The sequence below is a fragment of the Cnephaeus nilssonii genome, assembly GCF_951640355.1.
Source record: "Cnephaeus nilssonii genome assembly, chromosome: 23".
In the NCBI taxonomy this organism is placed as follows: Eukaryota; Metazoa; Chordata; class Mammalia; order Chiroptera; family Vespertilionidae; genus Cnephaeus; species Cnephaeus nilssonii.
Genome location: NC_137094.1, coordinates 16,664,479 through 16,886,749, shown reverse-complemented (window position 1 = coordinate 16,886,749; position 222,271 = coordinate 16,664,479). Strand labels below are relative to the sequence as shown.

The window sequence follows — 222,271 nt, the reverse complement described above, 5'->3', positions numbered from 1 at the left end:
GAAACATCGATGATGAGAGAGAATCATGGATCGGCTGCCTCCTGCACGCCCCACACTGGGGATGGAGCCCACAACCCTGGCATGTGCCCTGACCGGGAATCGAACCGTGACCTCCTGGTTGATGCTCAACCACGGAGCCACGCCGGCCGGGCAGTCTTACCATTTCCCCCCAACCAGGAAATGTTGTCAGCATTTCAGCCCACAAGCATATTCAGATTTTTAATCAGGTCGGATGTTTTCCTTAAGTACTTTTTTGTTGTTGTTAATCCTCACCTGAGGATATTTCCCCACTGATTTTTAGAGAGAGTGGAAGGGAGGAGGCGAGACAGAGAGAGAAAGATCGATGTGAGAGAGACACATCAGGTGGGCCCTAACCAGGCCTGGAGCTCAAACCTGAAACCCAGGTACGTGCCCTTTGACCAGAATCGAACCCGGGACTCTTCAGTCCGAGGGCCAATGCTCTATCCATTGAGACTGCCTGGCCGGCGTGGCTCAGTGGTTGAGCATCAACCAGGAGGTCACGGTTCGATTCCTGGTCAGAGCCGCAGTTTGCCGACCACGGCTCTGGGGCAACAGCCCACCACTGCTCCTCTCCCTTCTTCTTCCTTCCTCTCATCATTGATGTTTCTACCTCCCCCTCTCCCTTCCTCTCTGAAATCAATAAAACTATATTTTTAAATAAATAACATATATTTCAATAAACAAACCAACTGGTTAAAAAAAATTTGCAACAAATATGACATAATCAATTGAATATTTAAACAGGCAATTAAGTTCTGTGACGTCTCCCAGCCTCACAAAATCAATTGTTTCTCAACTTCCCAATTTCGGGGCTCTGGGAAGTCAGACCTTTGATCTCAGATGAAATGGTTCGATTCGTGGATGCGTTCTACTGTTTACTCTGCTGTTGTAACACTCCGTGCGATGCTCTAGAAAGTTCCCTGAGCAAAAGCAAAAACATCGTTGTCACCTTTCGAGTCGGGACAAGCGCATTCAGATTTAAAAAGACTTGGATAAACACAAGGGCTCCGATCATCTAAATATGTGGTCACGAAATAAGAAAAACAACTCTCTCTCCTCCAGAATCCTTGTCCTAAGGCGGCGGCGGGACGATGAAGATGCGGTTGGGAGTGAGTGGGAGATGAGGGCTGCGAAGAGGGCAGAGAGGAGCTGGCTGAGAAACACGGAGCAAGTTCAAGTGCCGAGGGGTTCTTGTTTAGCTGCTGTGAGGAGCCGTCCGGGCGGCCAGCACCCTCGGATCAGCCCATAAATATTTACTATCTCCTTGGCTCAGCCACGGGACGAACGACTGAACATTCCTCACTCCTTGGACTGGAGCTGGGGCCACATTGCGGACATTTGGGGGGGCATTCTCCACCACGGATCACATCACCGAGACCTATTTTCAAAAATCAACTGGGTTGTGGGGTTTGCAAGTCGAACCCTTGCTCCCTGCGCAGTGGGTGGACTCAGAATGGACTCCATTTGCTAAGAGAACAGAGATGTGGAGGACTCTTTAATTATTTGCTTTTTAAAAATATACATTTTTATTGATTTTTCAGAGAGGAAGGGAAAGGGAGAGGGAGAGAGAGAGAGAAACATCAATGATGAGAGAGAATCATTGACCGGCTGCCCATACTTCAAGTCTTTTGTTTGTTTGTTTAAGCCCCACCTGAGGATATTTTTTCTATTGAATTTTAGGTCGACTATCAATCACTGAGCCACACCAGTCAACGATCAATCACTGAGCCACACCAGCACATGCCTGGGTTGCGGGCTCAATCCCCAGTAGGGGGGCAGTTAGGAGCCAGCCAATCGATGATGTTCCTCTCTCATCAATGTTTCTATCTCTCTATCCCTCTCCCTTCCTCTCTCTCTCAAATCAATAAAAAACATATTTTAAAAATAAAAATAAGCCTGGCTGGCATGGCTCAGTGGTTAAGCATGGACCTATGAAGCAGGAGGTCACGGTTCGATTCCTGGTCAGGGCACATGCCCGGGTTGCGGGCTCGATCCCCAATAGGGGGCGTGTGCAGGGGGCAGCCGATCCATGATTCTCTCTCATCATGGATGTTTCTCTCTCTCCCTCTCCCCTTCTCTCTGAGATCAATAAAATATATTTTGAGAATAAAATGAAATAAGATGAAATGTGAAGAAATGATACATTTCCTGCAGGTTTGATGGTCTATGGAAGAGGCCATGAATAAGAGTGTAATGCAAGAAAAAAAAAGCTTTTAAAAAAATATATATATTTTATTGATTTTTTTACAGAGAGGAAGGGAGAGGGATAGAGAGTTAGAAACATTGATGAAAGAGAAACACCGATCAGCTGCCTCCTGCACACCCCCTACTGGGGATGTGCCCGCAACCAAGGTACGTGCCCTTGACCATGTGCCCTTGAGTCCGAAGGCCGACGCTCTACCCACTGAGCCAAACTGGCCAGGGCAAGAAAAGCTTTTAACAGTGGCCCACAGGCCCGGAGGACTCAGGTGCTTGTGCAGAGAGGCGATAGACAGCGTTGCCATGGTGAGCGCCTGAGAACCATGCATACGGAGCGGAGATTTATGAGTCCCAGTCTTCCAGCAGCAGGGGCACCACCTCAGCTTCATAAACAGGGAGTGGTGTGGTCAGAGGCCCACGTCCCAAGTTTAGTCTGGGGGAAGATGTGAGACGGGTCGTTGGCAGAGATGCCCGCGAGCAAGCCAACGCAGTCAGACAGGTGTGAGGTGGTGGGGCCACCCCGGACTGGGGGCGGGGGGTTCTCCCGGTGAGCAGGACGCAGAACCCACCGTATTGTCCCTCGTCCCTAGTCACTCATCTCAGCGTGGCTCCCCGACACCTAGGAGCCACTGTAGAGAGAAATCATTTGCAGAATGGACAGATGGTTTTAAGACTAAGACGCTCAGCCCAGCCGGCGTGGCTCCGTGGTTGAGCGTGGACCTATGGAACCAGGAGGTCACGGTTTGATTCCTGGTCAGGGCAGAGGCCTGGGTTGTGGGCGGGGCTGGCAGCCAAAGCCAGGTGGGGGCGTGCCTCTGCGAGCCGGGCTGCTGGAGAGAGAGGCCTGGCACTCCAGGAGAGAGGGGGTGTCTCCGGGGAGCCAGAGCATCTGCAGGAAATGACACATTTGGGACCCTGTGTATCGAAAAGTGAGAAACTCGCCAAAACCGGTGTGGCTCAGTGGATAGAGCGTCGGCCTGCGGACTCAGGGGTCCCTGGTTCGATTCCCGTCAAGGGCATGTACCTTGGTTGCGGGCACATCCCCAGTGGGGGGTGTTCAGGAGGCAGCTGGTCGATGTTTCTCTCTCATCGATGTTTCTAACTCTCTATCCCTCTCCCTTCCTCTCTGTAAAAAATCAATAAAATATATTAAAAAAAATAAAAATAAATAAAAGTGAGAAACTCAGCATGTAAGAGTCTTTGACAGAATGACTGTCAGGGGTGGGGAGGGGGATGTGCCCAGGACAGCGAGCAGGTGAGACAGTGAATGAGGCAAGGATGGATGCGTGTCGCAGAGTGGCATCATGTGTGTGGCCAATGGTCTGTGTGAAAGGACAGGGCAGGACAATAAATGAAAGAAATGAGCAAAGATGCCCGGCCCTCGTGGCTCAGAGGTTGAGCGGAGACCTATGAACCAAGAGGTCAGGGTTCGATTCCCAGTCGGGGCACATCCCAGGTTGCAGGCTCAATCCCCACCAGTAGGGGGCGTGCAGGGGGCAGCCACTCAATGATTTCTCTCATCCATGTTTCTCTCTCTCTTTCTCCCTCTTCTATTAAAAAAAATAAATGAGAAAAGAGGGAAAAAAATGTGAATGAGATTGAGATTCTTTCTAGCAAGAGGGAATTAGTATATATGATGTCATTTTAGTGTGACTACGTTGAATGCCGATTCAATGCCACTAACGAGAAATTCATTCTCACTTCAACATGGCTCCTCTGGGCTGTAAGGATCATAGAACTGAGCGCTAAGCAGATCCCTGTGTTTTCATGAATTGAGGTAATTTAAATAATGCGGACAGCAAAAGCATATCAAGGACAAATCAAAACCACTGCACCAAGTATGTGGTCTTTTTTTTTTTTTTAATTGACTTCAGAGAGGAAGGGAGAGAGAGAAACATCCATGATGAGAGAGAATCATCGATCAGCTGCCTCCTGCACGTTCTCCACTGGGGATCGAGCCCGCAACCTGAGCATGTGCCCTTGGCCAGAATCGAATCCGGAACCCTTCAGTCCGCAGGCCGACGCTCTATCCACTGAGCCACACCAGCTGGGGCGCAGCTGTCTTTTTAACACCTGACTGCTGTAACCTCAGTAATTGGGTTGCTGAGCCAAGACCCAAACAGTTACTTGGTAAATCGCAGAGGTAGAAAAAGGAACTCTTTAAAGACATGGGCTTAGGAAACCAGTCACAGAGGTAACAGAAGGACCCTTGGAGCTTGGGAGTGAGGTCAAGTGCCGGAGGCCAAGAGAGGGAGGGGGGTGGGGGAAGGAAAAGGCAAAGCTTGGGCATGCTCCCAGGAGGGAGAGCTACCTGGACCCTGCATCCTAAGGGTTTTCAGGGTGAAGGTTTAGGACAGGGGTCGGCACACTCATTAGTCCACAGAGCCAAACATCAACAGCACAACGATGGACATTTCTTTGGAGAGCCACATTTTTTAAACGTAAACGTCTTCTAACGCCACTTCTTCAACATGGACTCGCCCAGGCCGTGGTATTTTGTGGAAGAGCCACACTCCGGGGGCCAAAGAGCCGCGTGTGGCTCGCGAGCCGCGGTTTGCCGACCACTGACCTAGGAGAACATCTCAGGAGGATAGTCAGCAGCTTCCCAGGGGTATCCATTCAGGGCTGTGGTCTCCACGGTTGGACTGGCGTCACCAGGGCAGGGGCCCTCATTCCATGCAGCTGGGCCTGACGTCAGCCGTGGCTGGTTTTGCTGCTTCTCTGGGCCTGAAGCACAACCGAGGCCTAGATGTTATCTCTCGGGAGGAAAGGTCAGGGGCTCCAAACCCCATGACCAGCGACATGCTAATGGAGGCAGAGTCACCCTGGGGGCGAGGTCCCACCCTACCACTGATTGTCCATTGCTAGGCACCTGGGGGTGTCCGCCCTGTGACCTGCACCCGGCCCGTCGTCCTGGCCCTGCTCCTGTCTATCTCACTGCCTCCCACATAGTAACCATGTACGGGGACACTGGGGCGCTGGAAATATGGGGGGGGGGGAACACTTTGTAAAGTCCATGATCGTCTAACCATGATGCTGCCGACATAAAATCATATGGACTATAAACTAATTGAAAAAAAATTAATACAAAAAATTAAAAAATAAATGAAAATTTAAGAAAAGAAAACACACAGCTATCCCCAAACCCAGGGAATCATGGGCGTTTCTCCCCAGACCAGAGGGAGACGTCCTATCCCCTGGGCGTGGGTCCACAGCCCGTGTGGTTGCCCACCGGGTACAGTGGCATCCTCGGGCCGGGGGGGGGGGGGGGTCATAGACCATCGCTAGGAAGGTCAGGGTGGGCACAGAGAGCTTGTCATGGCGGGTGGAGAACTAGGCACACCTCAGCAAATGCACCTTCAGGACCCGAGAGAGAATATTCGCACGGCTCACAAGGCCAAGCCCTCAGGACACAGAAGATGCAAGGGAAGAACCCAGATAGAGACAGAAAAACAAAAAACAAACAAAAAAAAATCTGTGAGTTCCCCCCATATTTCAAGTCACTGAGAGTCGCCAGCCCAAGAAACTCATTCACACATGCTTTCTCCTGCCCATTGAATGTAGAAGAGAGAAAAAGATTCTCTCCACGTTTGCTCCCGCTGGACTTTTCAAACAGAGATCTGGAGGGTGTGCTAACTTGGCAAAAACCTTTACATTCTGTGCCCCTCCCTCCCACCCATGGCTCCATGGTTGAGCGTCGACCTAGGAACCAGGAGGTCACGGTTCGATTCCCGGTCAGGGCACAGGCCCGGGTTGTGGGCTCCATCCCCAGTGTGGGGCGTGCAGGAGGCAGCTTATCCATGATTCTCTCTCATCATGGATGTTTCTATCTCTCTCTCCCTCTCCCTTCCTCTCTGAAACCAATAAAAAGATATTTTAAAAAATGAAGATAAATATTTCCATTCTGCTGGCCTGGGTCAGAGCCCCGGATCTTCTCATTGGCAGCAGCCTGGTGAGGGAGAGTGGGGTTCCAGCCTCTGTGTGGTCTGCTCACAGCATCAACTGTGGGGGAAGAACACACTTCATCCATCCTCGCCCTAACCAGTTTGGCTCAGTGGCTAGAGCGTCGGCCTGCGGACTGAAGGGTCCCAGGTTCGATTCTGGTCAAGGGCATGCACCTTGGTTGCAGGCACATCCCCCATGGGGATTGTGCAGGAGGCAGCTGATTGATGTTTCTCTCTCATCGATGTTTCTAACTCTCTATCCCTCTCCCTTCCTCTCTGTAAAGAATCAATAAAATATATTTTTTAAAACACACAAAAACAAAACGTCCTCCATCCTCAAGGCTCCCCTGGCTGGTCTAACAATAAAATAGAACAAGAGACCAACTCGCAGGAAAACATAACAACCAAACATAATACATACATATGTATGGAACCCCACATCCATGAGAGCGTCAGAGACCCCACATGCATGAGAGGTTCAGAGACAAAAAGGAGGCCAGGGAATTTTAGTCCCGTCCCATAATGTCAACCTGCATCTTTTTAAAAAAAATTTTATTGATTTTTTACAGAGAGGAAGGGAGAGGGATAAAGAGAAACATCGATGAGAGAGAAACATCGATCAGCCGCCTCCTGCACACCCCCTACTGGGGATGTGCCCGCAACCAAGGTACACGCCCTTGCCCGGAATCGAACCTGGGACCCTTGACTCCGTAGGCCGATGCTCTATCCACTGAGCCACACCGGTTAGGGCATGCATCTTTATTCAGATGATCACAGTGTGGATACTAAGCTCACCCCCCCCCTCCCCTGAGCACTTCATTGAACAAAAAAATACCCCTGCAGGCATCAGGGGTTGGTTTTTCTCGAGCCAGATGAATCTTGTCAGCATGAACCTATGTATGAAAGATGACCCAATTCTTAGAAATAAACAAGAAAGTCAGGAAAATTTTTTGAAAATTCAACCATGGCACTACCTTCCCACCTTACATACAAGCACATGTGCCTACACACACACACACAGAGACCCAAATATACTTCCTTTCTGAGGATAATGAGTTTAGGGAAAATGCAGTATTTCGAAGGGGAAGTTTGGGATATTTCTAGTAGAAAACACTTAAATATAGAGATGTATGTGCTAGCGCAGTGGTCGGCAAACCGCGGCTCGCGAGCCACACGCGGCTCTTTGGCCCCTTGAGTGTGGCTCTTCCACAAAACACCACGGCCTGGGCGAGTCTATTTGGAAGAAGTGGCGTTAGAAGAAGTTTAAGTTTAAAAAATGTGGCTCTCCAAAGAAATGTCAATCGTTGTGCTGTTGATATTTGGCTCTGTGGACTCGTGAGTTTGCCGACCCCTGGGCTGGCGTACAGACGGTGTGAGGAACTCACCAGCCACTTGGACACAACAGCCCCACAAGCTGGCGGTGGAGGTGGAGACCGTGACTTTGAAGGCGGACATACGTGCTTGCAGGCTTATTTAACGCCAGGCACATCCATGAGGGGATTTTAAAAATGTGCTTTCAAAAGTAATTTCTGGAACCCTGTGGGGATCGCCTGGCTCTCCCGATATTCCAGTGCATCCATGTGGTTCTCACACCTCATGCAAAACAGGAGCGAACCCCACGGTGGCGTGTCCACAGGGCCCTGAGCTGGGGAGTTGTCTTGCTTTGATGGCGGGGACCGAATGAAGGAAACAGGCCGTGGGCAGAGAGGAGGCGAGCACTGGGGAGGGCAGCTGCCCCAGCTGGTCCATTAAAACAAATAAAAAGCCCCCGGGGTCAAGGCTGCTGCGTCGCTGGCCTTCTGTCACCCAACGTGATATATCTGGACGACAGGCCATCCAATTCCCTCTCCAAGTTCACGGAGATGCTGACGGGGTGTTGTGTCAGACCTGGGAAGGAAAAACCTCTGGCCTGACCCCAAACCCGTTGCATACTTTCCTTTTTTTTTTTTTTTTTAAAGCAGCCAACACATTTTCCAACAGGAACCCTTCAAAGCAATTGCTGACTCATCAACCTGTTCGTTCAGCGCACCGTCATCGAGCTCCTGTGGACAGATGCTCAGGGACATGGATAGGAATGAGACAGGACTGCTGCCCGAAAGGACAGGGACTTGCATGAACAGTTCATGACACACCAACCAAGTCATAAACCTATCAGCGAAGACAGGGGGTAGCGATTCCTAAACACGTAACGCGTGCGAGGCATCGCGTTAGCCTCTCTGTGCATTATTTCATTCTTACAGCATCACAGGGCGTTGTCATGGTGACCAGAGGAGAAGGCGCAGCTCTAGGATTTCTGTTTCATTCACCAAACAGATTTTGATGGGGCGCCCGCCACACGCAAGGCACGAGAAGTGGAAAGGGACTCCACTAGGTCATGGCTAAAACACGCCTATTGCCGTGGGGAAGACAGACACACGCCTTGATGTGGAACACCTGCTCCTATGTATGTTGAGCTGCAGCATGAAGTCAGTAGATGTGACAGTGATGTGAGTCAGCCACAGGGAGACGGACCACAGAGCTGTAACCGACTCAAACTTTGACGACAGAAAGGGATTCACGGAGGAAATGATGCTTGCTCGGGCCTCGTTGAGGGAGGAGGATTTAGACAGGGGGGCGTTGGGAGGAAGGCATAGCTAGGCGAAGGGAAGAGATGGAAGAGAAGGCAGACGCCAGGTGCATGCCTGTTGAGAGGACGTCAGATTGTTTGGAGGAGCGGGGGACAGAATACACATGTGTGGTCAGGATGTGTCAGGAGAGGAAGCTGGGAAAGTCAACGAGGGTCAGACTGGAAAGACCTTGACGTATAACATGACAGAAATTCATAGCGCGGGTTGCAGGCAAGAAGGGACTCATGCAATAGGTCAAGCCACAGCCATGACATTTTTAGACTTGTTCTTTTGGGAAATTCCATCAGAGAAGTGTTCCAAAGAGGAGACTGGATCTGTGTTTCTCTACCTGGACTCCACCAATTCTAACCAGGGGCGTGGATGCCAACAGTTAAATAGAAATTTAAATGGTATCTGTGACGAAATGCCTTTTCCTAAAGAAAGTGTCTATACTGATTGCCCAAGAAAATGTAATGTGAGCTACACATGTCATTTTAATTTTCTAGTAGCCATATAAAAAAGAAAAGAAAACAGGTGAAATACATTTTAATAAAAATTTAAGAATCTGTTTAACCCAATATGTCCAAGGCATTATCATTTCAACACATAACGTAAAAAATAATGGTATTATTTACATCTTTTTTTCAGCTGAAGTCTTTGAAATCAGGTCCGTATCTTACTTACACTTACAGCACATCTCAATTCGGAGTAGGCACCATTCAAGTGCTCTATAAACACATATGGCTGGTGGCTGCCATATTGGAGGTCACAGGTCTATACATTTCAATCAATTTCTCAAAGTGGTCCCTGGCCGACCAGAAGATTAAGAACTATTTGTGGCCGAGCCAGTGTGGCTCAGTGGTTGAGCATTGATCTAAGAACCAGGAGTTCCAGTCCCCGTCAGGGCACATGCCAGATTGCGGGCTGGATCCCCAGTAGGGGGCGTGCTGGAGGAAGCCAATCAATGACTCTCATCATCGATGTTTCTATTTCTCCCTCTCCCTTCCTCTCTGAAATCAATAAAAAAAAAAAAAAATATATATATATATATATATATATATATATATATTTATTTATTTTTTAAAATATATTTTATTGATTTTTTACAGAGAGGAAGAGAGAGGGATAGAGAGTTAGAAACATCGATCAGCTGCCTCTTGCACACCCCCTACTGGGGATGTGCCCGCAACCAAGGTACATGCCCTTGACCGGAATCGAACCTGGGACCCTTGAGTCCGCAGGCCGACGCTCTATCCACTGAGCCAAACCGGTTTCGGCTATTTTTTTTTTTTTTTTAAAGAACTACTTGTGCACGTAAAAGGGGCCACATACTAAACTTGACAAGTTCAGGGTAGGCCTGCAGGTCAGGCCTTACACACCAGAAGCCCACATGACCACACAGGGTGGTCTTAACGAAAAAAAAAAAAATTCCTAATGAAAAGTGGGTCGTGGTGGGTAGTCCTCTCATAGGCCTGTAGCTTCCTGGCCATAGGTCAGTCTTTAACTGAGACATTATCTGTCGGCTTTGTGCTTCTAAGATAACCGACTTTTGAAACGTGAGAGTAATTTTTTCCAGACCCCTCATCGGCACAACCACCAGCACGAGAGCACGAGACCACGTTGTTATCTCGTTGCCCACATACCATCTCCATGTGCTGTAAATGTTAACTATCCTGTGCCCCCCGTTGTAAAGACATGTGTCTCTCCATTTTTCTTCTTGTTCAATCTTAGCGATTTACCCGCTTGGCTGTCTCCGGCCTCCTTAATCTACCAGCAATGAATTGCATGTAAGATGCCCCCTTTAAGTCGCCTCCTTTGACTCTTTTATTTTTTTATTTATTGGGATGATATTTTTCCATGGGGTCATATAGGTTCCAGGTGTACATGCCCATGCTCCCTGAGCTGTCCATTGCATCGTGTGCCCACCACCCAAAGTCCAATCATCTTCCATCTTTTGATTCTGATGTAGAAAATAAGTTGCAGCCCGGCCGGTGTGACTCAGAGGTTGCGTGTCCACCTATGAACCAGGAGGTCATGGGTCAATTCCCGGTCAGGGCACAGGCCCGGGTTGCGGGCCCGATCCCCAGTGTGGGGCGTGTGGTAGGCAGCTGACCAATGGTTCTCTCTCATCACCGATGTTTCTCTCTCTCCCTCTCCCTTCCACTCTGATCAATTAAAATATATTTTTTATTTTTTTAAATATATTTTATTGATTTTTTACAGAGAGAAAGAGAGAGGGATAGAGAGTTAGAAACATCGATGAGAGAGAAACATTGATCAGCTGCCTCCTGCACACCCTCTACTGGGGATGTGCCCGCAACCAAGGTACATGCCCTTGACCAGAATCAAACCTGGGACCCCTCAGTCCACAGGCCGACGTTCTATCCACTGAGCCAAACCGGTTAGGGCTAAAATATATTTTTTAATAGTGAAAGGAATAGAACATAGACAAATAGTTCACAAAATAGCGACTACAGATGGCTTTTCGAAACTTTGGAGAAAAGACTCTAATAATGCAAACCCCACTTGGGGTGGTTTCCCCAGGGTCTTCCATCGGTGAGTGTCAGGGTGCCTCTGAACCCAGGGGCCTCCCCTGTCACCCACACTCTCCCATGGCCACCACATTCTACTGCCTTTCAGATGGCACGAGTGAATGGCATGAGGCAACGGTAGCCACATACATCGCCAGCACACAAGGACAATTCAAAACACACGCACACACCTAATTGTCCTGCCATTCCCATTGAAAACAACAACAAACAAACAGCTAACACATTGCAGTTCAGACAAATGAGAAAAGCAGCCACTTCAATGAAGGCCACTGCTAAAAATACTGTCCTTCTCATAGATCCGAGGTCGGCAAACTGCGGCTCGCGAGCCACATGCGGCTCTTTGGCCCCTTGAGTGTGGCTCTTCCACAAAATACCACGGCCTGGGCGAGTCTATTTGGAAGAAGTGGCGTTAGAAGAAGTTTGTGTTTAAAATATGTGGCTCTCCAAAGAAATTTCAATCGTTGTACTGTTGATATTTGGCTCTGTTGACTAATGAGTTTGCTGACCACTGTCCTAGATGAAGGAATATCCGTACGTGGAGAGTTTTCAAGAAATTTGGGGTATATGAATAGTCTTTAACAGTAGTTATTAGCCCAGCTGGGGTGGCTCAGTGGTCGAGCACCGACCCATGAACCAAGTGGTCACCGGTTTGATTCTTGGTCAGGGCACATGCCCGGGTTGCAGGCTCAATCCCCAATAGGGGGCCTGCGGGAGGCAGGCGATCGATGTTTCTCTCTCATCAATGTTTCTCTCTCTCCCTCCCTCTCCCTTCTCCTCTCTCTAAAATCAATAAAGACATTTAAAAAAATAACCATGGTGTTATGTACTGTAGACATTCCTTGACTTTATCGCGTTGCTGAAAACCCACTCGAATGCCAAACATGTGGAAGCTGACCGGCCGAAAAAGAAGTCTTCAGGGCAGCTGTTCTAGGATTCTCAAGTGGCTGAGCTTCTCCTGAGGAATTTATGTAAATGCCATTTCCGATCCAACCTGACTCTGGGTCCAGGCAGAGGAATTCACATGCTGGAAAGCACCTCGGGTTATTCTGATGCAAGCCGTTCACCGGCCACGTAGGAAGAGCTAGTTCTCCGGGGAAGTTGCTATTCGCAGATTGCTAACACCCCCATCCTATCCCTCATTTCACCTCACTGTTTCAGGCACTATCTTTCACAACCTCTTAATTTTGCACGCACTTCTTAACTGTTTGTTTTCATGATTGAACACAATGAGAACACTCAAATAGCCCAGCCGGTGTGGCTCAGCAGATGAATGTAGACACCTCTGAACCAGGTGGTCACGATTCAATTCCAGGTCAGGGCAAATGCCCGGGTTGCGGGCTCGATCCCCAGTAGGGAGCATGCAGGAGACAGCCGATCCATGATTCTCTCTCCTCATGGATGTTTCGCTCTCTCTCTCTCTCCCTCTCCCTTTCTCTCTGACATCAATTAAAAAAAATGTGTTATTTTTAGAAAGAAGAAGAAATCTAATTGACAACCAACCATCATTATCTCTGCATCGGTGGGAGATGGGGTGCCTCTGAGCCCAGTGTAAACTGGTATCAGCTGCCACAGGGGTAGATGAGTCTGATGCATCGATCCCCACCTATGGAAGGATCTAGATTGCGTCTTTAGCAGGCTGGGGAGAGAGCTGAGGGGGTGGCAGACACCACAGTGGACTTCCCTGGCCATCACCTCAGCTGTATCTGGCGTTATTAAATCTTAGTTTAGCCACCTCCCGTATTCGCTGATCATAAACGCGTTTTGTTAGGTCAAAGGTGAGTCTGTCTTCCCTTGCCTCTCATGCTGCCCTCCCCCCCTCTTCCCATCCACATCTCAGAACTCAGTGCAGTGCAGGGCCTCGCTCTAGCTAACAAGCATGAACTAATGAATCAGAACCCCCACGCCACCTGATCCTCGGCTCCTCAGGGAGAACATGGGGCTGGAGCTGAATCTGTGGGAATTCCCTCCCCGATTAATTTCCCCAGCTCCTCTGGGGGCTGCGCTCTCTGCTCCCCGGGGATGGCACAGACCTGACAGATGGCGCTCTCCTGCCCCAAGAATTTATTCTGCAGCACAGGGAGGGCTCCAGTCTTCTGCTCCAAGACGTTTCTAAATCACTGCGATGCGTTTTTAGGCAGGAACCTTGTGAAACAAGAGAGAAACATGCCCTTTCATACGTGGAAGCACTAGGCATTTGTGGGTGGTAAGGCCATAGATTCCTATGTATCCGGGAATCATGGAAACATCGTTTGGAGATTTTGATGTACAGGTTGTAGGCGGCAGGAACGGCACCGGGTGTCGGACCCGCGGGGCCAGACCAAACCTGGGTTCAGCAACCTCGGTCCTTGGGTTCCGGCTAGGAAAGAATTCAGAGCCGAGACCCCAACGGTCAGAGACATTTACTGGGTCACTCGCAGAGGGAGAAAGAGTAATTCCTAGTACAGTGGTGGGCAAACTCATTAGTCCACAGAGCCAAATACCAACAGGACAACGATTGACATTTCTTTGGAGAGCCACATTTTTTAAACTTAAACTCCTTCTAACGCCACTTCTTTCAACATAGACTCGCCCAGGCCATGGTATTGTGTGGAAGAGCCACACTCAAGGGGCCAAAGAGCCGCAGTTTGCTGAGCATGGACCTAGAAGAAAGGGGCTTAGGAAACCAGTTAAGGAGGTAAATGAAGGACCCTTGGAGCTTGGGAGTGAGGAAGCTCATGGCAATGTGCCTGGGGCTGAGTGGGGGGGAGAGAAGGCAAGAACTTGCTTCCCCGGAGAGAGAGGGCATTGGGCCCTCCCTCCTAAGGGTTCTAAGGGCAGAGATTTTAGGGGGGGTCCCAGGGGGAGATCTCAGTGGAACACTCAGCAGCTTTCCAGGAGTGTCCATTCAGGGCTGTGGTCTCCACGGTTGGACTGGCGTCACCAGGTCAGGGGTCATCATCCCGTGCAGCTGGGCCTGACGTCAGCCGTGGCTGGTGTCCTGGCTTCTCTGGGCCTGGAGCTGAACCACAACTGAGGCCTAGATGTTATCGCTCGGGAGGGAAGGTCAGGGGGTCCAAACCGCATGACCAGCGACATGCCAGGGGAGGAAGACACCCTGGGGGCGAGGTCCCACCACAGATGATTGCCCCCCGCTAGGCACCTGGGCTTTCCACCCTGACGACCTTCTGTACCTGGCCTGTCGCCTGCAATGGGAGGGTGGGACCTCCCTCCCTCCCCACCCCCCCCCCCCAGGGTGACCTTTCATCCACTAGCATATTCCCTAATCACCTGACCGGCTGGGTATCAGGGTTAACTCCTTACTCATCCAGTTTTGCTTTTCATTAATTGAAGGAAAGAGGGCTTGAATCATTGCCTTATAGGCAGTGGTCGGCAAACAGCGGCTCGCGAGCCACATGCGGCTCTTGGGCCCCTTGAGTTTTTAGCAAAGGCCAGCTTAGGAGGACCCTCATTAAGCTCATAACAATGTATCTACCCATATAGTTTAAGTTTAAAAAATGTGGCTCTCCAAAGAAATGTCGATCTTTGTACTGTTGATATTTGGCTCTGTGGACTGATGAGTTTGCCGACCACTGCCGTATAGGCCGTTTAAAATTTATCGGTGGCTTGAAGTTACTCAGGGTTTTATTTACACGGTCTCTCCAGTGAAATCAAGAGCTAGAATGAGCTCCCCAAAATAACAAGCAGAAAATATAACCCCCTTGCTTGTTTTCATCAGTTCCTTTTTTTTTTTCTAGAAAGACAATTCTAAGAAAGCACCCATTATTGGCACCTGAGCAGAACCTACCGGAATCTGTCCTGGCATCCTGTGTAACATGAATGTTTACCAAAGCTGTTCAGATGATTTGGATGAGCTGTCAGCTCTCTGCGCAAAGACAGGCAGAAGTCAGAACCTGCTCTATTAGCACCACATTTTTGGTAGCTGAATAGCTGGTGTGGAAAGATAATCTCCAAAAGATAAGAAGGAAAAGGCTGCGTTTGCGATCTACCTTCATAACCTAAGGCAAGTCCCGTTATCAGTCTCCAACTCTGTTCCTCCACCTGGGAAATCTCTGTCTCCTTTCTTTCTAAGGCGGTTGGGGACCTTCAGGGGACACGCACTCCACACACCCAAGGATGTATGGCCGGGTTATGTTTTTACCGTAACTGCCGACCTAAAGAGAGGGAATAGGTTGGAGTTTGTTAAAATCCCACGGACATGCCATTTGAGGTGGGATTGTGATCGGCAGACACCGCCGGCCAGACGTGGCTTTGTTTTGTATTTCTTTTTGTCAATTTCAGGTGGGCCCATTTTGAAAGTAGGCTTCATGGCAGAATTCCTGGAATGCGCCCAAGGAGGAGAAGCAGGCAGGTCGTCTGTCTGGTGATAATAAGACATTTCCAAAAAAATGAATTTTTTTTTATCCTGTGATTTTTGCAACAAAATGGGCGATGACTTAGGATGGACCCAGAATATCAAATACCAAATAACATACAAAAGGGATAATACTGGGGGGAAAAAAAAACTTAGTTTTCAAGTCAAATCAAAATAGAATGATTTCAGAGACAACGGCTTCTTGTCAAGAATAATTGTCATTCGAATTCCCAGAGGCACCGGCGAGAAGGACTAAAGAAGGATCTGTTCAGTCACACACGGTGAAATGTTATTTTATTCCTAATTTTCCCAGCCCAGTTTGCATGATCGAAAGTTTTTTTCTTGGACTTTCTCCTCTGCTGAGGGACCATAGCTTTATCTCTATTCATATGTACTGATTACATTTTTTAATGGATTGACCATATATACATTATTTGACTTTGCATATACCAGTGGTCGGCAAACTGTGGCTCGCGAGCCACAATGCGGCTCTTTGGCCCCTTGAGTTTTTAGCAAAGGCCAGCTTAGGAGTACCCTCATTAAGTTAATAACAATGTACCTACCTATATAGTTTAAGTTTAAAAAATGTGGCTCTCCAAAGAAATGTCAGTCGTTGTCCTGTTGATATTTGGCTCTGCTGACTCATGAGTTTGCCGACCACTGGTCTGGCATCCTTGCTCCACGTTCGCCCGATGCCGACGAGTCTGATTTGCCTTAGGGACCTCTGTATGCCATACACAAATACAGGGATGATGATGACGATGATGATGATGATGATGATGACCAAAGCGCTCTTGGGAGCAGACAACAGACTCGGACAATGAGTGTGTGTGTGTTTTTCCCCCCACAGAATTCATTCAAGATTTCATGCCTTGAGCTCTCAGGTAGGTTATAAGGCTCAGGTGCTTCTAATTGCACTGGCCTTAGTTATTCAAAACAATGAGAGAGAGAGAGAGAGAGAGAGAGAGAGAGAGAGAGAGAGAGAGAGAGAGGAGGGGTATCACACAGGCCTCGGACATTCTTCACATTGCACACCCATCCACAACAGAAGGAAGAAGATCTGAGGCGAACGAGTGGTTTTTGCGGATTGAGGGGGGGATGGAGAATGTCTCCACATAAACAAGAAGCTTTGGAAGGCAAGTCTGCTTTAAAAAAAAAAAAGAAAGAAAGAAAAGAAAAGGTTACCGCTTGCCCAGGAGGCTGTAAATCCACAGGCTGCAGGGAGGCCAGGAGGAACACTGAGTGTGTGTGGCTGCAGTGTTTGCGGGTTCCTTGAGAAACCAGCGCTGAGTGAGGCGGGGAAGGGGGGGCCAGGGGGGCGGGAGGCGGGGGAGGGGGTGTGATTTGTTTGGTGTGGGGAGCCAATAGGAACCCCGGGCTGTGATAATATCCCGGGCAGCGCCGCCGAGCCCGGAGTCAGAGCTGAGTCTGCAGCTCGGAGCCTCAGGATCCCCGGATCCCCGTGTGGGCGCCGCGGACCGACCGCCTGCGCGGGGCTGCACCCTCCGGCGCGCGGCGCTCCTGCGCTCCTGCCGGGGTCCCCCCCCCGCGGCGGACCGGAGCTCCCCGAGACCGCGGGGCGCAGGGAGAGCCAGCGACGGGCCCCGAGGAGGAGGCTCGCATCCCGTGGCTGCAGGTAGGAGCCCGCTGCGGGCTGATCCGACCCGGGCGCAGCGCTCTCTGCGGTTCCTCCTGCGCCCCGGAGGCACTGACAGGTCACGGGCGCGTGTCTCCGGGGCCACCTCCGCGCGTCCCAGCGGCTGGCGCGCGTTTTGGGGGGGCCCCACGGGGCTTAGTCACCTATTGCATTAGCCGTGGGTGGAAAGCAAGGACCTGCAAACTGGACCGTGCGCTCCTTTGCGCTCTCTCTCTCTCTCTCTCTCTCTCTCTCTCTCTCTCTCTCTCCCAGCACGTTGTCAGGCTAGCCATGCATACCTCTTGGAGACCGACCTCCTTGGTAGGTGTGACCTAGAGCAGGTCAAACCCCGTGTGGCTGCGAGGAAGCGGCTTTGCACACCCCCACCTACCTGCCAGGTGAATGGATGCCCCCCCCCCCCCCCCAGGCCTGGGAGCCTGGGAACCCCGGGGGACCTGGGCAGGGTTGGCATCGCTCAGGCGTCTGGCCGAGCTGGTCTGCGCTCCGGAGTGAAATGCCACAGCATCGCCATGCCAGGGTTGAAGTGGGCAGGGAGAGGTGGCAGGGAGATTCTTTTTTTTTCTTTTTCTTTTTTTTTTTGGTATGTACTAATTCTAATTCTTTTTGTTGTTGTTGTTGTTGTTATACAACTTTTATTTATTTATTTTTAATTTCTTTATTGATTATGGTATCACATAATTGTCTTCATCCCCCCATTCCCACCCCACACCCCTCCCCACGCATGCCCCACCCCCCTGTGGTCCGTGACCACTGGTTAGGCTCGTATGCATGCACACAAGTCCTTTGGTTGATCTCTCCCCCTTCCCCCCACCCTCCCCTGCCTTCCCTCTGAGATTCTTTAAGATGTTCAGTGTCGGGGACTCGGGCTGTGTCCCTGGCTTCTGTGTGCAGTTTTGCCTTCTGCGCTGAACATGCGGAGGTCATTCTGGGTACCAGGACCTCACCTGTTCCTCCATCGGAAAGTCACGGATGGGAGCACGGTCCTCAATATACCGGCGAGGAAAGGTCCATTTGGGGGTTGATTTTATATGTATATATATATATCTCCTTAAATTGGTAGATGTCTGGCCATTTCCTTCTTTCCCTTTCTCTCTTTATTTTGAGAGGCTGAGTTTTATTTGGAAAAAAAAAAAATAATCCATTTTTCCTGAGGTTTTGCCACGCTGGGTTTTGAATGTTGACGATGGTTATGTAACGTTGCTTCCTGTTGGTGACTTGTGGTTCAGTGAGCGTTGCTTCAGACGTTCAGGGTTTCCCTGGGGGAAGTCAGAGGGGACTGGATGCGAGGCTCAGCCTCAGGATGCGTCTTGCGGGGGGGCATCCTCAGAGAATGGGGTGGCGGTAACTGCTCTGAATGTCTCCTTCCTGCAGCGAGGCACACACTGGGGTTGGGACTGGAGTTCAGTAAGAGCAGGACCCTGAAGCCGGTGCAGGAGCAGTGGGCTGGGTCAGTGGTCAGCAAACTCATTCGTCCACAGAGCCAAATATCAACAGCACAACGATTGACATTTCTTTGGAGAGCCACATTTTTTAAACTTAAACTTCTTCTAACGCCACTTCTTCAACATAGACTCGCCCAGGCCGTGGTATTTTGTGGAAGAGCCACCCTCCAGGGGCCAAAGAGCCGCATGTGGCTCGCAAGCCGCGGTTTGCCGACCACCGGGCTGTGTGATGTTAAGTCTAAGTAGCCCCTCCTGTCCGTGGATTCTTCACAGATCACCTCCCAGCCGCCCCCTGACCGCTCACAGGCAGTCCCACGCCCAGTCCCGCCTGGCGTACAGGGCACCCTCACCCCGAGACACGTGCCTCCCCACGAAAGAGAAGGAAGCTGTAAGACAGGCACTGGTTCTGCCTGTCCCCGTGGAGAGTTCACACTGCCCCGGGCTTCATCCGATGGACACGTTCTTTCGTCCTGAAGGGAAATTCGCGCGTAGCTATGCCGCGGAGTCATGAAAACTGCCTGTAGGTTTGCCCACCCCCAGATTTGAGTGAGTTAACAAGGTGCGTTGGAAAGCAGGTCCGAGGATGGATGTGGCGAGTAAATATCATACGTAGGAGCGAGCATGTTGATTTTACAGATGAATATTTTTCTCCTTGTACATCGCAAGGAACTTGATTGTCAAAGTGTGGGGCGCGGCTACAGTGTTCAGACAGGTTCAAGCTTCAGACTGATATGAGGGCACAGGCCCCTCATGGCCACGTGCAAGTCCCCGCGTGGAGGGCAGAGCCCTCCCAGCACCATGAGAGCCCACAGCTGTGGTTGTGAGCTTGAACCTATGGTCCGAACACGTGGCCCCATGTGCCTGAGTGACGTGGGCGTGATAGAGTTCAGGTGCATGTAGCTGAGTAGGATTGAAACCCACGAGAAGGTTGTCAACATCTTGACCATGCCCTCACTTTGCCTCGTGGCATCGGCTATAAAATAAAGACACGGCTGGTAGTCCGTGGCTCTGTTGCTAGCTCTCCATCAGAGAGGACAGTGTCCCACCCAGACCCAGCTTCATTCTCTTGCCTGTCTTTTCTCAATCCTTCACCGCCCCCACTCAGGCTCCCCCTTGGCCGTGCCGGCGTGGCACATAAAAGAATTTACCTCTTCAAATAAATGCAAATTAATGGACCCAACTAAACTGAATTTGGAGTTAAAAGGGGTAGCTCTGTGGTGCTGTATTTGTCAATTTACTATCAATATCATATCTGAAATAAATGGAGACTCATTTCCCTCTTACTATTCAAACTCCTTTTTTCCAAAAAAAAAAAAAAGTATTTTTATTGATTTCAGAGAGGAAGGGAGAGAGAGATAGAAACATCCACGATGAGAGAGAATCATGGATCGGCTGCCTCCTGCACGCCCCCTACTGGGGATCGAGCCCACAACCAGGGCCTGTGCCCTGATGGGGAATCGAACCTGGGACCCTTCAGTCCGCAGGCCGACGCTCTATCCACTGCGCCACACCAGCCAGGGCTTACCATGCAAACTCCTTAAAAATATTGGGCATGTTGGTGGCCACTGAGTGAATGAGAGCCTGAACCTATAGGCTGTGTATGGACGGAGAGACACTGGTGGAATTTTCAAGGTAAATACAAACAGTGTTCTGGTTACCCCCGGTTTAGCGCGATCATTTTTCACGGGGAGAGGAAATCAAACGGCCCTTCTCCGTCCAGCCAGCCGGAGCGAGAGACCCCCTCCAGTGGACAGGTTTGGTGCGGTCTGAACGAGGTGCATGCCTTTCCACCTCTTTCAAGGAACCGCCTCTCCCCCAGGCCTCTCCTCAGAGAGCACAGGAATGGAATCAGACTCTGCGCCTGGGCGCCAGGTTCTCAGTGATAGGGGGAGGGCTGGCCAGCCTGGGTCAAGGACAAACACGGAGAGCCCGCAGGGGCCCCGTGCACACGGATCGGACCAGTACACGGGTTTGTTCTCAGGGGTGGCTGCAGCCAGCAGGCCGGGTGGCGGGCATTTTCTCAGCGTCAGGGACCTTTAAGGATTTAGGAGAAAAGTGGGAGGAGGAGGGGGGAAGGTTCCGAATGGGTAAATGTGTGGAGTATTGGGCTTGAAACAAGTCACAATAAGAAGCAAGAAATGAGACATCCTGTTTTGAAGAGGAGAGTGTGCAATTATGATTTAGGCCTCTGGTGCCTTCTACTTCTGTTTGCTTCGCTATTTCTCTTACTACCACAGTGTTCTTTTTTTTTAAAAAAGATATTTTTTTCTTTTATTTATTTTCAGAGAGAGAGGAAGGAGAGAGAGAGAGAGAGAAACATCCATCGGCCGCCTCCTGCCTGCCCCCTACTGGGGATCCAGCTGCAAGCTGGGCGTGTGCCCCGACTGGGAATCGAACCGGCAACCTCACAAGTGCCCGGAACGACGCTCAACCAACTGAGCCACACTGGCCGGAGCATGTCCTGCTTTATGTGTGTGTGTTTTCCCCTGTAAATGGACATGCTGACCTATAAAGTGTAGAATTAATGTCGATCGCAGTCAGGCTAACGTATGGTCCTCAAACCATGAACCTGGACGCAGACATCTCCTTTTGCCACCACTTGTAGCTGGGACGATGCCCCTGATGGGCCCGCTCTGCAGAGCGGAGTCCAGAACCACGTGAGAGGAAGAGGATAAATAGGGACAGGGCGAAATGACAAGGGTGTGAAGAGAGGCGGCCTAGAGATTGGCATCCTTAAACAGAAACCCAGCAGCCGAGGGAATACGAGTTCATTTCCCCAAATAAGCTCCAAGTATAAACTTTTGGTGAGATGTTCTGAATATTTTTTAAAGAAGTATTCTATTTTATTTTTTTAAAATATCCTCTTATTTATCTCAGAGAGGGAAGGAGAGGGGGAGAGAGAGAGATAGAGATAGAGATAGAGAGAGAGAGAGAGAGAGAGAGAGAGAGAGAGAAACAGCAATGATGAGAAAGAATCATTGATGTGGGCCCTGACCGCGAATCCAACCATGACCTCTTGGTTCCTAGGTCGACACTCAACCACTGAGCCATGCCGGCGGGGCAAGGTTTTCTGAATATTGTAAACAAATTCTCATGCACACACATGTGTCTCCTGCAGAGGTGGGGTGGAAATACGTGCATCTGATGAGCTCCTCCAGTCCAGGAGAGGGCAGTATGCAAACTGGGAAAAGCAATGTTTCCCCGTGACCAGGGGGAGCCTGCAATCTCCAAACCCCTAAGACAATGCGCCCCTGCCTGTCTGTCCGCACCCCACTCCCTTCAGAGCAAGAGGCCGGGGTCTTGGTCGCACCGCTCAGAAAGGTCTGCTTTTATTTTTGCGCCGGACGTGGTGTGCCTGGCAAAGAAGGACTGCACCCTGTTGAACCGTTAACTTGTTTCCCTTTCTTTTCATCAGCTTCACTCTTTTATTATTCTTAAATATATTTTTAATTGATTTCAGAGAGGAAAGGAGAGAGAGAGAGAGAGAGAGAGACAGAAACATCCATGCTGAGAGAGAATCATGGACCGGCTGCCTCCTGCACGTCCCACACTGGGGATCGAGCCCGCAACCCGGGCATGTGCCCTTGACCGGGAATCGAACTGAAACGTGACCTCCTGGTTCATAGGTCGACGCTCAACCACTGAGCCATGCCGGCCGGGCTAGCTTTATTCACTCTTTGAAGGTACTCAAGCAGTCTTTATTTTGAAAATTACTTATTTATCAGAGAGAGAGAGAGAGAGAGAGAGAGAGAGAGAGAGAGAGAGAGATCAATTAGTTGCTCCACTTATGTATGCATTTATTGGTTGATTCTTGTATGTGCCCTGACCGGGGATCGATCCCTCAACCTTGCTGTATCAGGATGACACTCTCACCAACTGTGCTGCTGGCCGGGGCTGCTCAAGCAGGCCTTGTCTTTACTCCGTCAGGAACTGGGTGGGAGAAAGGGAGGCAGAATTGAGAGGAAAGAGGGACAGGAAGAATGGGGTTTCTTGAGTCGGTTCTGCAGGGAAAACGTTATACTAAGCTGCTTTATCAGTGGACCTCGTCTTCATTTCAGCATGTCTCAAGTGTAAGGTCAGGGCCCGGAGGACACCTCTGTACACCGACAACGGACAGGACCTCCCGAATCCTAGCAGGAGAGCTGGCCTAGCTTCCCTCAGTGGGATCCGGAATCTAACCCGGGTGCTAAAAAAGAAGAATCGTACGTCTACCATCTAGCTCAGGGGTCCTCAAACTTTTTAAACAGGGGGCCAGTTCACTGTCCCTCAGACCGTTGGGGGGCCGGACTCTAGTTTAAAAAAAAAACTATGAAATTCCTATGCACACTGCACGTATCTTATTTTGAAGTAAGAAAACACAACGGCAAAAAACACCCACATGTGGCCCGCGGGCCATAGTTTGAGGACGCCTGTCCTAGAGGCTCAGAGGGGTCAGATCTAGTCCAGAATAAACCTGGTCCAGCCTCCTTGAAGCCCAAGGCTAAAAGGGTGTTCCCTTGCCCCGCTGGCTGCCTTCTCAGATCAGCCGTGTTCTAACGTCAGACACGTGTGCGTAGGAGCAAGCAACTCCCTCTGGAAGGGGGCTCCCTGGACGGGCAGGGACCATGTCTGTGTGCTCAATCCTGAGTTAGCCAGGCTGGCGATCTTACCCTCAGGACACCCCGTCTCTTTGCCACCTTTGATTCAGATGTCACCCAACTCACTACTAAACAGGAGGGGAGCTCAGAGCGGGGCTTTGAGAATAACATCTAAGAGGCCCTACAAGCATTTTGGGGGGAAAAGCCGAGCGAGGAAGAGACAGAAGGGACATTGGTCCGGGCGTAGGCACATGGGGGTTGGGTTGGAGGGTTGGGCACAAGGGCTCAGGAGCTGGGGGGGGGGGGGGCATGAATGAGGCCTAGGAGACCCATCGCCGCTTCTCTCCGGAGCCACCGTGCTCTGCTAGGAAACGGGGCGTCCTTGAACCGAGACAACGGTTTTTTCAAGGACAAAGCGAAGATGTCTTGGTGTCTGGGAGAAAGGGGGGTTGTGGGGTGTCCTCCCCGCTCGGCAGATTGGGCTCGGCGTCCCCGGTCCCCTGGGTGGCCCTGCCGAGAGCCCCGGTGCGGGGAAAGCTGGGTGCCAGGGGAGGAGCCGCCCGGGTCCCTGTGGAGCCAGACGCGGTGCTGGCGTGGGAGGGTCTCTGCTCCTCAGAGAGGGAGAGAGAAATCCTAGAGGCTGAGGTGGGGGACGGTAAGATTTATCACCCCAAGTCCAAGTCCAGGAATCTCCACTGCTGTGTTCAGTGCGTTTTTTAAATTATTATCGATGTCAGAGAGGAAGGGAAAGGGAGAGAGAGAGAGAGAATCATGGATCCGCCGCCTCCTGCACGCCCCCTACTGGGGATCGAGCCTGCAACCTGGGCATGTGCCCTGACCGGGATCGAACTCGGGACCCATCAGTCCTCAGGCTGACGCTCTATCCACTGAGCCAAACTGGGCAGGGGGCTGTTTTTCACTTACAGCTCCTTCCAATCAGATGAACTCTAAGGGCCATCTATCTCCCTTTTCTGGATGACTTTCCAGTAGAGAAATCTCATGGCTGATGGGGAGCTCTCTGCGAAGGCCTTAACCTGTTGGGAGGCAAAGCAGGGTAAGTCAGATCACAGAATTCTGGCAGAGACAATGACCCTCGTAAGAAGACATACTTGCCCTGACTGGCTTGGCTCAGTGGATAGGGCGTCGGCCTGCGGACTGAAGGGTCCCGGGTTCGATTCCGGTCAAGGGCATGTACCTTGGTTGCGGGCACATCCCCAGTGGGGGGTGTGCAGGAGGCAGCTGATCGATGTTTCTCTCTCATCGATGTTTCTAACTCTCTATCCCTCTCCCTTCCTCTCTGTAAAAAATCAACAAAATATATTAAAAAAATAAAAAAAGAAGACATACTGGAGGGCATTGTGCACTAAGAAAACATTTCTGAATTATGAGTGCAAGGGATTTAGACACAAAGGAAATACACGACTTCTGGAAAAATTCTCTTGAAGGGGAGTGTTTGAAGGACGTGACGCCAAGAACATAGGTAATCCCACGCACGACTTTCATGGTGAGCGTCAGTAGCAGTTCTGAGCTAAAGTCAGTCTCTCCTGTAATTTATTTAAACAGGAGGAGAGGGAGGGAGAGGGAGCGCATGGGGCAGGGAAACACTTGGCCGGCTCATGTGAAATGCTAAGTTGACTTTGTCTCGTGCAAACACCGTCTGTATTAAAAATACGATCCAACCTGGCCGAGGGCCGTGAAGGCTGGAGGGAACTAGCCTTATCACCCATGGAAACAGGCCGCCTCGCTCGGCTTTGATGCAGTGATATCACACAATCTGGAGAACGCATTACATTTTCTAATTATAGCAGCAGCGTTTGGGGAAGGTTGATAGATGCGTGTTGTTATCCTTATAGTTAATAACAGTCAAGCAGCTAAGCTCTCTAATGAGATTCCCTGGCCTGGGCTTTAACCGGGGATCTACATTCCATCACAGTTTCCAGCAATCTTTCCTTTTCCCTTGTTAATGATTTTAAATAGGAAGACTCATTTATCACTGGTTGAATCCTTAACATGTGCCAGATTATACGGGACACATGCATGCATGTTATCCAATTTAATCTTCACCGCCACCCTGGGAGTTAGATTCTGTAAGTTTCACTGTTTAAGAGAATCTTACCTAATCATAGACAAACATGTAAATTGACCATACCTCCGCTACACCAGCAGCCAATCAGGAGTGATATGCAAATTAACCCAACAAAGATGGCGGCTAATTTGCATACACAGGCTCCGAGTGGCTGGGGCGGGACATCAGAAGTGCTTTGTTCAAAGTACTGTCCATCGCTAGCTACACATTTCCCCATCTTTCAGGTAATTTGTGGATACCGTCCCAATAGAACTTTTCTTGTTATGAGGCAGACCATTCAGAGACCCAATTTTCTACTTCTTCGTATGTTTTGAAGTGCTGCTCAGAAAGTGTGTGTGCCATCGATCAGAACAAGTGGTCATCTGAAGGAGCAAGGGCTGGTGAATACGGCGGGTGGGTTCATACTTCCCAGGCAAGATCTTTTAACGTGTCTTTAGCTGGTTTGGAAGTGTGTGATGGTGTGTCATCATGAAGCAAAATTACTTTGCCGTGTCTTCTTTTATGATCAAAGCGTGGTTCAAATTGGTTACTTGTTGTCGGTAGTGATCAGTATTAACGGTGTCACCTGGTTTTAGAAGCTCCTAATACACCACACCTTCCTGATCCCACCAAACGCAGAGCATTGCCTTCTTTCCGAAGCGATTTGGCCTTACAGTCAATTTTGATGGTTGACCTGGACCAACTCATAATTTTGTGCATTTGGGATTCTCACAATAAATCCACTTTTCATCGCCAGTCACAATTTGATGCAAAAAAGACTTACTTTCATGCCATTGACGCAACATTCTACTGATGACTTTTTGGTTTTCCATTTGTCTTTCGTTCAGTTGATGTGGCACCCATTTTTCTTCCTTTAAAATCTTTCCCGTTGCTTGTAAATGATCGGAAATTGTTTGCTGAGCAACGTTTAATCTTTCTGCAAGTTGTTTTTGAGTTTGACATGCATCTTCATCCAATAATGCTTATCATTGTTGGTCTTCAAACTTTTTCAGTTCACCTGGACGTTCTTTGTCTTTCTCATTGAAATCATCACTTTTAAAGCATTTAAACTAGCGTTCACAAGTATCTTGAGATGGAGCATGTTCATCATAAGCTTCCTGAAGTATATGATAACTTTTTCTTCAAAATAAAGTAATGAATTAAAATGTCCCCCAAATGCTCTTTTTTTTGCATAAAATTCAACATTTTTAAGCATAAAAATATCTATGATGTTAACACCTTCAACAAATTTGACATATGAAGTTTTGAAGCTTGCTGTCAATACAACAAAATAGCACACATATCAAATCGCATATAGATCAACATATGTGTAACTCCATCTATTGAAAAAAATCCGCATTATTAACCGGTACACCTGGTAGCCAGAGGCACTGGCCTCTCTTCCCTTAGATTACCAAATTAAAAAATGACAGTAGCCAACACAGCCAACACATCTGGTAGGAAAGAATCAAAATCATGCCTATTTTTCTTGTGAGATTGGCGAAAATAACTATTTTTTGGTATGCTGCAGAATTTTAGTAGTCAGTTTACGCGTGACATGAGATGAAAAAGGTTGAGAATGGCTACTCTGTGTGGTTGCCAAAGGGCAGATGTTTAAAAAGTCTCTAGAACAGGAGTTTGTTTGTTTGCTTTTTACCTTGGGGGAGTCTCTGAGAATTCGGGGGGATCTGTCCATGTAGATAGAAAAAATGGCATCTCTGGTTCGCCGACTTTGTAACTGAAACTCCACATTCCCTTTAGTTCCGAAGGTGAGCAACAAACCACCAGTGGCGTTAGCAGAACTGTGGCTTTGTCACCAATAGAAATCAACTATTTCTGCCCTGACGGTTTGGCTCAGTGGCTAGAGCGTCGGCCTGCGGACTAAAAGGTCCCAGGTTCGATTCCGGTCAAGGGCATGTACCTTGGTTGCAGGCACATCCCCAGTAGGGAGTGTGCAGGAGGCAGCTGATTGATGTTTCTCTCTCATCGATGTTTCTGACTCTCTATCCCTCTCCCTTCCTCTCTGTAAAAAGTCAATAAAATATATTTAAAAAAAAAGAAATCAGCTATTTCCCTCTCACATTACCTTCGATACAGATGTCTCAGCCTATCGTGTACACGGATCCTACTTCAGCATTATGGAGGTGATCCTCCCTGCTTCTCGGTCTCATTTTTAGTATGTGATCCAGAGAATCATGGATCGGCTGCCTCCTGCCCATCCCACACTGGGGATCAAGCCCGAAATCCAGGCATGTGCCCTGACCGGGAGTCAAACCAGCAACTTCTTGGTTCATAGGTCCACACCCAACCACTGAGCCACACCAGCCGGGCCCTCCTGCTATTCTTGAGGCAGGTCATGTTGCCCAGGGCTCCTCTGCCTACACTCCCCTTTTATTTCTGGAACCAGGCATGCAAACAACCAGACATCCACCTGAGACAGATTCCCCAGTCAATAGCAGGCACCTCCTTCATGTACTCTCTATTGAACGAATGAATGAATGGAGGAATGAATGGAGGAATGAATGGAGGAATGAATGAATGGAGGAATGAATGAATGAGGTACAGCAGTTCCTACCCACAGTGCTCCCACACCACAATAAGGGTCAGCCACAGATAGACTGTTGTCATGGGGGAGGTACTGTCCCTTGCAGTATCGAGCAGACGGCTGACTCCAGGAGCAAGAGCAGCCGGGGGCATGTACAATAGGTCATATCCCAGACCCCAGGCCTCTTTCATTGGTGTCCGCCATCCTGCTCCCGTGGCGTGTACGTGCCATCGACCTTGAGTAACTGAGCTGTGGAAGATAAAACAACGAACTCCTAACAAAAAGTTCTCTCCACCCAAACTCGGAGCACACATTGTGACCTCTGTCCTTGGGGTCCAATGAGGCAGCATTGCCGACGCCTGGTGTCCGAAGAGGCCTCAGGCGGGTCTGGACAAAGGGAAGCAGAGGATCCTCCGCTGTAAACCTACCCTTGGTCTTCGGAAGGGTGTTGACCTTCTGTCAGGGGCTTTTGCCACAAACCGCTATTCCTGGACTAGCAGGAAATTTTCCTTGTAGCACGATTGTACACTCTCCCAGATGACCAGGGTAGCATGCAACGCCCCACAGCCTCAGAGACTCGCCAAGATCCAAGGCAGAGCGGCCCGCGGCGTCTGTCCACTCCCCACGCACCAGAGCCACAGTGGGGCGACCAGAAACCCCCCTCATGACAACGAGAAAGCGTACCTTCCTGCTGGCCAGACGGCGCCGTGAAGATGGATACACGTTTTCCCCTTCGTGCGTAGATATTCCTGCTGTTTTCCCGACGGCAGTAAAATTCAGATTGTCTCCATATGATTCACTCGTTGGCCAACTGAGGTTTGGAGCTGGTTAGTCAATATTAGCTGCGATGGTGTTTAACTGATTTTCTGTTCCCAATGACAGCCAGAACGGTCAAATAAACCCAGAAATATTTATTAGGGCGGCTTCTGGATATATAGACTGTGGTTCATGACAGAGACTCAATAACCTCACTGGAGGAGGAGATTTTTTTTTTCCATCTGCGTAAACCCTCAGTAGCTGGCCTAGGGCAGGTGCATTTAAACTGTTTTGGTGGGGTGTACTTAAAAACAGAATAACTTAGTGCAGTGGTCGGCAAACCGCGGCTCGCGAGCCACAGGCGGCTCTTTGGCCCCTTGAGTGTGGCTCTTCCACAAAATACCATGGCCTGGGCGAGTCTATGTTGAAGAAGTGGCGTTAGAAGAAGTTTAAGTTTAAAAAAATGTGACTCTCCAAAGAAATTTCCATCGTTGTGCTGTTGACATTTGGCTCTGTTGACTAATGAGTTTGCCGACCACTGTACTAAGTGGATTTGAAAGTAAGGATCTGTAATAGTTTTTTTTTTTTAAAGTATATTTTTATTTATTTCAGAGAGGAAGAGAGAGAGAGAGAGAAACATCAATGATGAGAGAGAATCATTGCATGCTCACACTAGGGATCAAGCCCAAAACCGGGGCATGTACCTTGACCAGGGATCGAACTATGACCTCCTGGTCCATAGGGTGATACTCATAGGTCGAGGAGCCACGCCGGCCTGGCTGTAATTGTTTAAATATAACAGCGTCACAGATAATGCTGACAAATTGGCCATCAGAACGTTCGCTTTATTTTGTCAGAAATGTGACTTCTATATAATCAACAGACACTTAGGAAGTGTTTCCAATGTGCCAGCCATTGGAGATATAAAAAAAATGTCTAGCCCTGACCGGTGTGGCTCAGTGGATGGAGCTTCAGCCTGCGGACTGAAGGGTCCCAGGTTCGATTCCGGTCAAGGGCATGTACCTTGGTTGCGGGCACATCCCCAGTAGGGGGTGTGCAGGAGGCAGCTGATGGATGTTTCTCTCCCATCGATGTTTCTAACTCTCTCTCCCTCTCCCTTCCTCTCTGTAAAAAATCAATAAAATATATTAAAAAATTATTTAAAAAAAAAAAAAGTCTAAGCTTTGGCCCTGTCTTCCCGCAGCGAGCTCCCAGCCCATGAGGAGAAGCAGGCGCTAAACAGGGGCAAGCCTTCCCCAGCAAGGGGCACCCCTGCCCCCTGCCCAGGACCTGGTGGGAACAGGGCGGCCCTGGCCACGCGGACCGCTGGGTCTGCTTAGGAGGGGGTGTAGGCACACGTTGCCCTGGGAGAGAGGCCGTGCTCGCTCTGCTCGGCAGTTTACAGCTTTCACACATCATCTGCTTCGCAGTTTCCTTTTCTTTGTTTTTCTGGTTGTCCTTGTGACAGTACAATAGGTCAGCTGTGCAGCTTTTTCCTAGTTCCCGGCCGTCTGAATAAATGCATACGGTTTGTGGCATCTAAAGTATCCAGCCTGCCCTAGCCGGTGTGGCTCAGTGGATAGAGCCTCGGCCTACGGACTGAAGGGTCCCAGGTTCGATTCCCGGTCAGGGCACATGCCCGGGTTGCGGGCTCGACCCCCAGTAGGGGGCATGCAGGAGGCAGCTGATCCATGATTCTCTCTCATCATTGATGTCTGTCTGTCTGTCTCTCTCTCTCTTTCTCTCTCTCTCCCTCCCCCTCCCTTTCCCTTCCTCTCTGAAATCAATAAAAATACATTTCAGAAAAATAACGAAAGAATCCAGCCTGAGGCTCAGGCGTCTCTGTTGGCTCGCTGCCCTCCGCGGCTCTGGCTTCTGGTTTTGCTGCTCACCAGAGACAGTGGTCTCATTCCTGGCTAGTTCCGAAAGGGCCGTAACCGTCACCATAAAAAGGGATTCCCGGAACCCCCGCCAGGCACAGCCAGGTGCAGCTCTTTGGAAGCGCAGGACCTGCAGGAGGCGAAGGCCCTCGGCGGAGCAGTAACGCTCCTTGCTTCTCGTTTCATATCTGCCGCCGGCCCACTGTTCGTAGTTCAGGTCTTGATTTCCTTGTGCGCTGGCCGGCGTGCAGGATGCAGGAGGGAGTAGCCAAGGACAGGTGTGTTTCCTTTCTTTTTCTGCTCCCCGAGGTACGCACAAGGAGATAACCAAATATTTGTTCTTCTATCCGAGCATAAGTGTGGGCACATCTATGCGACCACAGGCAGCTAGACTGGAATACCTACACGGAGTGGCCAGATGATGATGATTTCTGAACGCATAATAATCTGGCCACTCAGTGCATATCCTATATCATAGAAGGCTAATATGCAAATTGTCCCCTCGACCAGGAGTTCGACCAGCGGGCAGGCCGGCCAACCACCCATGTCCCCTCCCCCTGGCCAGGCTGGCTGGACCCCACCCATGCACGAATTCATGCACCGGGCCTCAGGCTGGATACTTTTGTTATTTTTCTAAAATGTATTTTTATTGATTTTAGAGAAGAAGGGAGATATATATATGTACACACACACACACACACACACACACACAAAATGAGTGGCTAGATTATTATGCGTTCAGAGATCAAAATAATTTGGCCACTCAGTATATTTTCTAACAGGGGCTTACCTGGAGTGTAAACTGCTCTCTGCAGCTGAGAGGACATTAAAACTAGATTTGGGCCCAGCCGGCATGACTCAGTGGTTGAGCGTTGACCTATGAACCAGGAGGTCCCGGTTCGATTCCCAGTCAGGGCACATGCCCGGGTTGCAGGCTCCATCCCCAGTGTAGGGTGTGCAGGAGGCAGCCGATCCATGATTCTTTCTCCTCATTGATGTCTCTATCTCTCTCTCCCCCTTCCTCTCTGAAATCAATAAAAATATATTTTTTTAAAAAATGAACTGTGTGTTATAGTCCTAATTGTGTTTTACTCTCAAAATAATGAGATGTGTTAATAAGTATACTTTTATTCACTTTCCAGGTGAAACGTAATTTTAGAAGTAGTCTCAATCAAACCTACCTATCTTATACCCGGAGTCTTTGGTTCGATGTATGTTTGGTTCCAAAGCCAGAAAGGAGTATCTCTCAGCTGTAGCCTCGGCCTTTATAATAATTCCCCTTTTAGCCTCAAGCAGGGACTCCAATCACAGACATTTATACCCTTAGAACAAGACTGTAAAACTTTATAGCCAATTGTAGAACCACAGTCTGAGAAAGCTTTGCAAGCATTTTAAATATGAACTTGAGCATACGGTAGACTTAAGAGCCATTTATTTTCTATCAAAAGCGTCATAAACAGCTCGGGACCTCGTAGTAAATCAGGGAGCCAGACGGCCAGGGACGGTCCTGGCCTACGAGCCTGGCTGCGGGGCCGTTCCCAAAGCTTCTGCCTGACATGCTCACAGGTCCTCTGTCCACCCAGGGCCCCTTCCGCTTCAAAACCCTCCCTCTCTTCTCAGCAGGTCACGCCTTAGGCCCAGGTCTCGGGCAGCTCAATGCGCGGCCATCTGGGAGAGAGCGGTGCATTTCCAGATCATTAGGAAAATCACCACGCCGCGCCCTTAGCTGAAGTAATGGCCAGACAGTGCTGGAGGTGGGAGAGGTGGGGACGCAGGAGCGAATGTCCCGAGAGGAAATCCCACCGGGAAGCAATGCACCTCCTAACGCGGGTCCGTCAGGAAGGCCAAAGCTGTCAGACGGTCTGCAACCTTGAACCCGTGGTCCCCAAGTCCTCGGTACAAACCTCCACAATCAGATGTTGAATGACTTTAAAAAAAATAGATTTTTATTGATCTCAGAGAGGAAGAGAGAGGGAGAGAGAGATAGAAACATCCATGATGAGAGAGAATCATGGATCAGCTGCCTCCTGCATGCCCCACACTGGGGATCGAGCCCAAAACCACATGCCCCGACTGACCTGGAATCGGACCTTGACCTCCTGGCTCAACCACTGAGCCGTGCCGGTCGGGCTGTGAATTCTATACCACAATGAAGAGTATCTAATAACAAAGGAAGGTAGCTTCAGATAAGTATTCTTAAAACTCTGATGTAATTATGACACATTCCTGCTCACAGGTCCTCTGTCCACCCAATAAAATGGGCACTGCCGGGGGTTGAGGGAGAGTGCTCGCTCGTGTAACTTTAAACACATCTGTTCTGTCTCCCATCACGTGTTCTGGGAGCCAGTTACCCCTCACCATGCGACTTTCCCTGAACACGGATTGCATTTTCCTTTGCTCTGCTGCTCCTTCCTCCTCCCCAGACTCCCACCCCCGACATCCGCCTGTTGAAATCCTACCCATCCTTCCAGACCCAGCTCACAGGCCACCTGTTCCATCCGACCTTCCCTCCGCCCTCTGCCAGAACTCATCTTGTCTTCCTTCTCTCCTCCCAAAGGACTTTCCACCTCCCTGAGAGCCCTTACCACACCCGGCCTTGGCTATAGCCCTTTGTGCACATCGCCCTTCCCCATAGTCCAACCGACTACATACAGTTCAGCTAAAGGGCTTTTTGAGCCTTTATAGTGTCGAGTAGAGACAGTTTACCCTTACAAAGAAAGTGGAAGAGCCTGGCTGGCGTGGCTCAATGGTTGAGTGTCATCCCAGGCACCAAGAGGTCGCTGGTTCGATTCCCGGTCAGGGCACATGCCCGGGTTGCGGGCTCCATCCCCAGTGTGGGGCGTGCAGGAGGCAGCCGATCCACGATTCTCTCTCATCATGGATATTCCTCTCTCTCTCTCTCTCTCTCTCTCTCTCTCTCTCAGGAACCAAGAGGTCGCTAGTTCAGTTCCGTCAGGGCACATGCCCTGGGGGTGGGCCCCATCCCCAGCAGGGGCCATGCAGGAGGCAGCGTGTCGATGACATTCCATGTGCCCTGACTGGGAATGGAACCAGCGACCTCTTGGTGCCTGGGACAACACTCAACCCACTGAGCCACACCGCCCGGGCGGTTCATGTGTTTGTCCTTCCCAGGCCACCTTCTTCCTTACACACCGGCCGTCAGGCACGGGACCGTCTCTGCTAATAAGCAGAGTCCTGGAATAAAGGAAGGGCTTGATTCAGAGGGAGACCTAGGCTTTAGGTCAGCCACAGGGAAGACCAAAGAAGTTTCTGTTCTTCACAGAGAAGTCTGAATCCATTTCTGTCTTTGTTTTTATTTTTTTAAAATATATTTTTATTGATTTCAGAGAGGAAGGGAGAGGGAGAGAGAGATAGAACCATCAATGATGAGAGAGAACCATGGATCGGCTGCCTCCTGCACGCCCCCTATTGGGGATCGAGCCCACAACCCGGGCATGTGCCCTTGACCGGAATTGAACCCGGGACCCTTCAGTCCGCAGGCCGACACTCTATCCACTGAGCCAAACCAGCCAGGGCCATTCCTGTTCAGCAGTGCTCAGGAGAAAGTCAAATTAGATTAACTGCCTAAAACAAAAATGGACTTGGACTCTTGCTGGCGATGGATTTCTAGTCCAGAGAGCTCCGCGAGTATTAATAGCACCCTCGTTCTTGGCAGATGGTCATCAGTCGTGAGCAAGGCGCCCTGGTCCTGAGAGGGTTGAGCTCTGTCACGGGGTGGTAACCTCTGTCTGGATGCTCTGCTGCGGCGGGCAGAAACCCCCCTTCCATCTGCTCATGGCGTGGAACCGTGTCCGGGGTAAGTCAGAGCGTAGGCATTCCTCTGCTAACTGTGTGCGGTTTCTGTTTTGTTTGTCTGTTTCTTTGTTTTTAATGTGCCTTCCGAATTAAACATAGTACGACTCTTTACAAACTTATTTTTAGGGCCCACATGGGAAAATGGTTCTGAGAAAGAGCTCATTCGCTGCAAATGCTTTTCAAATTCAATTTGCGGAGGGGGCATTGGTGAATAATGTCCCTAAGCCTGGCCCTAAGCACATTTTAAAGCCCAAATGATATGCCCTCATGCCCTGTGACAAGCCTTGCCTGCTGACCCACGCGAAATGGTTTGAAACTCCCTTAGCATTTCCTTCACGCACATGATCTTCATATTATAGTTACTCATGTGGATGCCAACCCCATTTCCTGACACTTTGATTTCTTTGCGGGAAGAAGCTATGTCTTAGCTATGTTTGCATTCTCGTAAGTCTTGTCCCAAGGTCTTGTACATGAAAAGGAGAAAAGCTGTTCAACCGTCTCATTGTACAACATCCTTCCCCTGCACCTCGCATTGCATTCTCACGGATGCCCTGCGAAGTGGGTGTAATTCTGACTCCCTTGTCCTACACGAAGAACTTGAGCGTGAGACTGAGGAAGTGTTTTTGCTTAAGGTCACTCAGGGTCTTCTGACTCCAAATCTGTACTCCTTCCGATGGACAGCTGTCTTTGAAATTTTTTGTTCGAATTAATAAACAAATTGAAAAACGAATTAATCCATTCCAAGGGTCATCAGAGACCCTACTGCCAAGTTGACATTTCTAGCCTACCATTGCTTCTCCACTACTTTCTAGACTTCTCTACAGATCTCTGAGCTTCCCCCACAGACAGCGGTGGTGACAGGGAGAATGAGTATGGGATTGCCACTGTCATGTGGAATGTCACGGCTGTGGCCGGGGCGACTCATCTCCCCGTCCCTGAAAGTTTAAGAGGAACATCCCGACAGTAAGTGTCTGATGGGAAAGGAGAAGAATCTTCTGGTCTCGAAAATGCCAAATAGCAGACAAATTCCTACCTGACTGGAAAAAATGTCCTCTCCCAATCCCAACCCTTCTCGTGGGACTAAATACGTTATTTTTTTTTATGGTCTGGGCAACATCGCCCTAATCATCAATTGCCTATCGTCCCATTCAAATCATTTCAGTTGGGTATTTCAACTGAGGACTGTAATCTAGAGGTGAGTCTAGGACCCTCAAATGAGATACACCAACCCCCACCACCTTGAGCTTTACAAATGCAGGTGCCTTGCCCTGGGGCTGCTGGTTCTAGGCTCTATAGAAGAGTCTTGAAATCAGCATTTTAAATAAGTTCACAGCCCTCACTGGTTCGGCTCAGTGGATAGAGCCTCGGCCTGTGGACTGAAGGGTCCCAGGTTCGATTCCGGTCAAGGGCATGTACCTTGGTTGTGGGCACATCCCCAGTAGGGGGTGTGCAGGAGGCAGCGGATCGATGTTTCTCTCTCATCCATGTTTCTAACTCTCTATCCCTCTCCCTTCCTCTCTATAAATAAAATACATTTTTAAATAAATAAGTTCACAGGTGATGCTAATGAAAATGATTACTAGATCACAATTTGAACAAAAGAAGAGACAGAATGTGCCCCTGTGAGTCTGGCCTGCGGACTATGTGTGTGCTGCTTTAATAAGTGATCATCTCGTTAACGCTCATAAACAGCCTTCTTTGCCATGCGTTTGGCTGGAGCCCATAAGATTTTATGGTGTCGCATCTGTTAAGAATTCCAGTTTCATTTATTTTATCATCAGGGAAATTGAGGTTTGGATGGAGGCAGGTTGGGAACAAATCAAGACAAAATAATTGAGTGGGAAATGATGTATTAATCAGACGCCTTGTTCAGAAGGCCTCTATGAGGCGGGACCGTGGAGTAGCAAGGCCTTTATACCCATGTTCTAGGTGAGCAAACTAAGGAAAGAGGATTTCCTTGCCGAAGGCATGGAGTGAAGAGGCCTTAAAGAAAAGAGTAAGCCCATTTCTTCCACCCTCCCACCCCCCAAGTCCTCAGACAACACCCTTAGCTTTCTGCTCTGCATGAAGGCTACACAACTAAGAAGATTCATGAATTACTCTCAAGAAATATTGACCTTGAGTTCTTGAATACCTTTTCTTTAGAAAGTAATTTGTTTACTTGGTTGGATTATTCTAAAAATGTAAATTTGTTCACATGCATTTAATCGGTGCCTGACTCCTTTTCATTGTGAATTTTCATAAATCTGCCAGTTAAAGTTACAAAATCTTATACCGAAAATGCACATAGGTAACCATAAGTTTATGATGTTCAAGTGCTAATATTGTTAAGTAGGCAATTTAATAGTTTGTGAATTGATCAGACTTGACATTAAGACTAATACTAATTCCACCATGGCTGGTTTGGCTCAGTGGATAGAGCGTCGGCCTGCGGACTGAGGGGCCTGGGGTTTGATTCTGGTCAAGGGCACATGCCCAGGTTGCAGCCTCGATCCCCAGTAGGGGGTGTGCAGGAGGCAGCCGATCCATGAGTCTCTCTCATCATTGGTGTTTCTATCTCTCTCTCCCTCTCCCTTCCTCTCTGAAATCAATTTAAAAAATGTATTTAAAAAGGAAGACTAATATTCCAAACTGTAATTTCTCAACGTAATACATTTCATGATGCTTTGGTTTTTCAAATTAGGACCAAAAGCCTCTTCAAGAAACACTTGTGAAATAGTAGGCCCACGCCCATCATCTCTTGTATAGATGCAGAGAAACTTCACTTTTTAATGCACTGTCCAAATGGCGAGATCTGACATTGAAAAGAAAAAGGTTTCAGTGCTCAAGGAAAGCACGACATCCTTGAGTGTGTCATTGCTGGAGAAAGTGATGTTTACAGTCAAGAAGAGGAATCTAAATTAGGAACACACTGAGATTCCCTTTTTTTCCATTTTTCCCCCCTATATGACACAGGAAACGTGGTTTTAATTTTAGAGTGTCTCTTGGTTGAAGTGCGTGGCGACAGCATCCCTTTTGGAGCCGACTCGGTTCCATGTTCGCTTTCAGGAATGGAACTTGTCTTTGTTTTGATGTGGACACTGCCAGGCATGTTTTCCAAGTGCCATTAGGGAAGAGATCCCAGCTTCGCAGACTCTGGGAAGGAAAACAAGAAAGATCCTTCTCTAAAGCAAAGACTGAGTGTAGGGCCTGCTTCAAATACAGAAAAAAAAGAATAATTTATTTGGAAAACGTGTGTAAATGTTTCAAATAGGAATCTTGTTGGTCTACTTGTTAGTTAAGTACTCGCCTGAAACTGAGCAAAGAGAATCACGCAGCACTTCACTAAGAAACATACATCAGCCCGGCCGGCCGGCGTGGCTCAGGGGTTGAGCATTAACCTGTGAACCAGGAGGTCACGGTTCGATTCCTGGTCAGGGCACATCATACCTACCGGCCAGTCAACTGGTTGCTTAGCCTTTTCTATATATAGACGAGGAATCCAGCGCACGATTTGAAATCACGCGGTGCCGCCCATTTTTGAGTCACCGGTCCGGCCCTGCCTCCCTCTCCGGCCCTTGAAGCAGCCGCGGCCGCTGCTGATCAGGCCCTCCCCTAGCGCAGGCAAGCAGAGGCCCCTGCCGCCCCACCCCCGACGCTGCGTGCGCAATACGGTGTCCCGGTTAATTAGCATATCTCTCTAATATATATATATACACACACACACACACACACACACACACACACACACACACACACTAGAGGCCCGGTGCACGAAATTCGTGCATGGGGGCAGTCCCCTCAGCCCAGCCTGCACCCTCTCCAATCTGGGACCTCCCAGGGGGCATTCCTCTCATAATCCTGGACCTCTGGGTCCTAATTGCTCACCTGCATGCCTGCCTTCCTGGTCGTCCCTAACTGCCCCCCGCTGCTGTCCTGGTCGCCCCTTACTGCCCCCCCTGCTGGCCTGGTCACCACCAACTGCATCCCCCCTGCTGGCCTGGTTGCCCCTAACTGCCCACCCCACTGCTGGCCTGGTCACCCCGAACTGCTCTCTCCTGCTGGCCTGGTCGCCTCACACAGCCTGCTGCTCAGTTATTTGGTCATCCCTCACGAACCCCCCTGCTGGCCTGGTCGTAGGCAGCCATCTTGTGAGGACGGGATGGCCAATTTGCATATTACCTCTTTATTATATAGGATATAGATGTGTTTTAAAAATAAAATATATATATATATATATATATATTTTTAAACTAATGTAAAAGTAACTGGCAGAGCTTAATAGCCTCAATTCATAAAGTTTAAATTTCGAATGTAAACTTTCGGAGTCTAACTTAGTTCCGATAGAGGTGACTGAAACTTAAAGAAGAACTTGTTATAATGTTTTTATATAGTCTCTCTTGGGTTCAGGTATTTAGCTGTTTTTACTCTAAACAAAGAGTTACGTTTAAAAAACTTTACAGTCTCCTGAATATTGTCGTTAGCGTTGTATTCTTTGACTTCTCCGCTCTCCTGTTTCTACTACAACACTAACCAGGTCCACCAGGGATGCTTGTCAGCGTTTGGGACAATGGACTCACTCTGTGGTTTCATGGTTTCTTTAAAAAAAAAAAAAAGTTTTGTGACCAAACCAAACCAAAACTATGATCCTCCAGGGTCTGTGGCTTGCCTGAAACCTGAACAGGAAATGTGGCCTGGACTGGTGAGGCCAGTAACGTGACCAGCTGTCGCAAAGGCAGCACTGAGTCCGCCCAATGAAACCAGGAAGCACAACCAAGAAAGGGTAGGCAGCCCTGACCAGTTTGGCTCAGTGGATAGAGCGTCAGCCTGCGGACTGAAAGGTCCCAGGTTCGATTCCGGTCAAGGGCATGTACCTTGGTTGCGGGCACATCCCCAGTAGGGGGCGTGCAGGAGGCAGCTGATCTATGTTTCTCTCTCATCGATGTTTCTAACTCTCTATCCCTCTCCCTTCCTCTCTGTAAAAAAATCAATAAAATATATTTAAAAAAAAAAAAGGAAAGGGCGGGCAGATCCATTTACAAGACTAGGAAGGGACTCCACGTGGGAGGAAGGAAATAGGGGGGCAAACTAAGAGGCCACGAGAACCTAGCCAATTCTGTCATTGTCCCCAGGAAATCCAGCTCCTTCACCTGGGGATTCGAATTTCTAGTGAAGCGTTCGTGAATTTGCTGCTGTACATCATTGAGCTCATAGGTGTTCTTGATTCCCTGCGTTTTCCAGATAATTCCTTTCTAGAAGGTGTGTGGTGCTTTGCCATAGGAAAAGGTTGAAAGAAATGTTCAAAGATGACTTCCATTGCAAATTACTTAGTGATTTGATTCATCTTTCTTACCTTGAGCAAATACCTTTTTTTCTCTTGGGTTTGGCCACGGATAATGTGCTATGATTTTACAGAAAGGGTTTTGCTCTTGCGTCTTTTCCCACCAATATAGCATCGATCACCCAAGCTTTGATGCTGTTATTGAGTCTCCTTCGGTGTAAGCTTTTCTTAAAAAAAAAAAAAATTCTCACTATGATAGTATATTTGCAATGAACCACGTAACACTGGGCATGAAACAACATACTACATTTAAGAAAAGACTTAGCCTTTAGAAAACTCCCCCAAAAAGTCATTGAAAACTAAGTTGCTCTTAAGTAAACCTTAGGATCACATTCACTTCCACTAGGCCCGTGGTCGGCAAACGGCGGCTCGCGAGCCATATGCGGCTCTTGGGCCCCTTGAGTGTGGCTCTTCCACAAAATACCACGGCCTGGGGCGAGTCTATTTTGAAGAAGTGGTGTTAGAAGACGTTTAAGTTTAAAAAAATGTGGCTCTCCAAAGAAATTTCCATCGTTGTGCTGTTGATATTTGGCTACGATGACTAATGAGTTTGCCCACCACGGCACTAGGCAATCTCCGATTTGTTCCCATTCGAGTAAGACCTTATGGATTTTGTTTTTCTGGGAAAGAGAGGCGGCAGGTGGGGTGGGTTGGAGGGGAGAGAATGAGAATAAACATGGGAGGTTCTAGGTATTATACTTTGGCCAAGGGCTAATTCAAATAGAAGAATAAAGAGTCGATGACTCATGCAAGAGAAACACTACTTGATTTTACCAGTAAAACAAGCTGGGAATCAGCCCCAGTTACGTTATCGCGACAAGGGCCCTTTTCCCCGCATGTGCCCGGCGGTGTGGTGCCAGTCCGGGCGCCAGTCTAGACGCGCGAGTAAAACAAATGCTGAGCTCAATGCCTCTGTCCAGCTCCCCACTTGAGCCCGCTGCTCGCCTGGAATACTCAGGCTGCTCGGTCAACATTCTTGACCTGATGGCTCCCCATCCAGTCAATCCGCCGAGAGAGCCAGGGCCTTCTCTGTGAGCAGCAAGGATTTTGAGGGATGGCGGACTCCCTCGCCCCTGGAGGGAAATCGTTTTATTGTTGAACTCCGTCTGATCATTCGTTCAGCCATCAAGGCCAGCGCGACAGCAAAGGGACCAGATACTTGGCCGTGTGTCTCCTTGGTTGACACGGAGACACGTTGCCAACTTCTGGGCAAGACTCTGCACTCTGCAAGGTAATTGGAGTGGCCAGTGGTGTGTCTTATTCCGTAGAATGCAAATAAGGGTTAGGGAACTCTCTCCACCTCTTCTCTGTCAAGTAGAATGAACCATAATGAGAGCCGTGAGCGTTCATGAGCATTCCAGGGCTGTATCCCTTTACAGACAGCTAACAGGAGGGGCCCACACCCCGCAGATAAACCCGATTCCCTCATTAGCTCCTGCTCGACATTCTGCTACAAAGTACGTGTCGTGCAAAGGATTTGCCTGCACACACCAGCTCACAGACACGTCTTGTGTGTGTGTGTGTGTGTGTGTGTGTGTGTGTGTGTGTGTGTTTTGTTTCATGTTAAAAAATCCTGCTGGGTTTTCTTTCCTCCTAATAAACCTATTGAAATGTTCCAGCTATAATTAAATCTAGGGAAGACAACAAGAGGAAGGGAGGAATAAGCTCATTTCTCATTAGTTCAGGGTCCATTACAACTTGGATCTGGAGGTGCCAAAATCCTCCGGGGGCCCTGCGGGCGTAACCAGACTCCCCACTGGAGTAAGCCAATTCCGAGTGGCGATGCTGACGTAGGTGGCTGGTCCTGGCAGTCAGATGGTCTGGGGAGCCAGAGGACGGAGGGCGAACTCAACACTGGCACTTGGCTCCAGGGTTTCCTCGGTGCTCCAACAACACCGATCATTTAAAGTCTTCCATTGGAATTCTGAGACGTGATTGGTGGTGCCGTTTGAGGGCCCACCCCCGAGAAGATGATCTCAGGGCAGGAAGGACATGCCAGATAAGAAACTGACCTGATTCTGTCTCTGTAGATTAGTGTGAAGCTGACATTTTAGCTCTGGGAGGACTCTTAGAAATCCAACAGCTCCCCTTGCACAGATGATGAAACTTGCTTGAGTTCCTCCAACCAACCAACCTGTTAAAGTAGAACCCAGATACTCACACCACCTTTTCTAGGGTTCTTTCTCCTACTTCATTCTGCCCACATCTTGGGAATGCTCTGTACTAAGTTGAATAGAGTAAGAATATCACGGAACGTTTTTCACACAACGTAGAAGAAATACACGGAGTGGCCAGATGATGATGATCTCTGAACGCATAATAATCTGGCCACTCAGTGTGTGTGTGTGTGTGTGTGTGTGTGTATATATATATATATATATATATATATATATATATATATATATATATATTAGAGGCCCGGTGCATGAATTCGTGCATGGGTGGGGTCCGGCCAGCCTGGCCAGGGGGAGGGGACATGGGCAGTTGGCCGGCCTGCCTGCTGGTCGAACTCCTGGTTGAGGGGACAATGTGCATATTAGCCTTTTGTTCTGTAGGATATATACTGAGTGGCCATATTATTATGCGTTCAGAGATCATCATCATCTGGCCACTCAGTGTATTTGCATAAATTTTAGATAAAAAGAATATGAATATTTCTGTTATAGACATACTGGTTCTATATTAAAAATCACCCTTATTCATTCTAAAAGGTTCCAAAAGTTGACATGTGATGTGGTTCAAATTGGTAATATGTCGGTGTTTGACCTCGATATGACAATTCTCTCCTGCCTAAATCACAGGCACTGCTTCCTTTCAATCTGGATGTCTCTCTAGCTCTCTTTTAATTAGTGTCAACATGGCATATCGTTTTTCATCTATTTACTTTTAACCTATTTATGTCTTTAGTAGAGGCCAAGTGCACAAAATTCATGCACTGGGGGAGGGGAGGGTCCCTCAGCCCGGCCTGCACCTTCTCACAGTCCAGGACCCCTCGCTCCTTACCACCCACCTGCTTGCTGCCCCTTAGCGCTGCCACAGAGTTAGGAGAGGCTTCTACCACCACAGCTGCACTCCCATCGCTGCTGCGCTCACCAGCCATGAGCCCGGCTTCTGGCTGAGCGGTGCTCCCCCGGTGGGAGCGCACTGACCACCAGGGGGCAGCTCCTGCATTGAGCGTCTGCCCCCTGGTGGTCAGTGCACGTCATAGCGACCGGGCGACCGGTTGTTCGATAGTTCTGCCTTTCGGTCGATTTGCATATTAGGCTTTTATTATATAGGATATTTAAAGTTCCCTTATTGTGGACAGCACATAGCTGGGTTTTCATCCAGTCTGGCAATATATTTCTTTGAATGCATTGTTTAAATCATTTACATAAAATTCAATTATTGATATGTTGATGGTTAGGTTAAGCCCATCATCTCACAATGTGTTTTGTATTTACCGGCTCTTCTGTATTCCCCTTTACTCCATTTCTTGCCTTCTTTGGGATTGACAATTTTTTATGAATTCATTTGATCTCATTTGTTGGCTTATAGCTATAATTCTTTGTTGTTGTATACATTTTTAACTTATCACAGTCCTCCCTCAAGTGATAGTATGCAACTATACTTTCATTCCCCCCCCCCCACTTCTGGTCTGTGTGCTATTACTGTTATATATTGTACTTACACATATGCTATCATATGTAATACATTACACACACACATTATTTTTTGTTTAAACAGTCACTTATCCCTCAATGTGATTCAAACAATAAGAAGAAAGTCACACATTTACTCATTTCATTCCCACTTATGGTGCTTTGCATTTTTTTTTATAGATGCCTAGTTCCATCTCAGTGTCATTTCCCTTCTTGAAAATTCTTAATTTTCCTTAACATTTCCTCTAGTGTGGGGCTGTGGTGATGAATTCTTTCAGCTATGCCTTTGTGTATCTATAAACGTATTTTGTTTTAATCATGAAAGACCATTCTTCTGGGTATAGACTTCTAAGTTGATGACTTTTTCTTCTCTCAGTTCTTTAAAGATGTCTTGTCATTTGCATTCTTTCCAAAGAGAAATATGCCCTCATCCTGTATTTCTCTGTTACTTTTATCATTGGTGTCAGTTCTTAGTTGGCTTCCATTGATTGCTTTTTCTCTTTGCTGTGGTTTACATGTTCCTACTCCTTTGCATGCCTAGTAATCTTTGATTGGCTGCCAGACTGTGCATATGACTTTCTTGGGCACTGGGTAATCCTGTAAGCCTCTGAAAATTCTTGAGATTTGTTCTGGGAAGCAGTTAAGTTACAGGGAAGCAGTTGGATCCTTTCGGATCTCTAATCTCTTTGGATCATTCTTTTCCTGGCCCTGAGTAGTTCCTGCAAATGGATTATCTGATCGGTGCTCATCTGAACTCTAGAAGTAGACCCTGTGAAGCTATCTGTAGCTCGCTCTCTCTCTCTCTCTCTCTCTCTCTCTCTCTCTTTCCCTCTCTCTTTTCTTCTTAATATATTTTCATTTATTTCAGAGAGGAAGGGAGAGGGAGATAGAGATAGAAACATCAATGACGAGAGAGAATCATGGATTGGCTGCCTCCTGCACGCCCCCTTACTGTAAATCGGGCCCACAACCTGGGCTTGTGCCCACAACCGGAGCCACACCCGGGACCCTTCTGTCCATAGGCTGGTGCTCTATCCACTGAACCACACCAGCCAGGGCTGGAGCTCTCTTTCTGTGCTGCTCTCTCCGCTTGTAGACTCTGTTTTGGAAACTCCAGGTGCCTTGATCTCCCCAGACTCTCCGCTTTCTTTCCTCAACTCAGAGAGCCCATTGGCCTCTACCCGTGTTCCCTCTCGCTGTAGTGCAGCCCCGAAACTCTCTCAAAGCAGCAAACCCGAGCAACCCTGCGTTCCCACTGTTTGTTTTCCACATCTCAGTGAGCACTCTCTTTTGTTTCCTGGTGTTCCGTGTCTTGAAAACCATGTCAAATATTTTTGGTTTGGTTTTGGCTTTAGTTTTGGTGTTGGTGTAGGTTCAGGGTTTGGTTTGGGCTTCAGGCAGGAGTATTCATTTGGTCTCCTTCCCCCGTCTTGGCCAGAGCAGACGTCCTCAATTTAATTTGTAATTTAATATTTAATTTAATATTTTCTTTTGAAAGATGTTATGTGTTTATATGTCTCCGTTTCTTGAACATGGGTTAAAGCTCAATGCTAAAATAGCAAGGGGAAAAAAATGGCCCCTGGGTTTCAAAGAAGAACTGAAAAACTCCAAGAGATTATGCAAACTACTGCAAAAAAAAAAAAAAATTCACGTGAGCCCACAGAAGTCTCTTCTGTTAGTTAAGGATAGTCATAACAGCCCTAACCGTTTTTGGCTCAGTGGATAGAGCGTCGGCCTGCAGACTGAAGGGTCCCAGGTTTGATTCCGGTCAAGGGCATGTACCTTGGTTGCAGGCACATCCCCAGTAGGGTGCGTGCAGGAGGCAGCCAATCCACGATTCTCTCATCATGGATGTTTCTATCTCTCTCTCTCCCTCTCCCTTCCTCTCTGAAATCAATAAAAATACATTAAAAATAAATAAATAAAAGGAATGAATAAATGAAATTGTCACACCTCCACCTCTAAAGTTTAAAGGACGCAGGGAACAGTCTGCCTGTGTCTTTTATTTAACCAGGAACATAAAGAGGAAAGAAGGTGAAAGGAAACACATGGGTGAGAGTTGGGGAGGTAGGCTACACGAGAAACATCTAGACAAATGGTTTACACAACGAGCTGTGATTTCAGGGCTACCTGGTCACGCCAGCTCCACCCACTAACTCACAGTCACCAAGCCCCTGGGCCGTTGCTATGGCGACTGCCCAAGCTTCACATGGGTCCCCTTGACTAACATCTGTCCTGGGAATCTCAGACAAAAGGCAGCAATCCTATCCGGTCCTTGGATTGATAGCGGGGCACCGGGCATTTCCCATCCTCAGCTATTCTGCTCTTGTCTACGTCACTTGGTGATGCCATTATGTTACAGAATATGTGCATCCAGCAATTTTTGCTAACCGACTTCTTACTCGTTAATAGATGGCATCCTTATGTCAAGTCCTTCCACCATGAATTTAGCTCACGGAGCGCTGGGCTCTTCAGCCACAAGTCTTTGCATTTTTTAGCACACTGCAATGGGTTTTAAAAGGTCGCTGTGTCTCTCTCACATCAATGTTTCTCTCTCTCTCCTTCCCTCCCTCCTCCCTCTAGTCTCTCTAAAAATCAATAGAAAAAATATCCTCACTCCTTGGGTGAGGATGGAAAAAAAAAAAAAAGTAACACAAACAAACACCAAGAGGCAGATAAAAGGAACTCGGGGGCATATCCAGTTTGGTGGGTCCTAAAACCTTAACTTGGGGAACTAATCAAGATGTTTAATTTTTTAGCACACCGCAATGGGTTTCTAAAGAGATGTAAATGTGTCTGCACATGCTCACACACGCACACACACACACACAAACACACACATACACACACACACACACACACACACACTCTACGACCCTAGAGTTCCCCGAATGTCTACATAGTAAATGCTAACGGGAAAGCCCTCCATCCGATATAAATAACTTCCTCTGGAGATGTTGGAAGTCCCAGGAGCTTCTCCGGTATCTGGTCTCTTGGCGTCTTTCCCGCAGGGAAATCGGAAGCTAATGGCATGGATTACACCTCCAGTGAAAGGCGAAACCCCACAGCCAGGCGGCCCCTGGGGATCAGGGCTTGCTTTCTGACACCACCTGTCGGAGTGGGAACCCTGATCCCTGGCCCCGTCCTTTTTCAACTCCAGTCATTTCATGAGGTTGACAAGGTACAAGGGCAGCGGTGAAAGGGCATCCGATGCCACAGCGGTGGGTGTGTGGAGCTGGGGTCATGCAGTTCACACACACAAATGGGGCTTTTTGGGACCATCCGTTTATGCTTACTTACCAATGTCCTGCATTTTTAAAAAATATATTTTTATTGGTTTCAGAGAGGAAGGGAGAGGGAGGGAGAGATAGAAACACCCATGATGAGAGAGAATCATGGATTGGCTGCCTCCTGCATGCCCCCTACTGGGGATCAAGCCCACAATCAGGGCCTGTGTCCTGACCGGGAATCGAACCATGACCTCCTGGTTCATAGGTCAACGCTCAACCACTGAGTCACACCAGCTGGGTCTGTAGCCGTTCTCTTTAAGTGCGGAATTATTTTGTGTGATATGGATGAGAAAATCCTCTCTGTATTCAGCAAGCGTCTCAAAGAAATCTTTTATTGAAAACTTTTTTTATCAGGGCTTCAAAACGAGTGAGTTGGAGACATTTTTATTCTACTATTATTATTAAAAGAGCTACTTAATGTGAAATAGTTATTTATGGAACCAAAGGCCTTATTCTTTTTGTAACTGCATTCCCCATTCCCATTCCTTACCCGGGCCAATGATGGTGACAAATGTAATGGAAATCAATTGGAAAATTGGAATTGGGCAAATTTTATTTGGCTTTGCTTGTTCCGTCTCACCACATACAATCTTTCAAGTCTTTTAACTCCCTTGTGGGTAAGCTTTCTCCCAAATAACAGCCCTTGCTTTCTGCATTCGATTAATCCACAGTGTTTACTGAAGACCCACAGTGAGCTTGCACCGTATTAAACAGTGTGGTCTGTGAGGAAAATCAACAATGACAGGTTCTATAGTAATCATTGGCTCACAAGCCACACATAGAGCGTGTCTCCTTCTTCTTTGGTCTTACCTTGAAAGAGATGATTTCCATACTCCAAGAACTTTCAGATTTAGGGAAATCAAATTAATACACATGAATCAATTAGCAAGCAATTGATGATCACCGACCTATAAAATGTTAAGTCCATGTGACCAAACCCTTCCTAAGTAGTTGGCCAGGGATGGTATATATCACTAGGGTCAGGTCACCAGAAAATATGTGGTGGAAATGTTTGGATTTTAGCTGGATATTTAATTTTCAAGCATCAGACATAACTTCAAGGAATGTATTATATAAAGCCACATATGGAAATTGGAATCTAATGACAGAGGAAACTGGAGTTCATTAATAAATCATGGCTAAAGTCAGTCTCTCATTATTTGTGATAAGATTTTATTGACTGTACACTATCCTATATAATAAAAGGCTAATATGCAAATAGACCGAACAGGGGAACAACTGGTTGCTATGATGCACACTGACCACCAGGGGGCAGACGCTCAAAGCCGGAGCTGGCCCCCTGGTGGTCAGTGCACTCCCACAGGGGGAGCGCTGCTCAGTCAGAAGCCGGGCTCACGGCTGGCGAGCGCAGCAGTGGTGGCCAGAGCCTCTCCCACCTCCAAGCACTGGGGAGTGGGCCTAAGCCAGCAGTCTGACATCCCCTGAGGGGTCCCAGACTGTGAGAGGGCACAGGCCAGGCTGAGGCCCCCCCCCCCCCCCCCCCCCGTCCTCTAGTTAGGATATGTTCTAATAGAAAGTCAGAAATTGTAAGGAGGTATCACATATTTTTATCATACCTTTGAAAAACAAATCTGATAGGAAAGAACCAAGAGGTATTACATTGAAAGTGTCTAAACTATCCTGGCAATTAAAATCTATCTACTCTGTGGGAATTATGAGTTAACTGCAGTTTTTTTGCATCTGTTTTAGATCACGTTCGTCTCCAGAGATAGCAGGAGTGAGTAGCTAAGGAATGAAATACTTTCACTATCTTCCCAGTACAAGTTTTTAAAACTCTCAAATCATCGAAGGGCCATTTTACACTTATTTCTTGACCCATTGACAGATTGCCTCTAAATATATATCATCGGCGTCCAAAATATGAGTGACGTCAACATTCAAAAGGTCTGGGAAATGTTCACTGTCTAAATAAACAGTGGCAAGCCCGAGACCTCACACTGCATTAAACATGAAGTATTAACGGGCTACAGTGTGTGAGCACGCGTCGGGTTGCTAAATGGGAAGTTGTGCCTAATTAAATGCGGAGGCCTGTCCCATTGTGTCAACACCTCTATGTCATGTTGACTTGGGGAGATTTTTATACATTTGACGGGTTGGCAGATATGTAGTGGGCCCTAGTGCGGACATCAAAGAAAAATCATATTACTTAACTCCTGAGGAGTCGGGGGCAATACCAATTGCATGTGTTATCTGCCTGAGATCTTTTTTTAAAAAATATATATATATATATATGTGTATATACACACACACACACACACACACACATATATATATATATACACACACACATATATATATGTATATACATATATATATGTATATGTGTGTGTGTGTGTGTGTGTATATATATATATATATATATATATATATATATATATATATATATATCTTTTTTGATCTCAGAGAGGAAGGGAGAGGGAGATAGAGAAACATCAATGATGAGAGAGATCATGGATCGTCTGCCTCCTGCATACCCCCTACTGGGGATCGAGCCGGCAACCCGGGCATGTGCCCTTGACTGGAATCAAACCCAAGACCCTTCAGTCTGCAGGCTGATGCTATATCCACCCAGCCAAACCAGCTAGGGCAGTGGTTGGCAAACTGAGGCTCTCGAGCCACATGCGGCTCTTTGGCCCCTTGAGTTTTTAGCAAAGGCCAGCTTAGGAGTTATCTAATTAAGTTAATAACAATGTACTTACCTATATAGTTTAAGTTTAAAAAATGTGACTCTCAAAAGCAATTTCAATCGTTGTCCTGTTGATATTTGGCTCTGTTGACTCATGAGTTTGCCGACCACTGAGCTAGGGCTATGTCAAATATTTTTTATGAAAGATGCACTTTGTCCCTAAAACCAGCGAGGACGTTAATTTGACCGGACTCCAAATTAGATCCACCAAGGGGAACATGGTGGAGACAAAAGGCAGCAGTCAAGTAAAAGCCATCCTCATATCCGAGGAAACCAGTCCGTCTTTGAACTTGGCAAGTGGGAGAGAAAATGCCAGGGGACTAACCAGGGGAGTGGGGAGTGAGCTACCCGCAGGGACTTAGAACTTGGCTGGAGAGAACGTCCCACAGGAGAAGGGTTCCTAGGACTCCCGGCCAGGACCCAGGTTCCCAAGGCCTTGGCTCGTTGGCCACCGCAGGCGCCGTTCCCGCCCAGGAGGCGCCAGCCTTGCCCTGTGGCCTTTCAACGCGCCCCCCACCTCCCCGGCCAACCCCTTTGGGGTTCCTGTCCTTAGCCTTCAGGCCATACCCTCCGGAAATATCAGCATTCACTCCCATCTCAGCCGTTTAAGATGGAGAAAAGGCAGCCTGCTGTTTTTCGAGCCGATCCCACCCTCTTATCCAAGGAAGGCTTTCAGAATGGGGTCTGGCCTGGATATGCTACACGGAGTGGCCAGATGATGATGACCTCTGAACGCATAATAATCTGGCCACTCAGTGTATATCCTATAAAATAAAAGGCTAATATGCAAATTGTCCCCTTGACCAGGAGTTCGACCAGCAGGCAGGCCGGCCCACCGCCCCTGTCCCCTCCCCCTGGCCAGGCTGGCCAAACCCCACCCATGCACGAATTCATGCACCGGGCCTCTAATATATGTATACACACACACACACACACACACTGAGTGGCCAGATTATTATGCGTTCAGAGGTCATCATCATCTGGCCACTCGTCGTATTTCTCTCGGTGCTCATCAATCACAAGCATGAGCCACGGGGACACCAGGGCACCCCACACGGGATCCTCCACTTTCTCTCCATCTGCAAAGACAAACTGGGAAGATGCCCTGAACGCAGAGGCACCGAACGGGAGAATTCTCCTTCTTGCTGTTCGCGTGGGAGATAAACTGGCCATTGTCCTCCTTAGCGACTGTCTTCTCCTAAGAGGCCCCTCCCTTCCTCAGGTTCCCACGCTGCTCAATGTGTCCTCGGCCGTCCACGGCGGCGATTCCAGGCCCCCTAACACACAGGCTCCCCGATCAGCTTCCAGCAGCTCGTGTTCTGGGAAGCAGCCCGGGGCAGGGCGGATCCCCTGGTTGTGTTTTATGTGTCTTCTTGATTCTCCTCTTGTTTTTCTCTCCTCTGCACTTGGCACCCACGGAAGGCCTCGCAATGCCATGCCCTCCCATCCCCCCGCCCCCCCCTGTCCGTAAAGGGGGCTCTTCGATGCAGTAAGTCAGTCTAGACAAAGAGAATGAATGTCATCAGTCGAAAGCTTGCACATGGGCTGTGTAGGAGGCTCTGTCATCACAGCCCCTCACCCGGGCTCCTGTGGTTTGGGGTGTGCACAGAGGGTGATTCTGGGCTTCCTCTCTGCAGAGAGGAATCAAGTCATACGGGGTTTCAGTGGGAGACATCACTGCAATGTAGGCAGGGGCAGAGAGCAGGCGGGCGAGACGTGAGATCCCAGCACAGAGCGAGGGATCCCAAGGAGCCGCCCCACCAAAGCCTTCCTTCTCCAGGAGACACCCAAGACCAGCCGTTAGGATGCAGACAGAGCCAATATTTACATTCGGGGAAAACAAAAGAGGAGGAACCAGCAACAGCAGGAGTCCAAAGCCACAAGGCCTCAGATGTGGGCCCGCGGAGTGTCTCTGTCCGTGTGAAGCAGGAAGACTCGATGCGCTTCCAGTATTTGCAGTTCAGAGATCCAGATGACCGGGGAAATTGACAGTCACACCGCCCGCCGGGGGAAGTCTCCCCTTCACCCACGTGACACGGCGTTCAAGGGGACCAGGCAGTGGTCCTTGTCCTCCAGCCGCCCTCAAAGCCTCCTCTGAGCTCCAAGCCACTTCTTCGCCGCGAGCAAAGGAGTTTTTGTGCTCCCGAGAGTCTGCATATATTACGTGGGGAACTCTTCCAAAGTCCTAGAAGTGCTCACGCATATTTTAAGACCAAGTATCCACTCGTAGATCCACTTGGTTAAAGAGCCTGTGTTCTGGATGATCAGAGAAGGAGGTAAAAATCTAAAAACAGAAAACAAGGAGGGCCTTGGGGGGGCGGAGGGGGGGAATCCAGAAAAGGAAATGGATATTTGGCAAGTCTCTCCTCCAGAAGCAGTAGTAGATCTATTTCTCTTCCCACCCCCCACCCCCGAAGTCATTTATTTATTTATTTATTTATTTATTTATTTATTTATGTTAATCCTCACCCAAGGATATTTTCCCATTGGTTTTTGGAGGGAGGGAGAGAGGGAGAGAAACATCAATGCGAGAGAGAGACACATCGATTGTTTGCCTCCCGCACACGCCCCAACCAGAGCTGAGGATCGAGCCTGCCACGGAGGCCCGTGCCCTTGACCGGAATCGAACCCAGGACCCTTCCGTGCACGGGCCAACGCTCCAACCACTGAGCCAAACCGGCCAGGGCCTAAGCACTTTTGGAGGGTTCGCCCAGGCGAGCTCAGAGGATGGATCCGGAGAAGAGGTCAAGACTCTGGTTGGCCGGGCACGGTCACCGACCGGAAGGCCCCACGCCAGCCTGGGTCACTGGGCTGGGGCGTTTCGTTTTGACCAGTTTGGCAGGAAGCAGGGCATTATAAGAAATCCAGAGGGAGTGGGCCTGGCCGGCGGGGCTCAGTGGTTGAGCGTTGACCTAGGAACCAGGAGGTCAAGGTTTGATTCCTGGTCAGGGCACATGCCCTGATTGCAGGCTCGATCCCCAGTGTGGGGCGTGCAGGGGGCGGCCGACCCATGATTCTCTCTCATCGCTGATGTTTCTCTCTCTCTCTCTCTCTTCCTTTACCTTCCTCTCTGACATCAATAAAAATATATATAGCCGAAACCGGTTTGGCTCAGTGGATGGAGCGTCGGTCGGCCTGTGGACTGAAGGGTCCCGAGTTCGATTCCGGTCAAGGGCACATACCTTGGTTGCGGGCACATCCCCATCCCCGGTGGGAGGAGTGCAGGAGGCAGCTGATCGATGTTTCTCTCTCATCGATGTTTCTAACTCTCTATCCCTCTCAATTCCTCTCTGTAAAAAATCAATAAAATATATATATTTTAAAAATATATATATACATATTTTAAAGAAATCCAGAGGGAGTGGTGAGTGAGGAGGGCCTGGCTAGCGCAGGGAGGCAGCTCCGTGCACGTGGCTCGGCTTTCACATGACCGGTGATGCTGACTTCCCCGTCCAAGAGCCTCCAATTCTGAAATTCTGTAAGCATGAGGTGGTGTCTCAGTCCCTTTTGATCTCCATCAGCCCCTAATGGACGTCTGCCATGCGCTTGGCATGGGGACTTGGGAAAACGGCTTTGCTGCCAATGATCGGATACTGCTATTTCATTTCTCAAACGCAATATCTAAAAACCGTTCGTTCGAGAGATGTTTCAAAGCATTTTTAGTCCGCGTGCCAAGTCTCAGATTCATTTTTGGAGAGGCGCATACCCATAGTATTTTACTCGATGTAATGTTGTTTAAAAGGTACTGTTGAGTGCATGCTGTCCACCAGACTTCATCCTACAAGGCCTTTACATGCCCTTAATACAAATGTGGGGTGGGGGGGTGGGGAAGGGTGATTCCATGCTATCTTAAGCCTTTCCCAGGTTACTACGCCTAAAGAAGGCACCGATTGTGGGTTCTACTCAGGCAGGTGGACACTGTTGGGGGAATAATCCATCAAGGAAAGACGAAGAAGAAGCATTATCGGGAGGATCGAACCTCTGAGAGTCACACAGTCCTTAGCCATTGGGGGCAGGCTCCATCTGAACTCCTGAACTTTGTAGGTTAGTAATAAGAGTAACTACATTCCAGGTCGGTGTGTCCAGGAAATTTTATGTTCTAGACAATTCTGCGGCAACTTGTTCCTCCCTCTACTTATTGGATTTTGAATTCCATTGTCTCAAACCCATGCAACCTGTTGAGGTCTCCTGTTCCGTTAGTTTAATAGAGTAGAGATCACCCTGCCCGGCGTGGCTCCGTGGTTGAGCATCGACCTAGGAACCAGGAGGTCATGGTTCGATTCCTGGTCAGGGCACATGCCCGGGGTGTGGGCTCCATCCCCAGTGGGTGGCATGGAAGAGGCAGCCGATCCATGGTTCTCTCTCATCATGGATGCTTCTGTCTCTCTCTCTCCCGGTCCCTTCCTCTCTGAAATCGATAAAAAAAAAATATTTAAAAAATAAATAGAGCAGAGCTCAGTCTTTTCATTGGGGTGGTGCATCTGTCCGTCATCTCCGGACTCAATGGCTGAAGCAGAGTTCTGTAGAGAAACATTCTGGAAGTGACTGCGTAAATCGTGGGATTCTACAGAACATGCAGAATTGATGTCTTTCCATTTTGATAACTGAGTGTACACTCTTTTTGAAGAGGTTCCTAAACTCTGTTGTTCCCCGTCCCTACCATACTGTCTCCTCATCACCATTCTCCTTAAACTCTCATCCATCTCTGTGTCCTCTCAGACAGCTTCAGAGAACAGAGAAGTGACAAAGCATGAATCCCCTCATCCTTAAAATGCATCTCCCTTCACAACTAACGCTTCTTTCCTCCTTACTTCCCATCTCAGAAATAAGACCTCTTGTTCAGAATTTTGTCCAGCATCTTCTTTCTTTCCTCTATTTTCTCACCCTCTTTTGCTCTCAATTTTAAATAGATTCAAACAGCTTCCATCTTTAAAAGCATTTTAAATTTATTTTGAGAGAGAGGTGAAGGAAGAGCGGGGGGGGGGGGGGAGAGAAGCATTGATGTGAAAGTGAAACATGGATCGGCTGCCTCCTACACACCCCTAACTGGGGATCGAGTCCACAGCCCTTGCATGTGCCCTGGCCAGGAATGGAACCAGCAACGTTTTGGTGCACAGGACGACACCCAACCAATTGAGCCACACGTGCCAGGGCCAAATAGCTTCCATTTTAATTTTACCACTTACAAGAGGTAAATAAAGAAAGGAAGAAGGCAGGAGAGCGATAAGGAGGCTGGCTGTCATTTCTAAGACCTGTGCTGACTTCCTGGGGTTGGGGAGAGGGCGGGGGGTGGGGGGGCTCTGCATTTGTTTTTTCTCCCACAGCATAACCAAAGCTGCTTCAACTAAGGCATCTAATTTGTTAGGAACTGGTTGGTCATTTCAACCCCATCTTCTCTAAGGAGTGGCTGTGTACTCTTGTCACTCAGATCCTTGGTCCCTTCTGCTTTTCTTGGATTCCGGGTGACCCTCCTTCCCAACGTCTCTGTATCCTTTGAGAAAATTGTATTTGCTGCTCACCCAAATGTCAGTTTTCTCGAAGGTTCAAGGCTTGCCTCTTCTGAACCCCGCATGACCCCCGGAGGGATCTTATCCTCACGCACACAACTACAGATGGCGTCCAGATCTAGCCCCCGCTGGAACTCCCTCTTCAACTCCAAGCCCACGCTTTCAACGTGTCATCTCCCTGATCCTGGGAAACATTACCATTGTCCCCAGTAGATTGAGAATATTGAATTGCTCAGGCACGAACATCACTTTCTGCCCCCTCTTCATACCAAGGTACCAATTTGTCTTCCCACCCTCACACACGTTCTCTAGGGTCAAAGTCAACTTCACCATGGACCAGTCCAAGGTCAGCACATCCACCTGCCTGCACTTGGCTCTATGCCCCTTCCTTCCCACTTTCATACAAACCTTGCCCCAGCGCTCATTCTATTCTCTTACTTATATGATTTCAGCCTCATGCTTTCTACTAGTTTCTCCCCTCAGCTTAAAAAATATGTATGCCCATGTATCCCCTTCAGATAAAGTAATGTTATCTCCATTAGGGCTACCTTCCTTTTCACTACCCTACTTAAGGTCTGATTTTTTTTTCTTTACCTTCTTTAAAAATATATATATTTTTATTGATTTCAGAAAAGAAGGGAGAGAGAGAGAGAGAGAGAGAGAGAAACACCAATGATGAGAGAGAATCATGGATCGGCTGCCTCCTGCACGCACCACACTGGGGATGGAGCCCGCAACCCGGGCATGTGCCCTGACCGGGATCGAACCGTGACCTCCTGGTTCCTAGGTCGACGCTCAACCACTGAGCCTTGCCAGCCAGGCATCAAATTTTTGATTCCCAATTAGTTTGAGGCACTCCAATAGGGTAAGGCAAAGAGAGAAACTCTCTATAGGTAGAGATGGACATAGCTGAGAGAACATGAAAGACAAATACCAGTTTGTACCAGAAAGGGGGAAAAATGCTGTAGGGCCGAGATTTCTTCTTCTTACGGGAATCCAAAAGGGAGCTTCTAAATGAGTCTTCCTTGGTTAAGGGAGTTTCCTTATTTCATGAATTTCTTGGTAATAAGTTCAATTATCCCAATTATTTGTCGCCAAATCCAAATGAAGACTTAATAGGATGAAATAAAGGCCTTAACCACACAGGCTCCTAGATGTCTGTCATCATTTCAAAGGACTGTCTGGGTTTGCTCTGAAATTTCTTTAAAAGAGCAAAAGCTAGCTCTAGAAAGCACTGCGTCGATTCTTTTAGTTCATTTGTTCATTGCTGTTCACAGTGTCTGATTGCTAGACAAAGTGAATGATTCTCCCAAACTGTGAGGCCCAATTTTTGTTGGTTATGTTCAAGGAAAAATAGGACAGAAAGAACAGCATTCGACTTGGAGTCTTTCGTTTTTAAAATATATTTTTATGGATTTCAGAGAGGAAGGGAGAGGGAGAGAGAGAGAAACATTGATGAGAGAGAGAATCGTGGATCAGCTGCCTCCTGCACGCCCCCTCCTGGGGATCCCACCTGCAACCCAGGCATGTGCCCTGACCAGGAATTGAACCATGACCTCCTGGTTCATAGGTGGAAGCTCAACCACTGAGCCACGCTGGCTGGGCTTGGAGTCCTTTCTGCATGACCACTGGAGAAAGAATCTCTAGGCTTTTTGGTGGTAGTGTCTTCCCATGGAGCTCCCATTACAATGTCTCCTACGATTTCATTTGGTGGTGTTCCCCATCAGGGTCATTAGCGATGATAACCATTATTTAAAACTGTGTGGAACACTCCCTAGAATTGTATATTCTTTTTTATGCGCTACAGTATGAAGATTCCTTCCTCCCCCGGCCCCCGGAAGCCACATGCGACCCTTTTGATCCTTACACTCATCAAGGGGCCGTATATTTTAGAAAGGAATGTCGAGAGCGAGGTGTATAGGAAGTATCTGGAGAATAGCTTGGCTTTCTGTTTGAACCAAATATTATCAGAGAATTTAGGGCAAGAAAGAGGCTTAGAAATCATCTTGTCTGCAAGGTCCCAAAGCGGGTCTCTTGGTTGTATCCCAGTCCAGCCAGATACTTCTCCAAAGTTTCCATTACCCAGGAGTCAGGACGTCCTGCCCGCTGCAACTCTCTTTTAGAGCCTCACATATCACATCAGTCAGTATACACTGAGTGGCCAGATTATGATGATCTCTGAACGCATAATAATCTGGCCACTCAGTGTGTGTATATATATATTAGAGGCCCGGTGCATGAATTCGTGCATGGATGGGGTCCGTCCAGCCTGGCCAGGGGGAGGGGACATGGGCGGTTGGCCGGCCTGCCTGCTGGTCAAACTCCTGGTCGAGGGGACAATTTGCATATTAGCCTTTTATTATATAGGATATATACTGAGTGGCCATATTATTATGCATTCAGAGATCATCATCATCTGGCCACTCAGTGTAAGTCTTTCAGTAAAGAAGGCTGGATAGCATGTTAACCCTGCTCACTGTAATTCATGTGGTCCTAGAACTCGATTATTCCATGGAATTGTGTTCAGATATATATGTTTTATTTTATTTTTTAAATTGATTTCAGAGTGAAAGGGAGAGGAGAGAGAGATAGGAACATCAATGAGAATGAATCATGGATCAGCTGCCTCCTGCACGACCCCTACTGGGGATCGAGCCCACAACCCAGGCATGTACCCTGACCGGGAATCGAACCATAACCTCCTGGTTCATAGGTCGATGCTCAACCACTGAGCCACGCCGGCCGGGCCAGCTATTTATGTTTTAGAAAACCTTGAGCTGCTCCCTTTTTTGAGAAACGTGGGGCCCAATGAGGACACCAAATGGTCCATTAGCATCTAAACCTAGGACCTTGGCATTGAAACATGAACCAGCCTTTAGGGTTCCCTGGGCCCTAAGAGTACCGCGTCCACGTCCTTGAGTAGGGAAGGTAAGGGATGACTCTGTGTTTGCTTTTAAATTGTTTTTATCAGCCTGGTAGTGTCAGTGTCTTGGCGTGGATGCAAATACCCCTGGAAAAGCTAAGCCTACGCGGGATTGGTAGCGCAGGGACATCTCTGCGAAAGTATGACCCCAAAGCACCTACTCGGACAGCCCAGGGAAGTTCACAGACACAACAGGGAAGTCACTCCAGGGCCATTTTTCTGAATGACTCAGTGTAGGCGCAGGACGCTCTGCTGACCCTGGGAGTTCGTGATGAGCAGCGTTCCGAGCAGGTTTGAGTTGTTCCTCTTTTCCGTTCATCGAATATGTTCATGTCCTAGCCAGGGGGCGTGATGGATGTGTCAGGCAGGTGCTGGTACCATCTTGCTGTAGCGTAGGAGCCCGCACAGGCCAGTCTGCCGGAGAGCCAGGCCCGAGGAAAGGATTCCTCAGCTGCGGCCGGGGGGACAGCAGGAGGGCAGGACCCGCTGTTTTGTGAAATGAGCTGTCCTCGTCCGTGTTCTTTCTGGTTCTGCATTTCCACGCCTTGTCGTCATTCCCTAAATCCGTGGCCGGCAAACTGCGGCTCGCGAGCCACATGCGGCCCTTGGGCCCCTTGAGTGTGGCTCTTCCACAAAATACCACGGCCTGGGCGAGTCTATTTTGAAGAAGTGGCGTTAGAAGTGGCGTTAACTTTAAAAAACGTGGCTCTCCAAAGAAATTTCAATCGTTGTACTGTTGATATTTGGCTCTGTTGACTAATGAGTTTGCTGACCACTGACCTAAATTTTTTGATGTAAATATGCAATTACCAGCTTAGCAAACTTTACTTCTATTTTTTTAAAATATATTTTTGATTGACTTCAGAGAGAAAGGGAGAGGGGGAGAGAGAGATAGAAACATGTCTGATGAGCCCTAGCCGGTTCGGCTCAGTGGATAGAACGTCAGCCTGCGGACTGAAGGGTCCCAGGTTCGATTCTGGTCAAGGACACATAACTTAGTTGCAGGCTCCTCCCCAGCCTGGGCCCTGGTTGGGGCGCATGTAGGAGGCAACCAATCGATGTGTTTCTCTCACATCGATGTTTCTCTCTGTCTTTCCGTCTCTCTTCCACCCTCCCTAAAAATCAATGGGAAAATATCCTCAGATGAAGATTAAAAAAAAAAAAAGATGTTAGCACTGTCCCAGGCACATAACATTGAAAATTTGCTATTATACGTGCTATATTCATATCTGAATTTTCTGTATGTCTGCAAACTATTTTGGGGACCTTCCTACATTAATTTTTTTCTGCCTATAGTTTCATATTCTTCTGGTGCTAAGAAACCGGAAACCATCTGTGGGTGATTTCGGTAATCTTACACATGGCCTGGTGGAATAAGGGAAGAACTGAGAATTCAGGCACCTTTGGACTTGACTTTTGTCTCCTCCTCTTAGTGGCTGTGTAACCCTTGGACAAGTGATTAAAGCTGAGTTTGCCCACCTGCGAGGCAGGGATGACAGTATGACATGAGTGCGGTCAGGATGAGAGACTCAAGCTATGCAACGGGCATTAAATAAACGACCATTTGTCCATCTGCATTTCTCCCTCTCGTCCTCACTGTCTCCCTCCCTCCCTTTCCTCTCTCCTTCTAACCAGATCTCATAAACCCGCCAACACACGCATGCAAAACACTGTGGACTCTGAACAGGAGAAATGGCAGTACGAAGCATTTTTTCTCCCCCCCCCCCCTCCCCTTGTTCTCTGTGGTTGCCCTAAACAAGGGTATTTTCTGTAAAATCTGAGTAGACCCTAAGAAGTTGGTCCAAAAGCAGAGACACTAAATCAGGACTAATCTCCTTTAATGATATAAAATTGCCCTAATTGTCTGTAGGCAGTATTATGTTAAAGGCTCTCAGTGAGCCCTGTACGTGGCTTCGAGTTACAAACAGAGAGTGCTATATGAAGATAAGCAACTGCATCTTGGTGCACCCACAGAGATTAAATTTCCCCTTCTTTAATGAAAATGAATGGCACTTCCTATCTGGGCTACCGAGATGAGCAGAAGACAATGCCAACAGCCCTACCCGGTGTGGCTCAGTGGATAGAGCGTCAGCCTGCGGACTGAAGGGTCCCGGGTTCCATTCCGGTCAAGGGCACACGCCCAGGTTGCGGGCTCCATCCCCAGTGTGGGGCGTGCAGGAGGCAGCCGGTCCATGATCCTCTCTCATCGTGGCTGTTTCTCTCTCTCACTCCCTCTCTCCTGTCCTCTCTGAAATCAATAAATATAATATTCTTTTTAAAGAAAATGCTGACAGACTTAGAACAAGATGAACCCACAGGACTTGGATACAGATGAGTAACGTGGGAGATGTCCCCTCTCCCAAAGTGGACTTCATTCCCGTTTCCTGTCCCCGACTCCTCTTCTGTGTGCCTGCCTTGACTTCCCCGCCGCGTCTCCATCTCGCTAGCCTGGGCCTTGAGGATGGCTATTAGTGAGTACTGCTTAGCTAGCGGAACAGCCGCGAATAGGGTTGAAAGGTAACAAGGTAACTGACCCCATCCTGGGGGCTCAGGTTCCTCTCCAGCCCGTGTACTGAGGCCACCTCTTCGTATGCCCGGAGGAGCAGTTTCGAGGTGCAATTTTTAACCTGGCACCGTCCCGCATCCCCTTTTTTCGCCGCGTGTCCACATGGAGAGGTTTCCGCTGGTGCTCAGATCGTTTTGGGAAGCGTCGGAGGAGCAGCGTGCGTCTGTCTGTCCATTAGATGCTCTTACAGGGGCTTCCGTGTAGGCACAGAGATTTGGCGTGGCCTCAAAGACAGATGGGGTCAGAGAGGGCCTGGTGGATCAGTAATAGAATATGTAAATCAAAGCCGAGTTGGAGGAGAAGGCCCGGGTAACCTGAGCCAGGCCGTGGCAGGGATGCGCGCTGGAGCAGCTGCGCCGGGGCCCCGCTGATGGCCTGCCCGGCGGGCCAGGGAGGACACGGGCTTAAATGCCGCCTGGATTAGTGCTGAGGGCAGAGAGCAGGTTGGGTGGCTCTGATTTCTGCAGAAACCAGCATGTTACACTCATGCGCTGGTGGTAAGGAGGGCCTCAAAGAGAGTCACCCCAATCCACCTATCCCAGTGGTCGGCAAACTCATGAGTCCACAGAGCCAAATATCAACAGCACAACGATTGAAATTTCTTTTGAGAGCCACATTTTGTAAACTTAAACTTCTTCTAACGCCACTTCTTCCAAATAGACTCTCCCAGGCCGTGGTATTTTGTGGAAGAGCCACACACAAGGGGCCAAAGAGCCACATGTGGCTCGCGAGCCGCGGTTTGCCGACCACTGATATCCTACGTGTTCCCTGTGATGACGCTATTGAAAAGCAGGACTCGGGCTGCCTCTGGGTGGTCTGCCCAGCACCTGAGCCCTGGAGTCGTTGGAGAGGAGTGGGGGGGGACACAATCCGGTCCTCCCCGGATGCCTCACCCTCATCCCTGGAGCTCACGTGTATGTTCACCTAATGCTGATTAAGGATCTTGAGATGGGGAGATTACCCTGGATAATCCAGTGGGCCCAATATAAATACAGGAGTCCTTTTTTTAAAAAAAAATATATAGTTTTAGTGATCTCAGAGAGGAAGGGAGAAGGAAAGAGAGATAGAAACTTCCATGATGAGAGAGAATCATTGATCAGCTGCCTCTTGCACGCCCCCTACGAGCCCGCAACCCAGGCATGCGCCCTGACCAAGAATCGAACCGTGACCTCCTGGTTCATAGGTTGACACTCAACCACTGAGCCATGCTGGCCAGGCAGATACAGGAGTTCTTAAAGGAGAACCTTTCCTGGCTGGGGTCAGAGGGAGAGGTGAGGACAAGAATGTCAGAGGGACGCAACCTTGCCCGCTTTCAGGAAGGATGGCGAGGTGGAGAAAAGGGGCCCCTCGCCCGTGGCCATGAGTAGGCTGAGGAAGCCAGAAAGAGCAAGGATACGGACGCTCCTGAGAGCACTTTCCGGAGGACGCCTGGGTGCCAGCCCGCGGAGGCCCGGGTGAGACTTGGAGGGAACTGTCAGGTAGCGCGTCTGTGAGGTAACACATCTGTGTTGATGGAAGCCACGACATTGGTGGTAATTGGCTATGACAGCAATCGAAAACGGGTACAGGAGGATTCCAGGTTTCCGCCAGAGCCCTCAGCCTAGCCCTTCGTTCTAGAAAAGTCCCTCCTGGTCCCAGGACGAGAGCCTTAAGAACCACACTGGGGCTCTGGCTGGTTTTGCTCAGTGGATAGAGCGTCGGCCTGTGGACTGAAGGGTCCCAGGTTTGATTCTGGTCAAGGGCACATGCCTGGGTTGCGGGCTCGATCCCCCATAGGGGGCGTGCAGGAAGCAGCCAATCAATGATTCTCTCACATCATTGATGTTTCTCTCTCTCTCTCTCCCTCTCCCTTCCTCTCTGGAATCAGTAAATATATATATATATATTTTTAGAAAAACCACACTGGGGACTTGCTGCTCCTCTCTCCAAGCAGGGATCCAGAGGGAAGACAAGGAGCCATAAGTTCTACCCGCAGCACCACCCCCACCTCAGCAGGAGGGTCCGCTGAGCAGTCTGAAGGCAGGAAGCCATGACATTTCTTGCCCGATAAGCACAGAATTGATGCTGATGTGGGAAATAGGAGGTGGTTTGTACAGAATCCAACGTGACAGGGAGAAGGGTGAGTAGGAAAGTGAGGACCAGTTAGAGCCCCCGCCCACTAGCTTCTTCACATCTAACTTAACCGAGATTCCTGAGAAATGGAGAAAGCGAAGACTCGCAGCAGCCGTGGGAATTCCCAAGGTCACAGTCTCTCTGTAACACCAGGGGAGACCCAGGCCTGCCTGACCCCCCAACCCATGGGCTCCCCACGCCTCTGAGCTGCTCCTGGTGTAGCTCTTCACCCCCTTGCTTCAACACCGTTGTCGTAAGGTCACTTTGGGCGTGTGCTCAAGGGGCTGAGGCCCTGTTGAAATGTCTATTTTGATCTTGGAACTAGTTTAGAAAAATCATGGTAGGAAAAAAGAGTGCAAAGAAAGGTCATCAAAAAGTAAACGTATCTCAACCTAGCGTGGCTTTTTTGTTTTGTGCCATACTTGGCAAGGCCTTCTCCAAACCTAGATTAGTAAAATGGACTCCCTCTGTGACTTTTTCTGACACTTTCCCCGTTTAGTTAAATCTTGGACCCATGGGGAATTTATACTGGTGTAAGCTGTGCCATGGGCTCAACTCCATATTTTACATATTCAGTTGTCCCAACACCATTTATTGCTAGCCTATTACTCCTCACTTATTCAAAATGCCACCATAATTCTCCCTAACTTCCATATGCACCTGAGTATTTTTTCCCAAACTTCCTATTCTGTCCCATAAACAAATCAAAAGACAATGAACTGGATAAAAAAAAAAAAAAAGTGATTGCACCTGGCTGGCAGGGCTCAGCGGCTGAGCGTCGACCTATGAACAAGGAGGTCACGGTTCGATTCCCTGTGAGGGCTCCATCCCCAGTAGGGGGCGAGCAGGAGGCAGCTGATCAATGATTCTCTCTCATCACTAGTGTTTCTCTCTCTCTCTCCCTCTCCCTTCTTCTCTGAAATCAATACAAATATATTTTTTAAATTGTATAAAAAAAGGCCCTGGCTGGTTTGGCTCAGTGCCGTGGTCAGCAAACTGTGGCTCTCGAGCCACATGCAGCTCTTTGGCCCCTTGAGTGTGGCTCTTCCACAAAATACCACGTCCTGGGCGAGTCTATTTTGAAGAAGTGGCGTTAGAGGAAGTTTAAGTTTAAAAAATTTGGCTCTCCAAAGAAATTTCAATCGTTGTACTGTTGACATTTGGCTCTGTTGACTAATGAGTTTGCCGACTACTGGGTTAAGGGACAGGGATCCTTCTCAGGGATGGGTATTCTGTTTTGTAATTGTTGATTTGTGTATCTATTTAAAAAATAAATACCCCAGCCGGCATGGCTCAGTGGTTGAGCAGCGACCTATGAACCGGGAGGTCACAGTTCGATTCCCCGTCAGGGCACAGGCCCGGGTTTCAGGCTCTATCTCCAGTGCGGGGGGTAGAGGGAGCAGATTGTGCAGGAGGCAGCTGACCAATGATTCTCATCATTGATGTTTCTATCTCTCTCTCCCTCTCCCTTCCTCTCTGAAATCAATAAACATATATTTTGAACAATAAATAAATAAATAAATAAATAAATAAATAAATAAATAGCACTTTCTTTAAAGAAGAGTCATTGCTTCATCTTCAAAAAAAAATGTCTTTAGGACGTGCGAGGAAACATCTCTGATGTCTACCTGTTCCTTTTGTCTCTTTCTTGGTGGCCCCTGGACCATGTGAAAAGCTCAAGGACATAGATATTGGCTGTTTCCGTGTACACGGAGTGTTCCCTCCGGGAAGGGAACTCCACACAATGGAGTCAAAGAGAAGCATGAAGTCGCAGTGTGTACCGTGTGTGACCAAGCAGCCTTTGGCCTTGGCAAACACTCGAGGGAATTGTCCCCTAACTTGCTAGGAGTTCCAAAGAATGGAAGGCAGTGTTTTCTCAGGCGCAAGGACAAACACGGCTGGGAAGGGTGACTGATAGAGCAGAGGTGCCTTTGGGCGAGGACTCCTGACAGCGGTGACTTTAGAAGCCGAAGGACCTCGAGAGATTTCTCTGGAACCATTCCCTAAGTCTCCCGTAACTTTTCCCTATTAGCGACTCCTGCTCCGTGTCCCCACTAGATGTTGACAGAAAGGCAGTACAACGGTATTGACCCTTAAACCTCTCCCCACCTTCTTGATTACCACGGTCCCAAGGAGACCTCACCAAGGGAAAGCGCTCAACAGAGCGTGGAATGAAGCCAAGTTCATTGAGATCAAGGCAAGACTCCAGCCAGTCTTATTCATGGCGTTCCCTGCAGGGGCGTTCAAGAGTCTATGCATGCTGTATTTTCTCTTTTATTTTTATATTTTTTTACCTTTATTGGTTTTTAGAGAGAGAGGACAGGTGTGGGACAGAGAGAGAGAAACATCGATGAGCGAGAAACATCCATCATTCAGCTGCCTCCTGCACGCCCCCTGCTGGGGATCGAGCCCCTGCAACCTGGGCATGTGCCCTGACTGGGAATCCAACCAGGGACCTCTTGGTTCCTGGGTCAGTGCTCAACCACTGAGCCACACCGGCCGGGCTTTCCTCTTTTATTTTAGTCTCAACCCTTTCTCTCAATCTCTCTCTCTCCATTGTAAGATTTTCTGTGACATTTCAATTATTGTTTGAGGTTTAACATTGCATTTAGAAACACACATTCCTAAAAAAACACACCGCCAAAGTGAACATCGGAGTATATTAAGTATTGGGGGCTTTCCAGGTAGAGTCGTCATTGGAAGCATTATAGGAAAGACGTGACGGGAGCTCTCCAATGTGAGTAGATAATATTCCAATAGCTGTCATCAACACATGAGGTCCCACCATTTGTGTGTCCTTTGGGGCACTGACTGCCTTTTCCTGTTTCAAATATGTTTAAAAAGAAAAGGAAAAAGAAAAAGAAACCACAGGCCAAAGCCTACACAGGTCTTCGTGTGAGGACATCTATAAGCATTTTCCATCCCTCACCACACAGAACAGGAAAATATGAAGCCTTTGCAACGCAGAGCAACGGTACTAGCCGAGAGTAGGGGATGCAGAGATGGAATGCAAGGAGACCCAACGCGAGCTTTACACAAAATACAGTCATAGTAAAGGTTTATTTTGGTGTCTGGTTCTACCATTTTTGCTTTTCAAAATAAAAATATGAGGATACTAAACCAGCTTGTTGGTTCTAATCTAAACTTGGCCAAAAAAAACAAACAAAAAAACAACAAAACACCCCAACCCTTTTTTGTCCAGAAGTAAAAAATATTAGACAAAACAATTTTTTAAAGATAAATATATATGAGAAAATGTAATTCCTGCCCTCAATGAATGTGTCATCGAGATGGGAAAAAAAGAACTCTCAGGAAACACCTGCTCAGAGCAGACTATCTGTGAGCGGTGCACACGCCTCGCTCTCCCAGAGCCTCCGCCAGCTGTCCCTGTGTTGTGAAAACAGAGCCAAGGTCAAGGTGGGTATCTGACCTGCTGTTTTCTGCACCTTGGGTTCCCGTGTTGAAGGAGAATGGACAAGAGAACCACTAGCTCTAAGACACCGTCCCTATTCCCAAAGATTTGAAGAGCAAATTAGGGAAACTGAGTCTAAAGGAAATTCAAGAGTAATGATGAGTTGTTCCCCCCCCCCCCCCTACACACAACCCACCCAAGAAAAAAGGGAGAAGTAGAATCATGAGCTTGGGACGTACACAGATAATGTTTTCTGAGGTGGGTGATTTAGAGCTGGCGTTTAACCGGGTTAAGGTTAAGGTAAGGGGTTAGGGGTTAGGGTTAGGGTTAGGGTTAGGGTTAGGTAAATGGAGAGCGACTACTGGCAAGTTCTGAAAAGGTTCTGACCTCTTCATACCCCATTTTTAAGTCTTGTTCGTGATGCTTTGAATTTATTTTGTGGAACATGGAAATAAATGGACTATATCATTGAGGCCAAGAATTGTATCTTTCTGTTTCCAGAACATTCTAGGCAAACACCCAGGGTTGATTTCAAGAAACTCTGAGACAAAGATAGAGGAAAATCTTAATCTCTTATCGCTCCAAATACGGCTTCAGACTTTTAAAAATATGTGTTCAATGAATACCATATATGCTAATATCTAGTTTACCTTGACTTAGAATTCAAAAATAGATCCAGCCCTAGTCGGTTTGACTCAGTGGTTAGAGCTTTGGACTACGGACCAAAGGGTCCCGGGTTCGATTCCGGTCCAGGGCATGTACCTCGGTTGCAGGTTCCTCTCTGGCCTGGGCCCTGGTCAGGGCTAGTGCAGGAGGCAACCAATCAATGTGTTTCTCTCACTTCGATGTTTCTCTCTGTCTTTCCTCTCTCTCCCCCTAAAAACCAATGGGAAAATATCCTTGAGTGAGGATTGACAAAAAAAAAAAAAATCTAGAAATTTAGTAGGATTAGTGGGTTTACCGATGAGAATAAAGCAATTTTATTTTTCGAAAATGATGGTCATAAAAGCTAGGTCCTGTTACCAGAAGAAATAAGCATGAGAAAACAAAGCTGGTCACTAGGAGAGAAAAGGAAGGAAAAGAAAAAATGAAGAAGCAAGAAGAAAGTTGTGACAGAAGAATCAGTCTAGTTCCACTAGCAAAGAGCCATTATTTTGAGAAAAAAAAATACCAATTACAATTATATCCCCCAATCGAAGAGCATTCAGTGTGTTAGCACACAGCTCTACACACATCACTAGCCTTCGGTTTTTCTTAAACTAATATGAGAAACATACACTGGGAAAATGTAAGGGATGCTTTTGAAACTTCCAAAAAGATCTGCTTTTTAAAAGAATCCATTGGAGGTTTTCTTCACACAGGAACTTTCAGCCTAATGCATTAAAATTACTCAATTCCTAAAATTTGGCCTCCATCAAGTCTATTATCTCTGGATGTTGACAATCAGCTTGCTCCTCTCCCAAACTCGGGAAACCTTGAAAAAAAAAAAAAAAAAACACACCATCAACAACCACAATTTTTTTTTACTGCACTCTGAAGACCCACAAGATCACTGGTCTTTAAAAAAACAATTTCTTTAATGTTTTTACTGATTTCAAAGAGAGGAAGGGAGAACGAGATAGAAACATCAATGATGAGGAACATCAATGATGAGAGAGAATCATGGATCGGCTGCCTCCTGCATGCCTCCCACTGGGGATCAAGCCCGAAACCCAGGCATGTGCCCTGACTGGGAATCAAACCATGACCTTCCGGTTTATAGGTCGACACTCAACCACTGAGCCATGCAAGCCGGGCCTAAAATGTTTTTTGTGGTTTTTTTTTTTTTAAGGTTTCCTCATAGATGCTGTTCTTATATTACCCATTCAAAAAAAAAAAAAAAAGTCTAATGAAATTCCCCAAAGAAGGTAAGTAAGCTTAGGGAATATCAAAAGAATAATAAAACCACCACTATCTATTTAATGCCTCATTTTGATCAAGAGCAAACAGACTGGATTTTCATCGTCACACATATCCATTGATGATGGAGTTGCTGATAATCGCAGATTTGACCTGGGAATACTTTTTCTTTCGCTTCTAAAGGATTGCTGTTAAGATTCAGGGTTGGAGAGAACTCAGTGACCTTGACTCCACAGTGAACTTCTCAGAAGTCCGTGGAGCATGCTGGGGGCAGGAGAGGGGCAGACTGCATGGGAGGTCTAGATAAAGGCTCAGATCTTTCCTCTAAGAAAGGTCCATGATTCTAGTGACTGAGCTCTAGAAACCTTTGGGAGCCAGAGGAGTCATCACCTAGTAATTTAGCATCAGCTCTGTGGTTGGGTGGTGGTTCTTTTCATGTTGAAGGGAAGGAGTTGTTCAAACAACATCGCTGGTTTGAAACCCATCCAGAACCAATGCGAACACCGAGTGGGCTGCCTCGAAACCACACATTGTTTCCTTCAGACAAAAGATAATGATGCCCTAATGAGCGTTACCCTTTACTGCCCTCCCTGGAACACAGCCGCGGGAAGAAAACCCGCAGAACGGAATGGTTCGCCCCAACATTTACAATGTTGTGCAATGACCCCTATCCTTTTTTCTTTAAGCGCTTGTACTAGTGTTGTTAAGTATTTGCGTTGTTTAACTCCTAAATTCCGACCTCCTCGAATCTCAGAAGTGCCCTCCCAGAGAGAGAAAGGAAATGAGCAAAGGAGGAAAAATAATAGAACCCTCGCTGATAGAGAATACCTCCGAGAAACGTAAAGCGCTTCTGCGGTATCATCAAATTCTGATGTGTCTTGACCTCATCAAAGAGGGGGAAGTAACAGAGATTAGTATTTGGAGTTACGGAGAGGGAAAGGGAGGCAAAAAGAAGTTGGACTGAAGGTCCCTTTCATTAAAAAAAAGCATTTAATAAATCATCAGATCTGCGTGGAGGAAAAGTTAAAATTCAACTGGTTGGACTCATGAGAGTAGATGTGTCGAGGATTTATAGGATTCGCTGGAATCATTTGCTGTTTCTTTCTTTTTTAAAAAAAAATATATTTTATTGATTTTTTACAGAGAGGAAGGGAGAGGGATAGAGAGTTTAACACCGATGAGAGAGAAACATCGATCAGCTGCCTCCTGCACACCCACTACTGGGGATGTGCCCGCAACCAAGGTACATGCCCTTGACCGGAATCGAACCTGGGACCCTTCAGTCCGCAGGCCGACGCTCTATCCACTGAGCCACACCGGTCAGGGCCATTTGCTGTTTCATTGAAGAACAAGCGGAAGGGCACCATTGCACATCGCTTCCATGAAAATTACCCACAACCCCGTAAACCCACAATCTGCCCCCCATCCCATTCCGGCTCCATCTGCTTCCTATGCGCTCATGCACGGCAGCCTCCAAGAATGTTTCCACCTCCTCGCCTCTCATTCTCCCTCCATCGCGGTTGAACGTGGCTTCCTTGTCACACGTCTCCAAGGAAGTGGCTCTGGTTAGGTTGACAGTGGCTTCCCCATTACCAAATCCATGGGCCCTTTCCTTTTTCTGCTCATCACCTGCTTGATCTCAATCGCATTCCAAAGAGTTGTTCACTCCTTCCTGGAAACTCCTGCCTCTCTTGACCTTGCGTGACACCAGTCCGTCCCCAGTTACCTCACTCACCTCTGGCCATGCCTCCTCAACCTTCTCGGCATCACTCTTTAACAGTGCAGGGCCCCAGAGCTGTTTTCTAGTTCTGTTTGAACTTTTTTTTATTGATTAAGGTATTACCTATGTGTCCTTATCCCCCCCCCCATTGCCCCCCTACCGTCCCCCCACCTGCTCATGCCCTCACCCCCCTGGTGTCTGTGTCCATAGGTTAGGCTTATGTGCATGCATACGAGTCCTTTGGTTGATCTCTCCCCCTTCCCCCCACCCTCCCCTCTGAGCTTTGACTCTTCTCTGATGTCTGTCTACATCTGTGTCCCTGGCTTTAATCATCATCTCTCCCATGCCTACATTTCACTCTCACCTTTCGACTCATACTAACAACTTCTCTTTTCCACTTGGCCATCGAATAGACCTCTCACCTGTCATGGCCCAAATCAAATCCTTGATTTCTGCCCCAAACTTGCTCTAGTCGTTCTGATTTCAAAAACGTTGCTTCGCTCCCTCCTCTAATGGGATACAGGTCATTGTGTTCCTCCCCAAAACGTGTCTTAAAGCCATCTCCTTCCCTTCTTCTCCACCACTACCACGCTAGCCTAAGCAGCCATCATGTCTCATCTAGAGTATACCCAGAGCCTCCTGTATTATCTTCCAGTTGCTTTCTCACCAACACCCCGCCTCCCACCCCCACCCCCCGCCTTGTTCACAGAGGAGTACGGATTCTAAGTTTTTCAGACATAAAATGAGATCCTATCATTTTGCTACTTTAAACCATGTGCTGACTTCTCACTGAGCATACTGTCAAGTCCAAACCCTTTGTCATAGTTCATGAGGCCACCCATGAGCTGGTTCCTATCGACTTCATCCCCTCCCCATGATACCGTCCCTCCTCCTCACCGAGCGCTAGCCACACAGGACGGTCTCTTTCAAGAACGTGACAGCTTGTCCTCATCCCAGTCCATTCCCACGCTGGCTGTTCCCTCTCCCCAGAAATGAGAGTATCACTCCTTCTTGTAGTGCAGGTCTCAGGCTGTATCCTCTTTACAGGGAGGCCCTCCTTAGCCACTCAATCTAAAGATACCCGAGCCCAAATCGCTCTCTCCCCCATCACCCCATCTGATGTTCTTCATAGAACTTCTTACCTCCTGAAAATATCATCGTTTCACATCACTTACTAGTTTAGTATCTGTGTGCCCTCACTAGAATGTTCCTTCCTGGAAAAGCGGGACCACGTCGGCTGTATCCCTAGTTCCTGGCGCCTGCAACAGTGCCTGGCACAGGAGGTGCACCTAAGTATTGGCTGAGAATGAATGAATTTACGTCTGGGTGAGGATGCTGAAGTGCAGCGCTTTCATAGAGAGCTCAGGGACAGTAATGGGATTATAAAAATATTAAATTTTTTCTAATATCTTCTCAGGGTTTGTGGCTGAGTGGAGCTCCCCCTGTGGGAGCGCACTGACCACCAGGGGGAAGCTCCTGTGTTGAGTGTCTGCCCCCTGGTGGTCAGTCCACGTCATAGCGATCGGTCGTTCCTGATGGTTCCCAGTTGTTCTGCCGTTAGGGTCAATTTGCATATGACCCTTTTATTATATAGGATGCCATTTCTGCCTGGCCGCCATGGCTCAGTGGTTGAGCATCAACCAATGAACCAGGAGGTCACAGTTCGATTCCCAGTCAGGGCACATGCCTGGGTTGCAGGCTTGATCCCCAGTGTGGGGCATGCAGGACGCGGCTGATCAATGATTCTCTCTCATCATTGATGTTTCTTTCTCTCTATCCCTCTCCCTTCCTCTCTGAAATCAATAAAAATATTTTTTTTAAATGCCATTTCTCAGGTTCCCACCCAAATAGGGAAAATCAGTATGTAGTCCTGGGATCTGCAGGTTCAACAAATTTCCCACCGTGTCTGGTTCACACGGAAGTTGGAGGACCCCTTATTAAAGGGCCAGAGTCCTGCATTGAGTTTGTTTTGAATACAAACAATAGACATTGTTAATAGACGTCGCTCTATGCAAGAATGTGCCCTGCTTGTGTTTGGAAGCAATATATTAGAAAATATTCGATCAGCTCGACTTAAGGTAGAACTGGTCCTGTTTGATGTTAATGAGAAACATTCCCTGCAGATACTTCAAAAGTTCGGGAGAAGGCCTTTTTATTTACGTTATTTATAATTAGGCCGATCCCAGGGAAGATCTAAACAGAGTTATAAAAGGCAGAACGGGCACCAAACATACCACGAGCACATGTGCCCTCGGTAAATACTTGCTGCATGAATGGCACCCTTCAGTTCGCTTCCTTTGCCAAATCAAAGGCAAAGGAGTGACCCCTAACCTTCCAGTCTTTTCCCGTCTCCAATAACGCTTGAATTCTGGAGATCGGAATACCAGCAACACATCTGTATTGTCTCTACATTGTTAGATAGTCATCCACTTATTCAGTACATGTTTAGTTGTCATCGACTATGTGCCGGGACCTGAGCGAAGTTGCAGGGATGTGGTGATGATCAAAACAGACTCGGTCTCTACTGGGAGGGAGTTTTCCATCGTAGAGGCCCGTGGTCGGCAAACTGCGGCTCGCGAGCCACATGCGGCTCTTTGGCCCCTTGAGTGTGGCTCTTACACAAAATACCACAGCCTGGGCAAGTCTATTTTGAAGAAGTGGCAATAGAGGAAGTTTAAGTATGAAAAATTTGGCTCTCCAAAGAAATTTCAATTGTTGTACTGTTGATATTTGGCTGTGCTGACTAATGAGTTTGCCGACCACTGATTTAGGCCTAGCGAGCTAGGTCCTTTGGCAGGTGGACTATTTGAAAACGAAGGGAAATCTCGGAAAAGTATAGGGAACTTCAAAGCCAGGCACTAGCTGGCCACCTGCCTCATGTTTAGCTTTCAGGGTGATGTTGCTTGGGTTACTGATGTTGTGGCTCAGAAAGTAATTTTTATCCTCTCCAGCGACTCCATTTAACTCACTCAGAGTGAATTCTTACATATTCAGAAAGCTTAACGAATTATGGTTTATCAGCAACCATTTTTTATAGATATATTTTTATTGACTTCAGAGAGGAAAGGAGAGGGAAAGAGAGAGAGACACATCAATGATGAGAGAGAATCATTCATTGGCTGCCTCCTGCATGCCCCCTGTTGGGGATCGAGCCCACAACCTGGGCATGTGCCCTGACCGGGAATCGAACCGTGACCTCCTGGTTCATACGTTCACGCTCAACCACTGAGCCACGAAAGCTGGGCTTCCAGCAAAATTTAAAAGCATAATAAACAGGAGGTATTACACATTATCTTCCCTTCTTCCCCACTGCGATCTTGTTCGCATCCGCAGCATATCTCTGCAAGTCCTCCCGCCAAGATGATCTCCATCCATCAGGGACACTTTTGACCCTTCACCTCACCTGACTTCTTGGCTACTCGCAGCTTTGTAGATTTCCTTTCCTCGCTGCCTTGTAAAGCTTGTGTTCCCAGAGTTCCACCCTCTCTTCCCACTTCTCCCTTAACTGTACCCCCAGGTGATCTTATTACCCCCATGTACCCCAGTTATATTAGAAATCACTTCAGATCCACCCTCTAAGACCTACCTTCTACCAGACAGTGTATCTGTTCTTATGCCACGGACACTCCCCTGTCCCGGTCAGCTCTTCCTCAAATATTGTCTATCAGAGTCAATGCCAGCCTGGGCCCCATCCCCAGAAGATACAAGATTTCCCCCTCTTCCTCATCCTCACATCCATTCAGTCACCCAAATACCCAAAATGTTTCCTTCTGTCCTATGGCCCCTTCGTTCAGGCCCACGTCCTTTCTTTCAGGGATCGCTCAAATAACCGAGCTACTAGTCTACTTCCAGGACGAGCGTCCCTTTTGGTTGATTTATCTCGCTCCTGGCACCACGCCAATGTGTGATGCACCTTCGCATCCCGAGCCCCCGGAAAGCGCCTGGAACATGCGGAATGAATGAATCCATCAGTTAATGCTCACGTTCATTATTAGTGAATGCGCTGCCTGCTCTGGGCTCGGAAATGGAGGCTGTTGTGTGTATTGGTGTTCACTCTTAATAATGGTTTTCGACACTTTGTAAAAAGCTTTTCCCATGTCCATTGGCATTTTCTAAGTCCCTTGGTTGTCTCTGGTTATGTTTGTTTGGTTTGGGCAAGAGCCTGGGGTCTGCCCTCTAATTTGTCTGAATTCAGCCTCCGTTGTTGATAGGCGCGAACTTGACATAGGACTTCACACCCATTGAACCAGACTTCTTGTCTCAATTACATCACTTAACACGGGGCTTCCTGGGTCTCCGCGGGCCCCCTTAATGAGCAGAGTGCTCTCAAAAGCTGTCAGGAAAGGAAGGGTGTGGAATTCTAGAGGCACGAGGGTGTGGACAGGAGCGGAAGAACGCCTGGGCTGTTTCTTCCTAAGGTTACCTCATGGTCATAAAATTTCAGGCATAAACGAATTCAAGGTTGCCCTAGCCAGGTTCAGAGGAATCAATCATCAATAATCAAATCCTCAGCTTCCACTTGTCCCTTTTCTTCTTTCTTTAATTCCCCCCCCCCCCAAAAAAAAATTTACTGATTTTAGACAGGAAGGGAGAGGGAGAGATAGAAACATCCATGATGAGAGAGAATCATGGATTGGCTGCCTCCTGCACGCCCTGACTAGGAATTGAACTGTGACCTCCTGGTTCATAGGTTGACGCTCAACCACTGAGCCACACCAGCCGGGCTGTTCCTTTTCTTCTAAGAGATCTGCCTGAGAAAGTGTCTACAAGGCGGCAGGCAGGTCTCAGTTCCTGACCCTTTGGGTATTCTCTTCTTCCTCTTGACAGGAGAAGGGATGCTCCCATCCATCCGGCTCTTACTGTGTGTATCGCCTGAGTTATAGTCAAGACTCTAGGACAAGGGTCCTCAAACTTTTTAAACAGGGGGCCAGTTCACTGTCCCTCAGACCGTGGGAGGGCCGGACTATAGTTTTAAAAAAAACTATGAACAAATTCCTATGCACACTGCACATATCTTATTTTGAAGTAAAAAAACAAAATGGCAAAAACACCCGCATGTGGCCCTCAGGCCGTAGTTTGAGGACGCCTGCTCTAGGGCAGCACACAAAAGGACAATTCTAAATATTGGTGTTCTCACTGGAAAGTAAATGACTCACGAATAAATCCCTTTCCAAGTTAGATTGTTTCCAATGATTTGCTTTCAATCAAAATGGAAGGAGGCTCTCATTAAACTGTCAACTGACATATCACCCAAAATAACTTTTTGTGATGATTGCTATGTGATTCTTCACACTAGTAAGTCTGAATTTTTTTTTTCATGGAAACATTTGTTGCTATTCAAACCACATTTTTATTACGTTCTGATTCTGTGCGGGCATTTCTTTAGTATATGGTTAACTCGTTGTCTTAACAACACGATCAAGCTTTCCATTGTGTGCCCTCTGCTGCAAAGATTGGACTTTCCTCTCCTTAGTCAACAGATCCTTTCAAAACCTCAACCAAAAACCAGGACAATCATCTCTCCTGGCGCGTCTCTTTCCCAGGAGGCTGTTCCTCACATTTTATGGTCCCCGTGCATCCTTGCCCGTGTCTCAATCAGCCATTTGCAAGGAGAGTAGACTAGCCATTGTCTTGGACCAATCGGCTTTCTACTTCATGGTTTGTAGAAGAGACTATGAAGAAATTGCCTGCCCAGTTCGGCTCAATGGTTGAACCTCGACCTATGAACCAGGAGGTCATGGTTCGATTCCCAGTCAGGGCACATGCCCAGGTTGTGGGCTCGATCCCCAGTGTGGGGCATGCAGGAGGCAGCCGATCCATGATTTTCTCCCATCATGGATGTTTCTATCTCACTCTCCCTCGCCCTTCCTCTCTGACATCCATCAAAATACATTCTTAAAAAATAGAAGGAGATTGCAAAATGAAGACAGGAAATACTAATATTATTTTCATCTTGGTGGTGGGTCCCTAGGGTCTGTTACATCTCTCTCTTCCTCTTCCTTCCTGGCTGAAATCAGTGAAAATATTTTTTTAATAAAGATGTGGGGTAGGAAAGCGAGAAGAGCCTACCTTGACCCCACTCATCTAGCTCCCATCAGCCTCCTGCCAGGTCCTGAAAATGGGCTGTGTGCTTTCCCTCTTGGACTCCTGGGGGGCATAACGTCTAAGGGTGATCGCCAGATGTTTGGAAATGGTGGTAAAGCGTTCAGGGAGTGCTTGTTGTTCATCCCACGTCGAATCCTCTTGACTCGTAGAGTTTTTGATCTGAACACGCTCTAGCCCTGTTCTCCCTGGCAACACCCCGGACCTGCCGAGCGAACGCAGGCATTTCGGAACCCATCGCAGCCTCCCGGGACGCGGGTGCTGGAACCAGGAGCTCAGGAGCAGGCCCACTCTGTCAGTCTTTCCTGGCGGCCACTTGCACATGTGGGGTTGTGTTTACGCAGAACGTGAATAATTTCGGAAACTGCTAAAACGGAACCAACATACTTTCTTTTTAAGAGACGGTGGAGATCACAAATCATTCTGCAAATATAATAAGCTGCGTGGGCTGGGCAGGCCCCATTCCCGACGACGCCTGCCATGAGCCTGCTGGTGAGGCCCCGTGAGACAGGGATGGGGACGGCAGCTCCTGTAAGGGCTCAGCCCCTGGAAACACTTGGTCTCCGAGGGCGTTGCTGGAATTTACAAGGCTTATCACAGTGCTTGCTCTAGATTAAACACTCAACAAATTCTTGGTGAAGGCATCCCCGGCTGGTGACAGCCTCTTGTGTCTTAGACTAATCACAGTGACTCAGAGAAATATGTCAGCTTAGATGTCTTTATACTGCACATTGCATCCCCGGGACTCAGTTATCTTATCACCGGAAGGTCCCAGCGTTTGACCGTCTATCAAGCCATCTATCTAGCTTAGATATTTTAAGATAATTATTTTTTTTAATCTTTATTGTTGAAAGTATTACATATGTCCCCCCTTTTCACCCATTGAATTCCAGCCCACTGCCACCTCTGACCCCAGCCCCCCCCCCCCCGCCCCCTCTATTGTCTGTGTCCAGGGGCGATGCATATATGCATACAAGGTCTCTGGCGGATCTCTTCCCGCCCGCCCACCCTCCCCCACCCTCCCCCACCCTCCCTCCATGATTTGATCGTCTGTTCCATGCTTCTATGTCGTTGGATCTATTTTGTTCATCAGGTTATGTTGTTCATTAGATTCCACACGAGGACAATTATTTTTAACAGAGAGGCAGCTATTTGCACTTGGAGCAAGAGGCATGGACTGAAATATATGGGCGGCGTGATCTTAGAAGGTGATGTGGCCTCTCAATGCCTCGGGTTCCTCGGCTGTAAATAAAGGAGACAATAATACCTATGCCCTAGAACGCTGATAATTATGTTTATACATGAAGGGAATCTGGCGTATTTCGAGCACCGATCCATATTAGCGGTTATCACTAACATGAATCTATTTAAGACATCTGCAATAGTGCAAGAAGTTTAATATAATTAATAATAAGTTTTAGCCATTCTATATGTTTATGCCTGCTATATGTATACACTGTGTGGTCAGATTATTATGATCTCTGAACGCATAATAATCTGGCCACTCAGTGTGTGTGTGTGTGTGTGTGTGTGTGTGTGTGTGTGTGTGTATTGGAGGCCCAGTGCATGAATTCGTACATGGGTGGGATCCAGCCAGCCGGGCCACGGGGAGGGGACATGGGCGGTTGGCCGGCCTGCCTGCTGGTCGAACTCCTGGTCTAGGGGACAATTTGCATATTAGCCTTTTATTCTATAGGATGGACACGGAGTGGCCAGATGATTATGCGTTCAGAGATCATCATCATCTGGCCACTCAGTGTATATTATAATTAATACACAGTCTATAACTACAGTATATAATGCTTCCTATATGTAATAGTCACATGCCATCCTGGGGGTGTCCATGTTAAAGAACCCCTTGCAGTTCTATGAGCGGTACCATACACAGAGGGAATGACCTCATGTACATATGAGGGTGATGACGATGACAAGGGCGAAGATGTAAAAGGAGATAAGAATCGTCTCTATTGAGGGGTATTGCTGACCCTTGAGGTATCAATGAAAACATAATCACAAGCCTGGCCAGCGTGGCTCAGTGGTTTCCCACCCACCTAGGAACCAGGAGGTCAGGGTTCGATGCCCGGTCAGGGCACAGGCCCGGGTCGCGGGCCCCATCCCCAGGGCGGGGCGTGCAGGAGGCAGCCGGTCCATGATTCCCTCTCATCATTGATGTTTCTCTCTCTCTCTCCCTCTCCCTTTCTCTCTGATGCTTCTCTCCTTGCAGGGATGTTCTGGAAGCTCTGGCTGCCCTTGATCCTGGCGGCCACGCTGGTGCGGGCGGCCGACGGCAGGAAGAACCGGCCGGCGGGCGCCATCCCCTCGCCCTACAAGGATGGAGGCGGCGGCGGCGGCGGCGGGGGCAACAACTCGGAGCGCTGGCAGCAGCAGGTCAAGGAGGTGCTGGCGTCCAGCCAGGAGGCGCTGGTGGTCACGGAGCGCAAGTACCTGAAGAGCGACTGGTGCAAGACGCAGCCGCTGCGGCAGACGGTGGGCGAGGAGGGCTGCCGCAGCCGCACGGTGCTCAACCGCTTCTGCTACGGCCAGTGCAACTCCTTCTACATCCCGCGCCACGTGCGCCGCGAGGAGGCGTCCTTCCAGTCCTGCGCCTTCTGCCGGCCGCAGCGCGTCGCCTCGGTGCTCGTGGAGCTCGACTGCCCCGGGCTGGACCCGCCCTTCCGACTCAAAAAGATCCAGAAGGTGAAGCAGTGCCGGTGCATGTCCGTGAACCTGAGCGACTCGGACAAGCAGTGAGCGCGCGCGCGCCCTGGGCGCACCGGCCCCCGGGCGCGCCGCCGCCTCCGTCCCTGTCCTCGAACCCGCTCACGCTGCCCCGCGGCCCCCTCGTGTCCTGGCCGCAGCGCGGGCCTCGAGGGGAGCTTGGCTGATGGGTGGCGGGCCGATCCCGGGCCTCCCGGCTGCCCGCCTCCCCAGACCCGGAGGAAGAGGCTGGACCGGCACCCAGCGGTCCGGAGAGGCGTGGATGTTTCCACCGTGTGGAATGGGGAGGTCCCCCTGGCCTGGCCTGCACTCCAGCTCGCCCTCTGCCTCCGGAAGGGAAGGATGCGCCCCCACAACCCTCTGCTGCTGGTCCTGGTCCCCCTGGTGCCCCTGGTCCCCCCGCGGGGAGGGGGGGGCCTGGTCCCCATGGCTGGGGGCTGCCCTCTGGCTGCTGAGCTGTGGGTTTGGAGGAGCGGCCTGTGGGCGGGGAGTTCCTCGTCCCCTGAGGCTTCCCTGGGGACCTTGCTCATAGCAGGCCATGCCCTCCCCGCCCCCAGCCTCCCCCACCTGCCTCACTCCCCCCCCCCCCTCGCCCCCCAACAACGGACTCCAGATGAACGCTGGTGTGCATGCTGTAATCGCTGCCGTGCGCATGTTATCACACACACAGCCTGCAGAGCGGCGCCATATGGTATCATGCCTGACCTGTACCCTACAGAGCTGTTCCCAGGTGTTCTGGTCCCAGCCTCCTATTGGTTCACGGGTTTGGACACTGGCTTTGCAGCAGGTCCTGAGTCAGGACCAGAGCAGGAGGATGTCTGACTCAGAAACAAGGCCTGGCAGCAGGTGCCTGTTCCGGATCAGGAGGGAGATGAGGGAGGAGTGGTGGTTTCGCATTGAATAGAAGGAAGTCATTGCACCACAATGTAGTCACCGGGTTGGGGTGCAGGGGTGTGGGGAGGCGGGTACATTGGGAAATTGTTCATCTTCACCGTGCCTCTGTGGAGTGAGAAGGTATACTGTTTCACTGCCATGGCACGAAGCAAACGCTATTTTAAAAGAGAGAAATGTTTAAGAAGGTAGGGAGTTGGGTCACATTGTGGTCTAGCCCAGTGGTCGGCAAACTCATTAGTCCACAGAGCCAAATATCAACAGCACGATGATTGAAATCTCTTTGGAGAGCCAAATTTTTTAAACTTAAACTTCTTCTAACGCCACTTCTTCAAAATAGACTCGCCCAGGCCGTGGTATTTTGTGGAAGAGCCACACTCCAGGGGCCAAAGAGCCGCAGGTGGCTCGCGAGCCGCGGTTTGCCGACCACTGGGCTAGGAGGAAGTCAAGGCTATGGTGTGTCCAATGGGAATCTATGAACTCCCAGAAAGCCACGAGCTTCCTTGTCAAAGAACGGACTCCCGAATAAAAGATGGGCAATCTTAGGCCAGCTTGCATTTTTTCTCATCAATTCTTGAGGTTCTCATGTTGTGGTCTCTTGACGGAAGGAAGTGGACATAATCTAATTTCCTGGAAAAAAAAATTATTTTTACTCCGCTAAGTGGCCCCACCGGAAGGTTCCCTGAGAGTGGTGTTTATAGAATCTGATCAATGCGAATGAGATTCCAATCTGATGGGTGGGAATGAGCATGCTCAGAACGGTTTTCCCTGGCAATTCCCAAGCACCGGGCCCTATGCGCTCTGCCGGGGACCTCGGGAAGGCCTGTTAGTTACCTGGGTGTGTGAGACATGGAAGCCGAGGCTTCCTGACATCAGACAGCGATGGAGGATCTAGACTAGACACATCCCCCTGGAGAGCACGGATTCGGTGGGCGTGACAGGTCCGGGCATCCGTGGCCACACCCCCTGCCCTGTCAGTTTCATTTCCGTTACTTCTGAAACTCCCTGAGACCTGAGCAGAAGGTGCGGTTTGTACAGGAGCTCTGGGGTTCAGAAATGGGCCCGAAGTCAGGACATTCGCATGTAGTGGGAAACTGCTCAAAGTCAGACTCAGGCAGAACACGCAGCAGAAAAGCTGTGAGGGAAGGAGGTCCATGTGATTGGGATGGAGGCCGATGGAGAGGAAGAGGAGGAGGGGAGGGGAGGGCAGGGCAGCCTGATTGTATAAGCACAGAACCCAGGCCGATAGGGGAAGGAGGAAGCCATGTATGTGCTCACAGTGCAAACACTCGCTCACTCGTTGAGCCTGATGGAAACAATATGATATGCTGCAATGGGGGTTCTCTTATGTACAAAGTTTACCTTCTAATGGCTCAAATCGTATTTAATTGTGTGTGTGTGTTTTTGTTTATAAATGAAGAAAAGCTATAAGTGTAATGTAATTATTTTATAGGTGTACTATTAAATTATAGAACAAATAAAGAGACTCTAGGATTCTATGGGATCTCGGTGTGACGTGCCATGAGAGAGAAAGTGTGAGCTTGGCTCCGTGGGCGGCCTAGGAGCGCTTGTGCGTTAGGAGGGCTTCTGTCCGGCCACGGTGAGTCGGACCCCTGGCCCACATCACGTGATCGCCCGCCTTCGGGGCCTGGCGGCTTCAAAGAGATTCAGAACCAGGCATCCAACAGCAGAAGTGCTGGGCATGGCTCTCAACCCTGGTCTTAGGGGTTTTCCAAGAGGCTTACAGATCCCAGCAGCTGGAGAGAGAATTTCTTTTCTTTCTTTTTTCTTCTCTTCTCTTCTCTTCTCTTCTCTTCTCTTCTCTTCTCTTCTCTTTCCTTTCCTTCTTTCTTTCTCTTTCTTTTTCTTCCTTCCTTCCATCCTTCCTTTCTTCTTTCTTTCTTTCAAAATATATCTTTATTGATTTCAGAAAGGAAGGTAGAGAGAGAGAGAGAGAGAGAGAGAGAGAAACATCAATGATGAGAGAATGATTGATCAGCTGCCTCCTGCATGCCGCCTACCGGGGATCGAGCCCACAACCTGGGCATGTGCCCTTGACCAGAATCAAACCTGGGACCCTTCAGTCCGCAGGCCAACGCTCTATGCACTGAGCCACACCGGGTATGAAGAGAGAATTCTCCAGCTGTTCCCACTGTGTTCTCTGCATAAGGAAGACTGAGCCGGGAAACCTGGAGAAACCGCCGCAAATAGAAGTCTGCCGTCCACCTCGCCATCCCCTTCGCAGCCCGGGCACCGCACCGTGTCTTCCACGAGCCAGACCTCGTCCTGAGTTTTGTACATTTTCACGTTCACTTGTCACGAGGCTCGGCCTTTCTTAATTTAAATCCTTTCGTTTCACAGCGTCTCACTTTCTCTATGAATTGACTTACCTGCCATTCAAGAGACTGAACTACCAATAAAAAGAATGAAACTGCATATGGTTGGTTTGCTGTTTGGATTTAAAAGGAATTTCATGGAACTTCATAATAAATAATTCAATTTAGTTCATTAAATGGGACCCCACACTCCACTTAAATGAGACTAAGGCATTCCAATTCACTTGTTTCTGAAGTTGGATGATTGATTTAAAAAAAACACCACTATTATTAATGATTTCAGAAAGGAAGGGAGAGGGAGAGAGAGATAGAAACATCAATGATGAGAGAGAATCATTGCTCGGCTGCCTCCTGCACACCCCCCACTGGGGATCGAGCCCACAACCCAGGCATGTGCCCTTGACTGAAATTGAACCTGGGACCCTTCAGTCCACAGGCCGACGCTCTATCCACTGAACCAAACTGGTAGGGCAATTGATTTTTTTAAATCCTCACTGAGGACATCCTTAGAGAAAGGTGGGGGGAGACAGACACAGAGATATCGATGTGAGAGAGAAACATCGTGGCCCAACTGGGAACTGAACCCGAAACCTAGGTACATGCCCTGACCAGGAGTTGAACTGGCGACCCTTCGGGACACAGTATGATGCTCAACCCACTGAGCCACACAGGCCGGGTAGATGATTGACTTTACGTTACAAAGTCAATGAAAAGGAATTGGCTGCTATCGGGTGAACCGCATAGAGAGGAGGCATTCCTAGCGAGCGTATTTGATGATTGGCCTGTCACCCCTGGTTATGAATGTCTGCCTGGGAGGTGACCAATCAGACCGGGTCATAAGGAATAGCATTAACGGTTAGTTGACCACCAGGTTATCTTCTGAACCCTCTTCAGCTCCACGCTCGCCACTCCTCCTCCCAACCCCACGGCCCCGGCTCCCCAAGGAAGGCAGGCATCGGAGGTCCTTTAGCAAAGGGGACAGGTGGCCTCCAGGCCGTGTTTGCTCTGGTTGTGTGTACCCATGGGCAAGTTGGCATTGCTGGCTTCTCCGGGACTCAGCCTGGGAAACGTGGGGGCCGAGAACAAAGCCACTGTCAAGTCAGTTCTAGAATCCTGAGATTCCTACCAGGTTTGCCTTCTTTTCTCCACCTTTTAGAGGAGGGGTGGGGGGCTCATCGCAGGCCTGTCCGGTTCAGGGGAGTCGGGGAGTCTGAGATTCTCAACTGCATTGACCCACTCCTTCCTGATAGGACGTTGACCTTGGCCCAGACTCGCTGGAGCTCCCCTGACACGGCTCTGCTTCTGAGTCCGAGTCGGCCTGACTGCGGGAGACGAGGGTTCCCTTAAATGCTGCCGGAAACCCTATGCTTTCACGCTCTGATGGAATCGGTCTTCCATCGCCTTGAGTCTTTTTTTTTTTTTTAATATATATTTTATTGATTTTTTTTCAGAGAGGAAGGGAGAGGGATAGAGAGTTAGAAACATCGATGAGAGAGAAACATCGATCAGCTGCCTCCTGCACACCTCCTACTGGGGATGTGCCCGCAACCAAGGTACATGCCCTTGACCGGAATCGAACCTGGGACCCGTCAGTCTGCAGGCCGACGATCTAGCCACTGAGCCAAACCGGTTAGGGGTTGTTGTTTTTTTAATCTCTTGAACAAATCCATGCCACTTGGAAGTCAGTACTCAATGCCACACTCCTTACAGTCACAACTCTGAAACGCCATCCGGGGTTCCCGGCTCCCCACCTCTGCCGCTAACACACCCATCTTCACTCGCCAAATTCTGCCTCTGCGGTGCAGAGGGAGACACAATTTGACACTGACGCGGAGAAACTGAGGGAGCAGCAAAGGGATCCGGACTCCACCCAGGAACTCAGTGAGATAGAAGTCCGGGCCCCATAACTGAGTTCACGGGCCCAGGATGTAGGGCAATGCTGCTGACGGGGGTTAGAGTGCCGCCATAGAAATTGGGGTTCTGACTTGAAGGTCTGGGCCCCAAATTAAGGTCTAATCTAGGGATGGGCGTCTGGGACCCAGCATGGAGATCTGGGACCCGGGATGGGGGTCTAGGACCCGGGATGGGGGTCTGGGATATGGCATGGCGGTCTGGGACCCAGACAGAGGTGTGTGCCCGGGATTGAAGTGAGTGCCTCTTAGGGAGGTCAGGGCCCTGGAGGGAGGTCCGAGTCCCGCCATGGAAATGGGGGTCCTGCCGTGAGGGTCTGGGCCCCGAATTAAGGTCTGATCCTTGGATGAAGGTATAGACCCCAGGATGGCATTCTGGGCCCCAGGATGGCGATCTGGGCCCCAGGATGGAGGTCTGGGCCCCGTGGTAGTGATCCCGGCCCCAGGAGTGACGTCAGGTACCCGGATGTAGGTGAAGGCCCCGGATGCAGGTCCTGGTAACGCCAAAGGAATAGGGGTCTGGCCTTAAGGTAAGGTCCCCGAATTAACATTTGATCCTGGGATGGATGTCAGGGCCCCGGAATGGGGTCTGGGCCCCAGCAGGGAGGTCTGAGTGTCGGGATAGAAGTCCGGGCCCCATAATTGAGTTCACCGGCCCAGGATGTAGGACAATGCTGCTGACGGAGGTTTCGAGTGCCGCCATAGAAATAGGGGTCCTGATATGAAGGTCTGGACCCCAAATTAAGGTCTAACCTTGGGATGGGGGTCTGGGAACCGGGATGGGGGTCTGGGACCTGGGATGGAGGTCTGGGCCCCAGATAGAGGTTTAGGTCCGGGATTGAAGTCAGTGCCTCTTAGGGAGGTCAGCGCCCTGGAAGGAGGCCCGAGTCCGGCCATGGAAATGGGGGTCCTGACGTGAGGGTCTGAGCCCCGAATTAAGGTCTGATCCTTGGTTGAAGGTCTAGACCTCAGGATGGGAGTCTGGGCCCCAGGATGGCGGTCTGGGCCCCAGGATGGAGGTCTGGGCCCCGTGGTAGTGATCCCGGCCCCAGGAGTGACGTCAGGTACCCGGATGTAGGTGAAGGCCCCGGATGGAGGTCCTGGTAACACCATAGCAATAGGGGTCCTGGCCTTAAGGTAAGGTCCCCGAATTAAGGTCTGATGCTGGGATGGAGGTTTGGGCCCCGAGATGGAAGTCTGGGCCTCAGGAGGGATGTCTGGGGGTCCGGGGTGAGGTCCGCTCCCCAGAATTGAGTTCAGGGCCCTGGATGTAGTTCAAGGCCCAGTATGGTGGACCGAGTGCCACTATAGGAATACGGGTCCTGCCATTAAGGTCTGGGCCCCGAATTAACGTCTGATCCTGGGATGGATGTCAGGGCCCCGGAATGGGGTCTGGGCCCCAGCAGGGAGGTCTGAGTGTCGGGATAGAAGTCCGGGCCCCATAACTGAGTTCACGGGCCCAGGATGTAGGGCAATGCTGCTGACGGAGGTTTCGAGTGCCGCCATAGAAATAGGGGTCCGGATTTGAAGGTCTGGGCCCCAAATTAAGGTCTAACCTTGGGATGGGGGTCTGAGAACCAGGATGGGGGTCTGGGAATCGGGATGGGGGTCTGGGATACGGCATGGAGGTCTGGGCCCCAGATAGAGGTTTAAGTCCGGGATTGAAGTCAGTGCCTCTTAGGGAGGTCAGGGCCCTGGAGGGAGGTCCGAGTCCCGCCATGGAAATGGGGGTCCTGCCGTGAAGGTCTGGGCCCCGAATTAAGGTCTGATCCTTGCATGAAGGTCTAGACCCCAGGATAGGAGTCTGGGCCCCAGGATGGCGATCTGGGCCCCAGGATGGAGGTCTGGGCTCCGTGGTAGTGATCCCGGCCCCAGGAGTGACGTCAGGTACCCGGATGTAGGTGAAGGCCCCGGATGGAGGTCCTGGTAACGCCATAGGAATAGGGGTCCTGGCCTTAAGGTAAGGTCCCCGAATTAATGTCTGATCCTGGGATGGATGTCAGGGTCCCGGAATGGGGGTCTGGGCCCCAGCAAGGAGGTCTGAGTGTCGGGATAGAAGTCAGGGCCCCATAATTGAATTCACCGGCCCAGGATGTAGGGCAATGCTGCTGACGGAGGTTCGAGTGCCGCCATAGAAATAGGGGTCCGGATTTGAAGGTCTGGACCCCAAATTAAGGTCTAACCTTGGGATGGGGGTCTGGGAACCAAGATAGGAGTCTGGGATACGGCATGGAGGTCTGGGCCCCAGATAGAGGTTTCGGTCCGGGATTGAAGTCAGTGCCTCTTAGGGAGGTCAGGGCCCTGGAGGGAGGTCCGAGTCCCGCCATGGAAATGGGGGTCCTGCCCTGAGTGTCTGGGCCCCGAATTATGGTTTGATCCTTGGATGAAAGTCTACACCCCAGGATGGGAGTCTGGGCCCCAGGATGGAGGTCTGGGCCCCGTTAGTGATCCCGGCCCCAGGAGTGATATCAGGTACCCGGATATAGGTGAAGGCCCGGGATAGAGGTCCTGGTACCGCCATTGGAATAGGGGTTCTGGCCTTAAGGTGCTGTCCCCGAATTATGGTCTGATCCTGGGATGGATGTCAGGGCCCCGGAATGGGGGTCTGGTCTCCTTCATGGGGGTCTGCGCCCCAGCAGGGAGGTCCTATTGTCTGGATAGAAGTTCGGGCCTCATAATTGAGTTCACCGGCCCAGGATATAGGGCAATGCTGCTGACGGAGATTCGAGTGCCGCCATAGGAATTAGTGTCCTGATTTGAAGGTCTGGGCCCCAAATTAAGGTCTAATCTTCGGTTGGGGATTTTGGTACTGGTATGGAGGTCTGGGACCCGGGATGGGGGTCTGGGATACGGCATGGAGGTCTGGGCCCCGATAGAGGTCTCGGCCCGGGATTGAAGTCAGTGCCTCTTAGGGAGGTCAGGGCCCTGGAGGGAGGCCCGAGTCCTGCCATGGAAATGGGGGTCCTGCCATGAGGGTCTGGGCCCTGAATTAAGGTCTGATCCTTGCATGAAGGTCTAGACCCCAGGATGGGAGTCTGGGCCCCAGGATGGCGATCTGGGCCCCAGGATGGAGGTCTGGGCCCCGTGGTAGTGATCCTGGCCCCAGGAGTGACGTCAGGTACCCGGATGTAGGTGAAGGCCCCGGATGGAGGTCCTGGTACCGCCATAGGAATAGGGGTCCTGGCCTTAAGGTGCTGTCCCTGAATTAAGGTCTGATGCTGGGATGGAGGTCAGGGCCCCGGAATGGGGGTCTGGGCCCCAGCAGGGAGGCCTGAGTGTCAGGATAGAAGTCCGGGCCCCATAATTGAGTTCAGGACCCAGGATGTAGGTCAATGCTGCTGACAGAGGTTCGAGTGCCGCCATAGAAATTGGGGTTCTGACTTGAAGGTCGATGCTCAACCACTGAGCCACACTGGCCAGGCTCTAAGGCCCCATTTTCTACAGAGGGCTGTTGGCAAACACTGCTTTAGAAATGTCACTTGTTTCCTCTTCCTTTTGACAAGTCTTTTTACTCATAATAGAAGAAAGTACTTCCTTTTTTTAAGGAGCAGTGTCTAAGGTTCGTTTGTCATCTGTGCCTTCATTATCTGTATCTTTTGGGATTTGAGCCCCAGGATGGAGGTCTGGGCCCCAGGATGGCGATCTGGGCCCCAGGATGGAGGTCTGGGCCCCGTGGTAGTGATCCCGGCCCCAGGAGTGACGTCAGGTACCCGGATATAGATGAAGGCCCTGGATGGAGGTGCTGGTACCGCCATAGGAATAGGGGTCCTGGCCGTAAGTTGTTGTCCCTGAATTAAGGTCTGATCCTGGGATGGAGGTTTGGGCCCCGAGATGGGGGTCTGGGCCTCAGGAGGGATGTCTGGGGGTCCGGGTAGAGGTCCTATGAACCAGGAGGTCACAGTTTGATTCCTGGTCAGGGCTCAATTCCCAGTGTGGGGTGTGCAGGAGGCAGCCAATCATTGATTCTCATCCTGGATGTTCCTCTCTCTCTCTTTCCCTCTCCCTTCCTCTCTGAGATCCATAAGCATATGTTTTGGAAAAGAAAATGGGGCCTTACGATTCTTCATTTGATTGTCCTCCTCCTCTTGTCCTCCTGGGGACTTCTAACCCATCCCATCGTCCCTGCATCTCTCTGCGCTCTGAGCTGTGCCAGTTCATCCTGATGAAGTACCAAGGGCCCGAGCCCCATCCCGACTCCAAGTCCTTGAAGGGAAGGAGTGTGTTTAATAAACTAGGCACATGTGACATCTTCCTAACCACCACCCCCACCCTTCCGATCCTGCTGCAGGGACATCCTGCACGCAGCAAGACCGGGGCCGTGAACAAGGACGCGCTGGCTCCCGTGTGGGGCGCGGGGGTGCTGGGTCCCAAATTACAAATTGGGTGTCTGATCAAGGCTGGAAACTTGACACCTGATGTTTGGAAGTTCAGCAAAAAGGTTGGGGAGTTGTCCAAATATTTACTTCTGTCGTTCTGTGTTGTTTTGCTTTCCGCTTTTGTGTTTGTGGTGTGGTATGTGTATATTTTTAAGTTTCTGTTTGAGTTGAGTAGCCGAACAGTATACAACTCGTGTTACCATAGGCACCACATGTCTGTTTTCCCATGCGCTAGAAGGTGCCCTGTTGGTGGGATCTGTTTCTGGATGACTTCTGGAGTTTGGGATGCTAAATTAAAAAATATATATATATATTATTTCAGAGCGGAAGGGAGAGAGGGAGACAGAGATAGAAACATTCATGATGAGAGAGAAGCATGGATCAGCTGCCTCCTGCACGTCCCACACTGGGGATCCAGCCTGCAACCTGGGCATGTGCCCTGATCGGGAATCGAACCGTGACCTCTCGGTTCATAGGTCGACTTTCAACCTGTTTTTTTTGTGTGTGTGTGTGTGTTTTTTCTTAATATTTTTTATTCATTTCAGAGAGGAAGGGAGAGGGAGAGAGAGATAGAAACATCAATGTTGAGAGAGAATCATTGATTGGCTGCCTCCTGCACGCCCCTCACTGGGGATGGAGCCCGCAACCCGGGCCTGTGCCCTTGACCGGAATCGAACCTGGGATCTTTCAGTCCACAGGCCAACGCTCTATCCACTGGGCCACACCAGCTAGGGCTCACCCTTGTTTTATTGGTAGACGTCTTGCTGCAAACCTGATTTTTGCCAGCAGCCAGGGGAAGGACTGGCTCTTGATTTACCACTTGGGTCTCCTCCCTGTTTAAAAAATAATAATAATAATAATAAACCACATCCAGGGAAGCTTCTAATAGCAATTGGGTGTGTACAGGCCCATCGTTGCAAACACAGGATTTTTTGATCGGACCTAAGGGGGAGACCTCAGCTTGGAAAGCAGACCCCACTGGCTTTGTCTGAGGCCTGCCGCCGTGAGCATCCTCTCTCCGCCTCCTCCGCCCAGACCCACACACGAAAGGGGAGGACCTTGCATACACTTGGTGGCTGGAGTGGCTGATGCCTCCTCTCATTTTCATCCACGACGGAGATGGCATTTCGATTCTTGGCTGCTCGGGGATGATTTCAGAGGGGAGACGGGCTAAGTGCTCCTTCCATCACGCCATCGGAAAGCACGCAACCTCTTCCCGTTGCTTCTGATTATGTAACTGAAGGTGTGTTCCCTGGGGAACAAAACCCCCCAAATACAGCCTTCGAAGGCCGGAGCTCTCTAATTGCCTGGGAGGTGGACATGTCAATGGCAAGCTGGGGTGATGCAAAGGATGGTGGCCCAGGCGTCCCAGTGCTTGTCAGCAACAACTCCTCCTCCCCCTCGGGTCCTCCTACCTCCCGCCCACCGTCACTTTATTTTGCTAGACGTTGTTTTGCTTTGTTTTTCCTTACTTGTCTGGCCTGTAGCTGAATTGATGTTTTTCTTTTTAAATTCCCTCTTTACTGCCCTGGCTGGTGTGGCTCAGTGGATAGAGCGTCGGCCTGCGGACTGAAGGGTCCCGGGTTTGATTCTGGTCAAGGGCACATGCCCGGGTTGTGGACTCGATTCCCCAGTAGGCAGCATGCAGGAGGCAGCTGATCAGTGATTCTCTCTCATCATTGATGTTTCTATCTCTTCCTCTCCCTTCCTCTTTCCGAAATCAATAATAAACATATATATTTTTAATTTTTTAAAAATTCCCTCTTTGCTTCTAATTAGTTCCATTCTTTTAAAGAATGCCCTTAAATTTTTAACTTACATTTAATTTTAGATTTCTGTAACAATGCCTACACATATTCAATAACACCGTCGTTTTTCATCATCGCTGTGAAAACTTACCTAGCACATATACATAGGAGACCAGAGCTTGTACGTGGACTGTACTGGTTTATGGAGGTTTTCTTGGCATACAGTACACCTTGTGCTCTCAAAGGTATCCCATTAAAAGAATAAATTATTGGTCACCCTACTTAAAATAGCACAGCATCTGACATTATTTTACATAATTTCTTATTTGTCTTCCCCACTAGAATGTGTTATAAGGATAAGACATTTTTCTGTTTGTTCATTACTTCTTATATTTTAAATATATTATATTTATTTTACTATATTATGTGCGCCCTGCACGCCCCACACTGGGGATGGAGCTTGCAACCCGGGCATGTGTCCTGACTGGGAATTGAACCATGACCTCCTGGTTTATAGGTCGATGCTCAACCACTGAGCCACGCCAGCTGGGGTTAGCTACAACTCTTCAAAGAAATTATGCTTTCTTTGGGCATCTGAGGACTGTCTTGCCATTTATTTCTCGTCTCCCCCTTCACTTGCTAACTCCTACTCAATCCCTCGAGATTCAGCTTTTTATACTTTCTGAATTGGACATTACAATGAATTGCAATTATTGCTTTACACTCTTTTTATCCCCAACCTGACCTTAGGTTCTTTGATAACATTCCGTTCTTTCCCTGTTTAAATGTTCAGCTGTTAGCACTGTGCCTGGGCATAAAGGAGATGGTAAGCCCATGTGCAGGTGATGAAAAAAGTGATTGTTACTTATATTATGTTGAAAAAATTAGAATAGACCCAAATGCAAAGCTTATTTATGAAAAAAGAAACTTTTCATGCTTCTGTGTTAGCATCACACTTCGTTTTCAGCACGCATTGTGGATATCGAGCCATCTCTCTGCACCATCATTTTTCCTCTGTCTTATCTTTCAACTAGAGGCTCGGTGCACGAAGTCCGTGCATGGGTAGGGTCCCTAGGCCTGGCCGGCGATCAGGGCCGATCAGGGCCTTCCGGCTGTCAGCCAGGGCCTTCCTTCATTCCATGCTGCCCCCTGGTGGTCAGCACATGTTATAGCGAGCGATCAAACTCCCGGTCTCCCGGTCGAACTCCCAAGGGGAAACTTTGCATATTAGCCTTTTATATATATAGACTAGAGGCCCGATGCACGAAGATTCGTGCAAGAATGGGCCTTCCTTCCCCGGCTGCCGGCACCGCCTTCGCTCCTGCTGAAGCCGCCTTTCCGCCTTCCCACGCTGCCCAGAGGCCCAGAGCGGCTGGGGCAGGGCAGCCGCTTGGCGCCTGTGTATGCAAATTAATCCACCATCTTTGTTGGGTTAATTTGTATACTCACTCCTGATTGGCTGGTGGGCGTCGCGAAGGTACGGTCAATTTGCATCTTACTCTTTTATTAGTGTACATAGCCCTTTACCACATATTCTGTACCGAATGAATTTCTGCATCTGATTTCTAAAAGATTTCTCAGACATTAATATGTTGTTGTTCATAAGTGGAAAATACTTTCTTCTTCCAATTACATTAGGAAAACTTCAACCTTTTTCAAAATATGTTTTGATGTAGCACAATAATTATTTTATCTTGGAAAACAAGCATTCATCAAATACTTAACTATTAACCATTGCAAATAAGAACTTTTAGGAATCTTCACACAGAGATAGCCTAACTTGTCTTCCTCCCAGTTTTAAATGTGATGGCTTCATTTTGCAATATCCCTAGGCAACGTGCACACAATGGACACCGGACCTTTGATTACTCGTTTTATTTTCATATAAATTAACATCCTAAAAAATTGAAATAGAAACACTAAATACAGTATTGCACATAGCGATCTTTGTTAAAAGTCCTATATTTTCATTGAAGAATATTAATATACACATTGGAAGGAGGGAAGGAGACAGGAAGACTACAAAACGACAACCAAAAACCCACTATGCTTTCTTTGCGCTTAAACAACAAACTAAGGTGGGAGACCATACTTTACATAAATACAAACTTAGTTGCGAGTCAGAACGCTCTCTTTTTACGTTGCTTCCCACCATGGGCTTGCAACAGCCATAAATTCTCCTCTTTCTCTACAACCATAACCCCCAACCAATATCATTAAAAATCACTTTTACAAACCACACCGACTCATGTGAGACAAAACCATCACCACGCATCATAAGCTGACTCGAAGTACTCTCCGAAGAGTCCTAGATTTATTCTTTTCCCTCCAACATGGAATCCTTTCCTGGGCTCCTTCAAATAATGAATAATTGCATATCCACTTTACAGCTTTGAATCACCTGCCATAACCTACCGAGATGGTCCCAAGGATGTCAAAATACTCCAACAGGTGTGTTTCATTAACAAGTTCTAGGCAGATGCCAGTCCAACGATCAGCCACGTCTGATCATTTTATGAGCATCCCTTATTTAAATTCCTCCAAAACACTGCGTCATATTTTCTTTGTGAGAGGCCATGGCTAAGTGATGGAGTGGCACACCTTTAATTTTCCTTCTTTCTGCTACAGATTCGCTTTATGTTGGGTTTCCAAAGACAGTGTGATAAAAAGCCCTCGATAAACAAAACACTGACTTCTGCCTCTATGAAATGATTGATACGAAAGGGGTTTCCTTCTGCTCTATATTTTCATTTTCTTCCCAGCAAAAATAGGATCATCTTTTTTCACAAATATATATTTATGGGAGAGCCACTCAAAGAGTTGGGAAAGCCTTCCTGATGATAGATCAATGGTACTGAAGTCTTAGGATAGAAAATACAGACGTAGATGGGACACTGATACGACGCACTAGAAATGACATTTCAACCATACATCCGCCACGCGGAGCACTGGTTTCCACTAGCAAGGAGCCTTGCTGTAGAAGGAATGTTCTCAGAAAAGTAAATTTTAGGTTCATGTGTAGCACGTTCAGAATTAATGCAGATACTGCCTCCTCGAACATGCTGTCTCGGTCTATCGGTGTAACACCATCCGCTTTTACAAAAAGAAAAAGATGTCAGACTCTACACGGGTCTCCTGCTTTTGCCCTTTCATAGGAATGTCCAGTGAAGTTCAACCATCAGTCAGCTGTCTAGAAAACACAGAGATGATGCAAGGGGTCAAGAAGAAAATGATCGGGATGATGCTGTTCCCTTCCGGCCTTCAGGTCTGCTGAGCGTTGAGTAAGTGGCTACAGGGTGACTCATGTTCATCCTGCTCTCCTTTGTTCAGGTTTTCATGCTGATCTTTGCTTTCTGAAAAGAAATGCGCCAGAGAAGAGTGACAGTTAGAAACAAGAAGTTTAAAAATGTCTGGAGTTTTTCGAGGAGCCCAAACAAGGCCTTTTCGTTTGGACCAAATTCTCTGGGAAAGGTTAAAGGTCAACCAGCCCATAAAGGGAAAATATATATATATAAGTAGAATACGTTTCATCTTTTAGAATTTTCACCAAGACAAAAATATTGAGTGGAAACCAAGGTTTTAAAATTTCGTTTCTAATTGATGGTAAAGACCGCCAACCCAACTTTCTCATCCTCAGTTTTATGTACACATACACTAATAGGAAAATTGAACGGGCTGTATCCCAGCATGATTGGGGTTAACTACTAAATAACTATTCCTCCTCGTTCAATACACTTTAAATTTGTACTTTAATCAAAATGACAGAAAAGAAAGTAAGCCATAATATACTACTTGTCATTAGTGAAGACATTAGTGGTCATTCTGACACAGAGAAACTGAATGGAAAACAGCTTTTATTTCTCTAATTTTTTGCATTTGGTTATTTATTTAGGTTGCGAGCTAATTAATTATTGTGCTTAGCTAACAGTTCAAGACTCATTGTCCTGCTGTCCGGTCATTTTTAAATTTTATTTTTCAATTATAGCTGACAGTCAGTATTATTTTAGATTAGTTGTAGGTGTACAGTCGAGTGTTCAGACAATCATATAATTTACAAAGTGATACCCCTGATATTTCGAGTACCACACACACTTATTAAGTATTATTGACTATATATTCCCTGTGCTGTGCTTTACGTCCCCGAGACAATTTTGTAACTAACCATTTGTGATTCTTAATCCCTTCACCCTTTCCATCCTGCCCCCCGAACCCTCGTCCCGTCTGGCAGTCTTCAATTTGTTCTCTGTAACTATGAGTCTGTTCCTGTTTTGTTTATTCATTTATTTTGTTCTTTAGATTCTACATATAAGCGAAATCATATGGTATTTGTCTTTCTCTGTCTGACTTATTTCACTTAGCATAATATCCTCAAGGCCCATCCATGTTGTCCCAAATAGTAAGATTTCATTCTTTTTTATGGTCAAGGAATACTGCATTGTATATGTGTACCACAGATTTTTTTTTTTATCCACTCGTCTATTGATGTGCAATTGGGACGTTTCTATATCTTGGCTACGGTAAGTAATGCTGTAATGAACCTAGGGGTGTATATATCTTTTAGTGTTTTGGATTTCGTTGGATCGATACCCAGAACTGGAATTGCTGAGTCATGAGGCAGTTCTATTTTTCATTTTTGAGGCATCTCCATACTGTTTTCCAAAGTGGCTGCACCCATTTGTAATCCCGGTCAACAATGCAAGAGGGTTGCCTTTTCCCCCAATACTTGTGTTTATTGATTTATTGATGATAGCCATCCTGACAGGTGTAAGGTGATAGCTCATTGTGGTTTTAATTTGCATTTCTCTGATGATTCTTGATGTTGAGCGTCTTTTCGTATGTCTGTTGGCCATCTGCATGTCCTTTTTGGAATGATGTCTATTCAGGTCCTTTGCCCATTTTTAAAATTGGATTGTTTGTTTTGTTGGTGTTGAGTTGCATGAGTTGTTTATAAATTTTGTATATTAACCCCTTGTCGGATGTATCAATGGTGAATATTCTCTTCCATTCGGGAGGTTGCCTTTTCATTTTGTTGATGGTTTCTTTGCTGTGCAAAACTTCATAGTTTGATGTAGTCTCATTTGTTTATTTTTTTTCTTTTGTTTCCCTTTTCCAAGGAGATATATCAGAAAAAAAAACTATTGCTAAGAGAAGCATCAGATATTTTATTGCCTATGTTTTTTTCTAGGGTTTTTAGGGTTTCAAGTCTTACATTTAAGTCTTTAATCTATTTTTAATGTATCCTTGTATATGTTTCCATTTATTTGTATCTTCTTCAATTTATTTCTTTGGTGATTTATAATTTTATGAGTATAAAATTATACTTTTGTCTCCTTGGTTGAATTTATTCCTAGGTATTTTTCTTTTTGATGCAATTGTAAATGGGACTGTTTTCCTAATTTCGCTTTTTGATAGTTCATTATTGGTATATAAAAATGCAACTGACTTATGAATATTAGTATTATATCCTGCTACATTACTGAATTCATTTTTCAGTTCTAGTAGGTTTTTGGTGGAATCTTTAGGACTATTTATATGTAGTATCAGGTCATCTGCAAATAGTGACAATTTTACTTCTTTCCAAATTGGGTGCCTTTTATTTCTTTTTCTTCTCTGATTGCTGTGGCCAGGACCGCCATATTGAATACCATATTGAATAAAAGCGGTGAAAGTGGACAACCCTGTCTTGTTCTTGATCTTAAGGAAAACATCTTTAGCTTTTCCCCCACTGAGTGTGTTAGCTGTGGGTTTGTCACCTATGGCCTTTATTATGTTGGGATATGTTCCCTTTATTCCCACTTTGCAGAGCGCTTTTATCATAAATGAATGCTGGATTTTATCAAATGCTTTTTCTGCATCTTTTGATATGGTTTCCCCCCCCCCCTTCGTTTTGTTTATGGGGTGTATCACATTGACTGATTTGTAGATATTTTACCAACCTTTCATCCCAGAGATAAATCCCACTCGATCACGGCGTATGATCTTTTGAATGTATCTGCTAATATTTTGTTGAAGGGTTTTGCACCTATGTTCATCGGGGACATTGGCCTATAACGTTCTTTCACTGCAGTGTCTATATCTGGTTTTGGAATTAGGATAATGCTGGCCTTGTAAAATGAGCTTGGAAGCCTTTCCTTCTCTTGAATTTTTTTTTTTGGAATAGTCTGAGAAGGATAGGTGTTAATTCTTCTTTGAAAATTCACCTGTGAAGCCATCTGGTCCAGGACTTGGGAAGGGAACACAGCCTGGAACTGAAGTCACAACTCGTAACTTTTTCTAAAGAGGGCTATTTAGCCATATAAAAACTTGGGTTGTTTTAATATCTTTTCCACTTAGACTACGCGAGGCTAATCCAGTTGAACATGTTTCCATTTTAAAACCTACCCCAACTTTTCATCTAAAAGAGCATCATTTACTTAGCCTGTGGCACCAAGCGATAATCCCTCGCAACTTTCGGCAAAACATTGGCCGTGTCACGAGGCCATGAGGGAGAACTCATCGTTTGCACTGAGCCCTCTCCCTCCCAGGGTGCAAAACTTGGCATTTTCCTTTTAAGGAAGACGTGGGCAAGGAGGAAACTCAGAACAGCTTGTTCAACTCAGTTTACTGACTGACAGCTGTTAAGCAGCCAACTGTGTAGAGACATTTATGGGGACAAAGCAGCTGGGAGCCCTCTGGTCTTAGCAAAGAACAACTCGGCACTTGGCTTTCCCCCGCTATGGTTCAGATCCCAGTGGCACTAATGCAATTCTCACAGCCACTCTGGGTTCAAATGCAGCCCTGAGCTGTGATCATGTGTAATGAAGGGCGTGAAAGTTCACCCTCCACCCCCATTCCCGCTGGTATACCCATATCCACATAGAAGCACTCAGTAGGTTGTTTATCTTACTTCTTAAGCTTGGATGCTGAATACTGAGATTCATCTTAGCCTCTTGGGCCTAAGGAAAGCCCTCAAGAAGGAGGAATTCTTTAAGTTAGAAGCTCATGATGTATTCAAACTTAAGAGAAAAAAAATCATTAAAATACTCCATGTTTGTCTATATTGATATTTGTATGTCAACACAGTGTTTAAAAGCCAAAGAGAAATCACAGGTTAAAGAACAGAAAAGTGAGGTACTTACAATCCCGGAGTCGTGTCTCGGCTTTATTTTATAAAGCGACTTTCCCTTTTTCTGCCTACACACCTCTTCAGCTTCTTTTACCCTGGGTGGGGAGAAGACACGGGCATTTGTGAATCTGAACAAAGACCTACACAGATCACAGCAATTCACCTTATAGTTGGTGAGCAAGCATCAACTCATTAAGGATTTGAATTATTGGAGGAAAAAATACACAGAGATGTCACCTGACATTTGATTTAAAAACGTTAGAACGGCATGAACAGACTGTTGAACCTCAGAGGGAAGGCAGGGGAGGGTGGGTGGGAAGAGATCAACCAATGAACTTGTGTGCATATTTGCCTAACCTGTGGACACAGACAATGGTGTGGTGAGGGCCTGGGGGGTGGGGAGGATGGGAGCGAGCTGGAAGAGGTTTATGTGGGGGAGGGGAGGGAGGACCTATGTAATACTTTCAACAATAAAGATGTTAAAAATTAAAAAAAATAAAAACATAGAATGTCAGAGCCAGAGGCAAATTCATCCAGGGGTTCTTAACTTGGAATCAAAGGATGCAGAATGGAATAATATACAAAAAGATAAAGGTTTTTATGTACACATTTCATCCTATATTTAAAAAGTCTTTTATACAAGAAACTATATGAAAATGATCTATACACAAGACAGCAAAGAAAAATGCCTCATTTTTCAGGTGCGCATACTCAGATTGGCTCTATTACGTGAATAGGACAGGCACCATAACATAAACCCAGAAGCACTAGAATAATTAAATGAGCAGCATCACGTAAAAACTCAGCAGCTTACTTAAAATGAGTTCAGATTCGTTTTCCACATCACATATAGACCCATGCGTGAAAGTCTAATTCACTCATTGCACTGAATACTTGGGTAGTTTTAAAAAAAATTGAATTTCATCAAGCATGGGAACCAATCACTTCATTGAAAACAGAAAATAGAGAGGGAGCAATAATGACATTTTCATACCACGAGAATGTCTTTGTAAGCACACACGCCAAGGAAAACAGTAATGCGTTTGCCAGAGGTAGCGTTAAAAGAGGATGTTATTTGGAGAGTAAGTGCTGGCTTTGCTAGGGACATTGGGCAACGTCTTAATATCCTGATGCCACTGACCTTGTATTCCCTCAAACAGCACAAGGGATCCATGATGCATCACAGTATTACTATTATTACTACACAGAGCGGTTGCAAAGATTTAAAAAAAATGTATTTAAAATTTCTTTCCAAAAACTTAAAATTCTAGAAACAGCTATGCAGGTTTACTTCCAAGGTACCGTAGGACATCTACAAACTGGAATCCTATTAATATAACAGGGTAGGAAGTAAATAACCTATCAGATTAATGATATTGTGTTTACTATGGTTTACTGTGGGGATGAAAAAAAATGAAGTATTTCTGAAGAAAGTAAAAAGGCCATGACATTTTCATAAAAGACTGTGTGTACGTCTGGAAGACTATTTCGTCAAAAAAAATGGATTGTAAATATCTTTCTTGAGTCCTGTGACAAAGGAGCTAATGAGAGAATTCATTTCCAAGAGAGCTCAGTGAATCTCTGCTCTTAAACAACTGAATGCCACAAATAATCCAGTACAGGAGCCACAGGGCTGATGGGAGAGTTTACCTCAAAGTGCGACCAATGAAAGTAACTCCTTTAGGACATAAGCTGCCTGTGGGGTTGCTATTGTTAGCAATTCCAGAAAAAGATGACACTCCACTGCTAACACTTCTCTGACTTTCCACCCAGGCCATAAATTGCCTTTAATCCTTCCTCCAAACATTTGCAGACAAAAATATGTTCTTTATAGCAAACCATAGTCCCCATCTTCCTCTAAAGCCACGATCAGTAAATTCACAATGAAGTCTTTTTGGACAGGGAATTAAGGAAACTTTTTTCGTAGCCAAAATCCAGCATATTCCCTCTTAAATGGGCCTGGAGCACTTGAAAGCCTTTGGGGACATTTGTAAAAATGGACGTCACACGCATTTAGATCACCAGAGCGTCTTCATTTTCTCGCTATCTTATTCATCTTGTTCTCAAAACACGTTTTTGGAAGGATCCCAGGAAGCCGCGTCTGATGCGCACATATTTAATTTTACACACAAACCCATGCGGCCATTCCTTATGGCAGAGAGGACGAGAACTACAAAGAATGTGCGTCCACGAACCCTCGCAAGATCTTTGAGCTCAGCCATTTATTTGACAATCTTTTATGGAGGAGCAACTCCAGGTCAGGCCCGGGGAGGGGCTCAGTTTGATAAGGACAATGAAACCCAACGTCTGACGGGAGAGAGACGCACACAGCAAAACTGGCCACATGATTTATGGCACAAAGCGCCACCACTGGGTGTGCAGAGCTCAGCTGTGTCCCCGAGGAGGGGTTGGCAGGCAGGGGGTATGGGAATCTTCCTGGAGGAGGGTGACAGCCAAGACGTGTTGCATTTTAGAGAGAATGGAAGGGAAGGAGGGTGACAGGAGAGAGAGAAAGAGAGGCATCAATGTGAGGGAAACACATGGTTGCCTCCCACAGGGAATTGAGCCTGCAACCCAGGCATGTGCCCTTGACCGGAATCGAACTCCTCAGTCTGAAGGCCAACACTCTATCCTCTGAACCAAACCGCCTAGGGCTGCATTTGACCTTGACAAAGGAAAAGTTCTGTAACAGAGCAGTGATGTGCACCAAGAGGTGTTCTCTGGAGAAAGGCAGCTTAGGGCGGAGCATGATGGTGAGAGCCAGGACAGCTATCAGCAGACTTAGTCTTGTGTGTGTGTGTGTGTCTGCTGTCCACAGTCTGTCTGATGCAAGACCCAGCCTTCCCGAACCTCAAGCCCACTGGCTGAGCTAACCAGCCTTTTCATTCTTTTATTTTCAGAGAACTGAGTTTCCCAACTATCTTTCTGGAGATGCTTTCTTAATCTCCTTTCTTAATTATTAAACTTCCCCTCTGATGTTATTTTTCCTCCCAGCGCTCTGATCTTGACTCTGATCTTGACTGTGATTTCATCGGAAATCTCCACTTCACAATTCCAACTACCCTTTCTGTGCCGAAGACTTCAGACCTGCACGTCCAGCTCTGGCCTTCCCAGCCCCACGCTCCAAATCCTGGTGGACAGTACTCTCCTCTCTCTCACCTGGGCCTTGGCTAAGCACATAACCCGTCACCCTCTGAGCAATTCCTCTCCCTCTTCACCACCCCCTCCATGCATATGCAAATAGTCAACAAATTCTGTTAGTCATTATTCTTTAATGATTTTAAAATCTGCCCCAACATCTCTAATTCCATTGATTTTTTTTGTTGTTGTTGTTGTTTTTGTTCATCTTCACCTGCGGCTATTTTTTTCCCATTGATTTTTAAAGAGAGTGGGAAGGAAGGGGAGAGACACAGAGAGAGAAACATCGATGTGAGAGAGACACATGGATCGGCTGCCTCCTGCATGCCCCCTACAGGGGATCGAGCCTGCAATCCGGGCATGTGCCCCGACCAGGAATCGAACCGTGACCTCCTGGTTCATAGGTTGACACACAACTACTGAGTCACTCTGGCTGGGTTAAGACTAAATCTTTTGAAATTCTGAACATGTAAATTATGGCAGTTTAAAATAATTTCTGAAAGGAAACTATTTAGAAAAACTGGCCACATGATTTATCAAATGCTGGGGAACAGTACTATAACTGGACACATTTTGAACTCTATTCAAGGAAAAGTAGTAATGGAAACACAATGGGCTTTAGTGTTCATCTTTGAAAGAGGAAAGCACGTAAGACTGTCCAGAGAAAACACATTCTCTTGATCCTAACTTCTAGGAGGAATTTTTGATGTAGCTCTCAAAATAAGAAATGTGAACTATAGTTAGTACAAATCTAAAAATCCAGAAGACCGAGAAATTTCTCCAGTGGCCTTTAAAAAAATAAAATCCTCCATATAAACTGCGATTAATTTTCAAACCTGAACTTAGTGAAGACATTTCTGAGGACATTTCTAAAAACTCTAGGACAGTTGGCATATCTCCTCGATTATCTCAAACTAGAGGCCCGGTGCACAAAATTCGTGCAAGGGGCTCGGCCCTCGCAGCCCCAGCTTCATCCGGAAGGACGTCTGGAAGGTCATTTGCTGTCCGGTCTAATTACCATATTATGCTTTAATTATTATAGATTGCAATGGTCTCAACTGAACAGCAGTCAGCAAGGAGCTCATCTAGGACAAGTACTGGGAATACCAACAATTCTGTGCTGGTGAAGGAGGAAAATAAATTCCCTTCTGGGATCAGATGAGTAAACAGCAGAGTTCACATTCCACTGTGTAAATAAGGAGACTGAATTATATTCTGTCATACCAGGAGTAGCCTTCGTCCATCATCTCCCACAGGAACTTAACATGGTATCCGAAAATGTCGACAAATCTAGAACATTCCAGTTAGGACTTTTTAAAATGCTTAGATGATGATCATTTAATAGTCATTTTAATATGATATGTATGTTCCTACACACATTAGAAACTTTAAGCTTCAGACCACATTTTTCATCGCTAATTTGAAATCTCTGATTTAGAAAAAATAAATAAAGGTTTGCTTTTCTACCGGATCACGTAGTAGGGACAATTTTCATTCTATATTAGATGTGGATTTACATGGAATTCACAAGAGTAGCTCAACTGAATTGTCTTTTTTTTTTTTTTTAAGTCCTGTAACAATGACCATGTTCTTCCTGTATATACTGAGGATTTTTAGATTTCCTCAATAAAACAGTGAAATGACACTCCCCCGTCACACAAAATGTCATACATGATGGCCAAAGCTATGACAAAATCACATTTGACAGCAAACCTCATCTTTTATTACAAGAAAAATGGTGTTGGTTACTCCAACTGACGTTTTTCATGCAAACATCCTTTTCTATTTACCTTTCCGAAACTGTACCTTTACTCTCTCCACCTGTGTCAAGATATTTCCTGCATCTCAGTGATTTTTATTTTGCAAATGGCTCAGAAAGTTTTTGATTATACTCAGGGAGAGATCAAATTAAGTTTTCCTGGTACTCACACACGTGGTGTATGTTTGGATACTTCTCCAGCAAGGACAATATGTACGAATAGCTTAGATCCTGTTTTTATAAAAGACTTTCTTCGGTGGGGACTTCTAGTTTAGAGAGAGTTTATCGCATTTCCTCCTGGTAAGACTCATAAAAGAGTAAAACAAAGCTACTTGAATCATAATGGCGCAGAATTATGCAAGAGGAAGAACGGCTTAATTAAGGAGTTAGATGTGGGAGATACACGAGGCAGAAATGGGATCAAGGAAACAAACACGCATTAAGGGAGAACAAGGGTCACAATTTTTCCTCTACTGGATTATTCCTCACGGGCCCAAGACACGCTGTTTATCCCACCATCAAAAAAAATTCCTCAATCCACTTTCCCCTCCGGCCAGACCTTTTCTCTGTGACCCTGTCCTAAGGATGAACTCCTCAAAAAAGTTGCCTATAACCCTGGCTGGTTTGGCTCAGTGGATAGAGCGTCGGCCTGCGGACTGAAGGGTCCCAGGTTCATTTCTGGTCAAGGGCACATGCAAAGGCTACCAGCTCGATCCCCAGTAGGGGGTGTGCAAGAGGCAGCCGACCCATGATTCTCTCTCATCATTGATGTTTCTATCCCTCTCTCCCTCTCCCTTCCTCTCTGAAGTCAATAAAAATATTTCCCCAAAAAAAGTCGCCTATCATCACCATCCCCACCTCCTCTTCTCCCATCCAATTCAATCCAGCGTTTGTCTCTCACCACTTGAGAGAGACTACTCTTGCGGATGTCACCAATTCCTCCACGTTCCCAAACGCAAAGGTCAACGCTCAGTCCTCATCTTTCCCCAAGGGGCACGAGCAGCATTTCACCCGGTTCTCTCTCTTGTCCCTCCTGCTTGAAGCTCTTTCTTCACCTGGCCCACCAGGCTACCCAGTCTGGCCCCAACATCCCCAAGTGTTTGGGACACAGCAGTAGATCACAGTCAGTGGTAAGGTGGCTCTGAGTCCCTTTCTTTTCCTTTATTAATAATAAGCTTTCTTCATAATTCCATCACTTGCACTTACTTGTATATGTATGTTTTCCCGAATGATTATATGAGATTGGGAATATCTCTCCATTCACCCATCATCAATCCATCCATCCGTCCATCCATCCATCCATCCATCCATCCATCCACCATCCATCCATCCATGATATTAAAAAAATGCTTTTCCACCTTTTCTCTAATTTGTCATCAATACTCTCTAGCCTCCAGTTCTTGCTATTGTTCTCTGTGCTCTAGTTCGTTTATTTTGCCTTTATAAAATAAAAACATTAGGAAAATCAGAGGCTGTAGGAAGTAAAGCCATGCACAAGCTCTGCAGAATTAAGAGCGCTTCTGTTCTAAAAACAACACACGACTTTCAGACCACATTAACATCCACGTCTAGGCGGACTTTTACAATGAAAGCTTCTGAGTTATCTGAGAGCATCTTAACTGATGCATACTTTTCCCAACTATTTCTCATCTCATTTACCTCCCCCACAAACTTGGAACACTTTAAAGTGGCCAAATGGAATTTCATCAAACTTTCCAAAAATGTTCACCCCCAGGCCATAGGAATTTGAACCAAAAGAGGTTAATTTTTAAAAATAATTCCATCTCATAAAATTAAGATCTACTGTAAATATGCTTTTATTTCTGATGGGCTTTATGTTTTTTAAAATGTAGCTTATGTACATTTATAATGGTCATTAGAATATTTTAAAGATGAGAGTTCGGATTTTTACCTCCTTTCCTTTTCCTCACCCAACAAATTTGTGAGACGGATCTCCATACACTTTGATGCCAAATGAAAACTTCTAGGACTAGAGATTCTCACATGCAAACGTCTACTTCTGGCTTATTTTAAATGCGAAATGAAAGTCTTCGATTCTGACACCAATTCCCAAGTGTGTTTATCCCCCACACCACCAAGCAATTAACCCAGTTCTGACCCCATCTCCTGGAAGCCAGCGTCAGACCCCACAGGTTAAGGGCTCTGTCCCGCAAGACTGCCCCGCCCCCCGCCCGCACTTCCGATGCCAACTGCAGTCCAGGTGGCCACCTGTGCTTCTGGTCAACCAGCTAGAGATAGGAGGTTCTAATAACACCCTCCTCAGGTCCGACTGCTTTGCCAGAATGGCTCACAGAACTCTCCCACTTTACTTACTAGATCACAGGTTTATTATAAAAGGATATCGCTCAGGAACGCCTGACGGAAAACATACACAGGGCAAGGTGGGTGGAAAGAGGTGTGGAGATTCCATGTTCCCTGCGTGCACTACTCTCCCCGAATCTCCATGTGCCCTGCAATCTGGAAGCTCCTTGAATCCCATTCTTGGGGTCTTTATGGAGGCTTCTTTACATGGGCATGAGTGACTAAATCATAGGTCATTGGTAATTAGTTCAGTACCCACCCCCGCTTTCCTGCCCACCAGGTCAACGCAATGAGACTGAAAGTTCCAATCCTCTAATCACAGGGATGGTTCTACTGGCCATCCTTCGGTTCCCCAGAGGCATTCCCAAGTCATCTCATTAAGATAAGCAAAGACACCTTTACTGCTCTTTCCACTTAGGGAATTCCAAGGGTTTTAGGAGCTCTGTGCAGGAATGAGATTGAAGACCAAATGTGTATTTCCTCATTGTAAACCTCAATATCACAAGGCCTATATGGTATGAGAATTCAATATGTTATTTTAAGAAAGAGCAAAATGTCTATAAAACTTAACCTAATTTTAAGTTTTATCATTTTTCAAAGTGATGGTAAATCCACTGTAGATGTCCATATTATAAAAAAGAAAGAGAGAGAGAGAGAGAGAGAGAGAGAGAGAGAGAGAGAGAAAGAGAGAGAAAGAAAGAAAGAAAGAAAGAAAGAAAGAAAGAAAGAAAGAAAGAAAGAAAGAAAGAAAGAAAGGAAGGAAGGAAGGAAGGAAGGAAGGAAGGAAGGAAGGAAGGAAGAAAGAAAGAAAGAAAGAAAGAAAGAAAGAAAGAAAGAAAGAAAGAAAGAAAGAAAGAAAGAAAGAAAGAAAGAAAGAAAAGATTAGTAGGGCTTAAATATAAAATACTAATTCATTAATATGACTACAGTAGTCATATTATAGATCTTTTTGTTTACTAAGAACAACATCGCCCTTATATCCTGTCTCATGATTGGGTTCTGCTACAAGTTACTGCTACACAAGCTTAGGATGAACTCTAGAATCAAGCATACTTCCTTCTACTGCCCTGGAACTCCTAATGTGGTGGAGACCAAGGTCATCTCTGGGTTGACCAACTCAGGGGACCAGGGTCCCCTCAGGGAGGAAGCAGGCAGACCTCTCTAATGCTGAAGGCTGCCCTTCTCTCCAAGGCCCACTGGCCATCCTCTCATCTCCCAGCTCATCTCCAGAACCACTCCAAGGGACAGAATACCATGAAGCCCAAAATGAGATGGTAGTGAGTTCATGACCCGGGGTTCATTCTGCTCAGAGCAAAAACAGTTACGGCTTCCACCAGCACAGCCAAAACTCTGTCCTCATCGAGACAACCACTTTCTCAAAATTAGTAGGTATTTCCTTCTTAAACGCCAGGAGGCTTGGATCTGCCCAATTCTCCAAGGCACAGAGCAAGCCTACTTCCTGAGTGTGCATCAGGAACAGGCACCTTCATGCCCCTCTGAGCCTGAAGGTCTCAATGCCTGGGGTTGGTTAGTTCCATACAAGGCGATGGTGGGCGTGGCTCCTGCTAGGACAGGAGGATCGCACACCCCTTTGCAAACTCAGAACTGGCGCCTTTCAGCTTGACCCTCCCTCTGTGAGACACCGCCATCCGCACAGGACTTTCTACAGCTCAGCATCAAGTTTTCAATCATTCAAAGAAGGACTCTGTAAGGAGACATCCCAGCCTTTCTCTAGAGAGCTCGATCAATGAGCTGTGGAGACGTGTTGGCCAGGCACTCTTTCTCTGATCTGGATAGAGAGCATGACAAGCAGGTGCCCGCCCAACTTCGATTCCTAAAGGAAGGGGCACACTGGGTAATCAATGGGAGGTGGAAGTCGGCCAGGCCCATGCGGGACAAGACAGAGACAAGGCTGATGGATTATTTAGAGACTGTTTAACATTACTCGACAAGATGAAACGACAGATGAAGTTGATGAAATAAAGTTTTCAAACTCAGAAAGGCACTCAGGGTATCAGGGACCCTGAGGGTTTTGCGGCAGTCTCTGACTCAGGAAACCAAAGCAAAATAAATCAAAATGGAATGAAATTAAATAACATAAAAATGCTCAGAGGCTTCATAGAAGATACCATTCAAAAAGAGCAAGCAGACAGACCGCTGGTGTATCTACATATTAATAATATTAGAGCTATAACTAGAAATCCCTAATTGCACAACAATGTCTTACATCATTTTAGGGAATTATATTAGGCATAATGGGATTTTCTTGTTTGGCTCTGCAATGACTTTTTACTTTTAAAAAAATGCAAAATCATAGCTCATAAAACTCTAAGAGCATTAGAATTGGAAGTGATTTTATACTGGACATATGATAAATATGCACATAATATTTAAATGATGATGATGATGACAACAATGACAATGATTTAAAGGTCACTTTATTTTATTTATTTTAAAATAGATTTTTATTGATTTCAGAGAGGAAGGGAGAGGGGGAGATAGAAACGTCAATAATGAGAATCGTTGATTGGCTGCCTCCTGCACACCCCACACTGGGGATCAAGCCCACAACCCGGGCATGTGCCCTGACCTGGAATTGAACCGTGACCTCCTGGTTCATAGGTCAGTGTTCAACCACATAGCCACGCCGGCCGGGCTAAAGATCGTATTAAGGAGAAACAAATTGTAAGCAATAGTTTTCCACATAAACCGAAGAACCCAAGCTGTGGGAGACTAATCTGCCCTGATGGTTGTGCATTCTTGGCTCCCTCTACACACCCCCACCCTCCACTACACATACATACTCAGCACACGCTCTCACCAGTTGATTCCTTTTAAAATTGAGTTTGATGCCTTATCACAGTCGCTTCTAAATCTTAACCAGACTTCAGGGGGCAAAACCAAGTGAGCTAATTGTTCTTTGTCAAATACAATAACTACCAACATGCCTCAGTCAAATGTTCGCCATTACCTGGAACCCCAATTTTTGTTTCAAAGAAGAAATATATATTTTTAAATATATATATGTATACATATACATATATATTTAATATATTTTTATTTATTTCAGAGAGGAAGGAAGAGGGAGAGAGAGAGGGAGAGAATCATTGATCGGCTGTCTCCTGCACGCCCCCGACGGGCGATCGAGCCCGCAACCTGGGCATGTTCCCTTGACCAGAATCAAACCTGGAACCCTTCAGTCCACAAGCGGACACTCTATCCACTGAGCTACACTGGCCAGGGCCCAAATGTTTAAGCGTAGAAAAAACATTTTCCGTTTCTCTAAAGCATCACTCTCACTAGTGGGAGCAGGGATATGCCGTCTGGGTGTGGAGTCTCTGAGCAGAGCAGGGCCTCAGGCAACCCTTCACTTGGGTGACCAACAAATACATCATCCCACGATCCTAACCCTTCTTCCTTTATGCCCGTTCTTCAGATTGACCTTTGATTGCTTTGAAAGTGGTCACTTTCTTCAACACTGATAACAACAGACTCAATCTAAACAGACAGCTCCCTTGACGACCAATTTTGGAAACAGAAATGTTAACATGACAAGAGATGCTCTCCAATTTAATGCCTAACCTTCCAAGGCCCAGCCTTCCAACTCTTTCCCCCTCATTACCGATTCCAGTCGGGCTGAAACCAGGCTTGATTGCCATGTGTTTGTGCAATTAAATTGATGAGCAGCTCTGCTTTCTCCTGGCTCATCAAAGACTACCTGCCTCAGCGTCGAATAAACCAGTAAATTAAACTAGACATCCCTTTAAACACAACCCGTGGCAATGTCACAACTGATCTATTGAATTGAAATGTCTCCAGCCAACGACAGATGAAATCGCGGTAGGCCACGCTACACACTCCGGGGCTGGAGTGCCTGCTGACAGAGCCAGATTCCCTTGTCCAGAACACCTGTGTCTCTCTCGACAGCCCGGGAAATCCTCTTCCAACTCCAAGCTCCCTGTCTGGAGTCCTCTGGGCAGAATTCATCCCCGGCCCCTGTCCTCCCACTGTGCATCACACCACACCAGCGCTAGACTGTTAGCTCTGCAGACCTTCCCCAAATAGACTGAGTGTCTCCTGTGCCTGGAAAAACTCACTATGGGATGAGAATGTCATTGCAAACAACTTTAGGCTGTGATAGGGCGGAAAACGGAGTTCAGCTTACAACAGAGCAACAGGGAGAAGTCAAGCTGTACTGGGCTCCCCACCGTCTTCTCCAGGGACTATAATCGCTTCATCAGGATCCAAAAGCACTTGAGTTCTCAAGCAGTCTGTGCTTCTTTTTTTAAAAATATATTTTATTGATTTTTTACAGAGAGGAAGGGAGAGGGATAGAGAGCTAGAAACATCGATGAGAGAGAAACATCCATCAGCTGCCTCCTGCACACTCCCCACTGGGGATGTGCCCGCAACCAACGTACATGCCCTTGACTGGAATCGAACCTGGGACCCTTCAGTCCGCAGGCCGACGCTCTATCCACTGAGCCAAGCCGGCGAGGGCAATTTTTAAGGGTTAGTGGATGATTGTTCACATTCTATGGGAAAGTGCTCTTCCCTAACTCCAATGATGCTGCCATGAAGGGAACTGCCAATCACGGTCACTCTCCTCTCTGGCTGCAGAATTGAGTTTACGAACTGCTCTGCTAATCACGGTGCCCCATGCCTTAGGCCAGTGGTCGGCAAACTCATGAGTCCACAGAGCCAAATATCCGTACAACGATTGAAATTTCTTTGGAGAGCCACATTTTTTCAACTTAAACTTCTTCTAACGCCTCTTCTTCAACATAGACTCGCCCAGGCCGTGGTATTTTGTGGAAGAGCCACACTCAAGGGGCCAAAGAGCCGCATGTGGCTCGCGAGCCGCAGTTTGCTGACCACGGCCTTAGACCACTGTGGATTCAAAGCTGGGCAGAATGAAAAGAGAAGAGAACGGAGAAGGAGAAGGAAGAGGAGGAGGAGGAGACACTGGATGAAAAGGAGGAAGATGATCAAGGACATTGAAAAAGACAGATAGTGAGAGAGAGAGAGAGAGAGAGAAAGAGAGAGAAAGAGAGAGAAACACACACCTGACCAAGCCCTACAGACAACAGTGAGAATTCTGCATTCAGACAACCCACAGGCAAAGTCCGTTCTGCCCTTATGCGGTTTGGCTGTCTACACAAATAATATCTATTTTGCTTAAGGCATTTGGAGTAGGGTTGCTATTGCCATCGTACTCCATGATAATGAATAGAAACCTTGATAATTGAATGATAAACTTGAGTTATGCAAGAAAACACGTTCGCTCATTTAGTAGTCCGAGTCCTTACTTCCACGTCTGTATCAACTACAACGATGTAACAGGTCAAATCAGCAAATATGGATAGAGTCACTAAGAAGGCAGGAAGGCACTGTGGTCAGTACAGGGAGGACTCTACCAGAAGTGACGACATCAGGAAATACAGATCCATGCAAACATCAAAAAAAAAAAAAAAAGGGGTGGTATAAAACAGAAACAGACATGCCATGAGGCAATACGGGCTTCGCTATGAAGCACGGTATGTAGACAGCAAATATAGGAACAGAGAGGAAGGAACAAGCACATTGGGCAACAACATCCCACTTAGCACAAGTCAGCCATCCTGTCCATGTCCATAAATCCTAGCCGTTGATGTCGCCTGATTTAAGGATGGATCAGAATCTACTTACAAATGCAAACGAAGTGGATGATCCTGACTTTGTATGGAAGCACAACCGAAACGGAGATTATAAGGAGACATTTGAGGACTGCGGTAGTGGTGTGATGAGCGAAGTCCCTTGGGATGTAAGTTTTCTAAAGATCCAAAGCAATGTCACTATCCACGCCAGGATGTTGGGAAGTATACTACGTGGCTTGGATATTAGTGTTTGGTTTACGGTGTAGCTTACATTCCCTCTTCATTCTCCTACGAGGTCCAGCTATTTTGGGATGTTGTCCTGGGAGAAATAGATTTCTTCCTTGAATTAATGTTTAATATGCCTCCATGGAATTGCATAATTTAGTGACAGAGACTTTAGTTGAATGCTTAAGAGGAGAAATCTCCCTTCATTCCTGAAAAGCTCTGCTTTAGGGAATGTGATATAATGCTATAAGAATCTTGAAAGCTCTTTTAAAAAAATATTGATCATGGCCCGGCCGGTGTGGCTCAGTGTTTGGGTGTCAACCTATGAACCAGGAAGTCATGGTTCGATCCCCAGTCGGGGGCATGCAGGAGGCAACCGATTCATGATTCTCTTTCATCATTGATGTTTCTATCTCTCTCTCTCTCTCTTTCCCTTCCTCTCTGAAATCAATAAAAATCCATTTTAGGAAATATTGATCATATGTTCCTTGGTGACATCTGGAAGAAATTTTTATACAAAGAGTGTAATTTTGATGTTATCCTGTGACTTGAGCACAAATAAAACAAAACCAATTCTTCTTACCTTTAGTCTCTTGAGGTCAGTGAGTTGTTCATCTTAGCAGGGTTCCTCCACTCCTACACAGTCTGCTTTTGGGTTATTTCCTCATCATAAAAGTTGTTTTACCAGACAGGTGTCCTGGCAAACCACCACCCCAACCATTCTCTGTAGCACCCCAGCCCCGATGCTGACTCTTTGACTCAAACTCCACACTTTGCCAAATCCCCGTCCGCACCCTCTTAGACTTGCTGCCCCAGATTGAGGGCCATCAATTTTTCATTCAGGCTATGACATTGGCAATCCTAGCGGTGTCACACCTAATAAAACACCAGCTTGAAAATGCCAGCGTGCCCATGAAAACACACACACACACACACACACACACACACACACACACACACCACGTACCTCTCTTGTAGGATAAGTTTGTTCTCCTTCTTCCAAAAGTCTTTAAAGTCAGAGCTGAATTCATGCCAGATGCTGAAAAAAACATTCGGGGACACCTCCTTCTCTCCAAGTTTTGGTTTCATGAAGAAATAGGCCGTGGTCTCTAAAAACCTGTCAGGGCAGACACACACGGAGCATAAGAGCTGTGATGACTTTCCCAATACGGGCTGTTCTTTCCCCGTCCGAAGGCTGATTTCATTCATGCGCAGTCATTGTTACCAAGAGGACACCAACTCTTCAGACCCCAATGGACCCAGATAGGAGCAACTGACAAGACTGAGATCTCTCCCTGGTCCAATTCTATTTTCCAAATGAATCACTATGTGTCCAACCTATTTCAGAAGTGAGCCTGAGGTCTAGTTGGGACGCCCTGGGGGTGGCGGGGTATACTTTCTTTCTGCCCTCTACCAGGGGTAGGGAACCTCTTTTCTGTCAAGGGCCATTGGAGGTTTGTAACATCATTCGAGGGCCATACAAAATTATCAACCTGCTATATTTGGTCAGACATTTAATTAGTAAATCAAATGTTTGGCAGGGCCACACCGGACATTCCCCACCCCTGCCTCTAAACAAATGAAGGATCAGTCATTTTGTCCCCAAACGGATATATGTATTATATACTATTTGGCTTCCATGCTATTTGGCTTCCTACATTGCTGGGGGAGAGGGAGAAAGCATCCAGGAGATGCTGAAAGCTCTCCCATCAGTGAGTGGAACCCATCGGTGAGGGACAACAGACTAATTGTCTTCAGCAGGGGCCACTCAGAGGCTCTTTATATAACAACTACATGAAGCTTCGAGGAGTTTCAAAGGGTAATTTGACACATGGAAAGGAGCAATGGGTAGAAGTATCAATGAAACCGATGGATAATTGTTGAAGTTGGATGATGTGTACACGGTGGATCTTTGCACATTCTGTTTACCTTTGCACACGTTTTAAATTTCTCATAATAAAGAATTGGTTAAATTACAAATGCACACACACACACACAAGTTTAGTACAAAAAAGTAATGGCTATAAGCATCTTTTAAAACGGCATTCTAAAAATATTTTTAAAAGGCTAGACTATTGCTCGAAAGAACTCTATTGGATATTGTTTTTGACTACAAGTTATGTTCCGCAGATAATTAAAATAGTTTTGACTTTCTACTTCCTTATTTGAAAAGCGGACATACCACGAAATGAGAATCCTATTCTCTTAAGCGTCTCATCTGTTTTGAAGGCAGCCTTTGTCTGGGAACTGAACACATAAAGAATGACTCAAAACTTGGTTTTTATTACAGCCAAGAGAGGTCCCGGGAATTACCCTAAAATAGCATTTTCTTGCCACAAGTGATGATCTGCATGGAGAAGCATGTTCTCTGCGAATGGAATATTTTTAAAATATTGTATTGCCTGTTATTGCTATCAGTTATTTCCCTCCCCTCTCCCTCCTGTCATTGGCCTCTATTCTTTTCATGCCCTGAAGTCTACCTTTCATAAAAATCTCACTTTACTCATTTACACCATTCTTCACCACTCTAAAATGTATTCACTCCATCCTGGCACCTTGACCTCCAAAGGGGTAAAATAACATCCATCACCTCTAAATCAACCCTCAGTTATTCACCTGCAGGGTCTTTATCCCACCCACAGCTACTTTCTTTAGGAAAGTACAAGTCCATTGCCTCTCATTTCCAACATTGAAACTCTCTTACTGTTGGCTTAGTCTCCTGATCCTAAAAGCATATTCAGATTTCTTTATTCAAAAATATTTCTCTCAGCCACGCAGACTCACTGAAAGACACCATTATTTCAGTATAGATGGTCTACGATTCAATGCTTCTGTGTCCTCACTCATTTTGAAACTGGCTTCCAGGACCACCCTCCCACTATTGTCCTCTTGGGGATCCCTGTCCAAAACCTCTAACTTTTACCAGTTTTCATCCTTATGCCCTTAAATAATGGAACCCACTGCTGTGCTGCTTATTTTAACTTGGAAATAAGAAATCATTAACAGAGCTTTTTATTTTATTTTATTTTCTACTCCTTTAGGTTAAACCTACACAAATGGAACTCAATATATTATTTCAATTATCCTTCATAAAACTCTCAATTATGGGATCTCGGGTTGACCTACTTCATAACTTCACTTAGTATTAATTTTTGATTTACAGCCTTCACTCAGCTTCTCCTCCTATTAACATCTCACACAGTCACAGCGCATTTGTCAAAGCTAAGAAATTAACACCGATTCCATGACAGTAAAGGAATTCTCTTGGCAGGAGCTACTGCAAACCTTCTTCAGGGAAGTGAGACAAAGTGCGTAGATGAGTAGGGAGGAGAGGGTGAGGGTGGTGGACCCACTCGGGCTGGTCTGCGGTCCCCTAAGAAGCTGACAGACTGACATCAGTTTTAATTTATATGAAAGTCCTGTGTTACCTCATAATTATGTCGGGGGAAGGGAAAAGAGAGAAAGGAAAGGAAATCAGACCAAGTATGCTCTCTGACCGCAAAGGGGTTAAATTGGAAATCAATAACAGAAAGATTAACAGGAACACCTCCGAATCATTTCTGAAGAATTCATAGGCCCAAGAGAATCCCTCGAGGGAAATTAGAAAATTTCTGAACTGAAAAGACGAGCTGTCAGCATTACAGGGTACAGATAAAGCAGAGCTTACATGAAAACTTATAGCATAAAGTGTTTATATTAGAAAAAAAAAAAAAGATGAAGAGCCATAGCATAAGATTCCACCTTAGAGAAAATGAAGTAGAACATGCAGTTTAAGCCTAAAGCAAGCCGAGGAGAAGAATAATAAAAATTAAAGCACATATAAATGAAGTTGAAAACTGAAAATAGCCCTAACCAGTTTGGCTCAGTGGATAGAGCGTCGGCCTGCGGACTGAAGGGTCCCAGGTTTGATTCTGGTCAAGGGCATGTACCTTGGTTGCGGGCACATCCCCAGTAGGAGGTGTGCAAGAGGCAGCTGATCGATGTTTCTCTCCCATCGATGTTTCTAACTCTCTATCCCTCTCCCTTCCTCTCTGTAAAAAAAAAAAAATCAATAAAATATATTTTTAAAAAAATATATGTATTTTTTAAAGGAAACTGCTGGGAAAAAATTTTGATACTAAAGGTTCCATCTGACCTGGGAAATATATCTTATGTGTACAATTGTATTTATATTTTCGCATATGATTTACGAAGTGTTTTCACATATATTGCTAGTTTCCTCCTGACAGGGTAATTGAGTGGTAGGAACATGATAAGAAATGAGTTATAAATTATTACTCCACAGAATTAAACAGCAGCAAGCCATTCCTACAAAGACCAGTATTTCATTCATTCTGGCTTTCAAGTGTCCTAACTGAATCCTACAGTTGCACAATAGACACGCCGTGTTCCATTTGTAAGGTGGCTCGAACGCCATGCTTGGCTCCGTGCTACCTCCCTCCCTGATACTGGGGAAGTGATTTAACAGAAGGAAACTTCTCTCCCTTTCTTCATCTGCATAACGGACGCTACGACTTCACTACCCCGCCCAGTCCTCACAAGAATACTGAGAGAACCGGTGGGCGAAGGCCCCCAAACCTTCCTACTCCCCATCTTAGATAAAGCTACAAGAAGCGCAGAAGAGCAACTCCTCATTTTTGGGTGACCATCGTCATTAGAAACATCACAGAGCTCTCTCCAGCAGGAGTGCAGGGTGACTCGTTCGAGCCACATCCACGGCCATGGAAACCTGCCTTGCGCCCTGAGGTCAACGCCGAGATCAGGGGCTGGAAAGAGACAGGATCTGGCATTTGAAAAATGTACTCTCAGTGCTTGGATGGATGTCAGCTTCCCTAGCCCAGCACTATTTGCAAGATATTCCTGGCATGTGGCAGACCGCATAGCATTGCCATCCCGAGTGGAATACCTTTCTTAGAAGAGGGACACGGAGCTCGCGGGGAAGCCAGAGTCTCTGTAGAAGTATTTGCAAGCTGATTAGACTCTCTGGCACCCTGACATTTTTGAGGACACGGATGCAGTTTGAAACATAAAGAAATAAGTCCAGCCCTGGCTGGTGTGGCTCAGTGGATAGAGCGGTGGCCTGCGGACTGAAGGGTCCCCGGTTCAAGGGCACATGCCTGAGTTGCGGGCTCCATCCCCAGTGTGGGGGGGCATGCAGGAGGCAGCCGATCAATGATTCCCTCTCATCATTGATGTCTCTATCTCTCTCCCTCTCCCTTCCTCTCTGAAATCAATAAATATATCTATATAAAAGAAATAGTCCATTTTTGGTCCATTTCTATGCAGACCATCTCCTGTGATTTCTGAACATACAAAAATGCCTTCAAGGAGATATAGATCACTGCGAGGTGATCTAAGCCATCGGGTAACTTTGACAGCCTTCTTCTATTTTTTTTTAAAAAAACGTATTTTTATTGATCTCAGAGAGGAAGGAAGAGAGAGAGGGAGAGGGAGAGAGAGAGAGAGAGAGAGAGAGAGAGAAACATCAACGATGAGAGAGAATCCTGGATCGGCTGCCTCCTGCATGCCCCCTATTGGGGATGGAGCTCACAACCCAGGCCTGTGCCCTGACCGGGAATCGAACCCTGACCTCCTACTTCATGGGTCCACCCTTAACCACTGAGCCACACCGGCCGGATGGAAGTCAATGGGTTTTGTCAAACTCTAAACAATGCAGCTACAGAGGAAGACGCCTTTGTTCGAAGAAGTGCTGCCCCGAACACGGACCACGTGGCCTGGCAGTGAAAGGGGTGACCTCCAGCTTCCACCTCTGACCCGGGGAAGCCCCCCCTCCTCGAGGCCCCCACATGCTGACCCTCCTGGGGAAGGACTCGAACTGGAAGGACAAGAAGCTTCAGCTCTGTCTGCCGTTATCAGCGCCGGGAAGGGAGTGATGTCATTGTTTGGGGGATCTGCGACGCCATGGCACGTCCCCTCGGTGTGAACGCCAGGCTGGAGCCTGCCTGGCCCGCCAGCACCGGCCCGATAAACACAGACCTGGAGCCTCGCTGTTCATCTCCGGACAGTTCCTCGGAACGACCCTGGAAAATATGCCTGTCCTGAACTAAACATTTCACTTTCCATCTCACCCGGGTTCCAGAAGGCCATTCCTTGGGTAAACACGTTACAGGCGGACGCCCTAAAAGTCACTGCACATGATAAACTACCGGGTGCATCCCCTTCAGGACGGATTAAAGATGTCCCCTCCCGGGACAAATGGACAGTGACATGCCCGGTGGAGCCACTGGAATGGCATTCCGTTGTTTCCTCTCCTTCACCGTGTCTTTATTTTTTGCATGAGAGAGAAAGTTTCCATTTCAGCTCACTGGTTACGCAACCCTGGCTTGGGCTAAATACCACTCCCGCAATATTACACACAGAAATAGCATTTATTTTTTTAAAATCTGCGATTCAAAATTCTTTTACCAGTGGGCTTTCTTCCACCACTATTTCTCGCCCTTTACTACGGGTTGTTTGAAATTGCCTCTGCTGGTAATTAAAATGAAATAGAGAAGGAACGTATGCGCTTCAAAAATTAAAGTAAGATTGATACTAGGATGTAGATTAAGTAGATTTTAAAACTATACTGGCAAACATTCATCACAGCAGAAGCCAAAATAAATGACATTAACTTATCAATTCTGTGGTAATTGCTTCGCTAACAAATTTACTTTTGTCTTATTAATAAACAATTAATTAGATTCTAATCATTTAGTTGTTGTTAGACCCTGGGGGGAAAATTTTTTTAAATTTCCATTCTGAAACATCCTATTTAATAAAAGGCAAATCAACCGAACAGCAGAACAACCAGTTGTTATGATGTGCACTGACCACCAGGAGGCAGATGCTCAACACAGGAGCTGCCCCCTGGTGGTCAATGCACTCCCATAGCAGGAGCACCGCTCAGCCGGAAGCCGGGCTCATGGCTGGTGAGCGCAGTGGCGGTGGCTGGAGCCTTTCCCGCCTCCGTGGCAGCGCTAAGGATGTCTGACTGCCAGCTTAGACCCTTTCCCATGGGAAGCAGCCCTAAGCCGTCAGTCTGACATCCCCCGAGGGCTCCCGGACTGCGAGAGGGCACAGACCGGGCTGAGGGACACCTGCTCCCCCACCGAGGGCACGAATTTCGTGCACCAGGCCTCTAGTGTTATAAAAACAGAGTTTTATTTTAAAATTTTTCAGTAGCAGATGTCCTGTGGAAATATACAAACAACTTTGAAGCCATGTTTTAATCTGAAGGAAAAGTCCCAAACTTCGTAGAAAAATGAAAGTTTGTTTAAAGTAAGAGAAGTGGTCCAAACTAGCCCTTTGGTTTTGCACTAATTACTCACAGTTAATCACACCTTTCTCGGCCTGATTTCCTTTATCCAGAACATCACCTAAATTAACTCACAACCATCCTCCTATTGAAACTAGTACATTAGATCATTCAAATTTTACTTCCATCGTTTTATCAGCTGTATTGGTGTCACAATTAAATCTGTCCTTTGTCTATCTCAAAAGTAAGCTTCCCTATAAAATATGGTTTTTTACCGGTAGAATTTAAAGAAACAGAAGAAGAAATTCTAAAAAAAAAAAAATGTAAAGTTAGCTACAATTTATAAGTGTTTCTATTTTCATTATTCTTTTTATAAATATATTTTTAATTATGTCAGAGAGGAAGGGGTGGGAGAGAGAGAGAGAGAGAGAGAAACATCAATGATGAGAGAGAATCCTTGATCGGCTGCCTCCTGCATGCCCCCTACTGGGGATCGAGCCCGCAACCCGGGCCTGTGCCCTGACGGGGAATCAAACCCAGGACCCTTCAGTCCATAGGCCAAAGCTCTATCCACTGAGCCAAACCAGCCAGGGCTATTCTTTAACTTTAGATACACAGAAACGGCCATGTATTAGACAAATCAGAGATTTTTACATTCTCTGCCTGTGAGCAGACACAGACCCCGAGCAATTCTGTGGGAAAATGAAAACCATCGTATTTGGTCGGGTGCTATTTTTCCGCAATTGAAGACAGCCATGTAAGCTAATTACAAATAAAGTAAGAGCAGGAGCTGAAATAAGCACCCAGTGTGGGAGTGCTGTGGTCCCACAGTACGAAGGGATTGCCTCCAGAATGCTTTCAGACTCAAGATTATAACATCAACTCCAGCCATAATCTCCACCTGCCCTGAGCCAATTCCTCAGCATCTCTCCCCCTACCACCACCCCGTGTGCATACAAACATACACACACACGCACACACACACACACACACACACACAAACATACACACATATGCACATACACATGTACATTTGATTGGTTCTGGTTTTTGGTGAACCCCAACTAATACAGGGAGAAAAAAGCAGTGGAGAAAGTTGAGGCAGCGCAGGAAGATTTCTGAGATACTTTTCTAAGCTCACCCATGATTGCCAACCTCCATTCTGGAAGTTGGGGGGTACACGCGTGAAACCCCAGGCTTTCTAACTGGGCTCCACGTTTGAATGTGGAAACGCAATAGTTTCCTATCACCAAACTCTTGGCCCTTTTTTCTTGAGACAGATTCCTGCTACCTTCCTTTCTCTTGTATTCCCAAACCCTCTTCAAAGGTGGAGGTGCTATGCCAGTGGTCGGCAAACCACGGCTCGTGAGCCGCATGCGGCTCTTTGGCCCCTGGAGTGTGGCTCTTCCACAAAATACCACGGCCTGGGTGAGTCTATTTTGAAGAAGTGGTATTAGAAGAAGTTTAAGTTTTAAAAATTGGGCTCTCAAAAGAAATTTCAATCGTTGTACTGTTGATATTTGGCTCTGTTGACTAATGAGTTTGCCGACCCCTGGGCTTCGCTATTCACAATAAACTGCTACTTAACAGGATTACACACCATCCAGACTCACAAATATAAAATTCCAAAATTCTATGTGGAATCAAAGGACACTGTTACATTACCTTCTTTTCATCCTGTGCTTGGAAATAAAAATGGAGCTACTGACTGGTTCCTTGAGATAAAACATACTAAGAATTTTATGAGCATATTCTGAAAGGAAATAGTACAGAAAAGTACTTAATTTCTCACCATTTATGAGTCTCTGTTAGTGAATTCTCCTCTGCCTCTTGGTCAATTTTAGCTGAAAATACAAAAAAAAAGAAAAAGATAAATGACAAATAGTTATACTCACTCAAGCAAGTAGGATTCAAAGAATATAAAATATATTATAGATCATTATGATGAATGCTAATATGCTCCAGTCAGAAGTTTACTTTATGAGTAAACTTTAAATCTATAAACAGATATAACTGAATAAAAGTTATATTTCATTTTCCTTAAATTAAAACTATCATATTGATATAAAATACATTATATAACCAATTAAAATGTTTAGATGCTAAGTAATTTCTTTAAATCTCTCACATGAATCTGAGAAAGCAAAACACCAGCTAGCTTCGTATGCATGTCTATTGTGTTTGTCGAATATTAAATACCAACAATTAGCTGAAAATAATTATTTCAAGCAAAAGGGCAAAAAAACAAGTCAAAAAACTAAAGAGAAAGGGTATGTGACCTTCTCCCTAAGTGTTCTCCTCACAGATGGACAGACACCGAGATTATTTCTACAACGGAGCAAGATAATACACGAACATTCCCCGTTCATTGAAAGTGGGACGTGATCATGGACCCATTTATTTCCGACTATTTTTATCTAAAAAGAAAGAATGATAGCCAGACATAAGCCCAAGGGTCAAATTTGGGAAAGAGATTACACCACTATTTTCAAATTATTTCAAATAACATCTAACTCCGCGCATTAAGTTAAGTATGGCAGTGACTTTCGCCTTCTGATCTAGTAGCATTCTAGGAATTTACCTAGTGCTTCTACACACACACACACACACACACACACACAAAGATTTTTGACATGCAAGTATTAAAAATACTATTTCCTGTAATACTTTTAGTCTGTTCTGTTCGATTTTAAAAGGTTCATGGTGAGCCCCTAAATTGATTTCATGCTTCACTAATGGTTTGTGACACATTCTGAAAAATCAGTTGAGCTATAGAACAAAAAGTTTAAAGTATGTATTTTATTGATTTTTTACAGAGAGGAAGGGAGAGGGATAGAGAGTTAGAAACATCGATGAGAGAGAAACATCCATCAGCTGCCTCCTGCACACCCCCTACTGGGGATGTGCCCGCAACCAAGGTACATGCCCTTGACTGGAATCAAACCTGGGACCCTTCAGTCCGCAGGCCGACGCTCTATCCACTGAGCCACACTGGTTAGGGCTAGAACAAAAAGTTTAAAGATAATAATAAAAGCCTAGATTAGTGAAAGCAGACGTGGTCTTTTTTTTTTTAATCTTTATTGTTGAAAGTATGACATACGGCCCCCTTTCTTCCCCCCATTGACCTCCTCTAGCCCACCCCCGCCCCCCACCCCAGGCCTGTGTCCCCACCCCACTGTCCGTGTCCCTGGGTTATGCCCATAGGCATACAAGTTCCCTGGTTTGCAAGTCCGCCCTTCGGGTCACGCTCCTGGCCACTCGGCGAAACTAGAAGCCAACGTGGCACAGAGCAAGTTCATTACCAAGAATTGGAACTGTGCGCAAGATCCAACCCGTGTCCCCCGGGGATTGTCAATGTGTCTCCATCGCTGCTTTAAACACAGCCGCCCAGCTTGGGCTGGTTAATGTTTTACAACCTCAAGACAGTGTTTGCTCGAAGTCTGTTGAGTATCTGCAGAGCCGCTATCCAGGACACTGGATTCTAAGAATTTAAAAGGGACCGGTTGAGCTGGCAGCTGAGGGGTTCTCCGCCCTCCTCCCCTTTCCCCTTTCTGTACTTTAGACTGTTTACATACACTTATGGGGCAGTCATCAGCCATTCTGAACAACAGAATAAATGTTTCATCATTTGACTTTGAAAAGACTCTCCGACGTGAACACATTGTCTTCTAGACTCCGCTGTGGGCTGCCTTGCATTCAAATGCTTTGCTTCCAGGAGCAATTCTCGAGGCTCATACAGTTGGTTCAAGGAAAAACCACCAAGCCCAGCGTGGCTCAGTGGTTGAGCATCGACCTATGAACCAGGAGGTCATGGTTCAATTCCCAGTCAGGGCACATGCCCGGGTTGTGGGCTTGATCCTTAGTAGGGGGCATGCAGGAGGCAGCCGATCCATGATTCTCTCTCATCATGGATGTTTCTCTATCTCTCCTTCTCCCTTCCTCTCTGAAATCAATAAAAATAGATTTAGGAAAGGAAAGAAAGGAAGGAAGGAAAGAAGGAAGGAAGAAAGATAGCAAAAGAAATTCGGATGTTCATTCCCTGTCTGGATATTAGTATAAAGGACTTAAAAATTCACTTGATTTCAAGTTCATTGTCCAAAGAAGCCATGCGGCAAAACCCTCAAAAACCCGAAGCAATATATCTGCAATCAAATGACAACTTCCAATGACTCAGAAGAAAGGCGTTGCCTTGGTCTAAAAAATAACCCATCCTGGCTGCACTTAAAAGCAACCGAAATGCACATTCATAGATAATTATAAACAAAAACTAGCTAACACTTTAAATAAGAAGAACAACAGCACAAAGATTGAGGGCTCAGACAAGCAGATGAAAGGGTTCTGAGTTGCCTTCCATCTGATATTAGTCAAAATCAACTCTGTCTCCAATTACCTGGGAATATGTGGTACTTCCTCATGCAAGGGCGTCCGTCAGGGCCTCCGCTTACTCACAGTCCTTTGGACCAAGTTCAGCAGAAATATTTAACCTTGCCAAAGAGGCCAGAGCCAGACCAGCGACTGCAGACGCTAATCGCTGCTTCAAAATAGTCACTTAGTAGGACAGCAACCAACAGAAAATATTTGTGGGGGCAGAGGTTTGGGGGAGGGAACGTATTTACTGCTGTTAGGGAAGACATACTAAAATGCCAACGTGCTGAAACGGAATAATGAAAACACTGGTTTTAACCAGTTGCATATTCAGGGGCATTGGATTGTCCATGACCTTTGGTCTCCTGTAGAATTGGGCCTGAAAGGTAATCTTATGCCCTAGACTTAAAAATCAATAAAGAGATGGAAACAAAAAGCAATCAAATAAATAAAGGTTGATTCCTGAAAGGTTCAATGATGAGAGGGAATCATGGATCAGCTGCTTCCTGCACGCTCCATAGGGGATCGAGCCCACAACCCTGGCATGTGCCCTGACCGGGAATTGAACCATGTGACCTCTTGGTTCATAGGTTGATGCTCAACCAACTGAGCCACGCCGGTCGGGCTAAATCTTCATTTTATACTCAAAGTGAGAAACATGGGAAAACATATGTACGCATGGGTTTTACATTCTGTAGACAATCCCTTGTAAAAAGGCTATTGATTTCCAAGTGGGAAAGTGTTTACTCTACCTAATTTTTTACATCAAATCATACCAAAATCCTATATATTACCCCACCTGTAGACGAAGCAAATGTCATGGACTGTTGCTAATGCAGCATAAAAATAAAGACACATTCAGGGCAACTCATTCCCCTTTTCTTTACCAAGCAACAGCTAGCTTACTGAAGCACACTTTCTTATTAATTCCAAGATGAGCTTAAATAAGGATTTTCAAAAATCTCTCCGGGCCTTTAACTAAGAATATGAAAACGCATGTGTTAAGACCAAGCTTTCAATATTAAGTGTAATACCAATTAATTCTACATTGTAGATTCAAATGATCAAAACACAAAACCGCCCCGGATGGTGTGGCTCAGTTGGCTGGGCATCATCCCATGCACTGAAGGGTTGATGGTTCGATTTCCGGTGGGGGAAGGGGGGAGGGACATGTAGGAGGAAGCCTATTGATATTTCACTCTCACATCAATGTTTCTCTCCCACTCTGTTCCAAGTCAAAAATAGTATATATAATATAGTATTATAAAATTAAAATACAAAATATGTTACTACCGCTATTTGCCCTTTCTCTATAATAGAAGTCTCAGTCATAAGTGCGCATCACATGTACTGGCTGGTCGGTCGGTCGGTTAGACAGTCAGATGGACATACGGTCAGTTACTTAGCCTTTTATATATATATAGAGATTTCTTATAGAAAATGTAAGAATTATTTCTCATGGAAGGAAATAACTCAAACTTCCCTATTCCATGACATACATCAATAATGCCTCTTTAAATGTCAAGAATCCAATTCAGATCTGAAAATTATGCTGAAAACAGGGCTCTACCTATCCGATTTGGCACAAGACGGGACAATTTGCCACCTCGGCTAGATGAGCTCTCTCGTAGGTCAACACGCTTTTTGAGTATCAGACTAAGATATTACTCACTTACAATAGAGAGAGGGGTGGTTATACTTACACACGCCTGTGGGCCACGGGTCCACGCCTGACCAGTGTTGCTTATGTTCACAGTAGAAACGGGTCATCACAGGTATCCTACGTGGACCTACTCCCTCAATTCTAATGTTCCCAACCTCACTAACAGCCCAGGGATACCCAGTGAGAATCTCTGCCTACCAGAAGATCAGTATGCTGACAGATTTGAGACATTGACCAGGAAACGCTGTCATTCTAAATGGTGAAATGTGTTCAGTTCTAAACATTTCCTTCTAGATCAACATGCTGCTCTTTTCCCTAAGGATGTAGGGACCCAGAGAGCATCATGCTGAGCGAAATAAGCCAGTCAGAGAAAGACAGGTACCACATGATCTCACTCATATGCGGAACCTAATGAACAAAATAAACTGATGAACAAGAGAGATCCAGAGGCATTGACACGTAAAACAGACTTTTGAACCTCAGAAGGAGGGCGTGGGTGGGAAGAGATCAACCGAAGAACTTACATGCATAACCCATGGACGCAGACAATAGAGTGGTGTAGGCCTGGGGCAGGGGTGAGTGCAGGCTAGAAGGGGCCAATGAGGGGAAAAGAGGGACATCTGTAACAATAAAGATCCATTTTTTAAAAAGAGCCATCAAACTCTAACGGGTTTGGCTCAGTGGATAGAGCGTCGGCCTGCGGACTGAAGGGTCCCGGGTTCGATTCCGGTCAAGGGCATGTACCTTGGTTGCAGGCACATCCCCAGTAGGGGCTGTGCAGGAGGCAGCTGATGGATGTTTCTCTCTCATCGATGTTTCTAACTCTCTCTCCCTCTCCCTTCCTCTCTGTAAAAAATCAATAAAATATATATTTTTTAAAAAGAAGAAGGCCAATATTGCTTTCGACCCTGCAGTTCAACATTAAGGAATGTATGTATTGTACAAGTATGTACTATGAGAAATGTACACATTTATTCTCTTAATCTTTTTCTTTTCAAAGCAATGTTGAGGGAAAGAAGGTTCACAAGAAAAGCAATAAACAAGTTAATTTTGCTGCCTTTTTCCAGTGGAATACTACGAAATTGTTAAGAAGAATGTACTGATACAAAATTATCTTGAAGCTATTTTAATTGGGAAAAAAGAATAATATCCAGGAGAGGCCTCTATTTTCAACCAAGACCGCGACATCAAAAAGTTTTACAACCTAGTGCTTCAAGGTATTGGATTAAAATAAAACGTGATGCATGGCTGAGTTGGCTGGAAAGTAGAGAAAATTCCCTGGAGCAGACAAAACCATCAGGAGCAAGACTTCAAAAGGTGTTAGCACTGCCCTGGGGGCATCCCTTCACCCGGCAACCCAAGACTGTCCTGGGAACGGCCGTGCAGGAACATGTGGACGGGCCTGGCGTCCGCCGCGGCGCCCCAAGAGACACGCCGTCGGGGCGGAGAAACCCAAAAGGCGCCCCCACGCCCCCACGAGAAGAGACGCCGAGGACGGTGTCCCTCTCCGCCGTGGCCCTGGGTGGGAGGGGAGACCCCCCTCCACTTAAGGATCCAGCACCCCAAGTGGGCGATCACACTGCCCTGAGCCCCCATCCACGGTGAGGGAGACCCTAACGAATTTTAACACAGTTCTCGGTTGGCAGGGCCCTCTGATGTTGAGCCCAAACAAATAATAGAAATAGAAATAGAAAAAAAAACACAAAACAAAACAGAGTCTGCGAATAGATTTAGTTTAGAAACTAAAATGGAACGGGAGTAGATCTGCCCAGGCAGTGAAGGGAGGTAAGAGACCACGGCATCCAGAACGCAGAAAGGAATTGACTTGCAACCCAGAGTTTTATTATCAGCAAACCTATCTCCCCAAAACAGGTGCGATGGAGATTTCCACACAGACAAAAAAATAAAAAAAAGAGGGTTTTCAATCCAGAGTTTCAGACCAGGGAACTTTTAAAGAGTGTTCTTCCGAAAGAAGCAAAACCAGCTCAGAAGGAAGGCATAACATAAAGGGATGGTGAGCAAAGAAGATGGTACTGGTTATAAAAAACATAAGTTAAGCTCAGTGGATACAGCGTCGGCCTGCGGACTCAAGGGTCCCAAGTTCGATTCCGGTCAGGGGCATGTACCTTGGTTGCGGGCACATCCCCAGTAGGGGGTGTGCAGGAGGCAGCTGATGGATGTTTCTCTCTCATCGATGTTTCTAGCTCTCTATCCCTCTCCCTTCCTCTCTGTAAAAAAATCAATAAAATAAGAAAAAGTCTAATAAAATTTGCTATTTGGAAATACAGAACTTCTGCTCATCAACTGTCAGTATAAGAAGGATGAAAAGACAGAGAGAGAGAAGTGTTGGTAACAATTTAACCAAAGAACTCCTAATTATTCAGTAAGCAAAAGACAAAGCGACAGGAAACAGTCAAAAGACTCCACCGATAGTTCATAGAACAGGAAACGCCTTTAAACATATGAAAACCCACCAGTTCCAATAAACAATCAGAAAAAGGCACGTGAAGCCCACGATGGAATACCATTTGAAATAACAGATATAGCCAATCGAAGAACCAAATGCTTACAAGGATCTGACACCCTGAAATTCTATTGGTACAGCTGTAGACTGGAATTAATCACGATTAAGTCATCTGGCGTCACCTTAGAGGCAAAAGATTCATAAGCCTTATGACCCAGCAAATCTTTGTTCTCCTAGGTTAGTACTAAAAAAGAGAATATGCGTGTACCCCAGGACTCAAGCATTTTTCCTTTTAGCTAAAAAAAGAAGGAAAAACGGGAGAAATAAATTGTGGTGTAGCATATACCTCCAATGAAATCTGTATTAACAAAATACAGGCATGTGCACTAACATGAAAGAATCTCAAGAAAAATATTCAATGGAGATAAAAGCTAGTCACAGAAGAGTGCAGTTACAACTCCACTTACCCAAAGGCCACAAACTTGCAAAACTAATAAAATGTTTACAATTTATATTTCTGGCAAACCTATAAAGAGAAAGTAGAAAGATCAGAGAGACAGGAAATAAAATAGAGATGTTAAAAAGATCAATGAAAATAAGAGCTGGTCCTTTGAAAAGATAAACAAAATTGACAAACCTTTAGCCAAGCTCATCAAGAAGAAACGAGAGCCCAAATAAATACAATCATAAGTGAAAGAAGAGACGTGACAACGGACACCACAGAAATACAGAGAATCGTTAAAGAATACTATGAACAATGATATGCCAACAAACTCAACAGCATTCCAACACTGAACCAGAAAGAAAGAGAAATTACTAACAAAGAAATTGAAACCGTCATCAAAAAACTCCCAACCAATAAAACCAGACAGCCTGACAAGTGAATTCTACCAAACATTTGATTTAAAGAATCAATATCTATAGTTCTTAAAGCATTTCAAAAAAAATCCAAGAGGAAGAATTGCTTCTGAACTAATTCTATGAAGCCAATATCACCCTGATACCAAAATCAGACAAAGATAAGAAAAGAAACCATCAACAAAACAACAAAACAAACCACTGAATGAAAAAGATATTCACAAATAATATATCTGACAAGGGGTTAGTATCCAAAATATCTAAGGTACTCATACAATTTAACACCAAATGGACAGAGTCCTAGCCAGTGATTGGGAGCATTATCCCGTACAGCAAAAGGTTTTGGGTTTGATTCCCAGTCAGGGTATATATAATTGATCGATGTTTCTCTCTCACAAATCTCTTCTCTCCGTGCGCGCGCATGCGTGCGTGCTCTCTCTCTCTTTCTCTCTCTCTCTCTCTCTCTCTATATATATATATATATATTTTTTTAATGTGTCCACTCACTAAGATTCATTGTAATTCCAAAATCCATCCTTCTAGAACTTTTGAGGTCACCACGGGCACGTGCAGTGGAAAATCTGAGTCGCCGGACCAACACTTCGCCAGCTGCCGCTCATCAAGGCGAGGCTCTCGCTTCTCATTCCAGCGCCCAAACTGTAAATCATCTTCTCAGTCTATTGTGACACACTTTTCAGCATCTTCATGCTTTCTTTGTCCTTCCCATTGCTCAAGTGGCCGCAGTGCTGTCCAGGGTACACGAGAGCAAGAAGGCCGGGCGGGCTTCACGAAGAAAAATCCACGTGTCAGATGAGCTCCAGGCGGGTGTGAGTGACAGCACTACTGGCGGTGAGTTCAATGTCAATGAATCCACGATAGACACGACACAAGGTATCTTCCAACATGAACACACATCAGGCAGCGTGTTGATCCAATGATGAAAACGAGACCAAAACATGGCCAGAGGCTTGAAGAAACCTAACCCTGTATTTGCAACTGGGAGCAATGGTTCGGTATTCACTAATTCAGTGTTTGTGGCAACGTGATCGAATATAGTTACAGCAAACAATGAGAGTACAAGAATAATAAAATATATTTATTTTTGTGTTATACATAAGATGAATATCTAACATGCAAAACTGTATGTTGTATACATCTACACTAATAAAAGAGAAAGATGCAAATTGACCGTACCTTCGTGACACCCACCAGCCAATCAGGAGTGGGTATGCAAATTAACCCAACAAAGATGGTGCGTTAATTTGCATACACAGGCGCCGAGCGGCTGGGAGCACGGCAGGACGCTGCTCCAGGCCTCTGGGCAGCGTGGGAAGGCAGAAAGGCGGCTCCGGGCCGGAGCGAAGGCGGTGCTGGCTGCCAGGGGAAGGAAGGCCCATTCTTGCACGAATCCTCATGCATCGGGCCTCTAGTATACAATAATTTCATATATATCCTTTTACATTTTATAAAAATGATATATATAAAAAATATAAAATGTACATAAATATAAACTATTTCCTAATAAAAATGAAAAAGGGGGGAAATCAACATATAGAGACTGTATTCACTAGCAAAATATATATTAACTAGAGGCCCGATGCATGAAGATTTGTGCAAGAATGGGTCTTCCTTCCCCGGGCTGCTGGCACCGCCTTCGCTCTGGCCGGAGCCACCTTTCCACCTTCCCAAGCTGCCCCGAGGCCCGGAGCGGCTGGGGTGGTGCGGAACACCTGCGTCCCGCCCCGCCTCCGGCCACTCGGCACCTGTGCAAGCAAAGTAACCCACCATCATTGTTGGATTAATTTGCATACTCACTCCTGATTGGCTGGTGGGCATTGCGAAGGTACGGTCAATTCGCATGTTACTCTTTTATTAGTGTAGATACAACTGTACATGTACATATTATAGGCTTATATCCATAGAGTATCTCTAGAGGGATAGAAATGAAATATAAACATGGTTCAAACAGAGGAAAGTAATACTAAGAAAGACTTACATCCCATTATATACCTGAATTTTATAACAGATGTATTTTTTAAGACATTTAATTGATTTTTAAAGAGAGAGGAAGGGGGAGGGAGAGAGAGACAAACATCGATGTAAGAGTGACACATGTGCAAACATAAAATCACGTATGTTGGCATAAACTGGAGATAGCTACGTTATGGTGGCTTTGACTAAACACTCAAATGGAGAACTTAAGCATCAGTTGTAGTTGTCGCACAAGAACTTCCAAAAAGGCTGCAGCGTGGTACCCTTGAACTTCCTCACTTTTCTTAAATGGTGAAAGCTCAGGAAATTGTTTTTTGCCCATGCCAATCCCCTCCCCCCAAAAATGGTCCCACCGAACAGGTCCCACTCTAACGACTCCCTCCTCTCTGAAACTCTTCCGAACTCTGGCTTCCGTTACAACAGCCTCTCTTGGTTTTCCGCTGACCTCTCTTCTCGAAACACTAACACCTGTGGGGGCGTCTCTGTCCATCCTGAATATATCACCCTCCCCCAGAATTCCTAGGTGACCACACCCACTCAATAACCACATTGCTTGTATGAGGTCCAACCCTCCATCGAGAAATTCCATCTGGGTCTCAAAATGTAACTTTGCTATTCATGCAAAAGATGACTAAGATAGAGTTATAAAGAAGATTTCAGTGCCCGGTCTCCAAAACACGGATGGCGAATATCTATATATATAAAAGCCTAAGTGACCATTACGACTGAACAACTGGAATGACCGGTTGACCGGTCGCTATGATGCACACTGACCACCAGGGGGCAGACGCTCAATGCAGGAGCTGCCTTCTGGTGGTCAGTGCACTCCCACAGCCAACCTCCTGTGGTTCCCCCCTACCCCGTCCCCGCTGGCCAACCTCCCATGGCCCCGCCCCCTCCCCCCCACCTGGCTGGCCCCTGATCGGCCCGAATGGAGGGGCCAGCTGGCCAACCTCCTGGGGTTCCTCCCTCCGGCTGGCCGGCCCTCTGATAGGCATCGATCACTGGTCAGGCCAAGAGACCCCACCCGTGTATGAATTCATGCTCTGGGCCTCTAGTTAGATAATAAACCAAAAATAATGTGAACAACTATATGGGTGACACTTGCCAACATTTTAGATGTGAAATCCAGCAAATTGTTCGACTTCCTTTTTTTTTTTTTTTAATGAATCATAGCATCAGGGCTCCTTTCTTCCCACAAACAACAACAACAAAATTCCATACTTTTCCCTACATAGTTTTCTAAAATTACACGTTCTTGATCCTAAAAACCGCATTGAATGGAAAAAGCAAGACTCATTTTTATTCACCGTTAAGAGGGGAGCGAGCATACAGGGTCCTCCAATATGTAACTACAGGCCTATGATTTCAGCCAAAGGACTATTTGGGAGTCAATGAGTAGATTTTCCACCCCAAGTCATGAGGACCCGAAAATCTGGAAATGACAAACCACTCTGATTTATGAATCTCTTTCATATCCCGTTTCATGTTTCATGTTTTCTTTCGGTCATCATGATTTTATTAAATGACTAAATAGTCTTTTCCTATCTAAAAAAAAAGAAAAAAAAAAAAAGCTGTTCTTAATGTGTAATCAAATTCCAGCATGCCTCATTCATTGTAAATCAGCATTAATGACACCTAAGCAACATATAAACACCATAGCCTAACAGAGGATGCAGCGGTGTGAGGCCCCAGCCTCAGTCAGCCTCTACGAGAATTCCTGAAACAGCGAGAACTGTCCCCAAGCAGGACATGTCACAAATCTGATCTCCAGAAGAGATGGAATGTGCCAAGGATGAAAGGCTTCGAGTAGCGAACGCATGGAAATAATTGTAATTTTCAGTGACTTCAAACAGTGAGACTTTTAACACATTTTTTCCCCTCTTTAAACAAATTGTTTTTTTAACATCTTCTGAAATGTCTCATCCCTGCTTAACTCAAAGGAATATAGGAAAAACCAGTGTGATAATATTGGGTTTTTTAAGCTCCTTGAGAAAAAAAAAAAAAAAGGTGTTAAGTAGCCAGAGAAATTTGTACATCCTTTATTTAAAAAACTGCATGTAATGTTTTGAAGATCTGAAAAACATCAATATACTTGCAATATTTTGACAAACCAAATAAATGCCAGGATAACCCTAGCGAAAACGTAGAAGGATATCTAATTTTCTATCAAAAAAGTATAAGCCCGGCCAGCGTGGCTCAGTGGCTGAGCATTGACCAGGAGGTCATGGTTCAATTCCCAGTCATGTCCAGGTTGCAGGCTCCATTCCCAATGTGGGGCGTGCAGGAGGCAACCGATCCATGATTCTCTCTCAATATTGATGTTTCTACCTCATTCTCTCCCTCCCTTTCTCTCTGAAACCAATTCAAAAAACATATAACAATTTTAAAGTCTTTAAAGATATGAGCTATTTCACCAATATATGTTGTATTCATCTTCAAGAAAGAACAATGATAATAATGAACATCATTCACAAAGCAACATAGAGTCTCTCCCCACTCTATGACAAATGGTCAAACACAGTGTGTTTCTCTGGGATTCAATCCCTTTGAAACCAGCGCGTGTGTTTTTTCACGCCTCCTTGCCCTCTGCTGACAAGGGAGGACACGCAAGCCACCCTCCCCCACCCCCACCCCCGGCGTGTACCTTGGATGATGAACCGCTCCATGTTCTCCTTGAAGGGCTGGATGTGCTCCTCGGAGGACACCTGGTACACCTTCCCCGCCTCCACCTCGCAGGCTGCAATCAGAGACACGCTGTTTAGGGCGCCGTCAATGGAGCGTCAAAACCACCTCAGAACCTCAGGAGCCAAAGCTAGACCGGCCTGTCAACCACCATAACGGACATATGTCCTACACATGTGTTGGAAACACCAGATGCTGACATGACAAGTCTATAAGCAAGGCTTCACGAGGGGACTGTGAAAAGACATTCGTAAGAGTTGGTGACTCCAGCCCAGCCGGCGTGGCTCCGTGGTTGAGCATCAACCTATGAACCAGGAGGTCAGGGTTCGATTCCCACTCAGGGCACATGCCCGGGTTGCAGGCTCGATCCCCAGTGGGGGGGCATGCAGGAGGCAGCCGATCAATGATTCTCTCCCATCATTGATGTTTCTTTCTCTCCCTCTCCCTCCCTCTCTGAAATCAATAAAAATATATATATATTTTAAAAAGAGTCTGTGACTCCAGTTCGGTCACTTCCACAGAGTGTCACCTGGTCAAGGTACACAGCCTCTGAGCCTCTGTCTCATTAGGAGAAGGGCGGGCCGGGGCCTGCCTCTCAGTGTTGTTATGAGAATCGAATCAGTGGAGAGATGGAACATGTCCCAATACTGTGCCTGGCATGTGCTGTTTCCTATCATCATCATGGTCATTATTACCCACTAACGTCTAATACAGGCTTATTCCAAAGTGCACATTTCTGGAAACAGGGGGCTACTCGTCAGAACCACAGCAGCGAGATGGTGAGAAGGCGCTAGCCGTCAGCTTCCTTTACGATGGATCACTTAGGACAGCCCCGTGTAGTTGGAAATTCTGTGCCCGTTCATGTCTACAGATGGATAATCAGGATATACTTAACCATATCCTCAATTGATGAGTTTTCTAAACGTATATATGTTCCTATAGAAGAGGGGAAATGGTGCATCGATGAAAGGAAATAAGGCAGATTGATCAGCCCTTCGAATCGCTTCAGTGAATTTATTTCTGGCAAAATCACTTGAAGAAACATTCCCAAAGGTCTTTGAGTCGTTCGTTTCTAATTGCTACCCAACCTGTTCCTCTAAGACAGCGGTCGCCAACCTTTCGGACCTCACGGACCACCAGCGGTCCGCGGACCACCGGTTGGCGACCGCTGCTCTAAGACACAGATATGGACTCACTACCTACTGTGTTCAAGGTACCTCTCTAGGCACCATGATTACTGCCACGAACCCAAGAGAATTGGCGTGAAAAAAAATCCCTGCCACGGGGAGCCTGCCTTATCCTCTACTAGAGGCCCGATGCACAAAATTCGTGCAAGGGGCTCGGCCCTCGCAGCCCCGGCTTCGTCCAGAAGGTCGTCTGGAAGGTTGTTCGGCTGTCCGGTGTAACGAGCATATTACGCTTTTATTATTATAGATGGTTTTTAATTAATTATATTTTCCATCACAATGAGAAGAGTACAATACTAGTAGCCTAGTATCTAGTAGATTAGGCCAGCATGGGGGCGGGGTGGGGGGAGATGGGGGGAGAGGAAGAATCCAATCTCTCACCTGGTCTGATTTTCAGACCTTAGACACCTGAGTCAAGAAAAATTAATATTTTGAACATTAGTGACAATTGTTTCATTTGTCACTTTTTATTAGAAAATGGAAGTAATGCCTGCCCCCTTCTTCTCGATGCTATAGTATGTCTGGAGGTCTATGCAGCCGTAAGAACACCCTGCCCCCAGCAGCCTGCAGAAGGTCATCTAATGGGCCTGGTGCCTTAAAGGGGGAGGTCACTGGTTAGGAAAGCAGAGATGGGTCACAGACTGACCATGACCAAGTCTTCTCAAATGGGCCATGTCTGCAGGTCTGCATTTTTACTCAGCAACGTTTACACAACAGAAGACACAGCAGATAAGAGAAGGTACCATATTTTTAAGTGAGGGGAAATTATATTTTAAATTGCATTCTGGCTCATTTTAGGAATGTCCTTGGCCCACTCCTATAAACTGTATTCTTAATATAAACACAAGCAAAAGCCATCTTTTCTATGGCTTCGATCTTTCCCCCTCTACTTATAGTAGATTTCCCGGTATACAAGGGGAACCAAGAGGAATTTGAGATCCAGAAGAACTCTCAGGTCATTTATGGGCAACCTCATCTCACTTCCTGTCCTCCTTCCGGAAGCCACAGAAGATGCTTGTCACGGATCTCGGTGTTTTGAGTGATGGCCATTCCGATCTCTGCCAGGCATCTTCCTCCTCACTGAGCTGCTGTACTGATTAGCATCCTCAACTCTACACTGAGCAGAACTCTCTCTGTCTCTCTACACCGTCTCCCTGTGGAATGACAGGTCTGGAGTCTGCTTTTAAAACAGTTCTGATAGAATCACCATAGATCGCTCAGGTCTGCAGTGAGTCACAGAATTCCAGTCTCTTAAGAGGACAGATGAGGTCCCTCCTCTCCTCTCACTCTTTATTTACTCACTGCTCCACTTTTTTGGCTAGGGCTTAAAACATCCGCTGGCAGGCAACAGGCATTCAACAATTATCTGTGGAATGGATGGAAAAGGGGATTGGATTCTCCTGTCAATATGAATTTCTCAGTAATTTGGAAACGGCATCTCTATTGGAATGTCCCCATGCCTTGTACATGCTAGTCACCCCCCTCACATACTCTTATCCCTTATGATCGATTGTTGAACTTTGATTTGTCCATCCATTCACAACTGTCTCAGCAAGGTTCACCTATCAGCAATCCCCCACCCCACCCCCAAACTTTGTATGTCCCTCTTCTATAGAGCATGTGTGAAAGATATAAAATAAAAGGAGAGATACGAATAAAATAGATCAGCATTCAGGTCTGGTTCTACTAGTAGCTATGTGATCGTGAGCTAGTCCTTAGATTATCTGAGCCCCAACTTCCTCAACTAGAAATGGGGCTGATGAAGGCAGGGCACTTGAGCATTAAGCACTGAGCTGACGGTTAAGAAGGTCTCAAAAAGTGACAGCCATTAATGATGTTATCTTATCGCATTTATTGTTGACATGTACCGATCTCTGATTACAATTTGCATTCCCTAAGGTCGACTGTCCTATTCACCTCCGTGTGCCCAGTGTTTGAAATTCAGAGGAAACACTAAAACCTTGTGTGAAAATAAGTACTTTCAACGATGCCAATGACCACGACTTTCCTTAATCTGGACATTAAGCCTCCAGTGGTGGGTCACATATATAACAGCATGTAAATCTTAAACCACGTGCCCCAAATCCCAACCCAAATGACTAAAGCTCTTCACTGTGATATATAATGTGCACAATTATTTTGTGGGTGGCTGCTGCTTTATTCGTTATATTCAGAAGGAAAAGCCTGTTGGATAACTAGAAAAACAAAATGTGAAGTTCTAGAGTCTGTGTAGACTTGTATATGCATACTTCTTATAGACATGCTTCTATATTCAGTGATATATATCAATATGTTGCATAAGGAAATTTATAATATTGGACCCCATTCTTCACCTAACTATAGTGCATTTTGGTGCATAACATTATCCTGGCTATTATCCTCTTCAAAACAGGTGACTATGTGAATTTTTTAAAAAAATACCAACCACTTAAAGGGTCTCAGGAACTTAAAGGGTCATTTAGTCACATTATTAAAAACATAACATGAGATAGAGTTCCTGGAAAATTGCATTACAGTCAAATCCAAATATTTTTGTTAAAATCTGTTAAAGGCAGTTGGCACAACTGAGTAATTCCAACCATGTAGGCTTTTGTTTAATTTAAAGGCCTTCTTAATCCAAAAAGGTTTTATATTGTGTAAAAGGGCTAACAGTGGAAAGCATGAGTTTAGGCTCTCAACTACAAAGACAAATCTAGCCAGAGGAGAGGAATAACAAAAGTCTCTGATGTTTCCATTGGAAGAGGGGTTCCAATCCACAGATTGGCATGTTGGGGGCACAGCAAACATCATCTTATCACCATCAGATTGAAATAAGAGCGCCACACACCACTCTCAGAAATGAACCACGATCATGAGGTTCTGGTGTGTGTGTGTGCGCGTGTGTTTAGGAAACTGGAATATTCCCACTGTCACTTCTCCATCTCCACGCTCCATCAATCAGCGTGGCCCGGTTTCGAGTTGCTGCGTTTCTGTGAGCTTCCAGAAGGTTTTACGGGCACCCATAAACCTGCCTCGTCAAGTTTGAAGGAAGCCACGTCGGAGACACGAAGAACAAAGAAGGCTGATTAGATCAGGAGTTCTTCCTTCCAAAATGCAGCCGTTTCCCATGTCAGTGTGCTTTGGACATGACTATAGACTGGATTTCAAGAAACAGAAACCATGTGGCAACTGAGAGAAGAGGAAGGCAGCTCATGAGACGCCTACAGAGCAGTTGGAAGAAGAGGGACTAGACTCCCTCCACGCTTGGTCTGCAGAGAGACTCCCAGAACCAACCTGCAGCCCTGGCCCTAGGGGGCGTGTTCTCTACGCTGTATGGTGGGCACCATAGACTCACCACTGGTTTTATTTTCTCTTTTTGTTTTTTTCTAAACAAACCTTGCATACCTCGTGCAATAGAACATTACACTCCAATGTATAACACTACGCTTTTTTTTTTCCTATGGATTTTTGATTTATTGGAAAAATCTTTGGGTTACTCTTCTAGTTTATTCCAGGGATGCGAGACTGGCACAATATCCACAAATCAATACACGTGATGCATCACATACACAAATTGAAAGATTAAAAAAACCACGTGATCATATCAATAGATGCAGGAAAAGCATTCGACAAAACCCAGCACCCTTTTTTGATAAAGACTCTCAGTAAAGTGGGAATAGAGGGATCATACCTTATCAATAATAAAGGCCATATACGACAAACCTACAGCCAACAGCATACTCACTGGGCAAAAACTAAAAGCGGTCCCCTTAAGAACAGGAACAAGACAAGGATGTCTGCTTTCACCACTCTTATGCAACACAGTACTGGAAGTCCTAGCCACAGCGATCAGACAAGAAGAAGAAATAAAAGGCATCTTAACTCAAATGTCAGAGAACTAATCACCTTTAATTCATTGTTTCTTGGGGGTTTTTCAAGGCAGTAGGGCACGAAAAGTAAGTGATTTGTGAAAATGAGGAAATACAACTTCACTATTTTATCCTAAAATGAATAAACGGCATCAACTCTTAAAATTAAGTGATTGACAACTTCATTTTCTTCTCATTAACTCTCCCTTCCTCGGGGCAAAATTACTACTGAGTTTCATGAAGATTCAAGAGATTTACAGCATGGAAAGTCTAAGAATCCTGAGAAATGTTCATGAGAACCCAGTACATGTGTGTATATTATTATGGAGGGAGGGAAGGAAAGATGAGAAGAAAGAAAGATACGTGAAACTTATCAGCTTTGGGGGAAATATCACAAATGAAAACACTTTTTTCAAAGCTGATGTAAAGAAATAGAAACATCTCAGACAGAAAAACATTGCAGTAACCTACACAGAGCTGACTCTATGGGAACTATGGAGTGAGACAGTTCTTTAAGAAGTACTTCTATATTACCTAGTACACAGAAAAATTTAAATAATTACTTTATACCACCCTCGCTGCCCCTAAAAATCAGAAACATATGTTTCGTTCTTTCCACCTCCTTTGTCCCGCTCCCTCCTGGGTCAAAATCACTATTATCTTTTATGGAAGTTCCTTCCTAAGTCTCCCAAATTCGATGCTTGCCAGAGCAATATTCGCAAGACATAAATCATTATCACTCCAGGTCCCTAAGTGTAATCCTTCAGTGGCTGGAGAGTGCATTTAGAATAAAATGTAATGTCCTGCTCTAACTGGTGTGGCTCAGTGGATAGAGCGTCAGCCTGCGGAGTGAAGGGTCCCAGGTTCGATTCCGCTCAAGGGCATGTACCTTGGTTGCGGGCACATCCCTAGTGGGGGTGTGCAGGAGGCAGCTGATCGATGTTTCTAACTCCCTATCCCTTCCTCTCTGTGAAAAATCAATAAAACATATATATTTTTTTAAATGTAATGTCCTTATAAACGTGTGCAGTGGATGTGCGCCCTCTCATACGAGGGATATGTCAAGAATGCAGGCGTAATAGACTTTTCTTCTTCCTGAAATGCTTGTGCCCCCCCCCTTCATTCTCCTCCCTTCTCCCCCTAAGCGTCCACCCCCCAGTTCCAAATACACACACCCCTCTCATCCATTTAGAGTCTTCCCGCCCAGAGTGGCTATGTTGGCTTTTGTGACCTGGTTGATACCCATTCCTGTGGATTTATTGCTTTCTACTCCCCTGCACACAGCCTCTATTTGAGTCACGTTGGATCGCCCGCAGTTCCAAGGATGTACTCATCTCATGCCATGGGAGTGGAGGATCCACCTGCTAACATTTCCTTCCATACATGTTTTCACCTGTAAAGTATTCACACGTCATGACTCCATCCTAATGGCGATTTCTAACCAATCAGGTAGCATCGGGCTTACTAGGTTATAGGGTAATTATCTGTTTGTATGTTTGGCTTCCAAACTACATGATACAATAAGTTGTTTAAGTACAAGAGCCCATTTATCATTCAATAAAAGGTGCTCAATAAATGCCAATTCTGCCCAGCCGGCGTGGCTCAGTGGTTGAGCACCCACCTAGGAACCAGGAGGTCATGGTTCGATTCCCAGTCAGGGCACATGCCCAAGTTGCGGGCTCGATCCCCAGTGGGGGGCGTGCAGGAGGCAGTCGATCCATGATTCTCTCTCATCATTGATGTTCCTATCTCTCCCTCTCCCTTCCTCTCTGAAATCAATAAAAATATATATTTAAAAACATGATAAAAGAAAGAATAGAGCTCAACATGAATGATTCTATTAGCACCCCTCACACGCTTTCATAAGCCATGCTTAAGTACACTATCATTTAAAAGATCTTGGTTCTTAATTATTTTCTAATTAAGATATATCTTAGAATCAGAATTTTTAAGTTGTAGCGCTTCTATGTCAAGGATCCCCTGAGATTTTTAGTAGGGAATTTAACCTTTTGCACTCGGATGTCGAGTGTGACTCGACACGGTTAGCATTAAATCCCAAGTAGAATAAAGGAATCGAGAAAAAAGCAAGCGAGTGCAAAGGGTTAATAGAAAACAGACTGTGGGACTCACTGTGAGTGGGTGAGGCATATCACAAGACAGACATATCGAAACTACCAGCAAAGGGGGTTTTTCAGACCACACGCATGCTCAGTGCTGACCTTCGTTACGAATTCTGCTTCCATGAGCCAAATTTCTCATCTGAATATTGTGTATCCCTCAGGTTTCATCCTGAGAAACCCCTGACCTCCTGGGTCAATAGACAATCAGAGCCCAAACAGTTGCTACACTGGTGACTTCGCTCATGTCCTTTCCCGTGCTTAAAATTCTATTCTTCTTTCTCCTGGACCAAACGTTACTGATCCTTCAAAGTCCAAGTTAGGTATCATTTTCCAAGTACATGTAATCCTTACCTCCTCTGTGTTTCTGTAGTATCTTACTTACAGAACTAAAAACTACTTGTTATACCATACAGTGGTATACATATGCACATAACCATTGGTGCTCTTATTAGTCTATGAGCTATGAGGGAAGAGTCTGTGGTTTGTTGTTGTTGTTTTTTTAGTGATTCAATAAACATTTGTGGAATGATAAGTTTTAGACTCTAATATCTCTGATTCCTTATTGATCTAAACTTCATAAATCTTATTATTACGAGATAACCTACCCATTAAATTCTTAAGCTGCCTATCTAGAAAGCATTTTGATAATGAGTATCAGGAATCTGAAAAAAAAATGTTCATTGCCTCTCATCTAGTAATTATAATTCTAATAATCTATATTAAGGAAAAAAACAGAAAATAGAGTAAAAAGGTTATGAATGAGGATGTTCAACATAATATTTCTGAAGAGTAGGCAGAATTGGAAAGAGATGATTTCTTACAAGAATCAAATCCCTCATTAAATTATGGCACCATCAGAAGATAGATTTTTATGAAACCATCTTAAATGGTTTTTTAATTATAGTAAGAGGCCTGGGAAATGCTATTAAAATTTTCACTGAGAAAAATGTATAACATATAAGAGTGATGTCCAGTCAACTGGAATGATGAATTCATTAATAGGCTGAAACTTCCTTCTTTTTCTTTTTTTTTTTAATTTATTTTATTGATTTTTTACAGAGAGGAGGGGAGAGGGACAGAGAGTTAGGAACATCGATCAGCTGCCTCCTGCACACCTCCCACTGCGGGTGTGCCCGCAACCAAGGCACACGCCCTTAATTGGAATTGAACCTGGGACCCTTCAGTCCGCGGGCCGACGCTCTATCCACTGAGCCAAACCGGTTAGGGCGAAACTTCCTTCTTTTGAAAACACATAGCAATGCAGGAGGGCATTAAAAAAGAAAACCGAACAGACACACTATGCTTTAAAAAATAATGAATAACTCCTTGAACCAGAAATAGTAGAGAAGCCCAAGTTAAGAAACAGAGCCCAAGCAAGGAGTGACTGAAGTGCGCGTGGGGGAGGGTAAAGAGACCAGGGGTGGGAGAGAACGGAGCCAGGGTCACTACTAGGAACCCAGAGCTAGGACGAGGCTCTCTGAGCCATGCAAAGAGGAGGGACACAGCACCAGCCCCTACGCAGCTGTGTGCCTGGGGCAGCAAGCGTAGACAGCCAGCAATCCAGGCCAGATCGGAGCCAAGTCATTCACTCCTTTGGAGACCGAGACGGACTCTGCAGCAAAGCCCATGTTTCCACAGGGCAGGGTCCCCAAGCGGCCCACGAGAAGGCCTGGTTCTGGCCAAAGGCAGGCCAGGTCAAAGCAATGGAAAAATCAAGGAAGTGCAGGATTTGGGGGGTCGGGAGCAAAACAGATGGATAGATAAGTTCCTGTCACACCTCAACTCTTCCTCGGTGGCACAAAAGCAATCACAGACACAACATAAATGATGGGGTGTGGATGGCTCTGGGCCAACTGAACTTTATTTATAAGAACAGGCCTCCTTCAGCCCACAGGCTGTCATTTTCTAACAACTGTTTTAAATCAACATTCTAATGCCACAAAGAAAATTAATGAGTAGAAAGACAGCTTATACGTCTTAACAAATAAAGGACGAATTCATCTCAGATGAAACAAAAACTATGGAAATCCAAAAAGGACATTAAAATATCTTTATAAAAATAAAAAAGGTCAAGGGCAAATGCTACGCAGTACAAGAACAAAAATTAATTTAATGGTTAAAAATAGATATGGTAAAAACAAACAAACAAACAAACAAACAAAAAACACCATACTAGAAATCTTGGAAACAAAAAATAATTATCGTGATTTTGAAATAGTTGCATTGGCCATATAAATACCAGATTGGATAGAGTCAAAGAGAGAATTGATGAACTGAAAGGCCATGTTGAGGAATGCATGATGATCATAGCAAAAAGGGTAGGGAGGGGGGTAAATCTGAAAGAGAAGTCAAGAGACATGGAGGGTTAGACCCGAGATAAAAACATACCAAAATACTAAGGTTATTTATCATGAACTGTAGGATTACAGGTAAATGTATTTTCTGTTCTGTGTTTTCCAATGTTGTCTGATGTTCCCGTGTCGAACAGATATTCATTTTAAAATCATAACAGGAAGTGACTTTAAAAGAAGCGATAGATGGCCTTTGAACTGAATTTATAACATCATGTTTTCTTTCCTCAAACAAAAAAAAATATATCAGAAATTTGCCATTGTACATATAATTGGCATAAACACCTATAAATCAAGACAAACAAGTTTAAAGACTTGTTTCTCCTATATAGCTCGGACCTCTGGACACCAACATTACTTCAACGTGAAGATAGAGTTCATTCATCTTAAACATCTTCAAGTCAGGGATTGGAGGGGAGGGGAGGGAAGGGGGGGTACAGGAAGGAATTTGCAGGAAGCATTCTCCCCCACTTCCGGTAACTGAATTACTCAAGGCTCTGCAGCGCTGAGGTGACTGGAGTCATGTGGCAAGTGCTACGCTTTCTACCCAAGACAGGCCCTGGGACAGACATGGCCATTTGGCATGATCACAAGAGATCAAACCGGATCAGGTTGCTGAACCAACCACATGGCCCCGAGCTCAGAAGGCCCGGGGAGCAGCCCAGGGCTGTGAGAATCTCGGGGACAAGTACAGAAAGCAAACAGAGTGGATGCTCTGCTGTTATAAACGCTAACAGGAGAGTCAGTTGTCTTGTCAAAACGTCTGAGCCGTCAGCATTCTCTCTCAGTCTTTCCTTGAAAATAAAAGTCAACTCTCTCAGCAGAAACCTAAGAGGAAGTGATTTAGCCAGAAAATGAGTGTCTTAATGACTTTTCTTACCTCTTCATCCTCACACTATTTATTCTATCTTATTTCTTACCTCTTTACCTCACACTATTTATTCTGTTTTTTCCTTATTATGAATAGACAATATTTATTGGGTATTTATTCGATGGAAAGGATCAGGATCCATTCTTTACATGTATCATTGCATTTTTTAAACATCTTCTTAAAACAACTCGCTTCTGGCAAAAGGTGGGCAGGATATTTGAATCTTCTTTAAATGAATCACCTAATGTAACCACGTAGAAGGAATAAGTTTTCATAGGCTCCACTTATCAAAAAAGACATTACTTTAAACTAATTATATCCAAATAACATAACCCAATAATCTCCCATCTGACTCCCATTTAGTCCGATGAGTGCACAAATCATATCTATTTATACCCATCTCATTCCAAAGAGGGACACGAGGCAGTTTTGATTTTATGCCTTGTTGATATGAAATGGTACACTCATGCTGAATCCTTCCCGGAAATTACATTTCATTAAGGTTGAGCTCAGAAGATCCCCTTCCTTATTGTAAAACGTCTTTCTTTCTATATAAAAACCTCAAATTTTGGAAAAGCAAAATATATATATATATATATGATTTAATTATGAATGTTGTCAGTGTTCAAAGGAGACCACAGTGTTTGACAGCCTTGTAAATAGTTCAAGCCATTCTCATTTTACAAGCACAGGAGACATTGCATTATTTCATGGACTGCAGCTTCATTTCCCCACCTTCCCTGCACGCTGCTCAGCGGAAATGCCGTGCTTCTGTCAGTAACACAGAACCAGGCCTGCGCTGCTCCTCCCTCCCTCCCTCCTTCTCTTCCTCCTTTCTTTCTTCAAAGAAGAGGGAGAGAGAGAGAGAGAAACATCAATGATGAGAATCATTGACCAGCTGCCTCCTGCACTCCCCGCACTGGGGACCGAGCCCACAACCCGGGCATGTGCCATTGACCAGAATCGAACCATTACCTCCTGGCTCATAGGTAGACACTCAACCGCTGAGCCACTCTGGTCAGGTGATGCCTGTGTTTCTTAAAATGTATTCATTCCACCGACCAGAGAACCTACCAGCTATTCTGTGTGTGGCGGGCGGGAGGAGTGCTCTATGGGCAAATAAACCCGAGAACTGCTGCTAACCCTTCTTTCAGAGACCACGGTGAACTCCTCAGACTTATTTGGTTAGGAAAGCCCTCCATTTCTAGGGCCCCCCATATTCACAAACTAGGCACGAACTTGAGAAAATTCTCTAGTGGTCAAATGCTCTAGGTTCTCATTGAGGAAATACACCTTTCCGAGAAGTTGGCCTTATCCTATATAATAATCCTATATAATAAAGAGCTAATATGCTAATTAGACCAGATGTGGGACGACCTTCCAGATGACCAGTGGGGGGCAGGGGCCGGGGCTTGAGGGCCCAGGTGGCAGTCGGGCTGTGAGGCCGAGCCCCTTGCACGAATTTCGCGCATGGGGCCTCTAGTTATATATAAAGAGTAACCCTCTGGGGTGCTCACAACTTGCTAAGATGCTCCCTCAGTGTTTAATCTGGAGCCACCCCATCGCTGGAGAAGACAGATGTCCAAGAGGAAGTAGGACAATGGCAGCGGCTACTGGTCCTCTTCAAACTCACCGTCTGGTGTCTGTCAGTTCTCCCTGTCTAGCTCTAAGTCTTGTGAGAGCGTGCCATTGTCATGGCTACCTGTATAGTTAATAACCATAGAGAGGAAGCATGTCGACATGAAAAATAAAGGAGGAATCATTCCCATCATAAGCAAACGTAAGTTCCCTGGGAGTAAGATCGCCATTCCTCTCCTTGATCCAATCCCCTGTAAACTATGAAGTCCTACTTTGCAAGACTGAACTGTTAATGAAAGCATAAAGTATTTTTTTCTGATCCCCCAGAAATGCCCCTAAGCACTGAGAGAGGGGGATATTAATAAGCAAACCAGTAAACCAATATATACCTGGTATAATGTTGAAGGAAGATCAATACTCTATCTGGTTTGCCTTTTGTTGTTTTTAAAAGTCATACTTTAAATACATAAGAACATAGTGTCATACAAACATAACATAATTTTATTTATTTCTTAAACAAACTTGTCATTCTTGGGTTCAATAAATGAACACCCATATTTGAGGGTACCCAATGCACCCACAATTGCCCAATCTGCGTCACGCTCATAATAATGGGTGCTGAGTTGTTTAGAAACTGCAGGCCAGCTATGTAATGTTATTGTGATGATTTTTATCCATACAAAAGCATCTGTGACCAGAATATATTTAGCCCCATACATTTCATTATAGATCAGTATGGATACGCATTTCCAAACTGGGTAGAATCTCTTAAAAAGTTACATCATCCAGTTGGTTTTTGGACAGGGGTAACCACGCCTCTTCTTTTCCTTTAGCTACACATCCAATGAAAATCCACGTCCATTTACCCACTCCCTGTCTGTGTTTGATAGGGTTAGATAGAGGCTCAGCTAGCGGCGGTGTTCCCAGCTCCATAACAATAAGAAACCTCAGGACCAGGGACTAAAAGGGATTTTCACCACAAAATAATTCTTAAAAGGGTACACTGTTCACTTTTGTGTAAATATTACTCTTAAGGCAGAACTCTGGCGAATTTCAGACTCTTCAAAATGATATTAACGAACAACATAAACTGAGGAACAAAAACAGATCCAGAGACAGAGAAGCATCGATCAGAACGTGAAACCTCAGAGGGAAGGCAGGGGAGGGAGGGGGTAAGGAGGAGAGATCAGCAAAAGGACATGTATGCATGCATATACGCCTAACCAATGGACACAGACACCAGGGGGGTGAGGACATGAGCGGGTGTGGGGCGGGGGGATATGGGGGGATAAGGACACATATGTAATACCTTAATCCATAAAGAATAAAAATGGTATAAGGCTTCGCAACTAACAACAAGGCATACACACGTGTGCTTTTGGACCACATATGTGAAAGAAGATGTTTTGTCCCCAGAAAAAGTTCACAAGCCGCAAAGTCTTGGGCAAGTGCATGAAGGGAGGGCTGGGAGGGCCTGGTCATCGCTCAACAGTGACAAGATAAAACACACGAATGTTCCTGGCCGTCAAAACCAGACAAATTTGCTCCTCATGAAAGAGATTACTATTCAAATACCCAAGATACTATTCGATAATGAAGTTTTTCAAACACAGCTTTTTAAACAACAAAACAATAAGATTAAAGGTAAAATAATAATAACAATTTTTTTTCTTTAGCCATACTAAAAAGTTTTCAGTTCTACAAGGCTCTCAAAGATTTTTTGTTCAAGAACATCAAAACGTGTAGCTTGTCTTATTTAAAAAAAAAAAAAAAGCATGACTAACAAACATGAGTTTCTTTCAGATGCTCCATTACCTTTCAGGTCTTTCTTTAGTTTTCTGAGATCTTTCTGGAAATCCTCAAACTTCATCTGCGAGGCCTGAAACAGGTCCTGGGGTTCGGGTAGCGGAAAAACACACTGCTCTTTCCCGGCGTCCTAATTCATTAGCAAGAAACACATCATTTTAAACCAATCAGCACTGAGATCGATAAGAATCATACGACGGCAGGGATGGCAAAACCACAAAAACCAACAGTGCCAAATCATTTACAACAAAGACTAACCGCCCCCCCCAAAAAAAAAAAAACTATCTATATGCAAAAAACTGTCTTACCTCATCAAAATTTCGAAGATAATAGGACACGATATATGACAAAAGACTTCTGCTATTGTCCTAGGCAGAAAGACCAAAGTAAGTAAAAATATATATATATATATATTTAAACGATTAAATATAGTGTCAAATAAAAGAAACCCCAGGAAATCAGCATATACAGGGGAGAACGTTTAGAATGAAATGTGAAATTCCATATTTCAAGTTATTTTAGTGACTATAACCAAGGAGTTGCATGGCATAGAAGACCTGATTTTCTCCAGTGCTCACATCTAAGCTCCAAATGTTAAGCACAGCTGTTTAAGGGTGGAGTCTCCACTATAAATACTTTCCTATTTTTGCTTTCCTCCGTCAGAAAATTAGTTCATTAATTTTTATGGATTTTATTAAGGGGTATAACTACTATCTTCGCTGAGATGATGAATATTGCTCGCATTTCTACATACCTGGACCAGCAGTAAGTTTGATGGTCTAGCTAATACTATATAGATTAGGAACATAAAAAAATTAAACATTTGCCCTAGCCGGTTTGGCTCAGTGGATAGAGCATCGGCCTGAGAACTGAAAGGTCCCAGGTTCGATTCCGGTCAAGGGCACATGCCGGGTTGTGGGCTCGATCCCCAGTGGGGGACTTGCAAGAGGCAGCCGATCCATGATTCTCTCTCATCATGGATGTTTCTATCTCTCTCCCTCTCCCTTCCTCTCTGAAATCAATAAAAATATATTGTAAAACACACACATACACACACACACACACACACACAGAGTCCAATACTCAATTGGCCTGCATTCATTCACACAAAATACTTACACTGCTTTTGACGTCTTTCAGCTTCGGAAGAATGTCCAACCCAAACCCATCAGCCTGTCCCCGAGTCTTGTTCCCGCCGTTCATGTAGTTGCCAAAGGCCAGGACCAGACCCAGCACCCGCATAACGCCGGGCCCATTTTTCAACGTCTGTAAGCAGAATGAAGAGCCATTGCTCTCTGATACAAAGTTCTGTTTGAATTATCGTAAGTCAGTGGCAGATATTCATATGACACGAATCATTTGGGGTGATACCCAAACTTTATTATTGGCCGTTACTATATTTGAAGAGGAGTGTCTCCAAGAGGAAGAAATCTAGGCCATTTCTGTGAAACAAATAAGGCTACACGATGACAGCCACTACAAAATAACGTCCTTGCTATCAGCCCAATGGTGCCTACCTCCGCAGCATCACAAATGTATGGCATAGTGGCGGGAAACCGAGACATACTTCCAAAGATAAATCTCCAAGTTTAGACGTATCCCTGAAAAATCCATGCTCATGTCTTCCAAATCACATCACTTAACCCCATTTTGCAAGTCACGTCCCCTGGAAATGTGCCTTTAACACCTTACTACTACTTTTCAACCACAACCATTGGTGCTATTGGTTTGGGACCCACTGTTTTAAATGTTAGTATTGCTCTTTTCTGCCAAAAAATGTATTCTGTGTTTCCAGAAGGCTGTTGATCTTCGGTTGAAGCGTACAGCTGGTCCTAAATCCTTTGGTGGGAATCATTCACGTGTTATTGAGGGACCCTTCCAAATATGACAGAAAGTACATGAAATGCCTTCAAATAGCATTTAATTAGGGAGTTTGATGTATTTGAGGGCCATGAAAAGTAAGGACTCTGGCCCTAGCCGGTTTGGCTCAGTGGTTAGAGCGTCGGCCTGCAGACTGAAGGGTCCCAGGTTTGATTCCAGTCAAAGGGCACATGCCAGGGTTGCGGGCTCGATCCCCGGTGTGCGGCGGTGCAGGAGGCAGCCGATCCATGAGTCTCTCTCATCACGGATGTTTCTATCTCTCTCTCCCTTTCTCTCTGAAGTCAATAAAAGATCATCAATGACCATATTCAAGCATGCGGTCCCACTTGCACTTCTACTTTTGTTCTCGAAGCTCAATCATAGCACGTTCTCTTCCGTGAGCCTGCTAGCCTCCAAATGTTTTTGAGTCCTTAGAATAAATCAAACTTTTCTGAGACGTGAACGTGCCTGAACACAACTACCCATCAGCATCCAAGCGTCAGCTCCCCACACACCACAACCCACCTCACACAACTTCTGCAGCAACTCAAGCTTGCGACGGATCGAGCCGATGCTTTCCGTAAACGTGGCCTGGAACAGGATGCAAAAGACGCGCTCGGAAAAGTTGGGGATGAGGGACAGCTCATACAGGAACCTGAGGACATAAAGCCAAGTCAAGAGGGGAAGATGTGACTCACAGAAACGGGTGTGCAAGCCCGTATCACGCATCACAGCGAGGAACAGAAGGGACTGCATCTTCCGAAGGGAGGGAGCCCGCCCAGGCCGGGATGCCCACGCCCCGGCCCTAAGAGGTGCTTACTGTTCAGGCTTGTCCAGGGACTTGGCACTTTCCTTGTCTTTGGAGGACCGGCCATGCTTTTCAATCTTTTCCAGCTCATCTGACTGTGCTCTCTGGAAATCAAAAGCCAAAATCTGGTCAACTGAATCCCTTAGATGATGATGATCTTAGCACAGCAAGACTCTATATTGTCATATTTCTTAGCATCCCTTTGTAGTAAAGCTTGACATCATTCCTGAGGCATGTGAAAGTGTAAATATGTTTAATGGAAACCAGATCATCTCCAAATCTCCCAAGTGATGTTATTGACGATCAGTGATCTGCAAAAACACTTATTTATTCAAGCATGCTTTAAAACAACACGGTCTTCTCTTGCTCTTGAGCTGTTTATAATACCCTCCAGAAGGCAAGACTTTCATGTTAAAGTGGTATTTCTTCTTAAGGAATCAATGAAATTCAATTTGATCCTACGGTTGTTCTAAGATTGTTAGAGGGGAAAAAGGTACTTATTTAGCTATTTCAATCGTTGTTTATGGATATTTTTTTCTTAGGGGAAAGAAAAACGCTATTGAATTATTAAGTCCTGGAACGAAAATAAAAGGTTTTGATACTTCTGAATTTTCTTCTGGATACAATAAAAGGCCTCATGCTTCTTTTCTTTCCCAACCTTGTATAATATCGAGCTAAAAATTTATCAGCGTAACTTGTTTCTTTATAAGTGAGGGTCTGCATTTGTAACATATGGTACAAGACTTTATAGAATCACAACTCTATTCTCCTTTATGGAGATTTTGGAGGTTTTTTTTATTTGTAGTCTTGTCTTTTTTTTTGTAATTCACAAAGATGTTTCAAAACAGTCAAATACTACACTTTCTAAATACATTCATTAACAAGTGTCCATAAACTTCCATAATTGAGCTCAGATAACACCATAATGACACTTAAAGCCACATAACAAGATGGCATTTAATAATGACCAAACCCATTGACAGGAGTAATATACACTGAGTGGCCAGATTATTATGATCTCTGAACGCATAATAATCTGGCCACTCAGTGTGTGTGTGTGTGTGTGTGTGTGTGTGTGTGTGTGTGTGTGTGTGTGTTTGTGTATAAGACTGCCATAAATTATATATTAGAGGCCCGGTGCATGAATTTTTGCATGGGTGGGGTCCGGCCAGCCTGGCCAGGGGGAGGGGACATGGGCGGTTGGCCGGCCTGCCTGCTGGTCGAACTCCTGGGCGAGGGGACAATTTGCATATTAGCCTTTTATTATATAGGATAGACACTGAGTGGCCAGATTATTATGCATTCAGAGATCATCATAATCTGGCCACTCGGTGTGATAGAATATAAAATTAAGGACGTTGAGAAGGCAAGGGTTGTTTTAAGACACACAGGTCCACCACATAACTCTTAGACGAAACAATGATAGAGTACTATTTGACATCAGTCTTAGTAATATCTTTTTGGATATTTCTCCTTGAAGCAAGGAAAACAAAAGCAAAAATAAACAAATGGAACATCATCAAACTAAAACGCTTCTGCACAGCAAAGGAAAATACGACCAGCAAAACAAAAATATAACCAAGTGAATGGGAGGATGGTGGGTGGGCAAAAGCAGGTTTATAGTTAGGAGTACACAAAACAGAGTTTATTTCTTGTATTATTATTTATTAATTATTGTATTATTTTCCATATGAACAACTGTAAACCTACTTTTTCCCACCCCTGTATATTCACAAAGATTATATCCAATAGAGGTTGATATTCAAAATACATAAGGAACTCATACAACTCCATAACAAAAAAATAATCCCATCTACCCCTGTCCAACTCCAACTCCAATTCCCCTATGTATTCCTTTCCAGAAACAGACTTTCCCACCCAAAATACATTCTAGTTTTTCACATCTATGCCTTTGATCAAACTGCTCCATCTTCTGGGAACGTGTTTTCAACTCTTCTCTCAAACATGTTACCTACCGTTTACCATGTAAGAATAGCCCCACATACTGCCCAACTATGAAGATTATCCTAGCTCCCGCAACATCAAATAATGTTGGCTCCTCAGCACAGAATTCTACCTCAGCACTACTGACATTAGCCTGCAATTATTCAGTTCATCCTTGACATCCACCATTTGATTTGGGGGAGGGGGGTAATCTGTATGTCAGGAATGTTATGAATGAAATAGCTTTTATTGTGTTGGCCTGGGAATCTCTTAGCAATTTTAAGGGGAAATGCTCCTGCGTTATTTAAAGGACAATTTAAATTATCCTTTTGAACATTACACATTAAAGAGTTTATGGCTGGTCTATATACTATTTGTTGACTCATACTTCCTCTAATATTGAAAACTACCTTTTCAAGAGATACACTTTCTATGGTCCATAGATTCACATTCTACAAATGCACAGATCTTTCTTCTCCAGGTACAACGAATAACTGGAATATCTTTAAACGCCAAGGACGGAGGGGGATTCGCAAAATGGCAGCCGCAGACTCACAGCAATCTATAGTCGTATGTCTAAGGGCTGAACAGCTCTTCAGGGAACTAAAATCTTGAATACTTAACCATATATTGGCAAGCATGCAAGTAAACAAAAAGAAATCCAGAACCAAACACGCATGAGATGCCATCTGGAATCATTCAACCTCCTAAATAAGGTTGATAGGAGTTTTATATCCTTAAAAAAAAAAGACTTGGCTATTTATTTCTTTAATAACTTTATTGCACATTAAATTTTAGTTGTCGCAATCATGGGCCTCAAGGAGGAAAGGTAATTATCCTCTCAAGCTAATATGTCAAAAGCATCCAATGTTATTACTGTTCGTGCATAATTTCAAGTCATGACCCAAGCTTTCGTAAAAAACCAAGGCTCTTCTTGGCTTGTACTTATAAAACAATCAACATTTACTACCGTTGAAAATCTCTACCTAATAGGACCATACCCAAGCCAAACCTGCAAATATTCTCCATGAACTATAATATTCCTAGCCGTAAGTACATTCCTGTAGCATCCGCAGAATCAAGGGATTTAAAGGAGGTATCGTGAACATTTATGGCGTCGGGATGGGATGATTTATCGTGGTGACTAGCCAACTGCACTATTTCTCTACTGCTTGCCTGCCATCATGGAAAATTACTGGGAAATGTTTAGTACACACGTGTCAGGAGAGACTGTCCTCCCACGAGAGCTGAATGGTTATTAAAAAAAGCAAATTTCCAAGAAATACCCTCTGTACTCTACCGAGCTAAAAAGTGTGTTAATGTGCTCAGAGAAGCCAGAGGCCGATCAGAGAAGAATACAGTTAATAGAAAAACAATGGCTGGTAAAGACACAGGCAGGGTGATCATCATTCAACACCACACGCAAGGATGTGCAATTCATGTTCTTCTGAGGAGAGACCGCCTTCGGGACCAGAAGCAGCTTCATTAAAAGGAGTAGCAAACAAGTGTTTTCATTACCCAACAAGGTTTACATTTAGAGCTAAAACACAAGAACAAAAAGAGCAGCAGGGATCAAAGCTGGAGCTACACATAAAAGCCATTCCCCAAATCATTGGTATCTGTGGAGAATTTAGTCTCCATCTACTTTATAAAGAATTTGAACACAGTAACAGATCTTTTGGCTGCTCCCCTCCGCTCTTTCCAAGAAGTAGAAATCTTGGATCCCTCTTCGTTTCAGGTCAATCCATAGTAAAGACAGGCCCCTGGTCTCCCCTAGGTCAGTAGTCGGACCCGAATTTCTCGGGGAAGTGTGAAATTTGGCACAGGCATCTTTCCATGTGTGGACCCTGAGAATGAATGTGCCTGTTAAGGAGGACTCCGGGTGGCTATGTGGGTTCAAATTTATAAACAGAGTCTCAGAGGCAAAGCCAAACAGGGGCCTCTCACGCGCTCTGTGCTTCAGGGGAAAGCTGTACTGTGCTCCTTCCATCTGAGTCAACCAACCCTTCTAAGAGAGTTCCTGGCATCTCGTGTCAACTGTCTTCCCCTGTCCAATCAGAGTCGCGCAACTGTATCCTCATGGGCATCTTCACTGACCAATCAGAGTGACTCCATTCTGACCACTAAGGACCGTGCTTCTGGACCAATCAAACTGGGAGACTATGGAGCCCTCATTTGCATGAAAACAGACCCATCAGGGACTGGGGCCGGACTTCTTCTCTAATTAAGCTAGCTTCACCTCCGTTCCCATGGAGGGCACATGCAGTTTCCTGGTAAGACTGCATTTTCCCAGCCTGAGCTATGACCCCCAAGCAGCACAGAGCTGCCCAAGCTGACTCACCAACGCTGAGCTGGGAGACCAGATCTGCCTGCCTGAGCCACCTATCTATAATAATATAAGCGTAACATGCTAATTAGACCGGACAGCCGAAAGACCCTCCAGATGTCCTTCCGGACGACCTTCCGAACGAAGCCAGGGCTGCGAGGACCGAGCCTCTTGCACGAATTTCGTGCATCGGGCCTCTAGTACAGAATATAGGTGTATTAAAAATCGGAAGCAAAAGATCTGTTGAATCAACTTACATGTTATAAGCTGCTTATAAAGAGTCTTTACTATGTGAACTCAATAATCTATAATAATAAAAGCGTAATATGCTAATTAGATCGGACAGCCGGACGACCTTCCGAATGTCCTTCCGGATGACCTTCCAGACGAAGCCGCAGCTTCGAGGGCAGAGCCCTTGCACGAATTTCGTACATCGGCCTCTAGTAGTCAATAACCTTGAGGGAACCAGAAAGATTCTTGGTCCTGAAAGCTCAGAAGGATGTAGTGTATTTAGTGACTGCGTAGTTTCACTGGGTTTTAACTCCCCAGTAAACAGGAATTGGGGGCTCGGGATTGCGCCTTTTGAAATTAGGGTGTGTTTAGATTTGGAGGCCGCCCCAAATTCATTCACATCTAGAAGAGAAAGCCCACTGCCAAACATATGCAATTAGGGGAGGGGAAAAAAAGTTGATATTCTAAATAAGGTTTGGATAGCAAATACTTCCATCTGTTTCAGAGATCAAATACGACCGCTTTCAAACAGTCCAAACGGCATGCATGCAAGCATCTGGCAAAAAGGAAAGCATGTATTTATGGGAGAGGTTTCAGGTTAGATATGTTATTTTGCCCTCGAGGATAAGTAGTGGAATGCTAAATAAGATTATTCCTCACATACTTAATAACAACAAACCGAGTTTAAACATTACACTCCGGTTTATTTTTTTTCTAGATAAAATTTTTCTAGACAAAATTTAAATGTTCCCTCCAATGCCATTAGTAAACAATAAAGGCCAAATTAAGATCCCACTCAGATACCTTTCAAACACTGTTTTCAGACCTGAACATAATGATTACAGTTATGACAACACAGTAAACTTTGAAACATTTCCAAGGAGAACCCGAGCCAAGTCCAAGGGCGCACACGCCCCTTTTCCCTTCTGCAGATACCGTCACGTGAGCAAGACTCACATCGAAAAGAGTGACAAGCCCGAGCCGGTTTGGCTCAGTGGATAGAGCATCGGCCTGCAGACTGAAGGGTCCCGGGTTCCATTCAGGTCAAGGACACACGCCCGGGTTGTGGGCTCAATCCCCAGTAGAGGGCAAATAGATAGGTAGATAGATAGATAGATAGATAGATTGCTTTCAGAGAGGAAGGGAGAGGGAGAGAGAGATAGAAACATCAATGATGAGAGAGAATCATGGATCAGCTGCCTCCTGCACACCCCCTACTGGGGATCGAGCCCAAAACCTGGGCATGTGCCCTGACCGGGAATCAAACCCGGGACCCTTCAGTCTGCAGGCCGACGCTCTATCCACTGAGCCAACCCGGCTAGGGCAGATTTCCTTCTTAAAGCAACAAGCCTAGCTGCGTACAGTGTCAAGTAGTGTGTACGTATTATATACTCACACTTCCAGTTCCTTCTATTACTCACATTCTCATAAAGAGCTTGAAGGGTCTCCAGGTCAACCACAGAATTGTCCAAGTTCACAACAGCTGTTAAAAAAAAAAAGGACAAAAGAAAGAATATAAATGACTTGGCCATAAGCCAGCTGTGAAAGGATGCCTGGCCACTTTTTCTTCTTCTTTTATTGTTTATTTATTTGTGTTTTTGTGTTGCTGTTGTTGTTAATCCTCACCCGAGGATACTTTTCCATTGATTTTTAGAGAGAGTGGCAGGGAGGAGGAGAGACACCGAGAGAGAGAAACATCGATGTGAGAGAGAGACATGGATTGGCTGCCTCTGGCACGTGCCCCGACTGGGGCTGGGGATCGAGCCTACAACCGAAGTATGTGCCCTTGACCAGAGTCGAACCCACAACCCTTCAGTCCACGGGCCGATGCTCTATCCACTGAGCCAAATCGGCTAGGGCTGTGAGGTCTGGCCATCTGGAGCAGCGGTGACCAGCTCTGGAGTAGAGTTCATGAGCCAGCAGTCAGTGAGTGTAGGGCGCTCACCTCAATACATTCACTTGCCCCACTGCCAAGACCGAGCTCAAGGGATTTCAGCGGGGGCGGAGGTACGAGTGCAAGCTTTCACCGGCTCCAAAAATACAAGACCTCACGAAAAGGGCCCAGTCCAAAGTCAAAGATAAACTGTGAGTGTCTTTCCAGGACTAACTGCCTGAATTTGGAAAACTTGCTTCAGAGCAGAAAATCAGGCCAATCACTCCTCTTACTGTCACATCCCCGTTTTACATCGATTAACTGCTCTATCTGCCTACATAGGAAATGGTTGATTCTAATCACTCAACTGATGGGCTTCACGTAGAAATGACAGATGCATTTCCTGTGATACTTGTTTTAATTGTTCTAATAAAAGAACAATTCTTTGATTATGGTATTGAGATTAGCACAGGTGCATCCTTAAAAATCCACTCTGAATATACCAACTACCCGTGTTTACCCAAGGGAGAAGTGGAATGGATCATCAAAAATTGGGAGTACGTCCTTAAGTGCATTTTGTGGCCTGAGAGTTGTATTGGGTTTTGGAATCCGTGTGTTTTACAACTCAGTTTGGACACAGGTTCGTTAAAAGCGTTCTGTATTACCTACATACAGAGTCGTTAGAAATGAGGTGAATTTGCCCTGATCCGATGTGTGCCAAGTAGCCAGCGTAGCTCTTGTGGAATTAAGTATTTCTGGAAGGAAAATCACAAAGTGGATAATCACAAACTGGTTGTGTTTGTTTTGATAACAGAGGCATTTTACAATGTCTTTTCTCTCCAAGCTTCAAGTACACGAGACAATTCTTGTTGACTCTGGCAACATCCCAAGAAGGAAGTAAGAAAGGCTAGTGGGAAACTGACGTGTATGATGGATGGGAATTCTAACCAAGATAATTTTCGCTTTTCTGCTCGAAGCTGAGAACAGGGCCCCATGATTCACCAACAAATATCATAGCAAATAGAATATGTTACTTCCATCCTAATAATATTCCACTATCTCCATTTCCAAAAATATCAGGTCTCAAATATCAACCTAAGAATTTGGTTACGACTCTCAGACAAATCTTTTCCGTCCTTCGACTGCATAGGGCAACTTTCTAGGACGAACTGTGTTTCAAAGCAGTAAAAACACTGCCCCACTACCTTTGACTACATTCCAAACATTAAATAAAAGGGATGAACAAATGGGTTTTCACTGGGAGGAACCTGGCTGTAAATAATATAACAAAATGCAGCAAACCCAAATAAAGATAGCAAGTTCATGTACGAAATGACTCCCTTTGGATGTGTACAGAGTCTATCCCTGGAGAAAACCTTATGGTGAATCCAAAGCGTCGGACTTCAAAATTCATTAGCTAATAATCAAGTATCTCTACATTCCTCTGGTGACTTAGCAAAAGATTGATGGAGGAAACTCTGAAAGAAATGCTAGTTAGTCAACTTCGTGTACCATTTCATCTTCGGAACAAGGAAAAGAAACACAATGAAATTACTCATACTCAAGTCAAAACTCACCAAAGATACCATTGTCTTCCGGCTTCATCCATCATTCTAAAACATAATATTATTCCTACAGGTTTTCCCCACACAAAGCCTTACTTGTGATTGTACTGGGGTTTCTCATCTTTGAAACTCATGCAATATCAGGTATTGAAGAATATCTTAATAAAGGCCATATGGTCCTAACCATTGATTTATAGTCCTAACCATAGGTATACAGCCCTAAGCAAGTCCACAAGTTTCTAACCCATGAAACCTCGTTTTTAAAAATATGTTTTTATTGAATTCAGAGAGGAAGGGAGAAGGAGTGAGAGAGAGAAACATCAATGATGAGAGAGAATCACGGATTGGCTGCCTCCTGCACGCCCCACACTGGGGATCGAGCCTGCAACCCGGGCCTGTGCCCTAACTGGGAATCGAACCGTAACTTCCTGGTTCATAGGTCGACACTGAACTATTGAGCCATGCCAGCCAGGAAAACCTCATTTTTTAATCATTCACAGAAAATCTCAATAGAAAGCAGCTCCATAAAATATTCCCACTACTGGCTTTACACTTTGGAGATGCTAACACAATTCAATGGGAATCAGCTGCTTTGACAAAACCATAGACTCATGCTTAAGTAGCTGAAATGCAGGAAGATTAAATGTTGGCAGAGGAAGGGATACAATGAGAGAGTTCCAGATAGGAAGTAAGGGTAAAATATGCAATTTGAGAAGGGTTGAGGGTATTGACGGGCTCTATTTCCTCAATATCAAAAGCACATTTCACCGCTTTGGAAATCAGGATTCGGACTGAAACTCATGTTCCTAAATTTTTAGTGGCGTCTTCCTGTGATTCGATAGGTGGTACAGTTTCAACTGATAACATTCTAAAATCAAGGCACTAAGAGAACGCATTCATGCATGTCCTCAACAAATGTCGCAGTGGTTCTTAAAACTCAGTGGCCATCCCAGCTCGCTAGGCTGCTTAACAGTTCCTGGAGTAACAACAATTTGGAACGGCAAGGCTGCAAACTGGTTATGAGTGGAGACCGCCTTCATCAAGGATCTGGCATGTGGTTGGTTAATATCACTTCCCTCTTCAAGGTTTTGTAAAAGTTCAACCAACTTGTCTGTCTCTAATAAGCCTTATTATCTAACCCGAAGTTAAAACAAGTTTCTTCTGTTTCTATTCATCAGACTTCTAGCTATGGCCATGGGAAGGGATTTATATAAATACTAGAGACCCGGTGCACAAAATTTGTGCACTGGTGGGGGGGGTGTCTCCTCAGCCTGGCCTGCACCCTCTTACAGTCCCAGGAGCCCTTAGGGGATGTCCGACTGATGGCTTAGGCCCGCTCCCTGGGGGAAGTGGGCCTAAGCCATCAGTCAGACATCCTTAGCACTCACTAGCTGTGAGCCTGGCTTCTGGCTGAGTGGAGCTCCCCTTGTGGAGCGTCCTGCATTGAGCGTCTGCCCCCTGGTGGTCAGTGCATGTCATAGTGACTGGTCGACTGTATGCACCCTGGTGGTCAGTGCACATCATAGAGAGTGGTTGAGCGGCCTTAGCATATCATTAGCATATTACGCTTTGATTAGTTGAATGGACGACTGGACACTTAGCATATTAGGCTTTTATTATATAGGATATACATGTGTGTAAAATTTTTTAGTTCGTAAAGGATTCAAGAAAACAAATGCTCAGCAGTGTCAGCTTTCCTAGATTTCAACTTCCTCTGGGAGGAGAATCTGAGATTGTATTAAGGTGATCTTCCCTCTATTCCCTCAAAAGGGAGCATGACTTTCGTGGAATAGTTTATTGATATGGGAGCAACATAGACCATGGAATTAAACTTAACTGTGCTTACGTTCCAATTTTTATTTGCTGCTACGTTACTTCAAGTTACTTTCCTTGACAAGCTTTAGTTTCTTCATGGGGGCAAGGGGAGAAGGAAGTAACAGAAAATATTGGCAATGTTTGGGTTAGTGTGAGGACCAAGGCAGGAACGAGTAAAAGGATCTGGCATGTGGTTGGTTAATATCACTTCCCTCTTCAAGTTTTCGTACAAGTTCCGTCAACCCTTCCGTCTCTAATAAGCCTTATTATCTAACCCAAAGTTAAACAAGTTTCTTTCTTTTTTTTTTTCTATTCCTATTTTAGTGCCCTCACATACCAAAGGGGAAAATTCCAACTGCCTCTATTAAGGGTTGGCACTCTTGGCCTGAACGAAGAACTACTGAAACTAAATGTACAGTCTGGCCTACAGCGATTGGCTGTCTAATTATACTCTGTCCTTTTTTATTTCGTATTTAAACTAGTAAGCATTAGCCTAACATAAATAACACACATAAATTCAAAATTCAGTCATGAATCTTTAAGTCAAGTCGTTTTATTCTCTAATATTCAAGCACATGCTAATGTGATTATACCTCTGATTAGAGGCCAAATATTTCACACGTATTTCCCAGTCTCGGCTCTAAGACATTCAGGAACACCCATCTTTGTCTGGGATTCATCACATGCCCACCCCTCCATTCCCCGGCAGGTCTATAAAGCGGCCTTAATTACTTTCCCATAGTTATAGATCAATAAATGTTATTTCATTTGGGCCAAGAGGCATCTGTTCTGTTTTACGTGGAAGGGTGCAAGGACGGAGGAGGTGTGGAGAGAAAACTTTGGCCTTCTCTTACACATGAAAAGATTCTTCAGTTATTTGTAAAGCATGCTAACTTTCCAGGATTGAAACATGGGGAGGTTTCTACACTCTTTAAAAGACTCCGTGAATGACCGTGTGTTAATGATCACTCCGAGATTAAAGGGACAGCGGTTTTATGTTTGGGCCTAAAACTTTTTTAAAATGCCGAGGATGTGGTAAGGAAGGACTACTCTTCCTGGCTTTTCTATCAACGTGCTGTGTGTCTTCAATCAAGATGCTGAGCTTCTCTGAGGGTAACTTCTGTCTCCAGCATCTGCTTGTCATGTGGGGAAAATTAGCCATTTTATAGTAAAAAGGATCAGCCAAAAAGCCTTGGAATAATTTATATAATTAGTTTTAAAATGTATATTATCTGTGAACATACTGGTGAGGGAATAGAGACAGAGCTGAGAAGGTGCGAGATGAAAATTAGGCTCAGAATGAAACATTTGCTTTCCATAATCAAAACTTGCGACCATAAATAGCTCTTTTTAAATATATATATATATATTTTTTAATTGATTTTTACAGAGAGAGAGAGAAACTTCGACAGGCTGCCTCCTGCACACCTCCTACTGGGGATGTGCCCGCAACCAAGGTACATGCCCTTGACTGGAATCGAACCTGTGACCCTTGAGTCTACAGGCCGACGCTCTATCCACTGAGCCAAACTGGTTAGGGCTTCTTTTTCCTTTTAAATCCTGTCCCATGATGGGATGGGACTAGCGCAGCCTCGGGGCTACTCTTGATGACCCCTCCCCTCCATCAGCCCTGAGCACTTACTTACCCTACCACTGTGGTCTCTGGCCTGCATCCCTCTCCCCTCCAGTGTGATCTGTTAACCTAGAGGTAGAGACCCCCAAAGGTACAAAACCCACTGGCATTTATTCCCAAGGGCACGAGTTGTCCGTTTCTGCAGAGCAGATGACACGGGAGCGTCGGAGCTTAAAACAGCAAACACATATCCTCGTCTCACAACATCTGTGGGTCAGGAGTCCAGGAGCAGCTAAGCTGGGTGCCTGTGCCTCGAGGTCCCTCATCAGACGGCAACCAGGGTGCTGCCGAGGGCTGAGGCTCCCGAGGGCGGTCACGCCGGGGGAGCCGTTCCCCAGCTCACGTGGCTGATGGCAGGGCCCGGTGCCCCGGAATGAGGGCCTCGGCTCTCCACTGGCTGTTGGCCGAGAGCCTGGCTCAGCTTCTTGCCAGACGGGTCTCTCCAGAGAGGGAACCAGCTTCCCTCCGAGTGAGTGGAGAGGGCGTGCGAGACAGGGCCACCTTCTCTCTGCGCCTCATCTCGGACGTGACCCCTGTTTCAGTCTATTCATTGCAAGTCACCAGGAGGTGGGATCTGTGGAGGCCAGCTGAGAGGACGCCCCGCCACCAGGTTGCTAAGTCACGGCTGTTTGTTCCATGGACAAATCTCAGCCTCTGGTTTGCTACAGCTCTCTACCTTGTATTACTTTTGTGGATGTGTCAAAATCCAGTGGGAGGATGAACTGCCCTGGGAAAGCTGGCTGCTTGTACGGGTGGAGCCTATACATCAGCTAAACTAACCTCCGAGATGGAGATGATAGGAGATATGGTCACAGAGGCATGGAATCATATGGACAGACCTTCCCTCTGCATTTCCATGAGCGTGCCTAACTCACGGCATCTCGAAGAACCTAAGTACGTAAGAGACTCTGGGAAAATCTCCCCCCTTGTCCTTGCATAAACTGCTACCTTCACTCTAGCGAACTTCATGGTTCAAACCATAAAACACCGAGATAATAACATGTAATGTCACATCACCACCTGGCAACCAGCACTGGAGGGCCACCATCACCTGGCAACCAGCACAGGAGGGACACCATCACCTGGCAACCAGCACTGGAGGGCCACCATCACCTGGCAACCAGCACTGGAGGGACACCATCACCTGGCAACCAGCACTGTTGGGCCACCATCACCTGGCAACCAGCACTGGAGGGACACCATCACCTGGCAACCAGCACTGGAGGGACACCATCACCTGGCAACCAGCACTGGAGGGCCACCATCACCTGGCAACCAGCACCGGAGGGACACCATCACCTGGCAACCAGCACTGGAGGGACACCATCACCTGGCAACCAGCACTGGAGGGCCACCATCACCTAGCAACCAGCACTGGAGGGCCGTGGTACACAGAGGACCCCGACATCACGCCGTCTCCACCACCTGTCACCTGTGTAACCTCCAGTGTCTCAATGTCCCATCAGCAAACTGGCCCTAAGTGTCCGCACCCTGTAGGGGGTTTGCCGGAGATTAAATTATACAAGTAAAACCCCTGGGAGGGGCGGCATGCACACAGCAAACACGCACAAAATATGGGTTGTTATTGTCATTATGATTATGGCCCCTTCAACTTTCATATAGGAAAACTATCTTACTGCCCAGCCTATGAACCAGGAGGTCACGGTTCGATCCCCGGTCAGGGCACAGGCCCGGGTTGCAGGCTCCATCCCCAGTGTGGGGCGTGCAGGGAGGCAGCCGGTCCATGATTCTCTCTCATCGTGGATGTTTCTAGCTCTCGCTCCCTCTCCCTTCCTCTCTGCAATCAATAAAATATATTTTGCAAATCTTTACTAACATCTCTCCAAATCAGTACCTTGGTTGAGAGATGTTAGACACACTACGTTGAAAACATCCTTGGCAAAAGGAGCAAGGCGAGTTTCCGTGGTACCGATCGCCGCGAGGGAAACTACACAAGCACCCGCAGTGAACTCATCCACACTCATTTTGGTTGGGGTACATGGGCAGGGAGCCGCGTCAGCAGAAGCTCAAACACCACATGAGTGGAGACGGGCCCGCAGTTCCAGTTCATGCCCTCTCCTCGTTGGCAGGGTGGGGGGAGAGTGCCAAGGCTGGGAGAAACCATCAGCTTCTGCCCCTCCCACGTCTAGGCCAGGACAGCCACGGATCAAGCCTTCCGCCCAAAGCCTCTGTCTGACCCAGAGACCAAACATCAGGACAGCAACCACGAGAAGCAGTAAAACCCCTCTACCTCCTCCACAGGATTTCCATCGCCCGCGGCCCTCCAATGCCAGGATTCTACAGAATTCGTACGTGGGCTATAGAAAGGAAGGCTTTCGCGTGGGAAACAAAATACATCTCATCCCGGGTCCGCCCCTGGTGCGTCTCAAGCGTGCCTGCTTGGACAAGGGTAACGACATCGTGACTGATTAAGTCGCAGGCCTCATACACCTATGGGCCTTGTTTATAAAGAGCTGGACCAGTGAAATCGTGAGAGAACAAATGCATGTTGGTTGAGTCAGGACGTCGCCTCCTTGTCTAGGCAGCGGGAGGCGGGGGGGGAGAAATGGAGACGAAGACTGTGATCCTTTCGGAATAAAATCTTTAAACGCAAACACGATGGCCATGCTAGACTGTTTAATCTAGCGATATTGTATTTCGTTTCTGGTTTCGGAGAGCTTTGTTGATTTGACCAAACTGGTACAACTCAGAGGGCTTATCTCAACTGTTTAGATAAGGGTGACTCGACTTTGGCAGGTGACAAAATCTAGGGTGTGGAACAAAGCGGGCAGAGAGAGGGGCTGGCATGGGCCCAGGGAGTGTTTACGTTAAGCGGAGTGTATAGATGGGCGAAGCGTTTCAAACAACGCACTGTACTTTGTATAAAATGTCCACTGTCCGCTGCGTGTGTTCCATAAACCAGCCCTGCAGAATGTCCTTTCTTGGGCATCGGGGACCTCACCTTCTTGCTTCGGTAAACATTTACGCTCTTGTAAAACAGAGCTCCGTGCGTCTCCCTGGGACGAGGGCCCTCGCGCGGGGGGTCCCCCATCTGCCACTGTTTTCTAGCGCATATTCTAGAAGGGCAACCGTGTTCAGTGTGGCCGCTCACGGGAGCATGTCTGTGGCTGCATCGGTACAGAATCTGCAAACGTCTGATGCCCAAAATGACTTGCAGCCAGATAAAAATCCGACTTTTTGGGGAGTAATTCTATACAGACGTGTCTGACTTGGAAAGAAACCCAGAACAGAAAGCCTGACTTTACAAACACGATGATTATAATTATGGTTGTGTGTTTTTTTAAATTCCCTTTTGAAAGTGCTTCATCTCAACGAGCACTTAAATAGCTTCCTTAGCATGTTAGACCTGAGCATTTACATATCGGCGATCATGCTAAAGCAGGGGAAGGAGCTGAGCAGGTCAGTCCCTGGAAGTTAAAAATGCATCAAAAGAATAAAGAAAACAGCCCGGCCAGCGTAGCTCAGTAGTTGAGCATCAATCTATGAACCAGGAGGTTGTGGTTCGATTCCCGGTCAGGGCACATGCCCGGGTTGAAAGTTTGACCCCCAGAGTGGGGCGTGCAGGAGGCAGCAGATCCATGATTCTCTCTCATCATGGATGTTTCTGTCTCTCTCTCCCTCTCCCTTCCTCTCTGAAATCAATAAAAATATATTTTTAAAAAATAAAAAGAAAGAAAACATCGTGGTGAACTGATAACCTATGGCTAAGACGATCAGCGCTCACACGCCGAAGCTGGACCCGTTGTGGTTAATCGTTTCGTCGTATTACAGAGATGACTGACTAACGGCCCACGCCCCAGGACTACTTTTCCAAAATACTTCAAAATCTGACAAAGCTAACGAGCAGCCGTGATAATCATCATGATCCCCTTGGAATAATTCTGTGGTTTACTTGACTCCACATGTGGCTAATCTGTGCAGAAGATGCAATGCGCTGTTTTATGCGTGTAAGTCAGACTTGGTCATTTGTTCAGCTAGTGGAGGTTTTTCTTTCTTCCCTTGTGATGTAGATGTGCATGCAAAGGTGCGTTCAATGCTTCACTGTCCAGAGGAATGAAGGGGCAATTCAATACAGGGGAGGAGTTGCAAACATTAGGGTTTCTCTGATGTCACTTTAAAAAATATATTTGTATTGATTTCAGAGAGGAAGGGAGAGGGAGAGGGAGATAGAAACATCAATGATGAGAGAGAATCACTGATCGGCTGCCTCCTGCACGCCCCACACTGGGGATAGAGCCCACAATCTGAGCATGTGCCCTTGACCGGGAGTTGAACCGTGACCTCCTGGTTCATTGGTCGAGGCTCAGCCACTGAGCCACGCTGGCCGGGCATAAATGTTTCTTAAATACACCATCCAAAGAACTGAACTGAAACTCAGGAACTTTCTCCATAGCCCCATATCTATTGCCTCAACTGTACAAAACCCTCCTTCCAACATCACCAAGTTTTGCAGCTGTGTTAGCCTTAGCTGCTCCTGTACATAAGAAATCCCATGAAAAATTCGACCATTAAAAAATAACACAGCCCTAGTCGGTTTGGTCTGGTGGATGGAGCATTGGCCTGTGGACTGAAAGGTCAAGGGTTTGCTTCTGGTCAAGGGCACGGACCTCGGTTGCAGGTCGGGCATGTACGGGAGGCAACCCATCGATGTGTCTCTCTCACATCCATGTTTCTCTCCCTCTCTATTTCTCCCCCTCCCTTCCACTCTCTCTAAAAATCAATGAAAAAATAAAAGTTATTTTTTTTAATAAATAAATAAAAAGAAATACATTATTCAGTGGCAGCCCAACATGAAAAGAGCTGATCCATGTGCAGGCCATCAAAATACCTGGGGAAAGAGTTACCATAGCTACCCTCCATGGTCCGATAGTTCAGAAAGGGTATTTATCGATTTTTAAAGAAGTATTCTTCTACTTCACACTCACAGCTAGAAACTGGTTTAAATGTCAGGAAAATAACGTCAGCGCAATACCTACAAGCACCTGTCCATGTCTGTCCTTAGATTCTACTCGTGTCTGTCCCCAAGATTCATTTCACCAGCAAAGCCAACCTCCTCCTCACCGCGCCCGTCCCGTGCCACTCAGCGCCCACAGGGATGACCGTGGAGTGAGGCTGACCCCCACAGCGCAGGGACCATGAGGAAGAGACCACGCAGTGATGGGAGACTCGGGCCTTGCAAGTTCCCAACACAAATTGCTCTCCTTGCAGATCAAGCATAGTCCCAAGAGGTAGCCAGGCTCAACTCCTAAGATCTGCTCACATAGCCAAGCCTTCCACGCTAATGACTCTAACAGGACACTTTAACATACAAGCATCATAACAAGTCAATTCAACTCTAAGCTTTTCTAGAGTTCTAACGAGGAAGAAGAGGAAGAGAGAAACTAGCTCCCTTGAACAATACTCCATGTGCCTTGTTCTAGAGACACCAGTGCTGCAGTGAAAGCACCACCTTGGAGAAGGGGCTCGTCTGAATGCAAAGAGCAGGACGGGCTGCTTCAGGGGCCAGGTGCACGTCCGGTCTGTTCCACTAAAGAGCTACGTGACCTTGACAAAGACAACCGGCCACCAAAAAGAGGTCTTAGTGTGCTCTTCTGTAAGATGCCATTGGAGGCCTGGCTAGATTCTGTGGCTACGTCTACATCCAGAATCCATGCCCTTTATGCGTCTGTGGGTTTCTCTCTGGGCGCATATCCTGATAGAAGTCAAGTTTAGTCTATGCTGGAGGCCGCAGGTGATCCACGCATGTCAGCCACAGTCCCAGACAACACGCTGAGGCAGAACAAGGCCTTATCCCTTGAATGCACACACTGTTTGCTTCTTCAAGCTTTTAAGGCAACCATTTTTATTTTTTTATTTTTTTTTTAGAAAACCGTGTGCAGGATTTCAAAGCGACTCAAGCCATCACTTTATATCCTAATGGGATAAAGTTTATGCATAATTCAGTGTGACCCTTAAACTACTGACATCCATGCTATGTTATTGTTAGCGTTGCATGTTAAGCTAGCAAATTTTTCAATGAACTCTCGCTGGCTTTAGCCCAGACACAGATGTTCGGCGGGCTCCTTTGTTCATAAGGTTCTCATTATTAACTCAACCCGGTTGAATATTTGACTGAAGGAAAGCACCGTGTCATTATTTTCAGATTTCCTCCTATGACTTAACGGGCCTGCCTCTGCCAGCATTCGAAACGCCAAGCGCTTCTTGGCGCCAGACTTGGCGTCCTGCGCTATGACTACCACCCCCAATGCCGCGGCTTGAGGAAGTCTCCTCGCCATCAAAACAGTTTAATAAAACTGAAATCGTGATTAAGGGTTACTCATCAATCGACGAGGCATGCCAAGCTTGTGCTATTTATGAATTATTCCGCACAATAGTTTAAGCCAAACAAATAGAATCCACATTCATAAAAGGGTAGGCTAGGAAGCCAGTTCAACATTTCCGTGATTTATAAGGCCTGTGTTGTGCGCTGGAAACCACATTTCTTTAATAGGTAAACTGGCATTCCATTGAACAGTTCAATCTGCTTTAAATCTGGCCTAAGGCTCTGGGCAGCTTAAGGGGCATCCTGAATATAAATTTAATTCCTCTATTCACCTTCGGGCAGTATCTCTCGAGCACCAATGTGATCGGAGGATAAGACACAGGAATACCTGTGCATTGGAGGGTAGAATTCAATTATGAAAATATTGGCACTAACGTCGCTTCGAGAATGTGAAAAAATCACCCTCATTCCAAATGTAAATAATGTTGTAGAAGCCTGGATGAAGACATAAATGAAAACAACAACATAAAAGAAATAACAAGCGGTCCTGGTATTACTGTTTCCATGTGTCTTGACCACGAACAATAATATAAGTAGGCAAGAATCCTTTGAAACTACCTTTGATGGTTATTAGGAAAGATAATTCACTCTGTCTATGTGCCGGAGAGCCCAGTGGTGGGACCCATAAGTCGTCCCAAATAACTGGAAGGAGAGAGACCAGTTCTCCACCCTAAATGTTACACATCATCATCTGCCTCAGTGGTTCTTTGAGCATCTCATGGTCTTGGAACAGGAGGACCAGAAGCACACGCCCCATCCCCCGTCCAGTGTTTTTAAGACATTGGAGACAAATGATCAGTTTTGAGTTTTCATTTCATCACTGAATATGGCAATCCAGTCTTCTGGGCAACATCTCTAATCATCAGAACAGTCCTAAAACAACAACTATCAAAACAAGCTTCCTTGTAGGCAGCCAATCAATGATTCTCTCTCATCATGGATGTTTCCATCTCTCCCTCTCCCTTCCTCTCTGAAATCAATAACAAATATATATATATATATATTTTTTAAAAAGCTTCCTTGTAATTCTTACAGTGGTTGAAATGGATCTATCAGAAAATTCTAGATTTACTTCCTCTTCTGTAGGTTACTTCATCCAATACCTGAGACTGGAGTCTCAACCTATTTTTCTCTCCTGTGGACCATCTTCTCCAGGTATTTTCAATGGCTGAGACACACCTCACTGTCCCCACCTCTCACCACTGCTTATCAGTCACTCTTTGACGATGGCATCTAGAAGTTAACACCTCAGATATAATCTAATTAGTTAAAGAGCACAGTGGGGCTAGTACTTCTAATGAATTATTTAAATATTTATTGCCCGGCCGGCGTGGCTCAGTGGCTGAGCATTGACCTATGAACCAGGAGGTCGAGGTTCCATTCCCAGTCAGGGCACAGGCCTGGATTGCAAGCTCGATCCCCACCGGGGGGCATGCAGGAGGCAGCCGATCCATGATTCTCTCTCATCACTGATGTTTCTCTCTATCTCTCTCCCTCTCCCTTCCTCTCTAAAATCAATAAAAATATATTTAAAATAAATAAATGCATATTTATTAATGCAGACTAAACATGTCTCATGAGAATCATGAGACAGAAACAACAGAAAAGTCACATGAATAGGTAATGTGCCAGCAACAAGCCTGAGGGAAACATACGAACCTCAATATACACGGCAACTCTACGTCTGAAATGATTTTACCACCAAACATCATGCTCTTCAGCCCACATAGTAGTATTCAAAAGCTGAATTTTAACTTGTACACTTACCATGTTGTATGTCTTTCATATCCAAGTGAAGGCTAGACATTAATATTCCAACCGCTTGCGACCTTTTGTTGCTTAATAACTTGACAACCTGCTCAAGAAAAAAAAGGGGGGGGAAATGTCCATGTGAACGCCAACGACATGCTTAATCACATGTTACTTAATCCTAAATGAAGAACAAATCAAGTCATTATATGAAGTATTCAAAAATGGCTTGAAAGGAGCTTTGGGGTTTTCTATTATAAACCTTCAAAATCCACCATTTCCACACACACATACACACACCCCCCGAGTGTTCCCATTGCCCTCAACGGCAGGCTCTTTTTTTTTTTCTTTTTCTTTTTTTAATATATTTTTATTGATTTTTCACAGAGAGGAAGGGAGAGGGACAGAGAGCCAGAAACATCGATGAGAGAGAGACATCGACCAGCTGCCTCCTGCACACCCCCTACCGGGGGATGTGCCCGCAACCAATGTACATGCCCTTGACCGGAATCGAACCCGGGACCTTCCAGTCCGCAGACCGGCGCTCTATCCACTGAGCCAAACCGGTTTCGGCAACGGCAGGCTCTTGATCAGTCTTTTAAGAGCCGGGTATGTCTACAAGTAAGATTGGTAATAGTTTAGGAAATCCGTTGGGTCTCTGTAAAATAACAACTTCACGTTTGATCATTTGCAGCCTGAGATTTAAAACGTGGTCCTTAATAGACCCAGAGTCATAGAAGCATGAACAGACTGTTGAACCTCAGACGAAGGCAGGGGAGGATGGGTGGGAAGAGATCAGCCAATGAACTTGTGTGCACAGATGCATCAGCCATGGGCACAGACAATGGGGTGGTGAGGGCCTGGGCCGGGGAAGGACAGGAGCGGGCTGGAAGAGGTTAATGGGGGGAAAGGAGGACCGAAGTAATACTTTCAATAATAAAGATTAAATAAAAAAACCAAGATGATCTCAGAACCCTCAGCTGAAAAAAAAACGGAAAATGCAGAATTAACAAGTTTGAAATCTACAAAATTAGAACATATAACCAAGAGAGAAAAAAAAGTCTATTTTCAATGACCTAAATTCACATCAGAGTCAGCTAATCCTCTTAAAGCATTTATCATAGACTCCCCTGAGAGGCAGGTCTGTGTAGGGATTATGAACAAGGACTCTGTAAAATAAAGCAGGATCTCTCAGACTTTAATAGGCACCTAAGTCTTCTGCGATCTTTTGTTAATGCCGGTTCTGATTCCTAGGCCTGGATGGGGGGCTTCTGGAAAAGCCACTTCAACGTCCTAAAGCCTCAATTTTCTCACCTAAAAAAAATGACAGCATCGCCCTAACCAGCTTGGCTCAGTGGATAGAGCAACCAATGGATGTGTTTCTCTCACATCAATGTTTCTCTCTGTCTTTCCCTCTCTCTAAAAATCAATGGAGCCCTGGCTGGTTTGGCTCAGTGGATAGAGCGTCGGCCTTCGGACCCAAGGGTCCCAGGTTCCATTCCAGTCAAGGGCACATGCCCAGCTTGCAGGCTCGATCCCCACTGAGGGGAGTGCAGGAGGCAGCCAATAAATGATCCTCTCTCATCATTGATGTTTCTCTCTCTCTCTCTCCCTTTCCCTTCCTCTCTGAAATCAATAAAAATGTATTTTTTTAAAAAGACAAAACATCTTGCAAATGAAAGGTGTTGGTGTTAGTGATCCAATGACTAGCAGTTATATTTTACTAGAGGCCTGATGCACGAAACTCGTGCAAGGGGCTCGGCCCTCACAGCCCTGGCTTCGTCCAGAAGGTCGTTCCGCTGTCTGGTCTAATTAGCATATTATACTTTTATTATTATAGGTAAGGCTATAAAAGCACCTGAGCTTATTCCAACAAGAGGAAGACAAGCAATGATAGAAAGCGGTAAGGAATAAACCAAATAAAGTTTGGCAAAACCTAGGATGAAGAGAGAACCGCCCACACAATGATTAATCCCCATCGTGGAGCCAATGTACAAAGCGCTGGTTCTCTAAGATCTCTCCAGACACACATCCTGTGGGTCAACCCACAACTCTGATGTGGACTCAAATCGTTTTTCTTTGGAAAGACACGGTCATCTCTAGATTTTTATTTTATTTTTTTTTTGATCCAATGGGAATCGGGAACCAAGAGCTTTCTTGGTACTGCCTGACACCAGGTCAGGCAAACAGCAAACATCTTAAACCCGAACGAGCCTACACTCCAAAGTAAAGAATGCTTGTATGAGATTTTGCAGAGCAAGAGGTTATCAGGGTGTGGGTGGGTGTTTAAGTCAACCCACACAAGAACAGTGGACTGCAGCCTTATTTACACTACCATCCTCTCCTCTTCCAATTAGCAGCAAAGCCTCAGGGCAGGGTGGCCGGCCTCACAGGCACCCAACCGCATTCCACGGCCCTGCAGACCCGAGAAGACATTGACACTGACCATACCCAGGAGGGCTATCTTCAGACTATCTGGTTGGCACCAGACAAGCCCGTCTACTTGGGCAGCCTCCGCACAATCTGGGACACAAAACAGGTAGTTGGCTGATTGGGGAGATAGTTGACATCCCCCCCCCCACCCCGATTAAGAAGCTACAAGTCAATAATGATTGGTCCTGTGTGGAGGTAACAACTCTGTATTTCAGCCCATGTCTTTGCCTACATTAGCAGCTATGTACCGTTAGACAAAGTTCTTGAATGGCTCTCGATTCCCCTATCTGTAGAATATTCCTCAGTGGGGGGTGTGCAGGAGGCAGCCAATCATTGGTCCTCTCTCATCATGGATGGTCTAGCTCCCTCTCCTTTCCTCTCTGAAATCAATGAAAATATATTTAAAAATAAGAGCAAAGCCACCAGCTTGTTCTAAATAAATTCAAGTCGAGCCGAAACCAGTTTGGCTCAGTGGATAGAGCGTCGGCCTGCGGACTCAAAGGTCCCGGGTTCGATTCCGGTCAAGGGCATGTACTTTGGTTGTGGGCACATCCCCAGTAGAGGGTGTGCAAGAGGCAGCTGATCGATGTTTCTCTCTCATCGATGTTTCTAACTCTCTATCCCTCTCTCTTCCTCTCTGTAAAAAATCAATAAAATATTTAAAAAAAAAAAGTCAAGTCGAAGAGAGTAATGAAACGGCCTCTTAGCTTGGTGAATGTAGTGTCCTCTAATCACATCTGCCAAAATATTAACTAGTTCGTATTCACGGGCAGAGAAGAAAGCCAGGCTAAGAATGGGGAATGGCTGGAAGCCAGGACAACATGGGGTGGGCTGGGATTTCCACTCACCTCTGCCCGACCCCAAAGCTCACCTGTTCCCCTGCTCTAGGCCCCGTTGGCCACACTCCCCCTACACACACATACACACGGTGCAGCATCCTTGACATAACAGAGCACCCAATACGCCAGAAGAATCCACTGACAGAGAAACACGAAGTAATACTGGGCCTACGCGACCGTCCAACCATTCGACCAGTAGCTATGACACGCACTGACCACCAGGGAGCAGATGCTCAACGCCCAGGCGTGCAAACATGGAACAGACTGATGAATCTCAGAGGGAGGGAAGGGGAGAGGGGGGAGAGCAGGAGGAGATTAACCAAAGATCTTATATGCATACTAGAAGCCCAGTGCACGGATTTGTGCACCAGTGGGGTCCCTCGGCCTGGCCTTCAGGGATGGGGCCGAAACTGGCAGTCCAACATCCCCCAAGGGGTCCCGGATTGCGAGAGGGCGCAGGCCAGGCCGAGGGACCCCACCGGTGCACGAATCCATGCACCGGGCCTCTGGTTTTCATTTACAGGGATAAGTGTGAAAGAATTAGAAATGCAATTCCTTACTGATACCAACTTCTTTCTTAGCTTACAAGGAAGCAGTCAGGAAGATCCTGACTAACAAAACAAAACAAACCCGATAAAAAGTATAGCGTGATCATAAATAAACTGAGAAGGAAGAAGAAAATGGCATTAGGTTATATTTTCATAAAAAAATTATTCTAACAGGTTGCACTTCCAAATTTCATATTTTACTTTCTTAAATATCACAGTCACATGGAATAAAAAAGTTGAACATAAATACCACTACGCTCTTAAAAATAAAATGTTTTTCTAATTAAAACGAACTATCATAACTACCCATCTCTTTCCACTCCGTGAGCACAGAGAAAACACACAGAGATGTTGAAACTCCTGGAATTTAAAACAATACACAGCCTTCTCTTTGATACTCGTTGGACACAGCACTTTGCCAGTTTTGTCATGCAGAAGACATACATGCAAGATATAATTTGGCCCTTCACCATTTCAGACATCTTGCCAATCAAAAAAAAACATGTGTCACCTGCCCAATAGTATGCACGTTCACTGGGCTGCATTTTTCTCTTCGGAATTCCTGCTAAAAATCTGGTTTTAGATTATCTGCACTATCTCCACCGTTAGCGGTACGTTCTTAGCTGGGAACTCACCGGCTAAGATTAGAAGTAAAGTATTGGAAACCCACTAACTTGTGAGTACAACATCTACGTTTCATGATATTGCAAAAAAAATTATTTAGATATCAAAGGTGTCTACAGAATATGGACATCAGCATAGTTTGATGAGTGATGCCAACTGTCACAAATAAAAGATACGATGCAGATAAAATGATAGGGCTACTGACACCCCCAAATGAATAAGACTCTTACTGAGACCATTTTTACATGCATTCTTGGTATTTCATGACAAGTATGTTTTGCTAATCACTCCCCCAAACAAACAAACAAAGACGAATGCTGGAGTGCCTTTTACTATCCACATTTTTTTAGCTGAAGTGCCTGGTTCAAGGTCACACACTCATCGAGTTCACAGTCTGAGCCACCACCCTGCCCCACCCCTAACCTTCAGTATGAAGAGCGTACTTCTGCCAAGGACTTGCACACACACTGGGCCTCATTGCCCCAACTACTCCTCAATATTCCGTGCGATCGGACACAGCTCACGGCAGATAAAACACAAAGAGAACACTTTCATTTTTCAAAGTGAAGTCCCTGCCCTACGAATGACGCGTTTCGGGGAAAATAAGAAAAATAAAACAAAACCCCAAATAGTTCCTTTCCTCTGTCATTACAGTACAACAAGATACCAGGGATGCATTTCGATTTTTAAAACGGCCAGTGTTATAAGGAAGAAATGGAATATTCAGGAAATGAAGGACCACCTAGCATCGGTTGATTGAATGGAAATTGCATCATAAACGTTGAGTTATTCCGTGAATGGTTATCCCGTTTGTGACCTATTCACGCATCTGCTTTCCCTCCTGCCCTTTAGCCAATGGCACGATGTGACTTTTTTGGCTCTTCTATAGACACAGGCTTGACCCCTGGCTCTAGCCACTGAGCAGCACGGTGCTTTTAGCACGGCGAAGAGAGACAAGGGTGAAAACTGCGTTTGGTCCTACCCATCGGAGGAACACAGTCCCAGCTTCCTTGCCAGCCTCCGATCTATTTCTGGAAATGACATACTGACTAAGCCACTGGTGCGTTTCCCAAAGACCTCCTAGAGTTTGGAAGTAAAAGAGAAATAAACATTGACTTGTCAGGGATCTAATTTATGGTGCTCATTTTTTTAGAGAATAAAAGCTTCAATATGGGATTTTTTTAAGTCTTTAAAGACAAACGGCATTCTTTGTGGTGGCACCGTTTTTCCTTTCTTCAACAATTCCATTTAAAGGGACAGACCCTGTGCCAAATGGGTACGTTCTGGCACATTCCCATCCAACAACAGTCAAATCATTCATGACTCATATCCCCGACGATATCTTCCACTCGATGGACCCAAAGTATCAAGTGAGCGCTTGGCTTTTCAATAATAGTTTTCCTAAAGTGGCTATTGTTTAAAACAAATATTTAATTACAACTATAATGAAACAAAGAAAACTCAAGCAAATAGTTTAATTTTGCGTATGTATATGTTTGTAATCATCACTCGGATCCTTCAACAAAACATGACTCACATCCCTGAAGGCTCCTCCATTCATGCCTCTCTCCTATCAATACTTCCCCCCAAAGTCCCACTCTGACTTCTATTGGCACGGTCTCCTGCTGTCTGATCTTGAATATCAGATAAGTGGACACGTACTGTTTGTATTGGGCTTTGTCTATGAAATCCACCAATATGGAGGAGTAAAATGGCAGATGATTGTTTTTCATTGCTGTATACTATTCCCCTGTGTCGTGATACCACAATTTATTCTTCCATTTTAATCATGATGAATGTTTGGAATGTCTTCAGTTCAGAAGTATTACAACTAGTGCTACTCTAAGCATTCTCACACGTGTAATTTGATGGACATAGATACTCATTTCTCTTGGATATACACTGAGTTGGCCAGATTATTAGGATCTCTGAATGCATAATAATCTGGCCACTCAGTGTGTGTGTGTGTGTGTGTGTGTGTGTGTGTGTGTGTGTGTATTAGAGGCCCAGTGCATGAGTTTATGCATGGGTGGGGTCCAGCCAGCCTGGCCAGGGGGAGAGGACATGGGCGGTTGGCCGGCCTGCCTGCTGGTTGAACTCCTGGCCGAGGGGGCAATTTGCATATTAGCCTTTTATTATATAAGATATACACTGAGTGGCCAGATTATTATGAGCTCTGAATGCATAATAATCTGGTCACTCAGTGTATACACATCAGAGTAAAACGAATAGAACTTTGAAACTTTGGTAATAACTCATGAAATGAACAGATAAGACTTTATGCTTTTCCGTACGTTTCTTAGAGACGTACCAGCATCGTCGTGGTAAAATTGCTAAATATCTCAGAACAAAATCACAAGATTAAATGTGTCACCCAGGAGCCTATGCACCGGTCACGTGTTTTAGAAAGTGTTAACATGCCAGTGGTGTCCCACACCACGTCCACGGAAACACACACGTGAGAGTCCGATAAAACTAACTACCTTAGATATCCATCAAGTGAGGTTTAATCCCTTTATTCGGACCACTGGCTGAGAATTTAGAAGCCGTGAGCACAGGGACCCAGCGCTAGACATGTCAGGTATCCATAAAAGTAACTACTGAACACATTTCTAACAGGTAGCTGAACCGTGTCGAGGCCGGAAACCCGGGCATGTGCCCTTGACTGGACTAGACCCCAGGACCCTCAGTCCACAGGCTGACGCTCTATCCACTGAGCCAAACCAGCCAGGGCGAAAAGATGCTTTTAAAAGGAAAGCTCATGAGTATGATGGCAATTTTTAAAATACTCTGTAACTTCCTCTCAGACAGATACGGCCTGGACATCCCTCTACTTAATCATGTAACAATGACATCCAGGCTTTGTTGATGGGGGAGGGGGGTTACCCCTGGGACAGTAAGGAACCATTCTTGATTTATTGCAGCACTTCAGGCTTCCTCTTTTCCTCCCTTTCCAATATTTGAACTGGGAGCCAAAAAACCTAGCCACGGAGGTCGAGGCAGAACGGAGGATGACTGGAGTCTGTGTGATTGGTTTGATAAACACAACTAGGGAATAAGGCCAGGACGCTAGCCAATGGAGAAGAAAGTAACCCCGTCTCCTCAGGAGGACCACGGGGAATACAGGAATCACGCTCATCTGATTCCTCGCCAGCTCCAGTTAGACCTCATCTGTGGGGAGAGGGACCCGCACATGTCCTTTTGGGAACAACAGAAGGTTTTTCTACTTCCAACGCAGAAGGCATGCGGTTACTCTCCTGCAGCACCATTATGACACGCGTAACACACGTCTCCAGGGGAGAAGAGAAACACACGTGCAAACTCAGACCGGACAGGGGCTGAAAGAGACACAACGGGCGTCCGTACATGCAAGGCACTCACCCTTCCAAGGCCTCACCCGCCCCCCCTTTCCTCTACACGGGGTCCCCTTTCCTGGACGTTCGCTGCACACTGGCTATCTTCCCCCATGGAAGTGCTGCCCAGTGGGGACAATTTGGCCCTCCTCGCTTTTTTATCCCCTTTTTCCTCCCCTTTTCAGGGGTCATCGGGAAGAAGGGAGGAAGCATGGTGAGGGTAGGGGGGGTGACTGTCATCTGCCTTTTTTTCCTGCCCCCCACCCCACGCGCGCACACACACACACACACACACACACACACACACACACACACATACCTAGAAAAACCAGCTGACACTATGGGTGAAAGGCTAGTCTGGCTGGAATCAATAAATCAATGAAAAGTAATGAACCGATGATCACAGCTATCAATGCGTTCAATATCCTTATTCATTAAAGGACCCAGGGCAGGGAGGATGAATTCAGGCGCTGTAGCAATTCTATCCCTACCCACATCTCTTCAGTCATCCCAGAGGTGACTCACCCAGACTTTAAAGAGACCATGAAATACACAGGTTGCCGCAGGCAGGTACCCCGATCGTTGTCAGATGGCGGGGATGGCCCACCTGGGCTGTCAGGACTGGGAAGAGACCGATGTACAATGCTTCAGACCTGCCCCCTGCACTTCCGTGCGTGAAAAGTACAGGAAGAGCAGGGATGGCATAGGATGGTGTTACCCCTAAGTGATAAGGGGCCCTGGATCCCAGTCCAAGATGACGACATGGAGCTTTCTAGAATAAGGAACATCTTTTCCAAGTGTCAGCTTTCCTGTGAACCTTAGCAAGAGTCTTCATATACAGAGCCTACGTTAATCCCTTCAAATGACTTCTGCGTCATTTAAAAAAAATCAATAAAAGACTCGTAGCAAGAAAGATGGTTCTGCGTGCTTTGAGAAGAAAACTTAAAAAGATGGTGGGCCCCACCCTAACCGGTTGGGCTCGGTGGATAGAGCGTCGGCCTGCGGACTGAAGGGTCCCAGGTTCGATTCCGGTCAAGGGCATGTACCTTGGTTGTGGGCACATCCCCAGTGGGGAGTGTGCAGGAGGCAGCTGATCGATGTTTCTCTCTCATCGATGTTTCTAACTCTCTATCCCTTTCCCTTCCTCTCTGTAAAAAAAATCAATAAAATATATATTTTTTTAAATGATGAGCCCCTATGCAATCGTTTTCTAATAACTTGAGTTTCTTAAGTGTCCGTGAGAGTCGGGTGAAGGAGAGGCATGGGCAATACCTAAACCACTAGAAATTGACAACGATCACAGTTTAGAAACGCAATGTTGGCGGAAGTAAACACGGGAAAGATCAAATAAATAGAGGCGCAGAGCAGCGAGACCACACAGTCCTGACAGCAACATGCCCCGTGAAGTCCTGGGTGGCCCCTGGAAAGAGAAAAACCTATAGGAGACCGTTACGCGCGAGGCGTAGCATGGTGATTAAAACAGGCAGTGGAATCTGCGAACGCGTATTAGCTCGCCGGAGAGCGGCACACATGACTTCGTGAGTTGGACGAAGAAAAAAGGGAGCCAACCAGAAATTAATTGCTATTTGGCGGGAGGCATGTGTTGAACACCCATGCTAGGATGCTGCACGCCGCGCTGGCTGCGATACTGAAATGCTCGTAGTACGTCAGCGTGGAATCCAGAGAGCAGTGCAGATGACTGAACAAAGCCAAATGCTCAGCACGGGTAAGAGCGCCGTACTCGCTCTTCTAGAAACGTGAGGAGCTTAGTGGCCTGGCTAAAATAAAAAAAAAAAAAAAAGTTTGAAGGTATGAAAAAGATGTTGAAAGCAAGCTTTTAATCCCACAGTGTTGCGTGATTTTACATCAGGTAAGACAGTGGTCGGCAAACTCATTAGTCCACAGAGCCAAATATCAACAGGACAATGGTTGAAATTTCTTTTGAGAGCCAAATTTTTTAAACTTAAGCTTCTCCGAACGCCACTTCTTCAACATAGACTCGCCCAGGCCGTGGTGTTTTGCGGAAGAGCCACACTCAAGGGGCCCAAGAGCCGCATGTGGCTCGCGAGCCGCAGTTTGCTGACCACGGACGAGCAAAGGACAGAGACTCAGGAGCATAAGGGTTAGGGTACTCATGGTAAATACAGAACATAGGGAGCACTATTTCCTGAAAAGGGGGGAAAAAACATATGGAACATGTTAGCAGGAAGAAAACCGAGCAATGAGAACAAATGGTTCAAGTAGCACCTAGAAATGCTTTGGAGAATGGGGGGCAGGGGGGCGCGTTTTATTTTTAAACATATATATTTTTTTCACTTAGCATGATACTCTCCAGGTCCCTCCATGTTGTCTTAAAGGGTAAGAGATTCTTCTTCTTCTTTTTTTTTTTTTTTTGACTTCTGCATAGTATTCCATGGCATACATGTACCATAGCTGTTTTATCCACTCACCTATGGATGGGCACTTGGGCTTTTTCCAGATCATGCTAAGTGACATAAGCGAGTCAGAGAAAGACAAGCACCATGTGATCTCACTCGCATGTGGAATCGAATGAACAAAATAAACTGATGGACGGAGTGGATCAGAGACATGGAGGCATGGAACAGAGTGGGGAATCTCGGAGGGAAGGCGAGTTGAGAACACACTACCCACTCCTCTGCTCCAAATAAAATTAGCTTCCATCAATGAGCAATAATCCTTCCTTACTTTTTTTGCACGAATGAGTTTTTGATGTTCACAGATGATGAGAAGAAGGTAATGAATCTTAAATGAACTTTCCAAACAACTCTCTTCATGGAACGTCACCAGTGGGCCCGAAACGCCGGCCACGTTTAGAAAACACGCCCACGTACTCACTTGCTTAGCCTTGGTCTTCGTGATGGTGTCAGAAATCGGCTTCTTCCTTTCCTTGACGGCGGTTTTGGAAAACAGCTCCTCAAATTCGTGGCAATCTATGGACGGCTCTTCAATTTTTTCCCAGATCAGCGCAGCACCAGAGTCTCTAAAGTTAAGCAAAACACCAACTGAAGGAGCCACGAGCTGGCGTTTAATACAGACGCACTGTCCCCAGGCAACCTGAGCTGTGATACACGCTGGTGAGAGGCCCCACTGAGGGAGAAGGGAGGAAAAGAAGGGCCGAGGAATGAAAGGAAAAGGATGAGAGGAAGCCGGGAAGGAAGGCAGCATCGGGGGAAGGAACAGAAGAGGCAAATGGGGAAGGAAGGGGAAAGGGGAGAGAGTAGTCTTTTTCTTTAAGACCGCTGATAAGAAAGTTGAAATACCATCGACACAGAATGAAACCTTTGCTTAGAAATCATAACATCCAGGAAGTCTCAGTGATCAAGTAGGTGTATACAAACATCTACACTAATAAAAGAGTAAGATGCAAATTGACCGTACCTTCGCGACACCCACCAGCCAATCAGGAGTGAGTATGCAAATTAACCCAACAAAGGTGGTGGGTTAATTTGCATACACAGCCACTCCGGGCCTCTGGGCAGCATGGGAAGGTGGAAAGGCAGCTCCAGCCATAGCAAAGGCGGTGCCACCAGCCAGGGGAAAGAAGGCCCATTCTTGCACAAATCTTCGTGCATTGGGCCTCTAGTCTATACAATAAAAGCCTAAGCAACCGTTATGGCAGAACAACCAGTTGTTATGATGCACACTGACCACCAGGGGGCATACGCTCAACACAGGAGCTGTCCCCGGTGGTCAGTGAGTTTCCACAGGGGGAGTGCCACTCAGCCAGAAGCTGAGCTCATGGCTGGGGAACACAGCAGCGGTGGTGGAAGAGTCTCCTGCCTCTGCGGCAGTGCTAAGGAGCAGCAAGCAGGCGGGTGTTAAGGAGCAAGGGGTCCCGGACATCCCTCCAAGGGCTCCCCCGAGCAGGTGCAGGCCAGGCTGAGAGACTCCCTCCTCCTCCAGTGCATGAATTTCGTGCACCGGGCCTCTAGTACAAGAAATAAAAGCCCTCTCAGTGTGGGCGATAAAGGCAGGGAATGTCTGGTATCTCACAACCCCAACTTGACTCGTCAGCTTTGTACAATATTCCCGGGTGAGAAAAGAAATCAGGTTACGATCCAGGCAGCATCCTCCATCTCCCAACCACTTCCCATCATGCTGTTGTTAGATGATGGGATTCATGTAATACCATCTGAAAAGGGTAGACTCGTTTTTAAAAAGAAAAAAAAAAAAAAAACCACATCCTATATCTGGATAAAATTAGTTTGGGGCATAGTTTAAAATAGATGCATCCACATATATCGGTAAATGGCAACTACATAGAGAATTAGTGACAAAGTTAGAAGTAGTCAAAATATATACAGTCTTCCCCCTCAATATGATTCAGCGAAGAGAAAAAAATATTAATATAAGAAATGAAAACAGCCCTGGCCCATGTGGCTCAGTTGGTTGAGCATCACCCCATGCACCCAACAGTCGCTGGTTTGATTCCTGGTCAGGGCACATGCCTGGGTTACGGGCTCGATTCCCAGGAGGGGGCGTGCAGGAGGCAGCCGATCAATGCTTCTCACATCAGTGTTTCTCTCTTTCTCCCTCTCTCTTCCTCTCCCTCTGAAATCAATAAAAAAAAAAACATTTTTTAGAAAAAGAAATGAGAATGAGCCTGATGAAGATCCTCCTTCTGAATCTATGTCACATCACACAAGCCAAATTCAAGGAATCCTGAAAAGTGCATATATTTCCTCCCATCGGCACATGCCACAGCCGTGTGTCCCCGGGATCAGGGGACACAGTCCATGGACTATGCATGGATGGGTAATACGCCACCCGCATACCTGGGGGCAGGTGTTCTTTTATAAATATCATCCCCAACTATGACTTCAAGACTTCACACTGAGCCGCCCATCTTCTATGAAAGGGCCATAAAACCCTCAAAGCTACACGACTGCACACCCAGGGGGTGGGTGTGTGTATTTTTGTGTCGCACATTTGTGTAGAAAAAGACAACTGTAGGCAAAATGCAACCCTACCACAAGACCGTCCCTCGAGAGGCATGCAAACAACACCCGCGTGAGTCCGTGTGTGTAAGGGTTTCATTCACATGGATAAGGCATTTGTCAGAGGGAGACTCTGCCACCAGGGAACAGAGCAGGCATGCTAAGTAAACATATACGTGTACCCCTCCATCTTTAAAAGATCAATCAATACCTATATAGACAGATACCTGTACACCGTATGCGTTGATACATATATGCCATTTGTTCTATCCTTTCAATACTTTTGGAGAAAGTAAAATTTTAAATAACCGGTTGTTTCACTGAATATTGACTTAAAAAACTACAGACAAACTTTAGAGCAGTACTTAAAAGGGCACTAAATTGTCATTTTCCTGAGTTATTCAGCAAAGTGCTTCCCCTGGAACTTCCTGAGGGCCACAGAGACAGAGTTAAATAGAAAGTAAGGAATACTCTGAATAAAAAGGAGGGAATTAAGAAGAGGTGGGGGAGGGGTGTTCCTGCTCCGGGCTGAGACCCCATGCACGGTACCTTTTACTGTGCAGCTGAATTCTCGTCCAGTACAGAGGCTTCATGGGCCGGCAAGGCTCTATGGGCTGCTTCCTACTCCCTTTGTCCTGGCTCATCCCCAATCCAAACCAGCCGGTTGGCAGCGGCGGGGGAAGAAATCCACACGCGTGTGGTGTGGGTAAAGTGCTACCCCCGGCTTGTGGGGGGAGTGGAGGGCCATGGCCAGGAAGCAGAGCAGGTGGCGGTGGGGCTGCGGGGATGCCAGTTCCAGGACCGGGCGGGGGAGCTGGAGCAGGTGGAATACCCACACCTGGCAAAGGAGGAGGTGGGGGAACCCCAAGTCCAGGCAGAGGTGGGGGAGGGGGTATTCCCACTCCAGGAAGAGGTGGGGGCGGAGGTATTCCCACCCCAGGAAGAGGTGGGGGAGGGGGTATTCCCACCCCAGGAAGAGGTGGGGGAGGGGGTATTCCCACCCCAGGAAGAGGAGGGGGAGGGGGTATTCCCACTCCAGGAAGAGGAGGGGGAGGGGGTATTCCCACCCCAGGAAGAGGTGGGGGCGGAGGTATTCCCACCCCAGGAAGAGGTGGGGGAGGGTGTATTCCCACCCCAGGAAGAGGTGGGGGCGGAGGTATTCCCACCCCAGGAAGAGGTGGGGGAGGGGGTATTCCCACCCCAGGAAGAGGTGGGGGAGGGGGTATTCCCACCCCAGGAAGAGGTGGGGGCGGAGGTATTCCCACCCCAGGAAGAGGAGGGGGAGGGGGTATTCCCACCCCAGGAAGAGGAGGGGGAGGGGGTATTCCCACTCCAGGAAGAGGAGGGGGAGGAGGTATTTCTTGACCAGGCAAAGGTGGGGGAGGGGGCGGCAGCATTTGTGTACTAGGCATAGAAGGCGGTGTACTGGGCGGTGGAGGGGAGGGAGCCACCGTGCCCACCCCAAACGTGGAGCCGGAAGACGCTGTGCAAGGCAGAGGTGGTGGGGGCGGGATGCTGGGGCTGTGTCCAGCGGGCGGTAAAACAGACTGTTCATGGCTGGTGTCCAACTCAGGCTGAAGAGAAGGCTGGGAAGACTGTGGCCCGGCCTGGCCTTGACCCTCAGCCCAGGGCAGGGGTGGAGGCGGTGGGGGCTGCACGGGCTGAAGGGCGTCCAGCTGCACTATTTGCCTTGGAGACACCATCAGAGAAATCTCTGAGCAGAATTTTGTCTGAGGTCCAGAAGGTGAGGACGGCCCCGCGGAGCCTCCACCTGCGGGCCCTGGCGGCCAGGAGGGGCCCTCTGGCAGTGTCGTGGCAGGAGGCAGGGGGGGTGGCCCGCCCTCCTCGACCGGGGACGTCTGGATGGACTTGGCCTGTAAGATCCTCTGGTGCCGGCCATGCTCTCCTCCTAACCCGAGAGCTGCAAGACAGACATCGTCCGAGGGCGCCTCTCCGTTCTGAACCCCAAGGCGGCCGCCGGCCACCTCCACGTCCATGGCAGGGTACTGCTTCTCTAGTTCAGCGATTTTGGTCCTCAGATCCTCAATGGTCTGCTCCAGCTGCTGAATTACAGTGGCCTGTCCCTCAGACCCAATGTCTGTAACTTCCTGAGGGCAACAAGGACATAGTTAAATAGAAAGTAAGGAATACCCCCCCAAAAAAAGGACGGAATTAAGCAAAAAATACATTTAAATATGGTAGATATCCCTATGGGCACGAGCATACGCCTTATGCACATGTTTCAGGCCATGTATATCATGTTGACTCTGATTTTAACGTCTTGCCTAAGGCAATGTATGGGTCACCTTCATGTCTAAATGGTTCCCTAGACAGGCTACTTTATTTCCCTATCATTAAAAAAAAATGCAAGTAACCCTTGTTGTTGAAAGAAATTAAAAAGAAACCTAATTGACTTCTTAAATAATTGTTTATTTAACCAGGGACAATTTCTTTTACCAGGGACAATTTAGAGACTATATGGCATGCTTTCCCAAGCTATGGATTGAAATACTTTATATATTTGTATAGACATTTGGTGAAAAATAGGGACTTACGTTATTTATATTCAGATGTGTGTCTACACATATATGAATATCTATGTAAATAAAAAGTACCTCTCAAAATGTTGCCTATCTATTCGAAGTGTGTTTCATCCCTTTATTATTCATTAGAGAGTCTTTCATTACAATGGTAAGGAAGAACCAATTTTTAGAATTAAAATGACTCGCCCTGGACATCATGGCTCAGTCGGTTGGGTGTCGGCCAGTGCACCAAAGTGCTGTAAGTTCGATCCCCCATCGGGGCACCTGCCTGGGTTGCAGGTTTGATCCCCCGGGAAGGGGTGTGCAGAAGGCAACTGATTGATGTTTCCCACTCTCTCTCCGTCTCCTTTACTGTCTCTCTAAAAATCAATACACTATTTTTTTAATTTTTAAAATATATTTCTTTTTTTTTTTAATTGATTTTTTTACAGAGAGGAAGAGAGAGGGATAGAGAGTTAGAAACATCGATCAGCTGCCTCTTGCACACCCCCTCCTGGGGATGTGCCCGCAACCAAGGTACATGCCCTTGACCGGAATCGAACCTGGGACCCTTGATCCGCAGGCCGACGCTCTATCCACTGAGCCAAACCGGTTTCGGCTAAAATATATTTCTTAAAAGACTCATGTTAGCCCTGGCCCCGTGGCTCAGTGGGTTGGAGCGTCATCAGGAGTACACCAAAAGGTTGTGGGTTCAATTCCCAGTCGGGGAACATAGGGGAGGCAACTAATCGATGACCCATGTTTCTCTTTCACATCAATGTCTCTCTCTCTCTCTCTCTCTCTCTCTCTCTCTCTCTCTCTCTCTCTCTCTCTCTCTCTCCTTCCCTCTTTCTAAAATCAATAAACATATCATCCTCGGGTGAGGATTAAAAAATAAAAGACTCCTGTTCATTTCCACTGGTGCAGATTTAAAAAAAAAAAGTATATAATGCCATGATATATGACATCTTTTATGAAAAGATGGTAAACTTTGGTAGTATTTGAGGACGTCGTCAATTTCCCCAGTGGCCTCTTGACCATTCTGAAAGTTTCAGAGAGAGAATTGCTTTTCTAGAGATAATTATTATAGATAGAAAACATGGCGGGGGGGGGGGGGAGTTGGGGGTGAGACTATATGATTGTGACATAGTTCTGACTGTAGAGAGAACAGAACTCAATTTGCTAAAATCTTTAGTATTCCTCTCCACGACTCTGTCTTTACCTGCAAAACCCCAGCCCTCAATCCGGACTGGCCTAGCCTGTCAGCTCAGGCTGGCCGTCCACTCTTACAGAACAGCCAGAGGGATGCAGGGTTTCTGAAGGCAGCTAAGCGTCTTCAAAGAACCTTATCTGGCCTTCCTTATCCAGGGCTATCAGCACCCAGTCACCGCCGCCAAGACGCTGTCTGTAGAACTCTCTAGAGAGGCTGCCTTGCCTGTCAGCGGGAAGAGCTGATTTCTACACGGGCTCGATAGAATTTTTCCCAGAGGTTTATATATAAAAAAAAAAAAACTTACATGGTCAATATGATCGAAGAAAAATGCTGTCAGTTCTCTGGCCATTTCATCAAACATCCTCCCTCCACCCACGGCCCACCCACAGACAAGCCCAGATTTCATCTCCAAGCGTCTGCCAGGCGCTCTGCTGTCCATGGAAAGACCTCCGCTTGGGAGCCTGCTCCCTGGTGTCCTGGGCCTGGGCCTTAATCTCCCATCCCTTCAGGGTACAACTCAACAAGAGGCCCCATCAGAGCCTCAAAGCACTCCACAGGAGAGAAATGGACGACTTCTCTTTCTTCTACACTTTTCGAAAAGACTCTCACCGCATTTCCAGGAACCCTAGGCTAATGTCTCTCACTATTAAAAATTAAAACGAATGCATTTCTAAAAGGAAAAAAAAAGTGCCTTCGTCATTTTGGACAGGATTGATATAATGGGTACACCCTTACAAATGCAGGAGACAGCCATCTATGATGGAGAGTCAACACAGAATGTAATATACTTTACAGGTTGCCAATTTCAATATGATTTGTGCTTAAACGTATTATTTCAAACGTCTACATCATTACAAGCGGTAGAGGCTGCCATCCGCGCTTGGCTGGACAGTATGTACAATCCGCCGGCCAACATTCCTCCATTCCTGTATAATCTTATCCGTGGGTGGTGATGGTTCGTGCTCATAAATTGTTTACACGTTCGCATTTCACAAAATACAAGTTGCCATGAAAAAAAAAAATGTTCACCCCAAATATGTTTCTAAATACAAGATTATCTGATTCCTAGAAATGAAAGAAAGCATTAGCATAACATTAAGGCTAACACTGTCAAAACAGGGAGCCAAAATACACTCAGAGAAAGCTTTTGCCGAAAACTTCACTTGTTCGTCTTTGAAGCTTTATTATATTATGTCAGCAAGACACGCTCAGAGACGAGAATCTCAAATCCACTTACTGGTACGTGAACACTGTGACCATTTGCTTTGTAAATGCTCGTGAGATACGGAATTAATTTTTCCCACTCATTATATGGAAATTATATTCAGATTTTCAAGTTCTGGTAAACTCTTAAGGCTACATTACTGGCATTCTAGGATCCATTACTGGCAAATCATAGAACATCTTTTTTAAAATATTTTTTTGTTTATTTCAGAGAGGAAAGGAGAGGGGGAGAGAGACAGAAACGTCCATGATGAGGGAGAATCATGAATCGGCTGCCTCCTGCAGGCCCCACACTGGGGATGGAGCCCGTACCCTGGGCCAAAGAATAAAAAACCGACTTGAAAGGCAGTCCTATTTCAGTTTTATAAGATCATTCTTTAGACGGCAGATTCTCAGAGCGTATTACTTGATATTAAAACAGTCAGTATACTGCCCTAGCTGGTTTGGCTCAGTGGTTAGAGTGTCGGCCTATGGACTGAAAAATCCCAAGTTCGTTTAGGGTCAAGGGCACATGCCCGGGTTGTGGGCTCGATCCCCCAGTAGGGGGCATGCGGGAGGCAAGCCCATCCATGATTCTCTGTCATCACGGATGTTTCCTCTCCCTCTCCCTTCCCCTCTGAAATCAATAAAAAAACAAAGTAAACCAATGGGTAGACTGAGGTCCTGAGAATGCAGCTTCGCTTCCCAGCGTCCTCGCTCCAGGGGCCACAGAGAAGGCCGGGGGCAGGTCTAGCAGCTGCAATTGCTTTAAGCATGAGAACCGGCCCCCCCCCCCCCAGCTTCCCCCTACAGCCACACCCACCCCCTTAGCTAAGAAAAGGCTTCGTGAGTCATGGTTTTTTCTCTAGGGACATGGAGCTCTCTGTATTATTAGCTCCAGGGAGAGAGCACAAGTCAAAATTCATTCCACAAACCCCAGGGAGCTCCCCTGGAGAGAGCAGGTGCCTGCGCGCACAGCTGGACCACAAGGCAGGGATGCTCCGGGCTCTGCGCATGCGCACGCCCCGACCCAGCAGGTCCTGGAGCCCCAGCATCACCGCGCAGAGCAGCGCAGGCTCCTGGGAGGGACCACAAAACTCCATCCTTCCCACCGCCCAGCGCTGAACACCGCTCCTTCCCCTCCCCTTCCCTCCCCTCCCCTTCCCTCCCCTCCCCTCCCCTCCCTTCCTCTCCCCTCCCCTCCCCTCCCCTCCCCTCCCCTCCCCTCCCCTCCCCTCTCCTCCCCGCCCACCGGGGTCAGTTACAGAGGTACAGACCTGCCATCTAGTGACCGAGCAGGGAAGGGCAAGGGGAGTTACAGGAAAAAGAAAAGGGTCATTTTTTTTTTAAGTTTTTTTTTTTAATATATTTTATTGATTTTTTTTACAGAGAGGAAGGGAGAGGGATAGAGCGTTAGAAACATCGATGAGAGAGAAATAATCGATCAGCTGCCTCCTGCACACTCCCCAGTAGGAGGTGTGCAGGAGGCAGCTGATCGATGTTTCTCTATCATCGAAGTTTGTAACGCTCTATCCCTTTCCCTTCCTCTCTGTAAAAAAAAATCAATAGAATATTTTTTTAAAAAAAAGAATTTGGAAAAACCTAATATAGAATCTCCAATCACAATTTAGCGGTGCCTCACAAGAAAATGGTTAAGCTGGAAAAAATAACGAGAGAATATTTTCCTCACTTATTTCTAACTGTATTTCTCTACCTCTCCTTATCTTGCTTCATCTTCATCACTATTGGCTAATCATCACTGGAAGGTCAATGAAATGACCATCGGCTGAGTCACCACACGTCTCCAAGGGCCCAGCCTCATGTAGGCCTCTGCTCTGACGAAAACACGCCGGGAAACCCCGTTTTCCGACACTCTTGGAAGAACATCTTTACTCTTAGGATCGGGACCCAACCTAATCACATTTTTGGAAAGCACCGTGAATTATCCATTGAAAGTTCCTGACCCGGGTTGTATCCTGACTTCTCCTCCAGGGGGCGCACAACTGTCACAGATGAGGCAGGGCTGCTGCTTTTTAAAAGGGAGATCGTTTTACACTTGGAAAATTCTCAAAAATCGCCCAAGTCTGTAACTTCACAGAGAAGAACACCGTATCCCAAGCAGCCCAGGTATGATGCACACGCTAACGAGGGCTAGAACTACGCCTAGAACCCAGTACGTCTTCTCGTTTTCTACTAGAGCACACTCGAGAGAAGACACTCGTCTTACTTCTGAATTACTCAGTAATTGCGAGCACTGAGTTATTTTCAAAAGCATAGTTGGGAGAATGTGTAAATTTTTAGCGCAGCTGGTGTGGCTCAGTGGTGGAGCATCGACCTATGAACCAGAAGGTCAGGGTTTGATTCCCGGTCAGGGCACATACCTGGGTTGAGGGCTTGATCTCCAGTAAGGGGTGTGCAAGAGGCAGTCAACCAATGATGCTCTCTCATCATTGATGTTTCTCTCTCTCCCTCTCCCTTCCTCTCTGAAATCAATAATATATATATATTTTTTTTTTAAATCTTCTTACCTGCTGAACAGCATCTGAGCAATTTTTCAGAGTTTCCAAAACAGCAGGCTGAGATTCTGGGTTGGAAAGGAAGAAGACAATCAATATATTGAAGATCAAATTTTCCCCTTTCTTTGATCAGAAAACAAAACTAAATACAATCTATCTTTAACCCTCAGTATCCAAAACACCCAGTTTATCTTCTGATTATACTTCTGTATTCTGAGTACACGACTGCTTTTCAGTATACACTGAGTGGCCAGATGATGATGATCTCTGAACGCATAATAATCTGGCCACTCCGTGTCTATCCTATAGAATAAAAGGCTAATATGCAAATTGCCCCCTCCACCAGGAGTTCGACCAGCAGGCAGGCCGGCCAATCACCCATGTCCCCTCCCCCTGGCAAGGCTGGCCGGACCCCACCCATGCACGAATTCATGCACGGGGCCTCTAATATATTGTTAGTGTTGGCCAGATTATTATGCGTTCAGAGATCATCATAATCTGGCCACTCAGTGTATGAGACACATTTATAATGACCGACACTCACACCAACGGTTCCTTTAAAAACTGAGATAGGCCTATGCCCTCTTGACCTGTCAATCATAGTGACTTTTCTCAAGTGCTGGTCTCTATTTTGGGCCAGAAAATAGCCGCGAAGCCATTCACTTTTTAGATGACTCACTTACTAGTAGCTTAAGTCTGCACAACACGCCTTCGGAGCATCCCGGGCCTACCTGGCTCGGCGTCCTGGGCCCTGGGCTCCTCATCGGGGGCGTCGGGGGGTGACCACACAGACGGGGCTCGCCGGGGAAACCGCCCTTCCATGTAGTCCAGGGAGTGCGTGGGCTGACTAACGGCAGCCCAGGTGTAGAGCTGATCTTGCTAGATTTAACAATGAAAATAAACATGTTAAAGCTAGTAGTGCAATCACCGAAAAAAATGACATCCATGAGACGGATCCGTTACATCACCATTCCTAACCTAAATATGCATGTGGGAGGCATGTGGACAGGGGTGGGCATTAGTAGGTTTACAGTTGTGAATAGGCAAGACGCAGAGTTTATTCTTGGATTATCATTTATTCACTAGAGGCCCGACGCATGAAATTCGTGCAAGGGGCTCAGACCCCACAGCTGCGGCGGCTGCCTCGGCCCTCGCAGTCCCGGCTTCATCCGGAAGGTCATCCGGACGGTCATTCCGCTGTTCGGCTGTCTGGTCATATTAGCATATTACACTTTTATTATTATAGACTAGAGGCCCAGTGCATGATTGAATCATGCACGGGTAGGGTCCCCTACACGCTTTCGCTTTCGATCGCGGGGAGCTGGGTGCCTGTCCGCTGGTGCACCAGGCCTTTTACAAGCCTCCGGCGTGGCGGAGGCTTCTGAAAGGCCTGGTGCCTGAGCGGACAGGCACCCAGCTCCCCCGCTTTTGATGGTCCGCGGTGGGACGTGAGCTCGCTGCCCCAGAGGCCCCTTCTGTGCCACAGCACAGCCATGGCGCAGATGCTGAGCTCGAGCCGCCACTGGCGACGGGAGCTCAGCATCCCGCCAGCCCAATCGGCCACCCTGGCCACCCTGAGTCCCCCCCCCCCCCGCGCCTCCTGGCCAATCGCAGGCTTAGCGAAGGTAGGGTCAATTTGCATATTTGTCTATTATTAGGTAGGATTGTTGTATCATTTACGTGTGTTACAACTGTAAACCTACTTTTGCCCGCCCTGTAAACATTGGCATCCGTAATAAAACAGGAAAAGAGCATTTTATCCAATTCAATGGAGGTTCATCACACACCTCCCTTCACACAGTCATTTCATTCTCTTACCCACGCTTGCCTCCATTTCTTTTTTTATGGTAAAGTCTACGTGTCTTTGAACGTAGAGGACTCCCTGGACTCGCATCCGTAACCCATGTGACCACGCTGTCCCTTTAAAAGCTGTTTCGTACTTGAGGCACCGACGTAGCACAGGCTGACCGTGGGCATCACCGGCCAGAACAGTCTCCTTCCATGGACCCAAAAGGCCAGGAAACCCCCTGATCTGGGGTCCCGGTTGGGAAGTGCGTGGGAGGAAAACCATAAAAAACAAATGAGCCCACCCGGCCGGCGTGGCTCCGTGGTTTGAGCGTCGACCTATGAACCAGGAGGTCACGGCTCCATTCCCATCAGGGCACATGCCCGGGTTGCGGGCTCCATCCCCAGTGGGGGGCGTGCAGGAGGCAGCCGATCCATGATTCTCTCATTTTGTGAATTCCCTTGCCATACTTTGAAGTCACCAGCAGAGGGCAGAGCGAGACATTTCATCCTCCGATCCCTGGGCATGAATGAGGAGAAATTACAAAAAAAAAAAAGAGGCTGGGTTCTATTTTTGACTGACATTCAGCACCTCGGTTGCTATATTTGCGTATATGCTGAGCTGAGAGGCGTGCGGAGAGGAAATGTCAACCCAGTATGCTCTTGGGCAAAAATGTGGGAATAAAACTCAACCTGCGACGGAAGAAATTACTGTAGAAGAAATGCTTAGAACCAACAGAATGAAGAAATGGAATAATGTAACATGATGAGTTTATGCATAACACCTGACGTACAATTAAATAATTAAACGGCGTACAAACAAATTCAGAAACACCTGGCATATATGGCAAGAGTAGATGTTAAAGTATCTGTAAAAATGAATCTACAGAAATAACTTTATCTATATCCATATGTGCATTCATAATAACTCCTTAATCCATAATGCAGACCCTACAGGCAAGGTTATTGAAAACACTTTTTAATTTTTCTATAGGGGTATTGAAAGCTTTGACTTTGTTCTGTCTTAATATTCCGTAACATCAATGCTCCACAACCCCCTGTACTTCAAACGTACATTTCAAAAGAACATGCTTAGAAGTATCTAAAGGAAACAGCAAAAGGAAGAAAAATCCCTGGCGATTTCTGCCTGGTGTTACAGCCAGTATCATATAGGATTACATTTAATATGTTTTAGGATAACGTTTTATTCGGTTACATTTCCAGGTCTGAATATCTGCATTTTATATTTCTCCAGTTTTTTTTTTCCAAACAAGAACAATGAAAGAGAAATTAAAGGAAGGTAGCATTAGCCCCACTGAAGATTCTGTTAACTAACCTGGACCAAATATCTCTCTCTCTCTCTCTCTCTCTCTCTCTCTCTCTCTCTCCCTCCCTCCCTCTCTCCCTCTCCCCCTCTCTCTCTCCCTTCCTCTCTCTTCCTCTCTCCCTCTCTCCCTCTCTCCCTCTTTCCCCCCCTCCCCTAGCAGTTTCCCAATCACACAAAAAAGTGACCCAAAGGCTTAATGATTAGCCTATGGAAAACGTCCCATCGTGAAGCTTGGTTCCAGCCCAGCAGCTGAGCTGAAAACTCTTGAGAATTCAAAGGCAGGACTTCCTCGGAGTTCCAGAAAAGGGCCAAGGGCCGCTTCCACATCGGAGCCCCAGCTAACACTCACAGGACACACTCCCTACAGCCGGGCTGCCCCAACCCGGCTGATGAAACATCCCTGTATCCAGAGCCCAACCTCACACCCAGTCCATCCGACGCTGACACGGGAGCCCACGAGTTAGCTCCCTGGCAGCAAACTCATGGGGGAGAGAGACGTGAGGTGAAGCCTCAGACGTGGCCAGGAGGGAGCCAGCCGAGGGCCTCCTGGGCCGGGCGGGAAGCTGGGGTGCTGCCCTGAGAGTAAAGCATCTGCAACGGGTGACCCGTGACCCCCCTTTGCGTGGGGAAGGGCATGGAACCCCCAGGCTGTAAGGAGGCCACCGCATTAGCCCCGACTCGGGATGAAGGCGGCTTACGGCCTAGGAACCAGGAGGTCCCGGTTCGGCTCCCGGTCTCAGGGCACATGCCCGGGTTGCAGGCTCCATCCCCAGTGTCGGGTGTGCAGGAGCCAACGGATCAATGGTTCTCCACGGTGAGGGCAGAGAGCAAGAGAGCAAGGCCTGAGTGTCTGGCCACGCCTCGGCACCAGCAGGAGTCAGTGAGAGACTGAAGAAAAGGCGCGAGCTCTGGAGTCCGCCTTCCTGGGCGTGAATCCCATGCCTGCTGCTTGCACAACTATATTTTTTTAAATTTCTACTTATTGCCCTGGCCGGTTTTGCTCAGTGGATAGAGCGCCAGCCTGTGGACTGAAGGGTCCCAGGTTCGATTCCGGTCAAGGGCACACGCCCGGGTTGTGCCTCTCGATCTCCAGTAGGGGGTGTGCAGGAGCCAGCCGATCCATGATTCTCTCTCATCACTGAGGGTTCTATCTCTCTCTCCCTCTCCCTTCCTCTCTGAAATCAATAAAAATACAGTTAAATATTTTTATTTATTTTTATTTTGAGAGAGAATGGAAGGAAGAGGGAGAGAGAGAAACCTCGATCGGCTGCCTCCCGCATGCCCCCTTCTGGGGATCAAGCCTGCAACCCAGGCATTTGCTCTGACCAGGAATCGAACCAGCAACCTCTCCGTTCATAGGAAGACGCTTCACCAACGGAGCCACCTGGGCCAGAGCTCACAGAACCTCTGACAGGCCGGTTACCCTCTCCTGGGCTCCGCTTTCACATCAGAAAGCGATCTGACCTTCCCCTTCCCTCAGGCAGCAGCCCACTCACCTGGCTACACTCTCAACCCTTCATCACCAAATCCCACTTTCCCTGTCAAAAAACACAGGTCGGCGTCCTCTCTCAACCTCCTCCTCCTCCAGACTGCAAGCCCTCCCTCCCTCCTCTAGTCGTGTCTTCTAACCCGTACCCCACTCTTTCCTCCCCTCCCACACCGACATCCTCAACTCTAACCCCCACTAACCATCACGATGCACCCACCTGGCCAGCTGGCCTGGCTCCGTGGTTGAGCATCAGCCTAGGAACCAGGAGGTCACGGTTCGATTCCCGGTCAGGGCACATGCCCGGGTTGCGGGCTCCATCCCCAGTGTGGGGCGTGCAGGAGGCAGCCGATCCATGATTCTCAACATTGATGTTTCTATCTCTCTCTCCCTGTCCCTTCCTTTCTAAAATCAATTTTTAAAAAAAAAAAATTTTAAAGATGTATCCACATGGGCAAAAATGCCCATCTAAGATCAGTGCAAAGTTTTACCTTCGCCATCCCTAGTGCTGGGACAGAGCCATGACCTTCCACATCGCTGCCCTCCTCAGCATCCCTCCGCCATTCCATCCAGCTCTCAGTCCCGTTCTGGTGGTCGCCTACTTTTTAAACACCGGGCCTCGCGTACCCCTAACTCACCCAGTGCAGGCGACACCTCCTGATTCACGGAGGAGGATGCCCCAGCAGCACTGCCTCGCCTTCCCAGCATGCACCTGAAAGAGCCCGCCCCCATCTCTCTGGAACCCTCCCTCCCACGGTAGGGCTCACCCAGGTGTCCCCACTCCTGTCCCAGGCCAATCCCCCCACCTGGGCCAGCACCCCATCCCTTCCCGCCTCCTCAGGGCAGGACAGTCTGGATTCTCCTTTCTCGCCCCAACTTTCAACATCTCCTTCCCCACTGAGTCCCTCCCATTCGCACCTCCACGTGCTTTAACGAAAGGGAGACAAAGACGAGGAAAACAGCAGCAGAAATGAGCTTTCACTCCACACAAGTACCCACCCTCTGTTTCTTGTTTCTGACGCAAAACCTCTGGGGCGAATCACACCTGCACTGACGTCATGACGAGGAGATGAATGAATATTTGGAAAGCACTTAGGACAGAACCCTCCATCTCCTCACCAACACTCTCGCCCTTCCATTCAGACAGTGCCCAGGGCACCCACTCAACCCCCTCTCCACAGGGTTACCCACAATGACTCTGGGTAAATTCAATGACCACTTGTTCGGTCTTCATCTTACTTGACCTCTTGACAAGCCTTGACATGTCACTCTTTTCATATTTTCTTCTGTCCTACCTCTTTAATCACTCTTGATCTGTCTCCTTGAAGCCACACACACACACACACACATACACACACACACACACACACACACACTGTTCACTTTGCCCTAAATGTCCCTCTGCATGGCGGGCAATTCTTGCTCCTCACCCTACAGGCACCCAATGGCCTCAGGTGTCATCCACACACTGAGTCCCTCAACCCCCCCCTCCTCCCCAACCCCTGGATGCAAATGACCGGTCCCTTCCGCACGTCTTTTAGAGATGCTCAGATCCAGTAAGACCTAAATCAAACCGTCCTCTCCACCTGCCCCTCCTGTTTTATGCACAGTGAGTAGCATCCCCTCGACCCCATCACGCAAGCAGGAAACCTGGGCCTGTCCTGGCGTCTGCCCTCTCCCTCACCTGCACACGATCCATCAACTCCCCGAGTCCATTCACTCCCATCTCCCAAAGCAGTGCTCCTCTGAGTGTGGTCCTGGCCCAGCAGCATCCACTTCACCTGAGACCCCCCCAGAACCGGAAACTCGGGGTCGGAGCCCAGTGATGTGGGCGTTACCAAGTCCTCCAGGTGGGCCCAATGTCGGCTGGAGTTTGCCAAACACTAACCCAGGAATCAGTAGAATCCCACTGTTTCACCCCCCAGGTCCACTTCCCTTCCTGCATTATTGCACTCTTCCTCAGAATCTGCCAGCTTCCACGCCATCCCCACACAACACCCCCAGTCTATGCTCCACGCACCCCCAAATGCTCTCTCTGAATCATGGATTTGATCACACTGTACTCCCCCACTTAAATCCTCCATTGGCAGCCCAGATGCTGTGGCTCAGGGGTTGAGCAGCGACCTAGGAACCAGGAGGTCACAGTTCAGTTCCCGGTCAGGGCACATGCCCGGGTTGTGGGCTCGATCCCCAGTGTGGGGCATGCAGGAGGCAGCCGATCCATGATTCTCTCTCATCACTGATGTTTCTATCTCTCTCTCCCTCTCTGAAATCAATAAAAATATTGATTTAAAAAAATAAAAAAGAGATAAATCATTCAGGTTTTCAAAGTGCTGTAAAAATTGGGAGAAAGATATAACCCCCTAAGCTCCTGGTTGAGTGATGTTTTCTTGGTCCAAGGTACCTTTGCTTTGCCAGGGAGTCACAATTCTACACTTCTGCTGGCTCTTGGGAAGAGACAAGGAAGGCCACAGGACATTCGAGTCACATCAACGGAACTAATTAATATGCAGCGCATACTCAGGAGACGGGTAAGAAAAATCATGGCGAGGAAAGTTGGGCCGAGGCACCCATTTTAATGAAAGCCCATCGCAGGGGTTGAAAGTGAGTTCTGAGTCACCCCAACACTGTGTGCCAAGCGGGTGATGCCAAATACCCGTTCTGAAAGCCAAAACATATCCCGAAGAAGGATGTTACGTCGTGGCCTTAAAAAGTGTGACTGCCTTTTAAAAAAATGTGTCTTTTAAAAACCTATTTTTCTAAACGTCGATTCACTTCATGGTTGGGAACGATTCTAAAATCCACAAAAGCGCCAGTCGCATTTCTTCTAAGCTCAGAACACTTGGTGGTGGGAGACCAACCATCAGAACCCCTCGACTTTCGCAACAAGCCTCCTGAATTCAGAACAATGGGTAGGAAATCACCTGCTTTGTCTTCTAGAATAAAATATGCAAAAAAGCAGCACATTTGACAGATAGACTAGATCACATGTTCGATTGGAAAATAAAATAATCTCAAAACACACATGCTTACACTCCTATGTATGAAAACTTGGCTACCGATTACTTCGGGACCCAATCACACAGCCATTCCCTGAGTGGAAACCTGGGACAAATTACTATATATTGTAGAAATAAAGATGGGATGGAGCCCAAAGAAATAAGAGTTTTTAAAATATCCTATATAATAAAGAGCTAATATGCTAATTAGCAGTGATTTCAAAGAGGAAGGGAGAGGGAGACAGAAACATCAATGATGAGAGAGAACCATGGATCAGCTGCCTCCTGCACGCGCCCCACTGGGGATCGAGCCCACAACCCCAGTATGTGCCCCGATCCAGAATCAAACCATGACCTCCTGGTTCATTGGTTGATGCTCAACCACTGAGCCACGCCAGCTGGGCAAGTTGCAACATCTTGATACGTATCCACTTATTATATTCTTTATGAAATAAATCTATTTTATAACTAAAACTAAAATTGGATTAAAAATGCCCCCTTTTAACTAAGAAGAGTATCAAGATAAATAAACCTGACTGGTGTGGCCATCACACCATATCTATTTAAATATATATGCACTAGAGGCCTGGTGCATGAAATTCGTGCACTCGGGGGGGGGTTTCCTTAGCCCGGCCTGCGCCCTCTCACAGTCCGGGAGCCCTTGGGAGATGTCTTAGGGGGAGTGGGCCTAAGCTGTCAGTCGGACATCCTTAGCGCTGCCGTGGAGGCGAGAGAGGGTCCCACCACCGCCACTGTGCTCGCCAGCCGTGAGCCCTGCTCAGGGCTTCAGGCTGAGCAGCCCTCCCGCTGTGGGAGCGCACTGACCACCAGGGGGCAGCTCCTGCATTGAGTGTCTGTCCCCTGGTGGTCAGTACATGTGATGCGACCGGTCATTCTGCCATTCGGTCAATTTGCACATTAGCCTTTTATTAGATAGGGTAGATATATTTAAAGCACATACAGTGAAGACGTCAGGAAGAGTAGGGGGTAGGCATGGAAGCAATGGGACTAAGCCACCTGGATCAGCACTCTGCCTCGCGACTAACTCTGCACAGAGCTCACCAGACCCTGACTGTTCTAATGATAAACCCATGTACCATGTACTCATCCCAACCAATGCAGTACATGTACCACACACCGGAGACAGATTAGCAACACGCTGGCTGGAAAAGGCTAATCCAACCCAACTACGCTGATAGCCGTCATGAATGAGGAATAGGCCTTGTGAATTACTGTTCCACGGTATTAACTCTGGGCGACTGGCCGCTGGGGTAGGAAGCAGGCAACGCTGCGTCACGTCAATAGTTTGTACACAGATGAGTAATGAACACAGTGAAATGGCATCCGAGGGCCCACGGAGACCTGTGTGTGGCCACTGGGAACTAGACTCTGGCTGCAGGCATGTCCACGACCAGCAATGTCAGACATATTGATGAAAGCAGGCTAGCTACTGGTCAAGAGTGGCCATCTGGCCCTAACCAGTTTGGCTCAGTGGATAGAGCGTCGGCCTGCGGACTGAAGGGTCCTGAGTTCAATTCCGGTCAAGGGCATGTACCGTGGTTGCAGGCACATCCCCCAGTAGGAGGTGTGCAGGAGGCAGCTGATCGATGTTTCTCTCTCATCGATGTTTCTAACTCTCTATCCCTCTCCCTTCCTCTCTGTAAAAAATCAGTAAAATATATATTTTAAAAAAAAGAGAGTGGCCATCTGCTAAGGAAAGGAGGCTTGGCAAATAGACTTAAGGAGACTCTAAAAACCTGACCTTTGGGACAGCAGGGGTGGACCTAGCAGCTACTACGCTAAGTGAAATAAGTCGGAGAGAGAAAAGCAAATGGCGTGTGATTTCACTTCTATGTGGAATCTAAAGATCAAAATAAATGCGCAAACAAAATAGAAACAGGCTGATAGTTGCCAGAGCTGAGGGGGCTTGGAGGGATGGGTGAATAAGGGGAAGGGTTTGAGAAGTACAAAGCGGGCCCTGGCCGGTGTGGCTGCGTAGTAGAGTGTTAGCCTATGCACCCAAGAGTCAAGGGCTCAGTTCTCCGACCCAGTCCAGGCACATGCGAACCAAATGATGCGTGTGTGTGTGTGTGTGTATGTGTGTGTGTGTGTGTGTCTCTTCCACTTTCTCTAAAAATATCCTTGGTGAGGATGAACCAAAAAAAGAAGTACGAATTGGGTCCCGGACAGTGTGGCTCAGTGGGTTGGAGCATCATCCCAGGCACCAAAGGGTCGTGGATGAATCCGATTCCTAGTCAGGGCATATCCTCAGGGTCTGGGTTTGATCTCCGGGTGGGGCACATGCAGGAAGCAACCGACTGATGTTTCTCTCTCTCCCTCTCTCTCTCTAAAGCCAATAAAAACATATCTTCAGGTGAGGATTACAAATAATAATTAATAATTCCTAAGGACAAATTGGGGGGGGGGGGAAGTACCAGTTGGTAGTTACAGAACAGTCTCGGGATGTAAATCAAGAACAGCAGAGGGTGTACTAGTACAGGCAACAACACTGTCATAACTGTGCGTGGGGCCAGGTGGGTACGGGAAGTAAAAGTGCCTGACTGTCTAACCACTATGTGGTACCCTTGAAACGAATACAAAATCATCCTGAATGCAAACTGTAATTGAAAAACGAAATTTTTTTAAAAAGGATACCCTGCCCTAGCTGGTTTGGCTCCATGGATACAGCATCACCCTGCGGACTGAAGGGTCCGTGTTCGATTCTGATCAGGGGCACATGCCCCGGTTGCGGGCTCCATCCCCAGTAGGGGGCGTGCAAGAGGCAGCCCGTCAAGGATTCTCATCATTGATGCTTCTCTCTCTCTCTCTCCTTTCCTCTTTGAAATCAATAGAAACATATTTTTTAAATTAAATTAAATGTAAAAAGGATAGTGCAGTGGTCGGCAAACCGCGGCTCGCGAGCCACATGCGGCTCTTTGGCCCCTCGAGTGTGGCTCTTCCACAAAACACCACGGCCTGGGCGAGCCTATGTTGAAGAAGTGGCGTTAGAAGAAGTTTAAGTTTTAAAAATCTGGCTCTCAAAAGACATGTCAATCGTTGTGCTGTTGGTATTTGGCTCTGCTGACTCATGAGTTTGCCGACCCCTGCCCTAGTGAGAAAGGAACGGATGGACAGAGACGCACTGAGCTGGTGAGAGGCTGGGGGAGGTAGGCGGGTACCACATGGAGGCTATCATTACAGGGTGATGGGCAGACCCACATCACAGCTGCTTCCTGGACAGCAATCTGCCTCCTGGACAGGAGGGAGGGAGGGAGGGACGGACGTCTACTCACATCGAACGGAGCTGAGCTCGACGGGGCGTTCTGGTGACACGGCTCCCGGAAGCAGTCGCTGAAAGGGAGGAGGAGGCCCATGGCGATGATCCGGGAGCAGAACTTCTCTGCCTCTTCGGGGGGCCCGTTCTCCTGCTGGCTGAACAGCTTCTCCAGCAGCGTCCGCCCTGCGAGGACACGGGGCGGTGAGAGGGAGCCCTGGCGGGGCACCTGCCGCGGCGCCCTCCCCGGGGACAGGGGACGGTAAACACAGCCAGGGAGCTGCACGGTTGCCAGGGCTACGGACGTGGCAGAGAGCAGCCTCCCCAACTCGCAGAACACAGTCGGAGGCCTGGGTTACCACGTGGGGAAGAGCAGCTCTGGTCTTCCCTCCCCTCCCCCCAAGTGCCTCCTGCCCCCCCAAAGAGGATGGGCCACGGGGTGGGCCCGCATCGTCTCCCATCTCAAGAAGGCCAGCCTTTTTTTTTTTCTTTCTTTTTAAGGGTAAACTATTATTATGAACTAGTGGCCCAGTGCACGAAATTCGTGCAGGGGGGGGAAGGGGGGGTGTCCCTCAGCCCAGCCTGCACCCTCCCTCTCCAATCTTGGACCCTTCAGGGGATGTCTGACTGCCCTCTCACAATCTGGGACCGCTGGCTCCTAACCGCTCGTCTGCCTGCCTGCCTGATTGCCCCTGTTTCTGCCTGCCAGCCTGATCAGCCCCTAAATGCTCCCCTGCCGGCCTGATCACCCCCAACTGCCCTCCCCTGCTGGCCTGATCACCCCCAAGGCTTTTATTAGTATAGATTATAGCTCAAGCTATTTTTTTTTAATTGAAAGGGAGAAGGAGAGAGAGATAGAAACATCAATGATGAGAAAGAATCATGGATCAGCTGCCTCCTGCACACCCCACACTGGGGATCGAGCCCACAACCTGGGCATGTGCCCTGACAGGGAATCGAACCAAGACCTCCTGGTTCATAGGTCGATGCTTAACCACTGAGCCACACCGGCTGGGCAGGGAAGTCATCCTTCAAATTTAGATTAAAACCACTTATTAACACCAGAATAGCCTTCAGAGACCGCCTTCCATACTCCTTTGGTACCCTTCAGAGCTCCTTGGCGCACGTCATTGTTTTAATTAATTATCTGTGCAGTTTGTTTAATGTTTCTCACCCCTTCCTAACACCTAAACCCTCTGACGGCCAGCAAGCATCCTGCACACCTGGCCACCTGCACATGAGAAGCCTCGATAAGTATTTTCAGGATTTCTGAATGAATGCCATGTGATCCTGTGTCAAAGACTCATTCACATCACGGTCAGAACTGGCAAGGAAATACCACCCTCTACCAGGGACCTGCCCACTTTCTGTAAAAGGCCAGATGATAAGTAACGTAGGCTTCGAAAGCCACGTAAAAACCTTAAAATCTCTGTTACATATTCTGTTTTGTTTTTAATAACTTTGAACATGTAAAAAGTATCCTTCGTCCGGCCAGCGTGGCTCAGCGGTTGAGCGTCAACCTATGAACCAGGAGGTCACGGTTCGACTCCCGGTCAGGGCACATGCCTGGGTTGTGGGCTCGATCCCCAATGCTGGGCATGCAGGAGGCATCTGACCAATGATTCTCTCTCATCACGGATGTTTCTATATCTCTCTCCCTCTCCCTTCCTCTCTGAAATCAATGAAAATATATTTTTTTAAAAAGGCATTCTTAGCTTAGGGCTACACAAAACCAGGCCCAGGTCTATATTTTAGTTACAACAACTAAATTTCAGATATACACCGAGCGGCCAGATTATTATGATCTCTGAACGCATCATAATCTGGCCACTCAGTGTATTTGTATCTCAAACGGGTACCAAAAGTATTCTCGACTTTTGCTGGAGATCAACCACCTATTTGTTCTGAGCTTTCTATCAGCCAATGCAAAGGGGAAAACTGATCAGGTGCACGATTTATAGTGTCTTTGATATCAAATAAACGAGGTGCTCAGGAGAAGTACACTGAGTGGCCAGATGATTATGCGTTCAGAGATCATAATAACCTGGCCGCTCAGTGTATAACAAATAGTCAGTTCTGTCAAGACACTGGTAATGCAATTTTCGCGCCTCTTCCTATTTTTATTTGTGAGAGAAAAAAAAAAAACTAATTTAAAATCTCCCTTGGATCTGTGGCATGACCAAGCAGGGCAAGAGGTCGCTGTTTTCTCCATTCCTGTAAGTCACTCAAGAACATTTTTGGTCTCCCGAGACGTTTTTGGAGGGGACATAAAGGATCTTTTTTTCCCCACAGAACTTAAGCTTGCCTAAACCTAATTGGAACCAAGCACCTAGGAAACCTCGTCCCTTAATTCTCAAGTGATTAGTTATCATTACAGCAGACCCGTTTTACACATCCCAAGAGCTAATTAGTGCTTTTCTATGACTCAGGTATTGTGCATAACCAAAAATAAGGGAGACACAGGCTCTTTCCGTGTATGTGCGTGTGTGTGTGTGTGAGAGAGAGAGAGAGAGAGAGCACATGAGTAAATATGTTTCAAGCCAGAATTTTTCAAAAGGGATTATGGAGCAACTAGAGGCCTGATGCACGAAATTCACGTAAGAGTAGGCCTTCACAGCCCAGGCTGCCTCAGCCCTCACAGCCCCGGCTTCGTCCAGAAGGTCGTCTGGAAGGACGTCCGGTCTAATTAGCATATTACGCTTCTATTATTATAGACTAGAGGCCCGATGCACGAAAATTCATGCAAGAATGGGCCTTCCTTCCCCTGGCTACTGGCACCGCCTTCATTCCGGCCGGAGCTTCCCTTTCGCTCTGGCCCACAGCCGCCTTCCCGCCTTCCCACGCTGCCCAGAGGCCTGGAACGGCTGGGGCGGTGTGGAACGCCTGCGTCCCACGCCCCCTGCTCCCCTGTAGCCGGTTGGTGCCTGCATATGCAAATTAACCTGCCATCTTTGTTGGGTTAATTTCCATACTCCTGATTGGCTGGTGGGCATCGCGAAGGTATGGTCAATTTGCATCTTACTCTTCTGTTGGTGTAGATGTGGAAGAATGGGAACTATAACCCCCTGGGACTTCAGTTCCATGCTAAGTATATCCCTCTGAATCCCTCCTCCAGGGCCTCCCAACTGCTCTTTTTCCCATCATGCCCCTTCCTTCTTGAGAGAGCTCAGCCCTTGAATGCACGTGACGCTGGTCTGTCTCCTCCTCATGGAGTGTGTGGACAGAAAAGGAGTTCTACGAAGAGCAACCTCACAGGGTGATGTGATCGTGGATTCTTAACTGGGAAGGTCGTTGAAGGCAGTCACACCCCAGACATATAACGTCTTCGGGAAAAGGCTGTTACCTTGGCCTTCAGCAAGCCTTCTCCATTGTGTTTGTGCATCTAGGTGAGCACGCTTTTGCAATGCTCCCTTTCAGACCTCTCCTTCTAATGAGTGACCTCGCTTTCCGACCCCTGCTTCTTCTCACGTGTGACCACCCCTCGAGAGAGCACATAATCATAAAGGTCCTGCAACCCCATCCCTGCCCTGCTCTCTCCCACCTTCCTGTGATCCTCCTTACATTCCAGCCCCCCCAGTTCCAAATGCATACAAGAAGCTGCAAAGAGTCATTTCTTGGAAGCATTCCACCTCCGTGTGTTGCGATCTTGCTTCCGGAAGTATCCTCTGTGTGACTCAAATTAAGTTTTTATAAAAATCTCTCGAGCTTTGGGTAGTCGTACATGGATATTTATTTGGCGTAGTCGGCAGGACGCAAAAGAAGCCCACGCTGGCCCACGGCAGACGCAGATTCCCTGCTGGGTACCCGCAGGGGCCCACTGCGTCCCACTGGCTCCCGGCTTCCTATTGGATAAACCTGGGAGAGTCTTCCCTTGGAATTCCAGGAACTTACCTGCTTTGGGCAGCAATTCCTGACTGTGTGTGAGCTGTTCTTAAGTGGCTGCTTTTATGTTCAGCTCCTTTACAAGGGCTCAAAAGGAAAATTAAAATTAACAGGTGGCCATGCCTCTGCCAGTATCATAATTAGCGAGCTCATACTAAAATAGGAGGAGAGCGAAAGGTGGGGGACAGACATGGTTAAGCATGGTCATTTGGGGAGCTTCACCAGGAACCCGTGGTTTCACGCTCCCCAGGGAACTAACGAGTCCATTCCCTGCACATCACTGTGGGAAGGGAGATGGATGCCTGCACGGTGAAGGTGGGGTGACGTGGAGAAGGTTCTTGTCTGTCAGTCTAACCTGGGAGAAGAAATAATTGCCTAGCGGGGTGGAGCCATTGCAAGCACATGAAATCCCGAAGGGCTCATGGGTTAAGCTCCTGGTGATAACCCCGAGCCAAGGGATTCTGTCTCTCTTGCTTGTTTGCTCTTTCCCTCCTGCTTCTCGCTTGCTCCATGACCCACACTCACCCACGCACCTCCGTGGCCATGTGGCTTTGATTCTAGCCCGGCTGGAGACAAGGCTGGACTTTTTCCACGGCAAGATGGAGGTCAGAGGACCATGGAAACCCAGGGGTTTAATTCCACAGAAATAAAGCTTTCCACCATACCTCATCCTTCCATGGGGGGGCCCTCAGGAAATTCCTTTCCCCACAGCACCTCAAAAACTCCACTTCCACCAGTAACAGGTGGGGACACAGAGGGCATCCCACTCAAAACACCTCCAAGTTTGACAAACCCCTCAGCAGTCAGAGTGCAATTCCTACGGACCTTTAACATGCAAGTACCTACAGAAATGGAGAGGTTTGCCTAAAAACGGTATCAGCTTAAGGGGGCTGAAACGATCCTGTAGCAATAATCCCAGTCTTGCTTTTTCCTACCTTCATATAATCTTCTTTACATTCCCTCAAATCTAAATACCAAAAAAAAAAAAAAAAGAAAGAAAGAAAGAAGAAGAAGCTGTGAAGTGCTATTCTAAGAAGTGTTTTCTCAGTCTGTTGAGATCCTGCTGCCAGGCATAACATGTTTGGCTCAAATAAACTTTTATAAAATTCTCTACAGGTTTGGAAATTCTTATAGCAACATAGCTATGGCCATAGACACGTCAGTCAACCTCTCTTAGGCCTCAGTATCCTCTTCTATAAGTGGGATACTCATTTCCTTTTAGGAGTGTGATGAGAATGAAGTGTAATAATCTTATAATGTGAACCCTGAGGAAAAAAAATATATACCTAATGAGAAAGAAGGGCTCCTGGTGGCTAACGGGGCTCAATATTAAAAAGCAGAGCCTCGCAGGCGTCTCTAAACAGGGGCCCCCCCACACGAGCCACTTCAGAGAGACGCCTGCACTGAACTGCCTGCCGTGACTGCAGTCCTGCCGTCTGAGCCAGCCCTTATAAATGAGTTTCCTGGAATTGTATTTCAACCAACAGGACCAAGGCTTTCCCCATCCAATCAGAGCTGCCCAGCTATATCCCCTATCAGCATCATCACCAATCAATTAGAGTGGCTCCATTCTGACCAATCAGGACAATGCCTTTTGGACCAACCAAACTGTGAGGATCTGGAGTCCTCATGTGCATGAGGATGGACCAATCATGGACCAGGGGTGGAGCGTTCTGTCTATAGAAGTCCGGTCCCCTCTGGCTCAGGGAGTGCATGTTCTCTTTCCTCCAAAGACTGAAGACTGGTTCCCCTGGGCCCAGCCCCACTGTGCCCAAGGCCACCTCACAGCCTGGATGCATCACAATGGAGCTGTTGGCACGGAGTGAAGTCTCCTTCTTCACTGAACCCCAAATTGGAGATCCCTGTTGGCGTTGAATTGGTACCAACAGTTATGGGTTGACGTGGGTTTACCACAGTGCCCCATAAATGTTACCTATTTTTATTATTATTTTTATCAAGGTATAGCTCAAAGGCTCGGTACTTGTAAATGGGATAATAAAAGTCTGGTTCAACTTGGAGGGAAGAAACCGTAAGTGAACAATAAAATCAGAAAAACGTATCCACAATCTAAAAGCATTAGAAAAAAGTATGATTTTAAAAGCATTTGAAAAAAAGTAAAATAAGCAAGGCAAACACCGATTAAAATATCTTCAGCCACCAAGTTATTTTTTTTATATTCATTGGATTTCAATTATATCAATACTAGAGGCCCGATGCATGAAATTCGTGCAAGAGTCGCCCTTCCTTCTCCCAACTGCTGGCACCGGCTTCCCTCTGGCACCCGGGACCCAGGCAGCCCTGGCTTTGTCTGGAAGGTCATCCAGAAGGACGTCCAGGAGGATGTCCGGTCTAATTAGCATATTATGCTTTTACTATTACAGAAGGTAATACAGTATTTGAGGGTCTACATCCTATAATTCCTAACCTCTAGTGTGTTGGTGGGTTTTTTTAAAGCCTCCATTGTTTTTACTAAGTGTATTAAATTCATGTAAATAATAAGATTCATCCACTGAGAGCCAGGGAACTTACTAATCATGAATATTCTTCTATTATTTCTGCACCAATCCCATCCCCCACATACATTTACATAGTTAATGAAGAGTAGTACCTTTGTCGTGTAGAGACAGCTTTGCCTTCATACACTATCTACAAATACTCCTTCGCATTGCTACGCAAAAACCACAGGTCCGGATACACCCAGAAACAACAGCCAGGAGAACTTGGTAAGGGGACTGTTTACCATCACAGCAAACGCGTTGACCCTCTGCACAAGGAAGAAGTACACTCATCAGTCCCTGCACTGGGGTTCTGTTGGGCGGGTGAGCAGCGATACTCTGAAAACTAGAAAACCTTTTATTTGGCCAGAACTATAAAAGGAAAGCTATGCCCCACCAGCATGGCTCAATAGGCTGAGCATCGACCTAGGAACCAGGAGGACCCGGTTCGATTCCCGGTCAGGGCACATGCCCGGGTTGCTGGCTTGATCCCCAGTGTGGGGCATGCAGGAGGCAGCTGATCCATGGTTCTCTCTCATCATTGATGTTTCTATCTCTCCCTCTCCCTTCCTCCCTGAAATCAATAAAAATACATTTTTTTAAAAAAGGAAAGCCGTTTCCACATCTATTCGCAGCTTTGTGCAGCCGAGCAAGGATTCACCGTCACAATTTCAGAGGCTAACCGAGGACTGACCAGGGTCTGGGATCTGCCAAACCCCGGACGCACCCTCTGCTCCCCTCATTGTCATTCCAGGGGCCTCCACTTCTGAGTGGCCAGTACGTCTGGGAACCGCTGCTGACCAACACTCCGTGTGAAGATATAAAAGAAACAGACCACGTGGCCCGCGCTCTGGGGCAGCTAACAATCCAGTGGCAATGACCAAGGCTCAAGAAGGAACACTCTTAAAATGCGGTCCATTTAGAACTCGCTCTCTTAATTAAACGTCCTTAGCGGAACTGGGGGGTGGGGGGGAGGAGGAGAGGCAGCAAAGACAAGATGTCACAAAGCCCTTAGGAGTCTACCGTGTGCCAGAGAATGTCCTAGAGCCACCAGAGGACATAATCGTGGAGAAAACAGGCTCCCTGGCTGTAATAAGGAACAGCGTAGTCATGAGGACAAGGAGGGTGGGACGCTCTTGTACAAGAGATGTGGAGTACTGGCTGCCGACCGGTGAGAGCACCGTAGGTCCAGTGCCTATTGGAGTGACTGGCCCGCAGCAGGCCCAGAGGAGAGATTTGTGGATTTGGCCGATAGAAGAATGGATGACGCCCTGGCCAGGTGGCTCAGCTGGTTGCAGCATCATCCTGTGCACCAAAAAGATTTGGGGTTCGATTCCTGGTCAGGGCACATGTCCAGGTTGGGGGCCCGATCCCCAGTAGGGGATGTGCAGGAGGTAACCGATCTATGGTTCTCCCTCACCATTAATGTTTCTCTCTCTCCCTGTCCCTCCCTCTCTCTGAAATCAATATAGCCTATATAATAAAAGCCCAGCGGTGGAACGACCAGAAAAACCGGTCGACCAGTCGCTATGAGGCACACTGACCACCAGGGGGCAGACGCTCGATGCAGGAGCTGCCCCCGGTGGTCAGTGTGCTCCCACAGCGGGAGCAGCAGCTCAGAGGGCAGGTGGGCAGATTCCCGCAGGCCACACACCCCCACCAGTGCACAAATCCCATGCAATGGGCCTCTAGTATACACACACACACACACACACACACACACACACACACATATGTATATATACATATATATGTGTATGCATATATATCTGTGTGTATATATTTATATTTAAAAAAACATATCCTGGGGTGAGGATAAAAACATATGTATTTTTTAAAAAGAAAAGAAGAGTGGATGATGAAGGAATAGAATCAGGCAGGCAGGAAGGAAAGGCTAAAGGAGGTAAGAAAGAGACCAAAAGAACCCCTAAATCCAAGAGGTACATAAAATATAATATAGGCAGCAAGCACAGCGCCATGGAGACGACTGACCGTTAGGGCTAGCTGGGAAACATACAAAAGAAGAACCGGGAATTGAACTGCTCAAAAAGCGCGAATTTAAATCAACAGAGACGGGCCGGCTGTTCTGAGAGGGTAAGAACCACCAAGCAGAGGCGCAGAGTCCGAAAACTAAAATGCATGGTCCTAGAACAGTGAGCCGGGCGACTTGTCTAAAGTAGGAAGTTTACGAAGGACACGGTGGGAGGTTAAGTCTGCAAAGTCAGGCACTGGTAGCCAGATGCTGTGCAGAACATCAGCACTGAGGGTGTCAGCCGCCTCCTCCCCACCCCAGCCCCATCAGCGTTCCCCCTAACCACACAGCCACACCCCAGCAGATGCTGTTCTTATTCCAACAGGAAAGGAAACCAACGTTTCTGATAAAGTGGCAAACATCCTGACAGGCACAGAAAACACGATGGATAAAATGATTTTGCAAAGAAACGAGTGACTGAAAACATTAACTTGCAACTACCCTCTGATTATAAGTCGGCAAGGATATGTATATGATTTCAAAGTTGTTTTATTTTGTTTTAATCGTTTGTTTATAAGCCATTTTAAAGCCATAAACCAGGACAGGAAAGCAAATGGTATCTATGCACCAGACCAAGTGGTAAAGGCTTTATATACACAATTTCACTGAATCTTGACACTATTATGAATCATTAACCCTATTGATTTGAAATTATTCCTACACCTTCATACACTGACGAGAAATTATGTGAGAGTCACCTAACTAAATAGCAACCCTAGGATGCAAATTTAGAAAGATAGTTATTTTGTCTTAATATATTTTTATTGATTTCAGAGAGGAAGGGAGAGGGAGAGAGAGAGATAGAAACATCAGTGAGGAGCCCTAACTGGTTTGGCTCAGTGGCTAGAGCGTCGGCCTGCGGACTCAAGGGTCTCAGGTTCGATTCCGATCAAGGGCATGTACCTTGGTTGCGGATACATCCCCAGTGTGGGGTGTGCAGGAGGCAGCTGAGTGATGTTTCTCTCTCATTGATGTTTCTAACTCTCTCTTCCTCTCCCTTCCTCTCTGTAAAAAAAAAAATCAATAAAATATATTTTTTTAAAAAAAGAAACATCAGTGAGGAGAGAGAATCATTGATTGGCTGCCTCCTGCACGCCCCCTACTGGGGATCGAGCCCGCAACCCAGGCATGTGCCCTTGACCGGAATCGAACCCGGGGACCTTCAGTCTGCAGGCCGACGCTCTATCCACTGAGCAACACCAGCCAGGGCGATAATTATATTCTAACTAGTGTTACCCCCACCCATCTGTATGTGCTCAGCACCTTTTTAATAAAATCACAAGGAAACACAACTCCAGCAGCCCCTGTTCAATTTCAGATACACGTGGCTTACATCCAAATGCCTACAGGCACTTCAAACTAGGCCAGTGCTCGGCTCAAAAAGCAGTAAATAAAGCCCATCAGTGAAGCTACTGAGGTGCTTGACATCAATCCAAACCACAGTCTTAAAAAAAAAAAAAAAAAAAAACATGAGAAGGGATGTTTCAGGCCAAACTGAAATGATTTTAGGACAGCCCCGGCTTCTGTTATTAAATTCTAATTCGGATATATGGAAGCCAGGAAGCAAGATCTAGGGCAAAGGACAGCACTCCTTTTACATTCCTTATTAGAGGCCCGGTGCACAAAATTCATGCACTCAAGGAGGGGGGAGTCCCTCAGCCCTGCCTGTGCCCTCTCGCAGTCCAGGAGCCCTCAGGGGATGTCCAGCTGCCGGCTTAGGCCTGCTCCTCACAGACATCCTTAGCACTGCCTCGGAGGCGGGAGAGGCTCCCGCCATCGCCGCTGCGCTCGCCAGCCTTGAGCCCGGCTTCTGGCTGAGCGGTGCTCCCCCTGTGGGAGCCACTGACCACCAGGGGGCAGCTCCTGCATTGAGCCTCTTCCCCCTGGTGGTCAGTGCGTGTCATAGGTCGTTCCGCTGTTCGGTTGATTTGCATATTAGCCTTTTATTATATAGGATAGTAAGACAGATGCATATACTGCTAGAAATAAGACCGCTTGTGGCCTTATGCGCTGGTTTTATTTATACACATTAGCAACAGATTTGGTTTCCGAAGTCCATTTCCTCACGCGGGCCACTGACTAGCTTAAAGCCCCAAGGCAAGTTGCCTCACTTGCCTGAGCCTACCTTTGCTCCTTGGAAAATAATGAGAACCAACAGCTAGCAGGCCCAAAGGGGCCACAGGCTAACCCGACAAGCCCAGGGAGAGCCTGCGTGGTGGCCTTGAAAACTCAGAGACCTGAAGCAACCACAAAGGACCGTCTGACATTAAAACATTTTAGCCCGGCTGGCGGGGCTCCGTGGTTGAGCATCAACCTAGGAACGAGGAGGTCAGGGTTCAATTCCCGGTCAGAGCACATGCCCGGGTTGCGGGCTCGATCCCCAGTGTGGGGCGTGCAGGAGGCAGGCAATCCAGGATTCTCTCTCATCGTTGATGTTTCTCTCTCTCTCTCTCCCCCTCTTCTTTCCTCTCTAAAATTAATAAAAATATATATTTTAAAGTGATTTAGCATTACAAATTTAACATCTTCCAAGTTTAAACTTTAATTGACCGCAAAATTCTATTACCAGCCCTAACCAGTTTGGCTCAGTGGATAGAGTGTCGGCCTGTGGACTGAAGGGTCCCAGGTTTGATTCCGGTCAAGGACATGTACCTTGGTTGCGGGCACATCTCCAGTAGGGGGCGTGCAGGAGGCAGCTGATCGATTATTTCTCTCTCATCGATGTTTCCAACTCTCTATCCCTCTCCCTTCCTCTCTGTAAAAAAATCAATAATATATATATTTTTTTTAAAAAAAAATTCTATTGCCAGCTTTCTATTAGACTTAATGTGCAAAGGAGCCTCTCAGAGTTCAACAGCAACTTCTTCTCCTGAACACTGAAATATTTCAATGCAACAAATGTACCACGAAGATCTCTGTCCATGGAATTTTCTCCCTACATTTGAAAGTCAGTGAAAAGCAAAAAAAAACAAAAAAAAAAAAACATCTGTTCTTTCCTACAGAGCTGGCAACTCCCATTCTCCGGTTTAAAAATAACACATGTTTATGGAAACGTATAGATAGAATGATCACCTGCTTCAAAGGCAGCCGGCAATTAATTGGCTGAAAGACAGACAAAATCACAAAATCAAGGCCAACCAACAATTTCCCGGGGGACACCGCTGGTGCTCCCCAGGCGTCTGGGAATTTCCGAGACACCCCTAAAATCCTGAAGGGTGGCGAAGAGCCAGGTGGGATGCCAGCTGACAAGGAAACGGACGTCAGGGGCCTGGGTCAACCCGGATTCGCTCCACGCAACCAGAGCCGTTTCCATGAGAACCTGGAGGAATTATGCCTCCCTCTGACCAACCATCACGGTTATCCAGCCCGAGAAAGGCCAGCAAGTTAAAAAATCCACCTAATTAAAAACAGAAACTAGCCCTAACCGGTGTGGCTCAGTGGATAGAGCGTCGGCCTGCGGACTAAAAGGTCCCAGGTTTGATTCCGGTCAAGGGCATGTACCTTGGTTTCGGGCACATCCCCAGTAGGGGGTATGCAGGAGGCGGCTGATCGATGTTTCTCTCTCATCGACGTTTCTAACTCTCTATCCCTCTCTCTTCCTCTCTGTAAAAAATCAATAAAATATATTTTTTTTTAAAAAAAACAGAAACTAGAAAAATCTCCAACGTGACAGCCTTCCGTTCCCTCATATTTTTTTAATGTTTTATTCTCTCTGCTGTCTTACGGTGTCGAACACCCGAACCTGAGCAAGACGCAGGGGCACTCAGGCATGAATCAGTCGAGGCCGCTTCTATTTCAGGCTCTGCTTGCGAGTGAGCCACACCGTGACCTTGAGGAAGTGACCTCCTCGCTTTCCCCATGTCCCCACCAGTTACAGCATTAGGATAAACCTACCATTCTTTCCTTGTGGGTTTTTTTTTTCTTTTTTTGCAAAGACAATAAATGAGATAAATATATGGAAGCTGCTATACAAGTATATACTGGTCACTGACCAAGTATCTCCTCCATCACATACAAAGTAGTTGATGTTCATATTAAAATAACTGACTCTGGCCCGACCAGCATGGCTCAGTGGTTGAGCATCGACCTATGAACCAGGAGGTCAGGGTTCGATTCCCGGTCAAGGGCACATGCCCGGGTTGTGGGCTCCATCCCCAGTTGGGGGCGTGCAGAAGGCAGCCGATCCATGATTCTCTCTCATGATTGATGTTTCTACCCTTCCCTTTCCCTTCCTTTCTGAAATCAATAAAAATATATTTTTTGAAAAATAACTATCCAATCAAAAAAACGGGCAAAGGACCTAAATAGACACTTTTCGAAAGAGGACATACAGAAGGCCAAGAGACATATGAAAACATGCTCAAAGTCACTGGTCATCTGAGAGATGGAAATGAAAACAATAATGAGGTACTCTCTCACACCTGTCAGAATGACTGTCATCAATAAATCAATAAACAACAAGTGCTGGTGAGGATGCGGAGAAAAAGGAACCCTCGTGCACTGTTGGTGGGAATGCAGACTGGTGCAGCCACTGTGGAAAACGGTACGGATTTCCTTTAAAAATTAAAAATGGAACTCCCATTTGACCCAGTGATCCCACTTCTAGGAATATATCCCAAGAACTCAGAAACACCAACCAAAAAAGATATATGCACCCCTGGGTTCATAGCAGCACAATTCACCATAGCTAAGATTTGGAAACAGCCTAAATGCCCATCAGCAGATGAGTGGATTAAAAAAACTGTGGTACATCTACACAATGGAATACGACACTGCTATAAAAAAGAAGGAACTCTTACCTATTTGCAACAGCACGGATGGGCCTGGAGAGCATCATGCTAAACAATAAGCCAGTCGGAGAAAGATAAATATCACATGATCTCACTCATTTGTGGATTATAATGAGCAACATACACTGATGAATGAAAATAAAGCCAGAATCATTGAACAGATCCTCCAACCTAAGAGGGAAGGCAGGGGAGGAGAGAGGAGAGGGTAAGAGATCAACCCAAGGACTTGTATGCATGCATGCATATGAGCATAACCAATGGACACAGACAGTAGAGGGGTGAGGGCAGGTGCTGGGGGGTGGGAGCAGCTGGGGAGAAGTCAATGGGGGGGTGGAAAGAGATTTTGTGTAATACTTTAAAGAATTAAATTTAATTTAAAAAAAAACCACACTAACTCACCCTAGCCGGTTGGGCTCAGTGGATAGAACGTGAGAGGGAGGGAGGGAGGGAGGGAGGGAGGGAGGGAGGGAAGGAGGGAGGGAAGGAAGGAAGGAAGGAAGGAAGGAAGGAAGGAAGGAAGGAAGGAAGGAAGGAAGGAAAGAAGGAAGGAAGGAAGGAAAGAAGAAAAGAAGGAAAGAAGAAAAGAAGGAAGGAAGGAAGATAGGTAAACAGCTCTGTACTCTTACTCTGCACAGTAAAAATTCTGTCTAGAGAGGTCAGCAAACCCCAGGTACTTCCTAAAATGGATTATATCTGTGTTTTCCAATGGTCTTAGGCTCTACAGCAGTGGTTCTCAACCGCTAGCAGGGTCGCCTAAGACCATCGGAAAACCCAGATATTTACATTACGATTCATAACAGTAGCAAAATTACAGCTATGAAGTAGCAACGAAAATAGTTTTATGGTTGGGGGTCACCACAACATGAGGAACTGTATTAAAGGGCCGCGGCGTTAGGAAGGCTGAGAACCACTGCTAGCCCTGGCCACGGAGATGAGTCACGGCATCCTGGGTGTCCCCGGTGTGGCACTGCATGTCCATCCCTACGTGCTCAGTCGGCGAGCCTTGCAAAGGTAGAACCCTGACACGTATGGCGATCTTTGCCTCTCCTACCATCTAGCAATACTGCCTGACAAATGTGGCTGCCGTGTGTGTGTGTGTGTGTGTGTGTGTGTGTGTACACATTCAGATGTATTTTTAAATGAAGTGAATATATTTCCAAAGTCTAATGCTACTAGAAAGAGCAATATATATATATATATATATATATATATATATATATATATATATATATATATTTTTAAATACTAATGAATGATAGTCAATCTCAGGAACATTTTCACGTTTAGAAAAATATATATAAAATGAATGTTACCTCAAGAGGAAATACATGATCTCTCATCAACATTAAATTCACAAAAATCAACTCAAGGACTTTGCAATATTCTTCCTTCAAAATAGTCTTGGGGGCCAGGGAGGTTGTTTGGTTGCTTATCATTGAACTAATGGGGATTAGACTATAAACATTCACTTTAACTTAACCTATACAATAAAGGGAAGAAAAGAAGCAAGAGAGGGAGGGAGGGGGGAGAGAGAGAGAGAGACTGCTCTTAAGTATAGAAATCATTATCTATGTATATAAAAGCCTAATATGCAAAGTGTCCCCTCAGGAATTCGACCGACTGGGAGTTCAATCGCTCGCTATGATGCACGCTGACCAACAGGGGCGGTGCGGAACGAAGGTAGGCCCCCCCCCGGCAACTGGCAGCCGGGGGAGGGAGGACCCGGCTGGCAGCTGATAGGGACCCTACCCATGCACGAATTTCATGCACTGCGCCTCTAGTTGTAAAAATAAAAGAGAGCCCATACATAAAAATAAAAATGTGGTCGATGAACAGAAGTAATACCATAACACTAACAGCATGCAGCCGACTAATAAGTAGCCATGCCCACTGAGACATGCCATCTGAGTCATCTTTTACACCCTATTCATTAAGGAACGTAACACGATTTTAAGCTTTCCCAATGGCATTCCAGTATTTATCCCAAACCAACCAGTACGAGCATACATTTTTTCTTTTCTTTTTTTCCCCCCTACTCCTTAAATTCTTACACTCAACATGTCCCTTACTAAGTAGAAGGAGTTAGTAAGCAGGAAACAAATGGACATTCTACCAGGGGACTCTTTCGGTAAGCTCTACGCCTATAAGGATAAACTCATTCGACTACTTGGCATTTACCAAGTCCACTACCCCTTTAGCTGGGCTTTCTGGAACCTGCCAGAGTCCACAGAAACCAGAGGAGAGGGACCAGTTGGATACCTGTGTGCTTTAGGCCTGCCCACCTTCAGTACCTCCAATCTACACCTGTTTTGATGAGCATGAAAGCGTCGTATCCGGGAAATGAAAATTACCCCTCACACTCTACTTCATTATCCGTTAATTTTCTAATACCGTGTATTCATCTGATCGCATCAGAAAACAGGAGTGACCGCCTAGCTTCACTTAAGTCGCCTACCCAGCTAGCCGCAAGGTAGACGGTACTGCCCTAGCCGGTTTGGCTCGGTGGATACAGCTTGGGCGTGTGGACTGAAGGGTCCCAGGTTCGATTCCGGTCATGCGGGTAGCAGCCAATCCGTGATTCTCTTTCATCATGGATGTTTCTATCTCTCTCTCTCTCCCCCTTCCTCTCTGAAATCAATATATATATACACATATATACGCTGAGTGGCCAGATTATGATGATCTCTGAACGCATCATCACCTGGCCACTCAGTGTCCTTCTCTTGAGTACCTCGTTTATTTGATATCAAAGACACTATAAATCGTGCACCTGATCAGTGTTCCCCTTTGCACTGGCTGATAGAAAGCTCAGGGCAAAGAGGTGATTGATCTCCAGCAAAAAGTCGAGAATACTTTTGGTACCCGTTTGAGATACAAATACACTGAGTGGCTGGATTATGATGCGTTCAGAGATCATAATAATCTGGCCACTCTGTGTGTGTGTGTGTGTGTGTGTGTGTGTGTGTGTGTGTGTGTAATACAAGAATATATATATATGTATATATATATATATATATATATATAATTTTTAAGAAGCTACTATTACATACAGATACACATAGCTATGTGAGCCTGAGAGCACCCCTTTGGGTAGCTCCCACCAGAGTAATCGGTTTCTGCACGCTGACACTTCTGAGGACCCTGAGCAGTTCTGTTCTTGTTAATGCTGTGGATGGGGGCGAGGAAGGAAAGAGAAGGAAGGTTCAGCTAACGATGCAAAAAAAAAAAAAAGTGGGGGGGAGGGGGAGAGTTTATCTGCCTGGCTGACCCTGGAGGCAGAAAACAGCAGGTATTTTGGGAGAAAATGGACAGAGCATGACTTAGGACGGACAGGACGGAGCTGTTCGCTTTAACACGTTGTAAGGAAAGAGGGGTCCCACTAAGCGGCTGAGTTGGACGCAAAGGGGACGCGCCCCCAGGTCCTGGCTTTGCGGAGCCAGACAGGGTGGGCGTCAGGGGGCCTGACTGGCAGGCGCCCTGTGTGTGACCCGAGCGCCGGGCGGCGGGGCGAGCTCACCCGTGAACACGTTCTGGAAGCCGTCGGCGGCCGCCTGCGCCCCGGACGCCGGGGGTCCCCGCGCGGGAGGAGGCGCCCCTCCGTCCGCCGCCGCCGCCGTGCGCTCCAGCAGGTGCGCGGAGCCTCCCGGCCCGGGTGGGGGCGCGCGGGCGCCCAGCTCCTCCGTCCAGTCGGCGGAGCGGCTCAGGCCGCCCGAGAGGCTGCCGTCGGCGGCGCCGTGCGTCCTGGCCGGGGCGGCCGCGGGGGCGCAGGCGGCTCGGGGTCCGCGGCTCAGGGGGGCCTCCAGCCGCCTCTGGATCCGGGGGCTCTGCGTGGGGGACTCGGACGGCGAGTGGCTGGGCGAGCTGAGCTGCCGCGTGGTGGTCCGGATGTAGGACGGGGTGACGGGCGGGTAGGGCTTGCAGGAGCGCGGGCTGGGCGCCGGGCTGCCGGGCGGGGGCGCGGCCGCGGGGGCGCCGGGCCCTGGCGCCCCCTCCCCCAGCTCTGCGCCGGGTCCCCGCGGGGCCTCTCCCGCCGCCAGGCCCCACTCCTCGCCCGGGGAGCCCCGGGAAGCGTCCTCAAAAGCATCCTCCTCGCCGTCCTCGTCCGTGTCCCCAGCCCTGGGCGCGGGGGCTCCGGCCGCGCCCTGCCCGGCTCCGGCCTCGGGGAACGGGAAGGCGGTGGTGGGCGCGGGCGAGTCCGCGGCCTGAGCCCCCGGCAGGCCCGGCGCCTCCGAGTCCCGGCGGCCGCTGGGGGGCGGCGGAGGCTGGGGCGCCGGGGGCGCAGGCAGGTCCGAGAGCGCAGACAGCGCCGGCTCCGCGTCGGGGCCGCCGGGGACCCCGCCAGCGCCGCCGCTCGGGCCCAGCAGGAACCGGTCCAGGCCCAGGAAGGCCCCGGGCTCCGGGGAGGTGGCGGCGGCGGCGGGGAGGCCCGCGGACCCCGGCGCGCCCTGGAGGTGCTGCAGGCGGATGGCCTGCTGGATGTCGGAGAGCAGGTCCTCCTGCTCCGCGGCCGAGTGGAAGCTGTAGATGTCCGTGTCCGAGCCCGAGCTGGTCCTTTGTCCATCCTGCGCCCCGGCCGCGGCGTCCCCATCCTCCGCCGCCTCCCGGGCCCCGGCCCCGGCCCCGGCCCCGGCCTCCGCCCGCGCGGGGCCCCCGGCACGGGTCACCTCGAAGGGGTCGGCGCCCTCGGTGTCCGACAGGCCCGTGTCGTCCGCCGAGAGGCTGAGGTCGGGCGTCTTGGTGGCGAGGGAGGGAGCGCTGTCCAGCTCCGCGCCCGGCGGGGCCTGCGCGCCCAGCACGTCCTCGCGGGAGCCGCCGGCGCCCTTCCCCTTGGACAGGTTCTTCCGGATCCTGAGGTTGGAAAACACGGAGCCCCGGGAGTCCGACTTGCCCTTCCGCTTGCCGGGCTCGCCGCCGCCGCCGCCGCCCCGGCCGTGCCTGCCCGAGGCCTTCTTGCTCCCGCTCCCCTTCCTGGCGGCGTCCGCCTCCCGGGGCCCGGCAGCATCCTCCGCGCCGCCGGCTTCGTGCGGGGCATCCCCTGCGCTGCGCTTGAGCTTCCCATCCTGGTTCCCCATGGCGCACCCCCGCCGCGGCGCCGCCCCGGGCCCTCAGGCCATCGCGGCCGCCCTGGGCACCCCCGGCCCCGGCGGGGGCGAGTGTCCCGGGCCGGTCAGGCCGCCGGGCGAGCCGCTGGGAGGAGAGAGAGGCCGCCGCCGCCGCCGCTTTGCACAATGCGCGGCGCCTGCAGCCCGCGAGCCGCGAGCGCGAACGTGCTCAGTGCAGCGCGGCGCCAGCCAATCGCCGCCGAGCGGGGTGCGCCCGGCCCGGCTCCCCGCCCGCCGCCGCGGCCCGCGGGCCCCCGCTCGGCTCCCGCCCCCGCCGGGCGCGACCAGCGGTCCCTCCATCCCCCGCGGCGGGCGTCTCCGCGGCGCGATCGCAGGCCAGGTCCCCGCCCGGAGCTGGTCGGCGGGGAGAGGCGCACCGAGCTCGAGGCTCCGGGGACCCCGGGACCCGCCTCGGGGAAAAGTTCGGCAAAAAGGGAAAGTTTGCACCCGGAGAAGCAGAAGCTGATGTTCGGGGTCCAGGCGCTGAGCCGCATCCCCTTTGGACGCGTCTCCACCTGCCTTCGGAAGAGGGCTTTTCCGTCAATACAGTGTTTGTTGCATGAATGGATTGCTCTCTTCTTGTAAGATCTGTTTCATTGGATTTGAGAGAGAGAGAGAGAGAGAGAGAGAGAGAGAGAGAGAGAGAGAGACCGACGGGACAGCATCATCACCGATGGGCTGCCTCCTGCACGCCCCGCGCTGGGGATGGATGGAGCCCGCAACCTGGACCTGTGCCCTGACCGGGAATCGAACCGGCGACCTCTTAGTTCCTGGGTCGACGCTCCACCTCGGACTGGATTGTTCTGTTGCGTAATGACTGAGCTTCTTTAATACTTGATGGGGCCGAAACCGGTGTGGCTCAGTGGATAGAGCGTCGGCCTGCGGACTGAAGGGTCCCAGGTTCGATTCCGGTCAAGGGCATGTACCTTGGTTGCGGGCACATCCCCAGTAGGGGGTGTGCAGGAGGCAGCTGATCGATGTTCCTCTATCATCGATGTTTCTAACTCTCTATCCCTCTCTCTTCCTCTCTGTAAAAAATCAATAAAATATAAAAAAAATAAAAAAATAAAATATACTTGATGGGGAGGAAGGGTCACGGGGCATATTTCCTTGCAGACCTTGCATCTCCATGGGAGAACAGTAGCCGTCATTTCAAACGTTCATTTTAACTTTCTTTTTTTTTGGGGGGGGGGGTGGGGGGGACATCATGGCGAGGTGGGGGAAGCAGGAAATGCTGAGCGATGAGGGCTGATGAATATGCTAAGCTCCAAAATGCTGTGTGTTTACCATATCAATAAGACGGGATCTGTGCCTTAAAGGGTTGCAGACGCTCTGAGTCCCAGGAGGTCAGGCTCATCAATATTAAACACGCCGCTATTGTTGGCGCCTGTGAAAGGGGGGAAGAAAGGAAGAAGGCTTGGCAGGGACACGTGAAATCAGACGTGGGGCTGTAAATCACCCCTTTCCCAGGCACCCCCCGAAGACACACGCCCCCCGTCCCTGCTCTGGTGTTTAAAGTTTGCAGCCATTAGCTGTGAGGTCCTGGTTTCCACATGAACGTCCAGTTTTCCCTCGTTGCAAATCTTGCCCCTGTTTTCATGACTCAGGACATTCCGTTACCTGTGTGGAGAAAGCATTTTTAAACACCCATCATTGGTACTTTCAAACACAGTAAATTAACATGAGGTTCAAGTCACATTATCCAGTAATGGTCCAAGCGTGGACGTTAGAATGGTCATGGATAACCACTCTGAAATGACGGGCTAACTATCCAATAAGGGAGTTTTTGTTTTTGTGTTTAAGTGAGCCCAAAGGAGCCATTGAAATGCAGCAAGCCAATGTTTCTTTTCAGATGGTGCACCAACCTTTTAAACCTCCCCCCACCCCTTACCCATTTGGTCCTGTAAGTCTTTGATGTGAAAGCTTAAGTAGCAATAATTAACGACCAGCCTTTAGCCTTTATCTAACTGTTTTCTTCAAAAGACAGAACGTAAGGGTGGGTGGCCCACGGGCCTCACGCGGCCCTTCTGGGGCGAGCTTTTGGAGAAATCCACTCTTACGACCTTGCAGGGGACGCCCAGCCTCCGAGCCATCCCGGGAGCCCCTGAGACGCCTTTGTGCCCCCTCTTCTCAAGCCTGCTCTCTCTCCTCCTCTCCCATCCAGGCTGCTAGCTCAGCACAATCCGGGTGAGGCTGGTAGTACCGCCTGCTGCTCTGAGTAGGGACGCTAGGAATCTCGGCATTTTCCGTCCCTAACAGGACGTCTGTGATGGCGAGCTATTTGTTTCCTTATATTTTCCTCCTGTGAGATCGTCTACAAGTTCCAGAGACAAAAGAAGAGAAGGAGAAAGGCCGGCCAGGAGGGAGGGATGGCAAGAGGGGAGCAGAGAGAGAAGCTTGCTGATTTTTTTTTTTCACGTCCTTTGAAGGCGAGACAATGGGTGACCGTTTGGCACCAGCGTACCAGGTCACAGTTCACAAAGCTCCGTGACATGCAGCAGAGACACCGCCGATGGCATGCAGACAGTCTCTCCTGACGGACATGAGTGTGTCCCTGCATCTTGCAGACGATGCTCTTATTATGGATCCGCATCACCCAGCTCCCGGCAACCCTGTGTGTATGTTTTCCAATATGCTTCCCGTTGAATTCTCATCAACGTTATGCCCGGCCCGTGTGGCTCATTGCATTGAGCATCGTCCCATGGCCCACGGGGTCAATAGTTCGATTCCCAGTCAGGGCACGCCCCCTACTTGGGGGATGGAACCCGCAACCCCCAAGTAGGGGGCATGCAGGTGGCAGCCGATCAATGTCTCTCTCTCTCTCTCTCTCATCAGTGTTTTTCTCTCTCTCCCTCCCCCTTCCTCTCTCTCTCTAAAAAAAAAAATCAATAAAAAATATTTTAAAAAATCAATGTGAGCCCTAACCGGTGTGGCTCAGTGGATAGAGCGTCGGCCTGCGGACTGAGGGGTCCCAGGTTCAATTCCAGTCGAGGGCATGTACCTTGGTTGCGGGCACATCCCCAGTAGGGGGCGTGCAGGAGGCAGCTGATCGATGTTTCTCTCTCATCGGTGTTTCTAGCTCTCTATCCCTCTCCCTTCCTCTCTGTAAAAAATCAATAAAATACATTTTTTTAAAAATCCATGTGACGCATGTTCATGTCGTATGCAATGCTGCCGTTTCTCTGATCATTTTCTTGCAGTATCAGGACCAAGATGAAGGCTCCCCATGAGCTCTCTCACGGAGGAAGAGCGAGTTGCTGCGAGTGGGTCAGGCGCCACCGAGAGGGTCCCACGAAGCCCTCGTGGCAGGGCCGCCTGCCGACTAGGAAGCCCTTCCGGGCAGCGAGCTCGGGCGGCGGCGTGGCCAGGAGGTTGTGAATGTCCGTGGGAGGCAGTTCCGAGCAGGAACGTCAGTAAGAAACAAGGGCTGGAGCTGGGGGTGGGCGCGGGGAACAAAGCGGGCACTCAGCGGATGGGCTGGGCAGAGCGGAGCTCCAGCCGCGAGTAGGAGGCCGGAGGGTCAGAAATGCACGCAGATGCCAACTGAGTCAGGTCTCGATGGAGCTGGAGGGGGCGGGATTGCCCTGAAAAGGGCGCAGACCAGAATGGAGTGCCCGGCCGGTGCGGCTCAGTGGTTTGAAGCGTCAACCTGTGAACCAGGAGGTCACCGTCTCTAGTTTGATTCCTGGTCAGGACACAGGCCCGGGTGTCTGGCTCGATCCCCAGTAGGGGGCGTGCAGGGGGCAGCCGATCCATGTTTCCCTGTCATCCAGGTTTCTATCTCTCTCCCTCCCCCTTCCTCTCTCTCTAAAAAAACACAAATCAATGCCCTAGCTGGTTTGGCTCAGTGGATAGAGCATCGGCCTACGGACGGAAGGGTCCTGGGTTCGATTCTGGTCAAGGGCACAGGCCCAGGTTGTGGGCTCGATCCCCAACAGGGGGCGTGCAGGAGGCAGCCGATCCACGATTCTCTCTCATCACTGATGTTTCTATCTCTCTCCCTCTCCCTTCCTCTCTGAAGTCAATAAAAGTATTTTTAAATAAATAAATAATAAAAACATATATATTTAAAAAAAAAAAAACTAGGTAATGAGTTTATCCTGAGGGGGAGAGTGGAGTGTGGGCAGGGTCTCCATTGGCCCAAATGCCTCGAGCCCCAAAGACCTCGAGACCAACCTGGCACGTCTTCGAGGTGTGCTGTGTCCGGAAATGGCGTTTATTCACTCCAACGAGGCGGAAACGTTCCCAGTCCCTCACTTCTGTCCCGGCGCTGCTCCCGCAGGCGTGCGGACGGCCCCCGGCGTGACCTGGAGGTTCTCCCAGACGCCCCAGCACAAGGCCAGGGCGCTCCCACCAGGCCCTGGCCCGGGTCAGGAGCGTCATCCAGGTCCCCCCACCTTTACCGCATCCTCTCAGGGGCCATAACCCTCCCCCCGGGACAACTGTGCGCCCACCCGGAGGACTGGCCTGCCTTCTGCACGCTGAGAAGCCCGCTTGTCTAGCCCAGAGGTCGGCAAACCGCGGCTCGCAAGCCACAGGCGGCTCTTTGGCCCCTTGAGCATGGCTCTTCCACAAAACACCACGGCCTGGGCGAGTCTATGTTGAAGAAGTGGCGTTAGAAGAAGTTTAAGTTTAAAAAATGTGGCTCTCAGAAGAAATGTCAATCGTTGTGCTGTTGATATTTGGCTCTGTGGACTGATGAGTTTGCCGACCACGGGGCTAGCCGGTGCTTCCTGGCAGCAAGGCCAGGGAATCGGGACTTTTCAGAGCTCCCAAGACCACAGGGCGCCGTGATGGAGCTGTGGACGGCTTCTCCTGGCTTCTCTCGGGAGGCATCCTGGGGGAGATGGATCGCAGGAACTTCAGGATGACAACACCGTCCAGAGAGACGCAGATAGTGACGTGTTCGTGAGCGCGTGTTTGTGTACGTTTTCTCACGACTCTTCTTTGCTGGCGTTTCTTTCTCTTTTTTTAAATATATTTTTATTGATTTTTCAGAGAGGAAGGGAGAAGGGGAGAGAGAGAGAGAGAGAAAGATCCGTGATGAGAGAGAATCATGGATCGGCTGCCTCCTGCACACCCCACACTGGGGATCGAGCCCACAACCCGGGCATGTGCCCTGACCGGGAATCGAACCGTGACCTCCTGGTTCATAGGTGGACGCTCAACCACTGAGCCACGCCGGCCGGGCTCGCTGACGTGTCTGACGTGGATGTCAAACAACGCTACGCAGCCTTCCGGTACCCCCTCGAGAGGATGGAGACGCGTCTCTCAGGGCCTGGTATTTCCAGGGCCAGGAGGTGCCCAGCCTTCCGGCCAGGAACCGGCACCACCGCCCAGCAGAGGGGAGGCGCCCAGGGCAGGAGCACAGAGGCGTCCGAACAAGTGCCCTTGGCCTCGCTCCGAAGCAATGCGTGTGGCACTCTGGCGGCCACCAGGGGAGGTGTTTCTGTCTCAGAAAGCCCCCCTCGGGCCCGGCTGGCATGGCTCCGTGGGGAGCATTGACCTATGAACCAGGAGGTCACGGTTCGATTCCTGGTCAGGGCACAGGCCCGGGTTGCAGGCCGGATCCCCAACCTGGGGTGTGCAGGAGGCAGCTGACCCATCATTCTCTCGTATCATGGATGTTTCTATCTCTCTCTCCCTCTCCCTTCCTCTCTGAAATCAATTTTTAAAATATGTTTTTATTGATTTCAGAGAGGAAGGAGAAGGAAAGAGAGATAGAAACATCAATGATAGAAACATCAGTGATGAGAGAGAATCATTGATTGGCTGTCTCCTGCGCACCCCCCACTGGGGATCGAGCCCACAACCCGGGCCGGTGCCCTTGACTAGAATCGAACCTGGGACCCGTCGGTCCGCAGGCTTATGCTCTATCCCCTGAGCCAAACCAGCCAGGGCTGAAATCAATTTTCAAAAAGTAGAT

At 47.1% G+C, this 222,271-nt stretch overlaps 2 protein-coding genes across 6 annotated transcripts; one reads left to right on the top strand and one right to left on the bottom strand.

Annotated features, from left to right (window-relative positions):
* The first annotated feature begins 16,907 nt into the window (after positions 1-16,907).
* GREM2 (gremlin 2, DAN family BMP antagonist) lies at positions 16,908-115,259 on the top strand. 2 transcript variants are annotated; one of them, XR_013813087.1, is made up of 4 exons: positions 16,908-16,963; positions 17,073-17,309; positions 77,835-81,157; positions 115,223-115,259. XR_013813087.1 is itself a non-coding variant. In XM_079763501.1 (3 exons), exon 3 carries the CDS (start codon positions 77,837-77,839, stop codon positions 78,359-78,361), a length of 525 nt encoding a protein of 174 aa, XP_079619627.1. In that variant the 5' UTR covers positions 16,908-16,963; positions 17,073-17,309; positions 77,835-77,836; the 3' UTR covers positions 78,362-81,645. The 2 variants fall into 2 exon arrangements, 1 of the variants encoding a protein (XP_079619627.1); XM_079763501.1 differs by lacking the exon at positions 115,223-115,259 and having other exon boundaries at positions 77,835-81,645.
* Positions 91,552-216,451, bottom strand: FMN2 (formin 2). Of its 4 annotated transcripts, XM_079763485.1 has the most exons (18): positions 214,761-216,451; positions 198,064-198,230; positions 187,905-188,052; positions 187,186-187,241; positions 180,269-181,827; positions 177,618-177,762; positions 166,983-167,070; positions 153,408-153,469; positions 147,498-147,589; positions 147,203-147,332; positions 145,937-146,083; positions 145,126-145,185; positions 144,827-144,947; positions 131,019-131,111; positions 118,822-118,873; positions 110,742-110,891; positions 96,708-96,789; positions 91,552-92,942 (listed from the first exon to the last, which is right to left on the bottom strand). In XM_079763485.1, exons 1-18 carry the CDS (start codon positions 216,313-216,315, stop codon positions 92,916-92,918), a joined length of 4,734 nt encoding a protein of 1,577 aa, XP_079619611.1. In that variant the 5' UTR covers positions 216,316-216,451; the 3' UTR covers positions 91,552-92,915. The 4 variants fall into 4 exon arrangements, with proteins under 4 accessions (XP_079619611.1, XP_079619612.1, XP_079619613.1 ...); XM_079763486.1 differs by lacking the exons at positions 153,408-153,469; positions 166,983-167,070; XM_079763487.1 differs by lacking the exons at positions 91,552-92,942; positions 96,708-96,789; positions 110,742-110,891; positions 118,822-118,873 and adding an exon at positions 128,079-128,308.
* Positions 216,452-222,271: the final 5,820 nt, after the last annotated feature.

Bases quoted from the DNA above. Each gene is read 5' to 3' on its own strand.
- GREM2 (XM_079763501.1), top strand. From the start codon at position 77,837: ATGTTCTGGAAGCTCTGGCTGCCCTTGATCCTGGCGGCCACGCTGGTG.
- FMN2 (XM_079763485.1), bottom strand. From the start codon at position 216,315: ATGGGGAACCAGGATGGGAAGCTCAAGCGCAGCGCAGGGGATGCCCCG. The intron at 167,071-177,617 runs GTGAGTACGTGG...TTTCTTGAGCAG, and splicing joins CGAAGACCAAGGCTAAGCAA to GTTGTCAAGTTATTAAGCAA. The intron at 110,892-118,821 runs GTGAGAAATTAA...CTGCCCTGACAG, and splicing joins CTAACAGAGACTCATAAATG to GTTTTTAGAGACCACGGCCT.